The sequence below is a fragment of the Schistocerca piceifrons genome, chromosome 6 (genome assembly GCF_021461385.2).
Source record: "Schistocerca piceifrons isolate TAMUIC-IGC-003096 chromosome 6, iqSchPice1.1, whole genome shotgun sequence".
Classification (NCBI taxonomy): domain Eukaryota; kingdom Metazoa; phylum Arthropoda; class Insecta; order Orthoptera; family Acrididae; genus Schistocerca; species Schistocerca piceifrons.
In genome coordinates this window covers 585,887,791-586,176,148 of record NC_060143.1, presented here as the reverse complement: position 1 = coordinate 586,176,148, position 288,358 = coordinate 585,887,791, and the positions used below count along the sequence as shown (strand labels likewise).

The 288,358-nt window shown below is 45.0% G+C and overlaps 1 protein-coding gene and 1 pseudogene across 1 annotated transcript; both read right to left on the bottom strand.

Annotated features, from left to right (window-relative positions):
* Positions 1-104,458: 104,458 nt before the first annotated feature.
* Positions 104,459-253,370, bottom strand: LOC124803474 (15-hydroxyprostaglandin dehydrogenase [NAD(+)]-like). The gene is made up of 7 exons (XM_047264666.1): positions 253,278-253,370; positions 201,843-201,887; positions 189,058-189,162; positions 175,325-175,516; positions 157,181-157,335; positions 136,343-136,469; positions 104,459-104,698 (listed from the first exon to the last, which is right to left on the bottom strand). The coding sequence occupies exons 1-7, from the start codon at positions 253,368-253,370 to the stop codon at positions 104,459-104,461; spliced, it is 957 nt and encodes a 318-aa protein (XP_047120622.1).
* On the bottom strand, positions 143,750-143,867 carry LOC124803894 (annotated as a pseudogene).
* Positions 253,371-288,358: the final 34,988 nt, after the last annotated feature.

Sequence of the window (288,358 nt, the reverse complement as noted above, 5' to 3'; positions counted from 1 at the left end):
AACTGACGTAGGTGACGAAGTCTGCACATGGTCATACATATATCAAACGAAAACTAATACGTCGTTACACTACACGATTTGCTTTAAAGATTTCTTTTTAAGGCAATAACTTCGGCTAATGTGTACTGACAATTTTAGTGATTGTAGCAACAGAACAGTCCACCTCCCCAGCTCAGTTTAGGTCATTTCAGCTTACGTAGACGATGTAGGATACACCGGGTGTTGCAATTCGCATGAAAATGTTGCGAGACGAGGAGGCCTCTTGGGTTATTTTTGATAACTTTTCTTATGTCTTGACCACACTTCTATTTTTCAACAACATTACGCATTTTGGCTTTACGTCATTTCCATAGACTGTGTTATTTCAGTTATATAAAATTGTTCATTAGATACATTACATCACGTCAACATTCGACGTGATACAATGTATCTAATGAACAATTTTATATGACTGAAATAGCACTGCCTTGGCAATGACGTAAAGTCAAAATGCGTAATGTTGTTGAAAAATAAAAGTGTGATGAAGACATAAGAAAAGTTATCAAAAATACACCGCGTGTGCAAGACGACGAGCGTCAATCAACAGGTCACTTACCTCTCATGTGTAACGGGCCGCATGGCACTGTTCTTAAGCCGGCAGAACGCGTTGACTACTATTCAACGCAGAGACCTACAAGAAAAAGGTGCACAACATTTATGGGAAGAGGGGCTCGAAAACTGTAGTTTTGAGGAGCTGCAGCTGGTGGATAGGATGCAACTGACAAAACGGTTTGGCCTTGCGTGCACAAACGAGAAGCTGCCTCGCCGGTTATTTATGACGGACAACACGTCTGGAACAATGTTTTTGGTCGACACGGGTTCTGATTGCAGCGTGTTACCGGCTGGAAGTTTCACAAGTCATGCTTCCAAGGTTACGATAACTCTTCCTCTTTTTTGAGTCATCAGTCTTCTGACTAGCTGATGCGGCCCGCCACGAATTCTTCTCCTGTGTCCTGCTGCGCCAACCTCTTCATCTCAGACTAGCACTTACAACCCACGTTCTGAATCATTTGTTTGATGTATTTCAATCTCTGTCTCCCTCTTCAGTTTTTGCCGTCTACAGCGCCCTCTAACACTGTGGAAGTTATTCCCTGATGTCTTAACAGATGTCCTGACAACCTGTCCCTTTCTGTCAGTGTTTTCCACATATTCCTTTCCTCTCCGATTCTGCATAGAATCTCCTCAATCCTTACCGTATCAGCCCACCTAACTTTCAACGTTAGTCTGTAATACCACATCTCAAATGATTCCATTTTCTTCTGTTCCCGTTTTCCCACAGGCCATGTTTCACTACCGTACTGTGCTGTGCTCCGAACGTACATTCTGAAAATTTCTGGCTCAAATTGAGGCCTATTTTTGATACTTCTCTTGTCCAGGAATACGTTTGTTGGCGGTGCTAGTCTCCTTTTGATGTCCTTCTTGTTCCGTCCCTCATTGGTTATTTTGCGGCCTAGGTAGCAGAATTCCTTAACTACAACTACTTCGTGACCTTAAATCCTAATGTTCAGTTTATCGCTCTTCTTATTTCCGCTACTTCTCATTACTTTCGTTTTTCTTCGATTTACTCTCAGTCCATATTCTCTATTCATTAGACTGTTCATTCCATTCAGGGCATCATGGAATTCTTCACTTTCTCTCAGGATAGGAATGTGTCAGCGAATCGTATCATTGATGTCCTTTAACCTTGGGTTTTAATCCCAGTCCTGAACCTTCCTTTATTTCCATCATTGCTTCTTCGACATATAGATTGAACAGTAGTGAAGATTACATCCGCGCCTTACACCCTTTTTAATCAGAGCACTTCATTCTTGTTCGTTCACTCTTTTTGTTCCCTCTTGGCTCTTGTCAATATTGTATATTAGCTGTCTCTCCCTATAGTTTGCACCTACTTTTCTCAGAATTTCGAACATCTTACACTATTTTACATTGTCGAACGCTTTTTCCAGGTCGACAAATACTATGAACGTATATTGATTTTTCTTTACTCTTGCTTCCATTGTGAACACCGTCAGAGTTGCCTCTCAGGTGCCAAACTGGTCGTCATCCAACTCATCTTCAGTTTTCTTTTCCATTCTTCTGTATATTATTCTTGTCTGCATCTTGGATTCATGTGCCGATAAGCTGACAGCGCAATAATTGTCGCACTTGTCAGCTCTTGCAGTCTTGAGAACTGTGTGGATGATATTTCTGCGGAAGTCAGATGATACGTCGCCAGTCTCATACATTCTACACACCAACGTGACTAGTCGTTTTCTTGTTACTCCCCCCAACGATTTTAGACATTCTGATTGAATGTTATCTATCCCTCCTGACTTATTTTATCTTAAGTCCTCCAAAACTCTCTTAAATTCTGATTCTAATACTGGATTCCCTAACCCTCCTAAATCGACTCCTGCTCCTTCCTCTATCACATCAGACAAATTTTTCCTCTCATAGAGGCCTCCAGCTTACTCTTTCCACCCATCTGCTGTCTCCTCTGCATTGAACAGTGGGATTCCCGTTACAGTCTTAATGTTACCACCCTTACTTTTAATGTCACCGAAGGTTGTTTTGACTTTCCTGTATATTGAGTCAGTTCTTCCGACTATCGTTTCTTTTTTAGATTTTTACACATTTTTTATGCAGTCATTTCGTCTTAGCTTCCCTGCACTTGCTATTTATTTCATTCCTCATCGAAATTCACTTCCCTATTCCCGAATTTCTCTGAACATGTTTCTACTCTCTCGTTTCATCGATCAACTGAGTTATTTCTTCTCTTACCCATCGTTTCTTCGGAGTTACCTTCTTTGTATCTATGTTTTTCTTTCCAATTTCTGTGATTGTCATTTGTAAAGACATCCATATCTCTTCAACGGTACTGCCTACTAAGCTATTCCTTATTGCTGTATGTATAGCCTTAGAGAACTTCAAACGTATCTCTTTATTCCTTAGGACCTCCGTATCCCACTTGTTTGCGTATGGGTTCATACTGACTAATCTCTTAAATTTCAACCTGCTCTTCATCACTGCTACTCTGTGATCTGAGTTTATATCTGCTCCTGCCTTACAATCCATTATCTGGTCTTCCAATCTCTGTCTGACTATGATGTAATCTAACTGAAAACTTCCCATATCACGCGGCCTTTTCCAATTATACCTCGTCCTCTTGTGATTCTTCAACAGAGTATTCGTTATTACTAGCTGAAATTTATAACAGAACTCAATTAGTCTCACTCCTCGCTGACTCCTTGTCCCAAACCCCTGTTCTGCCATAGCTGTTTCTTCTGCTCCTTCCCCTACATCTGGATTCTAGTCCCCATGACTATTAGATTTTCATCTCTGTTTACGTACTGTATTACTCTTTTAGTCTCCTCGTATTCTTTATCTATCTCTTCATCTTCAGCTTGCGACATCTGCATGTGTACCTGAACCATCGTTGTCAGTGTTGGTTTACTGTAGATTCTGATAAGAACAACCCTATCACTGATATGTTCACAATAACTCACTCTCTGGCCTACGTTCCTATTCGTAACAAACCCTACTCCTGTTATACTATTTCCTGCGGCTTTTGATGCTACCCTACACTCATCTGACCAGAAATCTTTGTTTCCATTTCACTTGGCTAGCCCCTATCATATCTAGGTTGAGCCTTTGCATTTCCATTTTCCGATTTTCTAGCTTCTCTACAATGTTCAAGCTTCTGATATTCCACGCCCCGAATCGTAGAACGTTGTCCTTTTGTTGGTTATTGAATTTTTTCTCCTGCTCACATACCACTTGGCAGTCCCCTCCCGGAGATCCGAATGGGGCATTATTCCAGAATCATTTGCCAATGGAGAGATCATGATGACACTTTCAGTTTCAGGCCACATGCCCTGTGCATACACGTTATGTGTCATTACTGCAGCAGTTTCCATTGCCTTCTGCATCCAAATGCCGTTGATTATTGCTTCAGTGGTAGTTTTCTACCCCAGGGGCAAGAAAATGGCTCTGAGCACAATGGGACTTAACATCTGAGGTCATCAGTCCCCTAGAACTTACAACTACTTAAACCTAACTAACCTAAGGACTTCACACACATCCATGCCCGAGGCAGGATTCGAACCTGCGGCCGTAGCGGTCGCGCGGTTCCAGACTGAAGCGCCTAGAACCGCTCGGCCACACCGGCCGGCTGCAAGAAAATGCGCTGAACCTCTGTCCGCTCCTCCGCCCTCTTCGACAAGGCCATTGACAGAATGAGGGTGACTTCTTATGCCTGAAGTATTTGGCCGCCAATGCTGATTATTAATCAGAAGTTAAGCAGTGGCGTATTTCTAACTTTATCGGCGGCAAATAATTCTAGGACTGAGATCACAGGAAGAAAAGTTTTGAAATACAGTCTTGGGCTACATCACACCATCAGCTGGCTGGCTAATCTGTGCAGCCCTTGAAAGCACTCGTAAATTTAAACTGCGGACTGCAACAAAGCTAACGAACACAATAACTGCGCTCGAGCTCCTTGCAGCACTTAAAACCGCACAAACATTTGAACACAAGTCCAGCGCCACTCAGTCCCACCGTCAAAGAACTCCCTTCAGTGAACAGAGACGCCAGCACGATGAGCTCGAGGTGGGCGCAGCGCCGCCCGCTGAGGCACCCTCGTGGACCACCTCCCACCCCCGCGCCGCCGCCGGAGCCCCCTCCACACGCCCCCTGCCCAACAGGGGGGGGCGCTGCTTGCTTACCCGGCACGCAGCAGATCGAACGAGAGGCTCTTTCAAACCAAACCTCCAGCATGCCGGAGCCGAAAGGCGTGAGATACGCTCGCAGTAAGTGCCATTCAGCACACACGTGACATATGTAAACCGGGTAGAGGTTGGAACGTAATAAAATAACGTGACTGTACATCGTGCCTGCTTACTCACTGTAAAAATGTAAATAACAAGATATTCACGTTTCGTAATTAGTTGTGCTGAAGCGAAAACAAAATTGTTTCTTGAACTACTTATTATGAAAGATGTATGTTCTCATGATTTTTTTCTTAGTAAAACGTAAGCATAAACAGAAATTTAAAAGGCAAGCCTTACCTTAAAACAGTAGTTAGGCTGAAGTAAACAAGTTAAACTCAAATCGGCTGTTCACTGTATTTTAAATGCCAAAAGGCTTACGTGAAACAGTACTTTAAACTACACTGAAGGCCTTAGGGGTAAAACAACTCTAATTTAAAACACAAAACCAGCTAGAAGCGATACAACAACAAGAGCACATTAAAAAAGGGGCAGTACACACAAGGGCGCCCGGATGTTCGAGGGTTGGCCTGTAATTCGAACACTAACGCGAGCTTAGGTGAGACAGACAGTCGGGCCAACCATTCACGATCCGACGACAACCCAACCGACCGACAGTCAGCAGACCCACCGACAAGATAACTTCCACTTCACCCGACCAGGGCACAACAGGGAGTTCAACGGAACAACGTAGAAGATATTGGCGCCCACAACCAATCATACAGAGCTGTCAAACTACACACCGTACTGGACAGCAACAACACGATGAGGAAACCACACTGCCTGAAAATTACGTTAACACCCAGAGCAGGTAATCGGAACGTTAACGGCCACAAGGCAGAAGATTTCGCTGGTGCACTTCAATTCAAATAAACAAATACTGTGAAACTCCACCGGAGGGTCGCTAGAACTTTTGTAACCTGAAAATCACGTTGTTGCACGGGAATATCCCAACAGCCGACAACGAACTCCAAGCGACACAATGTGAACAGCCTTGACTAGCTGGTAGGATAAATAAAAAAATCAACTTTCGTGTTCAGTGTCGGTGAGCGATGGACCTCGTAGCAATGCGAACAGCGACACACACTGCGACACCGCATAGAGACCGCCAGCGCGCCCCGGCCAAACTACGACCCGCCGTGAATTCCTCACTCCTCCACGCCAACTGACAGACTCCTCAGAGCCAGTACGCCGACAACATTTAAAATAACTTGTCAGTCAACATCACACAAACTACACACGGTTTCACGAAGAACCAGACAATGGTAACGGCAGTCACTGTACAGTCACAGGGACGAATCACGAGTCGGCACACACAGCCAATCCATAAGCGATTGATGGTCAAATACACGTCGTCCGACAAGACGACCGACCGACGTCCAACCAAAGTCGTCGTCACTCTAATCATGTGTGTCGGCAACCGTCGGGCGAGTCACGGCGGTCCGGACCTCACTGCTGCCGCGCCCCGACTCAACTTGGGCCGCGTGCCACACTCAAACACTGCCTGGTCCGAACTAACTGCTAGCGCCTCCCAACTCACTGGCGGATTCGAATTAACTCCGAACACACGACAAACAGGATGTCAAATGAGATATGGCACGAACACGAGCCACGCATGGCTCAAACAGCTGTAGGTGCAAACACAATTTTGTAAACACTAAATGTGTCATTCCACTTCTGTGTTGCAACAAAGTTATTTACAATCCGGGGGACATTGAAACTCTGTTTCAGTGAGAACAACGGAATTTGACTTAGGGTTAGAATGAAATGCTAAATGGACTGACACGTAGTTACTACTCAAATATGTAGGAGACGATTGAGTGTGCTGATGTGTGGAGGTGTGCAAAGTGCAAACACTGAGGTCTCTCCTGTCTCCAGAACATTCTCCAGGAGGCGGTGGTGTACTCATTGCACACGCATCGACGACGGCCACAAAAGTAAATCACTGTTTCGTCGGCGAACGGCAACACTGTGAATGCACACACAATCGCCGTCGCGTCTTAAATTCTGAGTTTGGTTGGTTGGTTGTGGGGTTGAAGGGACCAGACTGCGACGGTCATCAGTCCCTTTTTCCAAAACTTCAATGAGCCACACAGAATAAAAACCAACAACGGAAAAGACAACAGATGACACAGGACAAGAAAGACTTAGACAGAGACCAGACAAAAGGAATTAAAATCACACAGAGTGTGACAGTGGTTGGCCGACCATAGAGACAAAAAAGGAAAACCCAAACACCGAGAAACACACTAAAAACTCAGTCTAAAATCGTAGGCCAAAGGCCAGACCCAACACAAAAAAAGACAAACACTTAGATTAAGTGATAAAGGCCCACTGCCCAAATAAAATGCAAAACTAAGCCTGCCATGGCAGTGTCATCTGTTAAAAGGGCAGGGAACGTATGAGGTAGCGCAAATGTCTGCCTGAGCACAGCCAGAAGGGGACAGGCCAACAAAATGTGGACCACCGCCAAACCCGCCCCGCGGCGACATAGAGGCGGGTCCTCACAATGCAGTAAATATCTGTGCGTCAGCTGCGTGCGGCCAATGCGAGGCCGACAAAGGACAACTGAGTCCCTGCGAGTGGCTCGCATGGATAACCACCACACAGTCGTCATCTCCTTGATAGCATGGAGTTTATTGGGTGTGGCCATATCGCGCTGTCCTGCGTCCCAAAGCGCGAAAACTTTGCGGCGTAAGACTGCTCGCAAATCAGTCTCTGGGAGGGCAATGTCCAGAGTTGGTTTACTGGTGGCCTGTTTGGCCAGGCGGTCAACGTGTTCATTGCCTAGGACGCCGACATAACCTGGGGTCCACACAAACACCACAGAGCGGCCGCAACGGGCAAGGGGATGGAGGGTCTCCTGGACAGCCATCACAAGTCGAGAGCGAGGGAAACACTGGTCGATATCTCGTAAAAAGCTCAGGGAGTCGCTACAGATAACAAAGGACTCACCTGAGCAGGAGCGGATAGACTCTAGGGCACGAAAGATGGCGACCAGCACAGCAGTGAAAACGCTGCAGCCAGCTATCAAGGAGCATTGTTCATAATGGTCCCCTAGAGTGAGAGCATAACCGACACGACCAGCAACCATCGAATCGTCAGTGTAAACAACGTCAGAGCCCTGATACGTGGCAAGGATGGAGAGAAAGCGGCGGCGGAAGGCCTCAAGAAGGACAGAGTCCTTCAGGCCCCGTGCCAATTCGAGTCGAAGGCATGGGCGGGGCACACACGACGGGGGTGTACGCAGAGGGTCCCGGAAAGGAGGTGGAAGAGGGAAAACCCCAAGCCCAGAGAGAAGCCCTCTGACATGGACCGCGATCATACAACCTGACTGGGGCTGACGTTCTGGGAGATGGACGACCGACTGAGGGAACAGGAGACGATAATTAGGATGTCCGGGCAACCCACAAACGTGTGTAGCATAAGTGGCCAGTAAACATTGGCGCCATAACTGCAGTGGAGGGTCACCTGCCTCCTCAAGTATACTGTTCACAGCGGTGGCAAATCGTATCCCGCTGTGAAGGATGGGGTCCAGCACCCGCAATGCAGAAGGGGATGCTGAACAATAAGCCAGGCTCCCAAAATCCAGACGGGACTGAATTAACGTCTGGTATAGCTGTAAGACGGTAGATTGGTCAGCTCCCTAGCTTGTGTGGCTCAAGCATCGCAGAGCATTAAGATACCGGCAACACATCTGTTTAAGCTGCCGAATATGGGGGAGCCAAGTCAACTGGGCATCAAAAACCACACCCAAAAACCGATGTGTCTCCACCACAGCAAGAGGTTCGCCGTCAAGATTTATGCCGAGGCTCAGGGTGAACAGTGCGTCGCCAGCAGAAATACATAACACACGTCTTGGCAGCCAAAAACTGGAAGCCATACGCTACAGCCCAAGACTGCGCCTTGCGGATAACGCCCTGCAGCTGACGTTCAGCAGCTGCAATGCCAATGGAACGAGAGGCAGAAATCGTCAGCATACAAGGAAGCTGAGACAGAATTGCCCACCGCTGCAGCGAGCCCGTTTATTGCAATTAAAAACAGGCAGACACTTAGGACAGATCCCTGCGGTACCCCGTTCTCCTGAACTCGGGTGGAACTATGGGAGGTCGCCACTTACACGTGGAAGGTACGATGCAACAAAAAATTTCGTATTAAAATCGGCAGCGGACCCCGAAGACTCCAACCATGAAGTGTAGAGAGGATGTGATGTCGCCATGTCGTATTGTATGCCTTCCGCATGCCAAAAAAGACAGCAACGAGGTGCTGACGGCGGGCAAAGACTGTATGGATGGTAGACTCCAGGCTCACCAGATTATTAGCTGCAGAGCGGCCCTTACGCAACCCTCCCTGAGCTGGAGCCAGAAGGCCCTGAGACTCGAGTACCCATCTCAACTGCTCGCTCACCATGCATTCGAGCAACTTGCAAAGAACGTTGGTGAGGCTAATGAGGCGGTAGCTGTCTACCTCCAGTAGGTTTTTGCAGGTTTCATAACGGGGATTATGATGCTTTCCCGTCATTCGGCGGAAACTCACCCTCGACCCAGATACGGTTGTAAAGGTCGAGGAGGCGACGCTGGCAGTCCACTGAGAGGTGTTTCAGCATCTGGCAGTGGATGCGATCGGGCCCGGGAGCTGTATCAGGGCAAGCGGTTAGGGCACTTTGGAATTCCCACTCACTGAATGGAACATTGTAGGATTCAAAAGGCATGTGTGAAATGAAAGGCTCCGACGTTCCAACCACTCCTTAATGGAGCCGAAGGCCAGTGGGTAATTCACAGAAGCGGAACTCAGAGGAAAATGCTCTGCCAAGCGTTTTGCAATTACGTCAGAGTCAGTGCAAACTGCTCCATTCAGGGAGAGCGCAGGGATGCTGACAGGGGTCCGACAGCCATAGAGGAGCCTAATCTTGGCCCAGACCTGCGATGGAGAGATATGGAAGCCAATGGTGGAGACATACCGTTCCCAGCACTCCTGCTTGTATTGGCGAATGATGCGGCAGGCGACCACCAAGGCACAGTTGTCTGCTGAGGGAACCCAGAAGAACAGGGAATGGCAGATTCTGCGGCAGTAACAATGCCGGTGGTTACTGAGTGAACCTCCGCATCAATGACTTCATTGGAAAGAGGCTCAATAGCAGCAATGGAGGAGAACGTCAGCCTTATTCATAGCCCATCTGCAAGGGCGCCCAGAAGAGTGATGCTGTGGCAGTGACAGAAAGATTGGAAAGTTGTCACTACCACACAGGTCGTCATGCACACTCTATTGGACAGACAGTAAGAGGCTATGGCTGCAGATCGAAAGGTCGACAGCTGAGTACGTGCCATGTGCCACACTGAAATGTGTAAAGGCACCATCATTTGAAATGGAAAGGTCGAGCTGTGCCAATACATGCTCAACGGTGCTGCCTCTGCCCCTTGCCACTGATCCATCCCACAGAGGGTTATGGGCGTTGAAGTCACCCAGTAACACGAAAGGTGGTGGCAATTGGGCTATCAGCGCAGCCAGGACATGCTGCAGGACATCACCATCCGGTGGAAGATACAGACTGCAGACAGTAACAGACTGTGGCGTCCATTCCCGAACAGTGACAGCCTCTAAAGGTGTTTTTAGAGAGACAGACTCGCTGTGAAGAGAGTGAAGGACATAGATGCAGACGCCACCAGATACCCTTTCATAAGCTGCCTGGTTCTTATAATAACCCCGATAGCCATGGAGGGCGGGGATTCACATAGCTGGAAACCAAGTTTCTTGAAGAGCAATGCAGAAGAAAGGGTGACAGCTGAGATGTTGTCGGAGCTCAGCAAGACGGTGGAAGAAACTGCTGCAGTTCCACTGGAGGATGACATTGTCCGTGGCTGATAAAGGCATGAAGGGACAGGGGAGGCAGATTACGCTACTGAGTCATTTGCTGCCACCGATTAAGTACCCGCATGAGTGACATCCATTGCGTCCGAGGGTCCGGCGAGATCCAGGTCGTCAGCAGACGCCAGAATCTCGATCTCAGACGCTGAGCTTGAAGGAAGCAGTGGGATGAGTGCCACCAATATGGCTGGATTCTTGGGAGCCCTTTTCCTTTTTAGCGTTTCATGCTGTGCCTTCGGTGGTTTCGGCTGGGAGGGCTTCACCGTGTCAGTCTCAGGGACGGACGAGGTCCGTGAAGCTCTACAACCAGCGACCTGTGGTTGCTTCAGCCACTGGCGGGTGTCTGCTTTTCCACTGGTCTGAACTTGCGAAGGGAGGTCCCCAAGGGACCCCTTCCTGTCGAGAGGAGCCGAAGAAGTCTTACGATTCTCCGGCTGGGAAGTGGGAACTGATGTCCCCAATGGTTGGGGGGGGGGGGGGGGGTGTTGCTCCTGAAGTAGATGGAGCACGAGCAACTGGGAGTGAAGTGCCCCCCAGAATCAATGAGGCAGGTGGATTCTGATGGATCATTGAGCAAACCATATGTGACAACACAGGAGATGGGAGAACTGCTGTTGCAGCAGTGGCCTAGGTTGACGGCATTGGCACAGGATGTAGCCTCTCATATTTCCACTTAGCCTCAGTGTAGGTCAGGCGGTCCAGGATCTTATATTCCATGATCTTCCATTCTTTCTGGAATACCCTAGAGTCCGGCGAGCAGGGCGAATGGTGTTCTCTGCAGTTAACACAGATGGGAGGCGGGGCACATGGAGTATTGGGATGCGGAGGATGTCCACAATCTCGACACGTGATGCCAGAAGTACATTGGGATGACATATGCCCAAAGTTCCAGCATTTAAAACACCGCACCAGAGGAGGGATATATGGCTTCACATGACAGCGGTAAACCATCACCTTGACCTTTTCGGGTAAGACATCACCCTCGCAGGCCAAGATGAAGGCACCGGTGGCTACCTGATTATCCCTCAGACCCCGATGGACGCGCCGGACGAAGTGAACACCTCGTTGTTCTAGACTGGCGCATAGTTCATCGGCTGACTGCAGAAGAAAATCCCTGTGGAATAGAATACCCTGGACCATGTTTAAACTCTTATGGGGCGTGATGGTAACTGAAATATCCCCTAACTTGTCACATGCGAGCAGCCTCCGTGACTGGGCAGAGGATGCTGTTTTGATTAGAACTGACCCAGAGCGCATTTTGGACAAGCCCTCCACCTCCCCGAACTTGTCCTCTAAATACTCCACAAAAAACTGAGGCTTCGTCAACATAAATTATTCACTATCAACTCGCGCACAGACGAGGTACCGTGGTGAATAACCTGCACTGCCGTCTTTGGACATATGTTCCTCCCATGGAGTGGCCAGGGAGGGAAATGATCTCGGATCATATTTCTTGCCAATGAGGTTAGACCTCGACCGCTTAGAGACTGCTAGTGGAGGCCCACCAGCGAGAGATAATGTACCACGCTTCATTGCGGGTCATCCGCCCTGATGCCACCCACTCCGACCAGGGTCTATCCCAACGGGCGAGACCCAGACGCAGCAAAGACCACCTGGCAGGATGGCCTTTGCCAGGAGTCCTGATGCCCCAGAGGGATAGGCATCTACTGCTCGGCATACGTGGGGAGGCAGCAGCTCAGGCATCAGCAGTGTAGTCAGGGGACCAGCACCAGTAGGGTACGTGACGACCCCACCACAACGCACTGGCTACCGTGCTGGATGTCGGATGGCGAATATCCATGTATATCATGAGGGCGAAGATGGAAGTGCATAATGGAGTGAATGTATGCTACCTGGAACACACTGCAGCTGATGTGGCTGGAAGCTCGGTGTAAGTCCAACTCCATGACAATATCGGGTGTGCCAGATCTTAGGGCAAGATGGATTTAAGATACACCACGTAAGGCGTCCTTCCCCAAATGGTACGCACTAACGGAAAATTTTGAAATGTAGTGGTCAAACCCCTTAGGGGACCATCACATTAAGGCCGAAACGTTGTAAACTGCTTTTAGTCGCCTCTTACGACAGGCAGGAATGCTGAGGGCCTATTCTTACCCCCGGACCCGCAGGGGGGAATTTTGAGTTTCTGTGAGACGTTGTGTCCAGTTCAAAATTAATCATTCGACGAGACTCAGTGACACTTCTCCACTGCCTGTGGTGGACGTTTATGTACAAACTAAACGTTGTTACAGTGAACACTAAATGTGAATTACGATAACGGCGTCGGTGAAGCCACCACCCCCTCCCATACTAGAGTACACACGGTACGGACATGTGAAAGCGACCAGTGAGCTGTGACGTCACTGTGAACCCACCCGCCACACCGTACTTCACTGGAGTTAATAGGAAGCCGACGCACGCATGCTTAACTCATATGCAGGTATGAATCTAATCTAGGTCTTCCATGTTTTAGTGTATTATTACATTAAGTTTTTTTTTCATGTTTACTATATGAGCATATTGTAAATCTATGCCAGTGTTTTGAAGTTAAGCTAACTTGATGAGTGGTTCTTTTGTAAGGAAACCCCCAGATTTTAGTCAATAACCACCATGAAGGAAATGATTCTATAAAAATTATATGGCGTGAGGCACATCACAAAAATTCATACTTTCCTGTTTTGATTTGAGGAATATTCGAATCCTGAACCATCAAATGTAACCCTTATATATCCTATAGTTTTTTCTGTTTGATGTCCGCAATTCACACACAAATGCTCTAAATTTAAGATTTTCTATTACTTGAATAGTTTCAGCCGAGAAGGTCTTAGAAACGGCTACGTCTGATTCGTAATAAATGGGCTGTATCCATTTTCCTACCATACTTCTCATCACCATAACTTGAGAATTGTTGTGTGGCCGTCTTATGATCTCCTCTACCTGCTCAAAACATCAATCTTTACTTTCATTTGACTAAAGCTAAGTTATACGCCCCTTTCGATTTTTCTTTAAACTTTGATTGAGTTTTTAAAACTAAGGCTTAAATTAATAAAACTTGGTGAGACCCTATATTGGTCTCTACTTCACTAGGGAAAGGATTTTTCAATATGTCGCTCACGAAACATAACGGTTTATAAGATAGACCACGTAAATTCGCAGCATTTGCAATATCTTCAGATTACCAGTTAGTACACCACCGTTTCATAACCACTTGTTGTTGACAGTCAGAAAGAGAGTCCTGAATCGCGGATTGAATATATTTTCGTTTCAGCAACCCAACGCTACACCGAAACAGAGGATGCTGTAAACCTGCATTTTTTGCATCAAGCCTTTTTTTCGTGCTTCCGTATTTTCCAATTTTGGCGTAAGCACGCACTGTCGCTCTCACAGCAGTGTTTAATTTCACGGTTAACTTTTTTTCTGGCAGTAATTTCTTCATTTGTTGGTGAGAAACATACCTGTGAAATAGGGCTGTCTTGTACTTCTTTGCGGTAGCTTCACTTTTGTGCCTGAATATTTCTCTCATTATTAAGCCCATTACTACGCCCTAAAGCAGCCCCAGAGGACGGTAGATATGGAGCTGGAACAGCATCAGTCTTGCGTTTTGGAGGAATATTGAGATGTTCACTTTTAAAATCTGTTTTATAATCCGAATTATTAAAGTGTATTTATTCATTTTCGTTTCATCTCATTATTTGTAAGAGATGTATGAAACTTACTTGCCAGCTGTGGTTAGTACAACCGGCTATCGGGCAGCAAACCATTCTCCTTCACTTGAAAAATTTAAAAAATCCCTCAAACCACTGATAACTGCGGTGTAGCTCCGTGCTCATTTGCCAGTCACCAGTAGAGACGTGTGCCGAGCGTTTGTTGGGTCGTCTCTGACCTTATCTCGACGGTTTGCTACCGTGTATACACCTCGTGGTCCGTAGCCTGTACTTGTCTAGCACACGTGGTTCCAGGTAAGGCAGAACACCAAGGCCCAGCACGCGAAGTTAGGAATTTGTTGTTCCGGCGTAACTACAAGGCCGGCACTACGATCAAGAATGGAAGAGCAGAGAGGTCTGTGAGGTGACGTCAGCCACAAGGACGCTTGCTAGGGCGACACCAGTGCAGGAGCGGCCTCCACACGAAGAGCATATGAGCGCCGCGGCGGACACGCACTCCACTGCTCGCCTCGCTGCGGCCCTCGCCTACGCCACTAGCCGCTAGATACGGCTGGACGCAAGGCAAGCGAGCTGCCAGCCGCACTGTAGCTACTCATCGGCGTGACGGGGAGCGAGCGCGGCCGCAGGCGACAGCCGAAGCACACAGGTGCAGTGCTACAGGTGCCAGCAAACGGGGCGCATTGCGAGTGTTTGCAAGGACGCCGTCCCGTGCGCGGCTGCGCACGACAGTCGCAATTGCCCCAAGCACCGAGGGGTGGCTTGTGGATGCGCCAACTGCGGCGGCTCACACGCTGCGATCTCTTGTAGCTGCTGCTGCTACCTCAAAGAGTTCCGCTGCCAGCCCGCCGCGACACGCCCCCCCCTCTCCCCCCCCCCTAGCGCGGGGTGAGAGCCGCGCCGCCACGAAGCCGCCACTGATGGCGCCATGGCCGGCTTCCGAGCCGCCTTTTAAGCCGAAAGGGCTGCTCTCACGGACGAACTAGCAGCTGTCCACTGCCAGTCCCAGCAGCTGCGGGTTCTCAAGAACGCGCCTGTCCCCGCTCCCGCCTACCCTGTGAGGCGCCCGGTAGGGGTGGACGCCGCCATTCGGACAGCCATCGCCTCGCCCCCTGCAGGAATGCAAGAGGCGGTGCACCTGGACATGGACGTCGAGGCGCCTGCTCTGCCTCCCACTGTGGAGATAGAAGAGCCGGGGAAGAGACGCCGTCTGCTTCCTCCCAACATGAGGAAGAGGAGGAAGAGCTGCCCTGTCACTGCCGCTCCCAGATGAACGCAGTGTGCAGACCTTCCTCAAGGAGACTGCGGCGTCCATAAGGGATGGTTCGCACCCACACTGGGACCACCCTTATCCCTTCACGCCACCGGACATCCCCCTTCCCCGCCACTCGTGCGACCTCCACCACACCCGTGGCCTGTTGCACGAGGTGGTGTCTCGGAAGGAGCTGCGACTCATTAACGTCCACACCATCTTCACCCCACCCCCCCCCCCCCCCCCCGCGATTGGGAGCATATTTACCTAGTCGCAGAGAAATGGGTGAAGGAGGAGTGGGGTTCCAGCAGAAGACAGCCTGCCCCTGAGGACCTCGCAGCACTAGCCTACTTCCAAAATCTGCGGAAGTAACACTATGACAATTCCAACGAGAGGCAACTCTACCACCAGAGGGGCCAACAGGGGAACAACAGCTACGCTGCTCAGCCTCCTTCGACACTGGTATCGATGACCAGTCCGTGAGCCGTGGCGAATTGGAAGACTAGTCTTGTCTTAGTATAACATTACGGCCTATTTTTACGACCAAAGAGCCGACAGAGTAAAACTCTGAGGGTCGCTTACAAACCAGAAAATAATGATGGCAGGTAGACAATGACACAAATCACCACGAGGATTGCCGGCCGGAGTGGCCGAGCGGTTCTAGGCGCTACAGTCTGGAACCGCGTGGCCGCTACGGTCGCAGGTTCGAATCCTGCCTTGGGCATGGATGTGTGTGATGTCCTTAGGTTAGTTAGGTTTAAGTAGTTCTAAGTTCTAGGGGACTGATGACCACAGCAGTTAAGTCCCATAGTGCTCAGAGCCATTTGACCCATTTTGAACCACAAGGATTACAGTATGTTACTCCCCTTTATCAGCAAGCAGATCCATGGGTCCACAGTGCGTCGCAGCGGGTACTGTGTGGTGGCGATGAAAGCCGGGTAGAAGAGGGCAGACAGGCCACGAACGACAAGAACGTGCCAACCAACTGACGAGATGTCGGCCTCCTGCTTGTAGTCGACGCTGGCCCCGGTGAAGTTTCCTCGCTCTGCGCAAGCCGTCCTTGCGCAGCTCGTGCCTTCGGCCGCTCGGACCTCGGGACCACCTCTTGTCGCGACGCTACCGCCAATCCCCAAACTTCGTGCCTCCGTCACGTGCCAGTGAACCCCATATATACAGGGTGCTGTATTATTCGTGACCGGCCAAATATCTCACGAAATAAGCATCAAACGAAAAAACTACAAAGGACGAAACTTGCCTAGCTTGAAGGGCGAAACAAGATGGCGCTATGGTTGGCCCGCTGGATGGCGCTGCCATAGGTCAAACGTATATCAACTGCGTTTTTCAAAATAGGAAACCCCGGTTTCTATTACATACTCGTGTAGTACGTAAAGAAATATGAATGTTTTAGTTGGACCACTTTTTTCGCTTTGTGATAGATGGAGCTGTAATAGTCACAAACATATGGCTCACAACTTTACACGAACAGTTGGTAACACGTAGGCTTTATAAATTAAAATACAGAACGTAGGTACGTTTGAACATTTTATTTCGGTTGTTCCAATGTGTTGTATGTACCTTTGTGAACTTATCATTTCTGAGAACGCATGCTGTTACAGCGTGATTACCCGTAAATACCACATTAATGAAATAAATGCTCAAAATGATGTCCGTCAACCTCAATGCATTTGGCAATACGTGTAACGACATTCCTCTCAACAGCGAGTAGTTCGCCTTCTGTAATGTTCGCACATGCATTGACAATGCGCTGACGCATGTTGTCAGGCGTTGTCGGTGCATCACGATAGCAAATATCCTTCAACTTTCACCACAGAAAGAAATCCGGGGACGTCAGATCCGGTGAACGTGCGGGCCATGGTATGGTGCTTCGACGACCAATCCACCTCTCATGAAATATCCTATTCACTACCACTTCAACCGTACGCGAGCTATATGCCGGACATCCATCATGTTGGAAGCACATCGCCATTCCGTCATGCAGTGAAACATCTTGTAGTAACATCGGTAGAACATTACGTAGGAAATCAGCATACATTGCACCATTTAGATCGTCATCTACAAAATGGGGGCCAATTATCCTTCCTCCCATAATGCGGCATCATACATTAAGCCACCAAGGTTGCTGATGTTCCACTTGCTGTAGCCATCGTGCATAGTGCATAGTGCATATTATGCCGATTTACGTTACCGCTCTTGGTGAATGACGCTTCGTCGCTAAATAGAACGCGTGCAAAATATCTGTCATAGTCCCGTAATTTCTCTTGTGCCCAGTGGCAGAACTGTACAAGACGTTAAAGTCGCCATTTAATTCCTGGTGCATAGAAATATGGTACGGGTGCAATCGATGTCGATGTAGCATTCTCAACACCGACGTTTTTGAGATTCCCGATTCTCGCGCAATTTGTCTGCTACTGATGTGCGGATTAGCCGCGGCAGCAGCTAAAACACCTACCTGGGCATCATCATTTGTTGCAGGTCGTGGTTGACGTTTCACATGTGGCTGAACACTTGCTGTTTCCTTAAATAACGTAACCATCCGGCGAACGGTCCGGACACTTGGATGATGTCGTCCAGGATACCGAGCAGCATACATAGCACACACCCATTGGGCATTTTGAGCACAATAGCCATACATCATCACAATATCGACCTTTTCCGCAATTGGTAAACGGTACATTTTAACACGGGTAATGTATCACGAAGCAAATACCGTCCGCACTGGCGCAATGTTACGTCATACCACGTACTTATACGTTTGTGACTGTTACAGCGCCATCTATCACAAAGCGAAAAAAGTAGTCCAACTAAACCATTCATATTTCTTTACGTGCTACAAGAATATATAATAAATTGGAGGTTCCTATTTAAAAAAAGACGCAGTTGATATCCGTTTGACCTATGGCAGCGCCATCAAGCGGGCCAACCATAGCGCCATCTGGTTTCCCCCTTCAAGGTAGACGAGTTTTGTTCTTTGTAGTTTTTTCGTTTGATGCTTATTTCGTGAGATATTTGGCCCGGTTACTATCAATGGACGACCCTGTATATTGGCATACAAAGATCTTCTGAGGGCACAACCCCCAGATACTAACTTTTCCTCATAGATATTGGCAGTGGGGCCACGAGAGGGATAGTCACTACTACACCTGAGCCAGTGGCGCCAGACAGAACAGTCTGCTGACTGAATGGTGCCTCCTCCTCTCAAACCTCAACAAGCCTCACCCAGGCCTAAGAACCCATCTCTCCGCTGGAATGTTTAATCTGACTGACATGAACCATTGTGAGCTTCCTCTTTCCTGTGTCCCTGACCAAAAGATTGACCCAGCTTAAAATTTTGACAATGGAATGTGGACCTAGGAAGCGGGGGGCAAGCTTCCCTAAGCGTTTATCGCGGGAAGTCCGCCCAGGAACGTTCCTGATGTAGACAAGATCCCCTGTCTTCCTTTGAAAGGGGCGCGCGTGTACTACCGAGCGAGATGGACCGTAAGAAGTAAGAAGTTTGGTCGTTCAAGCCTGCCGCCTAATCGTCACGTGACCAGAGCGGCAACAGCGCCGAACTGATCCGGGACAGCACGGTAACGAGGTTTGTCTACAGGCAGGAGCCATCTTACAGCACCCAACTCCAATCAGGCCCACGTCAAGAAATTGCGCCCCGGCGAAAGCCGATTAAAGTTCCTCGATGTGGATTCCTTGGTCTCTTAAGAACAAATAACAATCAAAATGGTTCAAATGGCTCTGAGCGCTATGGGACTTAACTTCTGAAGTTATCAGTCCCCTAGAACTTAGAACTACTTAAACCTAATTAACCTCAGGACATCACACACATCCATGCAAGAGACAGGATTCGAACCTGCGACCGTAGCGGTCGCGCGGTTCCGGACTGCAGCGCCTAGAACCGCTCGGCCACCCCGACCAGCCAACAATCAAAATGTTTTATAGGAACTTTCAGGCGTTATTCAAAAGCCATGCGGCTAAATAACTCAATCACGAACGTACGTATAGTGCCTTCGCCAAGCCTTTCGGGCGTTGTTAAAAGACAATATTACATAATCGATTAGTTACAAACTTACATCTGAGAATGCAAACAGGCATTAAATGAAAATCTGTTCCCCTCGCTGCAATTTATTTTTATGGGCTCGTTTTTCCCGTCAGCCATGCACGAATGGGGAGGGGAAGAATGTTAAAATGCCGCTCTGAATGAGCAGTGTAATCAAACATCATAATCAGATTCCCATTCGGCAAGCAAAACGTTTGATACATATGTTGCCTGAGCTCTAAAATGGTCATAACCGTAATCATTCATGCAGAAACTTGAGGCAGATCAGTTATAACTGAATTTATTTACTTTGCAATCTAATAAACGTTTGACAAAACTTAATGTATGTTTGGTGAGCTAAAAGAAACATTATGCTCATCCACTCTGCAGTTCAATGCTTGTAGACTGTACTACTACTGTAATAACTCAAGCATTCAGGGAAGCGATTAAACATCACCATTACAATAAATTGAAATTTGTACCCATGCATAACTTCAGTGATGCCTTTTTTAAAGATTTTCCCTCGTTGATGAAAAGAGAAGTAGGTATCATTTATACCGACTGATATTGATGTATCATATACTTGTTAGCTTTGTAAATGCTCATCGCGGAAAAAAGATGAAGTTCCGCTCTTCTACTGTGTAAGTTTCATCTCTCTTGTTTCTTAATTTGTATAAACAACATGTACGTTAAAAATTATGTATTCTATTTAGGCAAGTAATTGTTATCATCAACTAACTTAGCAACAGTCCTTTTCATGTACTGACATGCTCGAAAGTATCCGAACGAACCTGAATTGTGTTTCACCTGATTTTCACGCAGCCCACGTAACGTGTTTTGCAGATCCTTTAATCTCGTTTCGGTAGTCACTTGACTGTTGTTGTTGTGGTCTTCAGTCCTGAGACTGGTTTGATGCAGCTCTCCATGCTACCCTATCCTGTGCAAGCTTCTTCATGTCCCAGTACCTACTGCAACCTACATCCTTCTGAATCTGCTTAGTGTATTCATCTCTTGGTCTCCCTCTACGATTTTTACCCTCCACGCTACCCTCCAATACGAAATTTGTGATCCCTTGATGCATCAGACCATGTCCTACCAACCGATCCCTTCTTCTAGTCAAGTTGTGCCACAAACTCCTCTTCTCCCCAATTCTATTCAATACCTCCTCATTAGTTATGTGATCTACCCATCTAATCTTCAGCATTCTTCTGTAGCACCACATTTCGAAAATTTCTATTCTCTTCTTGTCCAAACTAGTTATCGTCCATGTTTCACTTCCATACATGGCTACATTCCATACACATACTTTCAGAAACGACTTCCTGACACTTAAATCTATACCCGATGTTAACAAATTTCTCTTCCTCAGAAACGCTTTCCTTGCCATTGCCAGTCTACATTTTATATCCTCTCTACTTCGACCATCATCAGTTATTTTGCTCCTCAAATAGCAAAATTCCTTTACTGCTTTAAGTGTCTCATTTCCTAATCTAATTCCCTCAGCATCACCCGACTTAATTCGACTACATTCCATTATCCTCGTTTTGCTTTTGTTGATGTTCATCTTATATCCTCCTTTTAAGACACTGTCCATTCCGTTCAACTGCTCTTCCAAGTCCTTTGCTGTCTCTGACAGAATTACAATGTCATCGGCGCACCTTAAAGTTTTTATTTCTTCTGCATGGATTTTAATATCTACTCCGAATTTTTCTTTTGTTTCCTTTACTGCTTGCTCAATGTACAGATTGAATAACATTGGGGAGAGGCTACAACCCTGTCTCACTCCCTTCCCAACCACTGCGTCCCTTTCATGCCCCTCGACTCGTATAACTGCCATCTGGTTTCTGTACAAATTGTAAATAGCCTTTCGCTCCCTGTATTTTACCCCCGCCACCTTTAGAATTTGAAAGAGAGTGTTCCAGTCAACATTGTCAAAAGCTTTCTCTAAGTCTACAAATGCTAGAAACGTAGGTTTGCCTTTGCTTAATCTAGCTTCTAAGATAAGTCGTAGGGTCAGTATTGCCTCACGTGTCCCCATATTTCTGCGGAATCCAAACTGATCTTCCCCAAGGTCGGCTTTGTAGTGTTGGCAGAAGAGCCTACACTGTTTTTCTAGAGGAGGTCGAAATGCACGCGTTTAATTACACGCTGACTGGCGTGAGGTCTGGAACAGGACAATATCTTGAGAATTGCAAATAAAGTACGTAGATGATGTAATACTTAACTTTAATCCATAATTGTAGAACATCGCTCTTGATGATACATGCTTCACATAATAAATATCAATTGAATACGGCCCCTTGCTAGGTCGTAGCAAATGTAGCTGAAGGCTATGCTAACTATCGTCTCGGCAAATGAGAGCGTATTTGTCAGTGAACCATTGCTATGAACGTCGGCTGTACAACTGGGGCGAGTGCCAGGACGTCTCTCTAGACCTGCCGTGTGGTGGCGCTCGGTCTGCAATTACTGACAGTGGCGACACGCGGGTCCGGCGTATACTAATAGACCGCGGCCGATTTAAAGGCTACCACCTAGCAAGTGTGGTGTCTGGCGGTGACACCACAGGCTTCTACCAGTTTTTCCATTCGTCTGTAAAGAATTCGTGTTAGTATTTTGCAGCCTTGACTTATTAAACTGATAGTTCGGTAATTTTCACATCTGTCAACGCCTGCTTTCTTTGGGATTGGAATTATTATATTCTTCTTGAAGTCTGAGGGTATTTTGCCTGTCATACATTTTGCTCACCAGATGGTAGAGTTTTATCAAGACTGGCTCTCCCAAGGCTGTCAGAAGTTCTAATGGAATGTTGTCTGCTCCCGGGGCCTTGTTCCGACTCAGGGCTTTGAGTGCTCTGTCAAACTCTTCACGCAGTATCATATCTCCCATTTCATCTTCATCTACATCCTCCTCCATTTCCATAATATTGTCCTCAAGTACATCGCCCTTGTATAGACCCTCTATATACACTTTCCACCTTTCTGCTTTCCCTTCTTTGCTTAGAACTGGGTTTCCATCTGAGCTCTTGATATTCACACAAGTCGTTCTCTTTTTTCCAAAGGTCTCTTTAATTTTCCTGTAGGCAGTATCTATCTTACCTGTAGTGAGACAAGCCTCTATATCCTTACATTTGTCCTCTAGCCATGCCTGCTTAGCCATTTTGCACTTCCTGTCGATCTCATTTTTGAGACGTTTGTATTTCTTTTTGCCTGCTTCATTTACTGCATTTTTATATTTTCTCCTTTGATCAATTAAATTCAATATTTCTTCTGTCACCCAAGGATTTCTATTAGCCCTCGTCTTTTTACCTACTTGATCCTCTGCTGCCTTCACTACTTCATCCCTCAAAGCTACCTATTCTTCTTCTACTGTATTTCTTTCCCCCAGTCTTGTCAATTGTTCCCTTACGCTCTCCCTGAAGCTCTGTACAACCTCTGGTTTACTCAGTTTATCCAGGTCCCATCTCCTTAAATTCCCACCTTTTTGCAGTTTCTTCAGTTTTAATCTACAGTTCACAACCAATAGATTGTGGTCAGAGTCCACATCTGCCCCTGGAAATGTCTTACAATTTAAAACCTGGTTCCTAAATCTCTGTCTTACCATTATATAATATATCTGATACCTTTTAGTATCTCCAGGGTTCTTCCATGTATACAACCTTCTTTGATGATTCTTGAACCGAGTGTTAGCTATGATTAAGTTATGCTCTGCGCAAAATTCTACTAGGCGGCTTCCTCTTTCATTTCTTACCCCCAATCCATATTCACCTACTATGTTTCCTTCTCTTCCTTTTCCTACTATCGAATTCCAGTCACCCATGACTATTAAATTTTCATCTCCCTTCACTATCAGAATAATTTCTTTTATCTCATCATACATTTATTCCATTTCTTCATCATCTGCAGAGCTAGTTGGGATATAGACTTGTACTACTGTCGCAGGCGTGGGCTTCGTGTCTATCTTGGCCACAACAATGCGTTCGCTGTGCTGTTTGTAGTAGCTTACCCGCATTCCTATTGTTTTATTCATTATTAAACCTATTCTTGCAAAACCCCTATTTGATTTTGTATTTATGACCCTGTATTCACCTGACCAAAAGTCTTGTTCCTCCTGCCACCGAACTTCACTAATTTCCACCATATCCAACTTTAACCTATCCATTTCCCTTTTTAAATTTTCTAACATACCTGTCCGATTAAGGGATCTGACATTCCACGCTCCGATCCGTAGAACGCCAGTTTTCTTTCTGCTGATAACGACGTCCTCCTGAGTAGTCCCCGCCCGGAGATCCGAATGGGGGACTATTTTACCTCCGGAATATTTTACCCAAGAGGACGCCATCATCATTTATCCATACAGTAAAGCTGCATGCCCTCGGGAAAAATTACGGTCGTAGTTTCCCATTGCTTTCAGCCGTTCGCAGTACCAGCACAGCAAGGCAGTTTTGGTTGGTGTTACAAGGCCAGATCAGTCAATCATCCAGACTGTTGCCCCTGCAACTACTGAAAAGGGTGCTGCCTCTCTTCAGGAACCACACGTTTGTCTGGCCTCTCAACAGATACCCCTCCGTTGTGGTTGCACCTACGGTACGGCTATCTGTATCGCTGAGGCACGCAAGCCTCCCCACCAACGGCAAGGTCTATGGTTCATGGGGGAGGGGGGGGGGATCACTTAACTATGGTAACGATTATTACGGGTGAGCACTAGAAAACACTGCTCTATGTGGCAGTTAACGCCTGGTGTAAATTCATACCACGATACTACAAATATCATGGAACACCAGAGACAATCCTAAACGGTTGTAAACTCAAATTTATTATGGTAAGAGACAATTCTAAACTGTTACCACTCTCATTATTACCCAACACCAGTAATGCTGGCAACTCTTCACATATCAGTCATTCCGTAATTCTTACTCAAAATTACGTTTTATTGGGAACAAAAGATTTTCAAGAATGAATGGACTCCAAAATCTCTATGCTTATTTGGGTATTCGGACTCCCTAAAAGGTTTTCCAACCACCTAGTCATCGTCTTTCGCTACGCGAATGCTTTTGTATAAGCTGAATAATGAACTAACTAGTCACAAAAACCATGATTAACAGCGTCAAGCCCTCTACAGAAACTTTACCACCATCAACGTACCGCTAATAATTTCACTGTCAGCATGATAGCATGTTCATCTATGCATACTTCAAAAAGTTACACATGGCACATGGTACATGAGACAAAATGACATTAAAAATGAGAATTATTACTGAGCAGGCAGCTGTGCAAATGTTTGAACTTTAAATGACCGGATGAACTGTTTTGTTCTGGATCTGGATTGAGACCCAATACTAGCAAAGCAATTTATTCGTGTCTGGCCGAGATTCGACCACCGCACTGATCGTCTATACTGACTAGCTATAGAGAGACGTAATGTAATACGTTTTCAGCCAGTGTTAGTTAGCAAATCTGAGCTTTAAATTCAACGACGAAAATTTTTGTGCTGTATCGGGACAGTCTTTCAGAAACTGTTCCCTTTATTAACTAACCATAGAAGATGTTAAATATGGTTTCATTTCGAAGTACCAAACTTGAAATGACGTAATGTATGTGTTGGATGACGATTACAAACCTGAACCTAATCCGATTGTTTTGTAAGCACAGACAAGGGCCGGATATCGAATTTTCTCAGCAGCAGAGAGGTGATTGGAGCTGCAGTGACTAGAAAATCAGTAAGTTCTGATTTGCCGGAATTCGAACCTGGCAACTAATAACATTGTTTTCTAGCCACTAACGAACATTAAATATAGATTTATTTCACCAGAAGTGAGATGCGCACGTGTTTAAGCTAGACGTGAAGTGACTACTGCAATGATGACGGGGAATCGAATCCCGCACATACTGTTGTTGACTACACGTGAAGACACATTAACTATTGAATTCTCTTTCACCAGCATCTATCAGAGACATTTTTGAACTTGAAGTGATGCGAAGAAAAGATCTGTGACTCTCTGGGAGTCGAAACCGTCACATATAGTTACTGACAATGAAGGAAGAGATGTTAAAAATCAAAATGAACTTCCATAAGCAGGTGTTCTCTTACTAGAGCCTGGTAGGAATTACGAAAATTTTTGTGTAGAGGCAGGATCCGAACTATGGCACGCGCCTTACGTGGAGAACTTGAGGAGTCTTGAACATTGAGCGAATAACGAACTGATGGCAGTCACAAAGGATACTAGTGACACAGTTTCGACGTACTGTCACTTACACCTCTGTCATTGGACAACCAAGCTTGTAGCTGGTACCGAAGTAACATCTCGTTTAATGTGGATCTGGAACTACGGAAAAATCGTATGTTCTTCATTTGGCGTAATCAGGGTTAAATAGGATATATCAGTGCCTCTGAAAAACTTTCTCAAGGCTGGAAATTGAACCTCGACCCTACAGACAGTAACTTAGCAGCAAGCTTCCAGGCTACATAACTCCACCAATAGCTAGGTCACGATTTTGTCGTAGCACTGGTGCGTCACACCGGATGACAATTCTGGTTTCCTGACTCGCTGGAGTGGACCACAGTCTGTTCAATAGAGTCGTTTCTTGCTCGATCGAAACGCCATTAACCAGCTGCCTCAGATACCCGGTGCGTACATTAAACTTGATTCTGTAATCACTAAAGTAAAATCATATAATGGCCAGCTATACTAACTGTCAACACTATACGATGCGGGAGTTTCCACAGAAAGTGTTAGTTGCACTTAAGCTACTCTCCATGGTGAAGGTCCCATAGTGTAAAAGAAAAGCCGATTTATTGAACTTGATTCTTCCGTAATTTAGTAAGCTACAACTCGTCGGTCTGTTAATGGTGGCAATCTTTTGGAAGGTCAAAAAAAATTACTTCATTTTATTACCCGCCAGTAGCAGCAAAACCTCGTCCACACGTCCCCCCCCCCCCCCCCCCCCTTATATCCGCCTGAGGCTATCCGGAGTCAGGCCAAGTAATCGCGACGTTTGAGCGCTCATATTGGCAACCATAATTTTGCTTAATATTATAGTTTACGTCTTCAGCGTGAAATATTTTCTACAGACAGTGTATATACCATGCAGTAACAAAAACGTTGTAACCGGTGTTCCCGAAGTGTACGACGTGACAGATAAATATGTAGTGTACCACTGCCGGTGAAATTTGGCAGGCGAAAGGAGCTTGGAGCACAGGTTCGTGGTGACTGGATTTAATAGAAAGGCTGAGGCAGGAGGCTCGACTATGTGTGCCCTGTGCGGGGTGAGTGTTATCGAAGAAATGAAGTCGAAGAGTAGCTTTCTCGTGTCACGTAAGATGATTATAATGTGAATTATTTACCACATTCAGCAAGCCAAGCCGCTGTAGGTCTATCGAAAAGAAGTTAAAATTTTAGTCTCATGTAAAATTATAACCTAGAACGAATGCTCCTTCCGTTTTGGTAGGCGACATCTTTTCGACTGAACTAGCTAATACTGCAGCTAAGATAGGTAACTGGCCATGAAGACTAATTTAATTATTGTTTCTACGTGGAATGACCTTCCTGGACTAAAAATGTACGTTTGATCTTTAGAAGACACACCATAAGAGAAAATCGTTCAGAATATTTAATTGAAATACGGATAAAATATCAAAGGAATTTAGCAGGACAATTCAGTGTCATTACAGGAAGAACCTGGACAGAAGTCGGCATGGTGCCTGTTGTATTCAATCAGGATGCAATTTCTGTGTTTCATAGTGAATATGAACGTCAAAAGGTTGCAGTATTTTTGCAGTCGTGTATCGGAAGCTGGTACTGACTCCCAGGGCAGATGTGAAGCTCGGGCGTCTTGAAGCATTTCTCACCTGGACAGAAGTCGGCATGGTGCCTGTTGTATTCAATCCCGATATAATTTTTGTGTTTCATGGTCAATATGATGCTCCAATGGTTACAGTAAACCTGCAGTGGTGCTTCGGGGACTGCTACTGGACTCCCATTGGAGATGCGAAGCTCAGGCCTCTTGAAGCGTTATTGCCTTTGACAGAAGTCGGCATGGTGCCTGTTGTATTTAATCCCGATGCAATTTCTGTGTTTTATAGTCAATGTGAAGGTCAAATGGTTGCAGTAAACCTGCAGTCGTGTATCGGAAGCTGCTACTGACTCCCAGGGCAGCTCAGGCCGCTTGAAGCATTTCTCCCCTGGACAGAAGACGGCATGGTGCCTGTTGTATTCAATCCCGATGCAATTTTTGTGTTTCATGGTCAATATGATGCTCCAAAGCTTACAGTAAACCTGCAGTGGTGCATCGCAAACCGCTACTGGACTCCCATTGCAGATGCGAATCTCTGGCGTCTTGAACCGTCATTGCCTTTGACAGATGTCGGCATGGTGCCTGTTGCATTCAATCCCGAAGCAATATCTGTGTTTCATAGTAAATGTGAAGGTCAAAAGGTTGCAGTAAATTTGCAGTCGTGGTTCGGAAGCTGCTACTGACTCCCAGGGCAGCTCAGGCCGCTTGAAGCATTTCTCCCCTGGACAGAAGTCGGCATGGTGCCTGTTGTATTCAATCATGATATAATTTCTGTGTTTCATGGTCAATATGATGCTCCAATGGTTACAGTAAACCTGCAGTGGTGCATCGGAAACTGCTACTGGACTCCCATTGGAGATGCGAAGCTCAGGCCTCTTCAACCGTTATTGCCTTTGACTGAAGTCGGCATGGTGCCTGTTGTATTTAATCCCGATGCAATTTCTGTGTTTCATAGTCAATGTGAAGGTCAAATGGTTGCAGTAAACCTGCAGTCGTGTATCGGAAACTGCTACTGACTCCCAGAGCAGATGTGAAGCTCGGGCGTCATGAAGCATTTCTCACCTGGACAGAAGTCGGCATGGTGCCTGTTGTATTCAATCCCGAAATAATTTCTGTGTTTCATGGTCAATATGATGCTCCAATGGTTACAGTAAACCTGCAGCGGTGCATTGGAAACTGCTACTGGACTCCCATTGGAGATGCGAAGCTCAGGCCTCTTGAAGCGTTATTGCCTTTGACAGAAGTCGGCATGGTGCCTGTTGTATTTAATCCTGATGCAATTTCTGTGTTTCATAGTCAATGTGAAGGTCAAACGGTTGCAGTAAACCTGCAGTCGTGTATCGGAAACTGCTACTGACTCCCAGGGCAGATGTGAAGCTCGGGCGTCTTGAAGCATTTCTCACCTGGACAGAAGTCGGCATGGTGCCTGTTGTATTTAATCCCGATGCAATTTCTGTGTTTCATAGTCAATGTGAAGGTCAAATGGTTGCAGTAAACCTGCAGTCGTGTATCGGAAACTGCTACTGACTCCCAGAGCAGATGTGAAGCTCGGGCGTCATGAAGCATTTCTCACCTGGACAGAAGTCGGCATGGTGCCTGTTGTATTCAATCCCGATATAATTTTTGTGTTTCATGGTCAATATGATGCTCCAATGGTTACAGTAAACCTGCAGTGGTGCATCGGAAACTGCTACTGGACTCCCATTGGAGATGCGAAGCTCAGGCCTCTTGAAGCGTTATTGCCTTTGACAGAAGTCGGCATGGTGCCTGTTGTATTTAATCCCGATGCAATTTCTGTGTTTTATAGTCAATGTGAAGGTCAAATGGTTGCAGTAAACCTGCAGTCGTGTATCGGAAGCTGCTACTGACTCCCAGGGCAGCTCAGGCCGCTTGAAGCATTTCTCCCCTGGACAGAAGACGGCATGGTGCCTGTTGTATTCAATCCCGATGCAATTTTTGTGTTTCATGGTCAATATGATGCTCCAAAGCTTACAGTAAACCTGCAGTGGTGCATCGCAAACCGCTACTGGACTCCCATTGCAGATGCGAATCTCTGGCGTCTTGAACCGTCATTGCCTTTGACAGATGTCGGCATGGTGCCTGTTGCATTCAATCCCGAAGCAATATCTGTGTTTCATAGTAAATGTGAAGGTCAAAAGGTTGCAGTAAATTTGCAGTCGTGGTTCGGAAGCTGCTACTGACTCCCAGGGCAGCTCAGGCCGCTTGAAGCATTTCTCCCCTGGACAGAAGTCGGCATGGTGCCTGTTGTATTCAATCATGATATAATTTCTGTGTTTCATGGTCAATATGATGCTCCAATGGTTACAGTAAACCTGCAGTGGTGCATCGGAAACTGCTACTGGACTCCCATTGGAGATGCGAAGCTCGGGCGTCATGAAGCATTTCTCACCTGGACAGAAGTCGGCATGGTGCCTGTTGTATTCAATCCCGAAATAATTTCTGTGTTTCATGGTCAATATGATGCTCCAATGGTTACAGTAAACCTGCAGTGGTGCATCGGAAACTGCTACTGACTCCCAGAGCAGATGTGAAGCTCGGGCGTCATGAAGCATTTCTCACCTGGACAGAAGTCGGCATGGTGCCTGTTGTATTCAATCCCGAAATAATTTCTGTGTTTCATGGTCAATATGATGCTCCAATGGTTACAGTAAACCTGCAGTGGTGCATCGGAAACTGCTACTGGACTCCCATTGGAGATGCGAAGCTCAGGCCTCTTCAAGCGTTATTGCCTTTGACAGAAGTCGGCATGGTGCCTGTTGTATTCAATCATGATATAATTTCTGTGTTTCATGGTCAATATGATGCTCCAATGGTTACAGTAAACCTGCAGTGGTGCATCGGAAACTGCTACTGACTCCCAGAGCAGATGTGAAGCTCGGGCGTCATGAAGCATTTCTCACCTGGACAGAAGTCGGCATGGTGCCTGTTGTATTCAATCCCGAAATAATTTCTGTGTTTCATGGTCAATATGATGCTCCAATGGTTACAGTAAACCTGCAGTGGTGCATCGGAAACTGCTACTGACTCCCAGAGCAGATGTGAAGCTCGGGCGTCATGAAGCATTTCTCACCTGGACAGAAGTCGGCATGGTGCCTGTTGTATTCAATCCCGAAATAATTTCTGTGTTTCATGGTCAATATGATGCTCCAATGGTTACAGTAAACCTGCAGTGGTGCATCGGAAACTGCTACTGGACTCCCATTGGAGATGCGAAGCTCAGGCCTCTTGAAGCGTTATTGCCTTTGACAGAAGTCGGCATGGTGCCTGTTGTATTTAATCCCGATGCAATATCTGTGTTTTATAGTCAATGTGAAGGTCAAATGGTTGCAGTAAATTTGCAGTCGTGGTTCGGAAGCTGCTACTGACTCCCAGGGCAGCTCAGGCCGCTTGAAGCATTTCTCCCCTGGACAGAAGTCGGCATGGTGCCTGTTGTATTCAATCATGATATAATTTCTGTGTTTCATGGTCAATATGATGCTCCAATGGTTACAGTAAACCTGCAGTGGTGCATCGGAAACTGCTACTGGACTCCCATTGGAGATGCGAAGCTCGGGCGTCATGAAGCATTTCTCACCTGGACAGAAGTCGGCATGGTGCCTGTTGTATTCAATCCCGAAATAATTTCTGTGTTTCATGGTCAATATGATGCTCCAATGGTTACAGTAAACCTGCAGTGGTGCATCGGAAACTGCTACTGACTCCCAGAGCAGATGTGAAGCTCGGGCGTCATGAAGCATTTCTCACCTGGACAGAAGTCGGCATGGTGCCTGTTGTATTCAATCCCGAAATAATTTCTGTGTTTCATGGTCAATATGATGCTCCAATGGTTACAGTAAACCTGCAGTGGTGCATCGGAAACTGCTACTGGACTCCCATTGGAGATGCGAAGCTCAGGCCTCTTCAAGCGTTATTGCCTTTGACAGAAGTCGGCATGGTGCCTGTTGTATTCAATCATGATATAATTTCTGTGTTTCATGGTCAATATGATGCTCCAATGGTTACAGTAAACCTGCAGTGGTGCATCGGAAACTGCTACTGACTCCCAGAGCAGATGCGAAGCTCGGGCGTCATGAAGCATTTCTCACCTGGACAGAAGTCGGCATGGTGCCTGTTGTATTCAATCCCGAAATAATTTCTGTGTTTCATGGTCAATATGATGCTCCAATGGTTACAGTAAACCTGCAGTGGTGCATCGGAAACTGCTACTGACTCCCAGAGCAGATGTGAAGCTCGGGCGTCATGAAGCATTTCTCACCTGGACGGAAGTCGGCATGGTGCCTGTTGTATTCAATCCCGAAATAATTTCTGTGTTTCATGGTCAATATGATGCTCCAATGGTTACAGTAAACCTGCAGTGGTGCATCGGAAACTGCTACTGGACTCCCATTGGAGATGCGAAGCTCAGGCCTCTTGAAGCGTTATTGCCTTTGACAGAAGTCGGCATGGTGCCTGTTGTATTTAATCCCGATGCAATATCTGTGTTTTATAGTCAATGTGAAGGTCAAATGGTTGCAGTAAACCTGCAGTCGTGTATCGGAAGCTGCTACTGACTCCCTGGGCAGCTCAGGCCGCTTGAAGCATTTCTCCCCTGGACAGAAGACGGCATGGTGCCTGTTGTATTCAATCCCGATGCAATTTTTGTGTTTCATGGTCAATATGATGCTCCAAAGCTTACAGTAAACCTGCAGTGGTGCATCGCAAACCGCTACTGGACTCCCATTGCAGATGCGAATCTCTGGCGTCTTGAACCGTCATTGCCTTTGACAGATGTCGGCATGGTGCCTGTTGCATTCAATCCCGAAGCAATATCTGTGTTTCATAGTAAATGTGAAGGTCAAAAGGTTGCAGTAAATTTGCAGTCGTGGTTCGGAAGCTGCTACTGACTCCCAGGGCAGCTCAGGCCGCTTGAAGCATTTCTCCCCTGGACAGAAGTCGGCATGGTGCCTGTTGTATTCAATCATGATATAATTTCTGTGTTTCATGGTCAATATGATGCTCCAATGGTTACAGTAAACCTGCAGTGGTGCATCGGAAACTGCTACTGACTCCCAGAGCAGATGTGAAGCTCGGGCGTCATGAAGCATTTCTCACCTGGACAGAAGTCGGCATGGTGCCTGTTGTATTCAATCCCGAAATAATTTCTGTGTTTCATGGTCAATATGATGCTCCAATGGTTACAGTAAACCTGCAGTGGTGCATCGGAAACTGCTACTGGACTCCCATTGGAGATGCGAAGCTCAGGCCTCTTCAACCGTTATTGCCTTTGACTGAAGTCGGCATGGTGCCTGTTGTATTTAATCCCGATGCAATTTCTGTGTTTCATAGTCAATGTGAAGGTCAAATGGTTGCAGTAAACCTGCAGTCGTGTATCGGAAACTGCTACTGACTCCCAGGGCAGATGTGAAGCTCGGGCGTCTTGAAGCATTTCTCACCTGGACAGAAGTCGGCATGGTGCCTGTTGTATTCAATCCCGAAATAATTTCTGTGTTTCATGGTCAATATGATGCTCCAATGGTTACAGTAAACCTGCAGTGGTGCATCGGAAACTGCTACTGGACTCCCATTGGAGATGCGAAGCTCAGGCCTCTTGAAGCGTTATTGCCTTTGACAGAAGTCGGCATGGTGCCTGTTGTATTTAATCCTGATGCAATTTCTGTGTTTCATAGTCAATGTGAAGGTCAAACGGTTGCAGTAAACCTGCAGTCGTGTATCGGAAACTGCTACTGACTCCCAGGGCAGATGTGAAGCTCGGGCGTCTTGAAGCATTTCTCACCTGGACAGAAGTCGGCATGGTGCCTGTTGTATTCAATCCCGAAATAATTTCTGTGTTTCATGGTCAATATGATGCTCCAATGGTTACAGTAAACCTGCAGTGGTGCTTCGGGGACTGCTACTGGACTCCCATTGGAGATGCGAAGCTCAGGCCTCTTGAAGCGTTATTGCCTTTGACAGAAGTCGGCATGGTGCCTGTTGTATTTAATCCTGATGCAATTTCTGTGTTTCATAGTCAATGTGAAGGTCAAACGGTTGCAGTAAACCTGCAGTCGTGTATCGGAAACTGCTACTGACTCCCAGGGCAGATGTGAAGCTCGGGCGTCTTGAAGCATTTCTCACCTGGACAGAAGTCGGCATGGTGCCTGTTGTATTCAATCCCGAAATAATTTCTGTGTTTCATGGTCAATATGATGCTCCAATGGTTACAGTAAACCTGCAGTGGTGCATCGGAAACTGCTACTGGACTCCCATTGGAGATGCGAAGGTCAGGCCTCTTGAAGCGTTATTGCCTTTGACAGAAGTCGGCATGGTGCCTGTTGTATTTAATCCCGATGCAATTTCTGTGTTTCATAGTCAATGTGAAGGTCAAATGGTTGCAGTAAACCTGCAGTCGTGTATCGGAAACTGCTACTGACTCCCAGGGCAGATGTGAAGCTCGGGCGTCTTGAAGCATTTCTCACCTGGACAGAAGTCGGCATGGTGCCTGTTGTATTCAATCCCGAAATAATTTCTGTGTTTCATGGTCAATATGATGCTCCAATGGTTACAGTAAACCTGCAGTGGTGCATCGGAAACTGCTACTGGACTCCCATTGGAGATGCGAAGCTCAGGCCTCTTCAAGCGTTATTGCCTTTGACAGAAGTCGGCATGGTGCCTGTTGTATTTAATCCCGATGCAATTTCTGTGTTTCATAGTCAATGTGAAGGTCAAATGGTTGCAGTAAACCTGCAGTCGTGTATCGGAAACTGCTACTGACTCCCAGGGCAGATGTGAAGCTCGGGCGTCTTGAAGCATTTCTCACCTGGACAGAAGTCGGCATGGTGCCTGTTGTATTCAATCCCGAAATAATTTCTGTGTTTCATGGTCAATATGATGCTCCAATGGTTACAGTAAACCTGCAGTGGTGCATCGGAAACTGCTACTGGACTCCCATTGGAGATGCGAAGCTCAGGCCTCTTCAAGCGTTATTGCCTTTGACAGAAGTCGGCATGGTGCCTGTTGTATTTAATCCCGATGCAATTTCTGTGTTTCATAGTCAATGTGAAGGTCAAATGGTTGCAGTAAACCTGCAGTCGTGTATCGGAAACTGCTACTGACTCCCAGGGCAGATGTGAAGCTCGGGCGTCTTGAAGCATTTCTCACCTGGACAGAAGTCGGCATGGTGCCTGTTGTATTCAATCCCGAAATAATTTCTGTGTTTCATGGTCAATATGATGCTCCAATGGTTACAGTAAACCTGCAGTGGTGCATCGGAAACTGCTACTGGACTCCCATTGGAGATGCGAAGCTCAGGCCTCTTCAAGCGTTATTGCCTTTGACAGAAGTCGGCATGGTGCCTGTTGTATTTAATCCCGATGCAATTTCTGTGTTTCATAGTCAATGTGAAGGTCAAATGGTTGCAGTAAACCTGCAGTCGTGTATCGGAAACTGCTACTGACTCCCAGGGCAGATGTGAAGCTCGGGCGTCTTGAAGCATTTCTCACCTGGACAGAAGTCGGCATGGTGCCTGTTGTATTCAATCCCGAAATAATTTCTGTGTTTCATGGTCAATATGATGCTCCAATGGTTACAGTAAACCTGCAGCGGTGCATTGGAAACTGCTACTGGACTCCCATTGGAGATGCGAAGCTCAGGCCTCTTCAAGCGTTATTGCCTTTGACAGAAGTCGGCATGGTGCCTGTTGTATTTAATCCTGATGCAATTTCTGTGTTTCATAGTCAATGTGAAGGTCAAATGGTTGCAGTAAACCTGCAGTCGTGTATCGGAAACTGCTACTGACTCGCAGGGCAGATGTGAAGCTCGGGCGTCTTGAAGCATTTCTCACCTGGACAGAAGTCGGCATGGTGCCTGTTGTATTCAATCCCGAAATAATTTCTGTGTTTCATGGTCAATATGATGCTCCAACGGTTATAGTTAACCTGCAGTGGTGCATCGGAAACTGCTATTGGACTCGCATTGCAGATGCCAATCTCACCCGTCTTGTAGCGTTATTGCCTTTGACAGAAGTCAGCATGGTGCCTGTTGTATACAATCCCAATGCAATTTTTGTGTTTCATGGTCAATTTGAGGGTCCAAAGGTTACAGTAAACCTGCAGTGGTGCATCGCAAACTGCTACTGGACTCCCATTGCAGAAGCGAATCTCTGGCGTCTTGAACCGTCATTGCCTTTGACAGATGTCGGCATGGTGCCTGTTGTATTCAATCCCGAAGCAATTTCTGTGTTTCATAGTAAATGTGAAGGTAAAAAGGTTGCAGTAAATTTGCAGTCGTGGTTCGGAAGCTGCTACTGACTCCCAGGGCAGCTCAGGCCGCTTGAAGCATTTCTCCCCTGGACAGAAGACGGCATGGTGCCTGTTGTATTCAATCCCGATGCAATTTTTGTGTTTCATGGTCAATATGATGCTCCAAAGCTTACAGTAAACCTGCAGTGGTGCATCGCAAACCGCTACTGGACTCCCATTGCAGATGCGAATCTCTGGCGTCTTGAACCGTCATTGCCTTTGACAGATGTCGGCATGGTGCCTGTTGCATTCAATCCCGAAGCAATATCTGTGTTTCATAGTAAATGTGAAGGTCAAAAGGTTGCAGTAAATTTGCAGTCGTGGTTCGGAAGCTGCTACTGACTCCCAGGGCAGCTCAGGCCGCTTGAAGCATTTCTCCCCTAGACAGAAGTCGGCATGGTGCCTGTTGTATTCAATCATGATATAATTTCTGTGTTTCATGGTCAATATGATGCTCCAATGGTTACAGTAAACCTGCAGTGGTGCATCGGAAACTGCTACTGGACTCCCATTGGAGATGCGAAGCTCAGGCCTCTTCAACCGTTATTGCCTTTGACTGAAGTCGGCATGGTGCCTGTTGTATTTAATCCCGATGCAATTTCTGTGCTTCATAGTCAATGTGAAGGTCAAATGGTTGCAGTAAACCTGCAGTCGTGTATCGGAAACTGCTACTGACTCCCAGAGCAGATGTGAAGCTCGGGCGTCATGAAGCATTTCTCACCTGGACAGAAGTCGGCATGGTGCCTGTTGTATTCAATCCCGAAATAATTTCTGTGTTTCATGGTCAATATGATGCTCCAATGGTTACAGTAAACCTGCAGCGGTGCATTGGAAACTGCTACTGGACTCCCATTGGAGATGCGAAGCTCAGGCCTCTTGAAGCGTTATTGCCTTTGACAGAAGTCGGCATGGTGCCTGTTGTATTTAATCCTGATGCAATTTCTGTGTTTCATAGTCAATGTGAAGGTCAAACGGTTGCAGTAAACCTGCAGTCGTGTATCGGAAACTGCTACTGACTCCCAGGGCAGATGTGAAGCTCGGGCGTCTTGAAGCATTTCTCACCTGGACAGAAGTCGGCATGGTGCCTGTTGTATTCAATCCCGAAATAATTTCTGTGTTTCATGGTCAATATGATGCTCCAATGGTTACAGTAAACCTGCAGTGGTGCATCGGAAACTGCTACTGGACTCCCATTGGAGATGCGAAGGTCAGGCCTCTTGAAGCGTTATTGCCTTTGACAGAAGTCGGCATGGTGCCTGTTGTATTTAATCCCGATGCAATTTCTGTGTTTCATAGTCAATGTGAAGGTCAAATGGTTGCAGTAAACCTGCAGTCGTGTATCGGAAACTGCTACTGACTCCCAGGGCAGATGTGAAGCTCGGGCGTCTTGAAGCATTTCTCACCTGGACAGAAGTCGGCATGGTGCCTGTTGTATTCAATCCCGAAATAATTTCTGTGTTTCATGGTCAATATGATGCTCCAATGGTTACAGTAAACCTGCAGTGGTGCATCGGAAACTGCTACTGGACTCCCATTGGAGACGCGAAGGTCAGGCCTCTTCAAGCGTTATTGCCTTTGACAGAAGTCGGCATGGTGCCTGTTGTATTTAATCCTGATGCAATTTCTGTGTTTCATAGTCAATGTGAAGGTCAAATGGTTGCAGTAAACCTGCAGTCGTGTATCGGAAACTGCTACTGACTCCCAGGGCAGATGTGAAGCTCGGGCGTCTTGAAGCATTTCTCACCTGGACAGAAGTCGGCATGGTGCCTGTTGTATTCAATCCCGAAATAATTTCTGTGTTTCATGGTCAATATGATGCTCCAATGGTTACAGTAAACCTGCAGTGGTGCATCGGAAACTGCTACTGGACTCCCATTGGAGATGCGAAGCTCAGGCCTCTTCAAGCGTTATTGCCTTTGACAGAAGTCGGCATGGTGCCTGTTGTATTTAATCCCGATGCAATTTCTGTGTTTCATAGTCAATGTGAAGGTCAAATGGTTGCAGTAAACCTGCAGTCGTGTATCGGAAACTGCTACTGACTCCCAGGGCAGATGTGAAGCTCGGGCGTCTTGAAGCATTTCTCACCTGGACAGAAGTCGGCATGGTGCCTGTTGTATTCAATCCCGAAATAATTTCTGTGTTTCATGGTCAATATGATGCTCCAATGGTTACAGTAAACCTGCAGTGGTGCATCGGAAACTGCTACTGGACTCCCATTGGAGATGCGAAGCTCAGGCCTCTTCAAGCGTTATTGCCTTTGACAGAAGTCGGCATGGTGCCTGTTGTATTTAATCCCGATGCAATTTCTGTGTTTCATAGTCAATGTGAAGGTCAAATGGTTGCAGTAAACCTGCAGTCGTGTATCGGAAACTGCTACTGACTCCCAGGGCAGATGTGAAGCTCGGGCGTCTTGAAGCATTTCTCACCTGGACAGAAGTCGGCATGGTGCCTGTTGTATTCAATCCCGAAATAATTTCTGTGTTTCATGGTCAATATGATGCTCCAATGGTTACAGTAAACCTGCAGTGGTGCATCGGAAACTGCTACTGGACTCCCATTGGAGATGCGAAGCTCAGGCCTCTTCAAGCGTTATTGCCTTTGACAGAAGTCGGCATGGTTCCTGTTGTATTTAATCCTGATGCAATTTCTGTGTTTCATAGTCAATGTGAAGGTCAAATGGTTGCAGTAAACCTGCAGTCGTGTATCGGAAACTGCTACTGACTCGCAGGGCAGATGTGAAGCTCGGGCGTCTTGAAGCATTTCTCACCTGGACAGAAGTCGGCATGGTGCCTGTTGTATTCAATCCCGAAATAATTTCTGTGTTTCATGGTCAATATGATGCTCCAACGGTTATAGTTAACCTGCAGTGGTGCATCGGAAACTGCTATTGGACTCGCATTGCAGATGCCAATCTCACCCGTCTTGTAGCGTTATTGCCTTTGACAGAAGTCAGCATGGTGCCTGTTGTATACAATCCCAATGCAATTTTTGTGTTTCATGGTCAATTTGAGGGTCCAAAGGTTACAGTAAACCTGCAGTGGTGCATCGCAAACTGCTACTGGACTCCCATTGCAGAAGCGAATCTCTGGCGTCTTGAACCGTCATTGCCTTTGACAGATGTCGGCATGGTGCCTGTTGTATTCAATCCCGAAGCAATTTCTGTGTTTCATAGTAAATGTGAAGGTAAAAAGGTTGCAGTAAATTTGCAGTCGTGGTTCGGAAGCTGCTACTGACTCCCAGGGCAGCTCAGGCCGCTTGAAGCATTTCTCCCCTGGACAGAAGTCGGCATGGTGCCTGTTGTATTCAATCCCGATGTAATTTTTGTGTTTCATGGTCAATATGATGCTCCAAAGCTTACAGTAAACCTGCAGTGGTGCATCGCAAACCGCTACTGGACTCCCATTGCAGATGCGAATCGCTGGCGTCTTGAACCGTCATTGCCTTTGACAGATGTCGGCATGGTGCCTGTTGCATTCAATCCCGAAGCAATTTCTGTGTTTCATAGTAAATGTGAAAGTCAAAAGGTTGCAGTAAATTTGCAGTCGTGGTTCGGAAGCTGCTACTGACTCCCAGGGCAGCTCAGGCCGCTTGAAGCATTTCTCACCTGGACAGAAGTCGGCATGGTGCCTATTGTATTCAATCCCGATGCAATTTTTGTGTTTCATGGTCAATATGATGCTCCAAAGGTTACAGTAAACCTGCAGTGGTGCATCGCAAACTGCTACTGGACTCCCATTGCAGATGCGAATCTCTGGCGTCTTGAACCGTCATTGCCTTTGACAGATGTCGGCATGGTGCCTGTTGTATTCAATCCCGAAGCAATTTCCGTGTTTCATAGTAAATGTGAAGGTCAAAGGGTTGCAGTAAATTTGCAGTCGTGGTTCGGAAGATGCTACTGACTCCAAGGGCAGCTCAGGCCGCTTGAAGCATTTCTCTCCTGGACAGAAGTCGGCATGGTGCCTGTTGTATTCAATCCCGGTATAATTTCTGTGTTTCATAGTCAATGTGAATGTCAAATGGTTGCAGTAAACCTGCAGGGTGCATCGAAAACTGCTACTGGACTCCCAATGGAAATGCGAATCTCAGGCGTCTTGAAGCGTTATTGCCTTTGACAGAAGTCGGCATGGTGCCTATTACATACAATCCCGATGCAATTTTTGTGTTTCATGGTCAATATGATGCTCCAAAGGTTACAGTAAACATGCAGTGGTGCATCGGAAACTGCTATTGGACTGCTATTGCAGATGCGAATCTCAAGCGTCTTGAAGCGTTATTATCTTTGACAGAAGTCGGCATGGTGCCTGTTGTATACAATCCCGATGCAATTTTTGTGTTTCATGGTCAATTTGAGGGTCCAAAGGTTACAGTAAACCTGCAGTGGTGCATCGCAAACTGCTACTGGACTCCCATTGCAGATGCGAATCTCTGGCGTCTTGAACCGTCATTGCCTTTGACAGATGTCGGCATGGTGCCTGTTGTATTCAATCCCGAAGCAATTTACGTGTTTCATAGTAAATGTGAAGGTCAAAAGGTTGCAGTAAACCTGCAGGGTGCATCAAAAACTGCTACTGGACTCCCAATGGAAATGCGAATCTCAGGCGTCTTGAAGCGTTATTGCCTTGACAGAAGTCTGCATGGTGCCTGTTGTATACAATCCCGATGCAATTTTTGTGTTTCATGGTCAATATGATGCTCCAAAGGTTACAGTAAACCTGCAGTGGTGCATCGCTAACTGCTACAGGACTCCCATTGCAGATGCGAATCTCTGGCGTCTTGATCCGTCATTGCCTTTTACAGATGTCGGCATGGTGCCTGTTGTATTCAGTCCCGAAGCAATTTCTGTGTTTCATAGTAAATGTGAAGGTCAAAAGGTTGCAGTAAATTTGCAGTGGTGCTTCGGAAACTACTACTGGACTCCCATTGCAGATGCGAATCTCAGGCCTCTTGAAGCGTTATTGCCTTTGACAGAAGTCGGCATGGTGCCTGTTGTATACAATCCCGATGCAATTTTTGTGTTTCATGGTCAATATGATGCTCCAAAGGTTACAGTAAACCTGCAGTGGTGCATCGGAAACTGCTACTGGACTGCTATTGCAGATGCGAATCTCAGGCGTCTTGAAGCGTTATTGCCTTTGACAGAAGTCGGCATGGTGCCTATTGTATACAATCCCGATGCAATTTTTGCGTTTCATGGTCAATTTGATGGTCCAAAGGTTACAGTAAACCTGCAGTGGTGCATCGGAAACTGCTACTGGACTCCCATTGGAGATGCGAATGTCAGGCGTCTTGAAGCGTTATTGCCTTTGTCAGAAGTCGGCATGGTGCCTGTTTTATTCAATCCCGATGCAATTTCTCTGTTTCATAGTCAATGTGAATGTCGAATGGTTGCAGTAAACCTGCAGGGTGCATCAAAAACTGCTACTGGACTCCCAATGGAAATGCGAATCTCAGGCGTCTTGAAGCGTTACTGCCTTTGACAGAAGTCGGCATGGTGCCTGTTGTATACAATCACGATGCAATTTTTGTGTTTCATGGTCAATTTGAGGGTGCAAAGGTTACAGTAAACCTGCAGTGGTGCATCGCAAACTGCTAGTGGACTCCCATTGGAGATGCGAATCTCTGGCGTCTTGAACCGTCATTGCCTTTGACAGATGTCGGCATGGTGCCTGTTGTATTCAATCCCGAAGCAATTTCTGTGTTTCATAGTAAATGTGAAGGTCAAAAGGTTGCAGTAAATTTGCAGTCGTGGTTCGGAAGCTGCTACTGACTACCAGGGCAGCTCAGGCCGCTTGAAGCATTTCTCCCCTGGACAAAAGTCGGTATGGTGCCTGTTGTATTCAATCCCGGTATAATTTCTGTGTTTCATAGTCAGTGTGAAGGTCAAAAGGTTGCAGTTAATTTGCAGTGGTGCTTCGGAAACTGCTACTGGACTCCCATTGCAGATGCGAATCTCTGGCGTCTTGAAGGGTTATTGCCTTTGACTGAAGTCGGCTTGGTGCTTGTTGTATTCAATCCCGACATAATTTCTGTGTTTCATGGTCAATATGATGCTCCAAAGGTTATAGTTAACCTGCAGCGATGCATCGGCAACTGCTACTGGACTCCCATTGCAGATGCGAATCTCAGGCGGCTTGAAGCGTTATTGCCTCTGACAGCAATCGGCATGGTGCCTGTTGTATTCAATCCCGATGAAATTTCTGTGTTTCAAGGTTAATGTTAGGGTCCTAAGGTTGCAGTAAAGCTGCAGTGGTGCATCGGAAACTGCTACTGGACTCCCAGGAAGGACGCGGAACTCAGACGACTTGAAATTTTACTCCCCTGGACATAAGTCGGCATGATGCCTGTTGTATTCAACTCCGATGCAATTTCTCTGTTTCATGTTCAATGTGAAAGTCAAAAGGTTGCAGTAAACTTATAGTGGTGCATCGTAAACTGATACTGGTCTTCCAGGAAGGAAGCGAATCTCAGAAGGCATGAAGTGTTACTCCCCTGGACAGAAGTCGGCATGGTGCATTTTTGTATTCAATCCCGATGCAAGTTCTGTGTTTCATGGTCAATGTGAAGTTCTAAAGGTTACAGTAAACCTGAATGGGTGCATCGGAAACTGCTACTGGACTCTTTAACTAATAAAAAATAAAATAAAATAATATAATAATAATGTTATATAATAATAATAAAAATAATAATTATTGTTTGTTTGTTTGGATGAGTAATTGAGAGATTAAAATTTACGCCGCGAATTTATCTAGCTTCGCACGTCAGAAGATGTACGGAACGTAGCCAGGGCTCATTATATATAGTTTTTGTAGACAAAGTCTGATATCTGACCAATAAGAGGACTAAAACTACTAAAACAGAGAAAAGCATACGATTAAATAAAACATATATTAATTACAACATACACATTACTATATGAATGACACGTACGTAAAGTTATAGGTAAATAATTGCAGATAATTGACAAACGAGAGAGACTTTTTAATTCTGCGCCTCTTTTCTGCAAATAAATATCAATATGGCTAACTGTGGAGCCGCACAAAATATTACTCTCTTCTAGGACAAGGAATGACATATGAGTGAAGATGGCAAGATGCCTACTGGCTGTGACTAGAGAGCGGTGTTAATTCCTTTATTTTGCTTTCTCTTGTCTTAAAAAATCGATATATATTGTCTAAGTTAAGTAAATTAAATCTCGTCTGTGCTCGAGTGCAAATGGTTCCTTAAACTGCCCCCCAAATTGCGAAGGCAAAGGTGTACCACCTGCAGCTGAGCAATTTGCTGTCGTATTGTCATGTCATGAATCATAAGTTATTACGTATCGTAGTTCACAGGTACAACATACATAAAATATCATAAATCTATACAAATACATAAATAATATTTCCGTACAAGTTAAATGAAGGTGAAAAGAAAAAAAGAAAAATATTTGATTTTATGCAGAATCGAGCCCGAGAGCTGCAGTCTCAGATTCCAGTGAACTAGCACGCAGCTATTTCTGCAGTAGCGATATGAATAACACGTATATATGTTGAGTTATAGTACCATTCATATCACAGTTCGTATTCACTTGTGTTTAGTCACTTTGTAAAAAATTGTTGGGTATAAAGTCCATTGTTCTCTTTCGCTTCAAAATATTATTACACATGTTCATTCAATAAATAAAATTAATTAATGTTTTTTGTGCATATTCAGAGATATATGAATGTATTCTCTTTAGGAAGTCACCTGTTACAAAAGGTTTATACTGTGCTAAAGTCTTTGCACTTCAAAATAAATATCGTCATATGTTTTGTTTACATTGAGACGAAAGTTCTTGATGAAATAAGTTGGAGATCGACAATCCTGCAATGAAGCGTGCTTTGGAAGACTTAGTTAAAATGTGGTTTCGTCTTGGTAGGAACACATGGTGTCAGTGGTTTTATACTGACCAGCCCGTGTTACATCTACTCAATAACCTCCATATTTCGTCTTCCGAAAGGCGTATGTCGTTTCCTGGACATTGTGTCGTCGTTTCGTCGAAAAGTGCGCCGTGGTTTTGCGACTCACGCCACCTATAGTGTCCCATCATGAGCGCAGGGAACCGTTTTTTAAAAATTTACACACAACTTGTTCATACACTGTTCGTTGCAAAACAAAATGTTGGTTCACAATAGAGAGCACAAAACATAACAAATATCACTTCACATTGTGTACAGTGTTCTATTACACATTTACGTAGATATAAAAATTTTCTGTGAAACATGCACCTATAGATTGACATTACATTATTTGGTAATACATACACATATTTTGCATTTTCAATTGCATTAAACTAGATATTTACAAATACATGTGGGTCAGGCACAGAAAAAATTATTTTATAGGTTCAGTGTTTTTCTTTTAATAAAGTTTTCTGGGTCGACAGAAGCGTCCGATCCCAAACGTCGGCTTTGACCCGTGACGTAAGGGTGAAGTCGTGTGTGACGTCATGACGGCGCGGTTTGTGCGTGTGGTGTGTTTGTAGATGTCGTCGTGTTGTGGTTTGTTGTGCTCCCTGGTGGTATGTTCAGGGTTTTCGTTTGTGTGTTGTAATGGGCTCAGCTTGCTTTTGCCCATTATCAAGAATTGTTTGAGTGTCGGCTGTGTTTGTAGTGGAATTCGTTTGAGTGAGTTAACGATTTTGTGTGAAGGTTAATTTAGTGTTGTTCGCCGTACGTCATGCGGCAATTGTAGTAAAATTAATCGGCTGTTGTTTTTGTTCAGGAATGGATATGACGGATAAAATTAACACTGCGCAGTTCAAGGGAAGTGTTCGATCCCAAGGTGTGGCTGTGTATGTTGGTATTGGTATCTGGGGATGTTTTTGAGCTATATAAGACAAGGGAAGTGTTTGATTCTAATTTATGGGATCGGAAGCTGCTGTTGAGCTATATAGATCAAGGGAAGTGTCCGATTCCAGATGATATCGTGTTTAGTGCTATTCGGGGAGTTTTGTGATGTCGGTGTTTTTCGTTATTTTGTGTAGTTTTGTGTGTGGGAGGGTGTCTAAATTTGTTTATATTTAGGGAAATACGGAAGCGTCCGATCCCACCCGTCTGCTTCGACCCATGACGTCACAAATATGGCGGAAACAAAAACAAACACACACACTTTCCACAAGAAGCCTAATGACACTAACGGGACAAGCGCGGGAAATGGGGTGTTTTGGGTGGGGGGCAAACTAAATATAAACAAATTTAGACGCCTTGCGTAGCTACAACGTGTAAGTGAAGACAGCCATGCATGAATACCCACCCACCTCCTCAGGGGTCGTAACCCCTGCAACCCATAGAAGATAAAGATGCTTCAGTAATTGATTAGTATTTTTTGTCTTTTTTTAAAAAAAAATCTCACGGGATAGAACGAACAGATCAGAAAGATAAATATAATAAACTAAAACAGAAATTCGAGGAAACAGATAATTAAAATAAGTAATAAGTGTTTTTAAATTTTAAAAAAAGTCTCACGAGATAGAACGAACAGATCAGAAAAGTAAATAAAGTAAGATAAAACAGAACTGGAGACAGCCACACTCAAACCAAACTCCGCGCCGTCATGACGTCACACACGACAACACCCTTACGTCACGGGTCAAAGCCGACGCGTTGGATCGGACGCTTCTGTGGACCCGAATAATGAATTTAACGCTGAGAAAAATATTTTGAATGAAAAATGTGCTTGGAATCAATTGTGGATGCGCGAGTGATGCGTCTTACCGTACATATCGTTTTGATGCGAAGATTGCGTTTCCAGTCCAAATTGTCTCCAGATTTTATTCGTTTACTTCAATATTCTCGTCACGTAGGTTGTTGCCGGTCAGAATGTACATGAAAGAGAACAATTAGTTGTAGTACAAATACAATAATGGGTCCTGGCACATGGTCGCCAGTTTAACAAATAAAAATAAAATGATATATAATAAAAACTAATTTGTAATAATAATAATTATTGTTTGTTTTGGTTAGATGAGTAACTCAGAGATTAAAATTTTACGCCGTGAATTTATCGAGCTTCGCACGTCCGATGATGTACGGAACGTAGCCAGGGCTCATTATACATATTTTTTGTAGACAAAGTCTGATATCTGACCAATAAGAAGACTAAAACTACTAAAACAGAGAAAAGCATACGATTAAATAAAACATATATTCTTTACAACATATACATTACTATATGAATGACACGTACGTAAAGTTATAGGTAAATAATTGCAGATATTTCACAAATGAGAGAGACTTATTAATTCTGCGCCTCTTTTCTGCAAATATATATAAATATGGCTAACTGTGGAGCCGCACAAAATATTACGCCCTACTAGGACAACGAATGACATAAGAGTCAAGATGGCAAGATGCCTACTGGCTGTGACAAGAGAGCGGTGTTAATTCCTTTATTTTGCTTTCTCTTGTCTTAAAAATCGATATATATTATCCAAGATAAGTAAATTAAATATCGTCTGTGCTCGAGTGCAAATGGTTCCTAAAAACTCCTAGGATAGACGCGAAATTCAGACGGCTTGAAGTGTTACTCCCCACGAAAGAATTCGGCATGGTGCCTGTTGTATTCAATCCCGATGCAATTTCTGTGTTTCATGGTCAATTTGAAGATCCAAAGAATGCAGTAAACCTGCAGTGGTGCATCGGAAACTGCTACTGGACTCCCAGGCAGATGCGAATTTCGGACGGCTGGAAGCGTTACTCCCCTGGACGTAAGTCGGCATGGCGAATGTTGTATTCAATCCCGTTGCAATTTCTGTGTTTCATGGTCAATGTGAAGGTATAAAGGTTGCAGTAAACCTGCAGTGGTACATCGGAAACTGCTACTGGACTCCCACGGTAGACGTGAAATTCAGACGGCCCGTGGCGTTATTCCCCTATACATAAGTCGCATGGTGCCTGTTGTATTCAATCCCGATGCAATTTCTGTGTTTCATGGTCAATGTGAAGGTTCAAAGGTTACAGTAAACCTGCTGTGGTGCATCGGAAACTGCTACTGGACTCCCAGGATAGACGCGAACCTCTAGCGGCTTGAAGCGTAACTCCCCTGGACAGATGTCGGCATTGTGCCTGTTGTATTCAATCCCGATGCAATTTCTGTGTTTCATGGTCAATGGGAATGTCCAACGGTTGCACTAAACCTGCAGTGATGCATCGGAAACAGCTACAGGACTCCCAGGAAAGACGTAAAGTCAGGCAGCTTGAAGCGTAACTGACCTGGACAGAGGTCGGCATGGAGGCTGTTGTATTCAATCCCGATGCAATTTGTGTGTTTCATGGTCAATGGGAATGCCCAACGGTTGCACTAAACCTGCAGTGGTGCATCAGAAACAGCTACAGGACTCCCAGGAAAGACGTAAAGGTCAGGCAGCTAGAAGTGTAACTGACCTGGACAGAAGTCGGCACCCCCCTGCGGGTTCGGGGGTAAGAATAGGCCCGCGGTATTCCTGCCTGTCGTAAGAGGCGACTAAAAGGAGTCCCAAACGTTTCGGCCTTATGTGATGGTCCCCTGTCGGGCTGAGCTCCATATCTCAAAATTTTTCCGAAGAGCGAGCCGACTGGGGAAGGGCGCCTTACTTGGTGCATTGTGTCCATCTTGCGTTGAGAACTTTCGCCATCTTATTCGTCGCTGCATTGCAGTCCTGCCCGCTCTCCATCGCTTGGGCATGGATACGCTCCTGCGTGCACTTTCTGCCAAGCAATGTGCAGGGCCATTTTCTACACTGACGGCGACCATGGACCACATGTCACCTAACATCCAGCACGGTAGCCAGTCCGTTGTGGTGGGGCCGCCATGTACCCTGTTGGTTGTAGCCCCCTGACAACACAGGGATCGCTCTACTGATGCCTGCGCCGTTAACTACCCACGTATGCCAAGGAGTAGATGCCTATCCTCCTGGGGTATCGGGACTCCCGGCAACGGCCGTCCTGCCAGGTGGCGTTTGCTGTGGCTGGGTGGCGCCCGTGGGGAGGGCCCTTGGTCGGAGTAGGTGGCATCAGGGCAGATGACCTGCAATGAAGCGTGGCACATCTTCTCTTGCTGGTGGCCAGCCACCAGCAGTCTATAAGCGTTTTAAAGGTAATGTTTGTGACCCCAAATCGTTCCCCTCCCTCGCCACACCATGGGAGGAACGTAAGGCAATGAATGAAAGTGAGACGTATTCGCCCAGGTATCTTGTCTGTACCAGAGCTGATGGGGAATCCTTTATATCCGTGAAGCCTCAGTTCTTTGTAGAGCATTTAGAGGACAAGTTTGGGGAGGTGGAGGGCTTGTCCAAGATGCGGTCCGGATCGGTGTTGATAAAAAAGGCATCCTCCGCCCAGCCGCGGGCCTTGCTCGCTTGTGCTATGCTGGGGGATGTCTCCGTAACTATCACGCCCCATAAAAGTCTGAATATGGTCCAGGGCATTATCTTTCACAGGGATCTCCTTTTACAGTCCGATGACGAGCTGCGCACCAACTTGGAGCGACGAGGTGTCCATTTCGTCCGGCGCGTCCACCGGGATCCCAGGGATCGTCAAGTTGCCACCGGTGCCTTCATCTTGGCCTTCGAGGGTGACACGTTATCTGAGAAGGTCAAGGTGATGGTGTACCATTGTGAAGTCAAGCCATATATCCCTCCCCCGATGTGATGCTTAAAGTGTTGGAAGTTCGGCCATATGTCTTCATGCTGTGCTTCCGACCTCGTATGTCGCGATTGCGGTCGACCATCCCATCCTGATCATCCCAGTGCCCCGCCTCCAACCTGTGTGAACTGTGGTGAGCACCATCCGCCTTGCTCGCTGGACTGTCCGATTCTGCAGAAGGAGCGGAAAATCGTGGAAATCAAGACCCTCGACCGTCTGACGTACACTGAGGCGAAGCAGAAATATGATCGGCTTCATCCAGTGCGTATGACATCTTCTTATGCCGCAACTGTCACTCCTGCTACAGTTCCATCAGCCCCAGTCAGCTCTCATGGTCAAAGGCCCACACCTGCCCCCTTGATGGTGGGGGGCATTAAACTCCCTGTTGCTCCTGCTCCATCTCCTTCAGGAGCAACACCCTCCAACCATCGGGGACATCAGTTCCCCCTTCCCAGCCAGAGAAGTGTAAGTCTTCTTCGGCTCCTCTCGCCAGGAAGGGGTCCCTTGGGTACCTCCCTTCGCAAGTTCCGACCAGTACAAAAGCAGACAGCCGCAAGTGGCTCAAACAACCACCGCTCCCTGGTCGAAGGGCCTCACAGTCGTCGTCTGTCCCTGAGACTGACCCAGTGAAGCCCTCCCAGCCTGAACCACCGAAGGCACAGCGAGAGAAACAGAAGAAGAAAGTCCCCAAGGCTAACGACATTGTGGTGGCACCCATCCCACTGCTTCCTACAAGCTCTGCATCTAAGGACGAGGTGGAGATTCTGGCGTCCGCTGAGGACCTCGATCTCGCCGGTCCCTCAGACGCCATGGATAGCACTAGCACCGGTGCTCAATTGGAGGCAGCAGGTGACCCAGCGGCGCAATCTGCCTTCCAAGTCCCGTCACGCCTTTCTCAGACATGGACAATACCATCCTCCAGTGGAACTGCAGCGGTTTTTTCCACCATCTAGCTGAGCTCCGACAACTTATCAGCCTTCACCCTTTCTTCTGCATTGCTCTTCAGGAAACTTGGTTTCCAGCAATGCGAACCCCCGCCCTCCGTGGCTATCGGGGTTATTATAAGAACTGGGCAGCTTATGAAAGGGTGTCTGGTGGTGTCTGCCTCTATGTCCTTCACACTCTGCACAGCGAGTCTGTCCCTCTCCAAACACCTTTAGAGGCTGTCGCTGTTCGGGTGTGGACGCCACAGGCTGTTACCGTCTGCAGTCTTTACCTTCCACCGGATGGTGATGTCTCGCAGCATGTCCTGGCTGCGCTGATAGCCCAATTGCCGCCACCTTTCTTGCTACTGGGCGACTTCAGCGGCCATCACCCTCTGTGGGGTGGGTCCGTGGCAACAGGTCGAGGCGCCACCGTTGAGCATTTATTGTCGCAGTTCGATCTCTCGATTTTAATCGATGGTGCCTTCACACACTTCAGTGTGGCGCATGGCACATACTCCGCCATTGACCTTTCGACCTGTAGCCCTAGCCTCTTACCATTTGTCCTATAGCCATAGAGGCGTCGGATCTTGGCCCAGACCTGCGATGCAGAGTCATGGAGGCCAATGGTGGACACACACCGCTCCCAGCACTCGTGCATGACGACCTGTGTGGTTGTGACCACTTTCCAATCTTTCTGTCACTACCACAGCGTCACTCTTCTGGGCGCCCTAGCAGGTGGGCTATGAATAAGGCTGACTGGGACTTGTTCTCCTCCACTGCCGCTATTGAGCCTCTCTCTAATGATGACATTGATGCGGTGGTTCAATCGGTCACCAGCGGCATCGTTATTGCCGCCGAATCTGCCATTCCCCGTTCTTCTGGGTCCCCTCGGCGGCGTACTGTGCCTTGGTGGTCGCCTGAGATCGCTGCAGCAATTAAAGATCGCCGGCGGGCGCTACAGCGTCACAAGCGACATCCCTGCATTGAACAGTTCATCAACTTCAAACAGCTGCGTGCGCGGGCCCGCTGCCTTATCTGCCAAAGTAAGCACGAGTGCTGGGAGCGGTGTGTGTCCACCATTGGCCTCCATGACTCTGCATCGCAGGTCTGGGCCAAGATCCGACGCCTCTATGGCTATAGGACACCTGTCAGCGCCCCTGAGCTTTCACTGAATGGCGCAGTTCGTACAGCCTCCGACGAAATTGCCAACAGCTTGGCAGAGCATTTTGCTCTTAGTTCCGCTTCTTCCAATTACCCACTGGCCTTCCGCTCCATTAAAGAGTGGATGGAATGTCGGAGCCTTTCGTTTCGCACCCACCACCCAGAATCTTACAATGCTCCATTTAGCGAGTGGGAATTTCGCAGTGCCTTAGCTGCTTGCCCTGATACCGCTCCTGGGCCAGATGGCATCCACTGTCAGATGCTGAAACACCTTTCAGTGGAATGCCAGCGACGCCTCCTCGACCTTTACAACCGTCTTTGGGTCGAGGGGGAGTTTCCGTCGCAATGGCGGGAAAGTACTGTTATCCCCATTCTGAAACCGGGCAAGAACCCTTTGGAGGTGGACAGCTACCGTCCCATTAGCCTCACCAACGTTCTTTGCAAGTTGCTTGAACGGACGGTGAGCCGGCGCTTGAATTGGGTACTGGAGTCTTGGGGCCTTCTGGCTCCATCTCAGGGTGCTTTCCGTAAAGGCCGCTCCGCCACCGACAGTCTGGTGAGCCTGGAGTCGGCCATCTGTACTGCCTTTGCCCGCCGTCAGCACCTGGTCGCTGTTTTTTTCGACATGCGGAAGGCGTACGATTCGACATGGCGTCATCACATCCTTTCTACGCTTCATGGATGGGGTCTTCGGGGTGCTCTGCCGATCTTTATCCGCAATTTTCTGTCGTATCGTAATCGTACCTTCCGCGTGCAAGTCACGGCCTCCCATAGTTCCTCCCACGTCCAGGAGAACGGTGTGCCACAGGGGTCTGTTTTAAGCGTCTGCTTGTTTTAATCACAATAAACGGGCTCGCTGCAGCGGTGGGAAATTCTGTCTCCGCTTCCCTGTATGCTGACGACTTCTGCCATTACTACAGCTCTGCTGGCATTGCAGCTGTTGAACGTCAGCTACATGGCGCTATCTGCAGGGCGCAGTCTTGGGCTGTAGCACATGGTTTCCAGTTTTCGGCTGCCAAGACCCGCGTTATGCATTTCTGCCGGCGCCGAACAGGCCATCATGACCCGCGGCTTTATCTTGCCGATGAACTCCTTGCTGTGGTTGAGACCAACGGGTTCTTGGGTGTAGTTTTTGATGCCCGGCTGACTTGGCTGCCTCATATTCGGCAGCTTAAGCAGGCGTGTTGGCGGCATCTAAATGTTCTGAGATGCTTGAGCCACACCAGCTGGGGCACCGACCGATCTACCCTGTTACGGCTCTACCAGGCGTTAATCCAGTCCCGTCTGGATTATGGGAGCCTGGCTTATGGCTCCGCTTCCCAATCTGCATTGCGAGTGCTGGACCCACTACTACACAGTGGGATACGACTTGCCACTGCTGCCTTCCGCACCAGCCCTGTGGACAGCATACTAGTGGAGGCAGGTGTCACTCCCCTGCGGTTACGGCGCGAACGTCTGCTGGCCGCTTATGCTGCCCATGTTTTTAGCTTGCCCGGGCATCCAAACTATCGTCTCCTGTTCCCGCAATCGGTCGTCCATCTGCCAGAACGTCGGCCCCGGTCAGGTTGTACGATCGCGGTCCGCGTCGAAGAGCTTCTCTCCGGGCCTAGGGTTTTCACTGTTCCACCTCATTTCCGGGCCACTTTGCGTACACCCCCATGGTGTGTTCCTCGCCCTTGCCTTCGGCTCGACTTGGCACAGGGCCCGAAGGACTCAGTCCCTCCAGAGGCCTTCCGCCGCCGCTTTTATTCCATCCTGGCCACGTATCAGGGCTCTGGCATTGTTTACACTGACGGGTCGATGGTTGCTGGTCGTGTTGGGTATGCGCTAACTCTCGGGGACCATTCCGAACAACGTTCCTTTGCCAAATGGCTGCAGCATTTACACTGCTGAGCTGGTCGCCATCTTTCGTGCCCTAGAGTATATCCGCTCCTGCTCAGGTGAGTCCTTCGTGATCTATAGCGATTCCCTGAGCGGTTTACGAGCTCTCGACCAGTGTTTCCCTCGTTCTCGTCTGGTGATGGCTACCCAGGAGTCCCTGCATACTCTTGCCCGTTGCGGCCGCTCTGGGGTCTTTGTGTGGACCCTCGGTCATGTCGGTATCCCGGGCAAAGAACGTGTTGACCGCCTGGCCAAACAGGCCACCAGTGAACCCACTCTAGACATTGGCCTTCTGGAGACTGATTTATGGGCGGTCTTACACCCCAAAGTTATCTCGCTCTGGGACGCTGAAAGGCGCGGTCTGACCACCCGTAACAAACTCCGTGTCGTCAAGGAGACGACGTCTGTGTGGCACTCCTCCTTGCGCATCTCTCGCAAGGAGTCAGTCGTCCTCTGCCGACTGTGCATTGGGCACACACGGATGACCCACGGCCACTTATTGCGCCATGAGGACCCACCTCTATGTCGCTGCGGCTCCATTTTATCTGTGGTCCATATTTTCTTGGAGTGTCCGCTTTTAGCTGTGCTCAGGCAGACTTTCGCACTGCCTGACACGCTCCCTGCCCTTTTAACTGATGACCCTGGCTGGTTTAGTTTTACGTTTTATTTGGGCAGGGGCTTTTTACCATTTAATCTGAGTGCTTCTGTATTTTAGTGTTGATTCTGGCTTTTGGGCTCCGATTTTAAACTGAGTTTTTAATGTGTTCTCGGTGGTTGGCTTTTCCTTTTTTTTCTCTATTGTCGGCCAACCACCGTCACACTCTGTGTGATTTTAATTTGTTTTGTCTGATCTCTGTTGGCGTACTTCTTGTCCCGTGTCGTCTGACGTCTTTCCTGCTATTCGTTTTTATTCTCTTTGGGTGGTTTTAATTTTTTGGACAAAGGGAGTGATGACCGTTGCAGTCTGGTCCCTTTAATCCCACAAACCAACCAACCAACCATGGTGGACTTAGTTTTGCTTTTTATTTGGGCAGGGGGTTTTTATCGTTTAATCTGAGTGTTTATGTTTTTTAGTGTTGATTCTGGCTGTTAGCCTCTGATTTTAACCTGAGTTCTTAATGTGTTCTTGGTGGGTGGCTTTTCCTTTTTTTTGTTTCTATGGTCGGCCAACCACCGTCATGCTCTGTGTGTTTTTAGTTCGTCTTGTCTGGTCTTTGTCTCAGTTTCTCTTGTTCTGTGTCGTCTGTGCTCTATTCTGTTAATCGCTTTTACTCTGTGTGGGTGTTTTTAGTATTTGGAAAAAGGGACCGATGACCGTAGCAGTCTGGTCCCTTTAATCCCAACCAACCGACCAACCAGAAGTCGGCATGGAGGCTGTTGTATTCAATCCCGTTGCAATTTCTGTGTTACATGGTCAATGTAAAGGTCCAAATGTTGCAGTACACCTGCAGTGGTGCATCGGGAACTGTTACTGGTGTCCCAGGGCAAATGCGAATCTCAGGCGTCTAGAAGCGTTACTTTCCTGGACAGTAATCGTCATGGAACCTGTTGTATTCAATCCCGATGCGATTTCTGTGTTTCAGGGTCAATGTGAAGGTCCACAGGTTGAGTAAACCTGCAATGATGCATCGGTATCTGCTACTGGACTCCCAGGAGTGACGCAAAGCTCAGGCGGCTTGAAGCGTAACTCACCTGGACAGAAGTTGGCATGGTGCCTGTTGTAGTCAATCACGATGCAATTTCTGTATTTCATGGTCAATGCGAACGGGCAAAGGTTGCAGTAAACCTGCAGTGGTGCATCTGAAACTGCTACTGGTCTCCCAGGGCAGATGCGAAACTTAGGCGGCTTGAAGCGTTACTCCCCTGGACAGAAGTCGGCATGGTGCCTGTTGTATTTAATACCCGTATAAATTCTGTGTTTCATGGTCAATGTGATGCTCCAACGGTTACAGTACAAGTGCAGTGGTGTATCGGAAACTGCTACTGGACTCCCATGGCAGATGAGAAGCTCAGGCGGCTTGAAGTGTTACTCCCCTGGATAGAAATCGACATGGTGCCTGTTGTATTCAATCGCGATGCAATTTCTGTGTTTATGGTCTATGTGAAGGTCCAACGGTTGCAGTGAACCTGCAGTGGCAAATCGGAAACTGCTACTGGACTCCCAGAGCAGATGCGACACTCTGGCGGCTTGAAGCGTTACTCTCTTGGACAGAAGACGCCATGGTGCCTGTTATATTCAATCCCGATGCAATTTCTGTGTTTCATGGTCAATGTGAATGTCTAAAGGTTGCTGTAAACCTGCAGTGGTGCATAGGAAGCTACTACTCGTCTCCCAGGGCAGATGCGAATCTCAGGCGCTTGAAGTGATACTACCCTGGACAAAAGTTGGCATGGTGCCGTGGGGCGGCGGGTTGAATAATTGTTATATATGTGTTACTATGATTTATTTATTGCTGTTGTTTGCCGTTCTCAACACTGGCTCTCTAACTACACTATTGGCAACCAGAAAGTGATTAGCAAGACGTGAAGCCTGTAATTAGAATTCCTAGTGCCCACTTCACCTGATAAATACATTTATAGCTACAGCTTATAGCTCTGAGGAATTAGGGGATTGTCTGGGATTCATAATAAAATAACCATTTTCTCTAAAATGTTTACTATATTCACAGACCAAAATAGAATCCACGCAATCCAACTACCAGAGCAGTTCAGAGTCTAATGCGCTGAAGCAACTATAACTGTTCAAATAAAATGTTTAAGTGAATGCTCGCCATAATTTGATGGTAATGTTCATCAAAAACCACGCTAAATAATGTAGAATGTTTGTCCCGTGGCGGCACATGAAAATACGACATACAGAAACTGAAGATAGATCATTAAAGTCATCCCTGAATTAACACTTTACTCGAAAACTATTTCATGGTTACGCGTATCCCGAGTGTCTTATTATGCATCCGAGGCTGTTAATAGCAATGATACCGACGCGATGCGACTCCCGGCACAGGTGGTGCGCTAATCAGCGTTTGGAGAGAACTGGGGCCTTTCTTTCTTGCGCAGCGTTCTTATATATAAAGCCGCGGTGCGGACGGCTAAGGGAACACCTGATAAAATCCGCTCTCCCGACTAGCTGCTGGGCTAGTAATGCACCACTTCAAGTTATCGAATAAATCATTGCTTCCTTTGCTTATGGCCGATGAAGCTCTCAATTTAAATGTGCAATCAGCACACAGGTAAGTAATCATAATAAAAGTCTGACGTGGCTAAGTCAAATATTTTGGTCGAGAGAATTAATTTAATTACACTACACGCAGTAGACGAGCTCTGAACTTACCCCTTGGAGATACGCTATCGCTATAGTTTTATAGTTATTCAGTTGAAGCTTCTCACATCTTAATGATTATAGCGGATCTCCCTTCTACTTAAATTTAAACATCCTAGCTTTATTTATTCGCCTGCTTAATCTATCTTGCTTCCTTAATTTTTAAGACAAAAACCAGAAAATCATGAATTTCAACTAAAATTTTAATTTGTGAGATCCAGAATACTGTTTCTACTAAATTATTATGAAAAAGGAATCTAAATATAAATTTTTAAGTTTCTAGCTCTTTTCTGTTGCGCCAATGATTTTTACAGAAAAAAGTCCAAATTTCGAAAATGGTTTAAATTATTGAACTGATATTTAACACATATTGTTTCAGTATTACTCCTGACATGCGAGACACGTTTCAGGTTATTTACTTGATTTTTAAAGTATTGCGCAACATTTATGACGTCAGAGCTAGTTACAGCGGACTGGGCTGGCACACAATGGAAAGACTGATGTGAAGTTTATACGGCGTGAGTGGGCTGCTTCCCTACATCACCCTCTACTTATTTTTTTTTTTTTTTTGTAAATGGAAAATTAATTAATTAATAAATGGGAAGCAAGAGTACAGCTTAACTCCCTATGAAAATTTAAAATCAAAATGTAAACGTATAGAAATATTAAAAGAAAACTTATTACCTACTTTAATCATTTAAATTGCTGGCATGTTCACTGCCTCTTAAGCAATATTATTACTCAAAATTATAAGCAAAATCAATGAAACACTTTGGCATACATATTGCCTTAGACAGACAAACACATAAAACATGTAAAATTATGAAAATCTTAATTACATTAAATACATTTTACATACACAAATTCAAAGAAAATAACACAGTTATTCATGATACATAAACAGATAATTATGTCTTAGCAGTCTTTTCTAAACCTGAAAGAAAATTTCGTAAATCATGACAATTACATATTTACACACGTGGTTGTAGCCGCTTTGGCTGGCGTTCTACATTTCCATTCACAAGGGTAGAGGAGGGGAAGTTGCTATGGTGTGCGTCGTTCACGTATACTCTAAATTACATGGGGAAAGGGGAGGGGTCACTGTGAGTTGTGTCCAAGTCACTCCACGCTTTCACGCAGCTACCAGGCTGCCATTATCTGGTTTTTCCTGTAGAACAAACAAAAAGAGTGCCTCAGACTCTGTTCACTTAATATCTAAGGGTGAGTCACAATGAAATGGGGATATATACATTTTCTCTTCCAATATGTTACTGGAACAAAGTTAACAGAGCTTTTTCAATTTTACTCTCGCGGTTACTTAACTGTCATAAAATCGATAAACAAATGGCTCAAAACGCCGTAAGTCACGTACTAGAGAAAATTTATGCTCAAGGCATACAATCATAAATCCTATTTAATTTCAATTTATTATTTCTGGGCCGGAACACTGAACCAATGCTCGGTACATTCGTGATACATTTGTATTTTATTTACTTAGCTGACTCATCTTCGATTACCTAATTCTTAGAGATAGTATGAGTATAATTGATTAGTAGTTGTCTTCTCAGCTTCTTTGTACATGTGAGTAACTTGTGGTAATAGTACAGTTCTGAGTGTTCAAAACACACTACGTTTAGTTGACTACTAAATCCACTTATAGGTCCTCTGCTGCTGTGTCAGTTCTACATCTGCAATTATGTACTTACTTCATCGAAGTGTATTTATGCTGAGCTATAAATAATGTTTCACGTCTGCCATTATGTTCCTCAATTATGTTGCTAGTGTATGTACTTATTTAACACTCACTCTTATTAACATTTAACGCATAGGATAGCACATTTATTTCATATCTATAGTGTATTGCAGCTGATCAGTTTGCTCACGTGGCAATCCATTTCCACTCGATCGGACGCTGAAACCACAGGTAGTCTCTCTCGACCTACTACTAAAGCGCATTAAGTAATTATGGACGAGCATAATGCTAAATTCCTTAAACCTATAGGACACCATGAGCTGCTCTGTCTCATCTAACATAAGGGTACCTATGGTCGCATTCACGCCTCCAACTCATAACCTCAACACGTGTAGGTGTGTCCTGTCACACACTACACCAAATAACGGCCAGCTCCAACCATATAAATATTTCAGGGACGTGGCCTTCACGTCTCAACCACAAACACTACTCAATTCCATTACACAGCCATTCCTTGCTACACAAGGTGAGTTCATTCTTACAACTTCTCTGCATATTTTTCATAACACTAAGCAATCTCTTTTACTATTAATTAGTTAGCTCTACAGCATACAATAGGTTTCACTGCCACTTCAGATCCTGCTTGTACACGAATTTCTATATCTTTTTTAAATTACTGTTGGTGGACTATTTCCAATAAAACAACAATTTTGTATTTATAATATTTCCAGGGTTCTATACATACTTGTTACTCAAATACCTTTGTATCTTAATTACATCATACTTCTTTGTTGTTTATGTCACTGTTAGATTTGTCACATTAAGTATTTTCTTCACTAATCGGTGGATAGAATGGTTACAGAACTCATGGCTTCATAGCCATGACGGAAAATTTTTGTATTGCAAGGGAGGAGTTGAAACTTTGGTGGATAGGAAAGATGAAGAATGAGTGAGACCTGAAAAGGAAAGAAGATCTCACACAGCTGGGACTGCACAGCTGCCACACTGTGTAGAGGTTACAGAACAACCTCCTCCCCACAGAATTCATTAGTTTAATGTTGGCTTGATAGTCATACCGGAAGATTTTAGTATTTGAGAGTAACAGCCGAAATTTTTGTGGATAGGAAAGATGAAGAATGAGTGAGACCTGAAAAGGAAAGAAGATCTAGCACAGCTGGGACTGCACAGCTGCCACACTGTGTAGAGGTTACAGAACAACCTCCTCCCTACAGAATTCATTCACTACCTATGAACTTCTTTAGGTCGACCACGTTCCTGAGACCTAATAGCTTTTTACTCTTGGGGTACTCTAGCCTATATGCATTGGCATGCGGTTTTCCTATGATCCTGAAAGGTCCTTGGTATACGAACATGAATTTCTTTGTTTCTGCATTTATTTTCTTTGACTTTCCCTTGGTTTTGACAAGGACTAAGTGACCTATTTCAAAAGTGGTGGGTACAGCTTTTGCGTCATGACGCTTCTTCCTTTCCAATGCTCTTTTTCTTATATTTGCCGTAGCCTTTAACTTCTTCTCGTCTGCGGGTATTTGCGATAGAATAGGGAATTCTACCATATCTGCAATCACATTGTGCGGTTCTTGGCCAAATATCAATTTGCAAGGCGCAAAACCAGTTGCATCATGCCTTAAGTTGTTAGTTACGTTCTCAAAATGCTTCATGTGCTCTGCCCAACTTGAGTGTTTCCGAGCACAATAAGTCCTGCAAAGCCTATTCAATTCTCTCACAATTCGTTCACTCATATTTCCTTGGGGGAAATACGCAGATATTTTCAGATGTTTCACTCCGGCCTTATCCAGACATTCTTTAAACCTATCAGAAGTAAATTGAGGCCCATTGTCTGACAGCAGACTCTTCGGAACGCCAACGTTCATGAAGAAATCTTTTTCCAACTTTTCTACCAACGTTTTTGCATTTGCTCTTTTAATTGGGTATAGCTTAACATATTTACTAAATCCATCCACAACAACAAAAACATGGGTGCACCCACCTCTCGAAGCAGGAAGAGGGCCAAACAAATCACAAGCCAGTAATTCTAGCGTTTCAGTTGGCTCTACTGAATGCACACCCCCTTGTATTCTGGTGTTAGCAGCACGGACTTTCTGGCACACTACACAAGATGCTAGACGCTTGGCAACAAGGCGGTACATGTTGTCAAACACAACTTTCTCTTTTAATTCTGCAATGCACTTCTTTGCACCGTAGTGCCCATACCTCAGGTGTACATAATCGATTAGTAAGTCTACATGTTGTGAGGGAAAGCACGGCTTCCAATCAGAAACACCTACCTTTTTCCTCCTAAACAGAATACCTTTATGCAGACAATAGTATTGCGAAACCTTAGGAAAGTTCGCATCTCCCAAATAGCTCTTTACTAATTTCAGCTGGTCATCTGCATTCTGCTCACGTCTCAAGTTCTTAATCACCCTCTTTAATGCACTTTCTTCCTTTACTTCGTGCAACGCAAACATTCGTACTTCACTTAGGTCTGTTGCGTCATTACAGAGCTCCGCACTTCTAGATAACCCATCAGCTACCAAATTATCTTTCCCTTGAATATATCTAACGTCAAGGTCAAACTGCTGGAGATACAATGACCATCTTACCAAACGAGCATTCCTCAACTTACAGGTCTTTAAAAAGGTCAACGCCTTATGGTCACTATAAGCAAGTATCTTGTGACCTAATAGATACTGCTCAAATTTCTGTACCCCAAGTACGATTGCCAATGCTTCCAGTTCTGAGATGCCATAATTTCTCTCTGCTGCCTGTAAAGATCGACTTGCGAAAGCTGTAGTCTTGTGCACTTCTTGTTCGTTCTCTATTTCTACTTGGAATATCTCCACAGCTATACCATAGCCACTAGCATCAACAGACATACAGAAAGGTTTTTCAAAATCAGGATGATGTAAAATAGGACTATTAATTAAAGATTGTTTAAGCACCTCAAACGCCTGTTGACATTCTGCTGTCCAAACCCAAGGGGTATTCTTTTTCAGCAAGAGGTGAAGACAGGGCGCATTAAAAGCCTGATCACTAACATAACGCCTATAGAAGCCGAACAGACCGAACATCGATCTCAACTGCTTCTTGTTTCTGGGAGCCTCACATTTTTCAATGACTGCTAGCTTGCCTGGGTCAGGTAGAATACCTTTTCCACTTATCATATATCCCAAGAAACTTATTTCCTCTTTAACGCACTCTGTCTTTTCAATCTTTAGTTTCATGCCACCTCTCTCAGTAGCCTCTAACACTTCCTCTAATAAGACTATGTGTTCTTCCCAGGTAGGAGTTGCTATTAACAGATCATCTACGTAGACTGTTATTTTATTACTTAAGGCTGGTCCTAAAACATGGCACATCACACGTACGAAGGCACAAACAAAGATATTAAGTCCGAAAGGTACCACACGGTGTTGATAACAAACTCCTTCGTACAAGAAAGCTGTGAAATTCCTTGAACTTTCCGCCAGTGGCAAATTCCAATATCCACACGTGATGTCCATAGAAGTTAAGAATTTTACTCCCCGGAACTTTTGCGCGTCCAAGACCAATCTGACACTCCCGTCTCTTTTTGGTACAACAACAAGAGGATTATTGTACTCACTGACCGCTTTTTCAATCACACCCCACTCTAGCATTCTCTGTATCTCCTTTCGAACCGCCTCCTTCCTAGCTAAATGTATTTGGTATGGTTTCCTGAAAAACACTTTGCCAGGTTTCACCTTTAATTGACATTCATAACTTTTGACCACGCCAGGTCGATTTGAAAATACCTTATAATGCCTTTTTAAAACCTGTCTCAGTTCTTCCTTCTGATTAGCTGAAATTTTATCGATTTCCTGCAATTTAGCTTCTATTTTGTCCAAAATAATTGCTTCTTCTTCTTCAGTGTTTAGCTTACTTTTACTTAGATTAACACCTTCGTCCCAATATCTCCTATTTTTCAGAACTCGTATAGGCAGCTCCCAAGTTTCATCATTAGTTACTACATGTTTATCAATAAAAGGTACCGTAATTACTCCGGTTATCGGCAAGACCATTTTTAACTGGCTTCTTTCAAAGTCAACAACACTCTGATATTTTGACAAGAAATCTATGCCAATTAAAACCTCAATACTGAGATTGTTTACAATTATACATGGATGATCAATTAAATTACCATTAATGTTAAAGGGCAGCAAAGCTTCTTGCTTTACCGCTTTTGACACCTTGCCAGTAGCGCCAATTATTCTTAGTCCTGATACCCTCATTACGGTAAGCTTGTCTTTACCAGGTAATGCATCAAAGAAGGACTGAGATATCGCACTCACCTCACTTCCACTGTCTAAGAGACAACGTACATTGATACCCAACATATTCACTATTATTATAGGGTGGCTTATTCTAGTTTGTACAGGTGGTTCCTCAAACTCATCCAATAGTTCCTTTTGGATTTGTCTCCAACTAAAGTGATTGACATCTGTCTTCATTACATTTAGGTCAAAGTGTGTAGGGGTTTCCTGAATTACATTTTCAGCTGCCTTTCCAGTCGGTCTATTAATTTTAAATTGAAACACAGCACGACTTCATTACATTTAGTTTGCTGAACATGACCCAAATTACTGTAGTCTGAGCGATTCTGCGCCTCCAGACCGGGCATAACACTAGTTACAGCTGGTCCACTTTCACTATTATCGTCGGGTTCCTTCTCAAGTGACAACTGGTCACAGCTACTGGGTTCATCGACCCCCAACAGGTATATCCTCTAAATTCTCGCTTACCTCCTGTCCTAAATCAATTAGTACAGTATCAACATCCTGCACAGGCACTTGAAATAAGAGCACGTCATCCCCATCGTAAATATAAGCATGACTTTCTTCTGCTTCTTCGCCTGACAATTCAGTATTTTGTAGCTCTTCCCTACCGTTACACTGCTGCGCCTTCTCTTCCTCTTCCCACTTAGAAAGCGTCTCTAACACGGTATCTATCAAATACCGTGAGTGATCTAATATTTCTGCTGTAGCCTTAGATGCTACCGACCCCTCATCCACATGTTCAGTCTGAGTATTCTGATCTGTCTTACCAATTACTGTAATTACTGGCTTAGGAAAAGTAACCGCCTGGTGAGCGCCAGTGTCCCCATAGACGGGAACTAGTTTTCTTGCCTCGGCCTACTACTGTTTCATTTATTTCCATTATAGTTAACTGGCACAGCATTGCTTTCCGCACTGTTGTTTACCTGCATAATTTTGTTCGGAACAAAATTACTATCATTTGGATGCCATTGTTGGTTCTGATAATTATTTCTCCAATTCCTACCTCTCTTAGGATGGCGAACACCTACTGTTCTGATGTTTACATTGCCATTCTGCTCGTTCTTAAAATTACTACTAGTGTTATTACCATTTCTGTTATTACGTGCTTGCTCCTCATTGGCAGCAACACGCTCTACACGTTCCAAATAGTCAATGAAACGATCAAGATTGTCTCTAGGGGCAGATATAATTCTAGTTTGCCAATACCATGACACTTTGGCTTCAAGACCTAGTATTATCATTTCAGGTTTTAGCTTTTCGGCCAAATGTGACAAACGTGAGATCCATGACCTGGCAAAATCTTTAATAGATTCCTTGCCTACATTGAAGCGTTTTCCACTCCAAAATTCTCTCAACAATTCATTTTGCTTATTACTAGACCAGTACTCATTAATGAAAGCTGTTTTAAATTCCGCTAATGTTTTACACTTCAACATAACATCAGCTGACCAACGCATGGCGTCACCCGCTAAATGGCTTCTAAAAAATGAGATTTTCTCTCGTTCAGACCAAGTTGGTGGAATCACATCTTCAAAACCGTTCCAGAAATCTAGCGGGTGGATATCTTTATCTAGATCGAACCGCAAGAACTGCCGACACCCGATAAAAGCGGCGTTTGCAGCTACAACTTGTTGTATACTACCATTACCAGAAGTTACTGAAAGTACTTTACTCTCAATGTTAGCAATGTTAGTAAAAATATTTTCTACTCTCATTTCAACATTATCTACTCTTTGCACAATATGAGTAGTATCAGTTTTGATTGCGTCTACTTCTGCTTGACATATGATTACTTTTATATTAACATATTTAATCCTATCTGAGCACAGTTCAGATTCCGCCTCGATCTTTTCTGTTAACTTGTGCTCCAGCTTCGCATCTTCCATTTGGAAGTCTCTGCGAACCTCAGCAACTTCGGATTTTACTGTTTTATACATTTCAGAAAATTGTTGAGCAACCTTTTTCTTAATATCCTCATGATTGTAATCAATTTTATAATTCAAACTATCCAGATCCTCTTTCAACTTATTGCAACCAGCCTTGAAGGTATTGTCCATTACCTCCAATCGTTTATTAAAATTAGTTTGGCTGGCCACAATCTCATACTTTAATTCAGCATTACTGCTTTTGACCTCAGTTATTTCAGACTTTAATTCAGCTTTATTGGATTCTAATTTATTATCCATTGCCTCAAACCGTTTATTAAAATTAGTTTGGCTGGCCACAATCTCATACTTTAATTCAGAATTACTGGCTGACAATTTTGCATTACTGGCAGCTATTGCTTGTAATATAACATTTAAATCAATAGCCCCAGTATCTTTGGGTTGCTCACTAGCTGGTTTTTTATCACACTCAGGCGACGAAAAACTAGCTCCAACACCAGAATCATCAAAACTAAATGAAACTTCTGATCGATCAGTCATATCTAACTTATTCTTTTTAAACTCTACCACCTCTGATGACTGTTTCGTTTTTAACTCATCAGATCAACTATCATCCAATAAATTAACAATTTCAATTTTCTGCTTTACTACAGGGGTCTCTATTATTGAATCATTGCCCCTTTTCACACTACTGTCAGGAGACAATACTTCATATTTCACTTTAACATTACTATTATCATGCATATTTACACTTGAACCGTTGTCTGGATTTACAGTTCCCTCAACAGACATACGTTCTGATTTAAGTTTAACCTCAGTTTCCTCTGGCAGTTCCATCGCCGACAGTCTTTTAGTGCAGGTTAGTAAAATTTTTAACAGCTTTTCACTTAACTTAGTTCCTTCTGCACGACATATGGCGTTGCCGGCGCGGCGTACCAGGATTACTCATGCGATGCCGGGCGTTGAACTGCAGACGGCACTTTGATGGCTGCTGTGTGGCCCACAACTGCAGGCGCGGCTCTGGTTTCTCCGGCGGACGACTGCAGTGAGGCAAAACTGGCTTCTCGTGATGCCGGCAGCGCCGCTAGACTCAGTGCCAGCTCCATCAATCCAGATGCGTTGTTAATCCAATTGCGTCGTCCACATGCACACGTAACACGATCACTGTTCTATTACTCAGTTACGTGTCGCATTTCACTCCCGAATCCGAATATTTAAAAATGACTTTCACTTTTACTCAGTTTCTTTCCTGGCCGATGCACCATATGTGAGGCGGCGGGTGGAATTATTGTTATAAAAATGTAGAATGTAATGTAGAAAAGATGCATATGCAAGCCGATGCACCATATGTGGGGTGGCGGGTGGAATTATAATTGTTATATAAATATTCCTGAATTTATTTATTGCTGTTGTTTGCCGTTCTCAACACTGGCTCTCTAACTACAATATTGGCAACCAGAAACTGATTAGCAAAACGTGAAGCCTGTAATTAGAATTCCTAGAGCCCACTTCTCCTGAGAAATACATTTATAGCTACAGCTTATAGCTCTGAGGAATTAGGAGATTGTGTGGGATTCATAATAAAAAAACCATTTTCTCTAAAATGTTCACTATATTCTGATAGTCACAGACCAAAAAAGAATCCACACAATCCTACTACCAGAGCAGTTCAGAGCCTAATGCACTGATGCAACTATAACTGTTAAAATTAAATGTTTAAGTGAATGCTCGCCATAATTTGATGATAATGTTCATCAAACGCCACGCTAAATAATGATAGAATGTCTGTCCTGCGGCGGCACGTGAAAATACGACATACGCAAACTTAAGATAGATGATTAAAGTCATACCAGAATTAACACTTTACTCGAAAACTATTTCATGGTTACGCGTATCCTGAGTGTCTTATTACTGCATCCGAGGCTGTTAATAGCAATGATACCGACGCGACGCGACTCCCGGCACAGGTGGTGCGCTAATCAGTGTTTGGAGAGAACTGGGGCCTTTCTTTCTTGTGCAGCGTTCTTATATATAAAGCCGCGGTGCGGACGGCTAAGGAGACGCCTGATAAAATCCGCCCTCCCGACTAGCCGCTGGGCTAGTAATGCACCACTTCAAGTTATTGAATAAATCATTGCTTCCATTGCTGATGGCCGATGAAGCTCTCAATTTAAATGTGCAATCAGCATACAGGTAAGTAATCATAATAAAAGTCTGACGTGGCTAAGTCAAATATTTTGGTCGAGAGAATTAATTTAATTACACTACACGCAGTAGACAAGCTCTGAACTTAGCCTTTGGAGATACGCTATCGCTATAGTTTTATAGCTATTCAGTTGAAGCTTTTCACATCTTAATGATTATAGCGGATCTCCCTTCTACTTAAATTTAAACATCCTAGCTTTATTTATTCGCCTACTTAATCTATCTTGCTTCCTTAATTTTTAAGACAAAAACCAGAAAATCATGAATTTCAACTAAAATTTTAATTTGCGAGATCCAGAATACTGTTTCTACTAAATTATTATAAAAAAGGAATATGAATATAAATTTTTAAGTTTCTAGCTCTTTTCTGTTGCGCCAATGATTTTTACAGAGAAAACGTCCAAATTTCGTAAATGGTTAAAATTATTGAACTGATATTCAACACATATTGACTTAGTATTACTCCTGACATGCTAGACACGTTTCAGGTTATATACTTGATTTTTAAAGCATTGCGCAACTTTTATGACGTCAGCGCTAGTTACAGCGAACTAGGCTGGTACACAATGGAAAGACTGATGTGAATTTTATACGGCGTGAGTAGGCTGCTTCCCTACAGTGCCTGTTGTATTCAATCCCGATGCAATTTCTGTGTTTCATGGTCAATGTGAAGGTCCAAAGGCTAAGGTAAACCTCACGTGGTGCTTCGGAAACTGCTACGGGATTCAAAGGAATGACGCAAAGCTCAGGCGGCTTGAAGCATAACTTCCCTGGACAGAATTCGGCATGGTGCCTGTTGAATTCAATCCCGATGCAATTTCTGTGTTTCATGGTCAATGTGAACCGCCAAAGTTGGCAGTAATCCATCAGAGGTGCATAGGAAGCTGCTACTGGACTACCAGGGCAGATGCGAAACTCATGCAGCTTGAATCGTTACTCCCCTGGACAGAGGTAATCATGGTGCCTGTTGTATTCAATGCCGATGCAATATCTGTTTTCATGCTCAATGTCTATGTCCAACTGTTGCAGTAAACCTGCAGTGGTGCAATGGAAGCTGCTACTGGTCACCCATGGCAGATGCGTAGCTCAGGCGGCTTGAAGCGTTACTCCCCTGGACAGAGGTAATCATGATGCCTGTTGTATTCAATGCGGATGCAATTTCTGTGTTTCATAGTCAATGTGAAGTCCAAAGGTTCCAGTATACCTGCAGTGGTGTATCGGAAATTGCTACTGGAATGCCAGGAATGACGAGAATCTCAGGCGGCCTGTAGCGTAATTCCCCTGGACAGAAGTCGGCGTGTGGCCTCTTGGATTCAAACCCGACACAATTTCTGTGTTAATGGTCTTTGTGAAGGGTCAAAGGTTACAGTAAACCTGCAGTGATGCATCGGAAACTGCTACTGGACACCCAGGAAAGACACGAAACTCAGACGGCATGAAGTGTTACTTCCCTGGACAGAAGTCGGCATATTGTTGTATTCATTCCCGATGCGATTTCTGTGTTTCATGGTCAATGTGAAGGTCCAAATGTTGCAGTAAACCTGCAGTGGTGCATCGGAAGCTGCTACTGGACTGCCAGGGCAGATGCGAATCTCAAGAGTCTTGAAGCGTTACTGCCTTTGACAGAAGTCGGCATGGTGCCTCTTATATTCAATCCCGACGCAATTTCTGTGTTTAATGGTCATTGTGAAGGTCCAAAGGTTGCAGCAAACCTGCAGGTTGCATCGGAAACTGCTACTGGACTCCTTGGGCAGATGCGAAGCTCAGGCGGCTTGAAGCGTTACACCCTTGGACCGAAGTTGGCATGGTGTCTGTTGTATTCAACCCCGATGCTATTTCTGTGTGTCATGGTGAATGTGAAGGTCAAAGGTGACAGTGAACCTGCTGTGGTGCATCGGAAACTGCTACTTCACTCCCAGGAAAGTCGCAAACCTCAGGCGGCTTGAAGCGTTACTCCCCTGGACAGTAGTCGGCTTGGTGCCAGTTGTATTCAATCCGGATGCAATTTCTAAGTTTCATGGTCAATGTGAAAGTCCAAAGGTTACAGTAAACCTGCAGTGGTACATCGGAATGTACCAGTTGTTTCCCAGGGCATATGCGAATCTCAGGCGGTTTGGAGCGTTACTCCCCTGGACAGAAGTCGGCATGGTGCCTGTTGTATTCAATCCCGATGTAATTTCTGTGTTTCATGGTCGCTGTGAAGGTCCACAGGTTGCAGTAATCCTGCAGTGGTGCATCGGAAACTGCTACTGGACTCCCAGGATAGACGCGAATCTTAGACGGATTGCAGTGTTACTCCCCTGGACAGAAGTCGGCATGGTGCCTGTTGTATTCAATCCCGATGCCATTTCTGTGTTTCATGATCGATGTGAATGTCCAAAGGTTACGGTAAACCTGAAGTGGTGCATCGGAAACTGCTACTGGACTCCCAGGATGACGTAAATCTCAGGGGGCTTGAAGCGTAACTCCCCTGGACAGAAGTCTGCATGGTGCCTGTTGTATACAATCCCGTTGCAGTGTCTGGGTTTCATGGCCAATGTGGAGGTCCAACGGTTGCACTAGACCTGCAGTGGTGCATCGGAAACCGCTACTGGACTCCCAGGATAGACGCGAGGCTCAGACGGCTTGCAGTGTTACTCCCTGGACAGAAGTCGTCATGGTGCCTGTTATATTCAATCCCGATGCAATTTCTGTGTTTCATGGTCAATGTGAAGCTCCAAATGTTACAGTGAATCTGTGGTATTGCATCGCAAAGTGTTACTGGACTCCCAGGAAAGACGCGATGTCAGGGGGCTACTCCCCTGGACAGTAGTCTTCATGGTGGCTATCGATTTCAATCCCGATGCAATTTCTGTGTTTTATGGTCAATGCGAAGCTCCAAAGGTGACAGTAAACTAAAAGTTGTGCATCAGAAACTTCTACTGGACTCCCAGGTCAGATGCGAAGCTCAGACGGCTTGCAGTGTTATTCCCTGGACAGATGACGGCATAGTGCCTGTTATATTCAATCCCGATGCTACTTCTCTGTTTCATGGTCAATACGAAGCTTCAAAGGTGACAGTAAACCGGAAGTGGTGGATCGGAAACTGCTACTGGACTCCCAGGGGAGATGCGAAACTCAGGCGGCTTGAAGCGTTACTCCCGTGGACAGAAGTCGTTCTGGTGCCTGTTGTATTCAATCCCGATTCAATTTCTGTGTTTCATGGTCAATGCTAAGGTTCAAAGGCCGCAGTAAACTGGTAGTGGTGCATCGGAAACTGCTACTGGACTCGCAGGATAGACGCGAATCACGGATGGCTTGATATGTCACTCCCTTGGACAGAAGTCGTCATGGTGTCTGTTGTATTCAATCCGGAAGCAATTTCTGTGTTTCATGGTCATTTTGAAGGTCCAAAGGTTGCAGTGAATCCGCAGTGGTGTATCGGAAACTGCTATTGCACTCCCAGGGCAGATGTGAAGCTCAGGTGGCTTGAAGCGTTACTCCCCTGGACAGATGACGGCATGGTGCCTGTTGTATTCAATCCCGATGCAATTTCTGTGTTTCATGGTCAATGTGAAGGTCCAAAGGTTGCAGTAAACCTGCAGTGGTGCATCAGAAACTGCTACTGGGCTCCCAGTGCAGATGCGAAGCTCAGTCGGCTTGAAGCATTACTCCCCTGGACAGACACCCCCTGTGGGTCCTGGGGTAAGAATAGGCCCGTGGTATTCCTGCATGTCGTAAGAGGCGACTAAATGAGTCTCAACTGTTTCCGCCTTTAATGTGATGGTCTCCATTGGGGTTTGACCTCCATTTTTCCAAATTCAACAAAAGTACGAGCCTTTTGGCGAAGGACACTTTACGTGGTGCACCATCAGTCCTCTGTGCCCTAAGAGCTTGGCACTCTTTTTCGTTTTGGCGTCGTAACTGCACCCTCCGTCCCTCATTTTGGGCTTACACACCTGATGGATTACGTAAGTTACGCCCATAGTGCGTCACCATATGCACCAACGATCACTATGGACTACCCATGGCACCCAAAATACAGCACGGTAGCCACCCCGTTGCCGTGCGGTCGTCATGTACCCTCTAGGTTGTAGTCCCCTGACTACACAGGGATCGCACTGCTGATGCCTGAGCTGCTACCTCCCAACGTAAGCCGAGGAGTAGATGCCTATCCCTCTGGGGCATCGGGACTCCCGGCAAAGGCTATCCTGCCAGGTGGCCTTTGCTGTGGATGGGTGGCGCCCTTGGGGAGAGCCCTTGTCGGAGTGGGTGGCATCAGGGCGGATGACCCGCAATTAAGCGTGGTACATCATCTCTCGCTGGTGGGCCTCCACCAGCAGTCTCTAAGCGATCGAGGTTTAACCTCAACGGCAAGCAATACGAACCATGATCATTTCCCTCACTGGCCACTCCACGGGAGGAACGTATGGCAAAAGAAGGCAGTGGAGAATATTCACCTCGGTTCCTTGTGTGTACACAAGTTGATGGGGAATCGTTTATGTCAACCAAGCCCCAGTTTTTTGTGGAGCATTTAGAGGACAAGTTCGGGGAGGTGGAGGGCTTGTCCAAAATGCGCTCTGGATCAATACTCATCAAAATGGCATCCTCTGCCCAGTCACGGAGGTTGCTCGATTGTGACAAGTTGGGGGATGTTTCCGTTAGCATCACGCCGCATAAGAGTCTCAACATGGTCCAGGGTATTATCTTCCACAGGGATCTTCTTCTGCAGTCTGACGATGAACTACGTGCCAACCTAGAACGACGAGGTGTTCACTTCGTCCGGTGCGTCAATCGGGGTCCGAGGGATAATCAGGTAGCCACCGGTGTCTTCATCATGGCCTTTGAAGGTGATGTTTTACCCGAAAAGGTGAAGGTGATGGTTTACCATTGTGATCTGAAGCCATATATCCCTCCTCCGATGCGGTGTTTTAAATGCTGGAAGTTCGGCCACATGTCATCTCGCTGTACTTCCGGCATCACATATCGAGATTGTGGACGTCCTTTGCATCCCAATACTGCATGTGCTCCGCCTCCCATCTGTGTTAACTGCGGAGAACACCATTCCCCCTGCTCACTGGACTGTCGGACCTTCCAGAAGGAAAGGAAGAAAATGGAATATAAGACCCTGGACCGCCTGACCTACACCGAGGCAAGGCGGAAATATGAACGGCTACATCCTGTGCCCATGACGTCTACCTATGCCACTGCTGCAACACAGGTTCGAACCTCTACAGTGTCGTCACCTACAGTTCGATCTCAGCTCTGTCGGAATTCACCGGCCCCCTTGGTTGTGGGGGGCACTTCACTCCCTGTTGCTCCTGCTCCATCTACTTCAGGAGCAACACCACCCCAACCACCGGGGACATCTTTTCCCCCTTCCCAGCCGGAGAAACGTGAGCCTTCTTCGGCTCCTCTCGCATGGAAGGGGTCCCTTGGGGCCCTCCCATCCCAGGCTTTGCCCAGTGCCAAAGTGCACACCTGCAAGTATCTCAAACAACCACCGGTCGCTGGTCGTGGGGCATCACAATCGTCTTCAGTCCCTGAGACTGACCCAGTGAGGCCCTCCCAGCCAGAACCACCTAAGGCACAGCGCGCAAAGCAGTCCAAGAAAAAGGCTCCCAAGCATCCTGACATTGTGGTGGCACCTGTCCCACCGCAACCTTCTCACTCTGCATCCGAAGATGAGGTGTAGATTGTGGCGTCCGCTGAGGACCTGGATCTCGCCAGTCCCTCGGACACAATGGATGGCTGTTGTACAGGTGGTGACTCAGTAGCAGCAGGGGCCCAGGAGGCGTAATCTGCCTCCCCAGTCTCTTCATGCCTTTCCCATCCATGGACAATACCGTCCTCCAGTGGAACTGCAGCGGTTTCTTCCACCATCTAGCTGAGCTCCGACAACTTATCAGCCTTCACCCTTTCTTCTGCATTGCACTTCAGGAAACTTGGTTTCCAACAATGCGAACCCCCGCTCTCCGTGGCTATCAGGGTTATTATAAGAACCGGGCAGCTTATGAAAGGGTGTCTGGTGGTGTCTGCATATATGTCCTTAACTCTCTTCACAGCAAGTTTGTACCTCTACACACAGCTTTAGAGGCTGTCGCTGTTCGGATGTGGACGCCACAGGCTGTTACCGTCTGCAGTCTTCACCTTCCACCGGATGGTGCTGTCGCGCAGCATGTCCTGGCTGCTCTGATAGCCCAATTGCCGCCACCTTTCTTGCTACTGGGCGACTTCAACGCCCATTACCCTTTGTGGGGTGGTTCAGTGGCGACAGGTCGAGGTGCCACCATTGAGCATTTATTAGCACAGCTCGATCTTTGGCTTTTAAATGATGGTACCTCCACACACTTTAGCGTGGCGTATGGCACGTACTCCGCCATTGACCTTTCCATCTGCAGCCCTAGCCTCTTACCGCCTGTCCAATGGCGAGTGCATGACGACCTGTGTGGTAGTGACCACTTTCCGATCTTTCTGTCACTGCCACAGCGTCAGTCTTCTCTGCGTCCTTGCAGGTGGGCTATGAATAAGGCTGACTGGGACTTGTCTCCCTCCACTGCCGCTATTGAGCTTCTCTCCAGTGATGACATTGATGCGGTGGTTCGATCGGTCACCACCGGCATCGTTACTGCCGCCGAATCTGCCATTCCCCGTTCTTCTGGGTCCCGTCGGCGGCGTACTGTGCCTTGGTGGTCGCCTGACATCGCTGCAGCGATTAAAGATCGCCGGCGGGTGCTCCAGCGTCACAAGCGACATCCCTGCCTTGAACACCTCAACACCTTCAAACGGCTGCGTGCGCGCGCCGCCGCCTTATCCGCCAAAGCAAGCAGGAGTGCTGGGAGCAGTATGTGTCCACCATTGGCCTCCATGACTCTCCATCGCAGGTCTGGGCCAAGATCCGACGCTTCTACGGCTATCGGACCCCTGTAAGCGTCCCTGTACTCTCACTGAATGGAACAGTTTGTACTGACTCCGGCGTCATTGCAAATTGCTTGGCAGAGCATTTTGCTATGAGTTCCACCTCTGCGAATTACCCCCTGGCCTTCCGCTCCATTAAAGAGCGGATGGAACGTTGGAGCCTTTCTTTTCGCACCCACCATCCAGAATCTTACAATGTTCCATTCAGTGAGTGGGAATTTCGCAGTGCCCTAACCGATGTCCTGATACCGCTCCTGGGCCAGATGCTGAAACACCTTTCAGTGGACGGCCAGCGACGGCTCCTCGACCTTTACAACCGTATTTGGGTCGAGGGTGAGTTTCCGTCGCAATGGCGGGAAAGTACTGTTATCCCCATTCTGAAACCGGGCAAGAACCCTTTGGAGGTGGACAGCTACCGTCCCATTAGCCTCACCAACTTTCTTTGCAAGTTGCTTGAACGGATGGTGAGCCGGCGCTCGAATTGGGTACTGGAGTCTCGGGGCCTTCTGGCTCCGTCTCGGGGTGGGTTCCGTAAAGGCCACTCCGCCACCGACAATCTGGTGAGTCTGGTGTGGGCCATCCGCACTGCCTTTGCCCGCCGTCAGCACCTGGTCACTGTCTCTTTCGACATGCGGAAGGCGTACGATACGACATGGCGTCATCATATCCTTTCTACGCTTCATGGATGGGGTCTTCGGGGCCCTCTGCCGATCTTTATCCGCAATTTTCTGTCGTATCGTACCTTCCGCGTGCAAGTCACGGCCTCCCATAGTTCCTCCCGAGTTCAGGAGAACGGTGTGCCACAGGGATCTCTTTTAAGTGTCTGCCTGTTTTTAATAGCCATTAACGGGCTCGCTGCTGCGGTGGGAACGTCTGTCTTTACTACAGTTCTATTGGCATTGCAGCTGCTGAACGTCAGCTACAGGACGCTATTCGTAAGGCGCAGTCTTGGGCTGTAGCTCATTGGCGGCCAAGACCTGCGTTATGCATTTCTGCCAGCGACGCACTGTTCACCCGGAGCCGCAGCTTAATCTTGATGGCGAACTTCTTCCTCTGGTGGAAACCCACAGGTTTTTGGGTGTAGTTTTTGATGCCCGGTTGACTTGGCTGCCTCGCATTCGGCAGCTTAAACAGATGTGTTGGCGGCATCTAAATGCTCTGCGATGATTGAGCCACACCCGCTGGGGTGCCGACCGATCTACCCTGTTACGGCTCTACCAGGCGTTAATCCAGTCCTGTCTCGATTATGGGAGCCTTGCTTATGGCTCAGCATCCCCATATGCGTTGCGGGTGTTGGACCCAATCCTCCACAGCAGGATACACCTTGCCTCTGGTGCTTTCCGTACCAGCCCTGTGGGCAGCATACTAGTGGAGGCAGGTGTCCCTCCACTGCGGTTACGACGACAACAATTACTGGCTGCTTATGCTGCCCATGTTTTTAGCATGCCTGGGTATCCTAACTATCGGCTACTATTCCCACAGTCACACGTCTATCTTCCAGAACGTTGGCCCAGGGCTGGATGTACGATCACGGTCCACGTCCAAGAGTTTCTCTCCGGGATTGGTTCCTTACCTCTTCCGCATCCTTTCCGGGCATCTCTGCATACACCCCCGTGGTGTATGCCTCGCCCTCGCCTTCAGCTGGAATTGGCACAGGGCCCAAAGGACTCAGTCCCTCCAGAGGCCTTACGCCGCCGCTTTCTTTCCATTCTCGCAACGTATCAGGGTTCTGGCATTGTTTACACTGACGGTTCGATGGTTGCTGGTCGTGTCGGGTATGCACTAACTCTAAGGGACCATTCCGAACAACGTTCCTTGCAGGATGGTTGCAGCGTTTACACTGTTGGGCTGGTTGCCATCTTTCATGCCCTAGTGTATATCCGTTCCTGCTCAAGTGAGTCCTTCGTTATGTGTAGCGATTCCCTGAGCGGTTTACGAGCTCTAGACCAGTGTTTCCCTCGTTCTCGTCTGGTGAAGGCTATCCATGAGTCCCTGCATACTCTTGCCTGTTGCGGCCGCTCTATGGTCTTTGTGTGCACCCCCGGTCATGTCGGTATCCCGGGCAATGAACATGTTGACCGCCTGGCGAAAGAGGCCACGAGTAAAACATCTCTGGATGTTGGCCTCTCAGGGACTGATTTGTGGGCAGTCCTCTGCCGAAAAGTTTTTGCGCTTTGGGACGCTGAATGGCGCGATCGGATCACGCCCAATAAACTCTGTGCCATTATGGAGACGACGCCTGTGTGGCGGTCATCCATGCGAGCCAACCGCAGGGACTCAGTCGTCCTTTGTCGGCTCCGCATGGGCCACTGCCGGCTGACACACAGTTATTTACTGCGCCGGGAGGAATCTCCTCTATGTCGCTGCGGGGCGGCCTGCCCCCTTTTAGCTGTGGTCAGGCAGAAATTGGCGCTGCCTGATACGCTCCCTGCGCTTTTAACTGATGACCCTGCTATGGCTGACTTAGTTTTACGTTTTATTCTGGCAGGGGGTTTTTATTATTTAATCTGAGTGTTTCTGTTTTATTTTATTGTTTTGTGTTGATTCTGGCCTTTTAATCTGAGTTTTTAATGTTTTCTCGGAGGTTGACTTTTCCTTTTTTATCTCTATGGTCGGCCACCCACCGTCACACTCTCTGTGATTTTAATTGGCATTGTCTGATTTCTGTCTGAGTCTTTCTTGTCCTGTGTCGTCTTCTCTGTTGTTCGTTTCTTATCCTCTTTGGGTGATTTTCGTTTTTTTTTTTGGAAAAAGTGACCGATGACCATCGCAGTCTGGTCCCTTTAACCCCCCACAAACCAACCAACAGTCAAAAGTTTGCAGTGAACCTGCAGTGGCGCATCAGAAACTGCTACTGGACTCCCAGGTCAGGTACGAAGCTCAGGAGACTTGAAGTGTTAATCCCCTGGACATAAGTCGGCATGGTGCCTGTTGTATTGAATCCCGATGCAATTTCTGTGTTCGATGGCCAATGTAAAGGTCCAAAGGTTGCAGTAAATCCGCAGTGGTGCATCGGAATCTGCTACTGGACTCAAAGGGAAGATGCGGAGCTCAGGCAGCTTGAGGTGTTACTCCCCTAGACATAAGTCGGCATGGTGCCTGTTGTATTAAATCCCGTTGATATTTCCGTGTTTCATGGTCAATGTGAATCTCCAAATGTTACAGGAAACCAGCAGTGATGCATTGGAAACTGCTACTGGACTCCCAGGATAGACGCGAAACTCAGGCGGCTTGAAGAGTTACTCCCCTGGACAGAAGTCGGCATGGTGCCTGTTGTATTCAATCCCGATGCAATTAATGTATTTCATGGTCAATGTGAAGGTCCAAAGGTTGCAATAAACCTGCAGTGGTGCATCGGAAACTGCTACTGCATTCCCAGGGCAGATGCGAAGCTCAGGTGGCTTGTAGCGTTACTAACCTAGACAGAAGTCGGCGTGGTGCCTGTTGTATTCAATCCTGATGCAATTTCTGTGTTTCATGGCCAAAGTGAAGGTCGAAAGGTTACAGTAAACCTCCAGTGGTGCACCGGAAATTGCTACTGGACTCCGAGGAAAGACGCGAAACTCAGGCGACTTGAAGCGTTACTCCTCTGGTAAGAAGTTGGCATGGTGCCTGTTGTATTAAATCCCGATGCAATTCCCCCCTGCGGGTTCAGGGGTAAGAATAGGCCCGCGGTATTCCTGCCTGTCGTAAGAGGCGACTAAAAGGAGTCTCAACTGTTTCCGCCTTTAATGTGATGGTCTCCATTGGGGTTTGACTTCCATTTTTCCAAATTCAACAGAAGTACGAGCCTTTTGGGAAGGACACCTTATGTGGTGCACCATCAGTTCTCTGTGCCCTAAAACCTTGGCACTCTTTATCTTCTTGGCGTCGTAACTGCACCCTGCATCCCTCATTTTGGGCATACACACCTGATGGATTGTATAAGTTACACCCTTAGTGCATCACCATCTGCACCCATGATCACTATGAACTACCCATGGCACCCAAAATCCAGCACGGTAGCCAGCCCATTGTGGTGGGGTCGTCATGTACCCTCTAGGTTGTAGCCCCCTGACAACACAGGGATCGTACTGCCGATGCCTGAGCTGACACCTCCCCATGTAAGCCAAAGAGTAGACGCCCATCTCTCTGGGGCATCGGGACTCCCGGCAACGGCCATCCTACCAGGTCGCCTTTGCTGTAGCTGAGTGGCGCCCGTGGGGAGAGCCCCTGGTCGGAGTGGGTGGCATTGGGGCGGACGCCCCTCAGTGAAGCGGGTGACATCTCAATGTGGTGGTCGCCTGACTGCCAATGTCTCTAAGCGTGGTAAGGTGAAATTTAACGCTGTGACATGTAACCCCAAATCGTTCCCTTCCCTAGCCACACCATGGGAGGGACGTAGGGCTGCAGACAGACAGGAGCCATATTCGCCGCAGATACCTTGTATGCAGCAGAACTGATGGGGATTCGTTTTTGGGGACTAAGCCTCTTTTCTTTGAGCGCAATCTCGAAGTTTGGGGAAGTGGCGTCTCTTTCCAAAATGAGGAGCGGGGCCATTCTGATACAAGCAGCTTCATCTGCACAGTCCCGGGCATTACTCGCCTGTGAGATGCTTGGTGACATCCCCGTTACCGTCACTCCCCATAAGTTCTTAAATTTGGTCCAGGTTATTGTTTTTCCTAAAGATCTTCTGCTACAGTCTAATGACGAGCTACGGGAGAACCTGGCACAACGAGGTGTACACTTTGTCCGTCATGTCTTTAGGGAGCCCAAGGATAATAGGGTCGCTACCGGTGCCTTCATCCTGGTCTTTGAGGGTGACTGCTTGCCTGAGAAGTTCAAGGTCATGATCTACCAGTGCGATGTCAAGCCCTATGTCCCGCCCCCTATGCGATGCTTCCAGTGCTGGAAGCTCGGACATATGTCCTCCAGATGCACTGCCAGCCCCATGTGTCGTGATTGTGGACGACCTTCACATCCTAATGCTCCATGTGCTCTGCCTCCCACCTGCGTTAACTGTGGGGAGCAACATTCTCCCTGCTCACCAGACTGTGCAGTCTACCAAAGAGAGCGGAAGATACAAGAAATTAATACCTTGGACCGTTTAACTTACCAAGAGGCAAAGAAGAAGCTAGAACGACTCCACCCCACACCTATGTTGATGAGTTATGCTACCGTCACACTGCCGCCACCAGTACCCGCAAAGACTCCTTTCACAGTTCGCCCACAGAACAGTCACGTTACGCGTGCCCCACCACTACTCTCAAAACATCCAGTTTGGGAGCAGTGTGCCCCGAACAACTGGGGACGTCAGTCCCCACCTCTCAGCCAGAGAGGCGGCAGCCCTCTCTGGCTCCTCAGCCGGAGAAGCGACAGCCCTCTCCAGCTGCTCAGCCGGAGAAGCAACAGCCTCTTCCGGCCTCACTTGTTCGGAAGGGATCCCTTGGGGGAGTCCCTTCCAAGGACTTCCCCAGTGTCTCACAAGACACTAGCCAGTGGCTGAAGAAGCCACCAGCTGCTGGTCAAAGGGCTTCACGCTCTTCCTCTGTTCCTGATAATGCGTCAGGAACGCCCTCCCAGCATGCCAATCCTCCTCCCAAAGACAAGAGAGAGAAGAGGAAGCTCTCCAAGAAGGATAAGGACCCAGTGGTTCCCGCACCACCGCTTCCTGTCAGCTCAGCCTCTGAGGATGAGGTCGAGCTCTTTGCATCCCCTAATGATCTGGATCTCGCGATCTCCTCAGAAACGATGGCCGTAGCGACGTCCGTCACTCAGTGGCAGCATGTGACCCTGCGAAGTAATTTGCCTTTTCAGTGCCTGAATGCCCCTACAGGACACGCTTTGTACATTCCTCCAGTGGAATTGTGGCGGTTATTTTAGCCATCTACCTGAGCTACGTCAGCTCCTAAGCATGACACCTGTTTTATGCATTGCCCTCCAGGAAACCTAGTTCCCAGCAATGCGGACCCCTGTCCGTCGTGGATACAGGGGTTATTACTGCAACCGTAGCACTTACAATAGTGTGTCATGTGGAGCCTGCGTGTATGTCCTTACCTCTGTATATAGTGCTCCTGTGCCCCTTCAAACATCATTGGAAGCTGTAGCTGTACGTGTAAGGACTACCCAGGACATAACCGTCTGCAGTGTCTATCTCCCTCCGGGTGGTACAGTCCCCCTGACCGAATTGGCTGCACCTGTCATCCAACTCCCCACGCCTTTTCTTCTCCTTGGGGATTTTAACGCCCACAATCCCCTGTGGGGAGGAACGAAGATAACTGGCCGAGGCAGAGATGTCGAGAATCTCATCTCCCAACTCGACTTCTGCCTCTTAAATACTGGCGCCACCACACATTTCAGTGTGGCGCATGGCACATTCTCGGCCATAGGTCTGTCGTTGTGCAGCCCAGGGCTTGTACCATTGGTCCACTGGAGAGTCCATGACGACCTGTGTGGTAGGACCATTTTCCCATCTTCCTTTCACTACCCCAGCGTCCCTCCCCTGAACCCTTGCCCAGATGGGTATTTAGCAAGGCAAACTGGGAAGTGTTCTCCTCTGCTGCCACTGTTGAACCTCTCCCCCATGGTACCATCGATGTAGCGGTTGAGACACTGACTGCAGCGATTGTTTCTGCTGCAGAACGTACCATTCCTCGTTCGTAAGGGTGCCCCCAGTGAAAGTCAGTGCCTTGGTGGTCGCCGGAGGTCGCTGAAGCCATTAAAGAGCGTCGGCGGGCTATCCAGCGACATAAGCGGTACCCGTCTTTGGAGAACCTCATTTTATTCAAACGTCTCCGTGCTCAGGTCCGGCGGCTCATCAAACGGCGGAAACAGGAGTGCTGGGAGAGGTACGTTTCCACCATTGGTTCCCGTACTTCACCCTCCCAGGTGTGGATGAAGATTCGGCGCATCTTTGGATTGCAGCACTCTACAGGTGTCCAAGGGCTTTCCATCAACAGGGCGCTATGCACCGATGCCGATGTAATTGCAGAGCATTTCGCTCAGCACTATGTTCGGGCGTCTGCATCAGGGAATAACCCGCCTGCGTTTCGCACGCTAAAACGCCGGAACGAAGGTAAATGGCTTTCTTTTGCTTCTCGCCACCCTGAGGCGTATAACGCCCCATTTAGTTCGTGGGAACTCCAAAGGGCCCTGCCACAGTGCCCCGATACAGCCTCTGGGCCAGATGGCATCCACAATCAGATGCTCAAACACCTGTCCCCGGACTGTCAGTGATATGTTCTTGCCATCTTCAACCGCATATGGGGCGATGGTGTCTTTCCGTCGCAGTGGCAAGAAAGTACCATCATCCCGGTGCTGAAGCCTGGTAAGGACCCGCTTAACAACACTCTGTGCAAGCTTTTGGAACGTATGGTGAGTCGACAGCTGTGTTGGCTGCTCGAGTCTCGGGGTCTTCTGGCTCCGTGCCAGAGCGGCTTCCGTCAGGGCTGTTCCACCGCCGATACTTTGGTCTTCCTTGAGTCTGCAATCCGCACTGCTTTTTCCAGGCGCCAACACCTCGTCTCCGTGTTTTTCGACTTCTCCAGAGCATATGACACGACTTGGCGGCACCATATTCTCGCCACGTTGCACGGGTGGGGACTCCGGGACTCTCTCCCCATTTTTACTAAGAATTTTTTATCTGTTCGGACATTCCGCGTTTTACTTGGCACATCCCATAGTTCACTTCATGTCCAGGAATATGACGTACCACAGGGCTCTTTATTGAGCGTGCCACTTTTCCTTGTAGCCATTAACAGTTTTGCAGCAGCAGTGGGGTCATCTGTCTCACCCACGTTATATGCTGCCGATTTCTGCATCTTTTTCAGCTCCTCCACCATTAGTGTTGCTGAACGTAGGTTGCAGGGAGCCATACACAAGGCGCAGGCGTGTGCCCTAGCCTATGAGTTTCAATTTTCTCTTGCGAAGACTTGTGTTATACACTTTTGTCGGCGTCGAACTGCCCATCCCCACCCTGAGCTCTATCTTCAGGATGCCATGCTCAGGGTTGTTGACACTTACCGTTTTCTGGGATTGCTGTTCGATGTCCGGCTTACTTGGCTTCCACATATTCGTCAGCTCAAGCGTCAGTGCTGGCAGCATCTGAATGCCCTCCGCTGCCTCAGCAACACAACTTGGGGTGCAGATCGTAACACGCTGCTGCAGCTCTACAAAGCCCTCGTGCTGTCCCGACTGGATTGTGGGAGTGTGGCATATGGCTCAGCGTCGCCCTCAGTGTTGCAACTGCTGGACCCTGTTCACCACTGTGGGGTTCGACAGGCGACAGGAGCATACCGCACCAGCCCTGTTAATAGCCTCCTTGCTGAGGCTGGGGTTCCTCCACTTCGCATCAGGCGTTAACAACTGTTAGCTAACTATGCTGCACACGTCCATTGTTTGCCCCATCACCTTAACTACCATCTCCTTTTCGCTAATGCGGCAGTCCATATCCCCCACCGGCGGCCGCGATCAGGTCATACAATTGGGATCCGTGTTTGGTCGCTCCTTAGTGACCTTTAGTCTTTGCCTCTTCCATCTGCTTTTCAGGTCCACCCACATACATCACCTTGGTGTATTCGTCGGCCGCAGCTTCGGCTGAACCTCTCACAATGGCAAAAGGATTCAGTTCCTCCTGCAGTCTTGCGCCGCCAATTTCTTGCTCTCCTCGACGCATCCCGCGATTCGGAGGCTATCTATACAGATGGCTCGATGGTTGATGGCCGTGTGGGGTGCGCTTATGCTCATGCAGACTATGTAGACCAGCGCTCCTTGCCGGACGGCTGCAGTGTTTACACCGCAGAGCTAACAGCCATTTTTCGTGCCCTTGAGCGTATTCGTACCAGCACTGGAGAGTCTTTTGCCATTTGCAGTGACTCTCTCAGTAGTCTACAGGCTCTTGACCAGTGCTACCCACGCCATCCCATTGTTGTTGCCATCCAGGAGTCCGTTCATGCTCTTGAACAGCGTGGACGTTCAGTGGTGTTCATATGGACCCCGGGACACGTTGGGATAGCGGGAAACGAACATGCCGACAAGTTAGCTAAAGAAGCCACCCGCAAACTGCCATTGGAGATCGGCCTCCCGGCAACTGATCTCCGATCGGTGTTACGCCGTCGGGTCTTGGGAATGTGGGCAGACGAATGGCGCACTCTGTCTGTACCCAACAAGCTGCAGCGTGTAAAGGAGACCACGACCGTGTGGGGTTCCTCCATGTGGGCCTCTCGCAGGGATTCTGTTATTCTCTGTAGGCTCTGCATTGGCCACTCTTGGCTGACGCATGATCATCTGTTGCGTCGAAAGGACCCCCCCTCATTGTCGCTGTGGTGAAACCATAATGGTGGCCCATATATTGTTGGAATGTCCTCTTTTAACCGCTCTCAGGCGTGCTGTTAATCTCCAGGGTGATTTATCCTCTCTTTTAGGTGACAATGTCTCTATGGCAGATCGGGTTTTAAGTTTTATTCGCGCAAGCGGCTTTTATAGGTCCATTTAATTTTATTTAACATCACCCTCTTTTGAGCTGTATCTTTTAATTAGTTTTGTGTTGTAATTCGACTCCATCCTAATCTTTTAGGCTGGAGGTTTTACCGTGTTGCAGAGTGGCTGGCTCATCCTCTTATTTTCGTGATCAGCCAGCCACGATCCTCTGCTGAACAGTTTTAATTCTTTCTGCCTTTCTTCTCTTTGTTGTTTTTATTGCTGTGCTCTGCTTTCCATGTTTCTTTATTATTGACCTTGGGGATTTTCTTCCCCTGGACTTTCTATCTTGTGTTTCGAATGACTAATGGATGGTTTCACTGTGCTCTGTGTGTTTATGAAACAAGGGACTGATGACCTATGCAGTTTGGTCCGTTTAATCCTCAAACCAACCAACCAACCAACCAACCAACCAACGTGTTGCAGAGTGGCTAACTCATCCTATTATTTTCGTGATCAGCCAGCCACAGTCCTCTGCTGTGCAGTTTTAATTCCTTCTACCTTTGTTCTCTCTGTTGGTTTTGTTGCTGTGCTCCGGTTTCCGTGTTGTTTTACCATTGACCATGGGGACTTTCTTTCCCCGGAATTTTTATTTTAGTGCTTCGCCTGACTGGTGGAAAGTTTCACTGTGCTCTGTGTTTCTACGAAACAAGGGACCGATGACCTTTGCAGTTTGGTCCCTTTAATCATTAAACCAACCAACCAACCATCTACTAGCATTGCAGCTGTTGATCGTCAGCTACAGGGCGCTATCTGCAGGGCGCAGTCTTGGGCTGTAGCACATGTTTTTCAGTTTTCGGCTGCCAAGACCCGCGTTATGCATTTCTGCCGGCGCCGAACAGTCCATCCTGAACCGCAGCTTTATCTTGCCGATGATCTCCTTGCTGTGGTTGAGACCAACAGTTTCTTGGGTGTAGTTTTTGATGCCCGGTTGACTTGGCTGCCTCATATTCGGCAGCTTAAGCAGGCGTGTTGGCGGCATCTAAATGTTCTGAGATGCTTGAGCCACACCGGCTGAGGCACCGACCAATCTACCCTGTTACGGCTCTACCAGGCGTTAATCCAGTCCCGTCTGGATTATGGGAGCCTGGCTTATGGCTCCGTTTCCCCATCTGCATTGCGAGTGCTGGACCCACTACTACACAGTGGGATACGACTTGCCACTGCTGCCTTCCGCACCAGCCCTGTGGACAGCATACTAGTGGAGGCAGGTGTCACTACCCTGCAGTTACGGCGCCAACGTTTGCTGGCCGCTTATGCTGCCCATGTTTTTAGCTTGCCCGGGCATCCAAACTATCGTCTCCTGTTCCCGCAATCGGTCGTCCATCTGCCAGAACGTCGGCCCCGGTCAGGTTGTACGATCGCGGTCCGTGTCAAAGAGCTTCTCTCCGGGCCTAGGGTTTTCACTGTTCCACCTCCTTTCCGGGCCACTTTGCGTACACCCCCATGGTGTGTTCGTCGCCCTTGCCGTCGGCTCGACTTGGCACAGGGCCCGAAGGACTCAGTCCCTCCAGAGGCCTTCCGCCGCCGCTTTTATTCCATCTTGGCCACGTATCAGGGCTCTGGCATTGTTTACACTGACGGTTCGATGGTTGCTGGTCGTGTCGGGTATGCGCTAACTCTAGGGGGCCATTCCGAAAAACGTTCCTTGCGGGATGGCTGCAGCGTTTACACTGCTGAGCTGGTCGCCATCTTTCGTGCCCTAGAGTATATCCGCTCCTGCTCAGGTGAGTCCTTCGTGATCTGTAGCGATTCCCTGAGCGGTTTACGAGCTCTCGACCAGTGTTTCCCTCATTCTCGTCTGGTGATGGCTATCCGTGAGTCCCTGCATACTCTTGCCCGTTGCGGCCGCTCTGTAGTCTTTGTGTTGACCACCGGTCATGTCGGTATCCCGGGCAATGAACGAGTTGACCGCCTGGCCAAACAGGCCACCAGTGAACCCACTCTAGACATTGGCCTTCCGGAGACTTACGCCGCAAAGTTATCTCGCTTTGGGACGCTGAATGGGGTGGTCTGACCGGACCTAATAAACTCCGTGCCGTCAAGCAGACGACGACTGTGTGGCACTCCTCCTTGCGAGTCTCTCGCAAGGAGTTGTCGTCCTCTGCCGACTGCGTATTGGGCACACACGGATGACCCACGGCCACTTATTGCGTCGTGAGGACCCCCCTCTCTGTCGCTGTGGCTCCGTATTGACAGTGGTCCACATTTTGTTGGACTGTCCACTTTTATCTGTGCTCAGGCAGACGTTTGCGCTGCCTGACATGCTCTCTGCCCTTTTAATAGATGACTCTGCCATGGTGGACATAGTTTTGCATTTTATTCGGGCAGGGGGTTTTTATCGTTTAATCTGAGTGTTTATGTTTCTTAATGTTGATTCTGGTTTTTAGCCTCTGATTTTAACCTGAGTTTTTAATGTGTTCATGGTGGTTGGCTTTTCCTTTTTTTTGTTTCTATGGTCGGCCAACCACCGTCATGCTCTGTGTTTTTAGTTCGTCTTGTCTGGTCTTTGTCTCAGTTTCTCTTGTTCTGTGTCGTCTGTGCTCTATTCTGTTAATCACTTTTATTATCTGTGGGTGTTTTTAGTATTTGGAAAAAGGGACCGATGCCCATGGCAGTCTGGTCCCTTTAATCCCAACCAGCCAACCAATAATCCCCCAAACCAACCAACCACCCTGGAGTCGGCCATCCGTACTGCCTTTGCCCGCCGTCAACACCTGGTCGCTGTCTTTTTCGACATGCAGAAGGCATACGATACGACATGACGTCATCACATCCTTTCTACGCTTCATGGATGGGGTCTTCGGGGCCCTCTGCCGATCTTTATCCCCAATATTCTGTCGTATCGTACCTTCCCCGTGCAAGTCGCGGCCTCCCATAGTTCCTCCCGAGTCCAGAAGAACAGTGTGCCCCAGGGTTCTGTTTTAAGTGTCTGCCTGTTTTTAATAGCCATTAACGGGCTCGCTGTGGCGGTGGGAACGTCTGTCTGAGCGTCCTTGTATGCTGACTACTTCTGCCTTTACTACAGCTCTATTGGCATTGCAGCTACAGGGCGCTATCCGTAAGGCGCTGTCTTGGGCTGTAGCTCATGTGTTCCAGTTTTAAGCAGCCAAGACCTGCGTTATGCATTTCTACCAGTGACGCACTGTCCACCCAGAGCCACGGCTTTATCTTGACGGCGAACTTCTTGCAGTGGTGGAGTCACATAGGTTTTTGGGGGTGGTTTTTGATGCTCGGTTGACTTGGCTGCCTCATGTTCGGCAGCTTAAACAGATCTGTTGGCGGCATCTAAACGCTCTGCGATGCTTCAGCCACACCCGCTGGGGCGCCAACCGATCTACCCTGTTGTGGCTCTACCAGGCGTTAATCCACTCCTGTCTGGATTATGGGAGCCTGGCTTATGGCTCAGCATCCCCATTTGCGTTGCGGGTGCTGGACCCAATCCTCCACATCGGGATACGCCTTGCCACTGGTGCCTTCTGGACCAGCCCAGTGGGCAGCATACTTCTGGAGGCGGGTATCCCTCCACTGCAGTTACGCCACGAACGTTTGCTGGCATCTTACGCTGCCCATGTTTTCAGCTTGCCCAGGCATCCTAACTATCGGCTACTATTCCCACAGTCGCACGTCCATCTTCCAGAACGCTGGCCCAGGGCTGGATGTACGATCACGGTCTGCGTCCGAGAGCTTCTCTCCGGGCTTGGGGCTTTGCCTCTTCCGCCTCCTTTCCAGGCACCTCTGCGTACACCCCTATTGTGTGTGTCTCGCCCTCGCCTTCAGCTGGAATTGGCACAGGGCCCAAAGGACTCAGTCCCTCTGGAGGCTTTCCGCCGCCGCTTTCTTTCCATCCTTGCAACGTATCAGGGCTCTGGCATTGTTTACACTGATGGCTCGATGGTTGCTGGTCGTGTCCATTATGCGCTAACTCTAGGGAACCATTCTAAGCAACGTTCCTTGCTGGCTGGCTGCAGCGTTTACACTGCTGAGCTGGTCGCCATGTTTCGAGCCCTAGCGTATATCCGCTCCCGCTCAGGTGAGTCCTTCATTATCTGTAACGGTTCCTTGAGCGGTTTACGAGCTCTCGACCAGTGTTTCCCTAGTTCTCGTCTGGTGATGGCTATCCAGGAGTCCCTGCATACTCTTGCCCATAGCGGCCGCTCTGAGGTCTTTGTGTGGACCCCCGGCCATGTTGGGATACCCGGCAATGAACATGTTGACCGCCTGGCGAAAGAGGCCACCAGTACACCATCTCTGGACATCGGCCTTCCGGAGACTGATTTGAGGGCAGTCCTCTGCCGACACATTTCCTCGCTTTGGGACGCTGAATGGCGCGGTCTTGCCACCCATAACAAACTTCGTGCCGTCAAGGAGACGACGACTGTGTGGCACCCTTCCTTGCGCGTCTCTCGCAAGGAGTCTGTCGTCCTCTGCCGACTGCGCATTGGGCACACTCGGCTTACGCACAGCCACTTATTGAGCCGTGAGGACCCACCTCTGTGTCGCTGCGGCTCCATTTTATCTGTGGTGCTCATCTTCTTGGAGTGTCCGCTTTTAGCTGTGCTCAGGCAGACTTTTGCGCTGCCTGGTACGCTCCCTGCACTTTTATCTGATGACCCTGTTATGGCTGGTTTAGTTTTACGTTTTATTCGGGCAGGGGGTTTTTATCGTTTACTCTGTGTGTTTGTTATTTTCTTTTGTGTTAATTCTGGCCATTGGCCTACGATTTTAATCTGAGTTTTTAATGCGTTTCTCGGTGGTTGGCTTTTCCTTCTTTGTTTCTATGGTCGGCCAACCACCGTCACACTCTGTGTGATTTTAGTTCGTCTTGTCTGGTCTTTGTCTAAGTCTCTCTTGTTCTGTGTTGTCAGTGATCTATTCTGTTACTCGTTTTTATTCTCTGTGGGTGTTTTAGTATTTGGAAAAAGGGACCGATGACCGTCGCAGTCTGGTCCCTTTAATCCCACAAACCAACCAACCACCGTCACACTCGGTGACATTATACTTTGTTTTGTCTGCTCTCTGTCGGAGTATTTCTTGTCCTGTGTCGTCTGCCGTCTTTCCTGTTGTTCGTTTTTATTCTCTTTGGGTGGTTTTAGTTTTTTCGAAATAGGGACCGATGACCGTGGCAGTCTGGTCCCTTTAATCCCCCAAACAAACCAACCAATCAGGGTGCCTTTTCTATTCAATCTCGATTCAATTTCTGTGTTTCACGGTCAATGTGAAGCTGCAAAGGTTACAGTAAACCGGCAGTGGTGCATTGGAAACTGCTACTGGACTCCTAGGGCAGACGCGAATCTCAGGTGGCTTGAAGCGTTACTACCGTGGACATACGTCGGCGTGGTGCCTGTTGTATTCAATCCCGATGCAATTTCTCTGTTTCATGGTCAATGCTAAGGTTCAAAGGTGGTAGTAAACCCACTGTGGTGCATCGGAACTGCTACTGGACTCCCAGGCAGATGCGAAGCTCAGGCGGCTTGAAGCGTTACTCCGCTGGACAGAAGTAGGTATGTTGCCTGTTGTATTCAATCCCGATGGAGTTTCTGTGTTTCATGGTCAATGTGAAGGTCCAAAGGTCGCAGTAAACCTGCAGTGGTGCATCGGAAACTGCTACTGGACTCCCAGGATAGATGCCAATCACGGACGGCTTCATGTGTTACTCCCCAGGACGGAAGTCGTCATGGTGCCTGTTGTATTCAATCCCGATGAAATTTCTGTTTTTCATGGTCAATGTGAACGTACAAAGGTTACAACCCCCTTGCGGGATTGGGGGTAAGAATAGGCCCGTGGTATTCCTGCCTGTCGTAAGAGGCGACTAAAAGGAGTCTCCAACGTTTCGGCCTTAATGTGATGGTCCCCTCTTAGGTTTGACCACCCTTTTTCCAAATTTCCGTTGTTAGTGCGTGTCATTTGGGGAAGGACGCCTTATGTGGTGTTTTTCACTTGGTCCATCATGCACCATCATCTTGCATGCCACCTATTGTCGTGTGGCGGGATTTACACCCAACGTCTTCTGGGTTGCCTCCTTCTAGTCTAGTGCGCAATCCGCTTCTTAGCGCCCCCAACAACTGTGGACCCTTTCAACACCTAAAATCCAGCACGATAGCCAGTCCGTTGTGGTGGGGTCGTCATGTACCCTCTTGGTGGTAGCCCCCTGACCACGCAGGGATCGAACTACAGATGCCAGAGCTGTTTCCTCCCCACGCATGCCAAGGAGTATGTGCCTATCTTGTCTGGGGCGCGGGGACTCCGGGCAATGGGATATCGGCCAGGTACCCGTTGCTTTGGCTGGGTGGCGCCCTTGGGGAGAGGCCTCATTGGGAGTAGGTGGCATCTGGGCGGATGTGGCGCAATGCAGCGCAATAAATCACACCAAGCTGATGGTCGCACGGCCACCAGCGTCTCTAAGCGAGGCAGAGTTGACTTTGATGCTGCGCAATATCACCCTCAGTCGTTCCCTTCGTTGGCTGCGCCGTGGGAGGGACGCCGATCTAGTGCCAAGTGGGAGCCTTATGTCCCACAATACCTTGTCTGCAGCAGGACTGATGGTGACTCCTTTCTTACGACGAAGCCTCTGTTTTTTTGTGGAACACCTGGAGGATACGTTTGGGGAAGTGGCGGGGTTGTCTATAATGAGGAATGGGTCTATCCTCCTCAAGACGTCCTCCCCAGCCCAGTCACGAGCATTGCTCTTGTGTGATAAGCTGGGTGACGTCCCTGTTACCGTCACTCCCCACAGTAGCTTAAATATGGTCCAGGGGATTATTTACCATCGTGACCTATAGTTACAATCCGACGACGAGCTGAGAGCCGACTTGGAACGACGTGATGTACATTTTGTCCGTCGTGTACACAGAGGACCCAAGACTAACAGGGTGGCCACTGGTGCCTTTATCTTGTCCTTCGAGGGTGATGTCTTGCCCGAGAAGGTCAAGGTAATGGTTTACCATTGTGACGTCAAGCCATACGTCCCTCCCCCGATGCGGTGCTTCCAGTGCTGCAAGTTTGGGCATATGTCCTCCTGTTGCCCATCCAGCGCCACATGTCGAGACTGCAGACGCCCCTCTCATCCCGATTCTCCATGTGTGCCTCTGCCTGTCTGTGTCAACTGTGGGGAGCACCACTCTCCTTGCTCGCCAGATTGTCCCGTTCTTCATAAGGAACGGAAGATAATGGAATTTAATACCCTGGACCGGCTTACTTATCGAGAGGCCAAACTGAAATTTGAAAAGTTGTATCCTGCTTCCCTTCGAACATCTTATGCTGCAGCCACGTTATCGTCGCCCTCGAGAGCGGCGGTTGTCGCCTCATCTGTGCCGCCTTCGGTGGGCCCTCGGGGCCGTGCATCTCTGTCTGCCCCCCTAGTGTCTGGGGGCAAGCCTTCCTCTGTTGCCCCCTTAGCAGTTGGGGGCAAACCCTCTGAAACGTCCCCTTTGAACAATTTATACAGGACTGTGCTTAACCTGACACACAATATTTTGTTAGCGCAACGCAATCTGACTTTCAAAATTCCCTGCAAAAGAATGGCCCTGACTAACATTAAACTATACCTTTCACAAATCACTTACCTCACAAAAATCTTCGCTGCTCAAGCTACTGCAATACAGCGAGCGCCACTACTGCCAGCTAAATAAAAGATTCAGACTACTAAAGGCACTAACTACTGATAGGGATAGTTAGCAAATGAAAGATATTAATAGAGAACAAACAATGTATTTACCTTAATATCATCACATATAAATATAGCAGTTCATGAAAAATTTGAAAACTCCGCCATCTCTCTCCTCACATCCACCACTGCTGGCAGCTCACCTCCAACTGCGCAACGCTACGCGCTGTTCACAGCCAGCTGCCTAACACTACAATGGCGAGTATTACAACAATGCAAAGCAGCCACAGACTGCACACAGCACAGCCAGTGATTTTCATATTGAGCGCTACGTAACGTTGCCAATAAGAAAACATAAACAGCCTACTTACATAGAGAAAACATAAACAGCCTACTTACATAGAGAAAACATAAACAACCTACTTACATAGCCCCCATGCTCCCCACAAAAAATTTTACAAATTTTTTTTGGGCAGTGGCCAATAATGATTTGATAAAATTTTTCATAATTACAATAACAAAGAAATCAAATGCACACACTTATTGATACAATGTTGGTCAAAAGCTAAAATTTTCTCACAGTCCATAAAGACAGTCCTGATCATTCATCACGGTAAAATAGTAGTGTTTTTCTCAAAGTCTGAGCAGTAGAAGAAAATGCACACAGAAGTAGTGGATTTCCATGCAGTCTTGAAGAAGTAGTGTTGTCCTTCCAACGGAAAGACAGTGCTGACTCTTGACATGTTGACAGATAATGGGCCACAACAGAGCAAACCCACAGCAGAGTTCATTCGACGTTTTGAAGAATATTGTAGGTAAGTCATCACAGAGCAGACCCACTGTAGTCCTGGTAGAGATTACAGGTTTGGTGGGCCATCAGAGGTGCAGACCCACTGCAGTCCTTGTAGAAATAAGGATATTGATGGATCATCAAAGATGTAGACCCACTGTAGTCCTTGTAGAGATAGCCAGCAGCCATCTGTTGTGACTGTGCAGGTGCACAATCACCATTGAAGAGTCTTGCGAATAATGTAGCAAGTCCATAACCACCACTTGTGCGCTCACAAAGTTTTTGGAATTGTCCTTAGAACCAGCAATGCTGTTATCCAGTCCCTTGCTGAATTATTAACACACGTGCAAACACTATCAGTTCCTGCTTCTCACATATTGTCCATGTACTATGACCAACAGAAACGTGTGCAGTGAAATGTAACTTACAAGTTAATAATGTCATGAACTGGTGACAATTACAATTTTATAACATAAGAATACAATTACAAAGGTACAAAATACATCATTAAAAACATAATAATACAGATAACATTTGTAGTACAGGCTTTACAAAAGAATAGAAATAAACATATACATGAGTGTTACAAAAATAGTGACATAAGTACATACATAAAATAATGAGAATAGTTTTCGAAACATTAATTTCACACATGAACATTGAAACAGAACAGAATTGTAAACAACTTTACAAAGAAAATAACATATTATTAATGCAACTTATATTTGAGGATAACAGTATTCCTCCTCATAGTGAATATAGCTTAGTATTAGAAGAGAAAAAAAATTCTATGAAACAGTGCACAGAGACAGGAAGAAGACAAATACTCAAGGGTACACAAACACATAGTGGGATAACACCAATAGGAAAGGACAGGGTTCGTTTTCAGTGTAACATTTGGTACTGCAGTCCAACCCAAAACTTCATATATCTTTCCTCTTATTTCATCCTCTGTTTCCACCAAAAAAAATTCTATCTAAGCATGCTTTCTGTATTTATATGTTCACACATTTCTTACCTCAACATTTATTTCCAAGAAAATCCTACCTAAACCTGTTTTCTCAATGCATTTCTTCCAATTCATTGCAACTCATTCTCTTAGAGGCTACCCCCTCTTAAGCTAACTTAAATCTACTGAGCTCAGATGCTAAACTAAGGGACGAGGCAATGCAGCATCACATAACAAATCAACACAAACAGCAATGCAAAAAATGCAAATTGGCAAAGCTAGCAGCATAAATGAGCAAAAGTCAAATTCAATAACACTATGCCTGGCAAACAGCAGCAACTTATACCTAAACATGACATAGCGCAAGCAGAAAAAATATTACACTAAAATGGCCATGTCTAATACCTATGTCACATCTTAACATTAGAGTGATGCATCACAAAAACTTATGCTAGTAGATAAGTTACCAAATCGTAAAAAAATTATTTATGGAATTCCTGTGAAGGGAAATTTCTTTTTGTGCTCCCTCATTTGTTTTGGATGGATCATAAAATTATTTACTGGATCTGTAGGCAGAAAATATTTATATTAGTACATATATTAAATTTTATTTTAACCATTGCTGCAGTGCAGCTAGAAACTTGATATTAAACAAAATGTGTAAATAAATACATAAAGCAAGCCATATGGCATTTTTCTTAACTAGCAAGACAATAGCTGTGAAATGTTTCTCATCGTTTCATTAGGCATTTCAGTAAATATCATAAATTACGAGCTCCACAGTATGCTTTCAACAAGGAGATGTCAGTAGCGCGTACAATGGCCTTCCCTTTCTTTTTTTTTTTCTACCTGTGCCGCTGAAAAGGGCTCGCAATAATGGCTTTTTCTCCAGGCGTCTGACACAGCTGGGTGCCCGCGACGCATTACGTGCAGGTGGTCACTTAACTTTTGTACGGAAATATTTACGACAGGAGATTCTGCTACCGTGGTAGTCTCATATAAAAATATTTCACAGGTCAAGAATTAGCGTTGCAAATCTGTAGAAACAAAATCCTATAAATATAAGTGTCCAAAAAATGTTCAGTGGCATTGTGATACATTCACACATAATTCACACATGTCATAACTCTTAAAGTACGATTCTTGGTTTCCAACATCCTTTTTCACAAGTCAAGAGTCCCTACCCACTATTCATTACTCCTTACCTCATTACACATATACGTATCCATCGACACTCGTCAATATTTCGTCATTATAAATATGAAGCATAATCAAATAACTCATATAGCCTCAGCCTATTAATCGTAAACATACCTCAGCAGCATAATACACATCGTCGTCGTAAAAATAACATCATAACACCTCGGTCAAATCTCAAAATCGTCGTAGCTTCCTCCAATAATTAAAAAAATTCTCTGCTCATGTCAAAAGTGTCATCTGCCTCAACGTACTTTAAAAATCATGAATCCATACCAAATACATCATTCAAAGCACTCATAGTATCACAATGGTTCCAAAAACATATGAACAGTTTACAAAGTACAGACAAAATACAATTTCATAAGTGTGAAGTTATCCAACTGTGTAATTGCGTAAACATCTGTCACTGATGTAATAAAAAGAATGTTTGTTTCTCTGTCAAATAATCAGATAGCTGTGTAATTCTGTGTTAGAGAAATATGGTACCGATGTGTAAAGTTGTATAAGCAAATACCATATTAGCTAGGGTTCCTTGTGGTTGCCACACACATGGTACACAAAGTAGGCGTGTACCCCCCTGAGGATTAATGTAATTATACCCTCAGGTGTTACAGATTACAGCAATGGAATGAAATGTATCATGGAAAAACTTCGTATCATTGTACTTCAAATATCTTAAAAAATAAATTTTTAAAGTACAAAATTAATCACTCAAATGCGTGTCCTGTAGCCCTAAATGTGCATCTTGTTGTAAGATAATCTCTGTGAAAGTGTCGTAGTTATTTTCCTCCGAAAGCTAAGTGCTGCAGAAGTCAATGTACTTACCTCATAATACACAAAAGTGAAATGCTTTGCGTATAAATGTCTTAGTTATTACGCTTATTGCCGTGATGAAGAAAGTACTGTACAGTAACGTAATGTTGTGCCACGAAAAAGGCTGTCTCATTGTTGCTATACCACAAAAGTTACTACTAAAACATGTTTTACTTTCCAGAAGAATTCAGAAAAACTGTGCAGATATAAAACAGATACACCGCAAAAGCAACATTGTAAATTGTCACTCATTAGTAGCGTCGTGATAAAAATCGTGTAGCTGTCACATAAACTAACCTCTGTGTCATCTGGTATCTCTCAGAAAGTACTTTAAATCCGGAATGTATTTTCAAGTAAACCAAAATGTTGCATTAAAATCTCATTAGCAGTACTGGTAAATGTTCTAAGTATGTGAGCCTTATAGTCGTTACGTAATCGTGCAACAAACAAGCAAGAATGTACACACACAATAACACTGTGACGTCTGTTCACTATAACAATGCATTCGTCATTTCTGTTTAAATAAGTTCTCTTGGTTCTTGATTGGATATTTAACTTCAAACATTGTTGCATGGTAACAGTTTCTAAAGCATACTAGTAACGTGAAGTGAAACGTTTTATGGCAAAGACAAAGTTAAAAGGCAGATTATCTGTCAATAAATGGTTTTACATGTGAAGTGTGGTGCAATCCTTTACTCTTCATAGTGCTCAGAGTTTGAACTTGAATGCAATTGTCAGGCGGTATACGTCGGTAAAGAATACTGGAATTTTTCTCAAGGTTAGCGTCTATGTTATTTTTCTCTGAGCTAGCGGGCGCACGCGGCTGCCTGCTGCATGCGGTGTGAGTCATTGTCTGTCCCTTTGTTGGCGCGCGTCGTTATTGGGGTTTGGAGACCTAACTTCTACAAATTCACCATGACGAGATGGCCCTGCTCTGTTTGAATCCCGCCAGTTCTGATGGAATTCAGGTCTGTCGTTACGATCATATCGTCTGTCGTCATGTCGGTAGATTCCATAGTTTCTTTCTTGTCGGTCACATAGTGGAGAATTTCTCCCTGAATCGTAACTGTGCGCCAAACTGTTGCGTCTGAAGTTATTCTGCCTCCATTGATAATAATTATTTTGGTTCCCATATTGTCTGTTTCTCTGATTGTCTCTGTGACAGTCATTACTACGGAAATGCGATCTTTCTCTGTAACTATTATTACTGTGCCAGCGGTTGTCATATGGGTGGTGTCTGTTTTGGTCATGATTTGCGTTGTAAGAATAGCCTTTTCGTGTCCAGTTATTGTTTCTGTCATCGCGGAATTGTGACGTATGTGACCTGTAGTGATTGTTTTCCTGTTTTCGCATCCCGCGACGGTCTGTGTCAATTTCCAGTTCTTGTAACAGTCCCTGAAATGCTTCAATGTCGTCTTTGCAACGTCCTGCTAAAATAATGTGTCGTAAATGTTCAGGCAATTTGAGTAAGCAAATGCGGATGAGTTCTGAGGGGCTGTATGGGTTTGAAAGATATTGATTCTTATGCAACATGTCTTCAAAATATTTGACAAGACTGGAAAATTCAGATTGTTCGAAATGTTTCATCATTATGATGTTATGTTTTACGCGGTCTTGTGTGGCTTGAGACCAATATGCTGAGAGGAAGGCATGGTAAAATTCTCCTTCACTGTGGCAATCGTGAATGACCGATCGCATTCTTACAGCTGGTTCATTCTCTAAGTAGCCACACATAAATTCTAATCTGTGTTCCAACGACCAGTTGGGAGGAAAACAATGAGAGAATTGATGGAGCCATGCTTGTGGATGAATGTCGTTGCCAGAATTCTTAAATGTTTTGAATTTACGTGTTGTAATGAACAGCTTATAGTCAAAATCATCGTGTCGGCGAGTAGCATATCGGTCATTGTTACGTCGTGTCGGCGGTTCCATCTCAAAATTCGGTGTACCTTGCCAATTTCTTTCATAATTACCGAAATGCCCTGTGTTATTATTTTGTGGCTTTTGCGTATTTCTAAGTTCCTCTTCCCGTGTTGGAGCGCGAGTGTCCTCTGAAATACGTAATTCTTGTATTACCTGTGTCAGCTGATCTTGTACTTCCCGGATTTCTCTTTGGTGTTGTGTATTAATTTGATTCTGATTTTGTTTGAATTTTCTGATTTGTTCATACTCTTCTGTGTCAGTGAAGGCTACGGGTCTTGTGTCATTCAGATCATCATCTACCTTTGTAGATAAGTTAGTGACCTGATCCGAAAGTTCGGCTACTTTCTCCGATAGTGTACTTATTTCTTCAGTGTGTTTTTCTGAACCAAGTTTCAGAATATCTACTGTGTCCTTAAAGTTTTCCTGAGTTTTTGCAAGTTGCGTAACCGAATCGGTAGATGCAACTGAGTCAATTTTAGCCCACAAGGTCTCATGATTTTCATGAACAATGGTTTGCAGTTCTTTTATGGCTGCTTCGTGATTCTGTAATGCATTTTCATGCCGCGAAAAAATAGGCTGAAAATGCTCGCAAATTTGTGTTTTTACGTCATTACACACTTTTTGACATTTCGATTCAATGTTATGTAACTCAGTAGTTAAATCTTCACGTGTTTGTTCAAGTGTGGTGTCTAACTTCCGAAGATTTTTTTCCATTGTGTCTAACTTTTTAAGATTTTGTTCCACTGTGTCTAACTTTTTAAGATTTTGTTCCACTGTGTCTAACTTTTGAAGCTTTTGCTGTGTTTGTCTCTGATTTTGTTCCATTGTGTCTAACTTTTGAAGCTTTTGCTGTGTTTGTCCCATTTGTTGTATTAATTGTAATAACAATGCATTGGTGTCTGAAACATGTTCCTCAGTGCTTTTCGGCAGTGAATTTGCACCGGAAACATTCACATTTTGACAAGCAGAAAATGTGTCTTGACTTATTTGAGAAAACGGTGAGGATCCAAAACCTGAATCTACAGTATTTGCGAAATCGTGTCGTGTCATTTCGGCTTCCTGAGGCGAGCTATTGCCGACCGATCGATCGATAATGCTTCCCTGTTCACTACCTGTTTCACTGTCTACACCATTATTTGACGCCCGCTCCATTTCCCTGTGCACAGTTACCAAATTACTACTTTGAACATTAGTTAATTCATTACTCGGCGGCGCCGATAAGCTACGCTCGTCGTCACTATTATTTCTCAATTTAGTTTGGAGCCTAGTGTTACGTTTTTCACACGCCATTATTGTCACAATATTTCACACGATAACACAGAAAATCACAATTTGAATAGCAAAAATAAGAGAACACATTAATATAACACTGAAAATAATATCTAGTTAATTACAGCTGCGAAATACTTGGTGCAAATCTATATGCATGCCACAACTGTTTTACTGTACAATAATGAAAGACTGCAACTACAAAGGAGATTTTCTCTACAATTACGCGCTAGCAATAAACAAAAGCTACACTAAATACACAAACTACAAGAAAAAAATCAGAAGATTCCAGTGAGGTATCCTCGGCTAAGGGTCGACATATGAAACGTCCCCTTTGAACAATTTATACAGGACTGTGCTTAACCTGACACACAATATTTTGTTAGCGCAACGCAATCTGACTTTCAAAATTCCCTGCAAAAGAATGGCCCTGACTAACATTAAACTATACCTTTCACAAATCACTTACCTCACAAAAATCTTCGCTGCTCAAGCTACTGCAATACAGCGAGCGCCACTACTGCCAGCTAAATAAAAGATTCAGACTACTAAAGGCACTAACTACTGATAGGGATAGTTAGCAAATGAAAGATATTAATAGAGAACAAACAATGTATTTACCTTAATATCATCACATATAAATATAGCAGTTCATGAAAAATTTGAAAACTCCGCCATCTCTCTCCTCACATCCACCACTGCTGGCAGCTCACCTCCAACTGCGCAACGCTACGCGCTGTTCACAGCCAGCTGCCTAACACTACAATGGCGAGTATTACAACAATGCAAAGCAGCCACAGACTGCACACAGCACAGCCAGTGATTTTCATATTGAGCGCTACGTAACGTTGCCAATAAGAAAACATAAACAGCCTACTTACATAGAGAAAACATAAACAGCCTACTTACATAGAGAAAACATAAACAACCTACTTACACCTCTTCTGTCGCTCCCCCCATGCTTACTTCGGGAGTGACATCTGCTCCAAAACCGGGGGGCTCGATCCCTCCCTCTTCTTCTCCGCCGGCGTTGACTCTGCCGGTTCCTCTCTCGCGGAAGGGGTCCCTCCGGGCTCTCCCTTCCTCTGTTTCTTCTCCTACTCAGCCGGATGTCAGCCAGTGGCTGAAGGTTCCGCCACCTGCTGGTCGTAGGGCTTCTGCGTCGTTGTCAGCTTCCGACGCTCCTTCTGAGAAGCTCTCCCAGCCCTCTAACCCTAAGGACAGATGCGAGAAGAAGGAACGGAATGTGTCCAAGAAGAAGGACGTTCCGGCGGTTTCAGTACCGCCTGCTATAAATAGTTCTGGCTCCGGGGATGAGGTGGAGATCCTCTCCTCTGCCGCGGATCTCGCCCTCACGGAACCCTTGGGGGCCTCTCCTATGGACACAGCTATCTCTCCCCCGGTGGCGGCAGTTGTCTCTGAGGCGCCGTCTACCGCTTAGTCGCCTTCATGCCCTCCCAGTCCCTTCCTGCTTCTATTCTCCAGTGGAACTGCAGCGGTTATTTCCGCCACCTGCCTGAGCTCCGGATGCTTCTGAGTGTTTCCCCTGTTCCCTGCATTGCTCTTCAGGAAACTTGGTTTCCAGCAATGCGAACCCCCACCTTCCGTGGCTATAGGGGTTATTATAAGAACCTGGCAGCTTATGAAAGGGTGTCTGGTGGCGTCTGCATATATGTACTTAACTCTCTTCACAGCGAGTCTGTCCCACTACAAACACATTTAGAGGCTGTCGCTGTTCGGGTGTGGACGCGACAGGCTGTTACCATCTGCATTCTTTACTTTCCACCGGATGATGATGTTGTGCAGCATGTCCTGGCTACGCTGATAGCCCAATTGCCGCCCCCTTTCCTGTTAATGGGCGACTTCAACGCCCATAACCCTCTGTGGGGTGGTTCGGTGGCGACAGGTCGAGGCGCCACCATTGAGCATTTATTGGCACAGCTCGATCTTTCGCTTTTAAATGATGGTTCCTTCACACACTTCAGCGTGGCGCATCGCGCGTACTCCGCCATCGACCTTTCGATTTGTAGCCCTAGCCTCTTACCATCTGTTGATTGTGTGGTAGTGACCACTTTCCGATCTTTCTGTCACTGCCACAGCGTCAGTCTTCTGGGCGGCCTTCAAGGTGGGCCATGAATAAGGCTGACTGGGACTTGTTTTCCTCCACTGCTGCTATTCAGCCTCTCTCTAGTGATGCCATTGATGCGGTGGTTCAATTGGTCACCACTGGCATCGTTACTGCCGCCGAATCTGCCACTCCCCGTTCTTCTGGGTCCCCTCGGCGGCGGACTGTGCCTTGGTGGTCGCCTGAGATCGCTGAAGCGATTAACGATCGCCGGCGGGCGCTCCAGCGTCACAAGCGACATCCATCCATCGAAAACCTTATCGCCTTCAAACATCTGCGTGCGCGAGCCCGCCGCCTAATCCGCCATAGCAAGCAGGAGTGCTGGGAGCGGTGTGTGTCCACCATTGGCCTCCATGTCTCTCCATCGCAGGTCTGGGCCAAGATCCGACGCCTCTATGGCTATCGGACCCCTGTCAGTGTCCCTGCGCTCTCACTGAATGGAGCAGTTTGTACAGACTCCGACAAATTTGCCAACAGCTTGGCAGAGGATTTTGCTCTGAGTTCCTCTTCTTCCAATTACCCACTGGCCTTCCGCCTCATTAAAGACCGGATGGAACGTCAGAGCCTTTCTTTTCGCACCCACCATTCTGAATCCTACAATGCTCCATTCAGTGAGTGGGAATTTCACAGTGCACTTGCCGCATGCCCTAATACCGCTCATGGGCCAGACCACATCCACTGTCAGATGCTGAAACGGCTTTCAGTGGACTGCCAGCGACGGCTCCTCGACCTTTACAACCGTATTTGGGTCGATGGTGAGTGTCCGTCGCAATGGCGGGAAAGTACTGTTATCCCCATTCTGAAACCGGGCAAGAACCCTTTGGAGGTGGACAGCTACCGTCCCATTAGCCTCACCAACGTTCTTTGCAAGCTGCTTGAACGGATGGTGAGCCGGCGGTTGAACTGGGTCACGGGGCCTTCTGGCTCCGTCTCAGGGTGGGTTCCGTAAAGGCCACTCCGCCGCCGACAATCTGGTGAGCCGGGAGTCGGCCATCCATACTGTCTTTGCCCGCCGTCAGCACCTGGTCGCTGTCTTTTTCGACATGCGGAAGGCGTACAATACGACATGGCGCCATCACATCCTTTCTACGCTTCATGGATGGGGTCTTCGGGGCGCTCTGCCGATCTTTATCCCCAATTTTCTGTCGTATCGTACCTTCCGCGTGCAAGTCACGGCCTCCCATAGTTCCTCCCGAGTCCAGGAGAACAGTGTGCCCCAGGGTTGTGTTTTAAGTGTCTGCCTGTTTTTAACAGCCATTAACGGACTCGCTGCGGCGGTGGGAGCGTCTGTCTCAGCGTCCTTGTATGCTGACGACTTGTGCCTTTACCACAGCTCTATTGGCATTGCAGCTGCTGAACGTCAGCTACAGGGCGCTATCCGTAAGGCGCAGTCTTGGGCTGTAGCACATGGCTTTCAGTTTTCAGCTGCCAAGACCTGCGTAATGCATTTCTGCCGGCGACGCACTGTTCACCCGGAGCCGCGGCTTTATCTTGATGGCGACCTTCTTGCAGTGGTTGAGACGCACAGGTTTTTGGGTGTAGTTTTTGATGCCCAGTTGACTTGACTGCAACATATTCGGCAGCTTAAACAGATGTGTTGGCGGCATCTAAATGCTCTGCGATGCCTGAGCCACACCAGGTGGGGCGCCGACCGATCTACTCTCCTACGGCTCTACCAGGCGTTAATCCAGTCTCGTCTGGATTATGGGAGCCTGGCTTATGACTCAGCATCCCCATCTGCGCTGCGTGTGCTGGACCCTATCCTCCACAGTGGGATACGCCTTGCCACTGGTGCCTTCCGTACCAACCCTGTGGACAGCATACTAGTGGAGGCAGGTGTCCCTCCCCTGCGGTTACGGCGCCAACGTTTGCTGGCCGCTTATGCTGCCCATGTTTTCAGCTTGCCCGGGCATCCTAACTACCGTCTACTATTCCCACAGTCACACGTCCATCTGCCAGAACGTCGGCCCAGGGCTGGATGTACGATCGCGGTCCGCGTCTGAGAGCTTCTCTCCGGGCTTGGGGCTTTACCTCTTCCGCCTCCTTTCCGGGCACCTCTGTGTACACCCTTGTGGTGTATGCCTCGTCCTCGCCTTCAGCTGGAATTGGCACAGGGCCTGAAGGACTCAGTCCCTCCGGAGGCCGTGCGCCGCCGCTTTTATTCCATCCTGGCCACGTATCAGGGCTCAGGCATTGTTTACACTGACGTCTCGATGGTTGCTGGTCATGTCAGTTATGCACTCGCTCTAGGGGACCATTCCTAACAACGTTCCTTGCCGGCTGGCTGCAGCGTTTACATTTCTGAGCTGGTCGCCATCGTTCGTGCCGTAGAGTATATCCGCTCCCACTCAGGTGAGTCCTTTGTGATCTGTAGCGATTCCCTGAGCGGTTTACGAGCTCTCGAAAAGTGTTTCCCTCGTTCTCGTCTGGTGATGGCTATCCAGGAGTCCCTGCATACTCTTGCCCATTGCGGCCGCTCTGTGGTCTTAGTGTGGACCCCCGGTCATGTCGGTATCCCAGGCAATGAACATGTTGACCGCATGGCGAAAGAGGCCACCAGTAAACCACCTCTGGAGATTGGCCTCCCGGTGACTGATTTGCCGGCAATCTTACGCTGAAAACTTTTCGATTTATGGGACACTGAATGGCGGAACCTGCCCATACCCAACAAACTTCGCCCTATCAAGCCGACGACGACTGTGTGGCGGTCGTCCCTTCGAGTCTCCCGTCAAGAGTCTGTTGTCCTCTGCCGACTGCGCATTGGGCACACTCGGCTGGCGCACGGCCACTTATTGCGCCGTGAGGACGCACCTCAGTGTTGCTGCGGCTCCGTTTTATCTGTGGTCCACATTTTATTGGAGTGTCCGCTTTTAGCTGTGCTCAGGCAGACGTTCGCACTGCCTGACACGCTCCCTGCCCTTTTAACAGATGACCCTGCTATGGCTGGCTTAGTTTTGCGTTTTATTTGGGCAGGGGTTTTTTATCATTTAATCTGAGTGTTTGTGTTTTCTTTTATTGTCTTGTGTTGATTCTGGCCTTTGGCCTACGATTTTAAACTGAGTTTTTAATATGTTCTCGGTGGTTGGCTTTTCCTTTTTTATCTCTATGGTCGGCCAACCACCGTCACATTCTGTGTGGTTTTAATTTGTTTTGTCAGTTCTTTGAGTTTTTCTTGTCCTGTGTCGTCTGTTGTCTCCATTATCCGTTTTTTTACTCTGTGTTGGTGTTTTTAAGTTTTGGAACAAGGGACCAATGACCGTTGCTGTCTGGTCCCTTCAACCCACAAACCAACCAACCAACCAATTAATCAAGTTCTGTTTAAAGTTGGTCACCGTCAATCTGCTACTCTAAGCGTTAAGTGGCATTTCTATCGTCTGACCTAACGGTAGAAGATAAACACGCCACGGTAAGACCACGAGACATATTGCTGACACTCGCCTACTTCGCTAGAGCGACAAGTCGAATAATCTGATGGTGTGTGTACCGAAGGTCCTACAGTACGCACACCGCGCAGACTCTCACATATTCAGCGAGATGCTGACGATGAGTGCCACGGATACTCCCACCGGACCTCAAGATTCAAAGAAAGTTCATTTCATCTGAATTGTTGGAGTGTTTTGAGACCGACGGAGAGGCCGTTTTGTCACGGGTGGTAACAGGGACGAAAGCCGGGTGCACCACTTTGCGCCGCACCAAAAAAGGCAGTCCATGGAGTGGCATCATCCTCATCTACCACAAAACACAACATACTCTGCAGGAAAAGTCGTGTGACAGTCCTCTGGCATTGTGATGGCGTCATTCTCATGGAATGATGCCAAGAGGGTCAACCATCAAGACTCTGAATAAACTCGAGAACCGTTTCCGACTTGTTCAATCGCACAACAATCCAGTAGAAATCTTGCTCTAACACGATAATGCACGCCCACACACAAGTCTTGAGAACCCGGGAACACATCACCAAATTGGGCTGGACATCATTGAGTCATCCACGCAACAGTCAAGACCTGAAACTCTCGGACCTGCATCTCTTTGGGTCCCTTAAAGATTCTCTACGGGGAATAAACTTTGAAGATGATGAGAGTGTCAGTCATACAGTGAAAACATGGCTACGCGTACAGGACAAGAGCTTTTACCAGCAGGAAATATATGTTTTTTCACAACTTTGGCGTACGGCCGTAGAACGTGATGGTGACTACGTAGGAGAATACACTACTGCCCATTAAAATTGCTACACCAAGAAGAAATGCAGACGATAAACGGGTATTGATTGGACGAATATATTATACCAGAACTGACATGTGATTTCATTTTCACGCAATTTGGGTGCATAGATCCTGAGAAATCAGTACCCAGGACAACCACCTCTGGCCCTAATAACGGCCTTGATACCCCTGGGCATTTAGTCAAACAGAGCTTGGATGGCGTGTACAGGTACAGCTGCCCATGCAGCTTCAACACGACATCACAGTTCATCAAGAGTAGTGACTGGCGTAGTATTGTGACGAGCCAGTTTCTCGGCCACCGTTGACCAGACGTCTTCAGTTGCTGAGGTACCTGGAGAATGTACTGGCGAGGGCAGCAGTCGAACATTTTCTGTATCCAGAAAGGCCCGTACACGACCTGCAACATGTGGTCGTGCATTATCCTGCTGAAATGTAGGGTTTCGCAGGGATCGAATGAAGGGTAGAGCCACGGGTGGTAACACATCTCAAATGTGACGTCCACTGTTCAAAGTGCCATCAATGCGAACAAGAGGTGACCGAGACGTGTAACCAATGGCACCCCATACCATCACGCCGGGTGATACGCCAGTATGGCGATGACGAATACACGCTTCCAATGTGCGCTCACCGCGATGTCGCCAAACACGGATGCGACCATCATGATGCTGTAAACAGAACCTGGATTCATCCGAGAAAATGACGTTTTGCCATTCGTGCACCCAGTTCCGTCGTTGAGTACAGCATCGCAGGCGCTCCTGTCTGTGATGCATCGTCAAGGGTAAACGCAGCTACGGTCTCCGAGTAGTTAGTCCATGCTGTCGCAAACGTCGTCGAACTGTTCGTGCAGATGGTTGTTGTCTTGCAAACGTCCCCATCTGTTGACTCAGGGACCGAGACGCGGCTGTACGATCCGTTACAGCCATGAGGATAAGATGCCTGTCATCTCGATTGCTAATGATACGAGGCCGTCGGTATCGAGCACGGCGTTCTGTATCAGCCTCCTAAACCCACCGATTGCATATTCTGCTAACAGTCACTGGATCTCGACCAACGCGAGGAGCAATCTCGTGATACGATAAACTGCAATCGCGATAGGCTATAATCCGACCTACATCAAAGTCGGAACCTTGATGGTACGCATTTCTCCTCCTTACACGAGGGGTCACACCAACGTTTCACCAGGCAACGCCGGGCAACTGCTGTTTGTGTATGAGAAATCGGTTGGAAACTTTCCTCATGTCAGCGCGTTGTAGGTGTCGCCACCGGCGCCAACCTTGTGTGAATGCTCTGAAAAGGTAATCATTTGCATATCACAGCATCTTCTTCCTGTCGGTTAAATTTCGCGTCTGTAGCACGTTATCTTCGTGGCGTAGCAATTTTAATGCCCAGTAGAGTAGCACATGGACAAGACATATCGATGTATGTTGTCACCAATTTCTAACAATAAATATATTGTGAGGAAAAAAAAAGGTGGGTTATTATTTATTGAACGACCATCTTAGCTGGCGATGTGGTACAGTGTCGAGCAGCTGTCGGAAGTGTAGAGAGACAGGACGTGCGGGTCGATGGCAGCTGGCTGTGCTTCCCCGGCGCGCTCGCTGGCCGGAGGAGTCGTCCAGCGTCCAGCGTCCAGGGCCGCCGCGGTCGAGGCCAGTGGACAGGAATGCCGGAGGCGGCGGGGGCAGGGGCTCCCGCTGGGGACCGGCCAGCGCCAGCGCCTGCGTCAAAGTGACCTCCGGGAGTCCCTCAGGGGAACGGCGGTCAGGTCGGAGAGCCCGTCAGGGAAACAGCGAACAGCGGGGACGAGTGCAGCACTCGGTACGTCCGCCGGTGACGAGGGTGGGGGGGGGGGGGGGGGGGGGAGGGGGGGTTGTCTCGTAAAAATGACGCCCGCCGCCTTGACGCCTTCCTCGGCTGTTCCTAAAGGTGGTCTTCTGTGGTGGCGAAGCACGGCTCGAAGTTCTCGCGTCCGTCGGCCGTCGTAATGTACTATATTATTTATTGGTAACGGTGATTGTTGCCGACTTACGTGGTGGGCCTTAATCAAAATGATATTTCATGTTATGTTGATTTACAATTAAATGCTTTTCTGAAGTTCTTCTTTTTTTAACAATATTGATCTTCAGTGGAATTAGACTCGCTGAATCTTAAAACATGAGTATATTAGTTGAACAATGGAATAAACTTTTCATATAAATTTCCTCGGTTAGTCAGCTCACTTTAAAGCGAAACATCTTTAGCTATTAATTACAATTGCGGCCCACACACGCGCGAGAGTATTTTTTCTTACCTCCGTTAACCTTTGCATTGTAGTCGGAGTGCTGGCTCTGGCTCTCGGCTGTTGTACTGAAAATAAGAGTCTTAGAGCTACGTATTTTCCGCAACGTCTGGTGGCTGTGGAGAAAAATGTATATTATGTTAATAGCGGACGAGTTTTTCGCTTCCGCTAATTTTTATAAGCTAATATCGCCACGTAATGGCGTCGTTGGCTGCATCCGCCGCTGCGATTGTTGCACTGTAAATTACTCGAATTCGAGGAAGGCGAACGTGAAATCGGGATCACCTCTTACAAATTAAAAGTGCACAATAATATTAAATCAATATATTATCTGCTTAATTAGTACAAATATGCTTACATTTGCCAGCACTCGCAAGATGTCCGTCTACACGCAACCAAGACAAGAGAAGTAGTGAAGACGACTAAAAAAATTAACAAAATAGCGCATCTTGTAGTCCCTTTAGATCATTTTGTTATATTTCTTTGCCCTCGAAACTTACACAGAGAAATTATTATAATACGGGTACATGATAAAAATGTATATTATTCTATTTTTAAATGTCTTTCTTATAAATACTGTTTTTAAGTCTTTTCTTATATTTCACTAGGGACGCTGTACCGTCTCCAGCACAGAGCGGATTAATGAAACTTTGGGGTTGGGAGCGGTTGCCTAGAACAGAAAGAAGATCCACGTGTTGAATAGGGATGTGAAAATGGAAATGAATTAATAATTGCTCGAATACACTAGACTCTTGCTAAACCGGCCATTCCTCGAACATGTGGCTGCCGGATTAGCGGAAGTGGCGGATTGTTGGGAGTGTCTAAAATTTAGTACAAACACATAGGAATTGTACTTCAGCAAATCAAAAGATGCACTCATTTTTACAGAAAACTTACTCCTTGACTATGTACATGCATATTAGTATCACACGACATTGACTATGGAACATGTTCCAAAGTTTTAATTGTCACCATGATAATATGCGACGGTAGTATGCTTTATAACACAACGGCTTTACAAGCGTTTCACAGGTCGTGCCATGTTTCTGATTGTTCCATAATGTACTCCAGGAAGACGTCTCCAGCATCAGCACCAGCAGTTTCTCTCCTCCTATGTCCACTTCTTCATCAACTTCGTCGTAACTTTCTTGTGAGCTTACGAATACCTCTTTTCTGCTCAAGTTTGGTCGTAAATAGTTGCTCGTCCAACACTGTTGCCAGCAAGAATGGTGTTCTGCGAAAAACCTCAGTTCAGTTTATATCTAATTTCGAGTTTCTGCTTAACGTCTAGCATAACGTGTTTCCTTTTAGAAGCCACAAGAAAAACCACAGTTTCAATGTGTACAGGAATGTTGAACATTGTAATTAACTAACAACATTGTTGCAAACGAAATTTCGTTATTGTAGGCGTCATTTCAGATAGGAACGACTGGAAGCTGGAAGTGTGCCGGATTACTGAGACGTCGGACTACCGAGGGCCGCATTAGCGAGAGTTTAGTGTAATTGTAAAAATTGATTGGAAAAAATAGTTGAGAAAATTGTGAAGGTAATTTATGAATCTTTGCGCAATCGTGGGTGACCTTTAACTGATACCAATGTCAAGAGGCACTGAATATCATTACATTCGAGGCCAATAAACATAATTTGCACGACGTACTGCTGCTTCCAGTACTGTACGGTACCAAATAATCACAGCAACCATTGAAACTGTCGATCTCTCTATAAGTTCTTACACACACGAAGCGAAATACTTTTAGTATAAGTAAACCAAGTTCAAAAGGTGCCTATCAAGTCTGAGTCATTACCTTAACATTAATCCCATTGTGTTTAATCTTGAGTGTGACAACGCCGATGCAGGAAGTCTCCTCCAGATACGGCGTTAGTTATTCTTATCTGCACCGGACCTCATGATGCAGGAGCTCAGCGGCGAGTGAAATGATGAACAGACAGGATTGGGACTTATAACCGTGAGAATAAATATTCCTTTTCTAATAACTTTTCATAATACTTTTAAAGAACGGTCAAAGTACACACTTCTAACAATGCTGGTACGAAGGATGCAAACACACGTCTGTACGCCACAACTTCCCGAAACAAAAAGGTGAAGATACATGAATTAATAAAATGAAGTGTGCATTTCTTACTTTGCTTCGTACAGATATTTAACGATGTATCAAAACACTATCCTTGCCACAAAACAACTCGGTGATTTGGTTGATAGTTCCTACATTTTACATATAGCTTATATATAAGAAGGAAAAACTAAAAATAATATGATTCAATTCAGAGTCCTGCCCTTGAAAGTTGAGGGAAAAAACCTTCAATAACTATTGTTTTAAACTGTTGTGATAGTTAAAAATACCAAACAATTGCAAAAATGTGTGATATTCTAGACAAAAAAGTTTTTAATTTCTCCAAATGTGTAGCATTCATAATGTTTTCTGAGTAAGTTCTTCTATATGATTGTTAACACACACCAAATTGTTTGGATATGCTCCCGAATTGTAAGGGAAACGCAGAGTGCGTGCTCCTGCGGCAGGTCGGAAGCGCTGATATCTGGCGTCCACAGTTCGAACAGGAGGGGCAGCACGAGTCACTCGCATAGGCGGTACATTCTCTCGGCCACACAAAGTGAGGTGGCATGGGGAACACTGAATTAAATGACTAAATCCAATGGCAAAGACTCTAAATTCGCGTGCTTCACTTTGGCGTAGATTACAAAATTTACCATTTGATGTTAATTTACACTCCTGGAAATGGAAAAAAGAACACATTGACACCGGTGTGTCAGACCCACCATACTTGCTCCGGACACTGCGAGAGGGCTGTACAAGCAATGATCACACGCACGGCACAGCGGACACACCAGGAACAGCGGTGTTGGCCGTCGAATGGCGCTAGCTGCGCAGCATTTGTGCACCGCCGCCGTCAGTGTCAGCCAGTTTGCCGTGGCATACGGAGCTCCATCGCAGTCTTTAACACTGGTAGCATGCCGCGACAGCATGGACGTGAACCGTATGTGCAGTTGACGGACTTTGAGCGAGGGCGTATAGTGGGCATGCGGGAGGCCGGGTGGACGTACCGCCGAATTGCTCAACACGTGGGGCGTGAGGTCTCCACAGTACATCGATGTTGTCGCCAGTGGTCGGCGGAAGGTGCACGTGCCCGTCGACCTGGGACCGGACCGCAGCGACGCACGGATGCACGCCAAGACCGTAGGATCCTACGCAGTGCCGTAGGGGACCGCACCGCCACTTCCCAGCAAATTAGGGACACTGTTGCTCCTGGGGTATCGGCGAGGACCACTCGCAACCGTCTCCATGAAGCTGGGCTACGGTCCCGCACACCGTTAGGCCGTCTTCCGCTCACGCCCCAACATCGTGCAGCCCGCCTCCAGTGGTGTCGCGACAGGCGTGAATGGAGGGACGAATGGAGACGTGTCGTCTTCAGCGATGAGAGTCGCTTCTGCCTTGGTGCCAATGATGGTCGTATGCGTGTTTGGCGCCGTGCAGGTGAGCGCCACAATCAGGACTGCATACGACCGAGGCACACAGGGCCAACACCCGGCATCATGGTGTGGGGAGCCATCTCCTACACTGGCCGTACACCACTGGTGATCGTCGAGGGGACACTGAATAGTGCACGGTACATCCAAACCGTCATCGAACCCATCGTTCTACCATTCCTAGACCGGCAAGGGAACTTGCTGTTCCAACAGGACAATGCACGTCCGCATGTATCCCGTGCCACCCAACGTGCTCTAGAAGGTGTAAGTCAACTACCCTGGCCAGCAAGATCTCCGGATCTGTCCCCCATTGAGCATGTTTGGGACTGGATGAAGCGTCGTCTCACGCGGTCTGCACGTCCAGCACGAACGCTGGTCCAACTGAGGCGCCAGGTGGAAATGGCATGGCAAGCCGTTCCACAGGACAACATCCAGCATCTCTACGATCGTCTCCATGGGAGAATAGCAGCCTGCATTGCTGCGAAAGGTGGATATACACTGTACTAGTGCCGACATTGTGCATGCTCTGTTGCCTGTGTCTATGTGCCTGTGGTTCTGTCAGTCTGATCATGTGATGTATCTGACCCCAGGAATGTGTCAATAAAGTTTCCCCTTCCTGGGACAATGAATTCACGGTGTTCTTATTTCAATTTCCAGAAGTGTAGTTTCCACTCTCGGCTTGCCGCGGCATCGAACCCTAGATTGATCACCTTCCTCCGGTTTCGAGCAGAGTGGAAGACTTGGAACCAAAGATTCTACCCGTTCTGTGGCGATCTCGGACACGAATTTCTCGACTTTCGCTATCAGGTGGAGAACTGTAGCGCGCTTTTAGTATGTCATTTGCGCACTACACAAAGGAACCGGATACCTGGGTAATAGCGTGGCGTGCACATGGTACTTCTTCGTGACAATAATGAGTTTCCAAGTGATATCGAAGATATATCAGCAACATTACTTTCTGAGTGTGGTGTGCGTACTGTAAGACCTTCGGTACACACACCATCAGATTATTTGACTTGTCGCTCTAGCGAAGTAGGCGAGTGTCAGCAGTATGTCTCGTGGTCTTATCGTGGCGTGTTTATCTTCTGCCGTTAGATCAGACGATAGAAATGCCACTTGCACGCTTAGAGTAGCAGATTGACGGTGACCAACTTTAAACAGAACTTGATTAATTTTCACACACATTTATTAAAATAATAAAAAGCATAGAAATTACTTAACTTGATTCTGGATGCTGTTTACAATAGACAATCTGAAGTTCCTTTGGTCTTGGTACGTTAATCTTATTCTCACGTATCTCTGATACTTGATAATGTGTCTATACATTTCTCTTCATGGCTATGTACAGGAATATGATAATCTTATTAGTCGCAGACTGAAACTTGACTACAGACTAATGCAGACTGACTAATCGGAGGTCTGTACACTCGTTATAATACCTCGCGCATTCAGGTATCACTGCGCGAGTGCGATCCGTGAGGAGAAAAGGTTCTACGTTAGCAGCAATCTCATTGGATGCGTTACATATTAATACGCGAATCGGCGGAAGCAGAATTTGGTCCATCTCTAAGACAGTGCCATCTCGTAGTGCGGAGACGGACGAGCGCTGCGCCTGCGCTGTTGTGCTTAGCGGGGCGCGCTCTAGTGGGAAAGTTGTTTTCGCGCTGACTAGCGGAACTATGTACACAACACTGAGGATTCTTGCAGACTGGAAAGAGAAAATTTTAATGTGATATTAGTAAACTGAAGGAGTATATGATAACGTTCTGGAGTTAGTAATGTTTGTTAGAGGTAATAATTTCCACGCAACACGGGCGTCCTCAGAAATTCATCCAACAGTTGGCAATAGTCTGAAAACTGTCCTTTTTTTTTACGTAATTGATTCGATGAGATGTAAGACCTGTTACAGCTCAAGACCTAGATGACACAGGACATACGTACAGTAATACGCCAAAATGTCATGATGACTGCCCACCGCGACGCTGGATGCCAGCTGGTGGCGATGCGGGTATGTGACGTGGTAGCTGGAGTGTGTAAGCGGAGCAGACACGGACGGGGGAAGATGTGGACTGCAAATTGGGAAATCCACTGATATAAGCCACTCTGACAAAGAATAGTTTATTATCACACAAAGCCTGCGAACGAGTATCTGGAAAAAGGCGAAGCTGGTCGAATGCTCACGTGCTACTGTCGTGAGCATCTGCGGAAAGAGGCAGCAGGACAATGGTTGGGCGTCCACGACGCTTCACATGCTTGTCTGCTCTGTAAAGCAGGACATGTTCCGGCGTATCGACAGGTGGCGGGACGAAGAAGAAGACTGCAAGAGCAAAGAAGGCGGTGAGACGACATCAGCCAGTAGCCCGCTGACAAGGACCGCACCGTGACAGGAGCGCCCCCTAACTGAAGAGAATATAAGCGCCGCTTCTGCCATCTGTGGCCGGACAGTATTGGGACAGTATTAGCACAGGCCTAGCGAAGAGCACTACGATAACAGCGGCGAGTGACCCATATCAGTTGGAACACCGTTGTAAATTCAAAGTTAAGGACTTTCAATCTACTTGATTGAAATAAAAACTACTGATGGCCTTGGGAGAGCCAGTCCTGACAAAACTCTACCATCTGGTGAGCAAGATGTATGAGACAGGCGAAATACCCTCAGACTTCAAGAAGAATGTAATAATTCCAATCCCAAAGAAATCAGATGTTGACAGATTTGAAAATTACCGAACTATCAGTTTATTAAGTCACAGCTGCAAGATACTAACGCGAATACTTTACAGACGAATGGAAAAACTGATAGAAGCCGATCTCGGGGAAGATCAGTTTGGATTCCGTAGAAATGTTGGAACACGTGAGGCAATAGTCACCCTACGACTTATCTTAGAGAAAAGATTAAGGAAAGGCAAACCTATGTTTCTGGCATTTATAGACTTAGAGAAAGCTTTTGACAATGTTGACTGGAATACTCTCTTTCAAATTCTGTAGGTGGCAGGGGTAAAATACAGGGAGCGAAAGGCTATTTACAATTTGCACAGAAACCAGATGGCAGTTATAAGAGTCGAGGGGCATGAGAGGGAAGCAGTGGTTGGGAAGGGAGTGAGACAGTTATTCAATCTGTATATTGAGCAAGCAGTAAAGGAAACAAAAGAAAAATTCGGAGTATGTATTAAAATCGATGGAGAAGAAATAAAAACTTTGAGGTTCACCGATGACATTGTAATTCTGTCAGAGACAGCAAAGGACTTGGAAGAGCAGTTGAACGGAATGTACAGTGTCTTGAAAGGAGGGTATAAGATGAACATCAACAAAAGCAAAACGAGGATAATGGAATGTAGTCAAATTAAGTCGGGTGATGCTGAGGGAATTAGATTAGGAAATTAGACACTTAAAGTAGTAAAGGAGTTTTGCTATTTGGGGAGCAAAATAACTGACGATGGACGAAGTAGAGACGATATAAAATGTAGACTGGCAATGGGAAGGAAAGCGTTTCTGAAGAAGAGAAATTTGTTATCATCGAGTATAGATTTAAGTGTCATGAAGTTGTTTCTGAAAGTATTTGTATGGAGTGTGGCTATGTATGGAAGTGAAACGTGGACGATAAATAGCTTGAACAAGAACAGAATAGAAGATTTCGAAATGTGGTGCTACAGAAGAATGCGGAAAATTAGATGGGTAGATCACATAGCTAATGATGAGGTATTGAATAGAATTGGAGAGAAGAGGAGTTTGTGGCACAACTTGACAAGAAAAAGGAAGGGACCGGTTGGTAGGACATGTTCTGAGGCATCAAGGAATCACAAATTTAGGGTTGGAGGGAAGCATTAAGGGTAAGAATCGTAGAGGGAGACCAAGAGATGAATACACTAAGCAGATTCAGAAGGATTTAGGTTGCAGTAGGTACTGGGAGATGAAGAAGCTTGCACAGGATAGAGTAGCATGGAGAGCTGCATCGAACCAGTCTCAGGACTGAAGACCACAATAACGTTATTTTCTTGAATTGTTGTCTTTACTTTGCAGGGACGCTCATTTGCTTTAATAATTTCTTGTCATTTTTGATAATCAGTGTTTTCAAGTGGGCGTTGCAAAAAATTTCTTAGCTTGCGTGCCTTATCTGTTTTTTGCAGTTGTCCCTTCCAAAATGCCAACCCCTCCTCTTCCGCCCCCTGCCGGGGCGCCACAGCTGCAAGTATTAGATGCCACACAGCTAATGCAGATGTTTCAGTTCCAGACGCAGCGGATCTCTGCGTTACTCGACACGGTGGAGCAGCTACTGGCCAATGCTGCGCGCCTCACGGAACAAGCACCGCCTACTGCTGTACCGCCTTTTCGACAGTTTCGTGAACAAGAAGAGGAATGGCTAGAGTGGCTGTCCCAGTTCGAAGCCCATACCCTCGCTCACAGTGTACCACGTACTGTGGAACTTCCCTACCTAATATCAACAGTAGAAGTGCAGTGTTTAGGCTCCTACAAAAACTTTTTCCTAACGCCATTCCCACTGAACTTAGCAATAAACAGGTGGTACAGTCGTTAACTGAGCAGGTAGAACCAAGCAATGCCGAGCGATGATTTCTAAGTAATCGCAAGCCAGTGACTTTGTGTTTCGTGCGATCGTTTGGAGCTGTTTCTTGCGTTGGATATGGAGATATTTATGCGATATGTTCCGCTTAGAACATAGCGAGACTCGCCTAGAACGCTCCAGAAATGAAGGTAGCTCACGTTGTATGTAAAAAGTACTGACGGTTTTGAAAGACTTGACTCCACGGCATAAAAAAGTAATATTTCTCACATAAACATAAGCCCATCTCAAAACGACAATGGCTGTTATTACAGGTACAGACACTGTTTCAGCTGATGAGAACAATCTATGTTCATTAGAAAGCTCTTCAGTGCTGTCAAGAAATTCAAAGGGCTCCGTTTCAATGTCTTCACCCTCACTCTCCCCACCACATATACCGGTATCCATAAGAAACAAAGAAAAGTACAAGTACGGAGTTTCTGAAAACAGAAACTTATCCAGAAACCAGTCTCAAAACCAGAGACGCAAGATGTCAGTTACCACTTTCTAGGGAGTATGCTGGCCATCATGCAGAAACCATCGCCCGAAAGTTAGTTTAGAAAAGAATTAAAATGCAGCAGTTTGTACGGAAGGAGCTGCTACAGTCTTCAGCTATCATGCACATTACATCCAGTACTATCACAGACGCGAAATTCCCCCAGCTGATTGTCTGATTTTAAATCCTCTAGCTTACACACACTTCCAATATTTCGGTCGGCTGTCATAAATCTTATTACAACTACAACTCTCTGTCAGCTATGTGCTAAATTGTAAACTATGGGCCGGCCGGTGTGGCCGTGCGGTTCTAGGCGCTTCAGTTTGGAACCGCGTGACCGCTTCGGTGGCAGGTTCGAATCCTGCCTCGGGCATGGATGTGTGTGATGTCCTTAGGTTAGTTAGGTTTAAGTAGTTCTAAGTTCTGGGGGACTGATGACCACAGATGTTGAGTCGCATAGGGCCCAGAGCCATTTGAACCATTTGTAAACTATGGCGAATATATTCACAAATTGTAAACTGATAATGGTTAAAAATGTTTTGTAAACTTAATAATGTGTGCTTAGCTGGCGGTGATCATAAGCTCCTCTTTAGCGATAAAAACTTTGCTGAAATTTGAGTTTGGCTCTCTAATCTACTTTAAACAGACGGCAATGTAAAGTCCAATGTCTCTACACTCATTCTGAAATAATCCTAAAATTTACCTTCACCTTTCTTAAGTCGCCGTACAGATGATTAAATTCTGATACATTCTTCCTCTCCTCGTTCATTTTATGCATCAATTCACGACTGTCTTGAATTCTGAGAGCACCGTTTTCCAGACTGTTACAGCCCCTCCCCCAGCCACAAGGGCAGTGTAAATTCTGACTCGTTGGTGACTATGGAAAAATTGAGCAATAACTTCATTCACTGCCGATATTGCATTAGCGTTGTACCGAAACGCTCATGCTCAAATGTGGTGCTTATTTCAATAAAGATTATGTAATGAATTGAATAAAGACTGTTGCACAGAAATTACTCAATGATCGCCACACCCTGCTAGATCACATATGTAGACATTAGTTGCAATGACGAATACAGTCTTTTTCTACAGACAAGTAGCGATCAGTGGCCATACAGTACCCACGAACACCCCTTGAGCAAACGAAAAGGAACGTAACACAATACACTAATTTAGATTGGCGCCTGACAATTGTTCACTATTATTTGAAATTTGAAACAGTAAAATTTCGTCGGTGTGTTTTGCTGTACAACTTGATTTGGTTGCCAGTTGAGGTTTATGAAGACGTGACATTTTTGTACTCTAGAAGCTAATATTTCCGAGACGGAAATTTCAGCATGGATACGTTTCATTATGGGGCCACATACACATAAAGTAGTCTCGTCACCCAGTCGATAGGCAAGTTCGCTCTATTTTATTGTAGTTTATTGTTAATGCCCAGAATTTGTTAATATGTAATCGTTCTTTCCTTTTGAGATATGCATTGTTCACAGCTACCAAAATCTCGAATATTCCGGCTATAAAAATGTATCTTTAATTTTTTATTTTTCGTGATATAGGTAACGTATCGTAATTTGTTTTTCAAGGAAGATATCATTTTTAAGGTTCTATTGATTTTTGTACATGCTTGTGTTTAACGTGTATTTATGACACTGCAAGTGATTCTTTTAAGTGTAAAAGACTAACAACGCACGTTCCTTCAGGAAAAGCTCTTAAATGTTGCCCAAGAATGTATTGGTAAACGTTAACAATAAATTGCTGATTCATTTGCTTGTTGCCTCACTTGCTGTTAGCTTCTAACAAGTGTGCATATAGAAACAAAAATAATGACACTTCGTGGGCAATAGCTGTAAAACCGGTGTGCAGCAATTTAAGACATCTTCAACGAACGAGATTTCTTAAAGGAAAACACACCATTTCTTAAATTTATTACCTTTCTCTTTTAATTTTAGTTCCATCCTCCTATATAATTTTCTTTGCGTAGTTCAGTGTAAATCGTACACGTCTTTTCTATACTCGTAAACTGAATGAATTCTCACTAGTGGTAACTCCCCCCCCCCCCCCCCCCCCCCCCCCACACACACACCGCTCCTGTGGGCGCCACTGGTTCAGATGGTAGTCACGTGGAGAGGAAGGAACTTGCGCATGTTTGACGAGCATGGAGAGTTGCTTCAGACCAGTCTTTGAACGGAAGATAACACCAGATGAAAAATATCCCACAAAAGTAATTAAATGTATCACTGTTGTACAGAATTACACATTGTGTAAACTTTCTACAAAAAGTGAAAGGAAAACAAAATCTACGCCTTATTTTTTATGTCAGAAATTTCACATTGATTTTAGGATCATGTATAACAAGTAACAGATTTTATTTGCTTGCCATAAATTGTTAACAGTGCATAAATTATTAAATAGAAATAAGAAGAAAAGGGCTATAAATAAGTGTTGAGAACATTCCACAAATTAAGTTTTCATTATAATTTTAGTTTCCATTTCCCTGCTTTGAGACAAGTAAACTAATTGGTTACGTCGTCCAAGTCAAATTTAGTAGTGATTCGTATTCTGTCGATAAGCTAGCTGCATTTTACAGTCTGCTTCACCTACACTCGACCTTGAATAGTCTTTTAACATTTTTAATTTGCTGAAACTGCATTGACAAGATTCTGGAGTCATTGGAATTATCATATACATACTAAAAAGCTATTTCGAACTTTGGATAAGCACATCGTAATACATACTTTGCAATAAACTTAAAAAAATCCATATGGGAAGCTTTGTCATTGTTGTCCAACATTTATTTCTGTTGCAATATGAAAGCCGCTATTTAGTTAAACAGTTCACCTGCACTGATATTTCTGCTATATTGGGCAAATATAGAACTCTCACTACAGGCGTTCCTGACAGGAAATTCAAATGAGCTCAAATGGTATGTTGTATATGAGATGAGTTTCCCATTTCAAATATTACGCTCTCAAATATTTTGAAGAATTCTATCTTAATCAAGTCGTCGACAGATATCGGCAAAAATAGGAAGCCCTCGCCTAAACCGCATGTTGTTTGGTTCAAGACACGGTGACCAGCCTTTGAGATCCTACAATACTATAGCGGAAGCAGCAGCAAAAACTCCATTGTTGAATACACGCAAACTGTTCGGCAGTAGTCATTTCTTAGTGACGCTACTTGGGCCTAACGACGCTGTGACAACAGAGTCCGGTTACAGTCTCAAGCCGAGGAGGGCGTTCCTTCTCGCAGGCAGAAGACAAGACAGGAGAGCGTGCGCTAGAATAACTCGCACACCCCTCCCCCGATTAATTCTCAAAACTTCTTTCGTTTATGCCAGCTTCTGCTTCTCTGAGCCCGCGTCTCGCCGCAAAGACACAGGCTGGTAAACAAAGGCCATTAACCGAGAGTTAACTCCCAAAGTATTTTTGATAAATTACTGCCCTCCGCCAAAGCCACGTCTTTGGAATCATTCCAGATAAAATAGTAAAATCGGTCACCGCAAAATCCATTTTCCAATAAGAAATGACTTTCTTCACATATGCAGTGTCAACGCGACATTTCAAAAGACGTAAATATATGGCATATCTTCAGTTATACACTGAAGCGCCAAACAAACTTGTATAGGCATGCGTATTCAAATATAGAGATATGTAAACAGGCAGAATGCGGCGCTGCGGTAGGCAGCGCCTATATAAGACAAGTGTCTGGTACAGCTATTACATCGGTTACTGCTGCTACAATGGCAGATTATCAAGATTTAAGTAAGATTGAACGTGGTGTTATAGTTGGCGCTCGAGCGATGTGACTCGGCATCTCCCAGGTAGCGATGAAGCGGGGATTTCCCCTACGACCATTTCATGAGTGTACCGCGAATGCCAGGAATCCGATAAAACATCAAATTTCCGACATCGCTACGACCGAAAAAAGATCCTACAACAGCAGGACCAACGACGACTAAAGAAAGCCGTTCAGTGTGACTGAAGTGCAACCCTTCCGCAAATTGCTACAGATTCCAGTGCTGGGCCATCAACAAGTGTCAGCGTCCGAGCCATTCAACGAAACATCATCGATATGGGCTTTCGGAGCCGAAGGCCCACTCTTGTACCCTTGGTGACTGCACAACACAAGGCTTTACGCCTCGCCTTTGCCCGTCAACACCGACGCTGGACTGTTGATGACCGGAAACATGGTGCACGGTCGGACGAGTCAAGTTCCAAATTGTATCGAGCGGATGGACGTATACGGGTATGGAGACAACCTCATGAATCCATGGACCCTGCATGTCAGCAGTAGACTGTTCAAGCTGGCGCAGACTCCGTAGTAGTGTGGGGTGTGAGGAGTTGGAGTGATATGGGACCCCTGATACGTCTACATACGATTCTGGCAGGTGCCACGTACGTACGCATCCTGTCTGATCACCTGAATTCATGTCCATTGTGCGTACCGACGGACTTGGGATATTCCAGCTGGGCATTGAGACACCCCACACGTCCAGAATTTCTACAAGGTGGCTCCAGGAACACTCTTCTGAGTTTAATCACTTCCAATGGCGACCAAACTCCCCAAACATGAACGTTATTGAGCATATCTGGGACGCCTTGCAACGTGCTGTTTACAAGAGATCTTCACCACCTCGTACTCTTGTGGATTTATGGACAGCCCTGCAGGGTCCATGGTGTCGATTCCCTGCTGCACTATTTCAGACGTTAGTCGAGTCCACGCCACGCCACGTCGTGTTGCGGCAATTCTGTCTGCTCGCCTGGGCCCTACACGTTACTAGGCAGGTGTGCCAGCTTATTGGGCTCTTCAGTGTTTATTCCCCGTTATACGTGTTGGAAGGCTTACTAACCAAAATATAATGGATGACAAACACCAAATTTTCAAATAGCACACTTGCTTGTTGACGTTAGAGTGTCAAACTTCAGCAGGCTCTATGTCTATTCAGCGAAGTAGATGCTGTCAGGCAGTGCTTTAAATGCCTCCGATACGGGCACATGAGCAATGTCGGTCTCAAAGGAGACTCAACAAATGTAGTGGTCCTCTTTGTGTAGAATCCTATGCCTCACCTGTTGATATTTTGCGCACTGTGGCGCTCCACACCCACCTGTGGATCGATCCCGTCCTGAATGTCATAGATGACGAAGAGCCCAGGAAGTAGCTACGGTTAATAACATAGGCTTGAGGGATGCGCTGAACATTACTTGCAAGCTAACCTTCCCTTGCGTCATAGGGAGACAAAAACTTTTTCTATCCTCGACCGATAGTTTCTGCTCAAACAAGTACAGCGCTTCAGATCACCAAAATAAAGAACTTTTCCCGCCGGTGCCCACTTCAAGCTTAGATGGTTATCAACGCGTGAATGGTATTGGTGGCAAACGTGTGGATGAGCCTCCTCAGACAAACATTGCTCACCGACCTTACCGCCGACCCTAACACGCATGAGTGGTCTAGTACCGAAACCTGCTGTTCCCCACGCAGCCTGCAATCATTCCTATGTGCCTGCTGCACTCAGGGCAACAACTTGGCTAGTACCTAATCAACGACAGCCTATAGTTCACAACGAACTAATCGATAAGGTGAATACTATATACATTGTCACTCGAAAAAGGCGACTATGAACGACAACGATATCAGGCCTCTCGTAACAGGTATCTTCGATTCTTTCCCATCCTAAATCATGAAGCCTATGAAAGTATTGCAGTGGAACGCAACGTCATCTAATTCCAACAGAGAAAGCTTACAAAGAGAACTATGCATCAGTCAGCCTGATATATCCTGTTACGTGAAAAATGGTTCAAGTCTCAGCAGACTGTTCGCTTCAAAAATTATTTCATGATATGGAAAGGTAGGGTCGCTGTAGTAGTAAAAAAATGCGCTGCTGCATAAAAGATTCCCGTTAACTGCAAAAAACAATGAAATCAAAGTAGTTGCTGTGTAGATACAAGCTGCTCACAAAACCTTTACAGTGGTAGTCTCTGAGTATAAAGCTCCCCAATTACAATCGCGGAACATGACTTGAGACTCCTAATAAACGAGCTTCCGTCTCCATTTGTAATAGGTGGTGACCCGAATTCCCATCATGTTGCTTGGGGAGAAGACATTACTGACAGGAATGGCAGGTCTTTGACGGATGTGATCTAAGTGTGTGTGTGTGCGTGCGTGTGTGTGTGTGTGTGTGTGTGTGTGTGTGCGTGCGTGTGTGTGTGTGTGTATGTGTGTGGTTGCATCCGAAGGAGCCAGCAGTTGTGGCCGAGCGGTTCTAGGCGCTTCAGTCCGGAACCGCGCTGGTGCTACAGTCGCAGGTTCGAATCCTGCCTCGGACATGGATGTGTGTGATGTCCTTAGGTTGGTTAGGTTTAAGTAGTTCTAAGTTCTAGGGGACTGATGACCTCAGAAGTTAAGTCCCATAGTGCTCCGAGCCATTTGATTTTTGTCTAGGGGACTGATGACCTCAGATGTTAAGTCCCATAGTGGTTAGAGCCATTTGAACAATTTTTGAAGCCTCTGGAGGGCGGTCATCAGAGCCTGTACGCTGGCTGCGTGAGGCGAATGAGGCTATAGCACACAGATAAGGAGAACCTAAAATACTACGTAAGACCACTTCTTTACATGAGCACACGTGACTCCTCTGAACGAGACAATGGGTCAAGGGAAGCAAGGCAGACCATTAGTGACGTCTGATCTGGAGAGCCACTAAGAGGCAAGTCCAGAAAAGAAGATCGACGGATCATAAAAATAACTACGGTATGAGCCAGTCGTCCTCTAACACACTAAAAGTGGCGACCTATGAGCTTAGGTAGAAGTGAAGACAAAACACGAAATTGTAAAACACGTGCCACATTCAGCTCATTATCACCTACGCTAGACGACAGACCTGTCAGTAGACCAGCTTGAGCCCTTCCGTCATTATATAAAGACAGTTGGATAAAATGTGGCGAACCGTAACCAGCACACCACATGCACCACGAACAGGTGGTTCTTCACGTCTGAGAAGGAAGGCGTGGGTCTGGAGGCTGCGTCCTATCCGAAGTCGCGCTGAACAGACTTCATCAATTCGAACTGGGCGGAAGGAGGTGCTCCACGGCCTCACTGTCTCTTTTATTGATCGCAACTTATTTTCCGTCACGCCCAGCCACTCTTCCTCCCAAAGACGCGTGACAGACCTTCGCAGCACGACAGTGCAGCGCGCAGAGTGATACGGCAGTCATTTACGCTGGGAAGGCTACACACCTCCTTGGACGTGGTATCGGCCAACTCATTCCCACGCACGTGTCCTGTTATCCAGCAGAATGGACCTCCTTTCCTTGCCAATGCAAGTGCAGGATGGCGTGAATGTTCTGGACACTTCTGTCTGCTGTGTACGTAGACTGGATTGTCTGCAGCGCAATAAGCGAGTCAGAGCAGATGAGGAATTCGGATCCACGCTCAGGTTTCATCTGGTCTACAGCTTTCAAAAGCGCTTAAAGTTCGGCGTCACAGATAGTACACGCACAAGGCGGACGGAACCTAAAGACAGAGGCAGGTAAAATGACAGAACAATCGACAGCATTCCTCCCTTTGCACCCATTTGTGTATACCACGTTACAGTCCTGGTGTTCATTTAAAGTGATAAGAAATTAATGCTTAAAAACGTAGTCTGGACTGAACAATTTGTTGCTCTCTGTCAAATCTAAAATTATCCTCGGTTTCAATAACAACCAGGGCTGAGCTTTGCCCCAATACCCATGCTGAATGTTTGGTGGAGACACTTCCAGATCCAATAACAGCTGCTTTGCCCGTACACCGAACGGTTCCGTCCCTCATGGACGACTTCGATAGAGTCGTTATAAGGATGCACAGACATTAATACCCTCGTGCTCATAAATTAAGGATATTACTGATGCATGGTGAAACAACGCTCTGGTGGGCGGATTGCGGGTTTAGATCACCTCGGGGTGTGACCATGCGGTGCATCTGACCTGTGGTCGTCGCACGGTGGCGCTGCCAGCAGTCCACATACGCAGAGGTGTGTTGGTGCATGGCAGAGTACGGTGAAGCGAGTAAGTGTTCAGACGTTTTCAGACGTGATAATGGTGACTGTGTGTTGAAAATGGTTCAAAGAACACATACTGATGGCGTTATGAGGGGTAGAATTCTAGGGCGACTGGAGGCTGCTGAAACGCAGCAGGTCGTAGCAGGGGCCCTCCATCTGCCACAAAGTGTGATCTCAAGATTATGACAACGATTCCAGAAGACAGGAAACGTGTCCAGGCGTTACAGTATGGAACGTCCGCAGTGTACAACACCACAAGAAGACAGATATGTCAGCATCAGTGCCCGCAGACGGCCACGAAGTACTGCAGGTAGCCTTGCTCGGGACCTTACCGCAGCCACTGGAACAGTTGTCTCCAGATACACAGTCTACAGACGAATGAACATACATGGTTTATTCGCTCGGAGACCTACAAGGTGCATCCCACTGACCCCTGGTCACAGGAGAGCCCGTAAAGCCTGAGGTCAAGAACACAGTACACGGTCATTGGAACAGTGGTCCCAGGTTATGCTGACAGACGATCCGAAGTATAGTCTGAATAGTGATTCTCGTCGGGGTTTCATCTGACGTGAACCAGGAACCACATACCAACCCCTTAATGTCCTTGAAAGGGACCTGTATGGAGGTAGCGATTTGATGGTGTGGGGTGGGACTATTGATTGGTGCAGGTACACCCCTGCATATCTTTGACAGAGGAACTGTAACAGGTCAGGTGTATCGGAAACGTCATTTTGCCCCAGTATGTCCGCCTTTTCAGGGATGATAACGCACGGCCCCACCTAGCTGCCATCGTGGGGGAGTACCTTGAAACAGAAGATATCAGGCGAATGGAGAGGCCTGCCTGTTCTCCAGACCTAAACCCCATCGAGTACGTCTGGGATGCCCTCGATCGACGTATCGCTGCACTCTTCAAACCCCTATGACACTTCAGGAGCTCCGACAGGCACTGGTGCAAGATTAGGAGCCTATACCCCATCAGTTGCTCGACCACCTGATCCAGAGTATGCCAACCTGTTGTGCGGCCGTGTACGTGTGCACGGTGATCATATCCCATATTGATGTCGTGGTACATGCGCAGGTAACAGCGGCGTATTGTAGCACATGTGTTTCCGGACGGTTTTCTCAACTTATCACCAATACCGTGGACTTACAGATCTGTGTCGTGTGTGTTTCCTATGTGCCTATGCTATTAGCGCCAGTTTCGTGTAGTGCCACGTTGTGTAGCACCACCTTCTGCAATTATCCTTAATTTATGAGCGTGAGTGTAGCTGCAGGGAAAGCCAGCGAAGTCGGAAACGACAGGAAGTAGAGCGCCTTTTTAGCCACAAGGAAATCCCAACGAGCAGCTAATGGCGGCTGCCCTGCCGCTACACACAAGGTCCATACAGGGCTCGTCCTGTAGGCTCCTGTGGCCAGTCTGATGCCTCGTGGTGTACGGAGTCCAGCATTTTTCTATATGTTGGTCGTGCTGAGCCATAGACCGTACATCCACGTCAATAAGCGATCGAACGAAACGCTTAAAGAACTGCATGAAGCAGTATCTATCTGCTCCCCGTTCTTCCCATTCAAGCACTTCATGATATCCAGCGCTTTAAGGGCTCGCGTTGATGTTATCGAAGACAATACCCTAGTGATAGTCACCGATGGTGCTCCAACTGTGGTTTCTACTCCCTTACATAGTTTTGCAATAGATATAACGCTTTGCACCCCTTGTTTTAATGAACTTTCTAACTGGCATGCTAAAACCGACTCAATGGAGTCAGGTCATCTCACAATAGAATTTTTCATTAAAATAAACTTTGATACTAAGCTGTCGACTGTTTATGTAGATAGTAAATGAAAAATTGCAGAAGCCATCTGTGACAAGTATAGGGACATGGTTCGAAGAAACCTCGAGACTATACAGAGCAACTTACAGGAAAAAGAAGCATACTAAATTTTAATAAATGCTATAGATGCCGCGGCGGATATCGCCATTCCTAAGAATAAAGCATTTACTGTTATGAAGCAACATTCCGATTATTGTCTCTCGGGGTGTGCCCCAGGGTGCAGTTTTAAGCCCCCTCTCGTATATTCCGTGTGTTATACTTATGGTTTAGAAAGAATAACCAATGTCCCGACAAAAAATTTACAATACACCGACGATGTTCGTGCTTAATCGACTGCAGGCTCATATATTCAGGCTGAAACGGAATTACACACACTGGTACAGAACACATCGATGAATAACAGTCTATCAATCGGTTGGAGATTTCTGCTGAGAAATCGTGATCGTATCTTTTCAAAAATCAAACTCTGCTTGCATTTTGATCACCCCAAATGCGGAAAGTACACTTTCCAGATAAAATCTCATGATCGATTCCTCGTCATGATATTTGACTCTGAGCTCAGGTGGGCGCTTCACATAAATGTATTGCTGGTAAACGCAAGAAAGGATTGAATGTAAGTCGCCCTCTCAGCCGTGTACAGTGAGGAACGTATCAAAGTATTCGACTCATGGTGTATCGGGGCAATATTCGATCTCGACTGGGCTACGATTGTATGCTGCATCACAATGTGCCTAAGACTTACCACTTAAAATTAGATAGTCTTCAGTTCACAGCCATTCGCACCTGCTTTGCTGACATGCGTTCGACACGCACAAATGCTCTTCTCGCGGAGGTAGAAGAGATGCCGTTAAGCATTAGACATCAGATGGTGTGAGGTCAATTTTTCATTCAAGGAAAGGCCTCCAAGGAAAGTCCTGTGTATAAGAGTAGAGACTACATTTACCAATTACGGAAAGCCTCCAACAAAAGTATGTAAGAGTGATTCCGAATCAGAAGCTGAAGTAAACCATATTTTGTTCTAGTGCTCCAAATTTGACAACGAACGATCGCAATTTCTGAGCACTTTGATGTCTATTGGTTACCTTCCCCCTCAATCAGTATCTTTTTTTTTATTTCTAAAGACAATCGTATAACGTGATTGTCAGTTTTCTTAAGACTATAGGAAAAAATCTGCAGAATTCATTTTTTTCTGCAGAATTCATTTTTTTCATTTATTTGTACGTGTTGTTATTCAATTTAAGAGGTAGTGTCAAGTGATTGGATGAGTATGTCCAGCTAACTTATCAAACTATTTGTTAAACATTTCTTGTGGCAAAAGCTTGAGATTTCAATTCTGTATATAAGCATTTTTGCGTTTCCTTTGTACAATCATGTATTCTGTGTAAACAAGTGTTCTCGATCGCTAAATACGGTAGACACTCTGGAGGCCAAATAAAACAAAAAAAATAAGAAAAAGAAATAATTCACTCTCTTGTTTACTTGCCGATATTAATCGGAGATAACTTCTGTGCGTAGCAACCAAGCTACAACAATGTCGTTGCATAATGTGAATACTAACATATTAATTCGTTTTAAAATTAGCCACAAACAAAGTCTCTTTCTTTCATGAATTAATCATCTTCCACTTTCAATAAGTTCCTGGAGATAATTTCTCTCCTTTTTAACCTTAAAAATATGAATTAAAGTCTCTCTTAGGAGCCTGACAAATCTGAGCTTATATTCCTATTTCTTTTGGAATTAATATCTTTGCTTTTTATAACATGTCAGACTTTGCCTTATTTTATTTCTGACTTCATTTCACCACTTTACAATATTTGCAAATTGTTCGTTTGCTATAAAACTGACGTCTACTTTTTAAAGATCTTCGAATATTGAATATTGGCAAATGAGATTCGGAACACTATTTTTATTTTCAAAACAGAAACTATTCTGTCTTTATTGTCTGTTTCCTTTCATGAGTTGGAACAAATCAGGTTTGATTTTACTAGGGCTCCCCAGTCAAACAAGACCCTCAAAGCGAAAAAAAAAAAAAAAAAAAAAAAAAAAACCTGAGTGTCACTTGACTTTCTGCGGACCCATTACCATTGAAATTATTTAAAACGCTCGATAGGAGACACAATTAGGGTGTCTTCAATAATAATTGTTCTTGCATTGCGTTTAGGGTTTTATAGGAAAAGACACTAAATTCGAGAACTCGCTTGGAAAATTCCTGTCAACTTAGATTGGTTTTCGCTGTATCACATACAACAGTAGGCCGTCCGTTCCATTGATTACAAAGATAACACAGTCCGTGTACCTATAGAGAGGTTTCCAAACATTAAATAAAATACATCGACGCTCACGCTGAAGTCGCAAAATAAACCCTTGCAGAATATTTCAAAGTCACTATTTTCTAAGAGCTTGTTTTCATCTTCAAATCCACTAAGACAACAACGCAGAGGCACTATTTCCTTAGCGCGTGCATTCCCCATCTTCAAATACTAATAAAGATTTCGCGTGATAGCGTCACTTATCTCCCACAAGAAAATGGAAAATCTCCAATCTGAGATACGGATCGCCTACAAACGAGTGGCTTTCAAGTTACGCTTCGTTCAGTAACTGTTTTGGCATAAAATCACCAACTACGAGAAACCAATCCTAAATATATCGTAGCCACTACTGCTGCCTCAGACAAAATATTAATTTCCCAAATAAATCAATCACTTCACGCTTTTCGTCCCAGAAAAACAAAAAAAAATTATCACAGATCGGCGTAAATATATTTCAAGCAAGCCGATAATAATCTCACGGAATTCACCTAAACGACTGTAGCGTTTGATTCGAATTGTCCCGAGTCTCATCCGATTCGGACTAATGTTAGTCCGGCTACCAAGAAACAACACTTAAATTGAGTTTCTCATAGGAGAAACCAAGAACCACTTACGATGAACAAACATAGCACGCTAATTCTCCCTTTTAACCGTAGCTAGTCTTTCATTGCGGCTGTCATTGGAGTCTTGCGGTGGCCAGCTGCCTCGTAGATGTTATCTTTGCCGCAAGCCGCAATTGTCTTGTCGTCCATGCGTAGTTGAGTTGCTGACTTTGGCCGCATTCTGCTGCTCAGATGTTTTCAGGCGACAACCTCTACAACAGCTTACAAAATTCATATATACTGAAGCGTCAAAGAAACTGGTATAGGCATGCGTATTCAAATACAGAGATATGTAGACACGCAGAATACGGCGCTGCGGTCGGAAACGCTTATGTAAGACAACAAGTGACTGGCGGAGTTGCTATGTCGGTTACTGCTGCAACAATGGCGTAAGTGAGTTTGAACGTGGTGTTATAGCCGGCGCACGAGCGGTGATACACAGCATCTCCGAGGTAGCGATGAAGTCGGGATTTTCTCGAAAGAACATTTCGCGAGTGTACCGTGAATATCAGGAATCCGGCTGGAGAAAGATCCTGCAAGAACGGGACCTGCATGACAACAGGGGACTGTTCAAACTGGTGAGGCTCTATAACGATTTGGGTTGTGTGCAATTGGAGTGATATGGGACCCCTGATACGTCTAGATACGACTCTGGTAGGTGTCACGTACGTAAACATCCTATCAGATCAGCTACATCTATTCATGTCCATTGCGCATTCCGACGGTCTTGGGCAATTCCAGCAGGACAATGCGACACCCGAAACGTCCAGAATTGCTACACAGTGGCTCCATGAACGATCTTCTGAGTTCAAACACTTCCGCTGGCCATCAAATTCCCCAGACGTGAACATTTTTGGATGCCTTACAACGTGCTGTTCAGAAGATATCTCCACTTCCCCGTACTCTTACGGATTTATGGACAGCCGTGCAGGATTCACGGTCCCAGTTCCCTCCTGCACTACTTCAGACATTAGTCGAGTCCTGCTACGTCGTATTGTGGAACTTCTGCGTGCCCGCGGGGGCCCTACACGATATTAGGCAGGTGTACCAGTTTCTTTGGCTCTTCAGTGTAGCAACAGCTAGCGAACAACTAATTAAATGCACGTTTATTTTCATAACAGTAAATTTTCATAATAAGATCAGGCGACAACCACTAGTGATGCCGATGTAGCGAAACAAAAATTTGGCGCATTACACATGACATCATAGTTCGGGAACTTTTAAGTTTATGAATGGCTGCAAGTGGTCTCCAAGTAGCCGAACGTCCAGAGGACCCAGTCCATTCCACGTAACAACGGCCCACACGACTATAGAGCCACTACCAGCTTCCACAATGGCTTGTTGACAACTTAGGCCAACGGCTTCATGTCTTGTGCGCCTCCCTCGAACCCTGTGATCAAATTTTACTAACTGAAATCGGGCCGCAGCTGATCAGGTCGTGATTTTCCAGTCGTCTGGTGTCCAACCGATGTGCTCACGCGTATGAGAGAGGCGCTGAAGGCGATGTGGTGCTGTTGGCAAAGGCGCTCTCCTCAGTCGTATGTTTCTATAATCCATTAACGGCAGAATTCGCCGTACTGTCCTAACTGATATGCTCGTCCTAGGTCCCATATTGATTCTGCGGTTTTTTCACGCAATGATGCTTGTCTGTTAGCACTGGCAACTCTTATCAAAACCCACTGTTCGTCAGAGTTTCGAGTCCTCCCTCAACATGGATGTGTGTGTTGTCCATAGCGTTTAAGTTAGTTTAAGTTAGATTAAGTTGGGTGTAAGCTTAGGGATGACCTAAGCAGTTTGGCCCCATAAAATCTTACCAAAAATTTAAATTTTTTGTACAAACAGATTTTGTAGTGTTTTGAATTTTCTGGTTAGTGCTGCGGCTGGATTTCCGTATTTTTTTTATCGGTAGTTAGCTTAGCTATAGTTCAAGAAGACAAGCCTATACTCTTTCTTACCATATCTCTTCATACTGAATAGTCAAAAGAACATTTTTCAAGGGAAATCAGTAATTTTGAAACAGTTGGAAGATGTAGTAGATCAGATGTACCGTAAAGAAACAGATGAAGTCACACATGGTACACACTAGGTGTAATTTCAGTAAAAAGTTTATAACAATTGATCATATCAACAACAACAGAATTGATGGTGCTAAATTCTACTGGGTTCCTGGACGCGGAAAAACATACTTACTGGATGTAGTTAATGCACTAATAGTATTCAGAAGCGAGCCACGAAGAGTGCCTATGTTTCTTGAGTGAATTAACATTCGCTGTGGCCGAGCGATTCAAGGCGCTTCAGTCCGAAACTGCGCTGCTGCTACGGTCGCAGGTTCGAATCCTGCCTCGGGCGTGGATGTGTGTGATGTCCTTAGGTTAGTCAGGTTTAAGTAGCTCTAAGTTCTAGGGGACTGATGACCTCAAATGTTAAGTCGCATGTGCTCAGAGCCATTTGAACCATTTGAATTAACAATACTCGACAAAGAAAAAAGAAAAAGACTTCATAAAGTCAAGTATTTGTTTGTTATATAATTGAATGTAACAGTCTGAGAGAATATATTTGTAATGGTACTAATATTTAGAAAATAGAAACGTAGTTAGTGATGTGTCTATGTATTATTGTACTACATGAGAGAGCATAGAATTCGGGAGAAATACTTTTATTTGAAATTTCCCACATAGTTCAAAGCTGCAAAATATCTTGTACCCTAACTGCCTATAACTGAGTAAGCATGTGTTAAGGTGTTTGCATTTTCTAATTTCTTAATAGCCGAGAAAGACGAAAATACGCCAGTGGTCTGTGAATTAATGTTGTTCATGTTGTACTTATTTTAACAAATTTTTTGTGTTTCGTATTATTTTGTTTGAGGTATTCATTAGGTGACTGACAGCGGACGGATTTAGTTATTACAAATCCTGAAGTCTTAAGTATGTGTTGTGATGACCTGCTAACGACATGAACAGTACTTTCGCGTCGCAGGTGGATGTTCCTCCATTTAAATATGAGGCAACGAAAGAAGCAGCAAAAAAGTGTAACGTGAAAGTTGATGAGTATCATTCTCAGCTTGACTTTTGCTCATGAATGTGCACTGGTGTGAATAATAAAATCGGGCTTGTGAATTCGTAGCCGGACTTTGTGTCACTTTACGGCATCAAAGAAAGCAATTAAAACCATGACCGTCTTGGCTGATCATTTTATTAAACAACATAGCAGAAGAAAAAAACATAGATTTATTTCTTTTGACTTAGACTCCGCATTCTGAAAATGAACTTTCTACAGTCAGAGAAATATGTAGAATAAGTTTATGCTGCAAGGTAAATGGCCTGCTGTTCAAAGATTCACGAAAGAATTAGTATCATAGCATGTCAGCATCTCGTCACTTCTCACTGTCAGTTTCGTGTATGTTTTGTGCACATGGGCTTTCCTGGGAAGCGCTGAATTCTGCGACAACACATAACTAGAATAAATCACACAGACGATCATGAATATCGTTCTTCACATGTTCCATTTATTCGCGAAGTAGTCCCAATATTTAGAACAACAAGGCAGTATTCCTTGCCCCAAAAGTTTTAAGAGGTGACTTCCCTACCTATTCCGGTGAAACGATATCGTAATCCGTTTGCAACTATTGCTTTTATATTTGAGAATGGTCAGTTAATTCGCTGATATCGATTCTTACCGGAGAATATACTCCCCCTCTCTGTGTCCAGAAGCTTGTTCCCTACATAGGAGATGTGGAGATGTGGACAATGAATGCTATTGAGGTCCGCTCAGTGATGCGCAGCCATCAAAATACTGACTTCAATGTGAGAAAACACCGGCTCTATCTGATTTCTTATGGTGGGCATTAACAGAGAACGGTAACAAGGAAAACAAATGAAGCAATGATACTAACACTTAGCGAGCCACTCAATACGTATGACCTACAAGCCGTCCACATACCATTTATATGCACAAAATTCTTACGTATTGCGAACAGAATACTGGAACTGTGAACAATGACTGAATGGCGGGACAAAATGGCGGGAAATGATCTATTGCGACCAGGAGACAGGCAATATGGACACCAATCTCATTTTGTTCTCAAGAACATGGCGATTTATTCAGCTTCAAAACTACCTAGATTTTGCATGAAAAGAATGTGTCAGATTAATACACTAATCTTTGGTAAGATGTAGAACAATCGCTACATGTTAACCTAACAATTTCATCATGAATCGCTACCAAACTCTTTCAAGCACAAACTAAGCAATATCATATACACTGAAGAGCCATAGAAACTGGTACACCTACCTAGCATCGCCTATGGCACCCATGAGCACGCACAAGTGCCGCAACACGACGTGCCATGGACCTGAGTAATGTCTGAAGTAGTGCTGCACGGAACTGACACCATGAATCCTGCAGGGCTGTCCGTAATTCCGTAAGATTAAGGGGGGCTACAGATCTCTTCCGAACAGCACGTTCCTAGGGATCCCAGATATGCTCAATAATGTTCATGTCTGGGGAGTTTGATGGTCAGCGGAAGAACTGAGAAGACTTTTCCTGGAGCCACGCTGTAGCAATTCTGGACGTGTGAGGTGTCGCATTGCCCTGCTGGAATTGCCCAAGACCGTCGGAATGCACAATGGACACGAATGGATGCAGGTGATCAGTCAGGATTCTTACGTTCGTGTCACCTGCCTGAGTCGTACCTAGATGTCTCAGGGGTCTCGCATCACTCCAACTGAACACGCTCCACACCATTACAGAGACTTCACCAGCTTGAATAGTCGCCTGCTAACATGCAGGGTCCATGGATTCATGAGGTTATCTCCATACCCGTACACATCCATCCGCTCGATACAATTTGAAACGAGACTCGTCCGACCAGGCAACATGTTTCTAGTCATCAACAGTCCAACATCGGTGTTGACGGCCCCAGGAGAGGCGTAAAGATTTGTGTCGTGCAGTCAATAGGGTACATGAGTGGGCCTTCGGCTCCGAAAGCTCGTATTGATGATGTTTCGTTGGAATGCTTCGCAATCTGACATATGTTGATGGCCCAGCATTGAAATCTGCAGCAGTGTGCGGAACGGTTGTACTTGTGTCACGTTGAACGATTCTCTTCAGTCGTCGTTGGTCCCATTCTTGCAGGATCTTTTTCCAGCAGCAGCGATGTCGGAGATTTCATGTTTTGCCGGTTTACAAATATTCACGGTACACTGGTGAAGTGGTCGTATGTGAAAATCCCCACTCCATCGTTACCTCGGAGATGCTGTATCCGACCGCTCGTGCGCCGACTATAATACCACGTTCGAACTCACTTAAATCTTGATAACCTACCATTGTACCAGCAGTAACCGATCTAGCAAGTGCGCCAGACGCTTACTGTCTTCTGTATGCGTCACTATCGTAGCGCCGCAGTCTGCCTGTTTACATATCTCAGTACTTGAAGCCATGCTTATACCAGTTTCTTTGGCGCTTCAAAAAAAAAAAAAAAAAATTATATATATATATATATATATATATATATATATATATATATATATATATATATATATTGGTGTTTTGCCCTTAAAGAGCGCATTTGGACTAAACTACATAGACAGTTCCTTTTGCTGCCTTCCTTGCTGCCCAAACTTCCCTCATTCGCTCGCTGTTTTTCTGTTTCCGGTCCTCTGTCCATGCTTCTTGTCGGCTTTGTGTCTTCGGCTTCATCTTGATTGCCTTTTTGGTTGCCCATATTTCTTTCATCTTCTGGCTGTGATCTCGCTTGCGTTCTTCGGTCCATTTTACGCCTGTTCGTTTGTCACATATGTATATATGACACGCGAGAGCACTGTACAAGGGAATACTTAGATAATCTGGATTGCTCACCCTCTCCTACGTCCTCACACACATTCTCCCATACTCGTACTGAATCACGCATTGAAATTCCTTCCAGTTGGAAAGTACACTACTGGCCATTAAAATTGCTACACCAAGAAGAAATGCAGATGACAAACGGGTATTCATTGGACAAATATTTAATACCTGAACTGACATGTGATTACATTTTCACGCAATGTGGGCGCATAGATCCTGAGAAATCAGTACCCAGAACAACCACCTCTGGCCGCAATAACGGCCTTCAGAGGCCTGGGCATTGAGTCAAACAGAGCTTGGATGGCGTGTACAGGTACAGCTGCCCATGCAGCTTCAATACGATACCACAGTTCATCAAGAGTAGTGACTGGCGTATTGTGACGAGCCAGCTGCTCGGCCGCCATTGACCAGACGTTTTCAATTGGTGAGAGATCTGGAGAATGTGCTGGCCAGCGCAGCACTCGAACATTTTCTGTATCCAGAAAGGCTCGTACAGGACGTGCAACATACGGTCGTGCACTATCCTGCTGAAATGTATCGTTTCGCAGGGATCGAATGAAGAGTAGAGCCACGGGCCGTAACACATCTGAAATGTAACGTCCACTGTTCAAAGTGCCGTCAATGCGAACAAGAGGTGACCCAGACATGTAACCAATGGCACAATGGCACCCCATAGCATCACGCCGGGTAATACGTCAATATGGCGATGAGGAATACACACTTCCAATGTGCGTTCACCGCGATGTCGCCAAACACGGATGCGACCATCATTATGCTGTAAACAGAACCTGGATCCATCCGAAAAAATAACGTTTTGCCATTCGTGCACCCAGGTTCGTCGTTGAGTACACCATCGAAGGCGCTCCTCTCTGTGATGCAGCATCAAGGGTAATCGCAGCCATGGTGTCCGAGCTGATAGTCCATGCTGCTGCAGACGTCGTCGAACTGTTCGTGTAGATGGTTGTTGTCTCACAAACGTCCCCATCTGCTGATTCAGGGATCGAGACGTGGCTGCACGATCCGTTACAGCCATGCGGATAAGATGCCTGACATCTCGACTGCTAGTGATACGAGACCGTTGGGATCCAACACGGCGGTCTGTATTATCCTCCTGAACCGACCGATTCCATATTCTGCTAACAGTCATTGGATGTCGACCAACACGAGCAGCAATATCGCGATACGATAAACCGCAATCGCGATAGGCTACAATCCGACCTTTACCAAAGTCGGAAACGTGATGGTACGCATTTCTCCTCCTTACACGAGGCGTCACAACAACGTTTCTCCAGGCAACACCGGTCAACTGCTGTTTGTGTATGAGAAATCGGTTGGAAACATTCCTCATGTCAGTACGTTGTAGGTGTGAATGCTCTGAAAAGCTAATCATTTTCATATCACAGCATCTTCTTCCTGTCGGTTAAATTTCGCGTCTGTAGCACGTCATCTTCGTGGTGTAGCAATTTTAGTGGCCAGTAGTGTATTAATAAAACTTACTAAGTCCCACTGCGTATATAACCAAAGAGCTTACAACCTATGAGCCCCTACAGAGGAATAATCTACTTCCAAAATCAGCTTTAGAGATTCAACAAAAATTCTTTTCCCCAATTAAACAAATGCTTTCACACGCTAAGACTGACACAGCAAAGGGTGGCGCATTCGCACATTCTGTAGTGCGTCACCAGCAGACCAATTCTGCTCTGTCTCACTCACGTTGTTGCCTCCCTAGCTGAATAATCTTCACACGATTGTTTTCTTAAGTACACCACATTCGCGCGCTGCCTACCATCATTCTTTGCTTACCTCAGGAACGGCGCTTCTCATTGCCTAGTCTACAGACTGCGAGAGCAGCGGCATTTACTCAGCACGTGTCCATTCCTGTGAGTTAGAAAGGAGTCACACGCAAACTGTAAAACTTGTAAGTACACTGGAAAAGGATATCAGTGAACGTGGTGTAAGCATTCCATTGGCCGTGCGGCTGATAGTCACGTAGTACGTTAGAGGCAATGTCTCAGTTACCACAACACCGTACTCGTCCCCACAGTCATTACTCCATATGCAATTTTTTTCAAATTAATATTATACATCCTAGCTTGAACTAATACAGGGCAAGCCAACAGCCTTCGCCTTGTCTGTCCAGACCCCGACCACCAGGTTCACTGAAGCCAAAGTAACCCATCACTCACCACGAAACGTTGCTTACCCGAGGAAAGTATTTCACTCACGGGTTAAATCTAGGACTTATTCTATCACAAGCAATAAATTATTCAAAATTATCTCTACGTACACACTTGGTTTCATCTACATTATCGAGACGGAGACCTTCTTTCCTAGCTGAAAATTCTAACATTAGCAAATCTCCCATTTAGCTTTCTGAAAGCATTTCCTGTGAAATTTATCTTACAAATCTCATATACAATACCGACATTCGTGAGATCATTCGGAGCTCATACAAAAATCAACTTCACACCTTCACAGTCAGCGCACTCGCTCCCCGTCCGATCTTTATGGAGAGGAGAGCTGGACTTCCTTAAGGTAGCTGACTACAGCATACTGCATCTGCAGATCCTATCGCTTCTTTGACTTCTACACCAAAGGGTGATACTCATAAGTTCGTAACGAATTGGAATTGCAGTGGCAGAATCCGTGACATCCTATCCAACACGTAGCTGAGGACACACACAAGGGGACAGCCACACAGATTACCACTTAACTCAAACAACACACAAAATAAAGCTAAAAGGAGTATGAGGAAACACGAAGATTGGGATAGGATGTGCAAAAGATAAATACGTACACTAAGTCGTACACAGGCTTTGAATAACTCACAGGAAAAATAGTCGATCATGGCTTGATGTCTGAATTTTGCAACAAAATGTGAAAGAGGAACAACGTTACGCTTTCAGTTTTAGTGACTTGAAGAGTATGTTTACGAGTAACAAATTTGAGGTACAGTTATGAGCAAATCGTTAATACAGAGAAGATACTTGCAGAAGAGAATACAATTCCGTCTGGGTGACAGTACGTTTTTAGCGTAGAGACTGTTCTACTTACCTAGACGAGGAGATTGATCTGTACAGGTGACACCATCTGTTCAGAAATCTGTTGTACAGGAAATAAGTGGTTAAAATGGAAGTGAAAAATTTTCAATTTTTTCTGATTATATTTATTAATAACATACCAGTAACTACATGGCTTTACAGAATCACATTCTAAAAGTTTTGTCGCCTTTGTCAGAGACAATAATTTTTTAACTGTCTACAAGTGAGAGTAATCGAATATGTAATTAATTCTGGTCTAGATATGACACTCAAAATAACTTTCGTTTGTGTGAAAGGAAAATTATTTGTGGCACAGATCTAAGTTCTAAGACGCAAATTAGACTACGTTATTTTTGTTTGAGAACTTTTGTGCAACATCAGGAACGGAGAGATCCTGCAAGGCAAGCAAAAACTCTCATCGAAATGATCAACTGAAGCTAGATTCTGCTTGTGACGTCGCCCCCTTGTAAATTAATTGACGGTAGTAGAATAGACAGCAAGGTAGAAGCGTCGGAGTAAAGATGAGGATGCGGAGTTGCCTAAGGTACTGACACCCTCCTAGCGGTACGTGTGTGTCGCGAAACTGCAAACGACTCGCACGATTGCAAGGTAGAAGTGACACGCCGTATTGTTAGAAAGCGAACACGACAGCCCACTGAAGGGACAAGATCACCTCGCCTTTGCGTAATTTGTTGTGCAATCTGCCTCTAATCCGTTAAGATGCTACTCGACGCTCTGAGCGGAAGTTATCTCTGGAGAACTGGGCGCTGTAGTGGCGGCGGCGACGGCGGGAGACGGCGGCAGACGGCGGCTACTGCGGCGGCGGCGGCGGCGTCGGCGCCGGCCCTGGGGCTGGCGGCCGCTCGGCCGCGCGCAGCTGCGTGCGGTGCGGGAAGCGCAACTGGTAGGCGGGCTCGCCGCCCTCCGCCACCCACACCGAGCCGTTGGGGGCGGCGCGCAGCACGTGCAGGGCGGCCGCGGCCACGTGCTCCGGCCTGCGCGAGCACACACACACACAGACAGAGCAGGGGTCAGCGGCGACAACCAGCAGTCCGTCACGCTAAATACACTACTGGCCAAATTGCTACACCAAGAAGAATCGCAGATGACAAACGGGTACTCATTGGACAAATATATTATACTGGAACTGACATGTGATTACATTTTCACGCAGTTTGGGTGCATAGATCCTGAGAACACAGTACCTAGAACAGCCACCTCTGGCCGTAATAACGGCCTTGATACGCCTGGGCATAGAGTCAAACAGAGCTTGGATGGCGTGTACAGGTACAGCTGCCCTTGCAGCTTCAACACGATACCGCAGTTCATCAAGAGTAGTGACTGGCGTATTGTGGCGTGCCAGTTGCTCGGCCACCATTGACCAGACGTTTTCAGTTGGTGAGAGATCTGGAGAATGTGCTGGCCAGGGCAGCAGTCGAACATTTTCTGTATCCAGAAAGGCCCGTACACGACCTGCAGCATGCGGTCGTGCATTGTCCTGCAGAAATGTAGGGTTTCGCAGGGATCGAATTAAGAGTAGAGCCACGGGTCGTAACACATCTGAAATCTAACGTCCACTGTTCAAAGTGCCGTCAGCGCGAACAAGAGGTGGCCGAGACGTGTAACCAATGGCACCCCATACCAACACGCCGGGTGATACGCCAGTATGGTGATGACGAATACACGCTTCCAGTGTGCGTTCACCGCGATGTCGCCAAACACCGATGCGACCATCACGATGCTGTAAAGAGAACCTGGATTCATCCGAAAAAATGACGTTTTGCCATTCGTGCTCCCAGGTTCGTCGTTCAGTACACCATCGCAGGCGCTCCTCTCTGTGATGCAGCGTCAAGGGTAAACACAGCCATGCTCTCCGAGCTGACAGTCCATGCTGCTGGAAACGTCGTCGAACTGTTTCGTGCATATGGTTGTTGTCTTGCAAACGTCCCCACCTGTTGACTCAGGGATCGAGACGTGGCTGCATGATCCGTTACAGCCATGCGGATAAGATGCCTGTCTTCTCGACTGCTAGTGATACGAGGCCATTGGGATCCAGCACGGCGTTCCGTATTACCTTCCTGAACCCACCGAGTCCACATTCTGCTAACAGTCATTGGATCTCGACCAACGCGAGCAGCAATGTCGCGATACGATAAACAGCAATCGCGATGGGCTACAATCCGACCTTTGTCAAGGTCGGAAACGTGATGGTACGCATTTCTCCTCGTTATACGAGGCATCACAACAACGTTCAACCAGGCAACGCCGGTCAACTGCTGTTTGTGTATGAGAAATCGGTTGAAAACTTTCCTCATGTCAGCACATTGTAGGTGTCGCCACCGGCGCCAACCTTATGTGAATCCTCTGAAAAGCTAATCATTTGCATATCATAGCATCGTCTTCCTGTTGGTTAAATTTCGCGTCTGTAGCACGCCATCTTCGTGGTGTAGCATTTTTAATGGCCACAAGTGTATAATACAAAATACTCTGATACTTGACTTTTCCTTGATGTTGTGATACGAATGATTCATATACTATGTGATCAAAGTATCTGCACACCCCTGAAAACATACGTTTTCATATTAGGTGCATTGTGCTGCCTCCTACTGCCAGGTACTCCATATCAGCGACCTCAGTAGTAATTAGACATCGTGAGAGAGCAGACTGGCGCGCTCCGCGGACCTCACGGACTTTGAACGTGGTCAGGTGATTGTGTGTCACTTTTGTCACACGTCTGTAAGCGAGATTAGCACACTCCTAAATATACCTAGGTCCCTGTCCCGATGTGATAGTGAAGTGGAAACGTGAAGGGACATGTACATCACAAAAGCGTACAGGCCGACCTCGTCTGTTGACAGACTCCGCCGGCAGTTGGAGAGGGTCGTAATGTGTCATAGGCGGCCATGTATCCAGATCGTCACGCATAAATTCCAAAATGCATCGTGATCCACGGCAAGTACTATGACAGTTAGGCGAGAGGTGAAAAAACTTCGATTTCATGGTCGAGCGGCTGCTCGTAAGCCACACATCATGCCGGTAAATGCCAAACGACGCCTTCCTTGGTGTAAGGAGCGTAAACATTGGACGATTGAAGAGTGAAAAAAGGTTGTGTGGATTGACGAATCATGGTACAGAATGTGGCGATGCGATGGCAGTGCGTGGGTATGGTGAATGCCCGGGGAGCATCTGCCAGGATGTGTAGTGCCAACAGTAAAATTCGGAGGCTGTGATGTTGTGGTGTGGTCGTTTTTTCATGGAGGGACTTGCACCCCTTGATTTTTTGCGTGGCACTATCACAGCACAGGCCTACATTGATGTTTTGAGCAGGTTCTTGCTTCCCACTATTGAGGAGCAATTCGGGGATGGCGATAGTATCTTTCAACACGATCGATAATGGACGGCCTGTGACGGAGTGGTTACACGACAATAACATCCCTGCAACGGACTGGCCTGCACAGAGTCCTGACCTATCCTATAGAACACGTTTGAGATGTTTTGGAACGCTGATTTCGTTCCATGCCTCACCGACCCACATCGACACCTCTGCTCAGTGCAGCACTCCGTGAATAATGGGCTGACATTCCCCAAGAAACCTTCCAGCACCCGATTGAACGTATGCCTGCTAGAGTGGAAGCTGTCACCAAGGCTGAGCGTGGGCCAACACCAAATTGAATTCGAGCACTACCGATGGAGGGCGCTACGACTTCTAAGTCATTTTCAGCCAGGTGTCCGGATACTTTGATCACATAGTGTATGTATCTCCGCTTATCCAAGTTTGGTCTTTATTCCAGGAGAGAAGTTAAAATAAATAAACGTTACTATTAACCTACACGATGTATGAAATTCATTCGTGTCATGTGCTAAGCGAGAGCACATTCGTTAAATTATTTTAACTGCAGAGAAATACGAGATATATTCGGAAAGTAAGGTCCGATTTGGCGCGAAATGGAAACCACAGCGAAAATTCAGTGGAGCTTCGCGCAGATGTGTTGGGCAGTGTCTAGTGCGCCTGTCGATGGCTTCACGTCGCTCTTTTCAGTTCAGAGCGCAAAGTGATCACGTAGAAATGCCTGAAACTACAGTGTCTCCCACCAACTATGTGGATCTGGTGAGACGTTTCGCCTGGAGCTATGCAGCCCACGTAACATAAATTTCATGCGTCGCTTTCTTCAAGACACTTCTCAGCCTCATTCTGCAGGGGCAATGAAGACGCTCCTGCAGCGTTTTCGATGCGAAGTGTTTGATCACCCACACTGCAGCTCTTAATTGGCTCCCTACGATGTTCATCTCTGCTCACATGAACCAGTGGTTACGGAGACAACATTGTGGCACAAACAACGAAAGGCAGACCAGTGTAGAGAATTGGCGGAAAGCACAGACGGCTGCTTTCTGTGACGAGGGTACTGGAGAGTTTGCACAACGTCTAAGTCAGAGCGGCGACAATTTAAAGAGGGAGCTGGAAGGTGTGACTAACTGTTGCGAATACAAAATTTTTGTTTTTCACTGTGGTTCCCATTTCGCGACCGATCGGACCTTACTCTCCGTTCAGCCCTTATACTTTTGCTATGTCGGGCCTGTTCATCACCACACATAGCAACCAGTCCCGCATCAGTGTCAAGCGGGTGGCCTATACAGCAAAGCCGCAGGGGCCACTCCGGAAGACGACAGCCGGAATTTCTCGAACAGCTGCTGGTCCAGCAGGCGGCAGCGAGAAGTCACTGGCCCTGTGGACCTACTTGCCTCTGTGCAATCATACGGCCACGAAAGGGTCCGGTTGCATCCTGGCTTCTACACAATATTTAAGCCGGCACCTCGACTGTGCTACGGCAGTTCATTCCTAGTGAGCTTTCTGGGCCAGATGCTGACTGCAGTAGTGATTCGTCAACCAAAGTGTGGTTAACCGTCATAGACGCCATAGTCTGTCCAGCAACGTCCTCTATGTGGACCAGCCTATGCCACCAATGGGCTTCACCGAAGCGAGGCCTCTAGACAGAGGACGTGTGTGGATTTTGCTGTTGGTCGTCATGCTGCTTTGTGTTATTAACTATTGCATTCCAAAACGAACTGCCTTTGATATTTCTTGAAGCAATCAACGCAACAGACAGTTATTGTGCCATTCGAATGTAATTCTAACCAAACCACGTGCTGTCGATGTAACAACTTGCTCCAAGGAGAAGAAATTACTTAATGTGTGTGCTCTGAATTTCTTACCTGGGATCCGTTCTTATTGCGCCTCCAGTGGCGCCGTACGTATCAATTTTAACTATCTATGTACAAGTAAAGCCGTGTCGCAGCTAATAAAACATCAAAAAAAATTCTGTCACAAAAATTTTGGATCAAAAGCCTGCCCGGTAATATTTACTGCAAGTACGCCTGGCAGTTAAGCTTACAGGTATAGAGACATAGAGAAACATAAGGAAAAGTCACTATACCACAGATACCAATTGGCCAGAAATGTTTTGTACTGTCCTCTCTTGCAGTTAAACGTCAATTAGTTCTCCATAAACCACAAACCGATGTCCTCATTACTCTCATTGCATTATATTCCACTTGCTCCAAGGTGACAAATATGTAGACTAGAAGCAGAGGTGTCTTCTGCCGTGTTTCGTATTTAGCTAGAGATCTGGAAAGTCACTGGACCTAGGGCACAACCCTGTGGCGCTCTCACTTCACAGGTACAAAATCCACCATTATTCTACTAGATCCACAATCCTTCATATGTTTAACATACAGAACTTTAAGGAAGTGGCCAATTTATCAATAAGGAACGTGTCATGTGTGTTAAAAATAACATCCGATACAACTAGCAGTTTTTAGTTAGATAGCCATTCGAATGTGAACTGCTTCTACTGGAAAAGACATTTATGATTATTATCGTGTATAAATAGTCACCCGGTAACTATCAAATACTCTTAGTGAAACATGAGTCATTTTGTGACAGTCGACCATACATAGCAAATGGTAGTTTTTGCATATTTCAAAAGTAATTTTCTTAAACACTCAGATAAAAGAAATACGTGTATAAATACTCACCCGATAACTTTCAAATACTCTTAGTGAAACATGAGTCATTACTGTGACACTTAGTCCACCATACATAGCAAATGGTTGTTGTTGTTTTTGCCTTGAGTCCTGAGACTGGTTCGATGCAGCTCTCCATGCTACTCTATCCTGTGCAAGCTTCTTCATCTACCAGTACTTACTGCAACCTACATCCTTCTGAATCTGCTTAGTGTATTCATCTCTTGGTCTCCCTCTACGATTCTTACCCTCCACGCTGCCCTCCAATGCTAAATTTGTGATCCCTTGATGCCTCAGAACATGTCCTACCAACCGGTCCCTTCTTCTTGTCAAGTTGTGCCACAAACTGCACTTCTGCCCAATCCTATTCAATACCTCCTCATTAGTTATGTGATCTACCCATCTAATCTTCAGCATTCTTCTGTAACACCACATTTCGAAAGCTTCTATTCTCTTCTTGTCCAAACTAGTTATCGTCCACGTTTCACTCCCATACGTGGCTACACTCCACACAAATACTTTCAGAAACGACTTCCTGACACTTAAATCTATACTCGATGTTAACAAACTTCTCTTCTTCAGAAACGCTTTCCTTGCCATTACCACTCTATATTTTATATCCTCTCTACTTCGACCATCATCAGTTATTTTGCTCCCCATATAGCAAAACTCATTTACTACTTTAAGTGTCTCATTTCCTAATCTAATTCCCTCAGCATCACCCGACTTAATTCGACTACATTCCATTATCCTCGTTTTGCTTTTGTTGATGTTCATCTTATATCCTCCTTTCAAGACACTGTCCATTCCATTCAGCTGCTCTTCCAAGCTACTCCGAATTTTTCTTTTGTTTCCTTTACTGCTTGCTCAATATACAGATTGAATAACATCGGGGAGAGGCTACAAACCTGTCTCACTCCCTTCCCAAGCGCTGCTTCCCTTTCATGCCCCTCGACTCTTATAACTGCCATCTGGTTTCTGTACAAATTGTAAATAGCCTTTCGCTCCCTGTATTTTACCCCTGCCACCTATAGAATTTGAAAGACAGTATTCCAGTCAAAATTGTCAAAAACTTTCTCTAAGTACAAATGCTAGAGATGTAGGTTTGCCTTTCCTTAATCTATTTTCTAAGATAAGTCGTAGGGTCAGTATTGCCTCACGTGTTCCAACATTTCTGCGGAATCCAAACTGATCTTCGCCGAGGTCGGCTTCTACTAGTTTTTCCATTCGTCTGTAAAGAATTCGCGTTAGTATTTTGCAGCTGTGACTTATTAAACTGATTGTTCGGTAATTTTCACATCTGTCAACACCTGTTTTCTTTGGGATTGGAATTATTACATTCTTCTTGAAGTCTGAGGGTATTTCGCCTGTCTCATACATCTTGCTGACCAGATGGTAGAGTTTTGTCAGGACTGGCTCTCCCAAGGCCGTCAGTAGTTCCAATGTTGTCTACTCCCGGGGCCTTGTTTCGACTCAGGTATTTGTATATTTCAAAAGTAATTTTCTTAAACACTCAGATAAAAGAAAGTATTTTGAAAGTCACTCAACACTCAAGACCTAACAGAATCACATAGTAAAGCAGTACACTAAACACGGTATTTGTGGCTGAACAGTCAATGATACACGTGTTTACACAGCAGGGTTTGTAAAACAAAATGATCATGTAGCACCATCAGTCAGGGCTAGATCGGCTGCCTGGTGCAGCTTGCCCGTCTTTGAAATGAAATGGTTACGACAACACAAACGCCCAGTCTCCAAGCGAAGATAACTTCCAACCCGATCGGGAAACAAACACAGGACCAAACCATCTAGAGGCAGCGGCGCTGCGCACAGAGAGAATTGTCTCTTTGAACATGATGCTCGACTAGCCATACGTAAAAAGAAGTTGGAATAATCAATGGACAGACAACAGAAAATTTCAAGACACTCTTAGATGAAGCTGACGGGACGGACGTGTATATTGTGGCAGGCATCAACTCCAATTTCATTGTACTTATATATCAATTTCTATCAGCTGCTTTCCTAATAAAATAATACAGTCTGACACTAATATGCATTCCGTCTTCAGGCCACAAGTGGCCCAAAGGGACCATCCGACCGCCGTGTCATCTTCGGCTGAGGATGCCGGTAGGAGGGGCGTGTGGTCAGCACACCGCTCTCCCGGTCGTGATGATGGTTTTCTGTGACCGGAGCCGCTACTATTCGGTCGAGTAGCTCCTCAATTGGCGTCAGGAGGCTGAGTGCACCCCGAAAATGGCAACAGGACATGGCGGTCCGAATGGTCACCCATCCAAGTGCCGGCCACGCCCGACAGCGCTTAACTTCGGTGATCTGACGGGAACCGGTGTAGCCACTGCGGCGAGGCCGTTGCCTCTGACACTCATAAGACATGGAAAAAGAAATTGATTACAAAAGGAATCGATATGCACTGCACAAAGAAAAGTAAATTATGTGAAATGGTTAGAAGTAACAGAGAAGTAAGAATGATTTCTTTTTACAGAAACTACTATTGTGTTTCAAGGAAAGTAATTAAAAAATCGATAACTCCTGTATAATATCTCATATTAATAATGCAGCTAATAAAATTAAATCCTGATGGCAATAGTCAAATACATGGCCGAATTCATGTTCTCTCTCTCTCTCTCTCTCTCTCTCTCTCTCTCTCTCTCTCAATATATATATATAGTGTGTGTGTGTGTGTGTGTGTGTGTGTGTGTGTGTGTGTGTGTGTGTGTGTGTGTGTGTGGAACATGTTCGGTTACATTTTTAATGCTTAGAAATTACAGCCTAATAAGTTGGATTATCTGATTTCCAGATTCCCTTACACGATATCTATTAAAATAAGTGTTACTAATTACCAACAAATCTTCCAGCTTACCTGTTTTTCGACGGCAGTGGGACAGAGAATATGTACACAGGAACAATAACACTCCTACCCTAAAATAACGGTCGCTATCTCAGTTTGTATCTAAAAGAGCCTCACCACAGAATATGCCGCTTTTAAATTCACGAATCAGGTTATACAAAAATTTAAATGACAAAATACTGACGACTGGTAGTCTCTGTGACTGGTGTAAAGCATTTAAAAACGCACGTCACAAAATTTTAAATTCAGCAACTGGAAATATAAATAAAAATTCTTGAAAATTAATATCTAGTTCTGCGCAAACTGACTGTTACTAAACATAGATTTAAAAAAGCCATGCATGTACAAGGCCTGTCCACGCGATTAGAAATAATTCATGAACGTAAGGCAGCAACGAAACAGAATATTCTAAATCCTTAAGGTTTTATTAGTATGAACCTTAACTGGTATTCACGTGTTTCAGATCTTAAATTTTTGAGCTCTGCAACTTGTGTGGTATGGATAATATCAGAGTTTGGAGATGAAAATGTCTAAACGTTGACATGTCTCACACCATCATTTTCTCGTGTCACTCGTCATTGAGGAAGAAAGTGCTTGTACCACAGACTCATGCAATAAGGATACTATGTGGAGCCTGGAACAACTGTTACGCGGCTATTTAAACAAATAGACGTACTGACAACAGCCTACGTTTCTTTGACGGTCGTTAAACAAACGTCGGGCGAAGATCGGGAGACGAAACCCAACAGACAGTACGTTATCAAAATGGCTCTGGGCACTATGCGACTTAACTCCTGAGGTCATCAGTCGCCTAGAACTTAGAACTAATTGAACCTAACTAACCTAAGGACATCACACACATCCATGCTGAGGAAGGATTCGAACCTGCGACCGTAGCGATCGGTCGGCTCCAGACTGTAGCGCCTAGAACCGTACGGCCACTCCGGCCGATAGTACGTCATCAAGTGGCTACGAAAGACTCAGCAGTTTTGTATATTGATAGCAGCCTCATAGTGAACTTAACTCTTTATGTAGCTTTCTTGCCAAAAATGAATCGCAATTACAGTAGCTTTCATAAAATAGTACTGGAAGAAAAAAAATGACTTACAGTATCCTACAATCAGCCTTTGTGGGGCATAGAAAGGAGTGCAGTACATAGAAACATGATGTAAATGTAGCTTCAAACATATACTAGGATCTCATATCCTTCATAACTTATTTAACTCCATAGCAAAATTTCCGAATGTGTATTATTTTGTGTGTACGAAGATTATGCGTGCGTGCGTGTGTGTGTGTGTGTGTGTGTGTGTGTGTGTGTGAGGGAGGGAGAGAGAGAGAGAGAGATTTAAAAACAGGCACGTGAACGGTCTGCATATTGTCCAATTTCATCGAGAAAATCTGTTATATTTGGCAAACTGACTGTTTCTGTATCATCGCAGATACGATCGTGCTGCAATTAACTAAATTATCAGCGACAGATACATGCACAATGATGAGCCAAAACATTAGAACCACGTGCTTAATAAATAAACTTGTTGTAGCTGGGATTCTCAGTCATAAAATTTTTTTGAAGGACGTCATCTTTCCGCCAGTGACGATTATAAGTTTTTATTACACTATTACAATTTCAGCCTGAAGCAATTATCAGGTGCTGATATTAAGACTTTAAGCCATGTCAACGTAATGTAAGCTGACACATTTGCATGTCGTTGTCAGTACTGTTAAATACACTCGTGTGGCGTTGTTACACAGTGCGAGCACATGTATTCAAACATCGTAAAACAACATAATCTGTAAGTTCACGTGTTCGTTAAACAATCACTAGTCACAAATGCATTAGACCGCAGCCGCAGACTACTGTTTGCAAGCTACCTGCTTAATAGCTTGTTTTTCCGTCTTTGCAAGGAAATACATCACTGATTCTATTTATCAAGGATTCGACAGTTTGTTGGTAGGTTTTTAGAGGTGCGTGGCGCCCGATAACAACCTCCGTGGGTTCCACAGGATTTACATCGGGCGAATTTGGTCGTTGAGACATCAACGTGAGTTCACTACAACGCTCCCCAAACCACTGTAGCACAGTTATGGCTCCGAGACACGGACGCTTATACTGCTGAAAGATGATATCGCCGTCAGGGAGACTTTAAGCACGAAGGGATGCAGGTGGTTCGCAGTGTCAGCATGTCTTCGATTACGACCACAGGTCCCACGCAAGCGCAGGAGGATGTCTCCCGTAGCACAGTAATGCTCCCACCAGGCTGCGCTGCACGTCTCGAGCCGCTGTTCACCTCGATGACGGCGTTTGCGGAGAGGATCATCGACCTGGTGTAGCAAAAATGTGATTCACCCGAAGAGGTCACACAGTTTCACTGATTGACGGTCGATTTACGATGCTGCTGTCGTAATTGACCATATCGTTGGGTCAACATGTGAACACATAGGAGTGCTCTGCTGCGGAGCTACATGTTCAACAATGTACGATGAACTGTGTGCTCTCAGACACTTGTGCGTGCACCAGCGTTGTGCTCTTTCGGAAGATATGCCACAAATCGCCATTTATCATACTTTACATAGCAGACACGCCTCCGAACGCCTCGTTCTGTGAAGAACCGTGGACGTCCAACCATTTAGCGCCTAGTGGTAGTTTCACAGTCCTTCTATCTCTTTACGTAGGTGTTCACGACAGTAGCACTTGAACATTCTACCAGATTCGCCGTTTTCGAGATACTCGTTCACAGGTAATAATAATCTGTCGTAAGATTCCATGTTTCACTACAGGTTTTCACTACAGAAATGATCATCCAATAGCAGCAAGTACTAGGCTCTTGCCGGCTGGAGGACCGAGCGGTTCTAGGCGCTACAGTCTGGAACAGCGCGACCGCTACGGTCGCAGGTTCGAATCCTACTACAGGCATGGATGTTTGTGATGTCCTTAGGTTAGTTAGGTTTAAGTAGTTCTAAGTTCTAGGGGACTGATGACCTCAGAAGTTTAGTCCCATAGTGCTCAGAGCGATTTGATTTTGAACTAGGCTCTTCATCTATGCCGATGACACAGCAGCAGCTGTTCAGGTTCCAACCTTTAAAGAAGTAGAGGGAAAACTGTCTCTAGCAGTGGATGAATTCTCCAAGCAGTATGATGCCAACCACCTGAAGCCCAATCCCAGTAAAACTGAAGCGAGCGCCTTCCACTTACGAAACAGGGAAGCGCAGCAATAGCTGGACATCACATGGCGAGGAGAGCAACTGGACCATTGCCCAACACCAGTCTACCCAAGTGTCTCACTGGACAGGGCTCTGACGTACAGGCAGCAATGTCTAAACGTGAAACAGAAAGCCGTTGCTCGCAATGGGATACTTAAGAAGCTGATTGGCAGCAGCTGGGGAGCCAACCTGCACCTCCTGAAGACTTCTGCACTTGTCCTTTTTGTATTAGCCCCTGAGTACGCTGCTCCAGTGTGGAACGCTTCACCTCATGCTAAGCAAGTCGATATTGAGGTCAGCGATGCTGCAAGGATCATCTCAGTATGCTTGAAGCCAACACCAGTGCACAAATTGTATCCGATTGTTGGAGTAGCCCCACCCAGTATTCGGAGGGCCACTGCGGCAGACAATGAGAGAACAAAGCAGGAGAATGGCAGCCGACATCCTCTGTATGGTCATCAGGCAGCAAGATCCCGCCTTAAATCCCGCAAGAGTTTCCTCGCTAGGACTGCGGCACTGGAGGGAGCAACAGAGGCAATTCGTCTTGCAACACGGATAGCTCACTGTACGTAGACGTATCACCGAAAGAAGAACTAGCTCCTGGCGAAAACCTACAATACTCTGTGTGGAGGTCCCTCAACCGCCTAAGAGAGGGCGTCACCCGATGCAAGACCGATCTGAAGAAATGGGGAATCCTTCCAGCATGTGTAGACACCTCTTGTGACTGCGGGGCTGAAGAAGATCCGAGCCAATTTTAGTAGACACTGACGAAAACGCAAGGAGAGCCAGTAACAAATTAGATTAACACGCAGAGATTCAAAAACTAAACTACCAAATCACACAGATGAAACTATATAACTCGCTCCTGGTTAAAAACTCTTAAAATGTCACACAATCGGGTACTTTCCTGCTGCTGCTCTGTCTTGGTCGACGTGTCCTCACTGACTGACTGGCTAATGCCATTGAGCATCGCTAGCTTTCAAAACAAACTAAGAAACGACTATCGACAGGTTCCGTAAAACTGTACTGTAGACACTGACGGAAAAAGAAGAAGTGTGTGTAATCAATTAGATTAACATGCAGAGATTCTAAAACTAAACTACCAAAGCATGCAACAATGACAAGATAAATCGAATAGAAATAAAATTAAATGAATCTCGTACTATGTATCAAAAACTTGAACCAAGTGGTTTTTGTTACTATATCGAGTACATCAACAGGAACTATAAAGATCTAGTCATATATCGCGGAACAAATTGCCATAAAAAATTCGTTGAATATCCGAGGGTTGGAACTTGAATAATGGCAACTATTTATTTACAGCTCGTACAAAATAGATGCGTGTTTCAATGTTTTACTGACCTTCAGAGTAGTCACCAGCATCCAGAGTAGTCACCAGCATTGTGTATAACCCGATGCCAGCTATTTGGAAATCGTAGGATACTCTTAGCAGTGCCAGTTGTGTTGACAGTTCGAGCGGCGCCGTCTATTGCCCGACGAATTCGTAACAGTTCTGAAGCGAATGCCATGCCGTGAAGTGTTTCCTTCAGTCCAGAAATAGAGTTTAACTCACGAGGGCTTAAGTCAGGGGAGCGCAGTAAGTGGTACAGCACTTAGCAGCCCCATCAGTCAAAAAAATCAGTAACAGCTTGCACTGTACGTGCTTGAGCATTGTCCTGCAAAATGATGGTCAGGTCCTGCAGAAAGCGTCATCACTTCCGTCTCTATGCTGTTCATTTTGGGACCACAACCTACGACCATATTCGCTTCAGAACTGCTACAAATTCGTCTGGTAATGGACCGCGCCGCTCGAACTGTCAACACAACTGGCACTGCTAAGAGTATCCTACGACTTCCAAGTCGCTGGCAACGGGTTATACATAATGCTGGTGACTATTTTGAAGGTCAGTAAAACTTTGAAACTCGTATCTATTATGTACGACCTGTAAATAAATAGTTGCCACTGTTAAGGTTCCAAACCTCGTATGAAAAAAGAGGTTAGAGAAATGTTTCTTAAACTGCATAAATGAGACCATCGATGAACAATCAAGACATGTAAGATCTAAAATATGATCATCATGTAGACATCATTATGGAAAAAATAATGAAAAGCTTCATCAACATGGTCATTTAAAAGTGAAAATGTATAAATACATTTGTAATTGATGTAACTGACAACTGAAACATCCTAATTTTATGCCAGTTTACTGCATAATCTCTCAGGATGTGATTCTCATTTGATCATAAAATAACTCAGTTGTGCCACAAAAACAAATAAATTTGAGACCCAACAATGAAGAAAGATATATTAGTTTTGGCAAGAATAGAGAAAATTTAAAGATGGGGTTTATTGGTACATTCAGATTCATGACTTCAAGCCTTGACAAACTTTCATCAGATTTGAAAAAGAACCAAATGTCGAACATTAATTTTCTCCAGAAAATCGAGTCAGTCAAGTTATTTTCCAGAAAATCTAGTCAGTCAAGTAATCAAGATACAATTATATGGCTAGTGGAAGAAATTTTAAGAAACAGTTTCCATTGAGACAAGAATTTAACAATAAACTGAATGATTGTGAAGGAAATGATGAAGATTGTTACCATAAAAAATTAGTTTGAAAACAATTTAATATAAAAACTGTGATCTGATCTGTATCTTGGCCCATGTCTTTGAAAATTTTAGAAAAAATTGTATAAAAACATGCGATTTGGGTCCATTCTGGTACTTTACTGTACCTCCTTTAACTTGGGATGGACTGTTAAAAACGACTGGACAACCACTTGAATGATTACATTATTACAATATGATTATTAGGGTATAAAAACGAAAAAGAGGTAGTAATCCCAATGCTGTAAAATATAAGTAAAGGCAAATAACAAACGCATGAAAGATTATGACGTAAAAAAGATATCAAACTATTTAGCATATTTAGATGTAGACAATCTGTGTGGATGTGCTGTGAGTCAATACTCACCATAATATGCTGGATTTGAACAATCTAGAATCTTTTAATTCTACAAAAGTAAGTGAGATGTCAGACACTTCTAATATTGGATATATATTTGAAGTGGATCTAGAATATCCTAGAAACTGCTTGATTTACATAAACATATAAGCTCCCAAAACTAAAATTGTGCCTCAAACTAAATAAAATAAGTTGATAACTACTTTGAATGATAAAAATAGCAGTTTCCTACAGAAATATTAAACACTATCTATCTCTAGGAATCAAGACAACAAAAATACACAGAGATATCTAAAAATTGAGGAATAATGCAGTATTTGGAAAAATGTTAGAAACAGAGTGGATATAAAATTAGTTTCAGACGGAGGTAAGTGTGATAGACTTGGAACAAAGCATAACTTCAAAGAGCGAGTAATATTTAATGAAAATTTTGCTGCAATCACCTGAATAAAACTGAAATTATGTTTAATAAAGCAATTTACATTGATATGAGTATGCTCGGTTTATGTAAAAAACTTATGTATGATTTTCGTTATAGACTTATGAAAGCAAAAGTTTTAGAAGAAATTAATGTAACGGAAAAATAATGGAAGAATGTTGTGGTTTATGAGCAAAATTGTGGCATTATGAAGTTGGCGACAGGGACAAAAAATCAAAATGAGTCAAGAAACTTGTTAAAAATAAGATAAGCTTAGAAGATTAAAAAGATTGTTTGTTTAATAATATTGAAGAATACAGGACTCTAAATTGAATATGAAGCATTGAACATAAAATCTGTTCAGCTAAGGTAAATAAAAAAGCATGAAGGACTCATGATGATAAATGATATGCTCTGGAAAATAAAATAGGTACATGGCCATATGCACATTATGCACTGATGCTGTCATCTTCTTCATCTTCATGACAATCAAAATCTGGAGTCTCTTCTTCTTCATCATCTTTAAAAAGTGAATAATATAATTCAGGTTTATTACATATCATTTTTGATATCTCTTCAACAGTTACAGGCTTTCTGTTGCTGTTTTCTAAGCTGTCCCATTTATGCAGAAAAAATTTAATAATGAAAATAAAAAAACTGAAATTAAATTTTATTAATAAAAATTTATTCCATATAAATATAGCCCCTAGTCAGAAACCTGAACAATGAAAGCAATTCTAATGTGTTTAAAATAATTTGCGAGCTAGCAGTAAATGTTTTGTATAACATTACTGTGTGTGAATATTTTAAACTAGATATGGAGGAAAATTTGTACTAAGTTTAATAACAAGTTTAAGATTCTTTTACCAGACAGGTATTTAAAATTAATAACTCACAGGGATTTTCAGTTTTTTGAAGATGGACAGATTAATGTAATGGTTTAAGGACAATGAAAAATAATAACAATGCATTTTTAGTTTAACTAAAATTCTTTTAATGTTATTTCTGTTACCTGCTGTTATACTGGTGTCATATTTTTCTCTCCCAATGAACCCACTTACTACTGATATATATATGTATATATATATATGTATATATATATATATATATATATATATATATATATATATATATGGTGGTCCATTGATAGTGAACGGGCCGAATACCTCACGAAATAAGCATCAAACGAAAAAACTACAATGAACAAAACTCGTCTAGCTTGAAGGGGGAAACCAGCTTGCATGATGTTGTCCAGGATACCGAGCAGCATACATAGCACACGCCCCTGATCATCTTGATCACATCAACACGACATCGACCTTTTCCACAATTAGTAAACGGTCCATTTTAACACGGATAATGTATCACGAAGCAAATACCTTCCGCACTGGCGGAATGTTACGTGATACCACGTACTTATACGTTTGTGACTATTACAGCGCCATCTATCACAAAGCGAAAAAAGTGGTCCAACTAAAACATTCATATTTCTTTACGTGCTACACGAATATGTAATAAAAAATGGGGGTTCCTGTTTTTAAAAAAACGCAGTTGATATCCGTTTGACCTATGGCAGAGCCATGTAGCGGGCCAACCATAGCGCCATCTGGTTTCCCCCTTCAAGCTAGACAAGTTTTGTTCTTTGTAGTTTTTTCGTTTGACGCTTATTTCGTGTGATATTTGGCCCGGCCACGATCAATGGACCAGAGAGAGAGAGAGAGAGAGAGATAGAGAGAGAGAGAGGGACATTTCCGTGCTCACAAAAATTAGGCTCATGGAAAGAGCTCCTGACCGCAGACAGTCAGTCAGTGTATCCATTTATCCAGTCACTATTCAGCAAACATATATATATATAATTCTAAGAATAATTAAAAAAATAAATGAGTAGGAAAACGGCATATATATATATATATATAACTCTCTTTCAAATTCTGAAGGTGGCAGGGGTAAAATACAGGGAGCGAAAGGCTATTTACAATTTGTACAGAAACGAGATGGCAGTTATAAGAGTCGAGGGGCATGAAAGGGAAGCAGTGGTTGGAAAGGGAGTGAGACAAGGTTGTAGCCTCTCCCCAATGTTATTCAATCTGTATATTGAGCAAGCAGTGAAGGAAACAAATGAAAAATTCGGAGTACAGGGTGGTCCAAAAGTCCGGAAACACCCTCATAAAAGCCAAATGGAGTAGCAAACAAGGAAACAGAGTCCCTACACACGAGGAACGGGAAGGGGGAAACTTTATAGGCTAATCCACCAACATGGCGGCCATCTTGAAAGCCACCATCTTGGATTCAACTCCAAAATTTCAAATGGAAATGTGGTCATGTGACATTTCAAACAGATAGAGAATTTCACTAGAAAAACAATGCCGTTGTTATTTTAAACATAGCTTTATTCATTCTCGGGTTATAGCCAATTACGTGTGGCAGCGGTGGGGCCCTCGGCAGCATGTGTGTTATGTGCCGAAGAGACGTTACACTGATGTTACACAGTCCCGAGAGACCACCAACGTGGTGGCCACTCCACAGCACCCCTACGACCAATCCACTTTTGAGGGAACTGCACGTCTAGGTACGCTCGCAAATTGTGCCCATAATGTGGTGGGGCTCCTTCATGGTGGAAGCATTCCTAAAATGCCCCGTCCTCCGTTAACAATGACGGAAACACTTCTTCATACAATAACCTCAGACAACCGTTGGCTGTTAACGTACCATCAATAAAAAATGGTCCAACGACTCTGGTACACCACACACCACACCAGATCATCACTTTTTGTGAGTCGACCGTTTTGGAAGAATCAATCCAGTGCCAATTTGTGTCGGACCAGTATCTGTGATTCTGATTGTTCACTTCACCATTGATAAACCAAATGGCTTTATCACTGAACAGCACCTGATAGGGGAAACGTGTGGGTGTATCTGCAGCTGCTGTGTCGCCCATTCTGTCAACTGTACCCGACGGCCTGGTTCATTCTCGTTCAGGTGTTGGAGCAGCTGACTTTTGTACGGGTGTCATTTGTGCTGCGATAAAATTCGCAGTATGGAGGTACGGCTAACCCCACATTCTTGTGACAGGCGATGAGTACTCCGTTGCGGACTCTTCCTAAATGATGCCAACACGCTCACTGCTGTTGCTTCATTGGTGGCGGATTTTGGTCTTCCACCCTGAGGTTTATCTGCGACAGAACCTGTTGCTCGGAATTTGGCCCAACGCTTGGCAACTGCGCAGTGAGTGATGGGCTGTCTGGTTGGGTGACGACTGTTGAAATCCTCAGCAATGACCCGTGTGCATCTTTCTCCTGATATAAAGATGATTTCAATGCATTCTTCACAAGTTAAGGACATTTTGTAACCTGTAAATAAGGAAACAATTACTAAAACGTTAGCATGTGTAAAAGATACCTAACAGTTAAACACATGTAACATATCAGGCATGGGATAGTCACTTTGCACCGTTTCAGACTCCATTTTATGCCTTCTCAGTGTGTAATGCTCACGCTGCCGAGCGTCCCACTGCTGCCGCAAGTAATTGGCTATAACCCGAGAATGAATAAAGCTATGTTTAAAATAACAACGGCATTGTTTTTCTGGTGAAATTCTCTATCTGTTTGAAATGTCACATGACCACATTCCCATTTGAAATTTTGGAGTTGAATCCAAGATGGCGGCTTTCAAGATGGCCGCCATGTTGGTGGCATAGCCTATAAAGTTTCCCCCTTCCAGTTCCTCGTCTGTAGGGACTATGTTTCCTTGTTTGCTACTCCATTTGGATTTTATGAGGGTGTGTCCGGACTTTTGGACCACCCTGTAGGTATTAAAATCCAAGGAGAAGAAATAAAAACTTTAAGGTTCGACGATGACATTGTAATTCTGTCAGAGACAACAGAGGACTTGGAAGAGCATTTGAACGGAATGGACAGTGTCTTGAAAGGAGGATATAAGATGAACATCAAAAAAAGCAAAACGGGGATAATGGAATGTAGTCGAATTAAGTCGGGTGAAGCCGAGGGAATTAGATTAGGAAATGAGACACTTAAAGTAGTAAAGGAGTTTTGCTATTTGGGAGGAAAATAACTGATGATGGTCGAAGTAGAGAGGATATAAAATGTGGACTGGCAATGGCAAGGAAAGCGTTTCTGAAGAAGAGAATGTTAACATGGAGTATAGATTTAAGTGTCAGGAAGTCGTTTCCGAAAGTATTTGTATAGAGTGTAGCCATGTATGGAAGTGAAACATGGACGATAAATAGTTTGGGCAAGAAGAGAATAGAAGCTTTCGAAATGTGGTGCTACAAAAGAATGCTGATGATTAAATGGGTAGATCATATAACTAATGAGGAGATATTGAATAGGATTGGGGAGAAGTTTGTGGCACAACTTGACAAGAAGAGGGGATCTGTTGGTAGGACGTGTTCTGAGGCATCAAGGGATCACCAATTTAGTATTGGAGGGCAGCGTGGAGGGTAAAAATCGTAGAGGGAGCCCAAGAGATGAATACACTAAAGAGGTTGAGAAGGATGTAGGTTGCAGTAGGTACTGCGAGATGCTTGCACAGGATAGAGTAGCATGGAGATCTGCATCAAAGACCACAACAACAACAACAATATGTATATACACGTGAGTAGGAAATTATATATATATATATATATATATATATATATATATATATATATATACACTCCTGGAAATGGAAAAAAGAACACATTGACACCGGTGTGTCAGACCCACCATACTTGCTCCGGACACTGCGAGAGGGCTGTACAAGCAATGATCACACGCACGGCACTGCGGACACACCAGGAACCGCGGTGTTGGCCGTCGAATGGCGCTAGCTGCGCAGCATTTGTGCACCGCCGCCGTCAGTGTCAGCCAGTTTGCCGTGGCATACGGAGCTCCATCGCAGTCTTTAACACTGGTAGCATGCCGCGACAGCGTGGACGTGAACCGTATGTGCAGTTGACGGACTTTGAGCGAGGGCGTATAGTGGGCATGCGGGAGGCCGGGTGGACGTGCCGCCGAATTGCTCAACACGTGGGGCGTGAGGTCTCCACAGTACATCGATGTTGTCGCCAGTGGTCGGCGGAAGGTGCACGTGCCCGTCGACCTGGGACCGGACTGCAGCGACGCACGGATGCACGCCAAGACCGTAGGATCCTACGCAGTGCCGTAGGGGACCGCACCGCCACTTCCCAGCAAATTAGGGACACTGTAGCTCCTGGGGTATCGGCGAGGACCATTCGCAACCGTCTCCATGAAGCTGGGCTACGGTCCCGCACACCGTTAGGCCGTCTTCCGCTCACGCCCCAACATCGTGCAGCCCGCCTCCAGTGGTGTCGCGACAGGCGTGAATGGAGGGACGAATGGAGACGTGTCGTCTTCAGCGATGAGAGTCGCTTCTGCCTTGGTGCCAATGATGGTGGTATGCGTGTTTGGCGCCGTGCAGGTGAGCGCCACAATCAGGACTGCATACGACCGAGGCACACAGGGCCAACACCCGGCATCATGGTGTGGGGAGCGATCTCCTACACTGGCCGTACACCACTGGTGATCGTCGAGGGGACACTGAATAGCGCACGGTGCATCCAAACCGTCATCGAACCCATCGTTCTACCATTCCTAGACCGGCAAGGGAACTTGCTGTTCCAACAGGACAATGCACGTCCGCATGTATCCCGTGCCACCCAACGTGCTCTAGAAGGTGTAAGTCAACTACCCTGGCCAGCAAGATCTCCGGATCTGTCCCCCATTGAGCATGTTTGGGACTGGATGCAGCGTCGTCTCACGCGGTCTGCACGTCCAGCACGAACGCTGGTCCAACTGAGGCGCCAGGTGGAAATGGCATGGCAAGCCGTTCCACAGGACTACATCCAGCATCTCTACGATCGTCTCCATGGGAGAATAGCAGCCTGCATTGCTGCGAAAGGTGGATATAGACTGTACTAGTGCCGACATTGTGCATGCTCTGTTGCCTGTGTCTATGTGCCTGTGGTTCTGTCAGTGTGATCATGTGATGTATCTGACCCCAGGAATGTGTCAATAAAGTTTCCCCTTCCTGGGACAATGAATTCACGGTGTTCTTATTTCAATTTCCAGGAGTGTATATACAATTAGTAGGGTCAGGATTATTTTTTCTGTAGCGATAATGACAGATATAACAAAATTCTGAAGGCCTTTTCCTTGGAGTAAGCTACAGCTTGCTTGTACCAGTGGTGGGCACCACGCGACACGCGCGCACTCACCGCTGCTGCGGCAGCGCGGCCAGCTCCCGCACGGCCAGCGCGCCCTGGTCGGGGTCCGGCTGGCGGCCGCCCGCCTGCGCGATCAGCTGCGTGTGCGTGACGCCGGGGCACAGCGCCACCACCCGCACGCCCGTCCGCTGCCAGTGGAACTGCGTCTGCAACGTCGGCAGCAGCCAGTGGCACAGCAGATCACAAAACACAACACACTCGAGCAAAGAGTCACATTAAACTGACGCTTTTCTCCTAGGTACACTATTCTGAAATATTTTTTGTGGTCCCACCCGCACAATCAATATTCTGGGGGCTCTGCGACCTCCAGATTTGTAAACTGCTACACCTTCTCTCTCTGCTCTCTCTCAGCGTAGTAAATATCCGCCCCTGGAAAACCGGACAACTTTCTTCCCAGCCCCTCTTTAGGCAACAGTGGCTTCCGAGGAACAAATTGCTCATATTGCCCTTTCAGTGAGAACTCAGATGAGATGAACTCCCAGACATGCAATGCTACAGCAATTGTTGGTAAGTGGTGCTAGATATCATCGGCCAATCCGATTGTGCATTATAAACAATACAGAAATATAGCCTGAATAGCATAGACTCCCGCAAGACACTGAGAAAGACAGTCACAGAGGTGGCGGGGCGAGAGAATGCCGGAAGATACTGACAGGGCTGTGGAGACGTGCAGATTCCAGTTCCGTGTGTAGCTGCATTAGGTTCTACATCTACATCGACATACATACTCCGCAATCCACCATACGGTGCGTGGCGGAGGGTACCTCGTACCACAACTAGCATCTTCTTTCCCTGATCCACTCGCAAACAAAACGAGGGAAAAATGACTGCCTATATGCCTCTGTACGAGCCCTAATCTCTCTTATCTTATCTTTGTGGTCTTTCCGCGAAATGTAAGTTGGCGGCAGTGAAATTGTACTGCAGTCAACCTCAAATGCTGGTTCACTAAATTTCCTCAGTAGCGATTCACGAAAAGAACGCCTCCTTTCCTCTAAAGACTCCCACCCGAGTTCCTGAAGCATTTCCGTAACACTCGCGTGATGGCCAAACCTACCAGTAACAAATCTAGCAGGGTCTAGACGAGAGAAATATTGTGGAGGTGATAAATGAGAATTTGTAGTTCGGGTAGAGGAGCAACTGATGATAACTGTATAGGGAGCTAATTAAGTAATGGATTGGAGGAAGTTCAGGAAGCAAAAGATGATGTGTCAACGTGTTTTGATTTGTCATTAGTGGCAGCTTGACTGCTACTGAGAGGATAAATATTGAAAGTAATCCTATAGGTATCTGTGGTATCCCTAGGCATGGGGAGGTTTTGAGAGAAGGGAACTTGTATATGATTTGCTAGATGAATCTGAAGTCAGTAGCAGTGGTGAGAACACAGAACAACATGTAGTTAAATTAGTGGTAGACGGAGAAGTGCGTATTTATTTTGTAATTATTGTTACGTTTGCGATAACGCCATCTATGTGTACATACTCCCATGCGGTGAAATTTCGTAGTGTGTGAATGTTGCTTCTGATTATGTTTATAAATATACTTAAGAAAAGTAGATCATACAGTCTTCGCTGCTGCATGATCACAGGCAGTCAGCACTCGAACGTAATGGCAGGGTTTTTTCAACGCCTCCACCACCCCAAGGAAATGTCATCATTTGGGAAAACAAACAGTGAAAAGCTGACGTAAAATGTTACTTAATCTGTGGACTAGCTGTATGAAGATCGATCTTTCAGTACGAAACCGGTAACGGTACTATTTAAATAAGTACACTATTGGCCATTAAAATTGCTACACCACGAAGATGACGTGCTACAGACGCGAAATTTAACCGACAGGAAGAAGATGATGTGATATGCAAAAGACTAGCTTTTCATAGCATTCACACAAGGTTGCCGCCGGTGGCGACACCTATAACACTCTGACATCAGGAATGTTTCCAACCGATTTCTCATACACAAACAGCAGTTGACCGGCGTTGCCTGGTGAAACGTTGTTGTAATGCCTCGTGTAAGGAGGAGAAATGCGTACCGTCTCCTACTTTGATAAAGGTCGGATTGTAGCCTGTCGAGATTGCGGCTTATCGTATCGCGACATTGCTGCTCGTGTTGGTCGAGATCGAGTGACTGTTAGCAGAATATGGAATCGGTGGGTTCAGGAGGGTAATACGGAAAGCCGTGCTGGATCCCAACGGCCTCATATCACTAGCAGTCGAGATGACAGGCATCTTATCCGCATGGCTGTAACGGATCGTGCAGCCACGTCTCGATCCCTGAATCAATAGATGGGGACGTTTGCAAGACAACAACCATCTGCACGAACAGTTCGACGACGTTTGCACCAGCACAGACTATCAGCTCGGAGACCACGGCTGCGGTTACCCTTGACGCTGCATCACAGTCAGGAGCGCCTGCGATGGTATACTCAACGACGAACCTGGGTGCACGAATGGCAAAACGTCATTTTTTCGGATGAATCCACGTTCTGTTTACAGAATCATGATGGTCGCATCCGTGTTTGGCTACATCGCGGTGAACACACATTGGAAGCGTGTATTCGTCATCGCCATACTGGCGTATCACACGGCGTAATGGTATGGGGTGCAATTGGTTACACGTCTCGGTCACCTCTTGTTCGCATTGACGCCACTTTGAACAGTGGACGTTACATTTCAGATGTGTTACGACCCGTGGCTCTACCCTTCATTCGACCCCTGCGAAACCCTACATTTCAGCAGGATAATGCACGACCGCATGTTGCAGGTCCAGTATGGGCCTTTCTGGGTACAGAAAATGTTTGACTGCTGCCCTGGCCAGCACATTCTCCAGATCTCTCACCAACTGAAATCGTCTGGTCAATGGTGGCCGAGCAACTGGCTCGTCACAATACGCCAGTCACTACTCTTGATGAACTGTGGTATCGTGTTGAAGCTGCATGGGCAGCTGTACCTGTGCACGCCATCCAAGCTCTGTTTGACTTAATGTCCAGGCGTATCAAGGCCGTTATTACGGCCGGAGGTGGTTGTTTTGGGTACTGATTTCTCGGGATCTGTGCACCCACATTGCATGAAAATGTAATCACATGTCAGCTCTAGTATAATATATTTGTCCAATGAATACCCGTTTATCATCTGCATTTCTTCTTGATGTAGCAATTCTAATGGCCAGTAGTCTAAATAAATAAATAACTGAATTATGCAGGCCGACATTAATACAAGGTGTGATTGGAAAGTTTTAAGAATGGACTTGTAATTGTACAATGGTGGAACTTATATGCTACTGTGATGCATCTCCTTCAAAATAGTCCCCCTCTGACTGAATATACCGACTCCAACGGTGTTTCCACTTTTGGAAACATTCCTGGAAATTTTTTTCCTGAAGTGTGTTAAGGACACTCTCCATAGTTGCCTGGATGTCTTCAGTCGAATCAAATCGCTTGCCTTTCAGTAAAAATTTCAGGTTAGGAAACGTAGAAGTCCACGGGGGCCCAATCAAGGGAATATTTCGATTGTGGAAGCACAGGAATTTTGAATTTGGTCAAAAATTCAACGATGGAGAAGGCACGATGAGCCAGAGCATTATCATGGTGTGACACCCAACTCCTGTCTTTCCACAATGCAGGCCTTTTCTTCCACATCTGACGCGCACAAGCTAAAGGACACATTTGTAGTAGTATTCTGTCCGCCAGGGCTAAATTCTTGATGCACAATACCGGTAGAATCGAAAAAATCATCAACATCCTCTTCACCTTCGACCGACTTCGCCGTGCTTTTTTTTCGGTCGTGGTGAACATGGAGTCTTCCACTGCGAAGACTGCACTTTGGTTCCAGGATCATTTCCATATATCCACGATTCGTCACCTGTAATTACCCTATTTAACAATTCTGGGTCATTATTAGTCCGCTTAATCAGCTCTTGGCACACGTCAAATCGGTATTGTCTCTGGTCACTTGACAACATTTTTGAATGACTTTTGCGGACACTCGACGCATCTTCAGATCTTCAGTTAAAATTGACTGAACTGCATAGAAACTTAAGTTCATCAGCCACCTACCTAATTGTAAGACTACGATCAGAGAGCCGGCCGGTGTGGCCGAGCCGTTCTAGGCGCTTCAGTCTGGAACTGCGCGATCGCTACGGTCGCAGGTTCGAATCCTGCCTCGGGCATGGATGTGGGCGATGTCCTTAGGTTAGTTAGGTTTAAGTAGTTCTAAGTTCTAGGGGACTGATGACCCCAGATGTTAAGTCCCATAGTGCTCAGAGCCATTTGAACCATTTTTTTGAACGATCAGAGCGCAGTAAGTCGCGAACTTTCACAACATTTTCATTCGGTTTTGAGGTGGGAGGACGGCCGGACAGTGGTTCACCTTCAAATGATTCGCGTCCATTTTTAAATCTGTAGGACCAGACAAAACCATTTGACTGGCTCGTACAACTATCTCAGGATGTTGTTTTTAATAGTTAGCAAGTCTCAGAAGCTGATTTCCCAGATTTAAAACAAAATTTCACACAACTCGTTGCTCCGTTTTTACATCAATTTTCACGCAGACGCAATCCGGCAACAAGTCCTAATAGACCCGCACTCAACCAGCTGCCACAACGAGCTGAATAAAGGAAACGGTTTCCTGTCAGAGGACAAGGACAAGGCAATGACTCACTCCCCACCCTCTGCGTATCTTCCCTCTAAAGCAGTAAGCAGTAGCGGATCCATTCCTAAAACTTTCCAGTCACACTTCGTAATTTGGCGCTGCAAGGAAACATTTTGTTACCGAATACATTCGCGGCCCCAACCGCCAATTAAACAAAGACACGTGAGATACGAATACGTTAGACAAATTGTACAGAGCAAACACTCTTTCCAAGAAGTTGTTAAAGAAACAGAGCATCTATATCTACATCTACATCCATACTCTGCAAGCCACCTGACGGTGTGTGGCGGAGGGTACCCTGAGTACCTCTATCGGTTCTCCCTTCTATTCCAGTCTCGTGTTGTTCGTGGAAAGAAGGATTGTCGATATGCCTCTGTGTTGGCTCTAATCTCTCTGATTTTATCCTGATCGTCTCTTCGCGAGATAGACGTAGGACGGAGCAATATACTGCTTGACTCCGCGGTGAAGGTATGTTGTCGAAACTTCAACAAAAGCCCGTACCGAGCTACTGAGCGTCTCTCCTGCAGAGTCTTCCACTGGAGTTTATCTGTCATCTCCGTAACGCTTTCGCGATTACTAAATGATCCTGCAACGAAGCGCGCTGCTCTCCGTTGGATCTTCTCTATCTCTTCTATCAACCCTATCTGGTATGGATCCCACACTGCTGAGCAGTATTCAAGCAGTGGGCGAACAAGCGTACTGTAACCTACTTCCTTTGTTTTCGGATTGCATTTCCTTAGGATTCTTCCAATGAATCTCAGTCTGGCATCTGCTTTACCGACGATCAACTTTATATGATCATTCCATTTTAAATCACTCCTAATGCTCACTCCCAGAAAATTTATGGAATTAACTGCTTCCAGTTGCTGACCTGCTATATTGTAGGTAAATGGTAAGGGATCTATCTTTCTATGTATTCGCAGCACATTACACTTGTCTACATTGAGATTCAATTGCCATTCCCTGCACCATTCGTCAATTCGCTGCAGATCCTCCTGCATTTCAGTACAATTTTCCATTGTTACAACCTCTCGATACATCACAGCATCATCCGCAAAAAGCCTCCGTGAACTTCCAATGTCATCCACAAGGTCATTTATGTATATTGTGAATAGCAACGGTCCTATGACACTCCCCTGCGGCACACCTGAAATCACTCTTACTTCGGAAGACTTCTCTCCATTGAGAATGACATGCTGCGTTCTGTTATCTAGGAACTCTTCAATCCAATCATACAATTGGTCTGATAGTCCATATCCTCTTACTTTGTTCATTAAACGACTGTGGGGAACTGTATCGAACGCCTTACGGAAGTCAAGAAACACGGCATCTACCTGGGAACCCGTGTCTATGGCCCACTGAGTCTCGTGGACGTATAGCGCGAGCTGGGTTTCATACGACAGTCTTTTTCGAAACCCATGCTGATTCCTACAGAGTAGATTTCTAGTCTCCAGAAAAGCCATTACACTCGAACATAATACGTGTTCCAAAATGTTACAACTGATCGACGTTAGAGATATAGGTCTATAGTTCTGCACATCTGTTCGACGTCCCTTCTTGAAAACGGGGATGACCTGTGCCCTTTTCCAATCCTTTGGAACGCTACGCTCTTCTAGAGGCCTACGGTACACCGCTGCAAGAAGGGGGGCAAGTTCCTTCGCGTACTCTGTGTAAAATCGAACTGGTATCCCATCAGGTCCAGCGGCCTTTCCTCTTTTGAGCGATTTTAATTGTTTCTCTATCCCTCTGTCGTCTATTTCGATATCTACCATTTTGTCATCTGTGCGACAATCTAGAGAAGGAACTACAGTGCAGTCTTCCTCTGTGAAACAGCTTTGGAAAAAGACATTTAGTATTTCGGCCTTTAGTCTGTCATCCTCTGTTTCAGTACCATTTTGGTCACAGAGTGTCTGGACATTTTGTTTTGATCCACCTACCGCTTTGACATAAGACCAAAATTTCTTAGGATTTTCTGCGAAGTCAGTACATAGAACTTTACTTTCGAATTCATTGAACGCCTCTCGCATAGCCCTCCTCACACTACATTTCGCTTCGCGTAATTTTTGTTTGTCTGCAAGGCTTTGGCTATGTTTATGTTTGCTGTGAAGTTCCCTTTGCTTCCGCAGCAGTTTTCTAACTCGGTTGTTGTACCACGGTGACTCTTTTCCATCTGTTACGATCTTGCTTGGCACATACTCATCTAACGCATATTGTACGATGGTTTTGAACTTTGTCCACTGATCCTCAACACTATCTGTACTTGAGACAAAACTTTTGTGTTGAGCCGTCAGGTACTCTGTAATCTGCTTTTTGTCACTTTTGCTAAACAGAAAAATCTTCCTACTTTTTTTAATATTTCTATTTACCGCTGAAATCATCGATGCAGTAACCGCTTTATGATCGCTTATTCCCTGTTCTGCGTTAACTGTTTCAAATAGTTCGGGTCTGTTTGTCACCAGAAGATATAATACGTTATCGCCACGAGTCGGTTCTCTGTTTAACTGCTCAAGGTAGTTTTCAGATAAAGCACTTAAAAAATTTCACTGGATTCTTTGTCCCTGCCACCCGTTATGAACCTTTGAGTCTCCCAGTCTATATCCGCATGAAATGTCTTCATATAGGGAGAGGCAGAGTGAGCCGACACAGAGATCAGATCAATAAGTACAGTCAGGTAGTTCACACTGCGTAACGACTAACTAGAACGGCTGGCGATAGCGGAAGAGTCTTGAGAAGGTCGCACAGTCTTTCGTAGTAGTCTGCAGAAGAAAGTAATAACCACGCTCACCGTAGCAGCAGACTGCTGATGTAGCAAAATCGGAATGGATATCCTCTAACGAAGCCCCCCCTGTGCGTCACTCACAGGAGGCCGACATTCCACAACTCCTTACGGATTGCAAGTAAGACGTTGCACTGTGCCGAGAGCCCGTACTGAAACCTCCGCAAGCAACTGCGTACTCGCTCCTCTTCAGCATGACCGGGCGTGTTTACTTCCTCATAGAGGCCACTACTTCCCGCTAATAGTCCAACCGACACAATATCACGTGTCTAGCCAATACAGAACTCATTGCATGACAGTTCGTATCGACATCCAAGGCTGGACTCACTCACTGCAGAGCCCTCCGAAGACTCTCTCCCTTGCGCTCACTAACCTCTCTGACAAAGATCACTAGCCGTAAATAGGAAAGGTAAACTAGCCGATCGCTGATGAGGATCAGCGACCCGGCTCATACACCTCCCACTCTCTCGGGGATGCGGTCACGACAGCCGAGTTGCGGCCGGCAGCGTTTAATGACCACACTGCTTACATCTGTACCACCACGCTTAGACGCCAACGGGTGTGACGCAACCGCAGCCCGTGGAAATTTGACACCGCTCACCTGGCCTCACCAGAATGTCAAGCGGTGGTAGGAGACACGTGAAGACTGTGTCTACGACGACGAGGAGAGTATACGTCTGCTTTACAGTGGTGGCTGGACTGTGTCAGGCCGAGCCTCTGACGCACTTCGAAGACGTTTGGTGGGGAAGCTGCGACATGGAGGCTCAGCACTACATTCTACTATGCCGTCCTCAGGGAGTGTTACGTTATACCCCCATCACCGGACCGCGAGATGACTGCCAACCGCCAAAAGCGAAGATTGTGACGATGAAGCGCCAACACTTGTAATGAACCATCATTTGTATACGTCAAACAGGCGGAATAACCAACGAACGGCCCTCCATGTACCATATAGCCATGGAAAGAAAGCACAGACACAGGACATTGATCCATGAGGTGACAACAGAAGGTGTCGTCCTTCGCTTCACGCAAACAGACATAAGCAAAGCATACTCTACCCTTATTCTAGCATGTACGATCCGATGCAGAGATCATTGCTGCTGATGCTGGTTTCACGCTCACCGTGGTTACTCCGGAATTCCAACAGGAACTTGTCAGACCAGTGGCTCAAGAAGAAGTATTGGGTGCCATAGGAAAAGAGGCCCCCAGTAAGCACTGGGACGGGATGGTTTACCGCCGGAATTTAATAGGACGTTCCGGAGGCTACTGGTACCCTACTGGACGACTGTATTTCAACAGCTCATGAAGCCAGAAGTGCAACTTTCAGCTGTGTTTGTGGAAAATGTTATCACCCCGATCCATAAATCTCGCGATGGATCACATATCATGGACCACCGGCCACTAACTTCGTTGAAGTATCATATGAAAATTTTCAGACGCCTATTGGCGGCTCGAATTCTCGTACGACGTCTCGTGTCCTACCAATAGATCAGGCATTGATGCGTGGGAAACATCCGCACTGCCCTGTGTCCCTATAGGGACCTGATTGCCATCGCTAATTTGTGTCGCGTATCGAGAGCGCTGACGGTTATTGACTTTAGTCTGATCGCGTCAGTCATATGTACTTAACTGCTGCCGCTCAGAATGTGTACCACCCGGCGCTATAGTCGAGGTGGTGCTCTGTGAGACGCAATATAAAAAGTGCTTGTCAACGGTAGACTGTCGAACCTAGCAGATTCGCCGCTCTACCAGACAAGGATGCCCCATATCGACGATACCGTACGCCTTAGCACTAGAACAGCTGTCGTGCGGTTTGCGGCCCGCTTCACGGGATTGTCTCTCGGTGGCACTGTTTTTAGATACACCGGGTACGCAGATCAACATGACGTCTGCAGAATCATGGTCTAGTTAGCCACTTATGGTAAAGCTTGGTTGAGCCTTGTAAATGTACATAAATCGGTGGGCTTGAATACTGGCACTGTGACAACACCAAGCGCCGCCTCACTCAGCCCACTGTCTCGGTATTGACTTCACGGAGTGTCCTGGAACTCATCCGTGCCGGACTTGTGGACCGTCGACTTCGGGCTTCGGAACTTCATCAAAGGACCGAATTTATTAATTTCTATCACGAATTCCGCATGTCGCGCAGACGCTGCCAATGCCTAAACTCATGGCCCAGAGCCTCATGGCGGTATTCGGTTCATTTGTCAGCGCTGGGATAGTATTTAAGTTACGATACGATACGACGCCTTCACTCTTCCTAAAGAACGAGGCAGACTTGGCCTTGACAGTGTTCTTGATCGAGCGGAGTCTCTCTGCGTTGGTATGCACCTCAAGCTTTGGCAGCGATACCCGACCAGCCTCACCTGCTTACTGATGGAGTGTCTGGCACCGTCTTCCCTTGACCGTCCAGTGGCGATAACCGAGACAGCGGAGCCATTTTTCTCCTTCGGGAGGATTTATCTGGAGTATAGCTATGTACGGGACTTTCTCCGTGTCTCTCGCTTGCCAGTGGCTAGTGACATCTCGTGCTCCCCGCTTCGCCGCCGATCGCCCAACGCCGTCGAACTGACATACCTTGACGTGCATCGGGGGATATGGTTCAAATGGCTCTGAGCACTATGGGACTTAACATCTATGGTCATCAGTCCCCTAGAACTTAGAACTACTTAAATCTAACTAACCTAAGGACATCACACAACACCCAGCCATCACGAGGCAGAGAAAATCCCTGACCCCGCCGGGAATCGAACCCGGGAACCCGGGCGTGGGAAGCGAGAACGCTACCGCACGACCACGAGATGCGGGCATCGGAGGATAGAATGGCGCTCAGTCAATGCGGTGACGCTATATTCAGACGTACGTTCGACCTGGTACGTGACGGTGAACAAAAACCAAGTTACTCGAGAGAGATTCCGTGGGATCCGTCTTACCGATTTACTTTTACGCGTGAACTGCAACCCCCAGGATACAGACGAACACCAGCTACATTGCGGGACGGCGGAATAGATCTGTATGTTGTGCGTCAAATTTTGCCTTTCTTCTTATGAGTGTCGCCCGCTTCTGTCGATTGACGCACTCTCCTCTATCCTGACGCTGTTTTATTACCCGAGGACGAAAAACAACGCCGTCACTTGGATCAGAGGCCACGCGATTCATATTTCCTTGGGGGCAATTGCGGAACAATTTAAACGATCGCCATTGTGCTGTTGTAAAGGATCCTAAGTACAGCTAATACTTTTCGAACAACTTGCGGGGCATCTTCCACGATCCGCCTCGCAGCTGGATCATTCATGGCAGGAGATGAATTTGATACACCCACACGTAGATGATCGAACAACATGCCATAGAGATGGGGCGGTAAAGTTCGTGGAATATCGACGCCTCGTGTGTGCGTTTCCAGATGTGCTACTTTGTGCTTGCTTTTTTCTTTTTTTTCACGCACTTAGTACGTTCCCCTTCTTCTTTTAAAATCTAAGGTGTGGACTTTATGTATGACATATGCCAGAAAAACAAGTGACGGGAGAACCAAACTGTTACTGATACGCAAATGCATGATGATATAGGGGGCGTCAACTTCTGACTTCATTATGGGACTGTGTTCATTGTTTGGTGTAATACTTATATATAATTATTTATCATTAGGAAGCGAATTTATGCAGAGTTTTATAAGGTAATGAAACAAAAAAGAAACAGAGAAAATGTATTTTCAAAATTAAAAATGCATTATGACAGTTGTCATTTTCACGACGCAAACTAACATCATACCTATATTGTTGAACTGTTTCATATTCAAGTTTTCTTCTCTTTTAAACTCATCTTAGCTTTTAAATTAGATCCCATTTCAGTACCCCGCAAAACTGGTTACTCTGTTATGTTTACTTCATAAATCAAGTTATTTATGAAATTTATTCCCAACTGCCAATTGCGGAATCTTTTGAATCCGTCTGTTTCTTCAAACTTTATTAGAAATAAGAAAACAAGATATTTACGTTGTCTGTCACTGTTTGTCCTCTTAATTCCTCTTTCGCGTCTAGTAACTTGCCTCCAAACTCATCTTTGGTTTGTGCTACTTAATTGGACTGTCTCAGACAAGCTGTCCTCACTTTCATCCAACCCAGAATATTTCCTCGATTTCCCTCTACACCTGTTCTATTTTCACTTCCATCATCGTTAGGCTGAACAAAAAAATTCAAAATCTATACAAACGTCACATTCAAAATTCCAAATGCGTCAGCCCATAGCAAAACACGCAAAATAATAACAAGAAATAATATTTATACGTCTGAGAAGCAAGCAGCAGGTACACACTACGTATCTCCCAACACTGAGTCGAAATAGTTCACATCCTGTTGCAATTCTCTCTAGCAGTTTAGTGGCCCAAGTTCTCCCACTTTTACATCCATATAAAGTAAGTATTTTCTTACTGTACAAGATATTTCACCTGTGAGCCCCCAGGACCAATTAATTCCATAGTACTTACAACTCAGGTACGCTGACCAGAAGTCCAAAGCAGCCACTGAATTCCCAAACATGAGGTGCCCCAGGACTTAGCTAAGGAACCCCTACTATTCAGTTTATACACTAATAATCTGAGTCTACATGTGAATGTTCATAAAACTATCTTATTTGTTACAATAGCACTCCTTCATGGCAGTAAAGGCGAGGAATTACAATAGCCTTTGAACTGTACGACAAAGCCAGTTTGCAAATGGCCACATGATAAAAATGCAGTCGTAAACAATAAAAGACTGTCATAGTAAATCTTCATAATCATCAAAAGAAGAATCTGCATAAACTGTTGTTTAAGTTGAGACAGAAATCAGAAACAAAATTCCAAAGAATATGGCTGAAGGTTGGCCAAAACTGCATTAACTGTATTGAGTCTGTTAACAGCAAATTAATTAGAAAATGTTTTAAGAACTCAAAATTTGTACCAATATGAAAACAATTATAAAAGTCTGCTATGCTTATATTTATCTCGCATAAGCTAGACTGTAACGTTCTGTGGACTCACCACAGTATCACTTAGTAGTTTTAAAAGTCAAAAAAGGGCCATTAGAAAAATGAGCGAAAGAAAAATAAGGAAATCATTCACATCTGCTTTCATATAATTTGATATGGTTTCCCTTATACGTATTAGTAGTAGAGCATCGCTGCTACTCGTTGAAACAAATTTAACTGAGAAAGCCGACAGACTGCAGAGCCGTTCTCAAACAAACTTAGTGCCAAACTGAATAAGAAGCTTCACGTAGCTCGTTCTAGTACCACATGGTGGCCGAAGCGAACCAAGGCAATAACTTTAAAAAAAAATCTCTACAGCCATATTTACAGGGTCAGTGCCTTTAATCTGCCAATGAATACGTGGGCTTGTTAGGTACCTTCTCATGTTGAAATTCATATTGTTCTGTGATTCACGGAAACGTACAAGCTGATGTCCACCATAGATAAAAAGTTATATCAGATGCTTCATTTGTGCAGCAGTTAAAGGAATTTCTAAATCATATCGTTGGCTACAATTTCAGTACATCATCTGTAGCATGTAGTGTTTTTAGAGATTCATATAGAAATAAATCGGACTTTCTCATCCGTTGGCTACTATATCAAGATAACGTGATTTGACTCTACATTGTAAGTTACTACAGTGCATCATTATGGATGATCTGTAATTCATTGTACTTTATACATTATTCAAGAAAGTAGGTACCATGATAATGAATGTGAACTGTGGCTGAAAGTGCTATTGTTTGTACGGTCATTTTCCGCACTAACTGTTATAACCAATTATTACTCATCTTTTGTCTTCAGCTTACTGCAATTAATGGGCATATTTGGCCATATTCTTTAACTACAGAAAGATTAAGACGGAAAAACAAATAATAATTGATCAGAATGAAAGGTATACTTCCTTCGTTTTTTTAATTTTTTTATTGGGAGTAGCCTTCAAATTTCAGTATGTCCTTCTTCCCTCAGTCAGACACGAAGTTTACTTAAAATCCTATTTCATAAAAAGCCTGGGCCTTTCTTAACAATACGAACCATGGAAATAATCTGACAACGCTGTTTTAGTCCTCAAAATTTATTAGTGCATCAGTTTCACTTCCACATTCAGTTTCGTAACAAGCGTCAAAAAATTTCACAGAAATTTGCTTCCTGAAATATAAAATACGTAATTTTCAATAGATTACCTATCGTGTTTTTAAGAAACGACACGGAGAGTTATAAAATACAGGGTGATTCAAAAAGAATACCACAACTTTAGGAATTTAAAACTCTGCAACGACAAAAGGCAGAGCTAAGCACTATCTGTCGGCGAATTAAGGGAGCTATAAAGTTTCATTTAGTTGTACATTTGTTTGCTTGAGGCGCTGTTGACTAGGCGTCAGCGTCAGTTGATGCTAAGATGGCGACCGCTCAACAGAAAGCTTTTTGTGTTATTGAGTGCGGCAGAAGTGAATCGACGACAGTTGTTCAGCGTGCATTTCGAACGAAGTATGGTGTTAAACCTCCTGATAGGTGGTGTATTAAACGTTGGTATAAACAGTTGGGTGTTTGTGCAAAGGGAAAAGTTCTGGACGGCCTAGAACGAGTGATGAAAATGTAGCACGCATCCAGCAAGCATTTGTTCGCAGCCCAGGAAAATCGACTCGCAGAGCTAGCAGATAGCTGCAAATTCCACAATCAACTGTATGGAGAGTCCTACGAAAAAGGTTAGTTATGAAACCTTATCGTCTGAAATTGGGTCAAGCACTGTCTGCAGCTGATAAGATTAAAAGAATCGATTTCTGTGGTTTTATCCTTGCTCAAATGGAAACCGATGAATCTTTCGTTTCAAAGATTGTGTTTAGTGATGAAGCAACTTTCCACACTAACGGGAAAGTCAACCGTCACAATGTCTGTATATGGGGCACTGAGAATCCGTGGGAACAACTCAGTATGAACGTGACTCGCCTAAGGTGAACGTTTTCTGTGCCATTTCAGCCAATAAAGTTTTTGGTCCCTTTTTCTTCGAAGGTGCTACTGTAACTGGACTACAGTATCTGGAGATGTTAGAGAATTGGCTGTTCCCTCAGCTCGAACAAGAAGCACAACAATTCATATTTCAGCATGATGGAGCGCCACCACATTGGCACTTATCTGTCCGTAACTACCTGAACGTCAACTACCCGAGGCGATGGATCGGCCGCCAGGCAGCCCGTGACAGAGCACTTCATCACTGGCCTCCAAGAAGCCCTGATCTTACCCCCTGCGATTTTTTCTTATGGGGGTATGTTAAGGATATGGTGTTTCGGCCACCTCTCCCAGCCACCATTGATGATTTGAAACGAGAAATAACAGCAGCTATCCAAATTGTTACGCCTGATATGCTACAGAGAGTGTGGAACGAGTTGGAGTATCGGGTTGATATTGCTCGTGTGTCTGGAGGGGGCCATATTGAACATCTCTGAACTTGTTTTTGAGTGAAAAAACACCTTTTTAAATACTCTTTGTAATGATGTATAACAGAAGGTTATATTATGTTTCTTTCATTAAATACACATTTTTAAAGTTGTGGTATTCTTTTTGAATCACCCTGTATACTTGAAGCTAATTTTGAGCCGTGGCGCCATATTTTACTTCGCTTTGGTATTGTCCGGTGTCACTAGCTCGTGTTTGTCATCGATTTACTATTTGTTCAGTAAGTATCTTTGATCGAAGTCGGCCTAGGAGACAGTGCTGGCTGTGTGGTATCTGGGATGGAAGACAGTTGGTCTGAGACAGGGGAGTTGCACTGATAGAGCAGAGTTGTTTGTGAAATCGGTGTGAGAACTAAGTTGCGCTGTTTGCACCAAGTTGGTCTGCGAAAGCTGCATACTTCCGACACAGGAAATAGGCTGTTGGGCGAGTGGTGTGCAGGGCGCTAGCCCGCGCTAGCTCATCGCAACTGTAAATACTGCGTGTAATTTTGCGTTTTTGACTTACGCCTCTAGTCAGCCCTGTAATTCGAGTTTGAAGGGATAGCATTCACTTGGTGTGTGCAGCAGGCTTTTTCTGAAATTACAAAACTTGCATTAGAAAATAAGGTTCATCTCAATGTGGAAAACTCTTCAAGGGTTCGATATGGTCAATTACCCCGGAACTAATGTTCTATTCAAATTCGAAAGTTACAATCGAGAAAACGTTGTCTACGGTATATTTAATAGTCTATTTGTTACATTGTTACTCTATTGTACATTATACTCACTAAGTGAAATGAAACTAATTATAATCAAAGACAACTTACAAGTTGAAAACATTTTGAAGTAGAAGATATGGATCACGAACAGAAATTCCCATTTTCAAGACAGAGAAACTTGTTAAGATATTAAAGAAACTCAGTACGTCTGCAAATATCACGAGTTCCCTGGTAGAAGCATCTTCCGTTTCAGCTTACAAAGTGGTGGATGACTGACGAAGTAGTCCACACGTTATGTAACTAGTTTTAAAAATATACAGAACTTTATTCATCATAAAACTCTCTAACTGAAGAACCAACACTAATACCTAAATGTGTAGAACTCGTGACATTTACAAACTCTGTAGCAAACACATCCACATGTTTAAAAACAACAAAAACAGTATAAAATGGCAGAAGCTGTTTATGGCGGTTTCCAGTGAGCGTTCGTTCGTGTGATTCTAAAATCGGTCACTAGAGTACAACGCCGAGAAGGAAGCAAAACGTGTTCACATGTACGCTGCCGCCGGCCGCATGGATGTGTGTGATGTCCTTAGGTTAGTTAGGTTTAAGTAGTTCTAAGTTCTAGGGGACTGATGACCTCAGAAGTTAAGTCCTATAGTGCTCAGAGCCATTTTGTACGCTGCCCTCCAAGTAGAAAACTCTCCCCTACACAACGTAAGCATGTTTATACACTGAGCTGAAGAAAGTCATAGGACAGCGATACGTACATACACAGACGGCCGTAGTATCGTGTATACGAAGTTGAAAAGGGCGGTGCATTAGCGAAGCTGTCATTTGTACTAGGGTGATTCGTGTGAAAAGGCTTCCGACGCGATTACGGCAGAACTGCGGGAGTTGAGAGACTTTGATCGCGGTATTGTAGCTGGAGCTAGGCGCATGGGACATTCTGACTCGTAAATTGTTAGGGAATATAATATTCCGAGATCGACAGTGTCAAGACAATGCCGAGGATACCGCAATTGAGGCATTACTTGGCGCCACGGACATTGCAGTAGTCCCCAGCCCTCGCTTACCGACAGAGTGCAGCGGCCTTTGCGCAGAGTTGTCAGCGCTAAGAGACAAGGAACACTGCTCGAAATATCCGCAGAGATCAAAGCGGGGCGTACGACGAACGTCTGCGCGGCGAAATGTTGAGTTAATGGGCTATGGCAGCAGACGATCTACTTGATTGCCTTTACTGGCAGCACGACATCGCTTGCAGCACCTCTCCTGGGTTCGTGACCACATCGGGTGGAGCCTAGACGAGTGGAAAACTGTGGTGTGGTCCGATTAGTCCCGATTCCAGTTAGCTAGAGCTGATGGCAGAGTTCGAGTGTGGCGCACACCCCACGAAGACACGGACCCAAGTTGCCAACAAGCCACTGTGCAAGCTGCTGGTCGCTCCATAATGGTGTGGGGTGTGTTTACATGGAATGAACTGCCCCCTCTGTCCAGCTACACCTATCATTGACTAGAAATGGCTATGTTCGACTACTTTGCAAGGGGTGTCAAGGGTGTGCCGACAATACCAAACTTCGCGCCAACACAGTGGCCGACGACCGCCACTTGACGATCGAGAGCAGCGGCGTTTGCGTAGAGGTGTCAGTGCAAGCAGACAAGCAACACCGCGTGAAATCACGGCAGAAATCAATGTGCGACAGACGAAGAACGTATCCGTTAGAACAGATCGGAAAAATTTGGCGTTAATGAGTTATAGCAACAGACAACCGGCGGGAGTGCCTTTGCTAACAGCACGACTTGCTTGCAGCCCCACACCTAGTCTCGTGACCATATCGGTTGAAACCTAGACGACTGGAAAACCGCGATCTACTCAGATGAGTCCTGGTTTCAGTTGGTAAGAGCTGGTGGTAGGGTTGGAGTGCGTTGTAGAGAGCACGAAGTCACGCATCCAGGTTGTCAACAAGGCACTGGGCAAGCTAGTGGTGGCTCCATAAGGGTGTGGGCTGTGTTTACGTAGAATGGACTGGGTCCTACGGATGTTCGCTTCTTGGAGACCATTTGCAACCATTCATGGTTACGAGATATTCTCAAACAACGATGTAATTTTTATAACTGACAATGCGCCATGTCACCGGGCGACAATTGTTCGCGGTTTGAAGAACATTCTGTATACTTCGAGCCACCCAGGTCGGCTGACATGAATACTATCGAATATTTATGGGACATAATCGAGAGGTAAGTTCGTGAACGATGCAGCGGCAGCACTTTCGTAGTTATAGACAGCTAGAGAGGCAGCACGGCTCACTAGTTCTGCATGGGACTTCCAACGACTCGTTGAGATCACGCCACGTTGACTTGCCACACGTCCGACATGATATTACGAGATACCTCGTAACTTCTGTCACCTCAGAGTAAGGTCTCATAACGATGACATATTCGATTATCTTTATTTCGTGAAATGTAGAGTGCCCGGTGGCGACTCAGATGCCCCCCCCCCCCTCCTCCCCCGTACCTCTTATGATCGGTGGCTGTGATGCACTGCAGGCGCGTACTCACCCCGTAGGAGCGGGACAGGCCGACGACGGCGTGCTTGGTGGCCACGTAGACGGGGCAGCCGGCGAGCGGCGCCAGCCCCAGCACCGACGCCACGTTCAGCACGACGCCGCCCCCGCCGCCGCCGCCACCGCCGCCGCCGCCCCCGCGCGACATCAGCTCCATCGCGAGCTGCGTGCATCGCACCACCGCCGTCTGCGGGGAAAGCGCGCGCCAGTTACAGTCGCGCACGTGAGCTGCGGGGCGCAGACTTAACTAAAATATTGTTATCTCCTGTTATCTCCTGTGTGTATCTCATGAGGAGACACTGAAAGTAAAGTTAGAGACATTCGAGCTCACACAGAGGCTTGCCAACAGTCATTCGTCCCACACACCACTCGCGGTTGCAACAGGAGAGAGAGGAAGTGACACACACGAAGCAATAATCACCACTCTCCATGTTGTGGCTTACGGAGTGTATAGATATAAATTTAGGTTGAGAAGGAAGGAAGATTAGTTAATCCCCTGCGAACGTGGAGGACATTTGAGGCGGAACACTGAAAGGGTACAGTACCGCCCGACATTGAAAATAGGTACAACATTCTTTGTTATTCTTGTCAGTACAACATATTTTTTCTAATAATAATTTCTAACATTCTGCGTGGTGTCTGTCTGTTCTATATCGTGTCTCCCTACCACTTTCGCGCAACGACGCTCTGAGCGTGTTTTTTAGGGAATTGACTAGTTTGAACCTGGGACCTGTTGCTGGTAAGGAGACGCCAGACCACACATGACATGTAGAGTTCAGAAGAGTTCAGTGAGACTAGCGATGATATAACCAAATACTTAATGATTTCAGCGTCAGCTCCACTGCACTCCCTGTAAAAGAATCTTAATACTAACTAAATTTAGTGGAAGGGGTTCAAGGCTTTCTTATTTTTAGTTACCTGGTAAAATAACGTCGAAAAAGCAGTTAAGTTTACCATTGGAAATTTTATTCTACTCACAAAACATTGTTTATAAATTGCACTATTGATAAAAGGAAATGTTTTAGTACAGGAGTTCCAGCGGGCTTTCCTGTTTCACGTGCACATGTAACGCGGGAAGAAAATATCCGACTGGTTTACCACACGAAGTGTTAGCCATCTCCTGAAGAGAGCAGACTGCGCGCTCTGGAGCGCTGGCGACTCTGTCCGGTCACGTGACCACCTACCGCTGCGCAAGCCGTGAGAATAAACTGCAGGGTGTGCGCCAGTCACTTGCATCGACATAGCACAGTTAGCGTCTCATTGTGGAGTTCCCTGTTCGCGGTTTTCATCTCCAGTCTTGACGCAATGCTCGGCTTGTTTCTTAAGAAAACGTGAGGTTTGTTTTGTGTGGGCATTTCAATATGAACTTACTTACTGATTCTCCAGAGGAAAGAATGTTAGCAGATTTACTTGAATCTTACAACCTTTTGAAGGCAGCATATTTTCCAACTAGAGTTCAGGGCAGCACGATCGTAGATTTTTCTCTGTTTGATGGACACGGTTGGGTTGGGTTGTTTGGGGGAGGAGACCAAACAGCGAGGTCATCGGTCTCATCGGATTATGGAGGAAGGGGAAAGGAGTTGGTCGTGCCCTTTCAAAGGAGCCATCCCGGCATTTTCCTGCAGCGATGTAGGGAAATCACGGAAAACATAAATCAGGATGGCCGGACGCGGGATTGAACCGTCTTCCTGCCGAATGCGAGTCCAGCGTGCTAACCACTGCGCCACCTCGCTCGGTATGGACACGGTGTGAGAAAAATTACTAACGGCGCTTCATATCACGAACCACAAGCTGCACTACTGAAAGCTGTCAAAGCAGAGTCATACCCCAAAATAGAGAACAAAAGATATATAGATATGAGTCCACCTGCAGTGCGGACATTTAAAGCCAATATCCAAAGGGAAACATGGCAAGAAACCTATAATACGGACAATTTTAACGATAAATGTAATAAGTTTCCTCAAACATTTATCACGTTCGTTCATAAATCTTTCCCCTCAAAAATTGCAGGCAGGCATGCAGTATTAATAATCGACCGGTTCATACAAGTAACGACACTGGAATAACGTGTAGGAGGAAGAGGGAGCTGCATGTTAACACCAAAAAGAATCAAACCCTGGTAACACGGTTTATCTACAGGGAACATTTCAAAGGTTGAGGAATGTCATCAGACACGCTAAAACAGCGCATTACAACTACCGAATAAATAGATCTCAGAACAAAATTAAAACTGTGTGATGAATTATGGAAGCGATATTATGGCAGTGATCAACACTGTGCACCTCTCTTTTATGAGAATGGGACTCATAATTACTCACCAGACGTATGCAAAATCCCATATCACTGCCCGAAACAAATTTAGTACAACCTTTTACAGGTTTGCCAATTCACTCGAAATTTATTGTTGCAACAGTGTAAATGGCCTACATGAAATGATTACATTTACAGATCAACAACACAAGCGGTTCTGATGTACCAGGTATCGACCCGTCCTCAAACACCCATGTTGCCCCATGGGCGGCAATGCAGGTGCTCACTCTTGCGTCCAGCCTATCGTAGAGATGGCGAACACTGTCCTGGGATACTTAATGCCACACCTGTTCGACACGTCCACGTAGTTCTGTAAAAGTTGTTGCTTGACGAGTCGCACGAGTCACTCTGTTTCACTCTGTGTATTTAAAACGTGTATATTTTTTAATGGAAGCCATGAAACTCATATTCAGAACAGTGGAAATTAAAACGATCTGTGGTGGCTCACTTGCTCCCAGTCGGCCGGCTTCACAGCCTACCCTCCTACAAAAACTCACAATTAATACTGGGTGTGATTATTTGTCACGGAAAGAATAATAACTTGAAAGTTATCTAAGTAAATAAAAATATGACTGAAGGTTCTCTTTTAAATAATTAAAAACATTACAGAAACTTCTCTTTAAATAATAAAAAATATGACTGACGTGCTGTTTCTAAATGTAAGGCTCTCTGACCACTATTTGAGTTAACATCTGAGGTCATCAGTCCACTAGACTCAGAACTACTTAAACCTAACTAACCTAAAGACATCAGACACAATCATGCCCGAGGCAGGATTCAAACCTGCGACCGTAGCAGCAGCGCGGTTCCGGACGGAAGCGCCTAGAACCGCTCGGCCACATCGGCAGGCTTTCTGATTGTAAAATGTGAGCTGTAATAATAAATGAACTGTCGTATTGTAAAGACAAAGCTGCATTGTAATAATAATTAACTGCCCTAATGAAAAGTATTTCATACTGTGAAAGTTATCAATCTGACTGCAAGAATTTTGAACAGTATAAACTGCCTCAATAACGAACTTTGACATGAAACCTAACAGCAATTGGTTTTGCAAAATTGATCATAAAAACTGTCTCTGAATGACTTAAATTGGCCTTGCTTGAATTAAAAAAATTAAAATATCTCTATTCTGCGCAAATGTGGATAACGCGTTGCAGTACTGCTCTGTCTTGCGCGCCGCTATGCTGAAGCTGAAAATTACTATATCTACACAGCGAGACTCGGGAGGTGCAATGAGTTAGCTGCAAAACGAAGTATTTTCCGAACACACTTGGTTCCATTATCAATTAAAAAACAGTAAGAGAAAGGTTGGTAAAAAATGAAATATGCGCATAAATGACAACGCTATGTTTTTTTTTGTATCCTGTGAAAAAGTGCTCCTGGTTGATTTTGAATTTAATGAACTTCTTAACATCTAAAGAATACACTTTCCTATCTCTGAAATCTAGCAACTCTCAGTACAATAACCAAGTTAGTCCGATGGCGCAGCAATAGTAGAAAAAAAAGTAATTATAATATTTATCTTTGACAGTCCATTAGACTTCGTCCTTACATAAATCAGTTTCCGTTATAATCTTGAAATAATCATGTACATTAAACACATTGATAAATTGAGACTTTACATTTGAAACATAGCATTGCCATTGCTTCGTCCCTCTAACACAGCTTAACATTGCCTGACCCAGTTCAGAGTTACTAACCTAACTTCTGCCATACCGCTTTACAACATCGCTGCTCGCTCACAATCTATTCAGACACCAAAATTATACATGACACCTTTCAAAGTCTTCAGAAAATTTGCACTCTTTATTGTCTATTAGCTAATAACTCTCTATTTTGTGTAACATAAAATTAAATATAGGAAGGATAAAACCAGTAAAGACAAGAGACAAGCAACACAGTACACATTTCTTCAGTCCCTAGGTCCTAGCATTTTTTTTTTCTCTAATCTTGCTACAGCTTTACAAGGCGCACTTTCCTTTCTGCGGAAAGTCTGTCGTACTGTGTGTGCCGATTGGTTTCCTCCTCCGGCAACTTGCCCTTCGTGCCGTTGTGATTCTGGCACAGTTGCTCCGTGCTGGTTGCGCCTAGGTGCGGTGGCGCTAGCGGCGTCAGAGGTGACAGCGTGGGGAAGTGCTAGCTAGACCGGGCGCTCCGCCCTCCACTGTCGGCGTTACGTAGGGCCACTGCAGCGGCGAGGCAGACTTGCGTTGGCCAGGATCGTGGCTGCCGATAGCAAGTGTGGCCGTTGACGTCAAGCTCTGCGAAAGTGTCGAAATACGTCTGTGGTCGTTTAGTTGTACGTTGCTGTTCGTCTTTTGGTTATTAGTTGGATCCAATCGGCATTTTGGAGAGAGTGGTTCGTAGCCAAGATTTGTGGTTAGGCTCGGCTGATCGCTCCCGTCGTCGACGTTGCCAGCCGGTTTCGGTCAACTGGTGAGTGGCGTAGCTGTGAGCTTTATTTCTACATTGCCGATAGACCAGGCCTACGATAAGAAGCTGTGTGGTGCTGCGACTGTGGGTTAACTACGAGAACTGGCTCATCCAAGTGCCGGTAATGACTGCGGATTGTTACTGCTATTCTTCAATTGCGTACGACGTGTTGATTTCCTTGTCTTGTTTGGTTTTGCATCCGTTGTGAGTTACTGCAAGGACTGGCTGCGACAACAGCAGTGTTCGATAGCATTCTTGTTGCTGAGGAGAACTGTAAAAGCATGTCCACTGCAGTAATGGGTGGAAACGATCGTCAGAGAGTAGCTGCTACCATTCTAGAGGTGCTGCGTTTGATTCTCCTTGTGTTGTTGTGATGTGGTGTGGTGACACTGTTGTGAAATTTTGTAAGGATTGCCTTCTGCGGCAATATTGGTGGCGAAAGCTTCACTAGTGGCGACGCAGTATTAGCACATGGACCCGTCCTAGTAGTCTGACGGAAAGGATCGTTATTCAGAAGCGATACCATTCTTGGCTGTGGTGATCTTGATCGTCCGTATCTGGTTGTTGCTACTGATGTAACCCAAAAGGGGAAGGTAATGTTAGTCTGCCGCGTTGTCTTTTTTTTTAAAAAAAACTGGCTTGGACTGTGGAAAGTTGAGATGCCCGTGTGCTGCGCTGAGTTGTGTAGTCACAATGCCCTGACAGTGCAAGGCATTGTCTGATCAGGGCTTTCATTGTATTGTTCCTCTGACCTGGCTCTAAAGTTTTTATTCTAAAGTGTTTATGTTGCCCTTTGGGGCGATTGTATTGCTGAGTGTGTTCTTTGAAGTATCGCACTTCCATTATGTGCAATAGTAAAGTGGTGTATTGACGCAGTTAGTAAATTTGAAGTAAGAATGCTTGACCGCACCTGATTAGCTGGGTACGGTCGCAATGGCTTATTTAACGCTGTTTTGCGCAGCACCTTAGTGCCCGCACGGTCCCAGCCCGCCCACGGTTCCGCCTCGCGCGCGTGGCTGCGGCCCGCTGAGGTGAAGCTAGCGCATTACGGTTGTGGTCCTGTGAGCGCATGGCGCTTTTAGCTGACAGTATCTTATTGTTTGAATGTAGTGGCCACTATTAAGTTTAGTGCAGTAAAGTTTAAAAGCCTTCTTGCTAAGCCTTGTTAGCCTATTCTGTTTGAATGCAGTAATAATTCGCTTGGCTAGTATAAAGGCTTTTTAGTAGAGTAAGTTTTAACAGCATTGTTGCTAAAGCTGGCCCCTGATAGCCTAATTTGCACTAATGGACATTAAAATTGCTACACCACGAAGATGACGTGCTACAGACGTGAAATATAACCGACAGGAAGAAGATGCTGTGATATGCAAATGATTAGCTTTCCAGAGCATTCACACAAGGTTGGCGCCGGTGGCGACACCTACAACGTGCTGACATGAGGAAAGTTTCCAACCGACTTCTCATACACAAACAGCAGTTGACCGGCGTTGTCTGGTGAAACGTTATTGTGATGCCTCGTGTAAGGAGGAGAAATGCGTACCATCACGTTTCCGACTTTCATAAAGGTCGGATTGTAGTCTATCGCGATTGCGGTTTATCGTATCGCGACACTCCTGCTCGCGTTGGTCGAGATCCAATGACTGTTAGCAGAATATGGAATAGGTGGGTTCAGGAGGGCAATACGGAACGCCACGCTGGATCCCAAAGGCATCGTATCACTAGCAGTCGAGATGACAGGCATCTTATCCGCATGGCTGAAACGGTCGTGCAGCCACGTCTCGATTCCTGAGTCGACACATGGGGACGTTTGCAAGACAACAACCGTCTGCACGAACAGTTCGACGACGTTTGCAGCAATACGGACTATCAGCTCGGAGACCATGGCTGCGGTTACCCTTGACGCTGCATCACAGACAGGAGCGCCTGCGATGGTGTACTCAACGACGAACCTGGGTGCACGAATGGCAAAACGTCATTTTTTCGGATGAATCCAGTTTCTGTTTACAGCATCATGATGGTCGCATCCGTGTTTGGTGACATCGCAGTGAACGCACATTGGAAGCGTGTATTCGTCATCGCCATACTGGCGTATTACCCGGCGTGATGGTATAGGGTGCCATTGGTTACACGTCTCGGTCACCTCTTGTTCGCATTTACGGCACTTTGAACAGTGGGCGTTACATTTTAGATGTGTTACGACCCGTGGCTCTACCCTTCAATCGATCCCTGCGAAACACTACATTTCGGCAGGATAACGCACGACCGCATGTTGCAGTTCCTGTACGGGTCTTTCTGGATACAGAAAATGTTCGACTGCTGCCCTGGCCAGCACATTCTCCAGGTGTCTCACCAATTGAAAACGTCTGGTCAATGGCGGCCGAGCAACTGGCTCGTCACAATACGTCAGTCACTACTCTTGATGAACTGTGGTATCGTGTTGAAGCTGCATGGGCAGCTGTACCTGTACACACCATCCAAGCTCTGTTTGACTCAATGCCCAGGCGTATCAAGGCCGTTATTACGGCCAGAGGTGGTTGTTCTGGGTACTGATTTCTCAGGATCTATGCACCCACACTGCGTGAATATGTAATCACATGTCCGTTCTAGTATAATATATTTGTCCAATGACTACCTGTTTATCATCTGCATTTCTTCTTGGTGTAGCAATTTTAATGGCTAGTAGTATATTAATCTCGCACGTGGCCACTATTAAGTTGTAAGAACCTTGTTGCTAAATCTTGACTGTGTTTCGCCTGCATGTATGTGTTTGGTGGTTAATACCTTATCCTAGTATTGAAGTGGCCTACCGTCCTTTCTTGTTCTGTGATATTTGTTCTTACGGTGGGGCTAAGCAGCTGAGGTTCAGACACGGACCACGTCCATTAGATCTAAAAAGGGTCGTTAAAAAGATTTTAATTGTAGTTTGGAAGTTTAAGCTCTTAAGCCAGCTGCTAAATTTGCGTCAAGCTACTTCCGGACGTAGGCAGTGGTTGTGATCTTAGTTTCAGGGATCCTGTCGCAGTGTATTCCGTGTTTGGCCTAGGTTCAAGTCTCAACACGCGATCTTGCGGGAGGTCTTCTTGAAAGGTGGTGTGAGGGAGGTAGGTGGGGGGGGGGGGTATGGGGGAGGGGTCGGCCAAGATCAGAGCTTCATCATGACCGAGACGACGTCCGCTCCCTGTCATCATACAGAGGGCCTAAGGGCGATGAACATCCGGGAGAGCTTAGTTTGAATTGTTGAAACCCATTTAAAGAAATTAAAATGACTGATTCCATTTCAGTCTTGGAACTTAATTCAGTTGCTCGGCTCCAGGCTTACGATATCGGGAACATGTGCAACGTGTGCATAAACTTCCACAGATAATCTCAGTTCAGCTTTGTCAAAGTAACGTAAATAATTTCTATTTCATGAAACTTCAGTTTAAGTGTAGATCGAATTTATGATAAATGAACAGTTTCAACACACGTTGGGGCAATGTGATATCTCAGTGTCACTTTTACGCTCCAGCGTAGCAAGTTAATTTCATTCCGATATAATTTAAAGATGTTGTCCTCCGCGTTGCTATCAATACAACAATACATTCTCTATTCGATAGGTGTTCTAATGTCTTCTACTCTACAGAGACGTCGATCTCTTGTAGAATTTTAGAACATGTTTTTTGCTCGCGTATCATGTCATTTCTGGAAACCCAGAATCTACTATGTAGGAATCAACATGGATTCCGGAAACAGCGATCGTGTGAGACCCAACTCACTTTATTTGTTCATGAGACCCAGAAAATATTAGATACAGGCTCCCAGGTAGATGCTATTTTTCTTGACTTCCGGAAGGCGTTCGATACGGTTCCGCACTGTCGCCTGATAAACAAAGTAAGAGCCTACGGAATATCAGACCAGCTGTGTGGCTAGACTGAAGAGTTTTTAGCAAACAGAACACAGCATGTTGTTATCAATGGAGAGACGTCTACAGACGTTAAAGTAACCTCTGGCGTGCCACAGGGGAGTGTTATGGGACCATTGCTTTTCACAATATATATAAATGACCTAGTAGATAGTGTCGGAAGTTCCATGCGGCTTTTTGCGGATGATGCTGTAGTACACAGAGAAGTTGCAGCATTAGAAAATTGTAGCGAAATGCAGGAAGATCTGCAGCGGATAGGCACTTGGTGCAGGGAGTGGCAACTGACCCTTAACATAGACAAATGTAATGTATTACGAATACATAGAAAGAAGGATCCTTTATTGTATGATTATATGATAGCGGAACAAACATTGGTAGCAGTTACTTCTGTAAAATATCTGGAAGTATGCGTGCGGAACGATTTGAAGTGGAATGATCATATAAAATTAATTGTTGGTAAGGCGGGTACCAGGTTGAGATTCATTGGGAGAGTGCTTAGAAAATGTAGTCCATCAACAAAGGAGGTGGCTTACAAAACACTCGTTCGACCTATACTTGAGTATTGCTCATCAGTGTGGGATCCATACCAGATCGGTTTGACGGAGGAGATAGAGAAGATCCAAAGAAGAGCGGCGCGTTTCGTCACAGGGTTATTTGGTAACCGTGATAGCGTTACGGAGATGTTTAATAAACTCAAGTGGCAGACTCTGCAAGAGAGGCGCTCTGCATCGCGGTGCAGCTTGCTCGCCAGGTTTCGAGAGGGTGCGTTTCTGGATGAGGTATCGAATATGTTGCTTCCCCCTACTTATACCTCCTGAGGAGATCACGAATGTAAAATTAGAGAGATTAGAGCGCGCACGGAGGCTTTCAGACAGTCGTTCTTCCCGCGAACCATACGCGACTGGAACAGGAAAGGGAGGTAATGACAGTGGCACGTAAAGTGCCCTCCGCCACACACCGTTGGGTGGCTTGCGGAGTATCAATGTAGATATAGATGTAGATGTAGTGCCAGAGAAATCTCTTCGTATTTGTTCGTTACAAATTTTTTTCTGTTGAGCACTGCTACATGTAATTAGCCGCCATTATAAGAGGCATAATTAGCTGATTAATACCATGGGAAAGATTCCAAAGTCAAACTTATTTATTATTGTATATAAGTTCATGTTTGGGACTCTGATAATTTATGTGCTCAAAATAAAGCAAAAGGTACAGGAAATTCTTCTTTCGTTATTTCTCTGTGTGACTAATCAATCAAGAGTTTTATGTTCCCATATTAATTTGCTATGTACCAATGGAAGCAAATAGTTACCGCCTTCATATTTCAAACTTTCAGATTGCTCTTCATGCAAAAATGGTACACAGTAGGTAACAAGTATAACTAGTGTGTGTGTGTGTGTGTGTGTGTGTGCGTATGTGTGTGTGTGTGTGTGTGTGTGTGTGTGTGTGTGTTACTTAAAGTAACATCTGGAAGAGGAATGTGGCGGTACATAACTAAGAAGTGAGTAGTGTTGTAACGTAACGTCTAAAAGAGCATCACGGCTGTGTACACAAGTAATTTAGTGCTATAACGTAAAATCAAATAGAGCATACGTATAACTGAGCAGTGTAACGTAACATCTAAACGAGCAACGCTGCTTTGTACACAAGTATGTCAGCACTACAACATATCGTTTAAAAGACCAACGTGGCTGTGTAGACAAGTAAGGGAGCACTGTAACGTCACGTCTGAAAGAGCAATGTGGGTGTGTGTGCAAGTGAGTGCTGTAATGTGCTTAAGAGGAAAGCGGCTATATACAAAAATAAGTGAGCACTGTGACATTACACCTAGAAAAATGTGGGAAGGACAGTGGATGTCAAACGGCTGGTGAATATGGGGTCATTCTCTGTTGTCATCCTTATATTAGCACAGAGAGGTCAGCCAATGACATTTTGACGTTTTAGTAGCATATGGTAGCTTCAGAACACCAGTATTTTAATTTTTATATCTTTGCTTGCTAAACTTTTTTAAAATTTTTACTGGAGGAAGGCATTGTGACGTCATTCAAAACATCTTACTTAGATGACCTCAGCACACTGAGACGAATGTTACAGATTGTGATTCGGTCTCACATACTACGGGACCAAAGGAGTTCCTTAGCCAGCTTCTGACAGTACTCTTTCGCCATCAGCTGTCCTTGAAAGTATTTTACTCGTCTCCGTATGCCACAGAATCTTCGGAGCACTATGTGGGACGAGATGAAACTGAGATATTACGTATAAACAATCAGACGAGGAAAAGGCTAAGATACAATGCTAGAGACACATGTCACTGGTACCAACGCCGGACAGACGACCTCCAGCCTGGGAACAGCACTCGAATGGCCGTATCCCATTCCACCTGCTGAGCCGTCCGTAGGTGGTTTCAGGACACTATACCACTTATCACATAGAGGCGTGCCTGCTTAACATTGATTAAACCTGCAAATTTCCACAAAATCGAACAGGAACAACACAAGAATACATTGAAAAGCATTTAAAAATACAGTACTCACCAAAAGAAGGCCATGACTAACAATGACACTAACAACAGATAAAAACAATGCACAATAGCTGCTGATAAAGCAGCGGGAAAGTGCAGCTGGCTTTAGATAGAGGGTGAGTCAGGAGGAAAAGTACACGCTTTGAAGGGTGATAGTGTTAGTGATTCTGAACAAAAACCATCATATGGACGTGTGTCCTATTCCGAATGGTTTCAGAGATAGAAAACATTTAATATCACCTTTATACGCTTTTCTTTAATAACTCGAAAACCGCACCCTCCAGCGGAGACGTGTTGCATTACAAAATTAAACTATATTAAAGTTCCTGCGAAAAAGGTCTTATGTATTTTTTTCTCTAGAACTAATGGTTTGCGCGAAGAGAGTGCCAGAATGTTGAAAAACTAGCTTGATGCGCATGCACTGTAGCTCACGTAGATTTTGTAGGCCAGTTTGAGGTAGCAAGTTGAGATGAACAGTTTGATACGGGACACTTGTGGTCTATAAGTCGGAAAACTACCTCAAATTGACCTACAAAAACTACGTAAGCTACAGTTTTTCAGCATCCTGGCGCTCTATTCGCACAAACCATTAGTTCTAGAGAAAAAATTAACAGGACCTTTTTTGTAGGAAATTTAATGTACTTGAATTTTGTGCTGCAACACGTTTCGCTGGAGGATGCGGTTTTTGAGTTATTCAAGGAAAACGTACAAAAGTGATATTAAATGTCTTCTATCTCGGAAACCATTCGGAATAGGGCATACGTGCATATGATGGTTTTTGTTCAGAATCACTAATACTATCACCCCACAAAGCATGTACCTTTCCTCCTAACTCACCCTTTATAATAAAAACTGGTGACTCAGCTGCTCCGTAACACGGTAAATTCTTCCTCCCAGCATTTAGCGTGAGAAGCCGGACGATATGCAAAACCTTTGAACAGGTGCTGCGCTTGCCTTAGTGTCACTTAAAATAGTGGACAGGTGCCATTGAAGGCATAGACCAGGCCTTAGATTGGGAAATAGAATACTGTCAGTTGAAATATAGTGCGTCTGCACGTCCGTTCCACGCATTCCACAAATTGGTGAATCCTCCCGCTGTAGGGTAAAACCTTGTTTCAGTGGACACTGACATATTCTTAACAGTGTAAAGTATATTTCTTCTGTTCGTCGTGGCTGGAAGTAAGCAAGCAGCGGTCGCACTATATACACTATGTGATCAAAAGTATCCGGACACCCTCAAAAACATACTTTTGTCGTATTAGGTGTATTGTGCTGTCACCTACTGCCAGGTACTCCATATCAGCGACCTCAGTAGTCATTAGACATTGTGAGAGAGCAAAATGGGGCTCTCTGCGGGACTTAGACTTTGAATGTGATCAGCTGATTGGGTGTCACTTGTGTCATACAACCGCATGCGACATTTTCACACTCCTCCTAAACATCCCAAGGTCCACTGTTTCCGATGTGGTGGTGAAGTGGAAAGGTGAAGAGACACGTACAGCACAAAAGCGTACAGGCCGACCTCGCCTGTTGACTGACAGAGACTGCTGACAGTTGAAGAGGGTCGTGGTGTGTAATAGGCAGACATCTATCCAGACCATCACACAGGAATTCCACACTGCATCTGGATCCACTGCAAGTACTATGACAGTTGGGCGGGAGGTGAGAAAATTTGGCCGGCCGGTGTGGCCGAGCGGTTCTAGGCGCTACAGTCTGGAACCGCGCGACCGCTACGGTCGCAGGTTCGAATCCTGCCTCGGGCATAGACGTGTGTGATGTCCTTAGGTTAGATTTAAGTAGTTATAAGGCCTAGGGAACTGATGACCGCAGGTGTTAAGTCCCATAGTGCTCAGAGCCATTTGAATCTTTTTAACCATTTTGAGAAAATTTGGATTTCATGGCCGAGCGGCTGCTCATACGGCACACATCAAGCCGGTAAATGCTTCCCACTGTTGAAGAGCAATTCGGGGATGGCGATTGCATCTTTCAGTACGATCGAGCAGCCGTTCATAATGTACGGCCTGTGGCGGAGTGGTTACACGACAATAACATCCCTGTAATGGACAGGCCTGCGCAGATCCTGAGCTGAATCCCATAGAACACCTTTGGGATGTTTTGGAACGCCGACTTTGTACCAGCCCTCAACGACTGGCATCGATACCTCTCCTCAGTCCAGCACTCCGTGAAGATTGGGCTGCCATTCCCCAATGGCTGAAAGTATGGCTGCGAGAGTGGAAGCTGTCATCAAGGCAAAGGGTGGGCCAACGCCATATTGAATCCAGCATTATCGATGCAGGTCACCACGAACTTGTAACTCATTTTCAGGCAGGTGTTCGGATACTTTTGATCACATAATGTATTTCAGCCTCCGAAGCTTCTTGCAGCCATTCCTTTTTCGGCTGCATCAGCAGGTTCGTTGCCCTACATTATCTCGTGGCCTGGTAGTCAGTAGGAAGGGAGCACCGTGGATCTCTCCGTCTGCTGGGCAATTCCGTCCGACGGCTGTAAGGACAGGGAGTAAGAAAATAATTTCTTGAGCAAGTGAGGTAAGTGTAGTGGGACTCACCACGTTTATGTCAATCTGCAGCTCCCACTGGGCGTCGTTCAGTATGCCAGCGTTGTTGATGACGATGTCCAGACGGCCGAACTCATCGTACGCCCTCGCGAACGCCTCTGGAAAACACCAGCCCGCCAGGTGATGATGGTTCGCACAGCAAACGCGAGAACTAGGCACAAAGAAAAGTTGAATCACAACCCTAGACACGTCGCTTGTCGGTGAATGTGCAACTTGCCCCTGACAATTCACTGGATAATACTACGAGGGTTGCCCAGAAAGTAAAGCACCGCATTTATTTCTTCAACAATTCTTTGTTCAACTAATGAGATATACACACACGAAAGAATGGTGTTTTATTTACGCACCCAATTTTCCACGTAATCTCGATACCGTTCTGTGGCCTTTCTCCAGCGCGAACCGGGCCGTGTTTGCCCTGTCGGTATCAATCCCTGTCCTGGTGGCGCAGCCAGTGCTTCACTGTGTAAGCTACCTCCTCATAGTTCTCAAAATGTCTTCCACGAATGGCATTCTTTAATGTCCCAAACAAGCGGAAGTCCGAGGGGCTAGGTAAGGGCAGTAGGGTGGACGGGGTAACACTGTGCAACCCTGTTTTGGGATGTGTACAGCAGTCCTCAGACTTGTGTGGAGCCGAGCGTTACCCCGTTGCAGCAAAACGTCTCCTGGTTTGCTGCGGCGCCGAAGTTGCCGTAAGCGCGTCTTGAGTTTTGTTAATGTGTTGACATATGGTTCTGAAGTAATCGTACCGCCTCTTAGCATCACATCAGTGAGAATCACACCTTCACAGTGCCAGAACACGGTGATCATGCATGACCTTACTGGCGGAAGCAGTTCCTTTGAATTTTCTCTTCTGAGGGGAGTGGGAATGGCACTGTCTTTTTGTTTCCGGCTCAAAATGATGAACCCAGCTTTCATAACTGTCACAATCCTGGACAAGAAGGCCTCCCCCTCAGCTTGAAAACGTTGCAACAAATCAAGACATGTTTTTTCTATGAGATTTGTGATCCACTGTTAGACACCGCAGGACCCATCTTGCAAACGCGTTTGAATATCCAAGAGTGCGGGTAATTGCATCCACACTTCCTTTGCTGACTGACAGATGCAGCGCCGACTGCCGAGTCGTAGTGCGTGTCTCCTCGTGAATGACAAGGTCAGCTGGCTGCAACATGTCTGGTGTGACAGCTGTGGATGGTCTCCCCGACCGCTGCAAATCGTGGAGCTCCGCCGAACCGCCTTCTGATGACGTCACCCTCCGTGCCCAGCTAACACCTGTAGTTCTGTCGACAGCAGACGCTCCATATACTTTGCACAAGCGTTTGTGAATATGCCCCATACTTTGTTTCTCTGTGGTGAGAAATTCAATGACGGCACATTGATTCTAAAGCACGCCATTTTGAAACTGTACTGCAGCTACGCTCTCTGTCGGGAGTGACAGAAACTTGGCGCGCCCGCTCACCAGGCTTCAAATAATACATACGTAGCGTTCCGCATTCGTAGCATTGTTTTGGGCTGAGAAAAATAGTGCGGTGCATTACCTTCTGGGTAACCCTCGTATCACCCGCTGAGTCACTGCGCGTCATTCAAGAGGACCGTGACGTAAATAAGTAGACTACAGCCTCCAAAGGCACCTCAGAACTGAATGTTCACTCGCTGTAGCTGTTGTGTGTGTGTGTGCGCTAGTGCATGCACTAGTTTTAACTTTGCAACCTTTATTCGCACTCAACTCACTACATCATAGTACAGGCACTAAGGAACTTGCTGCTGAGCGCCCTCACCACCACCACATCATTAGGAACCAAAACAGCAGGAATAGAGCTCAGAGACGTCGAACACTGTATGAAGGTGGTAACTGTTGTTTCGGACATGTCCGACAGAACAGATGCCATCTTCATATAGCTAAGGCTAACCGGCCATTGACTGCTATCTTCATGTACTTAAGGCTAGCCGACCATTGACCTTCTTCCTCTGTGCTGGATGCACACGCATTGCCTGAACTCTTACGGGACTCGCTAAGATTGTCTGTCGCGAGTAATGAGTGTAGTGGGCAGGGACGCTACGAATGTAGTGTGTGAACATTTAAGTTCGGAGTATGGGTGTCACGGGGAGCGTGCAAGGGATAAATCCCTGAAGTCTCACTATCCTCTGCGACCTCGGTGGCTCAGATGGATAGAGCGTCTGCCATGTAAGCAGGAGATCCCGTGTTCGACTCCCGGTCGGGGCACACATTTCCAACTGTCCTCACTGATGTATACCAACGGCTGTCGACAGCTTAGGGACTTGATTTATGCATCACTTCAGTCAAACATTGTGTCCGCGATGTCGAGTCGCTGAAAGAATATACTTGTCTCTTATGATCACAAATGCAAGTGAAAAAACTTCGTTTCTAAAACTGAAGATAAAAAACCATTTCCGAGTCTTCGATCTTCATATTATTAGAAGGCTCAAAGCATTACAACCACTGAATACTGACAGTGAACTTGTAAGACAACTAAGTTATGTAGATGCTATAAGTAGAGCCGTTAACATGAACCTAAGATTCAGGAGCGATGTTAACAAACTGTGTTGATTATCTTAACTATATACATAAATAAAAGTTTTGCACCACCCCTTTATTTCGAAATTTATGCAAAGAAAACAAAATCTGGCTCTGATGCGTGCGTATACTCGTGTATTGATTTGCAGTGTGTTCAGATTACAAAATCGCAAAGAGAAACGTCTGTTGCCCAGTGGGCATTTTTACAGCATCCCTCAGCAACGTCATTACGTGGTGGAACGGCCCTCCGCTCGAACGCAGGCTTGATTACGTAACATAACATCGGTGACATCATCATTCAGGCTGTGGCCCACATTGTCGCACTCTGCAATGGCAGTTCTGTGTAGGTCGTGCAGAGTACACGATCGTTGTCGCCGTCAAAAATAGCTCATTTCCATCGACCCCACACATGTTAGACTGCATTCGTGTGTGGGGTACAGGGAGCTCACCCATTACAGTAATTCTGTCGTACTGATCACTACCACGTGGTTAAAATTCGAGCAAGATGAAATTGTCACGAAATGTTGGCGATACGGTCCAACTGTTGCTGCAGAGCCTCGCCCAGTATCGTAGAGCAGTGACATTGCCTTCATCAACCACGACAGCCAGTTCTAGGGGGTGGGGGGGGGGTCCATTCTGCATGATTTCTTTCCCATTTGTAACAGAGTCCGTGGTGTCATGGTTAACGGCGTGCTGCTCGCAGTAGCCGTCAGGAGTGGGGATTCGCATCACGCGGTTGTCTCTCAACGGTCTGACGTGACACGTGACGCCCAGCGGGTTCTTCGAATGCCGAATCCAACTCCGGAGCACTCATCCCAGGCTTTCTTTGGCTCAAAAGTTTCATAGATATCGATTACCCGTGCACCTCTCCAATGTGGACGGCCTGTGTAAGCTCTCAACACTGCCTGTCAATTCGAAGTTGTTCCAAGTCCGCACAGCATCACTTTGACCTCTGTGCACACGCCGAACAACTTCTCTTTTTGACAAGCCTTCTGACATGATGATGAGTAGCCGATCATCGGTCGCAACTGTCCTTCGTGGCATGAGGGGTGTTCACTCTACTGTTCGACACACGCCTCTGACGTGTCCCTGCTGTTGCAGCCCATACCTGTGTGACGTTCACGGTAACTCAGTGTTTGTTACAACCAACATCAGGGGTGACCTTCCGATCGGTACAGCATCAGTTACAATATGCACGACATACCGACTCATTAAATCATAAATTGTTTAGTAAAACTTTGTACAGTTAAATACTAGACTTTAAGAAACTGGCTTTATAGGCTTTAAACTGGAAAACTGCTCTAAAACAATATTTAAACCGACACATGACCGTAGTACAGTAAGTGAAAACAAAGTTTCAACGACAAAATTCAACATAACTTTATGTGGAGACACAAAGTAACAGAGAAGTGTCACAAATGAAACAGGTAGCATCCTCATAAATATCCTTCAGAGTTCTGGCATGTTCCTGTTGCTCAATACTGAGACACGAGTTACTATGTTGACTGAATTAGTAATCGACTATGTGCCCACGAAGATCGACAGGGAGGATTGTGATGTAGCTTTAAAAGGTCTTGGAGCCTCAGACCATTTGTACCGAATAATAACAGTAAAATAGGATATGGAAAAATTCGTCAACTCCAGGCTGCAAAAGATATACATCAGAAATCAACACATACGATTTCTCAAGACAACTATCAAACCAAACTTGGAATTAAGTGTATAAAGAAACCAATTGAAATGTGAAATTCCTTAAATTCTCAACATATTTAAACTGAACTTTGAAATAACATTTTCAAAAGTGTCCACATCAGTATCAATGTCCCACAAAAGCAGTTGAATAATAGCAGGTGTTAGAGACGCTTCCCAAACACTTCAGTACCTCAGTTCTTTGAAAAAGGTTCACAGTGAATCAAAGTTCTTAAATTTCTATCATAACTATAAAAAAATTCATAGCAAGATGCCGATTGCTTCAAAAATCCTTTAATGGCAAAGTCATAGTACAATGCTGTGGGAAAAGTAAAGCAGTCTGGGATGTCATTAAAAAGGAACCAGGGAGAGACGAAGTAAGTCATAATAGCATACCGATAAGGGATAATTATGCACAACGTTCAATAATGTTACTACCAACCGCAGAACATGAAATCAATAAAACTGAACAAAACCTAAAAAATAAAAAGTCAGTAAGCTTAGGCGAAGAACCAATGTTTATGGTGAAAGAATGCACATAGAATACACAAGCTCCTTTAACAAAAATAATAAATGAATCATTCACATCAGGGAATTTCCAGAGAATTTAAAACAGTCAAGAAACGTATTTCTGCTAAAGAAATCTAATGCCGAGGACATAGAAAACTAACAGCCCATTTCCCGATTGTCAATATTCTGAAAAATGTGGCATAATGTAGGAACCCTCACCAGAGATAATAATCTCTGATACAGGTATAGTACGGTAGGCCAAAATTTCACGGGTTTCAAAGGATTCCAAACCAGCCCTCCCTGCACTGTTACAGGCAACGAAAGCAACAGTTATCCATCCATTACCCAAACTCGAAGAAGATGAAGTTTTCATTAGAGAGAAATTAAACCTCGCACCACAAAACAATGTAGGTCCATTTAAAAGAACAAATTGAGCAGTTTTACCTACTCCGCGTACTTCGTTCTTTTTTCCCTTCGAGGAAGATGCGGAAGCACCAAGAGTACCGTCCACATTTACAAGTGTCTTGTAGACAAGCAATCGTCGGCGACGACGATAACAACGTCTACGAACCATTCTAAGAAGCCACTGAGGCACTGCTTCTTAGAATGGTTCGTAGACGTTGTTATCGTCGTCGCCGACGATTGCTTGTCTACAAGACACTTGTAAATGTGGACGGTACTCTTGGTGCTTCCGCATCTTCCTCGAAGGGAAAAAAGAACGAAGTACGCGGAGTAGGTAAAACTGCTCAATTTGTTCTTTTAAATGGACCTACATTGTTTTGTGGTGCGAGGTTTAATTTCTCTCTAATGAAAACTTCATCTTCTTCGAGTTTGGGTAATGGATGGATAACTGTTGCTTTCGTTGCCTGTAACAGTGCAGGGAGGGCTGGTTTGGAATCCTTTGAAACCCGTGAAATTTTGGCCTACCGTATGAAAGACAGATTAATGAGTTACTTGAATAAATGCAACCTTTCCAGTGAATCGCAGTTTTCTGAAGTGGTAGAAGTACAGAACAGTCATAGCAGAACTTATCCCAAAGATGGGTGTGTCACATGCATATTTTTAGATCTTTGTAAGGCTTTTGTTACTGCTGACCATAAGATACTATCAAACCAGCTAGAAGCAACTGGAATAAGAGGTGCAGCTAATGACAGGTAGACTAGTAGAGGTAATGCATACCTCAAATGAGTTAAACTTTTAGTAAAACAATTACCAGAAACAGAGTACATAAACATAGAAGTTCCTCGGGGTAATATATTAGGACTAATATCGTTCCTGATGTACTTCAATAATGTCCTTTTTTGATGACAGCAGTATTATAGTCACTGAGAAGACAAGAGAAATCCTTGCAGAGTAAGCAAATGAAACCCTCTAGAAAGTTTACAATTGGTCATTATGTAATAAAATTACATTGAACGTAAAGAAAATAAACGTAATTAATTTCAGTTCTGAAGAGGGAAAATGAGACTGTTAAATTAAATACCGATGGCATTTCTGTAGACTGTGTAATAAACCCAAAATTGCTACGAATGAATATTCATTCTCTGTTGATATGGAGTGAACACTGGAAGATACTTGCAAACACAATGTCGTCAGCATGTTATGCCCTTAGAGTTCTATTGTCGGTGTGTAACAGCGGCTGTCTTTTAGTTCCATACTGTCCATATGTGGACTCAGTTGTTAGTTATGAACTTCTTCTCTGGGGAACAAGTGTACAAAATATAAACACAGTTTCTAATATTACAGAAAAGAGCTATTGTAAAAATTTGTTCAAAACACTGAGGATTTAAAGTACACTATGTGAGTACAATACCAATTAGTTGTACATATTATATGTAAAAATGACAATTACTACACAGACAGGTTCTGTCCATAACCATGGAGCAGGATCTAGACTGAGCCAAGAAAGAATAAACCAAGAAAGAACGAACCAAGAAAGAATAAACATAAAACTCAAAATAGCATTCTTATTAAGAAGTAAAACTGTACAATAAATTGCCTTAATGGGATTAAAAAGGTCACTAAACCAAACTTATTCAAAAATTCTGTTAAAAAGACTGTTAAGCGACAGTGAAGGAATACTTAGATAACACGAAGTAAGAGCTTGGTAAAAAAATGTAAGACAAAAAAGTAATAATAACGGCAAGAAAATACATAACATTTCCCATAACTTTCACACTATGTTTCTTCCTCCTCTTTTTTATTTTGTAGAAAAACTTACTCCCAAAGCTACGCAATTTATAATACCAGCACCTTATATTGTTTCTGAGCTCAACATCTCACTCGTTGCAGAGGGATGTCGAACCAGTTTTTCAGGCTAGCAAATCGGAAGTTACGGTACACAGCATGAAACGCAGCCTTCGTCAGCATGGTCCTGACATCAGCTGATTTTTGCGTGTAGTGTTGAGTTATGAAATAACCTGTGTGTAATGTGAGCAGGGGTTGGAAGTGAGAAATGAATGAACAATGTGGCGCTACTCTTTTACATAATCAAAGAACTTCTTTGGAAAATAGTATTGCGCACTAGGGATAAATAGTGCTGTTTTAAACAGACTTGCCTTGGATTCGGGAGAGTGGAAGCTTCACTCTTCACCCAACCATCCTGATTTACGTCTTCCGTGGTTTCCCTAAATTACTTCAGGCAAATGCAGGGATGGTTCCTAGTATAAAGTCACGGCCGACTATTCGTCCCATCCTTGCCAAACTTGATCCATAAGTATTTAAATGCCAGTACGTACGAATTACATTGTATCTATTGTTCTTAAATTGTATTATCAAGGCCTGTCCAGTATCCTTGTAAAAATGATCTGTAGATGAATAAAACTGCTACTAGTCTTACTACTATATCGACGCCATTATGTCCATAGGCGACCTGGTGACAGGTCACTGGAAGCAGCAATTCTTGAAGCTAAATACCTCTCCAACTTCTGGAATCATGGCGTGAAGAAGAATTGGATGTGACAACAGGACTGATGTAACTGTTGAAGGGATGCAGAATGGTAGCCAGTATTTAGAAAGTATGCTAACCCCTCTTGTCGTAGCCTTCATGATCAGGGTACCCAATGCTATACTGTAGCAAGATAATGCAAGGCATTGCTGTTCACATCACGAATTCCTTAGGGATGTGCAGATCCTTGATTGCCATCCCGGTCACTCAATACCGTCAACTCCAGATTTCGTCTTGAATGCAACTAGAAGACGCAGGGGAGAGTTGTGTTGTTTCATCGATACGACGTGGAACGAATTAGTTTACAGGATATATGTACACGGTTAGTGTTACAATTAAGAAACACGCTTTTTTTTAATCCTGCTCAGGCAAGTACACTTAAAAGAAAGTCTTTTTTTCTTGTTTTTAAAGGCTATCAGTTTTTAAACAGGATTTTCCTCCATGGAATAGAAGGAGCTGTCCCGGAGAAACGACTTTAGTTTAGATCTAAAATTTGCTTTTCTGTCTGTCAGACATTTTATGTTACTGAGCAAAGGATCAAAGACTTCTGTGGATGCATATTGAACTCCTTTCTGAGCCACTCACAGCTTTAATAATGTATAATAACGGTCATTTTTCTCTCAAATTCTGATAGATTCTTTATGACGAATTTCAATAGCGGATATACTTATCGTGACGGAGCAGTTTAAGTGTCAAGGTCCTTGAAGACGTCTGTAGTTGAACACCACACATTATTCCTACCTTTCGCTTTTGTGCAATGGATACTTTCTAAGTGGTGAGTTACCCCAGAAAATTATTCCATAAGACGTTATTGAGTGGAATGTCACAAGGTTAATGCGTTCGTTTCCAAGAATAGCAGTTACACAAAGAGCAGTAATAGCTACATTTAATTGTTTGAGAGTCTTAGTAGTACACGCTCAGTAATGTGCAGAACAAGTAATCGTACACATTCAGTATTTGAAGCTCACGGTAAACATGGCGACGTCCGATTACTGCAACCCTCTTCTGTTTCCAATAGTTAATAAAGAGGAGCAAGAAGACAGTCGCCATTTGAGCTGTAGAATTCAAACAAAACAGACCTATTTCTAGTTAGTTCTTACTTGGTTACTTTTGATTAAGAATGTTATTAAAACCTGTAATTCGTTGTATCATTCCACGGATATGCTTTCTTAGCATAACAGTTTAACAAAGTTAGCGTTAGTATGAAATGCGCTGAAGAGAACACGTGCGTATCACCGTGAAACAAGAAGCTGGAAGAAGTTGATGTGCAGTACAAAATGAGGAATGAAAAAACAACAGACTTGGTTGAACAACAAGAGTGATGAAGCTGTGTGTGTGTGTTTGTGTGTGTGTGTGTGTGTGTGTGTGTGTGTTTGTGTGTGCTTTACTGAACAGTTCGAAAAGAGAAAAAAGAAAACCCAAAGTAAGTGGGAAGCACCAGTCATCAGAGGTATCGGTTGTTCCTAGCATTTAATATGTTATTGATGATTGCGATAACCAGTTTACAGGCGCACTGAATACACTGCCTACTTGTGGTAAAAAACCTAGGGAGTGATGTTGAGTCTGTGGAGAAGAGGGCAAAGAAAAAGAATTGAGGAACAGGTGTGTTGGGTGCTGTGCATGGGATCGTGCTGCGTATCCTGCAAAGGAGACGCAAAGATTCTGTTCAGGGTGACTGCACAGCCAAGAAATGAAGTAATGAACATTCTAAAAATTATCGAAATGTGAAAATTAAAGAGATTATACGAGGGTCATTCATTATTTAAAGAGACAAATTGGTTTGGAGAAAAAAGCGTTTACAATAGTTTTTACAACACTTTTTCTACTTTTAAACATAATCCCCTTGAACATTTATACACTAGTTCCAACGGGCTACAAGCTTTCTTACTGCGGCTGCAAAGAACTCTTTATCTTTATGTTTGAACCAATTTTCCACAAACTTTTTCAGGTCCTCGTTGTCCAGGGACTTCTTCCCACCCAATGCCTGCTTCAGTGCACCAAAGAAATGGAAATCACTAGGTGCTAAATCAGGGATGAGACAGTACTTCCCAATCCTTTTTGTCGATGGTGTCACGGGTTAGTTGAGCAATATGAGGACGTGCGTTGTCTTGCTGGAGACTCACACCTCTTCTCTGTGATCCACGACGTCTCTCTCTCCTCGCTGGCTTCATCTTCTTTAAAAGCAAATCCGAGTAGTATTTGCTGATCACTGTACGCCGCTCTTCGAGATAACCACAAAAAAACTGCACCTTCAGCATCCCAAAACACCGATAACATGACTTTTCCTGCTGATGCTTGGGTTTTGAGTTCTTTCTTGACTGGTGAGTTCGTGTGCTTCCACTCCATGCTTCGTCTTTTTGATTCTGGCTCGTAATAGTGAACCCAAGTTTCATCACAAATTAAAATTTTGTTGAGGAAGTGCTCACCTTCTCTTTCACAATCTTCCTTTAGCTCTGTGCACACTCTCAACCTTGTTTCCTTGTGTAGCCGCGACAACTCCTTTCGGACTCATCTTGCACATGCTTTGCGTTACTTTAGCTTGTTACAGATAGTGTTATGAACGGTACCAGTACTAACTTGAACCCTATCAACTATCATTTCCACAGTCACACGGCGGTCGGCACGAATAACATCATAAATTCGACTTTAGAGTGAGGGAACTGAAACTGCAACTGGCCGGCCAGAACGATGTTTGTCAGTCACTGAGTCGCGACCATTTTTGAACTGATCTACCCACTTGTAAAAATTTGCACTATTCATACAACCTTCACCTTAAACTTTGGACACTCTACAGTATATGTTCACTGGTTTCTCGTCTTCAGCAAGTAAAAAACGAATAACAGAACGTTGTTCAACTAATGTGGACGTTTCAAGCGGACTTGCCATCTTGAAATGTATTCTTGAGGCTATAAACAAAACAACTTTCATACATCAGCTGATCATGGCTCATCCCAGTGATGCGAACTTAAACCCATCGCAATACCAAACTTGTCCTACTAACAGTTTTTTCCCCAGACCAGTTTGTCTCTTTAATTATTGAATGACCCTCGTATATTTCTTTTTACTGTTTACGTACACTGGTGAGCAAAACGTAAGGGCGACACTATTTCTCGCGCCAAGTGTCACTACAAAGTAAGATAGTTCTATCAAACATGGACCATACATAGAAAGAACCGCTACAGTAAAGTACAAAAAAATGTTCAAATGTGTGTGAAATCTTATGGGACTTAACTGCTAAGGTCATCAGTCCCTAAGCTTACACACTACTCAGCCTAAATTATCCTGAGGACAAACACACACACCCATGCCCGAGGGAGGACTCCAACCTCCGACGGGACCAGCCGCACACTCCATGAATGGAGCGCCGTAGACCGCTCGGGTAATCTCGCGAGGCAGTAAAGTACAGAAGGTAACTGAAACAAATATGCAATGTGTATTTCTTCCCAAAATAAAATTCTATTGTCAGTTGAGAATTAGGAAATTTGTTTCACTATAGTTTCAACAAATTAATCTGTCATCTTGGGAAGTTTAATGTTGGTATAGCAGATGTCAGCATCTTCTGCTCAAACCGGTATAGCGAAGTAAATTTGCTAATTGTGCAATTGAAGACTGTATTTTGTTCTGAAATATGTACCACATTTGTTTGGAAAAACCAGCTACGAACGAAATCACGTATTTCATTCAGAGACGTTCTACACTATACTGTAGAAGTTCTTTCTATCTTTTGTCCCGTTTCATCGAGCTACAACTACTTGACAGTAGTACATCATGCGGAAGCTGCTTTCGTCCTTAAGCTTTGCACACCAGTGTACATTTAAATGACTTGTTTCCTAACCGAAACAAGTAGATATTTTAAGTGGCGATTATTTTCACTTGTGCACGGTTAACATAAGCTTCCTTTCTCAAGTGCACAATTCTGCAACCACTGTGGATAATTACCCCATACCGTAGGAAAATGTGTGACATTGCAGTTAAATGTAATTCTGCTGTTTATTTTTTAATACCTAACAACCGATTTAGTGTACCAAAAGTAGAGAAACTGCAGCAATCAACAGTGCTGCTGGATTTCGTTTACTGATCATCATTGTGCTGCAGTAATAATTTTTGCTTACTTATGCACTGTTCTTCGCCTCACACTTTCATAGCAGCGTGCAGCCAGCAATGTCCGTAAAGTGACACAGCGTGTGTTTCAGGCACGGCAAGAAATTCCTCAGGATATCTGGAGACTAGTTCAAATGGCTCTGAGCACTATGGGACTTAACTTCTGATGTCATCAGTCCCCCAGAACTTAGAACTACTTAAACCTAACTAACCGATGGACATCACACACATTCATGCCCGAGGCAGGAATCGAACCTGCGACCGTAGCGGTCGCTCGGTTTCAGACCATTTGGAGACTGTTGCCTCAACGAACACAGCAGCGTGTTGGTGGCTGTGTGGGTCACACCTCATACCGGTGACGGTGGCGATGAGCGTCATTCCGAATGCAGTACGAGTTTTACCATTTAACACCCGTTATGTAACGGACGGGCAACGGTCCTGCCGCAGTGGATACACCGGTTTCCGTGAGATCACCGAAGTTAAGCGATGTCGGGCGTGGCCGGCACTTGGATGGGTGACCATCCAGCCGCCATGTGCTGTTGCCATTTTTCGGGGTGCACTCAGCCTCATATGCCAACTGAGGAGCTACTCGACCGAATAGTAGCGGCTTCGGTCAAGAATACCATCATAACGACCGGGAGAGCAGTGTGCCGACCACACGCCCCTCCTATCCGCATCCTCAACTGAGGATGACACGGCGGTCGGATGGTCCCGGTGGGCCACTCGTGGCCTGAAGACGGAGTGCATGTAACGGACGCCTCCACGAAGTATAATAAATACCTCACTGGTGGGTGCTTCAAGATGGAAAAAGTTACGTTCCTGTCAGAATGTGTTGTCCACAAGTTTTCGGGTGGAAGTGAGCTGGAGTGGAGCTGAGCGGAGGGCAGCGTCGCTACCTCGCAGGTGCTGCGGCTTCGTCACGTCGGTGCGCTGGAAGACGGCGCGGCCGCGCTCGCTGCCCGCTGCCGCCGCCACCACCGCCGCCAGGTCCGCCACTGCCGCCGCCCCCGCCTCCTCCGACAGGTCAGCCAGGACCACGCCCTGCAACGTCACATCCGCACCCTCAGTCGTTTGCCTCACCGCCAGACGCTCGCTAGCGAGGCGGTGTTCACCTATTTATAGCTGCAGTTTTAAATCAATCGGCGACGTGAGCGTGAAACGCAACAGTCTAATTGAAACCTATTTCAACACGTAAATTTTAACCATAAACAGTAATTTCTGACGTAGAGGTGTAGGCAAATATGTACTTGTGGAAAGTGTACGAAAAAACTAACTACAAAATAATAATTTCGCTAACTTGTACAAGTCCGTTAATTGGTAGGAACATTTTTTTATAACCTGTATCATTTGCAATATATAAATACAAGAAAACCATTGTCAACGAAATAATTTTATGCATTTGTATACATATGAAATATAATATGCTTGTGGAATGTATTATGTATTTATTCTATGGGAGCTAAGGTAATTATTGAAATGTGTCATTGGTTTTAGGATGAATATTTTAATTGTGATTTAGTGAGAAAATCATTTTAAACAATGCCGAGGATTGTTCGGGATTGTTTAGGTTATATATATATATATATATATATATATATAGCCATATTGGCATAGCCAGTCAGCACTTTGTGACTATTTGGACAGAAAGCAGGTAACTAAGATTCATTTCATTATTGTAAGTATGGTGCTACGTATTTAAGTTTTGTAAAGATGTCTTGATTTTCTTTGAAATCGTAGTAAACACTCTGTTAAGACATTACACTGGATTAAATATTCATTTAACTTTATAGTTAAATCTTACAGTAGATGTGTACGAAACCAGGACTACGGCTGCAACAGATCGTCTGCAACAATGAGTACGCGATATTATATTAAACTTATTCATACTAACGTTGTAAGTGTGACAGACAAAGAGACCCTCACACGTTTAGGTTTTACTGCGCTATACTGAGTACTGCGCAATAATATTGACCGTGTGGGTGTCGTACTGCAGGAGAATGGTTCAAATGGCTCTGAGCACTATGGGACTCAACATCTGAGGTCATCAGTCCCCTAGACCTTAGAACTACTTAAACCTAACTAACCGAAGGACATCACACACATCCATGCCCGAGGCAGGATTCGAACCTGCGGCCGTAGCGGTCTCGCGGTTCCAAACTGAAGTGCCTAGAACCTCTCGGCCACACCGGCCGGCACTGCAGGAGACTGCAGTGCCACAGAAATACGGGATATATAAAATAAAATCATCCAATTTTAAAAAATCATAACTATTATGTTATTTGAGCATGTGCGTGAACAACGTACTGTTGGAAAGAGCAAATTCTCGAGTTTACCATGGTTCTCTCTAGGTAGCAACAGTATGCGTCCACTTCAGTTCTAGTAAAATTGGTGTCAGGACAACAGAAAGTGTTTTGTGTTCTACGTTTTAGCGCAGTGCAGGTCGGTAAGAACTGTTCACCGTGACTTCCGTACCAGGTACGGTGTGGATTATCCTACAGCACAGAGCTTTAGACGATGGCATTAACAATTCCGAGAAACAGGTCGTTTGTGCAAAGGCAAACCGCCGGGCCGTCTCCGAGTGTCTGACACAGACGTCGAAGGCATCCGCCACACTTTCACACCAAGTCCGCAGAAATCCGTTGGCCATGCATCTCGACAGCTCAACATGGCCCCCGATGTGCGTGTGGTGGGTGTTGCGTCGACGTTTACGCATTAAATCACACAAAATTCAGCTACTGCAAGCTCTTCGTGAAAGTGACAAACAACAACGTGTGGAGTTTTGTATTTTCGTTGTTTGCGAGACGGGGGATGGCTCTTTCCTTCCATGCTTAGTGTTTAGTGACGAGGCAACATTCCATTTAAATTGGAGGGTGAACCGTCATAATGTGAGAGACTCTCCAAAATTTAATGTGTTTTGTGCAGTTTCAAATGTTCAAATGTGTGAATTCCTAAGCCATCGAACTGCGTAGGTCATCGGTCCCTAGACTTGTGCACTACTTGAACTAATTTAAACTAACCTATGCTAAGAACAAAACACACATCCATGCCCGAGGGAAGACTCGAACCTCCGGCGGGAGGGGCCGCGCAGTCCGTGACAAGACGCCTGAAACCGCGTGGCCTCTCCGCTTGGCGTTGTATTGTCCATTTTTCACTTTTCTTGGCCGAGAATACTGTTACAGGAAGCACATATCTCGATATAGTTGGGAACTTTCTTTTCTCACAGTTGGAGACTGATCCGAACGATTTCATTTACCAACAGGATGTGGCACCGCCACAATGGCAGTGGGAAGTGTGAGAACTTTTAAATCAAAGGATTACTGAATGATGGGTCGGCCACACTGGACGAAATGATTCAGCCTTATATTACTGGCCTCCAAGGTCACCGGACCTGACTGTACGTGTTTATTCCTTGTGGAGGTTTATAGAACACTCTGTTTATGTGCTTCCATTACCAATAACAATGAATGAACTGAGATATCGCATAACAATAGCTGCGGAAGCTGTAACACGAGAAATGCTCCCTGCAGTGTGGGAACAATTCGAATACCGCACGACATATGCCGTTCACCTCAAGGTGGTATAATGTACACCTATGAAAATGTAAGAAAAAAATTTTTTTGAGTTTCCTGGTCATCGAAAGACAAAATCATTGTATATGTTTATTAGTTTCAGAAATATAGACATGCCAAATCGGATGGTTCTTTATGCTACATACTGTGTTGATACCAGCTCAGTATATCGTGCATCACACTGTATCATGTAAGGGTGATGTATAATATACGGCACGTTCCTGCCGAGACTACGTGATTTGTGGACGTATAAACATCTGATTTAGCGACGCCGTATGAATACGAAAACATTGCGAAAGACGGGCAAGGCAATCATCTGTTGAAGTGCATTCAGAGGAGCAGCTCGATTACACATTTAATTCTTACTCGGTAATTAGCTGTGGAAACATTCGACAAAAGCGTTTTAAGTGCGGGGAAATGATACTGCAACTGCTTATTTGTTCGTTTCAGAAACTCGAATTATTTATTGTAGAAATACGAGTATCTAACAGAACTACCTACCGATTCTCTACAGTAATTTATCTACTCTTTTCAGGTTTATAGATCATTTCCAGCGTTTTGGAAAGCGAAATCCGACAAGTATATGAATCTTTTCTGAATTTATAAGGTGTAACGAGGTTTGGCAGTTAATTCAACTATTCCTAGTTCAAAATGGTTCGAATGGCTCTGAGCACTACGGGACTTAACATCTGAGGTCATCCTGACTAAAGCGCCTACAACCGCTCGGCCACCGCGGCCGCCTTATTCGTAGTTCGTATTTAAAAATCTCCGATAGTCGTCTGGTTCCGTTGCAGGTTTGCTTAGCATCTTAGTACGGTTGCAAGTAGAACGCCTTCCGAGCCAGTTTTGCCGCCTCCTCTCGCTGTTGTTTTTGCAGGTCGCGGTGAGTGCAGTCAAAGTACACGCGAGTCCCACATTGTCGAACGCCGACGTGTTCGCTATGAAAGCTGGAGTCTAACTCATGTGCCCCAGTCATAAATATTGCACAACAACACTGTGCCGTTCTTGTCCTCGACCTTCCGCGCAATGTATTGACACAACATTACTGCGCAATAAATACTGAGCGCGAGAAGAAGAACGGCGTGTCGCACACATGGCGACACACGGCACCTGCTCGCGTACCGAGTGCCACTCTCTACAACAGCCCCATTCAGGGGTGTGTGTGTGCGTGTGTGTGTGTCAGGCCACTAAAAATGCGACCGATAGTGAACATGTCCATCACAGGCTTTCTCCAGAAATCTATCTGACCAACAAATCTAAAGGGGCCCTCATGCGCTCGAAATTTATTGAGCAACACTCAGTACTGCGCAGTAACATTCACCGTCTGAGAGCGTTACTGTCGGTTGTCGCAATGTGTTGAAGAAGTCTGCAGAGCTTTAAAAATGTTGACGCTCGCTTAATGTATTGAGCAACGAATAGTATCGAGCAGGGGTAGTATTGCGCAATAAACGGTGGTTCCTGGCGAGACCGAGGCAAATTCATTTCGCTCCAACCAAATTTCCGCAAAAGCCTGGAGAAAGTAAACGATAAAATATCAGGAAGTGTCCTGGAGGATGAATGATAGAAAAAAGTAGCATACGAAGTATTCCTGACTGTTTAGGAAACGCCAGATACCCCGTTTTCTGCAGTGGCAGGGGAAACTGCAAGCAGAAATGTTTATTTTACTTATAGCAGTTTTCAGACTTGGCAAATAAGATCAGTGAGCGTACATGTCTTTCTTGTCTTGTAGCAGTTGTCACACCACAGACATCAAGATCATGTGTGCCTTCATTCAGTAATCATGGATATAACTGTTTTATATCGTTTTCAACAGTTGACGCAATAGAGAAATACACAGAAAACAAACGTACAGGATATATTACACAGATTATTTGTTTAAGTTGTAACTAAGACTGCTGAGAATGAGGCTCTGGTCCATTGAAATGTTTACCGGGAGCCTTACAAACGTATTTCATCCGTTCTGCCTAAGCTCTACTCGTGTTTTCCAGGACGAGCAATTCAATCGCAATACATACTCGAAAGAGTTCGACATTGTCTCGGTACTGACATGTTCGCAACGAAGGTAGAATTCTAACTACGGTTTCTCGCAGTCATAAGAAGGTGGCAGCACTTTCCGAAAAGCACAGTGTTTGGGCGCGAATAAAGATGCCACGTGAAAGAAAATGAAAGAAACAGAAATAATTACTTACGAGGAATAATCATGATAAATATAAGCAAGTAAGTTTAAATACCCAACTTACGTCTCGCTCTAGCTTTGTGGAAGTGTGTACAAGTCTCACGACATGTGTAAATGTACTGTATGAAATTTAACGCTACCGGACTGTATGACTACATTTTGCACTTTATCGGCTCAGTTATGTTTACACATGTGTGAATGATTTAAAATAAATGCAGTTTGTCTGGTATATCTTATTTGCTGTAAATGAGAAAATGAATAGTTTCGAAGACTATAGATCGAGTATTAAAGAATTTAATAGTGTTTGTATTGTAAGTTTACGTGGTTCTTAAGTCTGACGGATTCAGAAATTCTGGACGTGTTATTGGAGCCCGTCGATCCAAATATTTCAGACGGAAGGGAAAGATATGAAGCAGTAACCTTCAGATATACGTAATCATGTAAATGATTACATAAGAATATGTAATGAACGCTGTTTTGCAAAATTTAGTCTCTGAAATGATTGTATCTTTGGCATTTTTACATATTGTATTTTTTAGTTTCATAAATAGCCTTGGTAGAATAAATAAATAAATAGTGTATATGAAATGATTGTATCTTTGACATTTTTACATATTGTATATTTTAGTTTCATAAATAGCCTTGGTAAAATAAATAAATAGTGTATACGAGCTCTGAATTCTGTTAATTAACATTCCCAAATACAAAAGTCCTTAAAAAGCCTACAAAAGAAATAAATAAGCATTTTATACATTTTACTGTTTTAGCTTCATAGAGATCAGATTTATCACATTTGATACATTGGCTACGCTTATTTTTGCTCGACAGAGACCTGCTGTATCATGACATGACATGTAGATCATGTATTGGATGATAATTTTTTTTACTAATTATTGGCTTTTAGTGATACCGAGAAGTGAAATATTACCAATTTTCCAGTTCTTCCTCTGAAAGTTTGGTTTCATGTCTCTAGAGGTTGAGGCCGTACTAAAGTTACTCGTCCGTTAAATATGTTGCATACCCAGTACCTCATGACGATGGCTTTCTTTGCGTATACGATCAGTCTCTTACCAGATTCCTATAAAAACAGGAAGCTGTCAACCGTGTAGAAACTAAGTGAGAATATATAAAGGGCCGGGTAACCTACTAAACATTTTTGTCCTGCGTAGCTACCCTTCTGTCTATTACTTAAAAGTGAACAATATTTGGGCAAAATTGAAATTGTTGGTGTTTAGATTAGGTTTTATTTGAAAATTGTTGATTTTCAACATGAAACAGAGGAACGTTGATGTAAAAATAAAAATAAGCAGTACAAACTTATCATATAGAGCTAGGAAGCGCAATTTACTCAACAAAACGGTAAAATAAAAGAAATGCAAAACAAAGATATATCAAACATCGCTTCAGTACTTCCTCGAACTTGTATAAAACACGTTTCTGTTATTTATATAAACATCTTTCACATTTATCGATTAAACAGGGAGCTCTTTCCTCTGATCATGATGAACAACGTTCTACTGAGTACTATATATACATAATGTTTCTGCATGTAAATTGTATTTTCATCGAAAGTAATTGGTTTGGTTACACAAAGGCGCAGAAGTTACGCGATCAACTAATTTTTATCACTTATAAAATGTAATTAATTTTCTATGATGATATAAAATACACAATGGGACTCAATGACGTGCGATTCTGATTATGTGCAAAACAAACAAAAAACAAAGAGAAGTCGTCGTTCCCAATTTCTTTGTTATACATTAATTTATGTTTTCTTCCCTACCAATGCTAACAATACTACCAACAATACTACCATCTACTACGTCATTTATGTGGTATACCACAACCATCGAACCGTAGTTCTGTCAGAGCGCAACTATAATTCTAACTAATGCGTCCCGGGTATAAATATTGCGCAAAAATATTAGGTCGTTCTTGGTTCCGCACTTCCGCGCAATATAGTGACAAAGTATTATCACGCAGTACACAATGGGCATGTCAGGGCCCCCCTAAGAGACACAAGCTTTTCTGTGGTTCGTGCGTTAACAGCAGGTAAGGAGGCTGTCTACAGAGATATACTGCTTTGGGCAACAAGGGAGCCATCCGCCGGAAAAAGGCCGACGATTTTCGTCTCCAGAAGCGCGAATGCTATAAATATTTCGTCGAGTTCAGAAATTCAGAACAAGGGAGCCGTCTGCCCTCCTGGAGGACTAGTGACGTTTCAGATGCGTTGATTTCCAAATCTGTTTCTGAACTCATTAATCACTAATCCCAAGTCAATGACCAAGTTAGCTTTTCTCCGGTTTTATAAGCGAGCGTTGCACTTTACCGAATGTGCGCATGAAAATTTGGGCATTTATTCCGGTAGTTCACAGTAACGACCTTCTGAGGGTACGGCTTTTAAAGCCAGGTGCGGGCACTGCTTGTTTGTCACTCGCTCCGCCCCACAGCTCCCCCTTCACGTCGGAGTACCAACTACAGTACGGCAGTGACAGCCAATGCGCCTCTATTGAAGAACAACGCAACTCCTGCAGATGTATTTGGTTTAAATTGCTCTGAGCACTATGGAACTTAACATCTGAGGTCATCAGTCCCCTAGACTCAGAACTACTTAAATCTAACCAGCCTAAAGACATCACACACATCCATGCCCGAGGCAGGATTCGAACCTGCGATTGTAGCAGCAGCGCGGTTCCGGATTGAAGCGCTTAGAATCGCTCGGCCACAACGGCCGGCGCAGATTTATTTCACTTTAACAGAGTCAGGTTTACAATCCAGAGAAAATAAAGCATGCCACCCATGTTAATAACTAAACAGTGCTATGCAACTTGTTTAATGACACACTCACTCGTTTTATTCATTTACACTGCATTTGTGAATCGCAACATAGAAGTGTTCAAAACAAAGAGTTCTCTGCCACCAGCTACATCTCAGAAACTACCCACTTTGACGCAATAAACAAATCACGTTACAAACGTCAAGACAGTATTTATCTGGATCTTCAAAGCAGCCGCTTCGATACCACGCCTGTTGGAGGACTGGCCGCAATACTGCTGCATGTAGCTGCCTGTGGAGAAAAGGTTGCATGTGAAGGATGTCGTTATGCCGGTCGAAGTTCACAGCGACGCCCAGAAGTGGCGCTGAGCTGGTAAACCTGCTGACAAGACCGGTAAATATGCCAAATCCAGATACACGGCGGGTTGACGGTATTTTGTTCCACTTAGTAGTATCGTCAGTACAGAAAGTGCAGTATCTTCTTCTCCGTTCTCTTCATGCACTGGCAAGCTTTTGTGGCTTGGAAATGTGGCTTGTTCTGCTGTCATGTACGATTTTAGAAAATATTTCCTGTCACCACATGGGTAAAGTTTCCTACTTGACTTTTCCAGAATGAGGCGATCACTAGAAGATTGTCCGCATGAAATGAACTCCGATTGACTCGCGGCCCAAACGTCCCGGTCGACTCTTTTAAAACTACAAACAGAGGTGACATCACGTGTCCTTCTGCAGACAGCGTTGGCATCACGACTATTCTGCACGGGTCTGTCGTGTTCCTGATGGACTGCACCACTGTGTCGACCGACGCCTTTCGTCCCTTTTTTGGCAGGAGATCGCCCGGACGTGGTTTCTCGATTAAAACCGCTCTGATCCATATTGCGCACTTTCTGTCTCCCGACCATTCCTATAATAGCTCTGTTGATAGTCAGAAACTCTTCATATGTAGTAAATATATGTGCCTCATTACCGAGATTTTTAGCTATAACAACATGGATTATACTTTGCGAAATATTTTGTTTCTTCTTGAAAGCGACAACCACCCAGCAGATGCTTTAAACGTTTCTAGTCCCTCTTCCACTGTGGCCTGAAAGTTCCGCTGCTATATGTTAACATCGTGGATCGACATCTTTTTCCTAAATGCATTGCGAAATTTATCTAGTAATAGTCTTGACCTGAAAAACATTTTGTTGATGCGATTCCTGGTTTTCAAGGTACCTTCTCCAGACGTACAGATCTCTTTTTTTGTTACAATAATGCAAAGATCCTCTTGCCAGTCCTGCTCGCGCTATTCGTCCACGAGACTCAGAGGGCCATAGACAAGGGTTCCCAGGTAGATGACGCGTTTCTTGACTTCCCAAGGCGTTCGATACAGTTCCCCACAGTCGTTTAATGAACAAAGTAAGAGCATATGGACTATCAGACCAATTGTGTGATTGGATTGAAGAGTTCCTAGATAACAGAACGCAGCATGTCATTCTCAATGGAGAGAAGTCGTCCGAAGTAAGAGTGATTTCAGGTGTGCCGCAGGGGAGTGTCATAGGACCGTTGCTATTCACAATATACATAAATGACCTTGTGGATGACATTGGAAGTTCACGGAGGCTTTTTGCGGATGATGCTGTGATGTATCGAGAGGTTGTAACAATGGAAAATTGTACTGAAATGCAAGAGGATCTGCAGCGAATTGACGCATGGTGCAGGGAATGGCAACTGAATCTCAATGTAGACAAGTGTAATGTACTGCGAATACGTAGAAAGAAAGATCCCTTATAATTTAGCTACAATATAGCAGGTCAGCAACTGGAAGCAGTTAATTCCATAAATTATCTGGGAGTACGCATTAGGAGTGATTTAAAATGGAATGATCATATAAAGTTGATCGTCGGTAAAGCAGATGTCAGACTGAGATTCATTGGAAGAATCCTAAGGAAATGCAATCCGAAAACAAAGGAAGTAGGTTACAGTACGCTTCTTCGCCCACTGCTTGAATACTGCTGACCGGTGTGGGATCCGTACCAGATAGGGTTGATAGAAGAGATAGAGAAGATCCAATGGAGAGCAGCGCGCTTCGTTACAGGATCATTTAGTAATCGCGAAAGCGTTACGGAGATGATAGATAAACTCCAGTGGAAGACTCTGCAGGAGAGACGCTCAGTAGCTCGGTACAGGCTTTCGTTGAAGTTTCGAGAACATACCTTCACCGAGGAGTCAAGCAGTGTATTGCTCCCTCCTACGTATATCTCGCTAAGAGACCATGAGGATAAAATCAGAGAGATTAGAGTCCACACAGAGGCATACCGACAATCCTTCTTTCCAAGAACAATACGAGACTGGAATAGAAGGGAGAAGCGATAGAGGTATTCAAGGTACCCTCCGCCACACACCGTCAGGTGGCTTGCGGAGTATGGATGTAGATGTAGATGTAGAAAGGAGTCAGATTCGCCTTCTTTCCTGTTTCCTGAAAAGCGACAGCTCGTTTCATACACTGTTCTGTTACCCTCAGGGGCAAAGCCATATGAGACGATATTAGATCTTATAATCATGGTTCATCATCATTTACTTCTTCTTTTTCTCAACTCTGTCCCGCTGTGCCAACGGCGCTGTTCCACGAATGTGACTGTGGCAAAACGGCAGCTTCATCAACGTTATCGTCCTCCTCTAGCAAATAAGCAGCGGACGTCAGCCCGCTACTTTGTTCTGTATGTAGCACATCTTCCTTCCTCAAATTGTGTATTATTTCTAGAATGAAACTGAAAGGTATAAATAATAACACAAAAGAAGTCTCATAATTTTTCGTTTACCTTTTATAAAGGATAGTCGAGTAGCCACACGTAATTACGCTTACCGGTCAAGTCTTTCACAAGCTGTCGCTCTCCGATGTTTAAACGTTGCAACTTGGCCGTCATTCCGCGCTGTTCCTGGAGGTTCCGCGGTATCGCTAGTGGGCTCGCCTCTTAACCACTCCACTTCACGCTCGAGCATTACGCGGGCGCAGTGGGGTGGAACGAGCGATACGGGCGCATGTCTAAAAGCTTCACCTTCGAGAGGTCGTAACTGCGTGCGACCAGTACAGTGGCAGAAACATTCGGCCGGGATTCGTTGCCGTGGTTGTACCTGGCACCAGAGCTTTTTTCTCTTTGAAGTACGAGGTGGGGCTGGTGATGTTTCCTTATTAGTGCCGTTCCGTCCCTGTGGAGGCGTACCGCCGCATTGCCTACACACAGGGGAGGGCTGCAGCGACTAGGGCGGCAGCGGACAGAGGGGTCTTGTAGTGGGACGCGAAACTGAAGCGTCACCCATCCACCAGTGTCAGCCCAGTTTGCAGGTGAATATAAGTTTAATTTACCGTTTTGTTTATGTATTTTGGAATATCTGTAATGGTTGTGAATTAGCTAAAGTTTTGTATTTATTTTTATGTTTCATGTACGGAGAGGGCGGCGCAACGAACGGATACAGCATCTTCACTGCCGGGACCAGAGAGAAAATTGCTGGCCACTATACGGCGCGGGTCGACAGCCAAAGAGCAACAGAAGTTCCTGAAACCGAGTTGTTGCGTCGTGCTTCTAAAAACTGAAAAAATAAGAATTTGTAATGTTTCTACAACAATGACGTCATAGAAAGTTAAATCATGTTGTAAATCTTCAGTCCTATCTTGTCAAGGCTCATGTTCACGTCTATATGTAGTATATATGAAGATAATAAACTAGTGTATACTACAAAAGATTAACAACGTGTCCCGAGAATTTATTTATGAAGAATTATATTAAGGAAGAAGTATTACTGATTTATTTGACAAGATTATTAATTTTTGATAACGTTCATCGCGAGTTTGAGTCTTAAAAGTTTATTCAATGTGGTTTTAATATTTATTAAAGCAGATAACTTCCATTAATATAATTTCAGAGAAGAAACAAACGACATCCAAATTGAAAAAAGTTTACGCAAGCCAATTGTACTGAGTGACGTAATTCTGCGCGTACGACTCAAATGATGATGATGTTTTAATTATAGTTTCGTTCAAGAACCATTCAGAGACAACTTTAAAAAGAATTTAAATAATTTTGAAGTGTTTTGTAAATGATGTAGGTGACGAAGTTTGCACATGGTCATATGTCAAAAGAAAATGATTTATACAAGACTTACGTCGTTACACTACAATCTTCCGTCAACGTTCACAAAACCCATGCACCTCCGTCAGCACAAAACACACACACACATTTTTCTCTGTCTTAGTCACATTCCTATGTTTTAATGCCATAAAAAAAATCAAAGATCCAACCAATATCTAGTTGCACCTCTGTACTGTACCGTAAGTCTGACCGCTGGCACGCAGACAAAGGTTGGGTCTTTGTGTCAAAAGAAACAAACGCTTTAAAGAAAGCAAAAACTGTCTGTATTGTTTACCACAGTACCTGAAGATTTGTCCTACATCAGTACAGAATACTCGTCGCTCAGTTTGTTGACACTACAAGTGTAAATTACTGGTTACGGTACATTCGGCGCTAAAACACACCTGAGGTTCAATCATTGTACCTATTTGGTGCAAGTTACAGGAGGCCCTCAAATTAAATGCAAAAATGTTGTTTCTACATCTCAGACACAAATACACAGCCACTTATCACGTCCATAACATCCTAGACAAAGACGCTTAATGCGCCGTATGACCTAAACTGCATATTATCGTAATACACAACTAAAACTACAAATAGCACAAAGTACGACATTTTAGATTCGTAAAGAGATCAACATGGTGACTTCTCTGTTTGCTTCTGTTAATCAGTAACAGAAGAGGATCTGCAATGTCACAAATCATCAGTGTATCATCACACAAACTCACAAACACTGTGGACTCCTACAGATATTCCACTGGAATTTGCATACATGACTTTAAGTTTACAATTTTTGTGAACTAATTCCTGTTAAATGTAGTTATTTTGAAGGTTTTAAACTCTGCAAATGGCTTTTCTGTTCTCAGACACACAATGCCAAAATTACGACATGAGTAGTGGGATAAGGGCAGCACCAACCCAAATTAAAACAGTTGATCAAATTACCCCTCTCCATCACCCAAGTGTACCCCCAACACATGGAGACTATCCAGATGGAGGAGAAGAAGGTTAGTTTAGTGAACTTCATTGCTTTTGGTTGGGAAACTGAAGTTAAGATCAATCCTAATTACATAATTAATCATGAAGATTGGTCCTATTTCACAACTATATGCATTTCATTACGCAAGAAGCACCTGAAATCGCAATACAGCTCAAAAATTCATGATGCCATACAACTGGTGTTATCCTGTTGGGAAAAACTTTCATAATACCAGTCGAAAGTAGTGGCAGACACACTCAAACTCTATCCTCCACCTACAAGCTGGCGGGGAAAAAGGCTGGGGAGAAAGATACTATATATTTTGGTGGATATTGTGTTGAACTGATGAGAGGTTGATGTTGGACAAAGAGGAGTTTAACAAGTGTATTACCTGTAAGCATACAGCTGAGGACTGTTTCTATCGCTGTTTGACGTCAAAGTTCGCCACAGACGCCGTCCCTTGAATTCTTTGACAATCACACTGCAGCTCAGGTAATCGAAATTCAGGAAATCCAATATGTGCTGCCAGAACTTATGGAAAATGCTTCACTGTTCTAATTATACATTAAACTTGTGAAAAAAAAACAGCACTTGTAATCAACGGGTCATAACGCAACACATGTACTGAGGACTGGGGAAAATCGTCGTCCCAAAAGATTGCACCAGGAGACAGTGGCAGCAGTTGAACGTGTGTTCTCCTCAATATGCGGTCACGAATTAGTCAGCTTAGAGCCTCTCTTAACCCCCTCACCGCTCCCTCTCCCTCCCTCTCCTCACTGTAGACAGAATACAGGCCTTCTCAAAATGCCAGCTCCTACTGCTTCTGCACACTGCACTGCCTATCCTCGCCACAGCTTCCCGCTGCATCTGGGGGCAAATTTTTCAGTCCAGTGCGTCCCCAGTGAGCACATGGCTGCGAGGTCCGGGTGGCCACTCTGCACTGACGGTGGCGGCGTACACATTAGGCTGCAACGCCGGTGGGCTACAACACAACAAAGCGAGATAAATGACAGTCACTCCAAGGGCAACTTGTTTGTCTAACATGTAGCCACGCCAAACCGCCCCTTGTGTCATCCCCAATGTGACGAAGTACACACACCTCCCATAAGCAAGCATCTATTAAAAATGTCTTGTGAAATGCAACGCTCTTAATATTCTAACGCCGGATATATTTGTCCAACATCAGACATACAACCACCCTGCAAGTTTCCTACCCTAATCACTACAGCAATAAACTTTAAAATGATAAAACTACTTCCTCCTACACTATTCTGGTGTCCTAGGAAGTGACCAAGCTATTCCTCACTACGATTGCATCATCGCTGTATATTCGCCGATCTAGCTGCTTCTAAACCAACTAGAATGAAGTTGGGGGACTGCTCTTTTGTTTCTTAGGAAACTGATTCATTTTATATTTGTTAATCATCTTGTGGTGCAGTTCTTCTTCTTGTATCCTTGCTTGCTAAGAAACAACAACATGTAATGGCAGCGGAAATTCCGCCTATGTTTTAAGTAAACAAAAAAAGAGCAGTGCCAAGCGACCATAGATTAAGAAGTAAGCCTATTTACTTCGCAAACGACACAGGAGAACGCACCATATCTTCAAAAGTATGACAAGTTGTATATTGTGTAGCAGAATAGCTACCAAAATAAATGGACAATAACATCAGGTAAGTTAAAAATAAAAAATTGAACCCACTGACGATAGCACAATAGTGCTGAAACATGTATGGGTGAAACAAAACAAAAAAAGGTGTCTTGCATAGGGCGGAATTTCTCATCCCATTTATATTTGTTGCTTATCACGTCTGTGCCCACCTTTCGTTGTGGGAATGTCACACATGTTTTTGCCCATCTATGACAATCCGTCCATACGAATCATTCTGTCATAAACGAAATGCTTGTGTTTCCGCTAGAGTGAGCTAAATTGTGAATTCCATTGAAAAATGCTTTGTATAGTCCTTCGTGTACAAAAGGTCTGGGTTTGTCTTTTGACATATCACACCAGGTATTAGCCCCCACTGTTTGTATATGCTTAAAATGCAAACCCATGAATTCGCTTTGTAAATATTTGTTTAGCTGAGCATCGGGAGAATGTGCCACAGCCAGGTGTGCATAATCCAGTGTGTACGAGGTGGCTCCGGCTCGTGAAAAAAAAATTTAAAAAAAAATCATCCACTACATTTCCGGCCCCTTTGATGTGTCTAATATTTGTAGTAAACTGTGCAATAAACTCGAGATGTAGGTATTCCCTTGGGGACCAGTCGTCCTTGTGTTTGCTGAAGGCGAAATTTATAGCTTCTTGTCCATAGACAATATGAACATTCTGGCGTCTTCGTATGGGCAAAAGTGCCGCACTTCTTCATACACAGCTAGTATTTGACTTGGGATGCTGCGAGCTTACAACAAAAAGGAACTTAAAAGTTGCCAACAAGCTTCCACATACTGACGGAGAGCAGCTGATTTTGCCTGCTACCTTGTGCCTAAGAGTACTGCTAAGTGTACATCATGCACAGATTGGACTAAAAGAATAGCTTTCTTCAAGTTGGCTTTTTCCTGGTTGAAAACTCTTTGTCCACTGTAGGGGCCATTGGCCTGTGCCGTCTTTACCTTTTAGCGCCTCCGTCAATGGCACTTGTACCTCAGCAGCTCCTAGTAGACGCGGACGGTAGAAGTTTACAAATCCCAGGAATCTTTTTCATTGAATAAAGTCTGTCGGGCGGGGTATGTTCCTTATGACTCCGACATTGTCTTTCAAAGGCGAAGCCAGCCGTTGTGGCCGAGCTGTTCTATGCGCTTGAGTCTGGAACCGCGCGACCGCTACGGTCGCAGGTTTGAATCCTGCCTCGTATTGTAACGAGGGTAGCAATGACGGAAGGCTCGGCGGAACCCGCGGAGAGGCACGCAAACAACAACACAACGGGAGAGGACGGACACGACCACCGCAGGACGGAACGAACAACAACAAGACCGAACAACAGAGTCACAAGGAAGCAAACTCGTACACGAACCAGGAAGTAAGCAGTCTAGCGCAAAGCGAGGTGTAACCCGACGTAAGCGAGATTAGACTGACTGGCTGAGCTTTTTTTTTTTTTCCTTTATAGATTTTCAATTCCCTCCGAAGGCGGCGAGCTGGCAGCAGCTTAGCACGCTGCTCTACAGCCTGCAGACTTTCATTTTAAAAAACGGAAGAAGAAAAGGAACAAGAAAAACAGGCGATAAAATGGTGAAGTCAAGTGTAAAATGGCGGAAAAATGCGGAAAGTTAAAACAGAAAGCAAAAGGGGTTGGCAACGTTAATAAAAGACACAGGAATCAGACACGTAACATAGTACACACACAATTAAAAAAACACGGCGACGGTCTGCTTTCTGTTCGCAAGAGATAAAAGGCACACCCAGCGACAGTATGATGGCCGTTCACAACACTTCCCAAAAAACACAACACGGAACACTCACTGTAGAACACTGCACGAAAGTGGCGGCACAAGGATGACACTCCCGAGCCAAAGGCAGATGGGGGGGGGGGGGGGGGGACCTGGAGGAGGGACGAAGAACAAGGAGGGAGGAAGGAAAAAAACGAAAAAGGGGGGGGGACCAAGGAGGGAGAGGACCAATAAAGGGGGAGAAGGGCAGACACGAGAGGGAATGAGAGGAGGCAGAGGAGGGAAATGTAAAAGGATTCGGGGGAGAGAAGGGGGTAAAGAGAGGGGAGGTGGGGAGGAAAGAGGATGGAAGGGGGGGAGAGGGAGCCCGGGAAAAGGACAGAGGAAAGGAGGGGGAGTGAGGATCAGAGTTGATAGGAGGGATAAATGGAGGGAGAGAGGGCATCATCCGGGAGGGGGAGTTGATGGAAGCCACCTTGGGAAAGGAGATGTAGGGTGTAGAGATGGAGGGTAGGGGGGACACAACAGTGAAGACGTGGCAGGGGGATTGGCTGAGCGAGTGGCCAGCGCTTAAGTACTCCATCGGGGACGGCGCTATTGGCCGCTGAGACCACGTGTTCCACTGTGGCCGCCCCACACTAAAAGCGGGCCAGGAGGCGCGCGCCGCCACAGCTTACGGCGCGATGGTGCAGACACGTCTAGGGGTCTTCGACGTCCAGGACGTCTGTCGGGGGATGCAAATTCCGCGGCGCGCGGTACCAGACCTCGGGCATGGATGTGTGTGATGTCCTTAGGTTAGTTAGGTGTAAGTAGTTCTAAGTTCTAGGGGACTGATGACCTCAGATGTTAAGTCCCATAGTGCTCAGAGCCATTTGAGCCATCAAGGGCGATGGCCGGCCGCCGAAACTGCATAACCGCGGAAATTCACTTGTTTCTGCTACACGAACATCACTTTGTTGACCACTATGCCGTACTTATACATCTGGTGAAATACTGCCTGAAGGTTATCCTCGCGAGCTGAGTCAGTCCTGCGAAATAACAGGATGGCATCCAGAAATGCCGCCCTCTGATAGCTGCCATATTTCCTCAGCGTTCTTCAACTCAAATGGCATTCCTAAAAACATGAACAAGCTGAATGAAGTCATTGCATCAGTCTTTGGTTTGACTTCTTTTGCCACTGGTATTTGACTGCATACTTTTTTTGCAGTCGATTTTCTGAATATTGTGGATCCTGCTAGCGCATTGTTGAAGTTTTTGATATTTAGCACTGGGCATCGATCTGGAATTGTGTGTTTGTTCTATACGCAACAATCCGTGTAGGGCCTTCTTTCCGACTAGATGCAATTTCAGGCATTTCCTCAAATTCTGCCGTTGCTGCGGCAAAATGGTCGGTCGCTGTTCTTCTCGGCCGTCATGAGACCAGTTAACCCAGCGCCGTCTTGAAATAATGTACTGTGTTAGGCAAAACGCTTTTATCCGCTTCCCAATGCCCAGCCTGCTCACAGCACTTCAGGCTAAAGATCCAGTTAGGACTACTCCGTCCATTTTTACCTGTGCTGAGATTTATCTCGCTCCTCTCCTGGCAAATAACACCCGCATCCAAAAGAAATGGGCTCTACTTCAACTGCTAGTACGAAATTTCATATCGCTTCCTACTAAATTCCAAACCCGTCTCTACTTCGGGATTTGTTTGCCACCGTGAGGTGAGTAGGTTTGGCTGCTCTCGCGCTTCTCTTTTCCCAACCAGTAACTTTCTAGCACCAGATTCTGAGTGGACGAGATAGTAAAGATCCGCCATAACTTCTCTCACATATAATCTTTGGGACGATTTTAGCGGGCTTCCTTGGTTACCCATTCTCTTGAGGTCCGCTTCGTCTTAGACTTCCTGATCGTGGTGCGACCGCTGGCGTCATTTGGGTGTGTACGCAAAGAGGTACACCTTGTAGCCTGCTCGCCGAGAAGTTGATGATGCGAATTCATTGAATCTTGCTGATTTTTCATTTATTCTATTATGATTTATTCTATTATTATGTTATATTTTTCTACCCTTACTTCTGTCGAAACAAGGCCCCAGGACTACACAACATTCCATTAGAACTACTGATAGCCTTGGGAGAGCCAGGCCTAACAAAACTCTACCATCTAGTGAGCAAGATGTATGAGACAGGCGAAATACCGTCAGACTTCAAGAAGAATATAATAATTCCAATCCCAAAGGAAGCAGGTGTTGACAGATGTATAAATTACCGAACTATTAGTTTAATAAGCCACGGCTGCAAAATACTAACACGAATTCTTTACAGACGAGTGGAGAAACTGGTAGAAGCCGACCCCGGGGAAGATCAGTTTGGATTCCGTAGAAATGCTGGAACTCGTGAGGCAATACTGACCTTACGTCTTATCTTAGAAAATAGATTAAGGAAAGGCAAAACTACTTTTCTAGCATTTGTAGACTTAGAGAAAGCTTTTGGCAATGTTGACTAGAATACTCTCTTTCAAATTTTGAAGGCGGCAGGGGTAAAATACAGCGAGCGAAAGGCTATTTACAATTTGTACAGAAACCAAATGGCAGTTATAAGAGTCAAGGGACATGAAACGGAAGCAGTGGTTGGGAATGGAGTGAGACAGGGTTGTAGCCTCTCACCGATGTTATTCAATCTGTATATTGAGCAAGCAGTAAAGGAAACAAAAGAATAATTTGGAGTAGGAATTAAAATCCATGGAGAAGAAATAAAAACTTTGAGGTTCACCAATGACATTGTAATTCTGTCAGAGACAACAAAGGACCTGGAAGAGCGACTGAACGGAATGGACAGTGACTTGAAAGGAGAATGTAAGATGAACATCAACAAAAGCTAAATGAGGATAATGGAATGTAGTCGAATTAAATCGGGTGATACTGCGGGAATTAGATTAGGAAATGAGATGCTTAAAGTAGTAAAAGGGTTTTGCTATTTGGGAATCAAAATAACTGATGATGGTCGAAGTAGAGAGGATATAAAATGTAGACTGGCAATGGCAAGGAAAGCGTTTCTGAAGAAGAGAAACTTGTTAACATAGAGTGTCAGGAAGTCGTTTCTGAAAGTATTTGTATGGAGTGTAGCCATGTATGGGAGTGAAACATGGACGACAGATAGTTTGGACAAGAAGAGAATAGAAGCTTTCGAAATGTGGTGCTACAGAAGAATGCTGAGGATTAGATGGGTAGATCATATAACTAATGAGGAGGTATTGAACAGAATTGGGGAGAAGAGAAATTTGTGGCACAACTTGTCTAGAAGAAGGGATCGGTTGGTAGGGCATATTTTGAGGCATCAAGGGAACACCAATTTAGTATTGGAAGGCAGCGTTGAGGGTAAAAATCGTAGAGGGAGACCAAGAGATGAGTACACTAAACAGATTCAGAAGGATTTAGGTTACAGTAGGTACTGGGAGACGAAGAAGCTTGCACAGGATAGATTAGCATGGAGAGCTGCATCAAATCAGTCTCTGGACTGAAGAACACAACAACAACCGTTACTTACAGTATCTCACCTTGGTGTATTCTTCCTGCCTTCTGCCCGGCTGGCTACTTGCTTCTGCAACGCTTCCATCTGCTCATTCAAATAGTTCAACTGCATCCTAACATCCGAATGTTGCATCTTCTTATAGCTTCAGCATCTTGTGTGTTGATTTCCTCAGCTATTTTTATCGCATTCGACATATTCGTATTGTCCAATGTTGCACCCTGTCTGCAACCGTGATTACCGAGCAGATTTTGCTTGGATTTACTTTAATCTCATACTATCTGAGAAACCGAGCGTTGTCCAGCTATTTGTTTATTCCACTGTTCTATTAGCCCATCTCCTCCTCTCTCCACTCTCTGTCCATTTTTCCTTCCCCTCTCCTTTCCTCTATCCACCCCCCGTCTCTCTTTATCCTCCTCCCTGCTCTCTCTATCCATTCGCCCTGTCCCTGCACATAACCTCCACTCCTCCCTCTCTCTTTTGCCTCCACCACCCCTTGTGTCTCTCCACCCAGGTATCTACTTATTCCAATCTTCTATTAGTCCATCGCCTCCACCCCTCACCTTCCACTCTCAGTCCACCTACTCCTCTCTCTGTCCATCTCCGCCTCTCCCCCTATCCATCTGCCCCTTCCCCTCTGCCCAACTCATTATCTCACCTTCTGCGCCCATCTCCCCCTCATCTCTCTCTCTGTTCATTTCGTCCACTTACTCTGTCTATTTCCTCCTCCCCCATCTCTCTGACTGTCTTCATCCCCTGTCCTTGTCCACATCCTCCTCTTTCCTTTCTCTATCCATCTTCTCCTCTCCCCTCTCTCCATGCATTCCTCTCTCCTATCTCTGTCCTTTTCCTCCTCCTTGTGCCTGCGCCTGTCTCCTCCTTTCCATTTGCTGGGTGGTGTATGTGAATACTGTCTGTAAAATGTGTTATGAACACAGTTAGCAGTAAAGAAGTAATAAATAAATCTGTCATGTTTCAGGTGGCAGTTATACTCCACGAACAGAGAATTGTAGTAAACGGCAAACATTTTTCTTTTCGTCATTTTGTGGTGGTCTTCAGCGAGAAAAGTTTCCTAAAGGTTTGAAATTATACGTAACGTTTGTTGCAAATCTCTAAGTGCTCTCATTCACAAATATTGAATAACGAAAACATGGGTATTCTCACGTCCTGGGCTACGCTACAGTTTCGCCCCCACTCTCACCCCTTTGATAGATGAGTGGTTCTTATCCCCACGATGATCGTTCCAGACAGTAAGTGATACGTGTACTAAGTTCGATTGAAATCGATCCAGTGGTTTAGTAGAAGATGTGGAACACACATACATACATACATCACCCTGTGGGTTCGGGGGTAAGAATAGGCCTGCGGTATTCCTGCCTGTCGTAAGAGGCGACTAAAAGGAGTCTCAAACGTTTCGGCCTTCATGTGCTGGTCCCCTAAGGGGTTTGACCACTACCTTTCAAAATTTTCTGTTAGTGCGTACCATTTGGGGAAGGACGCCTTACGTTGTGTGTTATATATCCATCTTGCCCTAAGATCTGGCACACCCAATATTGTCATGGAGTTGGCCTTACACCGTGCTTCCAGCCACATCAGCTGCTGTGTGTTCCGGGCAGCATACATGCCCTCCATTATGAACTTCCATCTTTGCCCTCCTGACACATATGGATATTCGACACCCGACATCCAGCACGGTAGCCAGTCCGTTGTGGTGGGGTCGTCATGTACCCTCTTGGTGGTAGCCCCCTGACTACACAGGGATCGCACTGCTGATGCCTGAGCTGCTACTTCCCCACATATGCCGAGGAGTAGATGCCTATCCCTCTGGGGCATCGGGACTCCCAGCAAAGGCCATCCTGCCAGGTGGTCTTTGCTGCGGCTGGGTGGCGCCCGTGGGGAGAGCCCCTGGTCGGAGTGGGTGGCATCAGGGCAGATGACCCGCAATGAAGCGTGGTACATCATCTCTCGCTGGTGGGCCTCCACCAGCAGTCTCTAAGCGATCGAGTTCTAACCTCAATGACAAGCAATTCAATCCAAGACCATTTCCCTCCCTGGCCACTCCATGGGATGAACGCATGGCTAAAGACAGCAGTGGAGATTATTCACCCTGGTACCTTGTCTGTGTGTGGGTCGATGGTGAATCTTGTATGCAAACTAAGCCTCAGCTTTTTGTGTAGCATTTAGAAGACTAGTTCGGGGAGGTGGAGGGCTTGTCCAAAATGCGCTCTGGGTCGGTTCTCATCAAAACAGCATCCTCTGCCCAGTCACGGAGGTTGCTCACTTGTGACAAGTTGGGTGATGTTTCCGTCACCATCACTCCCCATAAAAGTTTAAACGTGGTCCAGGGTATTATATTCCACAGGGATCTTCTTCTGCAGTCCGACGAGGAACTACGCGCCAACCTAGAATGACGAGGTGTTCACTTCGTCCGGCGCGTCCATCGGGGTCCGAGGGGTAATCAGGTAGCCACCGGTGCCTTCATCTTGGCCTTTGAGGGTGATGTCTTACCCGAAAAGGTTAAAGTGATGGTTTACCGTTGTGATGTGGAGCCATATATCCCTCCTCCAATGCGATGTTTTAAATGCTGGAAGTTAAGGCACATGTCATCTCGCTGTATTTCCAGCATCATGTGTCGGGATTGTGGACGTCCTTCGCATCCCAATACTCCATGTGCCCCGCCTCCTATCTGTGTTAACTGCGGAGAACACCATTCCCCCTGCTTGCCGGACTGTAGGATATTCCAGAAAGAAAGGAAGATAATGGAATATAATAAGACCCTGGACCGCCTGACCTACCCCGAGGCTAGGCAGAAATATGAGCGGCTCCATCCTGTGGCAATGACGTCAACCTACGCCGCTGCTGCAACGACAGTTCTCCCATCATCACGAATCGGCTCTAAGATCGGTCAGCCTCCACCAGCCCCCTTGCTTGTGGGGGGCACTTCACAACCTGTTGCTCCTGCTTCATCTACTTCAGGAGCAACACTGCCCCAACCACCGGGGACATCTGTTCCCCCATCCCAGCCGGTGAAGCGTGAGCCTTCTTCGGCTCCTCTCGCCTGGGAGGGGTCCCTTGGGGCCCTCCCATCCCAGGCTTTGCCCAGTGCCAAAGCGGACACCCGCAAGTATCTCAAACAACAACCGGTCACTGGTCGTAGGGCATCACAGTCGTCTTCAGTCCCTGAGACTGACCCAGTGAGGCCCTCCCAGCCAGAACCACCTAAGGCACAGCACGCAAAGCAGTCCAAGAAAAAGGCTCCCAAGCATCCTGACATTGCGGTGGCATCTGTCCCACCGCAACATTCTCACTCTGCGTCCGAAGACGAGGTGGAGATTCTGGCGTCCACTGAGGACCTGGATCTCGCCAGTCCCTCGGACGCCATGGATGGCTGTTGTACAGGTGGTGACTCAGTAGCAGCAGGGGCCCAGGAGGCGTAGTCTGCCTTCCCAGTCCCCTCACGCCTTTCCCATCCATGGCCAATACCATCCTCCAGTGGAACTGCAGCGGTTTCTTCCACCATCTGGCCTTCATCCTTTCCTTTGCATTGCTCAGCAGGAAACTTGGTTTCCAACAATGCGGACCCCCACCCTCCGTGGCTATCGGGTTATTATAAGAACCGAGGGGCTTATGAAAGGGTGTCTGGTGGCGTCTGCATCTACGTCCTTAACTCTCTTCACAGCGAGTCTGTCCCTCTACAAACAGCTTTAGAGGCTGTCGCTGTTAGGGTGTGGACGCCGCAAGCTATTGCCGTCTGCAGTCTTTACCTTCTACCGGATGGTGATGTCGCGCTGCCTGTCCTGGCTGCACTGATTGCCCAATTGCCACCACCTTTCTTGCTGCTGGGCGATTTCAATGCCCACCACCCTCTATGGGTCTCCGATGACCGCGGTCGTGCCGTGGAGCATTTTTTGGCTCAGCTCGACCTTAACCTCTTGAACACCGGTGCTCCCACGCATTTCAGTGTGGCCCATGGCTCGTTCTCGGCCATCGATCTCTCTCTTTGCCGCCTCGGACTTGTCCCATCCCTCCACTGGAGAGTGCATCCTGACCTTTGTGGTAGTGACCATTTTCCCATCTATTTGTCACTGCCCCAGTGTCATTCTTCTGGGCGCCTGCCCTGCTGGGCTCTCCACTGGGCTGACTGGCTGGCTTTTACTTCCGCTGCAATCATCGCGTCTGCCCCACAAGGTGACATTGACGAGGTGGTCCGCGTCCTAACCACGTCAATCATTTCGGCGGCCGAGGCTGCCATCCCCCTCTCTTCTGGACTCCCTCGGAGGAAGGCTGTACCCTGGTGGTCGCCGGAGATTGCTGAGGCTATTCGCGACCATAGGCGGGCCCTCCAGCATCATAGGCGGCACCCATCTCTAGAGACCCTCATCGCCTTTAAGAGGCTCCGTGCCTTGGCCCGTCATCTTATTGCATGGCGTAAGCAGGAGTGCTGGGAGAGGTATGTCTCATCCCTGGGCTCCCGTGTCTCCCCCTCGCTCGTGTGGTCCCGGATACGGCGGATTTATTGATACCAGACCCCTATGGGTGTCCCTGGGATCTCCTTGGACGGCGCTGTCTGCACGGACGCTGCTGCCATTACTGAACACCTTGCTGCGCACTTTGCTAAGAGCTCTGCGACTGTAACTTATCCCCCCACCTTTCGCTCTCTCAAGGAGCGAGCCGAGCAGACGCCGTTATCATTCCACACGCGTCGTTCTGAAAAATACAATGCTCCTTTCAGCAAGAGGGAATTCCTCGCTGCCCTCGCCGATTGCCCTGATACAGCACCAAGACCACACTGCATCCACGCGCAGATGCTGAAGCATCTCTCCAGCGACTGCCAGAGACACATCCTCACCATCTTTAACTGCATTTGGAGCGAGGGCGTGTTCCCGTCGCAATGGCCAGAGGGTCTTATTGTCCACATCTTGAAGCCCGGTGCGGACCCACTGGCGGTGGACAGCTATCGTCCCATTACCCTCACCAACGTTTTGTGCAAATTGCTCGAACATACGGTGGGGCGGCGTTTGTGTTGGGTCCTTGAGTCGCGCGGTCTCCTCGCTCCATCCCAGGGTGGCTTCCGTCAGGGCCGGTCTGCTGCGGACAATTTGGTGTGGCTGGAATCTGCCGGAAGGCGTATGACACCACATGGAGGCATCACATCCTTGTTACGTTGCATGAGTGGGGTCTTCGTGGTCGGCTCCCGGCTTTTCTTCAAACCTTTCTATTGCGCCGCTCTTTCCGGGTGCAAGTCGGTGCCGCCTCTAATTCATCTTATACACAGGAAAATGGGGTCCCGCAGGGCTCGGTGTTGAGCGTCTCCTTATTTCTAGTGGCCATTAACGGTCTGGCTGCAGCCGTAGGGTCGTCGGTGTCTCCTTCTTTGTATGCCGACGACTTCTGCATCTCCTTTAGCTCCACGACTACGGGAGTCGCCGAACGCAGGCTGCAAGTAGCCGTTCTCAAGGCAGCATCATGGGCTCTGACTCATGGTTTTCAGTTCTCTGCACCCAAGACTCGAGTTATGGACTTCTGCAGGCGTCAGACGGTCCACCCTCATCCTGAACTTTACCTCGACGGCCACCTGCTTGAAGTGGTGGACACTTGCCGCTTCTTACGACTCCTCTTTGATGCCTGGCTCACATGGGTTCCTCATATTACTCAGCTGAAGCAAAAGTGCTGGCGGCACCTCAACGCCCTCCGCTGCCTGAGCCACACATCTTGGGGTGAGGATCGCAGCACGCTGTTGCGATTATACAGGGCCCTTGTGCAGTCCAGGCTTGATTATGGGAGCCTGGCCTATGGGTCTGCATCACCCTCAGTGTTGACGTTGTTAGACCCCATACACCACTGTGGGGTTTGGCTTGCAACTTGTGCTTTTCGTACGAGCCCCGTGGATAGTCTACCGGTGGAGGCCGGGGTTCCCCCGCTGCGGATTCGCCGCCATCGACTGCTCGCTGACTATGCTGTCCATGTGTATTGTTCGCTGGGCCATCCCAATCGTCGCCTGCTTTTCCCTGCCATGGTCCTCCATCTGCCCAAAAGGCGACCTAGGTCTGGGCTTTCCATAGCTGTCCGCGTCCAGTCCCTGCTGTCGGAACTGGGGTCATTCCCTCTTCTGCCTCCCTTCCGGGTCCGTTCACCTACGCCTCCCTGGTGTTTGCCCCGTCCGTCCATCCGTCTGGACTTGGCACAGGGACCCAAGGACTTGGTTCCGCCTGTGGCCCTCCGTCGCCGTTTTCTTGCGCTCCTCGCCTCATTTTCGGGCTGTGAGACTGTCTACACTGATGGTTCCCTGGTTGATGGTCGCACTGCCTACGCTTTTGCTCACGCTGCCCATGTTGAGCAGCCCTCCTTGCCGGCTGGCTGCAGTATTTTTACTGCAGAGCTGGTGGCCATATTGCGCGCTCTTGAGCATATGCGTTTCTGCTCAGGTACGTCCATCGTCATCTGCAGTGACTCCCTGAGCAGCCTCCAGGCCATCGACCACTGCTATACCTCTTCTCCTCTGGTGTCCTCTATTCAGGAGTCTGTTTCCGCCATTACCCGTTCTGGTCGTTCGGTGGTCTTTGTTTGGACGCCAGGTCACGTTGGCATCCCGGGGAACGAACGTGTTGACTGGCTGGCCAAAGGGGCGATCGACGCCCCAGCTTTGGAGATCGGCCTCACGGCTCGCTATCAGCAGCTGGTGTTGCGCCGTAAGGTGCTTGGGATGTGGACTGCTGAGTGGCATGGCATGACATCCCTGAATAAACTGCGGGCTGTCAAGGAGACGACCGATGTGTGGCACTCCTCCTTGCAGGCTTCTCGCAGGGACTCTGTCATCCTGTGTCGGCTCCGCATCGGCCATACCTACCTGACGCACGGTCATCTTTTGCGTCAGGAGGATCCCCCCCTGTGTCGGTGTGGGTCCCGGCTGACGGTCGCCCACGTCCTGTTGGAGTGTCCCCGACTACGCACCCTCCGGCAGTCTTTTAATCTCCCGGGCACTTTGCCTATGGTTTTATGTGACGATGCCTCCATGGCTGATGACGTTTTAAATTTTATCCGTGGTGGTCCTTTTTATGGTTCCATTTAGGGAGGTCCTGTACCTTTCCCTTTCTGTGTGTTTTGTCCTCGCGTCTCTCAATATTTGTTGCTGTTTTGGTGTGTCATCGGATGGTTGACTCTTTCCCTTTTTTTGTTCTCGTGGTCAGTCAACCAGTCTCCGGCCATCTTCTTTTCTTCTGTTTCTTTCTGTCTGGTGTTCATCTGTACTCTTCTTGTCTGTAGTGTTTGTTGCTGCATTTGTGTTCTTTTAGTGCCTGGGGGGAGTCTCCTCCCCCCTTTGGTTTTTACCTGCTCCGCAAATTTTCGGCTCGCCTGTTTTTGGAATGGGGGACTGATGACCTTCGCTGTTTAGTCCCCCTTAAAATCCCAACAATCACCACCACCATACATCCATTTTTATGACTTGTTTGGATTTCCCAGCTTTCCTGTTTATTGAATTTCTGTTGTCTCCCAGCAATATTGGATACGTCTCTCTGTTATTCTGCATTCCTATTGCAGCCTAAAAAATCTTCAATCTGTTTCTTCAAGTCTTCTCGTAGCTTTAACAGCTACAATTCAGCCTGAGCTTGACTAACTTCTAGATAACGACAGTACCACATGACTCCGTGTAGTCTTTGCTGTTTGCATTTATTCTGCATTTTCAGGGTCACCAATATATAACTGTTCTGCTCGTTCACCCTTCTACTAAGCCATCTGAAAGACACTTTTGAATGCTACAATGAGTATCATTACCAAGTAACAGTCAAACGACAAAAATACTGTGGGTAATCTCTAATTCCAAAGAGTAAGCGTGATGTCAAACAGAGATTGTCCAAAGGCACACAAAAACACATTGTATAGCTTACTCAGCCACTGGCGATTCCAACAACGTTATTTGTGGGAACAAATCCTAATTCTACAGTGCGCGCATTCGACGATATTTTGGAGAACAATATCTTGGACTGAGAAACATATATATTCCCAGCTTTAATGCAACACTTATGTATAAGTGTTGTGCTGCCCTTCTTTTAGTCTCTATTAACTATTTCGCCATAATTTGCAAGAAAGTACTTGAAACTATAGCCAGACACAATGTATTTCATAATCTTTTCCCTATCTTGATTGTCAAGGAAGGAGGATTACCCATACACCAGTCAACTTCTGTGTATTCTTGTTGCTCAAGTGGATGAACTACAGAACACTGTTAAAAATAACTCATCATCTGCCCTGTAAGATATCTAATACCTTACAGTCACACGACACAGAACTGATTGACACAGGCTACAGTGAGGTACATGGTAAATAATATTTGTTTACGTTTAACACACTTGGACAGTCTTCTTCAATGTCAGACACACCATCTATCCTGTACCTATGACCTATAGCTCCCAGTCTGGTAATACGATGTTCGTTAGCCACAGAAGACACAAAAGATTTTCGTAGCTGTGTGTTAGAGACACTTCATAAAGTCAAGACGGTTAGCAATATCTTACTTCACTCCTCGGCATGTGTGATTTGACGTTGTTGTTGTTGTTGTTGTGGTCTTCAGTCCAGAGACTGGTTTGATGCAGCTCTCCATGCTACTCTATCCTAAGCAATCTTCTTCATCTCCGTACCTAATGCAAGCTAAATCCTTCTGAACCTGCTTAGTGTATTCATCTTTGGTCTCCCTCCACCATTTTTACCCTCCACGCTGCCCTCCAATACTAAATTGGTGATCCCTTGATGCCTCAGAACATGTCCTACCATCCGACCCCTTCTTCTAGTCAATTTGCACCACAAATTTCTCTTCTCTCCAATTCTATTCAATACCTCATCATTAGTTACGTCATCTACCCATCTAATCTTTAGCATTCTTCTGTAGCACCACATTTCGAAAGCTTCTATTCTCTTCTTGTCCAAACTATTTGTCTTCCATGTTTCGCTCCCATACATGGCTACACTCCATACAAATACTTTCAGAAACGACTTCCTGACACTTAAATCTATACTCGATTTTAACAAGTTTCTCTTCTTCAGAAACGCTTTCCTTGCCATTGCCAGTCTACTTCTTATATCATCTCTACTTCGACCATCATTAGTTATTTTGCTTCCCAAATAGCAAAACTCATTTACTATTTTAAGCATCCCATTTCCTAATCTAATTCCCTCAGCATCACCAGATTTAATTCGACTACATTCCATTATCCTCGTTTTGCTTTTGTTGATGTTCATCTTACATCCTCCTTTCAAGACACTATCCATTCTATTCAACTGCTCTTCCAGCTCCTTTGTTGTCTCTGACAGAATTACAATGTCATCGGTGAACCTCAAAGTTTTTATTTCTTCTCCATGGATTTTAATTCCTACTCCAAATTTTTCATTTGTTTCCTTTACTGCTTGCTCAATGTTCAGACTGAATAACATCAGGGAGAGGCTACAGCACTGTCTCACTCCCTTCCCAACCACTGCTTCCCTTTCATGTCCCTCGACTCTTATAACTACCATCTGGTTTCTGTACAAATTGTAAATAGCCTTTCGCTCCCTGTATTTTATCCTTGCCACCTTCACAATTTGAAAGAGAGTATTCCAGTCAACATTGTCAAAAGCTTTCTCTAAGTCTACAAATGCTAGAAACGTCAGTTTGCCTTTCGTTAATCTATCTTCCAAGATGAGTCGTAGGGTCAGTATTGCCTCACGTGTTCCAACACGTCTACGGAATCCAAACTGTTCTTCCCTGAGGTCGGCTTCTACCAGTTTTTCCATTAGTCTGTAAAGAATTCGTGTTGGTATTTTGTAGCCGTGACTTATTAAACTTATAGTTCGGTAATTTTCACATCTGTCAACACCTGCTTTCTTTGGGATTGGAATTACCATATTCTTCTTGAAGTCTGACGGTATTTCGCCTTACATCTTGCTCGCCAGATGGTAGAGTTTTCTCAGGGCTTGCTCCCCCAAGGCTATCAATAGTTCTAATGGATTGTTGTCTACTCCTGGGGCATTGTTTCGATTTGGGTCTTTCAATGCTCTGTCAAACTCTTCACGCAGTATCATATCTCCCATTTCATCTACCTCTACATTCTCTTCCACTTCCATAATATTGTCCTCAAGTACATCACCCTTGTACATACCCTCTATGTACTCCTTCCACCTTTCTGCTCTTGATATTCATACATGAGGTTCTCTTTTCTCCAAAGGTCTCTCTAATTTTGCTGTAGGCAGTATCTATCTTACCCCTAGTGATATATGCCTCTACATCCTTACAGTTGTCCTCCAGCAGTCCCTGCTCAGCTATTTTGCACTTCCTGTCGATCTCATTTATGAGACGATTGTATTCCTTTCTGTCTGCTTCAGTTAGTGCGTTTTTATATTTTCTCATTTCATCAATTAAATTCAAAATATCTTCTGTTACCCAAGGATTGCTACTAGCCCTCGTCTTTTTACCTACTTGATCCTCTGCTGCCTTCGCTATTTCATCTCTTAAAGCTACCCATTCTTCTTCTACTGTATTTCTTTCCCCCAGTCTTGTCAATCGTTCCCTAATGCTATCTCTAAAACTCTCTACATCTTCGGGTTCTGTCAGTTTATCCAGGTCCAATCTCCTTAAATTGCCACCTTTTTGACCTTTTTGGAGTTTCTTTAGTTTTAATCTGCAGATTGTGGTCAGAGTCCACACCTGCCCCAGGAAATGTCTTACAATTTAAAACCTGTTTCCTAAATCTCTGTCTTCCCATTACATAATCTGTCTGAATCCTTCTAGTATCTCCAGGCCTCTTCCATGTAAACAACCTTCTTTCATGATTCTTGAACCAAGCGTTAGCTATGATTAAGTTTTGCTCTGTGCAAAATTCTACCAGTCGGCATCCTCTTTCATTCCTTACCCCTATTCCATATTCGCCTACTACGTTTCCTTCTCTTCCTTTTCCTACTACCGTATTCCAGTCACCCATTACTATTAAATTTTGCTCTGCCTTCACTATCTGAATAATTTCATCAGTCTCTTCATCATCTGCGGAGCTAGTTTGCATATAAACTTGTACTACTGTGGTAGGCGTGGGCTTCGTATCTATCTTGGCTACAATAATGCTTTCACTATGTTGTTTGTACTAGCTTACCCATATTCCTATTTTTTATTCATTATTAAGCCTACTCCTGCATTACCCCTGTTAAATTTTGTATTTATAACCCTGTAATCACCTGAACAGAAGTCTTGTTCCTTCTGCCACCGAACTTCACTAATTCCCACTATATCCAACTTTCCCTTTATAAATTTTCTAACCTACCTGCCCGATTAAGGGATCTGACATGTCACGCGCCGATCCGTAAAACGTCAGTTTTCTTTCTCCTGATAACAACGTCCTCCTGAGTAGTCTCCGCCCGGAGATCCGAATGGGGGACTATTTTACCTCCGGAATACTTTACCCAAGAGGACGCCATCATCATTTAACCATACAGTAAAGCTGCATGCCCTCGGGAAAAATTACGGTTGTAGTTTCCCCTTGCTTTTAGCCGTTCGCAGTTCTAGCATAGCAAGGCCGTTTTGGTTAGTGTTACAAGGCCAGATCAGTCAGTCATCCAGACTGTTGCCCCTGCAACTACTGAAGAAGGCTGCTGCCCCTCTTCAGGAACCACACGCTTGTCTGGCCTCTCAACAGATACCTCTCCATTGTGGTTGCACCTACGGTACGGCTAGCTGTATCGCTGAGGCACGCAAGCCTCCCCACCAACGACAAGGTCCAGGTAAATGGGGGGGGGGGGGGGGGGGGAGGGGTTGATTAGACATACAACTTTGTAACTTTGTTATACACAGAAGCGCCAAAGAAACTGGTATAGGCGTCCCTATTCAAATACAGAGATAAGTAACACACAGAATACGGCGCTGCCGTCGACAACGCCTATACAAGACAACAAGTGTCTGACGCAGTTGTTAGATCGGTTACTGCTGCTACAATGGCAGCTTATCAAGATTCAAGTGAGTTTAAACGTGGTGTTATAGTCGGCGCTCGAGCGATGGGACACAGCATCTCCGAGGTGCAATGAAGTGGGAATTTTCCGTTACGATCATTTGACTATGCCGTGAATATCAGGAATCCGGTAAAACATCGAATCCCCGACATCGCTGCGTCCGGAAAATGATCCTGCAAGAACGGGACCAATGACGACGGAACAAAATCGTTCAAAGTGACAGAAGTGCAGCCCTTCCGCATATTGATCCAGATTTCAATGCTGGAGCATCAACGAGCGTCAGCGTGTGGACCATTCAATGAAACATCATCGATATCGGCCATCGGAGCAGAAGGCCCACTCGTGTACCTTGACGACTACACGACACAAAGCTTTACCCCTCGCCTGTGCCCATCAACACCGACATTGGACAGTTAAAGACTAGATACGTGCTGCCTGGTGAGACGAGTCTCGTTCCAAATCGTATCGAGCGGATGGGTGTGTACGGGTATGGAGAGAACCTCACGATTCAATGGACCCTGCATGTCAGCAGGCGACTGTTCTAGCTGGTGAAAAACTCCAAATACGTCTAGATACGACTCTGACAGGTGACATGTACTTAAACTTTCTGTCTGATCACCTGCATTGCCACGCGGGATTAGCCGAGCGTTCTGGGGCGCTGCAGTCATGGACTGTGTGGCTGGTCCCGGTGGAGGTTCGAGTCCTCCTTCGGACATGGGCGTGTGTGTTTGTCCGTAGGATAATTTAGGTTAAGTAGTGTGTAAGCTTAGGGTCTGATGACCATAGCAGGTATGTCCCATATGATTTCACACACATTTGAACTTTTTTTTTCACCTGCATTCGTTCAAGACCGTTGTGAATTCCGACGGACTTGGGCAATTCCAGCAAGACAATCCGACACCCCACACGTCCATAATTGCTACATTGTGGCCCCAGAGACACTTTTCTGAATTTAAACACTTCCGCTGTCCACAAAACACACCAGATACGAACATTATTGATCATATCTGGGATGCCTTGCAACATGCTGTTCAGAAGAGGTCTCGAGCCCCTCGTTCTCTTGCGGATCCACTTTCAAACCCTATCTCGGACGTGGATCCGTTTCCCAACACTCGAACGCTAAGTCGGGTCTACTGCGAGTCCTGGGAGCCATCCGCGACACATGCACATACGCAGACATACAAAAACAGAACAAACGAACTGCCTATGTGGAATATGTGGGTGGAGATGACTGGATGCAGTCGAGTACAGTGCTGTACTACGCCTTCCAGTCTGTTATATCCTAGCCAGTAATGCCAACCGAGCCCGCTGCCAAAAGGTTGGCAGCATCAAAGTCCGGACGCCGTCCGCATAAGCAGCGCCAGCGATACAGGAAATCGCCGCAAGTCTGCGCGCGCCACCGCTGGCTTCTGGCTTCTTAAGCGCTGGAGTCGCGAGCGCTAGGACAGTTCTGTATTCGCCGCTCAATTGCATACTCGCCACCGAATTGTGTACTTGCTAGTCAGTTGTGTGTTCATCGCAGCAGAGTTGTTGTTTGTCGTCAGCCGACGCTGACCTAGCCGCTCCGACTCGAACTAGACAGATTTCTGGAGACACGGAGTTCACTACTGTGTTTCGGTATCTTCGTTAATAAAGATAAGTACCGACTTTTATTTAATCAGAGTGTTTGGGTTTTCATCTTTCTGTTCACTGTTCCAGCGGACCGGTCGGCCCGCTATTAAAAGTGTAGAGGTGACTTCGTAAGCCATTTCTACAGCCAAGTGTTTGTCGCTACGAACGCCGCCACAAAACAGTCAGTGCATTTGCGCTACGTACTACATTTACAAGCAATTTTAGAACACAGAACGAGAGTTTATGTCATGATCGCATGGGTAGAACTGACACGAAATCGATAGAATTGCCAAAAATCACGAAAAATACGTATAAATTGATAGAAAATACATTGAAATGTGAGGAAATTGAGGAAGCACTTGCGTGTCTTCTGGTTGGCGCAGAAGAATTCTTGTACTTGGGAACGAGTATGCGACAGCAAGAGGAATACGAGAAAGCGTTGACATGGAAGCATCAGGAACCACGGAAACAGTCACTTTTTTCCGTCGAGGCAGCATTCTACTGTATGTCTATTCAGGTAATAGTGATACACATGAATTGACTACTGTCTTTGATGCTTTCCTGGAAAAACAGAGAACCTTCCGCCTCTAAATTTACTTGCATAAGCGTTAAAGGATGACATAGAGTGGATGGGGTGGTCAGTTGGAGTCGTGACGAGGTACGATTTAATGGTAGATTGATGATTTATTCTAGAGAGAGAGAGAGAGAGGGAGAAGTTGCTGCAGGTCAATTTTCCCGCTGTTCTGTCAGGATGCAACGGTCGCATGACATTGCCTGCGTTCGACTCGCATACAACCGCGTGTTCTGTGTGGGTCTTAGCACTGTCTACTTGCGATCGTTAACAGTAAACGTCTCAGTCATCAGAGAACTTCCATCTCATGTGTATTGAAACATGACACATTCCTCTAAACGAACGAAGATTAATGCAACGTACTCCATTCCCCTATCGCATCTTGGGTGTAAAATCAAGACTTCAGTATCATAACTAAGATGATTCTAAGTTAGCTATAGGTGTTTGTGAGGCACTGCAATCCCCGTGTATACATTCGCCTGACTGATGTCGTGTTTACAGAGTTGATGGCGGCATGGTGTGTAATTTCACATGCCAAACACTGCTGCTATGCCTTTATCTGTTTCCTTCTAAGAGGTATTCTCCGTTACTAACGACCATTTAATATAGGACTGATGCAGTCGTAGTATAATTTTTGAACCGGGATCGGATGTTAACAGTGGGCGCTATATACACTCCTGGAAATTGAAATAAGAACACCGTGAATTCATTGTCCCAGGAAGGGGAAACTTTATTAACACATTCCTGGGGTCAGATACATCACATGATCACACTGACAGAACCACAGGCACATAGACACAGGCAACAGAGCATGCACAATGTCGGCACTAGTACAGTGTATATCCACCTTTCGCAGCAATGCAGGCTGCTATTCTCCCATGGAGACGATCGTAGAGATGCTGGATGTAGTCCTGTGGAACGGCTTGCCATGCTATTTCCACCTGGCGCCTCAGTTGGACCAGCGTTCGTGCTGGACGTGCAGACCGCGTGAGACGACGCTTCATCCAGTCCCAAACATGCTCAATGGGGGACAGATCCGGAGATCTTGCTGGCCAGGGTAGTTGACTTACACCTTCTAGAGCACGTTGGGTGGCACGGGATACATGCGGACGTGCATTGTCCTGTTGGATGAGCAAGTTCCCTTGCCGGTCTAGGAATGGTAGAACGATGGGTTCGATGACGGTTTGGATGTACCGTGCACTATTCAGTGTCCCCTCGACGATCACCAGTGGTGTACGGCCAGTGTAGGAGATCGCTCCCCACACCATGATGCCGGGTGTTGGCCCTGTGTGCCTCGGTCGTATGCAGTCCTGATTGTGGCGCTCACCTGCACGGCGCCAAACACGCATACGACCATCATTGGCACCAAGGCAGAAGCGACTCTCATCGCTGAAGACGACACGTCTCCATTCGTCCCTCCATTCACGCCTGTCGCGACACCACTGGAGCCGGGCTGCACGATGTTGGGGCGTGAGCGGAAGACGGCCTAACGGTGTGCGGGACCGTAGCCCAGCTTCATGTAGACGGTTGCGAATGGTCCTCGCCGATACCCCAGGAGCAACAGTGTCCCTAATTTGCCGGGAAGTGGCGGTGCGGTCCCCTACGCACTGCGTAGGATCCTATGGTCTTGGCGTGCATCCGTGCGTCGCTGTGGTCCGGTCCCAGGTCGACGGGCACGTGCACCTTCCGCCGACCACTGGCGACAACATCGATGTACTGTGGAGACCTCACGCCCCACGTGTTGAGCAATTCGGCGGTACGTCCACCCGGCCTCCCGCATGCCCACTATACGCCCTCGCTCAAAGTCCGTCAACTGCACATACGGTTCACGTCCACGCTGTCGCGGCATGCTACCAGTGTTAAAGACTGCGATGGAGCTCCGTATGCCACGGCAAACTGGCTGACACTGACGGCGGCGGTGCACAAATGCTGCGCAGCTAGCGCCATTCGACGGCCAACACCGCGGTTCCTGGTGTGTCCGCTGTGCCGTGCGTGTGATCATTGCTTGTACAGCCCTCTCGCAGTGTCCGGAGCAAGTATGGTGGGTCTGACACACCGGTGTCAATGTGTTCTTTTTTCCATTTCCAGGAGTGTATCTCTGGAGAGCTACATTGTACACATATCACGCCGAGCCACTGTTTTAAGGAAGTAGTTTTTTCGTTTTACAGTTTGTTACCATAATTTATCGTAGAGAAACCGGCAAGAAGAATGTATGTCATGCGCTCATAATATATTTCTTACATTGGAATATTGACAGCGCTACATTCCATACCACTAATAGGTCAGAATCCGGAGCGATCTAGCATCATAGCATGTTTTAAGTGCGGAACCTTGTAGCGTTAGGAGTGCGTTTGTTTATGTTCTCTCTTACCAATACCTTCCAGGTATTGGTCCCAGACTATTGAACAATATTTTAAAGTTGATTAGCGTAAAAAATGATTCGAACTCCATCCGCCTGGCGCTCCAACAAGCACAAAAACCAGCCACTTCTTGTTCTTCTTAACCATCTGATGTTACATCACAACACTTTCAAATCTGTTACTATACACTGATAAGGGGTGCTAACCTCCACGACGTGGGCGCATCTGGAGAAATCTTGTGTACTTGGATGGGCGAGGACTCGGCTAGCTCCATTCATTCACGAGACATGGAATGTAGCGGTCTACTTCTGATCAGCTGCAGATTAAATCGGTAACAGTGCTGCAGGGTGGGCTAGTCAAAGACAGAGTGAAGTGGTCTTTCAGTCTCTAATTTTATCCTAAGGCTGCGAGAAAGCTCTGTGACTCCCATCCACATAGATCATGAATTATGCACTACACTCGAGGCGCTAGAAATATGTAGAGCACTGTCTGGTATACTTTGATAATGTATTTGTTCGAGAATTAACAGTAAATGGACGTACTACACACTCTTCTATCTATATCCACTATGATATTCGCAAAGTAGAGAAGAGGCGGTTTAGCTATGACACTGAAATTGGGAAACGTGCTGTCGCATCATTGTTTGGTGTTGAAATTACTGTAAAATTGTTAAAATTATTACAGTACATCGACGGTGCCTTTTCCATCCCATCCATACACTGGTACGCTGTCAGTTACCACGTAATGATTGACTGATATCGCTTGTTCGGAGAAAGAGTTTTGGTGGATGGGCAACACCTTCTGGGGATGGCTAGCACTGAAACAGTTATCACGTACATGACTGCAATATGATGAATCAGACTAAACAGACTGCAGCTATTCTGTCACCGTGACAGGTGAGTTTAAATTCCGTCTGTGCGTGCTTGGCGCGGCGGCGGGTGGTGGACTGTGGAGGGAATGATTCACGTTTCCCGCTAACGGCAGGAGCCGTCCGAATGGAGAGGCCTGTTGGGATGCAGGACTGTAGTTGACTTAACCATGTCGTCCTCCAGACGGCCGAATAGCGGACTAATACTTAGCATGTGTGGACAGCTTTCGTGATCGCGTGGAAATTTCAGAAGATTCAATATGGACGTGTTTTTGCGTCGGACCATTGTTCCCTCGCATGTAAATTGTCCGATTGACTGCTTCTTCACATTTTCCGTCTTTATTTGGTTGAGAGAAGATCGATTTTGTTGTGTGTTGAGTGCATCTAGCGGGTGAAATACGGGTGGAGGACACGTTTGCTGGTTCTGTAGACGTGAAAAACACCTTCGTTGACTTTGTTAATTATAAGGATGATTTGGAATCTGTTATGTCATCGACATCGGTATTCGCGAGTGGAAATATCAGTTTCCTCTATTTTTTTCGTGTTTTCACATAGAGTTCTTCGCAGATGGGATAAGTTTAAAATTACTCAGTGGCTCACAATGATTTCTTAGTCAAATGATAATTGTGTTATCTGGGTGGTGGAAGCTATACAAGTCGCCACTGTATGTTGGCTGGATTTACAAGTATTGAAAATACCAAAACGTTTCGTAGAAGTGGTGAATTCGATAAACCGAAAAGCCTCTAGAGCTTTTTTAAATTGTAATTACATCCTTTATTCATCGACAAATGTGTAATTGCGGGAGGCTTTTTTGCAGTGCGGAAACGACACCCAGCTGGTCCAAGGTGAACATATCAAAAGTTTTTTTAATACAACTATAATTGATAGTCAGAAATGTTATGCTGCTGCTTGAACGTAAAGGTATCGTGACTTATGTTCCGAAATACGTTTGTGGGAAGTAATCAAACTACTATTCACGTAAAAACAAAAACAAAAATACGTATGTCTAGTCGTAATGGAAGGACTTATTGGAAATGGTGAATTGTGATTTCAACGCACTGAGAAGTATATCCGAATGTAAGTGGTGATAGAGGGTCTCAGGGAACCACAGACGGGACGTCACGCTAAAAGGAGGCAGGTAAAACACAGTAAGGTAGTTGTACAAACGATCGGTATTGTAGTTTAAATTATCGTAGCTCTGTTGGAAAAGAACCAGAGCTCCAAGCCCTAATAGAAAGAACTGAAGCTCAAACAGTTGTGGGTACAGAGAGCTGGCTAAAGCCGGAAATAAGTTCAGCCGTAATTTTTTCAAACGATCGAACAGTGTTCAGAAAGGATAGATTAAATACAGTTGGTGGTGGAGTATTTATTGTTGTCAGAGGTAGTTTGCCCTGCAGCGAAATTGAAGTAGATAGTTCGTGTGAAGTAGTATGGGTAGAGGTTATACCTAACAATCTGACTAAACTATTAATTGGATCGTTTTACCGACCACCCGACTCAGAAGATATAGTTGCTGAACAGTTCAAAGAAAACTTGAGTCTCGTTTCAAATAAGTACCCCGCTCATACAATTATAGTCGGTGGTGACTTTAATCTACCCTCGAAATGCTGGAAAAATTATACGTTTAAAGCCGGCGGCAGGCATAAAACGTCACCCGAAACTCTACTGAATGCTTTCTCAGAAAATTAATTTGAACAATTAGTTCATGAGCTCACTCGAAGCGTAAATGATTGCGAAAGCATACTTGACCTTTAGCAACAAATAATCCTGGCCAAATAGTGAGTATTGTGACGAATACAGGGATTAGCGGCCACAAGGCAGTTGCTGCTAGGCTGAATACTGTAACACCTACAACCATTAAAAAGAAACGCAAAGTATATCTATTTTTTAAAAAAGCTGATAAAAATGCTCTTACCGCCATTTTAAGAGACAGTCTCCACTCCTTCCGATCTGATCATGCAGGCGTAGAAAAGTTGTGGAATGTTTTCAAAGAAATAGTATCGCCAGCAACTGAGAGATATATACCACATAAATTAATAAGTGATGGTACTGATCCCCCATGGTACACAAAACGGGTCAGATCGATGTTGCAGAAGCAACGAAAAAAGCATGCCAAATTTAAAAGAACGGAAAATCCCCAAGATTGGCAAAGTTTTACAGAAGTTCGAAATATGGCGCCTACTTCAATGCGAGACGCTTTTAATAATTTCCACAACGAAATTTTATCTCGAAATCTGGCAGAAAACCCAAAGAGATTCTGGTCATACATAAAGCAGACCAGTGGCAAGACGCAATCAATGCCTTCACTGCGCGATAACAACGGTGAAGTCACTGATGACAGTTCCACTAAAGCAGAGCTATTAAACACGGTATTCCGAAACTCCTTCACCAAAGAAGACGAAGTAAATATTCCTGAATTCCAACCAAGAACAACTGCCAAGATGAGAAACATAGAAGTAGATATCCTCGGAGTAACGAAGCAGCTTAAATCAATAAAGGCAAGGCCTCCGGTCTAGATTGTATACCAGTCAGGTTTCTCTCAGAATATGCTGATAAAATAGCTCCATATTTAGCAGTTATATACAACCACTCGCTCACAGAAAGATCCGTACCTAAAGACAGGAAAATTGCTCAAGTCACACCAATACCCAAAAAGGGAAGTAGGAGTAATCCGCTGAATTACAGGCCTATATCACTAACGGCGATTTGCAGTAGGGTTTTGGAACATATACTGTATTCGAACATTATGAATTACCTCGAAGAAAACGATTTATTGACACATACTCAGAGCGGTTTCAGAAAATGTCGTTCTTGTGACACACAACTAGCTCTTTATACTCATGAAGTAATAAGTGCTTTCGACAGGGGATGTCAAATTGATTCCATATTTTTAAATTTCCAGAAGGCTTTCGACACCGTTCTTCACAAGCGTCTTCTAACCAAACTGCGTGCCTACGGAGTATCGCCTCACTTGTGTGACTGGATTCGTGATTTGCTGTCAGAAAGGTCACAGTTCGTAGTAATAGACGGTAAGTCATCGAGTAAAACATAAGTAATATCCGGCGTTCCCCAAGGAAGTGTTATAGGCCCTCTATTGTTCCTGATCTATATTAACGACACAGGAGACAATCTGAGAAGCCTTCTTAGATTGTTTGCAGATGATGCTGTCATTTACCGTCTTGTTAAGTCATCAGATGACCAGAACGACTTGCAAAATGATTTAGATAAGACATCTGTATGGGTCGAAAAGTGGCAATTGACCCTGAATAAGGAAAAGTGTGAAGTTATTCACATGATTACTAAAAGAAATAAGCTAAATTTCGATTACGCGATATGTCACACAAATCTGAAGGGCTGTAAATTCAGCTAAATACTTAGGGATTACAATTACAAATATCCTAAATTGGAACTGTCACATAGATAATATTGTGGGTAGAGCGAACCAAAGACTGTGATTCATTGGCAGAACACTTAGAAGGTGAACAGGTCTACTAAAGAGACTGCTTACACCACGCTTGTCCGCCCTATTCTGTAGTATTGCTGTGCGGTGTGGGATCCGCATCAGGTGGGACTGACGGATGACATCGAAAAAGTTCAAAGAAGGGCAGGTCGTTTTGTATTATCGCGAAATAGGGGAGATAGTGTCAGAGACATGATACGTGAATTGGAGTGGCAATCATTAAAACAAAGGCGTTTTTCGTTGTGACGGGATCTTCTCATGAAATTTCAATCACCAGTTTTCTCCTTCGACTGCGAAAACATTCTGTTGGCACCCACCTACATAGGGATAAATGATCATGACGATAAAATAAGAGAAATCAGGGCTAGCACAGAAAAATTCAAGTGCCCGCTTTTCCCGATCGAGAGTGGAACGGTAGAGAGACAGCTTGAAGGTGGTCCATTGAACCCTCTGCCAGGCACTTTATTGTGAATAGCAGAGTAATCACGTAGATGTAGAGATTCATTTCATAAACAGCTGCACAATATAAGAATGCAAGTGTTCAACTGGACCTGCTGTAGTGTACAAACAAGACGGGCAATACGGCTGTAACAATAAAACCCTTCGTTGGCACCCCCAAGCGTACCCTCGCATTTTCCTTGTTGTCTTGTGACAGCCAGAGCGAGAGCACCAGCAGCAGCGAGTACTGTTTGTATAAAGCGTTTTTGTACTTATTTGCTGCGCTTAGCTTTTAAATAGTTTTTCTGGGAAAACCTAGCGTAGTTTTCGCGTCTCGTATTTCAGTGAGTGTTTCTTGATTATCAGAGTAGCTCATCAGAAGATTATCTTGGGAATTTGTCACCGTATAGAGTAGGGTAAACATAGTCATGTGTAGGGACTGTGGTTGTTGTGAGCGGACGCAAGGAGAATTGGCCACTCTTCGGGGGCAGGTGGAGGCTTTGTTTGTTAGGCTCATCGAGCTCGAGGCGCAGGCGTCGGCTCTTAGTGGCGTTGGGGCAACTGTGGTGAGACCTATGCCTACTTCGGTGGCCTTGGAATCACATGGAACCCCTGATGTCGCTGCGTCTTCCGGCAGTGAGCATCTTACCGGTCAGCCATTACTCCAGGGTGAATGGCGGACAGTGGTGGGTTCGCGCGTGCCTGGCCGAAAGGCGAAGGTGGGATCTGGCCGCGTGGCAGCTGCCTTACCCCTTTCCAACAGGTACGGGGTGCTTCCTAGTGGTGATGACATCGTTTCCGAGCCACCACAGGATGCCTCGCCTGTTGGGCCAGTGGCCGATTCTCCGGCAAGGTCCCGACAGTCACAGAGGGCGGGCCTATTAGTTATAGGGAGCTCCAACGTTAGGCGGGTTATGGAGCCCCTCAGGAAAATAGCGGGTAGGTCGGGGAAGAATGCCAGTGTGCACTCGGTGTGCTTGCCGGGGGGTCTCGTCCGTAATGTGGAGGAGGCCCTTCCGGCAGCTATTGAACGCACTGGGTGTGACCGGCTGCAGATTGTAGCACATGTCGGAACGAATGACGCCTGCCGCTTGGGTTCTGAGGCCATCCTTGGTTCCTTCCGGCGGCTGGCTGATTTGGTGAAGACAACCAGCATCGCACGCGGAGTGCAAGCTGAGCTTAATATCTGCAGCATAGTGCCCAGAGTCGATCGCGGTCCTCTGGTTTGGAGCCGTGTGGAGGGTCTAAACCAGAGGCTCAGACGACTCTGCGACTATAATGGTTGCAAATTCATCGACCTCCGTTATTGGGTGGAGAACTGTAGGGCCCCCCTAGACAGGTCAGGCGTGCACTACACACCGGAAGCAGCTACTAGGGTAGCAGAGTACGTGTGGCGTGCACACGGGGGTTTTTTAGGTTAGAGGGACCCCCCCTTGGGCGAAACGATAAAATACCTGACGGCTTACCAGAGAGGACATTATCATCGTTGATAAAGAACGTCCGTCCTCAGAGACCAAAAACAGGAAAAGTTAACGTAATATTGGTAAACTGCAGGAGTATCCAGGGCAAGGTTCCTGAATTAGTATCTCTTATTGAAGGAAATAGTGCGCATATAGTATTAGGAACGGAAAGTTGGTTAAAACCGGAAGTGAACAGTAACGAAATCCTAGACACAGAATGGAATATATACCGCAAGGATAGGATAAACGCCAATGGTGGAGGAGTATTTATAGCAGTAAAGAATTCAATAATATCCAGTGAAGTTATTAGCGAATGCGAATGTGAAATAATCTGGGTTAAGTTAAGTATCAAAGGTGGGTCAGATATGATAGTCGGATGCTTCTATAGACCACCTGCATCAGCAACCGTAGTAGTTGAGCGCCTCAGAGAGAACCTGCAGAACGTCGTGAAGAAGTTTCGTGATCACACTATTGTAATAGGGGGAGACTTCAATCTACTAGGTATAGAATGGGATAGTCACACAATCAGAACTGGAGCCAGGGACAGAGACTCTTGTGACATTATCCTGACTGCCTTGTCCGAGAATTACTTCGAGCAGATAGTTAGAGAACCAACTCGTGAAGCTAACGTTTTAGACCTCATAGCAACAAATAGACCGGAACTTTTCGACTCCGTGAATGTAGAAGAGGGTATCAGTGATCATAAGTCAGTGGTTGCATCAATGACTACAAGTGTAATAAGAAATGCCAAGAAAGGAAGGAAAATATATTTGCTTAACAAGAGTGATAGGGCACAAATCGCAGAATATCTGAGTCACCACCATCAAACGTTCATTTCTGAGGAAGAGGATGTGGAACAAAAATGGAAAAAATTCAGAAACATCGTCCAGTACGCCTTAGATAAGTTCGTACCGACTAAGGTCCAAAGCGAGGGGAAAGATCCACCGTGGTATAACAATCATGTACGAAAGGTACTACGGAAACAAAGAAAGCTTCATCATAGGTTTAAGAGTAGTCGAATCATAGCTGATAAGGAAAAGCTGAACGAAGCGAAAAAGAGCGTAAAGAGAGCAATGAGAGAAGCATTCAACGAATTCGAACATAAAACATTGGCAAACAATCTAAACAAGAACCCTAAAAAGTTTTGGTCATATGTAAAATCGGTAAGCGGATCTAAATCCCCTATTCAGTCACTCGTTGACCACGATGGCACCGAAACAGAGGACGACCGAAGAAAGGCAGAAATACTGAATTCAGTGTTCCGAAACTGTTTCACTGCGGAAAATCGTAACACGGTCCCTGACTTCAGCCGTCGCACGGACGCCAAAATGGAAAATATTGAAATAAACGATATCGGAATTGAAAAACAACTGCTATCACTTAGTAGCGGAAAAGCATCCGGACCAGACGAGATACCCTTAAGATTCTACAGTGATTATGCTAAAGAACTTGCCCCCTTTCTATCAGCAATTTATCGTAGATCGCTGGAAGAACGTAAAGTACCTAGCGACTGGAAGAAAGCGCAGGTCGTTCCCATTTTCAAGAAGGGTCATAAATCAGATGCGAATAATTATAGGCCTATTTCGCTTACGTCAATCTGTTGTAGAATAATGGAACATGTTTTGTGTTCTCGTATTATGACGTTCTTAGATAATACAAATCTCCTTCATCATAACCAACATGGATTCCGCAAACAGAGATCATGTGAAACTCAGCTCGCCCTATTTGCCCAAGAAATTCACAGTGCCGTAGACACTGGCGAGCAGATTGATGCCGTATTCCTGGACTTCAGGAAGGCATTTGATACGGTTCCGCACTTACGTTTAGTGAAAAAAATACGAGCTTACGGAATATCGGACCAGGTTTGTGATTGGATTCAGGATTTCCTAGAAGAAAGAACACAACATGTCATTCTTAACGGTTCAAAATCTGCAGATGTAGAGGTAATTTCGGGAGTACCGCAAGGAAGCGTGATAGGACCTTTATTGTTTACAATATACATAAATGACTTAGTTGACAACATCGGTAGCTCCGTGAGGCTATTTGCAGATGACACGGTTGTCTACAAGAAAGTAGCAACATCAGAAGACTCGTACGTACTCCAGGAGGACCTGCAGAGGATTAATGCATGGTGCGACAGCTGGCAGCTTTCCCTAAACGTAGATAAATGTAATATAATGCGCATACATAGGGGCAGAAATCCATTCCAGTACGATTATGCCATAGGTGGTAAATCATTGGAAGCGGTAACGACCGTAAAATACTTAGAAGTTACTATCCGGAGCGATCTGAAGTGGAATGATCACATAAAACAAATAGTGGGAAAAGCAGGCGCCAGGTTGAGATTCATAGGAAGAATTCTAAGAAAATGTGACTCATCGACGAAAGAAGTAGCTTACAAAACGCTTGTTCGTCCGAATCTTGAGTATTGCTCATCAGTATGGGACCCTTACCAGGTTGGATTAATAGAAGAGATAGACATGATCCAGCGAAAAGCAGCGCGATTCGTCATGGGGACATTTAGTCAGCGCGAGAGCGTTACGGAGATGCTGAACAAGCTCCAGTGGCGGACACTTCAAGAAAGGCGTTACGCAATACGGAGAGGTTTATTATCGAAATTACGAGAGAGCACATTCCGGGAAGAGATGGGCAACATATTACTACCGCCCACATATATCTCGCGTAATGATCACAACGAAAAGATCCGAGAAATTAGAGCAAATACGGAGACTTACAAGCAGTCGTTCTTCCCACGCACAATTCGTGAATGGAACAGGGAAGGGGGGATCAGATAGTGGTACAATAAGTACCCTCCGCCACACACCGTAAGGTGGCTCGCGGAGTATAGATGTAGATGTAGATGTTGTTCTATCGATAGTGTTGTTGGTTACAATACACTAACCCGCTTCAGTGATATCTTTCCACGCGTTACGTCCGCGGGTTCGGTATTCATTATCACATAGTGTCAGACGCCTGTCCTTCATAACATTCGTTTGAGAGAATCCCGGCAGGATGCAGCACCTTCCAGAAGCGCTCATTCGAAAGCTTTGTCAGACAATTTCCTAGGACTGAGGAGAATCGAGACACATAGTCGGTGTGAGTGTGGGCATACCATAATTTTTTCGGGCGCTGTATGGATATAAGAGATAACTGCACTGTTTGTGCGTATATTGCAGTGTAATGTTACTGTGGCTTAGAAGTGGCATGACCAGAGAAAATGAGTGTGTGTTCTACCGTGAGGGGCATATAGGTTCAGTGCATCGATAACCGTGAGGGTATGAGAGAGATTTTTACGTGGAAAATTATGTGTACTATAGATACTGAGATTCATTCCAGAACCCATCCGTCAAGAGGAGACATTACCTGTACATCAATCGGCGTCAGACTATAGCAGCAATAGTAATTCTAATTGTGGTTACAGTGGTAAATATGTTCCTGGTTCCCAATATTCTTGTGAGTCTTGTATGTATTTGATGATCTGTAGACAACTTTTGCGAGGTTTAATTGTTAGTGCATTATGGCGATCTGTACAAAATAATTTTTGCCACTGAAAGTCTCGTCTTCAGAAAAAAAAGGCGGACAGTGTTCCCACACTGGCAGCAGCAGCAGTTAAATGGTTAAATTCAGTGACGGACAGGCTGTACCATTAGGATCATCAGGAAGAATACATTCGGTGTTATTCGGGCTATTTTCGTAAACAGCGCCTGTTAGGAAAAGAATTTATATGCAGGCAAGCTGAGACGTCACAAAAGCTCGTACAGAAGCGACGGTTGACTATTTCTGCTGCCCTTTGCGAATTCCGGGAAGGGACTGACAAGTAATGGACGGGCTGCCCCGTTACATCTCTCTCAGCACTGGAGACGCAGCTTTGCGTCATCGCGCCAGCAACGATGCCTAGGTGAACACGTATTCTAACAGGTATTTCTCAGGTGTCATGTATGAAAGGGACGCCGCCGCCTCATGCCTGTGGGACCCGAACTGACACCTGCTCGTGGTTCAGCGGCTGGCGGCCGCGTCGTCACTTTACTGGGCCGCCAGTGCATCCCGCCCGACTCCTGGCAGCGAGTGCGTTCCTGTGGACAGGGGACAGCGGCCTGTGTATGCTTCCAGATCGACTTTTAACAGGGTAATTATGTGTGACCTGTGTTGCATGACGGTATTCCTTGCGCGATCGGAATAAAAAGGAGGTCGATCGATTTAATTACTTCTACAAGCCTGCATTTTCCAAACAGCATTGAATGATGAGCAAACCGATTTTTTTATATAAATAAACATATAACCTTGAATTTCCCTTCATGAGATCCTTCCTGTCCACCTCAGAGCCGCCAGTTTCCAGGTAAAATGGTTCAAATGGCTCTGAGCACTATGGGACTTAACATCTGCGGTCATCAGTCCCCTAGAACTTAGAACTACTTAAACCTAACTAACCTAAGGACATCACACACACCCATGCCCGAGGCAGGATTCGAACCTGCGACCGTAGCAGTCGCGCGGTTCCGCACTGAGCGCCTAGAACCGCTAGACCACCGCAGCCGGCAATTTCCAGGTAAAGGAGGGCTCGAGCGGGATAGGGATGGGGTGGCGGGGGTGATGATTGATTTCCTGAAACATTCATTAGATAAATAAATAAACTATACTCCATACACTGCCCTGAATCCTCTAAACTGCTTAAATAAACAATATTCCACACATTGTCTAAATTGCTTAAACAATATTCCTTACACAGCAATCGATTTCCAGACAAATTCTTTAACTAAATAAATAAAGTATATTCCATACATTGCCATAAATAACTGAACAATATTCTATATATTGTATAAATTCTTGAAACAATATTCCATACACTACAATCGAATTCCCTCCAAACGACCGATCAACTGAGTCTTTGTCCCGCCAATTTCCGAGAGAGATTGTGGGAGGGCAGGGGGTTTATCAGGGAGAGGAGAGGCTAATTAATTGATCAATTTAATTAAGTAGTCAATCAAATTGATAAGAGTGAGAGGGGCTATTCCAATAACTCAGACCTGAAAGTGTACCTGAAGCAGAGAGGGGGGGAGGGAGGAGGTTTCCTGAGGGGTGAGGGGGGAATCGGAGAGGATGAGGGAACAATAGGTTAAGGACCTGTCAATGAAAAGGAATGATCCTTTAGTACAACAACAGGTTAATGATCTGTCAGTCACAAGGAATGATCCTCTTAGCAGAACAATAGGTTAATGACCTGTCAATCAAAGGAGAACAATAGGTTAAATACCTGTCAATCAAGGGAGAACAACAGGTTTGCCTCTGAGTGCATACCTGCCCCTGATGTAAGGAACCCACACTAACAAAATGCGCTGGTGGTGGCTTTGGTGCAGTACTCACATTAAAAGGCAGGACTGTGTTTTCTAAAGTGAATATGTATATATTTGGTCCAATGGGAACGAAAACTGGAACTTTCCTTATATCAAATTTTTCCCTCATTAATAGTATAGAATTGATTAAAAATTTAACTGTGATCGTTTTTTATGGCACATCGTCATGTTGCAACAAATGTACAAATGTGAGTTACTAGTCAATCAGTTCGATACCTAAATTCTGGTGGAGTATGATAGTAAATACTGTTGGGGAGGAGACATAGACTAAATCCACAGTCCACAGAAGGACGACATGCGACGAAATACTGTAGAATAGTTGTTAATAGTCTTTTCTGAACGTGACTTATTACCAAAAGATGAACGAAAGGCTTCGAGACATTTTTGTTGAGTTAGTGCTACGACATCTATAAAAAACATCACTGGAAATTTCAGTATTTCCACAACACTGCTTCTTTAAGCAGTCACTGCAAAGAAACTCCTCGCCAGTTTCTGATTTTCCATTTTTCGAACGATAATGGACGACGCTGTTGTCGCATCTCAACAACGCCAGCACTTGTAAATGGTTAAAGTGGTGCTACTTGTAAATATTGTCTGGTAGCGGAGGCAGAGTCACAGACAGCACCACCACCGATGCTGTATGTGAGTCTATGTGATAGGTCAGTTGTGGGTAGGGATGGTGTTACATTTCAGTGCGACAGATGCGGTGTTGTTACGCCTTTGTCAGTGTGCAACACACAGGGCTAAGTGGACCTATACGTCATGTACAGGGGCCAAGCTGTTTCAGGGGTGGATTCCTTTCAGCCATAATAAGGTGGCTCTGGCTTGTGCTCAGCATGTAATATTGCAATATAAGTTAAGAAAATTTCGGCTTACAGCAACAGACAAATGGCATCATCTTATAAGAAATCGTGGCTTCTTCTTCGCTCTTGCATGGATGGGTAACAAATAATAGAGGCCTAGATGCGGCCAAGGTTGTTTCGACTACAATGCAGAAGTTTTAGTAGGATGCCCTTAAACATCGTACATACAGTCCTGATCTCTCCCCATGCGATTTCCATATTTTTTGCAGCCCTGAAGAGAGACATTTGCAGCCGTCGACTTGATTCGGATGAAGAGGTGCATGCCTGGATACAATCGTGGTTCCATAAGAAACCGCAAACGTTTTTCCATGACGCCGTTCCTCTTGTTTTACAATAGAGTAAATGTATTAGCAATTATTGCGATTGCTATTGAAATAACAAGCAGTTTTGTGGTGTCAACGCCAGACACCACACTTGCTAGGTGGTAGCTTAAATCGGCCGCGGTCCATGTAGTACATGTCGGACCCGCGTGTCGCCACTGTGTAATCGCAGACCTAGCGCCACCACCAAGGCAGGTCTCGTGATAAGAGAGAGCACTCGCCCCAGTTGTACGAGAACCTAGCTACCGCCCAGTTGTACGAGAACCTAGTTACCGCCCAGTTGTACGAAGCCTTTCTCTCTCATTAGCCGAGAGACAGAATAGCCATCAGCTAAGTTAATGGCTACGAACTAGCAAGGCGCCATTAGCCATACAGTGATTGTACTTAAAGTCTTCTGTGTATCGTCAAGATCGATGTACCACAAGGAATGAGTAAAGTTACGTATTAAACATGCTCCGTACTTTTCTTCCTAACATTAATTACGTATCCTGTTCCAGTACATCACGCCCGTCTGCGTTAGTCTAGAGTGCCTTTTCAGCCATCTCAACTTCACGGTGTCGGCCCAGCTACCGACACAACAAGTTTACTCACTTTTTTCGTCTGTTTCATTTTCATTTCACTGCCCCTTATACGGTTGAAGTTTCAGAAGGTGACTGCACAAAACGTACAGGACACACAGGAAACAGACCTGTATCAGAGGATAGATCGTCTTTCAGACTTTTTATGTCACAGTGTAGGTACTCAATACGAATACCTTTCTTAATGCAGCAAATGTCAATATGTGCGAGAAATTCATTTAAGTCACTGTTGCTGCTGCCAGGGAAGGAATGATGACAACAGCGTGCTTTGCAAATCTGTCCATTGTGTTGCGTGTCTACCGACGCAAACTACTTGGATTCAAAACTCAAAACTTGTAAAGACGCTCTGTGCATTGAAATGTATCGTTCTTCTGTATGTCTTGTAGTTTTTGAGCAGTCGTCTTTTGAAACTAAGCTGTTGCATCTCGATAACTACACTGAAGCGCCAAAGAAACTAGTATAGGCATACGTATTCAAGTGCAGAGATATATAAACAGGCAGAATAAGACACTGCGGTTTATATAATACAACAATTGTCTGAGGCAGTTGTTAGACCGATTATTGCTGTTAAAATGGCAAATTATCAAGGTTTAAGTGAGTCTGAACGTGGTTTTATAGTAGGCACACGAGCGATGGGACACAGCATCTGTAAGGTACCGATGAAGTGGGGATTTTCCGGTACGACCATTCCACGAGTGCGCCGTGAATGTCAGGAATCCGGTAAAACATCAAATCTGCGACATCACTGCGGCCGGAAAAAGATCCTGCAAGAACGGGACCAGCGACGACCGAAGAGAATTGTTCAGCGTGACAGAAGTGCAACCCTTCCACAAATTGCGACGACCGAAGAGAATCGTTCAACGTGGCAGAAGTGCAACCCTTCCTCAAATTGCTGCAGATTTCAATGCTGGGCCATCAACAAGTTCAAATGGCTCTGAGCACTATGGGACTTAACTTCTGAGGTCATCAGTCCCCTACAACTTAGAACTACTTAAACCTAACTAACCTAAGGACACAACACACATCCATATCCGAGGCAGGATTCGAACCTGCGACCGCAACGGTCTGGCGGTTGCAGCTGTAGCGCCTAGAACCGCACGGCCACGCCGGCCGGCCATCAACAAGTGTCGACGTGCGAACCATTCAACGAAAGATTATCGATATGGGCTCTCGAAGCCGAAGACCCATTCGTGCATCCTTGATGAGTGTACGACACAAAGCTTTGCGCCTCACCTGAGCCTATCAACACCGACATTGGACTGTTGATGACTGGAAACAGGTTGCCTGGTCGGACGGGTCTCCCTTCAAATTGTATCGAGCGGAAGGACGTGTACGGACAACTTCATGAATCGATGGACCCTGCATGTCAGCAGGGGACTGTTCAAGCTGGTGAAGTCTCTGTAATGGTGTGGGGCGTGTAATATGAGACGCTTGATACGTGTAGATACGACTCTGACAGGTGGCACATACGTAAGCCTCTTGTCTGATTACCTGCACTCATTCATGTCCATTGTGCATTCCGACGAACTTGGGCATTTCCAATAGGACAATGCGACACCCTACTGCCCCAGAATTGCTACAGAGTGGCTCCGGGAACATTCTTCTGAGTTTAAACACTTTCGCCGGCCACCAACCCCCCACCCCCGACATAGCATTACTGAGCATATCTGGGATGCCTTGAACGTTCTGTTCAGAAGAGATCTCCACCCCATCGTACTCTTACGGATTTATGGACAGACCTGTAGGATTCATGTTGCGGAAGTTTTGCGTGTTCGTGGAGACCCTACAGAATATTAGGCAGGGGTGCCAGTTTCTTTAGCTCTTCAGCGTATGTTCCGTGTAATTCTCTTTGAACTTGTCAGTTACTAGTGTGAAACAAAGCGTGAGCATCGCTGTAAAGAGCGTTATCCGTTTGCTCGGTAGTACGGTCTGTCATCTGTTGTGACACTCATTAAACGCGTCTCGGCGTCCTAAATCGCAGTTACGAAGTCACTGTCGACTGCCATTCCACGTCCCAGTAGCGATCAGAGTGGCTCCTGAAAGCGCTGTGCGTAATGTGCGACGGAGGCACAGCCCCCGGCCCGCCTACCTTGAGGCCGGCGAGCAGCAGGTGGCGAGCGTACTGCAGGCCGATGCCCGAGGCGCCGCCAGTCACCAGCGCCACTCTCCCTCGCAGCTCCATCGCGGTTCAGCTCGCCACAGCGCAGCGCAGCACTGGCTGGCTGGGCGCCACGGGGCGGCCCTATAAGAGCGGCTCGCGGCGCCGATAACGCCTCCGCCGGCAGATAACGCGAAATGAAATCGCACAAAAGTACACCTGGTCACCACTCTCACTAATCCCGCAACCGGGAAACCTCAACTCTTGGCACCAGTTGCAGCGTAGGGACAACAAAAATTCGATTTTAAATATTTCGCGTAAAAATTTCGAATTTAAAAATTTAAAATGCTGCCACAATCCACGCATTCAAGCATCTTATGTTAAAAGTGTACAGAAACCAGATGGCAGTTATAAGAGTCGAGGGACATAAAAGGGAAGCAGTGGTTGGGAAGGGAGTGAGACAGGGTTGTAGCCTCTCCCCGATGCTATTCAATCTGTATATTGAGCAAGCAGTGAAGGAAACAAAAGAAAAATTCGGAGTAGGAATTAAAATCCATGGAGAAGAAATTAAAACTTTGAGGTTCGCCAGTGACATTGTAATTCTGTCAGAGACAGCAAAGCACTTGGAAGAGCAGTTGAACGGAATGGACACTGTCTTGAAAGGATGGTATAAGATGAACACATACAGTGTTAGCAGTTCTGAATGTGAAAACACTGCCCTGTAACAGTTGAATTTAAAGTCAATGCATCTCTTATAATCGAGCATCTATTAAAAATGAAAACACAATCACGGCGCTAATAAATGTCCTATTTCCACGAAGACAGGTGCAGTCCATTTTTCCTTTAGTTTTGTGAACAAAATCGATAAAGTTTTCATGTCTGACTGCAGGATACAATTAGCATCACATTACTTCGCGACGTCCGACGAAGTGAAAAGAAAATTACAGCGCCTCCAGACAGTAGAGGTCTAGACATGTCCACTCTGCGTAATATCAGGAGAAACAATTCCACTGTTTTTCTGCAAAAACTACAGATCACTTTAGAATCTCGTCATTATTTCGAAACCATCATATCATCGAAGTAAAGAAAAATCGACAATTTAAACTCTGAAGAAAAAACATCTATGTTAATCAATTTCTTTCAGGTTGACTGAAATATTACACAACCTGAGAGCATCTCTTCCATTCAAATCAGTCTTTATAAATAAACTGTCATCCACATGTGTATTAAAAATACCTTAGACACATAAATTAACATTAGAGAGAATACATTGCTATTTGAACACATGTCAGAAAAAAAACAATAATTTTACATTCAACAACAAGCTACATTTCAAGAGCACATAGCTGTTTTGTACACTGTGGCTAGGCACATTTTACCAGTGCAAAGCTACATCACACTGGCGTTTACAAAAAAAAAAATCGTGCAAACCTGTCTTGTAATAGAATCTCCTATAAAATTTCACCACATCCATCTCTCCTCCGTTACATCGATACCATAATATAGGACTAGTGGTAACAGCTATTTTTAAACAGGGGATCGTGTTGGTAATGATAAAAAGTCATGATCCCATGTGACTATACAGGCGATTTCTATTAGTTTTATGAGCAAAATCGATGAGTTTTGACAGAACTATCTGCGACCAAGCATTAACCAGCTATACCAGCCCTTGTAAAAGATCCTGCTATAAGATTTTACCACAGCTCTCTTCCAATATATCTAAAAACAAACACTGCCCTCCTGTTGACATCGAGCACATTACGTACACACATGTCACTCCACTGGAGCAAGTGACCAGTGGTCTGCTTGCACAGACCTGCATTAAGTTTTATTGACTGTACTGGAGGACTATCATTCACAAGAAAGGGTTTCTGTATTGTTCCTTCATAAGCAATTTAATACAGTGTTTTTTTCAGCTGTAACACACCCAAGCAGTGAATGACTACAGCTTTGTACACGGCCATATACTTCGTTTTTGTACCATGACTTCAAGCCCTGAGTTAGGTGTTAAACTGGCATTAACACGTTTCAACCCATTGGAACTCACATTAAGCTGATCATCACATGGTGTAAACTGCACAGCTCCCACAAAACACAAGTTGGCAGAAATAAAACACAGAGGCGATGTTTCTCAGTGACAAACATGTGGAAGACATCACAACATATGGAACCTGGAATATTTTACACCATTGCAGAACATTTCCAATAACTATCCAAAGGTGATGACCTATATAGTTAATCTCATCTTCCACAGTGACAGGGTAACGGATGTCTCAGTGTTCCATTTTGAAGAGCATTGTTTCCTCGCAGTCATGGACGTGGTTACTGTTCTGGTGTCGACCATCAGTGGAAGGTGCTGTTCACAACATGCATGAGGTAGTAGAAATAAAAAGAGGTAGTGTTATCTTATTGGTGAAAAGAAAAAGTATGTGGAAGGCATCACAGGATATGGAAACAGGACACAAGAGTGCAGCATTGAAAACAATAGTCTAAAGATGAGAACCTCTACCTTTAATCCTATGCTCCACAGCGACGAGTATCAGATATCCAGTGTTCTGCAAAGGCTCTCTCAATCTCAACCAAGTTGTGTTAGCCAATCATTATTATGTGGTAATCAACAGTGTATCAGTGGATGGACAGAATGGGAAAGACACCTTTGATATGGAACGATGTACTGTAATATGCACTGCAGTAGGTGTATGATAAATTTTAGCAATTTTGCCAATTCTGCATTAATTTCAGTGCCAGCCAATGACACAGCAGATTGCTTCCTGTATCATCACCAAATCACCCCTCAACTACTTTGCAGCTATAATATACTAGATTGTGAATGCAGATAGATGACTGTGCAGTACATCCATTTGGCAATATATGCGAAAGTATACCAGACTGCGTCCTACACCGATGAAAAAAGTTATCCATATATTTACAGTGCATCTATCATAGTGCAGAATTTCGATTACAGCTGGCCATCTTTCCCTCTGTGGATGGGTGTCACAGAGAATTCACACATTCATGGGATAAAGCTGGAGATTAACAAATCCCTCCCACATTGTGATTGACCAATCCTCACTGCAACACGAATCCTCCCCTCTTATTGGTGTATAGTAGACGTGAGAGTGTTGTGGTGATATAACAGATGGTTAAAAAGAAATGTGTTATTTGTACATGATGGAGCTCCAGACAGGTGGAGTTTGAAACATTCAACAGTGCTATTAATTCTGAAGCATTATTCCACTGTCTGAAGCCAGTACCAGGAAGGTACCAGCATGAAAGAAGTGACTGTAGAGCATAAACACACACTCCTATGGTTAAACGGCTCTGTACCTAAAAATGCTATATTGTTAAAACCATATGGTATCTGAAGTATTAGTAGTGTGGAATGCCTCGCTCTTAATATTCTAATGTAGAATATATTTGTCCAACGTCAGCCGTACAAGCACCCTGCCAAATGATAAAACTACTTCCTTCTACACTATTTTGTTGGGCTAGGATCGCATTGTCAATGTACATCCATTGCTCGAGTCAACTAGAACGGAGTCAGGGGATTGCTGTTCAGTTTCTTAGGAAATTAATGGATTTTATATGTCATTTTAAGACAGAAATTTACATACCCTCAATCATATTTCCTACGTCAGTTGTGCTTATCATTAGCAGTAGTAGTAGTATGGTTTTGGCAGAAGCGATTACGTCTCACTAGGAAACAGAGTGAGGAAAATCGGCATGATAGCTGATATATTTGGATACCACCTAGGATCTGCTGAACGAAAATGAACAGGAAAAAGCAGTAACATCTTACAAGGCAGTAAACACCAAGGCCAGTACCGAAAGGAGATGTAAAAGACTTTTTGCTTTTTACATGAGCACCAGCACAGCTCAGGTAGCATTCCTCTTGCACAAACAAGTCTGGGTATGATATTAGGTAGTTTAGCTCTTTTGTGTGCTAGATGTCCATTGAATGGAGTATTATTCTAATAAATAGTACAGAACAGCACATTAGTCGGACGGTACACTACTATGGTCGACTGCACCCAGTCACGCACAACCATATATTCCACAGATGCAATGTACTTGCTCTATTTTCTGTATGTGTGTGTCTACGCAAGTGTCGTAGATGGCTACCATAAACGTCACCCTGTCCTCTCAGTAATGGATCTACCTTTGAACGCTGTTTCGGACGTACTGTATTGTGGATCATCACCTTGACACCATTCTGGATATAATGCGTGGTGGTTCCACCTGCAGGAGGTCATGGTTGGCATTAATGGAGTACAGTGCTGTACCATCTGACTAATACGCTGTTCTGTATCGTACATAAGAGTAATACTCACAAAGGACTGCTTCCATCCTTCCAACGGACATCTAGCACACAAGATAGTGGAATTGGGATGATTATGTGTCATCATCGTGGATATTTAAGAGTATAAAAAGATGTGTGACAGGCGCAGCATGATGCCTTGGTTTGTTGTTATTACTGGAGAATCTAGACAATATTGTTACGAAATGTTGATAATACAACTTGCATCGAGGATGTTATGCTCTTTAGCAGGACTCATTTAAATGTACTTAAATCTCCTTCAGAACTGTTTTGCGAACATTTTTTCGCTATTTGAAGACATACAAGCGGTTCAAATAGAGGCTTCGCAGTTGGTAATATACTTGCGTAGTCTCTGTGTGCATTGGTGTGTAGAGCTGTCAGCAGGGCGATGATTGCTAACTGTCCATCAACAAATTATGTTGTTGGGTGTGCGCACTCTGTAGGCACGTGGAGGTGACACTCCCATCTTCCCTGATGCTAAGTGCAGTCATCACACTGTTAATTAACGACAAACTTATTACTAGAATAAAAGTACCCAAAATCTACAGTTTGTAGTTGTCCTGACATGGTTGTGGGGGCGTATCAGAGTTGGAAGCTGTAAAAAAAAAAAAAAAAAAAAAAAAAAGCAGTGAAGCTCACGTGGTGAGCAATAAGGGCATATAATTATGGCCAAAAAATATCAGAGCAGCACGATAAATCTAATCTGTACACATGTCAACTCCCTGTTGCAGATCACTACATGGTAGAGTGGAGGTTAGATGACCATGTAGAGCTGTGCCAGACTTTGAGTTTCCATCAAGTGCATCGATACACGAGTCTGCAGACAACCTGTCTGATGTGTCACAGCAATACATGGATTAGTTTCCAGACTACGACTTACCGATCTGCACCACTTGATGAGTCTCATCTAGGTACGAGGCGAGCGTTACAATACTTTGATGATCTTCCTGTACAAAATTCATGCATGCAGATCATCTGGAAAAGGGAAATTCTTAGCACTTTTTCATAGCTACTGTGTATGACACACAAGTAATCTCGTCTAAAATCAAACAAAGCATGGGTATGCCAACAATATGACGATATACATATGGAAAAACAACTGTTGTTGTGGTTTTCAGTCCTGAGACTGGTTTGATGCAGCTATCCATGCTAATCTATCCTGTGCAAGCTCCTTCATCTCCCAGTACCTACTGCAACCTACATCCTTCTGAATCTGCTTAGTGCATTCATCTCTTGGTCTCCCTCTACGATTTTTACCCTCCACGCTGCCCTCCAATGCTAGATTTGTGATCCCTTGATGCCGCAGGACATGTCCTACCAACCGATCCCTTCTTCTAGTCAAGTTGTGCCACAAACTTCTCCCCAATCCTATTCAATACCTCCTCATTAGTTATGTGATCTACCCACCTAATCTCCAGCATTCTTCTGTAGCACCACATTTCGAAAGCTTCTATTCTCCTCTTGTCCAAACTATTTATTGTCCATGTTTCACTTCCATACATGGCTACACTCCATACAAATACTTTCAGAAACGACTTCCTGACACTTAAATCTATACTCGATGTTAACGGATTTCTTTTCTTCAGAAACGCTTTCCTTGCTATTGCCAGCCTACATTTTATATCCACTCTACTTCGACCATCATCAGTTATTTTGCTCCCGAAATAGCAAAACTCCTTTACTACTTTAAGTGTCTCATTTTCTAATCTAACTCCCTCAGGATCACCCGACTTAATTCGACTACATTCCATTATCCTCGTTTTACTTTTGTTGATGTTCATCTTATATCCTCCTTTCAAGACACTGTCGATTCCGTTCAACTGCTCTTCCAAGTCCTTTGCTGTCTCTGACAGAATTACAATGTCATCGGCGAACCTCAAAGTTTTTATTTCTTCTCCCTAGATTTTAATACCTACTCCAAATTTTTCTTTTGTTTCCTTTACTGCCTGCTCAATATACAGATTGAATAACATCGGGGAGAGGCTACAACCCTGTCTCACTCCCTTCCCAACCATTGCTTCCGTTTCATGCCCCTAGACTCTTATAACTGCCATCTGGTTTCTGTACAAATTGTAAATAGCCTTTCGCTCCCTGTATTTTACCCCTGCCACCTTTAGAATTTGAAAGAGAGTATTCCAGTCAACAATGTCAAAAGCTTTCTCTAAGTCTACAAATGCTAGAAACGTAGGTTTGCCTTTCCTTAATCTTTCTTCTAAGATAAGTCGTAGGGTCAGCATTGCCTCACGTGTTCCAACATTTCTACTGAATCCAAACTGATCTTCGCCGAGGTCTACCAGTTTTTCCATTCGTCTGTAAATAATTCGCGTTAGTGTTTTGCAGCTGTGGCTTATTAAACTGATAGTTCGGTAATTTTCGCATCTGTCAACACCTGCTTTCTTTGTGATTGGAATTATTATATTCTTCTTGAAGTCTGAGGGTATTTCGCCTGTGTCGTACATCTTGCTCAGCAGATGGTAGAGTTTTGTCAGGACTGGTTCTCCCAAGGCCGTCAGTAGTTCTAATGGAATGTTGTCTACTCCCGGGGCCTTGTTTCGACTCAGGTCTTTCAGTGCTCTGTCAGACTCTTCAAGCAGTATCATATCTCCCATTTCATCTTCATCTACATCCTCTTCCATTTCCATAATATTGCCCTCAAGTACATCGCCTTTGTATAGACCCTCTATATACTCCTTCCACCTTTCTGCTTTCCTCCTCTTTGCTTAGAACTGGGTTTCCATCTGAGCCCTTGATATTCCTACTAACAACTAAAAACGCGAAAATGACAAAATGGAATAAAATCGAGGGAAACCAGGTATGATTAGCAAAAATTGATGGAAATACCAAAAATTCAGGGAAATACGACTAAATATGTAAAATCACGAAAAAAACTTGAAAAATTACGTAAATTGACTGTGAATACATGAAGTTATAGAAAAAGTACCATCAAATTGGGGCATCTGAAGTCGGCTTGGTGCTCCCAGAGACTCAGGACCGAGAAAAGCTAAAAAATTCTGCACTGGCTGCATTCACTTTTAACCCTCTCCCTCCATCTACGTGGGTTTTCATAAGGCACACATCAACAAAGGCGACACTATATTGAAGCAGGCAAAACATATTTATCCCAATCCATAACTGTGTTCTTACACATGCAGTAGAATATACATATCACCGATTTATGGTTGGTTCTCACAAGCAATGTTATTACTTAAGTATTTACGAGAAGAATCCGAGTGTCTATCGGACTTACGCCATTCTCTAGTGTGTTCTGCGGGAGAGTTGACCTATTTTACATGTATCTACTTTAAAAGGTGGCAACGGCCTTGCGGCAGTGGGTCCACCGGTTCCAGTGAGATCACCGAAGTTAAGCGCTGTCGGGCGTGGTCGGCACTTGGATGGGTGACCATCCAGGCCGCCATGCGCTGTTGCCATTTTTCGGGGTGCACTCAGCCTCCTGACGCCAATTGAGGAGCTCCTCGACCGAATAGTAGCGGCTTCGTTCAAGAATACCATCATAACGACTGGGAGAGCGGTGTGCTGACCCCACGCCCCTCCTATCCGCATCCTCCACTGAGGATGACACGGCGGTCGGATGGTCCCAGTAGACCACTCGTGGCCTGAAGACGGAGTGCTAACTTTAATAGTGTGAGGGCAGTGAACTCGTGAGATGTGATGTTAGGATGAAACTGCTATACTATCCTACACATGAACAAAACTATCTTCTGCAATCTGGTCATCTGTGATCAGCAGATGTGCAGTAGCTTTTTTTTCGCCTCATTGGATGTCGCAAAATACTGAGATGTGAATTTTATCCTGCGGTCAGACGTAAAAACTTTACTGATTTTGCTCATGAAACTAAAAGAAAATGGACTGCACCTGTTTTCATGGATAGAGGACATTTAATATTGTCGCGAGTGTGTTTCATTTTTTAACAAATGTTCGATTATAAGAGATGCGTTGACGTTAAATACATCTTAAGTTTTACAGTGCAGTGCAGTGTTTTTACGTCCATAATGTGGGCGCAATGTGGGAATGGTCGTGTGCATGTGCGTATGTGTGTGTGTGTGTGTGTGTGTGTGTGTGTCTGTGGTCACAGTAGGCAGTGGCGTCTCGACCAGTGGGTGGCGTGTGGGCGGCGACACAAAATTTTCCATTTTCCTTTTGGGTTAGCGAAAGGCCGATGCTTGGACCGTCGCCTCAAGGCGCTCAGCCTCCACAAGCTTGTCTGTTGGGGGATGGCTGAGGGCTGCAAAGCAGGGTGTGGCGCGTGACCGTAGCAGGCGTGTGTCCCCACTGTAGGTGTAGGGAGGGAGGGGGAGGTAAGAGTGTCTATAACTCAACTAGTTCTCGGCTGTACATCAAGGAGAACGCACGTTCAGTTGCCACCTAACTGCAATTTTTTGAGACAACGACGCTGCCCAGTATACGTGTTGCGTTATGACATGTTGATTATGAGTGCTGGATTGTTCACGACAATTTCGGTGTGTAAATTAGAGCAGTGAAGCATTGTCCATCAGTTGCGGTGGCGTGTATTGGCTTCGATAAGCTCGGCTGCTGTGTGATTGTCGAGCAGCTGCCTGTAGTCGACTCTGAGGTCAAAAAGCGGTAGTTACTGTCCTCAGCCGTGTGGTTAGAAGTAATACACCTGTTAATAAACTCCTCTCTGTCCAACACCAGCATCTCGTCACTTGAACATATTTCCCACCAAAAAGAATAAACATAATATCTTACAGCCCGACCTTCTTCCAACCAGCTTGTAAGTGAAGAGTAAAGTTTGAATACGTCTGTCACTAGTTTCGAGCGGTACTATGAACTTTTTTCCAACAAGATAACACCAGTTGTATAGCATAGTGAAGTTTTCAGCTGTATTGCGATTTTAGGCAGTCCTTCTGTACTTCTTCGCATATAGTTGTGTAATTAGGAACGATCTTTTATGATTAATTACGTAATAACGACCGATCTTTACTTCAGCTTCCCAACAAAAATAAATAAAGTACAGTAACCTAACCTTCCTCTCTGGGCAGTTTTCATCTGTTGGGGAAGGCAGGAGGTGCAGAGGTGCACTGGGGCTTTCCGCTCAGGAAGACCAGAGTTTGAGTCCCAGAAAGGGTACCACCATTTTTAATTTCCTGCCAGTTCCAAGCGCCTCTGGTAGTATAATTGTGTCAGGGCGGTACACTTGAATTTGCCATCCAGGACGACCGGGTTTTGAGTTCTGGAAAGGGCACTGCCATTTTTGATTTCCCGCCAATTCTCTGGTGAGTGGTGGAGTGGGATGTTAGTACAGCCCTTGGACAAGAAATTCCCATCATTTTTTTAAATTCCTGCCAAAATTCGTAATTACCGCCATAATTCGCAATAGCCGCCAAAATTCGAAATTTGTGCCAATAGAGTAGGTGAGGGAGGCGTGGGGAGGGGGAGGGGATGGGGATCAGTACGCACATGCAGGCTGAAAAAAACACATGACCTCATCTGGGGGTAGGGTGGATGGGAGTGGCGTAATTAATTGACACTTTTAATGCATACCAGTTTGATAGCAAAAGCGTCTCAGTACCCCCATCTGCTATTTCGCTGAACTGATAATCTTCCCTGTCGGTGGCCGAGGCTGTACTTCACCACCAGACCATTAATTGAGACAACACAGTAACAATTCGAGAAGATCACGACACATCCTCCATACACTTCTGCATCCAACTATGTTGCCCAATTCCATATATAGCCTGGCTTATATTTCTGATGGGTGGCAGGTTTTATTGGGCAGCTTAAGTGAACTACCCGAGCTTAAGTCTCTGCAGTGTCAGGCCAGATTTTATGTCTAAGACTCTACCTTAAGTTCGCTAATTCTATCCTCAAAATCACACTTAACTGCTCACGGAAATACTGTGCACTCTTCTGTTCCCTATATATTTGTTCCAATCCCTGTCTGCGTTGATCAACAGTCTCTCGCTTGCAGAGTACCTCTGTGCACAGTACAAAGAACTTCACTTTTCATGTTAAACGTAGAAGTTCCTATGTGAAATAATTGCTTAACTGAACAACCCCCTACGTCAGCCAGTGATGAGAGATTTTCTACAAGTGCCAACACATCCTCAGATGATGTTAACAGAAAAGGGAAAAACGAGATTAGCAATAGCTAGACCCACTGCTGGAGTCTGTAACTTCAACAACTTAGTCTCTTCTTTCTTCTCCACTAGTTTATTGTTGAAAACCAATATACTCGCCGTCAACTGAGCTACAGTACTTACTGATTACTGTATAGGCTCTTCTCTGGTGACACCTTGTGTCTTTTCTATGCAATTGACACACCGTCATTCATTTTCGCAATTTAGATTTAATAATCAGAAAACGACACACAAATAATACTCCGACAATAACAGGGATAGGACACTACGTGGCTACCTGTATCACCGACCTTCTTCTTTTGCTTATGAGTAGCTATATGGATTCTCTATACAGCCCATCCATGTGGCCAGAACGATTAAACGCTACAGACTCGGCTGACTGCAGCGACGAGGGTCTCTTACAAGGGAACATCCCCATCGCACCCCCCTCAGATTTAGTTATAAGTTGGCACAGTGGATAGGCCTTGAAAAACTGAACACAGATCAATCGAGAAAACAGGAAGAAGTTGTGTGGAACTATGAAAAAATAAGCAAAAATATACAAACTGGGTCGTCCATGCCTAAGATAGGCAATATTAAGGGCAATGTGAGCCGCGGAGCGCCGTGGTCCCGTGGTTAGCGTGAACAGCTGCGGAACGAGGGGTATTTAGTTCGAATCTGCCCTCGGCTGAAAATTTTGCTTTCTTTATTTTCGCAATGTTATGATCTGTCCGTTCGTTCATTGACGTCTCTGTTCACTGTAATAAGTTTAGTGTCTGTGTTTTGCGACAGCACCGCAAAACCGTGCGATTAGTTGACGAAAGGACGTGTCTCCTCAATGGGAACCGAAAACATTTGATCGTAAGGTCATAGGTCAACCGATTCCTCCACAGGAAAACACGTCTGATATATTCTATGCGACACTGGTGACAGCATGTGCGTCACATGACAGGAATATGTTGTCGACCCACCTAACTAGTACACTTGGCGAATGGATAAAAAGATTCTTCTACCTTGCCCGATTTAGGTTTTCTTGTGGATGTAATAATCACTCCAAAAAAGTGATGAAAACATAAGGGTTTGTCAAATAAACTGAGAATAAAAAGTTAAAATTTTCGGTCGAGGGAAGATTTGAACCGAAGACCTCTGGTTCCGCAGCTGTTCACGCTAACCACGGGACCACGGCGCTCCGCGGCTCACATTGCCCTTAATATTGCCTATCTTAGGCATGGACGACCCAGTTTCTATATTTTGCTTATTTTTTCATAGTTCCACACAACTTCTTCTTGTTTTCTCGACTGATCTGTGTTCAGTTTTTCAAGGCCTATCCACTGTGCCAACTTATAACTAAATCTGAGGGGGGTGCGATGGGGAGGTTCCGTTGTTAGCATCACTCTGAGAAGTGCAGTTGCACTCGGTGGGGGTGAGTGCTTTATTCAACTTCCGTACATGCTTCGTCACGGCTCAGCAACGCAGCACACACCTCTGTCGATCCCGGCCGGCACTGACGTGGGATCAGCAGCTCCCGTGCTGGCGAAACAAGTCACGTAGCTGCACTACGCTGCTGACACCAGGTAGCCCAGTGGACGGCGGGACGGCGTACTGCTGTGACGTCAGTGGTGCACGCATTCACCACAGCAGCGGCTGGAGACAGCTGTACGCGGGATTCGACCCGCTGCCCTCTGGCAGGAGTCCGTGATGGCCGGTGCTGAGGCACCGAGTCCCACAAGGAATTCAGTACAACAGCAGGCACAGTCGGCAGGTTGACGGTGTTGTGGCGTTAAGTCCCACGAGGAACTCAAGTGGTCGTGATCTCGAAGGCACGGCTGCTGCTGGCAGTGCCCAGTCGTCTCGTTATCCTCCCTGCTGCTGATGGGACCGCAGCGCGGCGCAGTTCTCTGCAGAGTGAGAGGAGCGTCATCTCGCAGCTCCCTTAAGCCTGCATTTTTCTGACCTGTACGTCGTCACACTGTGTCCGCTAGCCTGCGACTGCTATCGCAGTACTTCACTGTGACTACGGTATATTGATAATTTTCACTTATGGACCGTCTGACAGCAACTGAATAAAACACAATTTTAGTGCCATACGCGTTTCGCCTTTATTTTCTGCAAGGCATCATCAGTGGCCTGGAATATGTACATATGTTAGCTATTTTATTTACATTTTTGTCACTGTGCCTATAGGTTATAAACAGTTCTGGTGGTTGGTATTTCCTATTAAGTAGTAATGTTTTGAACTGTACTTACAGGTTGCGTAGACAGTTTCTTACATATTACGCTCCTGTTGCATTTTTGGTGTTATTCTTCTTCCTATGAGCGCCAATTTGCTGTTTTTTCCGCATTCCACAGCACTATGCACTGAACGCTTGTTTTAATGCAATGTTTTGGTTTCTGTTGCCGACTGTCAAATGTTTTTGCCAAAGATCGAATATTACTGCCAAACTTATGAGTGTAACTATTGAAGTATCTGTGGTCTGTTCGTGTATGCATTTGTGTGTGTGTGTGTGTGTTTTGGTGTCGTATTAATTTAATTTTATTGTATTTATTTATTTATTTATTTATTTTTGTCCTGTGTATGTGTGTGTGTGTGTGTGTGTGTGTGTGTGTGTGTGTGTGTGTGTGTCTGTATTTTGGTGTTATGTATTTTTTTTTTTGGGAGGTGGGCTGTGTATGTGTGTGTGTGTGTGTGTGTGTGTGTGTGTGTGTGTGTGTGTGTGTGTGTGTCTGTCTGTCTGTCTGTATTTTATATATATATGTTATCATTTCCTTTATTAAGTGTAGTAGGGAGCCTGTGCTGATGTGTGTTCGTTCATTTATCACATGTTTGTTTTCTGCTATGCCTTTCTGGATGTGGAAGTTTTCTTGCATTTGTATAAGATGTTTGTCATGGTTGCTTATTCTCATTATTTTCATTTCTTGTTCCATGTTTGTAGATGATGGTTGTAGTGTTTTAAATGCTCTGCAAATGTGGAATGGTTTGTTTCATACTTCCAACATCTGATATGTTCTTTGTATCTTGTTTCAAAATTCCTGCATGTCATGCCTATGTATGCTGCATCACAACTTTGACATTCAAGTTTATATATTTCTGATTGTTCGAATTTGTCCCTCTTGGTAGCTGGCTGGCTTAGGTGTGATTGAAGGGTTTGCCCACGTTTATATGCTATTTTGAAGCCCTGTCTCTTTAGGATGTTTGCAACTCTGTGTGTTAGTTTATGTGTGTAGGTCATGGTGTACCATCTGGTTCTTTTCTGTGTGGTGTTGTCACTGTGTGTGTTTGTTGAGTGTGTTTGTAAGTTTTCAGCTTGTGAGTTCTTTTGCATTGTGGAAATGTTGTGTTTGTTTTTTATTTGTGTTTTTATTTTTTGATTGAGCCTGTGTACCACATGTGTGTCATACCCGTTGTTCCTAGCTATTTGTATGATCGTGTTCATTTCTTGTTCATAGTTTCTCTTGCTGAGTGGGATTCTGTTTAATCTATGTAACATGTGTCTTAGTGCTGCAAGTTTCTGGCTTTGGGGGTGGTTTGATGTGGAATGTATTATTGTGTCCGTGGCTGTTGGTTTTCTAAAGATGTTAAATGTATGTTTTCCATTTTCTTTTTTAATTGTAATGTCAAGAAAATTTATTTGATTTTCTTTTTCTTTATCAAGTGTGAATTTTATGTTCTTATGAGCTTTGTTTATTTCTGAATGGAGTTCATCTATTTTTTCACTTGGCTCGTCTACCAGACAAATAATGTCATCCACGTATCTGTACCAATATATGATTTTGAAACTTTCATTTGTGGTTATCTTATAAAATATCTGATTTTCAAGGTGACTGATGAAAATGTTTGCTACTGTTCCTGATATTGGGGATCCCATGGGCAGTCCATCAGTTTGTAGATAATATTCTTCCTCAAACTGAAAGTAGTTTTGTTCTGTTGTCAGTCTGAGCATATCTGTTATTTCTTTTATTGCGTCTGTGGTGAGGTTGCTGTGGGATGAGACATTTTGTTCTACGATTGCTATTGTTTCTGTGATAGGGATGGAGGTATACATATTTTCTATATTGAATGAAATCAGTGATGCTGTGTGTGGTACCTGTATGTTCTGTATGTTTTCTATTAGGTTTCCTGTGTTTATCACTGTTCTGTTGTTTTCTACTTTATAGTGTTTTGTAACTAACTTTTGGAGGTGTTTGGCTATGCGGTGTGTTGGGGCTTTCTTGAAGTTGATAACAGGTCTCATTCCGTCTTTATGTACTTTCGGTTGACTGTGGAGTGTTGGTGCTTCTGGGTTTTTCTGTGTTAAGTAGTATTTCTGTTTGTCTGTGAGCGTGTGTTCAATGTTTTTCAGTGTTCGTTTCACATTTGCCTGGAATCGTGTAGTTGGATCTGACTTCAGTTTTTGTATTGCGTTGGTGTTTATGTATTCCTTGGTTTTTGTGATGTATTGCTCTTTATCCATGAGTACTGTTACATTTCCCTTGTCTGCTCTTGTTATTAATACATTGTTGTTTGTTAACTTTTGTTTTAACCTTTTCATAGTAGCTGCTTCTGTTTGGTTGTTCTTATTGTGTGTCTGCTGTGTTTGTTTTATTATGCCTTTTATTTCTTCTTTTACTAGTTCTCTTGTCAGTCCTATGTTTATTTCACAATTGTTTTGTTGTTCTTCACGTGTAAGGATGTGTTCAGTTTCTACTATGAGATTTTCTATGTATTGATTGTTCACTTTGCTATTGGTGCAGTGTTTCAAACCTTTTTCCAAGAGCATTTTTTCGTTTTCATGTAGTTCTGTCTCTGTTAGGTTAACTAAGCGTGGATGGAATGTGTGTTGGTGTTCATGTGGTTTCACATTTAAAATGTAAATGTATTTTTGCGTCTTTTTTACTGTTAGTTTCATTATCTTGTGTTTATGTTTGTTTTGTAAATGTTTCATTGCTATGTATGTGTTGTGCTCAGTTTTTTCTACTAGTGCCAAGAAAACTGCGGCGTTTCCTACGTTTTTTGCCAATTCTAGATGAGTCTGATAGAGCATCATGTTTAGGTGCTGTTTTTTCGAATAGAGCATCTTAATTTCATGTAGTAACCAATATCGTTCTGCAAATGATTTCGACTTTTGTGCCACTGTAGAACTGTTTTTAACCTTTACATTAATGTAACTTGGAATTAAATCGTTCTTTTTGCATGTTCTGTTGAATTTTGTATGCTGTATCGTCTTATGGAGTCTCAGATGTATTTTCTTGAACCTGTTGTACACGTTGACAGGGAATGCTTGACATAGCTGTATTGACATCTTCAACTTTTGTGGTCCTGTCCTCCTCAGTTGCGCGTAATACTACGGTATATTGATAATTTTCACTTATGGACCGTCTGACAGCAACTGAATAACTGTGACTTTCCCATCATTTCTTAGTGCCTTTGCTAAAAACTTATTACTTTTCCTAAGAGACTGGGTAACGAAATTAAAGCATCAATAAATGTGACAAACTTGGCCTCTTCTTCCTAATTACAATGCGTCCTTCGTAGGTGCAACGTAAGTTCAATTGCAGTGTCTCGCCTGCTGTAACCATTTTGCTAAACACACCTCTCAAATGCTGCTATTCTGCTAGTAGATGGTCATTGTCCTGTGTACTAGTGTGTTCGAGACTGCTTTCTTCCGTACAACATGGGCAAAACTATTTCTATTCAAGAACCAGTCTGGGTATGTATGTATGTGTTAAACCAGAGACCTCGAAACGACAGAGAGGCTTCGTCCCGCCGTAGCCCTCAGTGGTCCACAACCCCACAACAGGCCACAACAGTCCACCCACCCCACCGCCGCCCCACACCTAACCCAGGGTTAGTGTGTGGTTCTGCTCCCAGTGGACCCCCCACCCCTCTCCCCCCACCTCAGGAATGTCTCGTAGCCCCAAGTGTTTGCGTGGTAGAATAATTATGGTGTACGAGTACATGGAAATGGTCTCTGCGTAGCGATCTTCGACACAGTGTAACTGAACTGGAATAAGGGTAACTAGCCCTCATTCGCCGAGATAGATGGAAAACCGCCTTTAAAAGCTTCCACAGGCTGGCTGGCACACCGGTCCTCGACATTAATCCACCGGCTGGGGACCGGCATGCCTTCCCACTCGGGAAGCAGCGCATTAGACCACGCGGCTATCCGGGCAGGCACCAATCTGGGTACTTTGGTTTCCTGTACATTTAATGACAATCTGGCCTCGTGCCTTCTCGTCAACTAAAACATCCAAAAGCAGTGACTTATCATCGCTTTACATCTCAACAGTAAATTTAATATGGGGATGGACAATATACATGTGGTCGACTAACTGCTGCAGCGCGTTTTCACCGTTAAGGCATATCAAGAAAGTATCCTCAGCGTACCATAGGAAGTGAGATGAATGCAGCATCGCGGAGTTCAGAGCTCGCTCTTCAAAGAGCTTCGCGAAGAAGTTCGCAACAGCTAGAGATACTGGGGATACTATCGTTGTGCCATTTGTCATTTCATAATATTCATAGCACCACAAGATGTACATTAATTCTTGGCGGAAAAACTTGATGATCCTATGTGGAAAATGTTGGGTCAAAAGATCCAACATGTCTTGAGTTGGTCCCCTGCTAAAAAGTGACATTACATCTAGACTAATCGTTATGATGTTTTGGACTGATTTCATTTGCCTGAATTTCTCAATAAATGATTGCGAGTTGACGACATGGTGTTCACAGTGACCCAGTTTGGATGCTAATAAGGCTGCCAGTTCTTTTGCCAACCAGTAGATGGGTGAACTGATTGTAGAAACAATTGGCCTAAAGGCCGCCTTCCTCGAGTATTTTTGACAATCCATAAAGCATGGGAGCTCAGGTGCCATGTGGCATTAATTTCATCATCACTCCCTGTATTTCTGATGATGGCCTACGTCGGACTGCAAATACTCATACATTACGTATCATCCTCTGATAAACGTAAAACTTTCAGGTGGCAGACTTCAGTATTCAGAATCTAAATGGCATTTCCTTTATCGCTTGGCAATAAAAATAAATCTTGATTCTCACAGAATAGGCTAAAATAAGATTTTGGTGGGCAAGCTTTCGCTAGGAAAGTTATTAAAGGACTGGTGCGCCAGAGGAAGTGGTGATGAAATTGATGGTACATGCCACCAGACTTGCCAAGCTTTATAGATTGCCAGAGGTACACAAAGAATGTGTCATTTTAGGCCTATTATTTCTACAATCGGCTCACCCAGCTGCAGATTGGAAAATCAACTGGAAGCCTTATTGGCAGCCAGATGGGACACTGCGCACGCCATGTCGTCAATTCGCAGTCATTTGCTGAAAAACTCAGGTACATGAAGATAAGCCAAAAGGCATAATGGTTAGTGTAGATGTAATGTCACTTTTAACTAGGGTGCTAGTACAAGACATTTTGGATGTTCTGACCAAACAGTTTCCGCATGGTTCGTCATTTTGTTCTGTCATGCCTAAACGACAACGTGCTTCCTATATCACGACGAATATTATGAGAAACGGTGCATCAGTGCGACCCTAGTTGTTCCTGCAGTCGTGAACTTCTTCATGGAGCACTTTGATGAGCAAGCTCTTAACTCTGTGATGCTGGACTAATCTTCCCTCCTGATGTACACTGACGACACCTTGCTGCTTCCTGATGGTGAAAATGCACTGAGGCGGTTTCTCGACCACATGATCACTGTCCACACCGACATAAAATTTATTGTTGAGATGGAGAGGGATGTTTTAATTGAGCAGAAGGCTGGCGGCTACCTTGGTCATTCATTGTATGGGAAACCAAGGCACACTGATTGATACTTGAAAGCAGGTAGTTCTCCACACTGTATACAAGAAAGCAGTCTTGAACACGTTAGTACACACTGCAAAGATTATTTACAGTGAAGTAGACATTGGAATCACCTTTATGTGCCACCGACAAAGGACGTCTTGTGAATAGGCTACATTCCTTCCTTATTGTGGACTAACGACCAGCAAGCTAGGAAGCACGGTACAGAGACATGGACTTAGACCAATGCTCCGACCCACCTCCAAGATACACTGAAGCGCCAAAGAAAGTGCTATAGGCATGCGTATGCAATTACAGAGATATGAAAACAGGCAGAATACGGAGCTGCAGTCGGCTAAGCCTATATAAAACAAGTGTCTGGTGCAGTTGTTACATCGGATACTGCTACTACAATGGCAGGTTATGAAGATTTAAGTGAGTCTGAACGTGGTGTTATAGTCGGTGCACGAGCGATGACATCTCCGAGGTAACGATGAAGTGGGTATTTTGCCGTACCACCATTTCAGGAGTGTACCGCGAATATCAGGAATCCAGTAAAACATCGTATCTCCAACATCGCTACGGCCGGAAATAGATCCTGCAAGAACTGGACCAACGACAACTGAAAGGAATCGTTCAACGTGACAGAAGTGCAGCACTTCCTCAAATTGCTGGAGATTTCAATGCTGGGCCATCAACAAGTGTCAGCGCGTAAACCACTCAACGAAACATCATCGATATGGGCTTTCGGAACCGAAGGCCCAATTGTGTACCCTTGATGACTGCATGACACAAAGCTTTACGCCTCGCTTGGGCCCATCAACACCGACATTGGACTGTTGATAACTAGAAACATGTTCCCTAGTCGGACCAATCTCGTTTCAAATTGTATCGAGCGAATGCTCGTATACAGAAGTGGAGACAACCTCATGAATCCATGGACCCTGTATGTCAGCAGTGGAGTGTTGAAGCTAGTGGAAGTTCTGTAATGGTGTGGGGCATGCAGTTGGAGTGATATGGAACCCACGATACGTCTAGATACGACTCTGGCAGATGATACGTCCTGTCTAGGCACCTGCATCCATTTATGTCCATTGTGTATTCCGAAGGACTTGGGCAATTCCAGCAGGATAATGAGACACCCCTCACGCCCAGAATTGCTACAGAGTGGCTCCAGGAACACTTTTCTGCGTTTAAACACTTCCGCTAGCCACCAAACTCCCCAGACATGAACATTATTGGGCATATCTGGTCACCTAGCAATGTGCAGTTCAGAAGAAATCGCCACCGCCTAGTACCTTACGGATTTATGGACAGCCCTGCAGGATTCACGGTGTCAGTTCCCTGCAGCACTACTTCAGACACTATTCGAGTCCATACCACATCGTGTTGCAGCACTTCTGCGTGCTCGCCGGAACCTTGCACAATATTAGGCAGGTGTGCCAGTTTCTTTAGCTCTTCAGCGTATGAGATATGTTACACTCCACCAAAGGCAACGATGGGCTTCGAGTTGCCGGCAGGTATGGTGTCGCCTGCGAATGCAGTAGCAGTATACACAGGACAAACAATTCATACTGTTGTTGCTGAGCGTTGGACTGAGCAGATGCGACCCACTAAGCAAAGAGAGCTTGAGAAGTGGCTGACCACTGCCTGGAAAACTTACACGAAAAACAGTTTTAAAAGACGAGAGTGCTTGGCCCAGGGACGTTATATTGGAATTCTGTTATAGAGGAGGCAGCTGAGATTAGACTCGATCGCTACAATTTTAACATAGAAGAATTGTACACGGTAAGGCGTGGGGACGGACTGTGGATATCGAGCGAAAGCAAAGACGATTGCTTGGACACTTGTTGGGAACTAGGAGTGACAAATCCAGACAAGGTGGCAGCGGCCGGCTCAGGCGCAGTCGAATGTCATTGGCCGAGGTTGCTATGCGCTACCCAACTCGCGTTACCGCGCATGCGTTACTCTGACCATCTCTGGAAGCTTCTAGACGCTATTCTGGCAACTAAACAAACGGTACACTGCGACCGCCACGGCAGTCATTGTTGACGACGACGGAGACAACCATCGAAAGCTCGAGTGTTTCTATCGAAGTGACGCATGTTGCAAACCGAGGAGATTTTATTCAAGTTTCTCTCTATCAGAAACATTTTTCTTACCACTCTGCTTTTTATATCGTGTCTATTTGGGCCATGATAACGTATTTTTTTGCCCATGAAGCAAAACTCATACACTACTTTTAATGTGTTTTTTTCAAACGTAATCCTCTCAGGCTCAACTGATATATTCGACTAGGTTTAGTTATCATTATTTTGCATTTGTTGATGTTCGTCTTACAATCTTCTGTCAATGTGCTACCCATTCATTTCGATGGAAAATAGGAGTATCATAGAGTACTCTGAACAAAACACAACAACTTGGAAATGTCTCCGAGGTGATTCACTAAAAATCTCAGAAGAGAAACACTTCAGATGGTCCACACTAATTAGAAAAAAAAGGAAAAGAAAGAAAAGAATACTTGGCAAGTGCGAGAAGGACTCTCGCTCTCTGAGTGTTACGAAGGCGTGCTGAAAAATAATGCCTTCGAACTTTTTATGTGAAAAATCTTAAAGCTTTTTAAATAAAACAAATATTATTAACGTGCTACATTTTTATTCTTCGTGTCTACATATTTATTATTCAGTATAGTAACCATGGCAATGAACACACTTCTCTTAACGACAGACCAGTTTTTTGATACCGTCGCTGTAGAATGTTTGACTTTCTTGATGGAATCACATCGTCACATCTGCTTGCAACGCTTCATCCCTATCGAAGTGAAGTCTTCGTAAGAGTTCTTTAAGTTTTGCAAACAGACGAAAAACGGAAGGGGCCAAGTCGGGACTGTACGGGGATTGATCGGTGGTAGTTAACCCGAGGCGTCGGACTGTAGCAGACGTCGCGGCGCTCGTGCGTGGTCTGGTGTTATCACGCTGAAGCAGAGGGTGTTCCATGAGAGGGCGAGCTCTTCCAGTTCGAGACTTGATTATGGCATCCTGTTGGTCACGCACCAACACAGTTGTGACACACACCGCCATCTTACACGCTACCATTCGGTGCCCTCTAGCGCCGGAAATCTGCGGATATGAAGAATAAAGAAGTGGAATGTTGGTAACCTTTGTTTTATTTAAGAAGCTGTAAGAGATTTATATAAAAATTCGAAGGCATTAGTTTTGAGTACGTCTTGGTAAGTATATAAATAGTTGATCTACAGTTTATGATGGGTGAGTCTGCATGTATCAAAATATGTGTTTTTACACCGCGAAGGAAACGTAAACCTTAGTATTTGACATCAATTTCAACTTGATAAGTCTACCCTTTCCTGGGAAGAAGGGGTCTTAACAGACGGACAGCTACATGCTCCTACAGGGGTTCCGTTTCATCGATGTAGAGGTGGAACTCTAAAAAGGGACTCTCGTGTTGGATACGCATCACATTACACCGGTTAAAAGTGCGATTTCTTTGTGTGGGGAGCCCTCAAGTCTAAGGTGAATCGCAACAACCCTCTCAGTCTTCAAGAACTGCTGCAGAACTTTTCGGGTGAGACTGCAGCAATGCTAGTAGTCCAGCTTCGATCCGCCATAAGCAACTTGCTGATCATGGCCTGAAAGTGCCTGGTGGTCATTTTCAGCATCTGCTATAGTCATTTTAGTACTGTATTTCCTTTCCTCTGTTGTGTTTCATTGTACTGTGGGACTCTGTTCTCCAGGACTCTTTTACTTGCCCCACCCTGTACAATTCCAGTCGCTGTTTCCCTGCCTCACTCTGTCCTCCTGTCCTTTACCAGCTGAACCCTGCATTTCTTCAGTTCTTCAACCAATGGTCGGATCGTCTGCCTCATGACTTCATCTTTCTCTAGGACTTACCTGTAGTATTGTCTCTGACTAGCTTCCGATGCTTTCTCGTGTGATATGTCCTACCCATTTACATTTTAGAGCTTTTTTTCTTTTCCGCAACATCCTGAACTCCCACTGTTGCTCTTGTACCTTCACTCCTTTCTGATCTTAGAGAGCGAGAGAGAGTGGGACAGATTCATTCGATGAAAGGCACCAGGAGAACTTGTTGTTTCAAGAGGAATCATTTTTGTCAGAGCGTCATGAAATAAACAGAAGAGCAAATATGGCTTTCAAGAGAAGGACGAAGTCGTCCCCCCCTACGACGGGATCATTACGGATGGAGTACGAGCTCGGACTGCGAAGGCTGGGAATGAAAAGCGACCATGCCAGTTTTAAAAGACAGGAGCAATCTCGGCATTTGCCTCGTGTGATTTAGGGAAACCAAGGAAAACGTTTAGTCTTGACAGATCAGCTCGCTCCGTCAGGTGGCATGGAGAGGTGCAGTGCCGAGTTTCAATGCCGAGCCGACGGTTGTGGAAAGGGAGGTTTTTAGTCGGTGCATGCCACCACCTGTGACCTGCGACGGCGAGATTCGGACTTTATGTGTGAAAATCGTTCCGAAACAATGAAGGTATGCGAGGTGAAATTGTCAGGAGGGGCAGGAAAACAAAAGGAACTGAGAAGACGTAGCAATGGAAGGTGTACAGAAGTACTTCGCTCGGGTGCAAACGATCAGAGAAAATAGAGAAAGCGACATAATAAAGGCGGTGAGGGCGTCATGAAACATGTAGGAGCGTCACGGATGCATGAAGAAGTGTAGAGGAAGCTTTCTTTCATCATAGATGGATACAAAATGTCTGATAGTGATGGTAAAATACAGATGATAATAGACGATAGTCAGAGAGTCATCTGCCATTAGTGATTTCGTCGTATTGATTTTACTGCCGCTGATGATTTCCTGTAAAAATGTATGGTTCTGTTTTAAATTCTTGAGCTTATTTGTAAATTTTCGCGAACAAGCACTACAATTAAAGCTACGACAATCACCATTATTATTATAAAATGGAAAAGTAACGGGTGATGAATTGTAAACAATGACCACCTCACTGACCGCCCACGTTAGCTGAGTGGTCAGCGCAGCGGAATGCCTCACCAAGGGGCCCGGGTTCGATTCCCGGCTGGGGCAGGAGATTTTCTCCGCTCAGGGATTGGGTGTTGTGTTATCATCATTTTATCCCCATCTCCGACGCGCAAGTCGCCCAACGCGGCGTCGAATGCAGCAAGTAGTTGCCCACGGCGGCCGAAGTTCCCCGAGTGGGGGACCTCGGCCCACAATGCCGTGCGCTCATTTCCATTTGCCATCTCACTAAACAAACTAAAACTGATTATTTGTAGTTGTACTATAGAGGAAAGCCCTATCAGTTACTATTTGTAGTTGTACTATAGAGGAAAGCCCTATCAGTTACGTAGGCTTAGAATGCATACGACGACGTTCACAAAAATGTGGTGTTTCCTGCTACTTTTTAATTTATCTAATAAGTTTGTAACCAAAGCTTAATGCGGCTCTTACGACTTCCAGAATACAGTCTTTAAATTGTGTTTCACAAGTGGCCGGTGATTCTAGCAGAAACGGATATGTTAATTTTAATTATATGAGACCAGGCTGTGGTGGTTGTTCCCGAGAGGGGCATCCCAGTAGCCACGTGGCGCACCTCCGCTGCGTAATTAAAACGCCCCCCATCTGTCTGCTATGGCTGGCCCGCTGACAGCTGCACGTATTTACCTCGCGAGCGCAAACACGGCAGCCGAACGCAATAAGAGATAACACGCTCCTCCTCTATGCATGTTTCATTCCTTTCTCATACGCGGGACACTGCAACACAATGCTGCGTCGCCAATGATTCAATTAATCCATGTCCATCAATATCGTTCTGTTACTTCGAAGCAAATATTTCATCGATAAGGACTTGCAATAGAGTCATGCTTCTATTTGTCTCGGCGAATCAGACCTCCTTGCAGCCAAAGATAATTATATGCTCTACGATTTACGATAACGGCAAGTAAGTATCACGTACGGGGATTGCCATAACTCTGGCGACACATTCCTGATTATTAAAGAGAGAAATAACTGAATCGTGTTCATTTTCGATACAAATTTTACGTTATTCTTCAATGGATTTTTCGTGCTGTAGACTTCTGGAAATGGGGTTGAGGTGACGGTGGCGGGGAGGGGGGGGGGGAATAAGTTCAAATCGGGGCACTTGGCGCCTCCTGGAATCTCTGGGAGTCTTTTTACTAATTAAAAAATTGTCACCTATTTCTAGAAATGGTTGACCCTGGTTCTATCCAACAGCAGATTTGACGCTCCCGAATGCAAGAGAAAACACTGTGGCCGTAATAAACAATGCCCTGAATAAATTCGCAGGCTTCCACGACCAGCGTCATTTTCCTTAAAATAATTTTGTGTAGTACGCGGATAGCCACACTGAAGAGGATCGCAGCAAGCCAGTCGAAACGTCGGCAGTTTAGTTGCTTCAACGTTTTACGATCACATGGCCTACTATCCAAAATTATTTTATTCAAAAAATACTGCATTGTTTGGTTTGCATGTTGTTCACGAGAAATTATACTGTTCTCTTGTCGCCATGGCGATTTTGAAGTAGTTTTGAAATCTCTGGGAATGTGACCAGGTCCGGATCTAGTGGGTGGGGGAGAGGGGGGGGGGGGGGGCAAACCGGGGTATCTGTCCTGGGCAGCAATTTCAGTGGTAGCCAAATTCATATTCCCGAAGAAAAAACACTTGTTTCACAAAGCACCCAGGATCCATCGTAATTTGGTTTATCGATTACCCATATGATTTTGAAACGCATTCCTATTAGTTTTTGAACACATTCTAAGTCGATTTCTGAACGAATCGTAAGTTGATTTTCGAATGTGTCCATGTGTGAATGTCTTTGCCAGTGGAATCTCCGTCGCATCGAGAAAAAAAAAAAACTTTCCCGCAGACAAAAGGGAACGGGGCTATACGAGGTGAGCCGAATAAACCCGAACAGGCGAATGACAATCGCTGTTCGTTTATGTGGTTGATTCGGTGTGCGAATAATAAGCGTTGCTATAATTGTTAGCAAAATCCATAGATTCAGAGTACCAGGGTGGAATAACATGTAAGAAAGACAACAGGTTATCATCTCGTTGTGCCCAAAAAAATGAAATCTTGACAAAACTTTTTGCCAGGTCGCTATACTACCAAGGGCCAGGTGTACGGTCCCCGGTTAGCAGCCGCTTAAGTTCTATTTTCGGAATATCGCGGAAAACGCGTGGTACGAACACATAATAACGCCTAGCCGAAGAATAAACGCGGAATAACGAAGCTGGTGATTCTGGCAGGGTTAGTGAAGTTAACCGAAGAATAAATTTTGACAATGGCAGGAATATTGCAGAATTAGTGACGACAAGATTGTCTGTTAGAACGAGGAAGGAGAAGAAACGGACAAATATGGGAGAATATGACGATTCCACATTTATATAAAAATTTCGTACAACTACTACTTTTCGATCTCGTACTTGAGCAACTGGAACATATGAATGAAATGTGAAACTATTTCCTAACACAAAACTGTTTGCTTGTAGTAGACCTAATAGGCGTTTAATAATGGTACTTCGTAAATTACATTCTGTCGTGTTATTTGTGTAAACGAAGTAGAAAAAAATGACCATTTATGCCAAACCAGTCTCGCTTATTTGACGTGTGTTACAATTGCTGCAATATTAAAAAGGCCTATTTCGTTTCGTCTTGCAGGCAGTGACAAAATAGACGTAATCAAATCGAGAAACCACACCAGTCTTGGCTTCTAACAGCTTCTTCTGAATTAGACAACGATATTTTGATTTTTCATGTGGTAAAACATTTGACGAACTTTGATGAGGTAATAGGTTTTTTCTCAGAAAGGAAAGATGTAGCAAGATTAGAAAGAAAAAACTGGTGGGGCCTAACGATTGAAGAAATGTGTACTGTTCTGATTGTCCCTTGTCTTCAATGGTTTTATGTTTCCTATATTTAATTTTGTGTCACACGAAAGAGAAAGTCATTAGCTAACAGGCAGTAAAGAGTGCTAATTTTCTGAAGAGTTCTTATCCTGGCCCTCACAAATAATCCCATCCAATACTAATTGTGAGTTTTTTTTTAAAAGAGGGGTAGGATGTGTCAGACCGGCTGACTGGGAGCAGGAGAGGCATTATTGGACATTTTAATTTCCACTGTCCTGAGTATAGGTTTGATGGCTTCCGTTACAAAATATACACGTTTGAATTCCACATAGCGAAATACAGTGACGCGCGATGGAAAAATGCTGTGTGAAGAGGTGTGGCACTGCACTTTGGTACACTTAAGACCAAATAACATGTCTCACATTTCCTCGAACATATATCTTCAACAAGATGCGCGCTACAAATTGAAAATATTTTTGAAAAATCGATTTTTTTTAAATTTTTGATGTCCTGTCTCAACCGGGAGCTCCGGTTCTGAAATATCGTAGATCTTGGGCTGAATGTGACCCTTTACAAAACATTGGTGAAATAGGATACCCAATCTTTTCCCTGTCGTTTCCTTGTATAGCTCTGGTACTTCATCTGTTGACCCAAATGCTGAAAAAAATGCAGAAGAGGGGAAATATGGTGAAACATAAGATGTAAAGGATGTTTTGAGTCTTGTTAAAATATATGGCTCTTAAACAATGCCACCCATTGTTACATCCATGCTTAAGATGGTTCTAATGGCTCTGAGCACTATGGGACTTATCTTCTGAGGTCATCAGTCCCCTAGAACTTAGAACTACTTAAACCTAACTAACCTAAGGACATCACACACATCCATGCCCGAGGCAGGATTCGAACCTGTGACCGTTGCAGCAGCGTGGTTCCAGACTGTAGCGCCTAGAACCGCTCGGCCACTCCGGCCGGCTCATGCTTAAGAGTTATGAGTTCTACAGTCCAGGCTATTGGAAAACATGGCCAGCTATGGAGGCGAGGACCATTTTGGTTCAGTGCAAAGTGCAAGTTCTGCTGGTCAGTTTGATGGTCATTTTCCAAGATACCTACATACACACTCAAATTATGATATACGAAATATGCTTACTATTAATGTTTAACAGTGATCCAAAAATGTTGGCTGAATAACTATGGGACATTTAAGATACAGTAAACTTTGTGTACTTTCTGAAGGTACTGCGCCACGTCTGCGCAGGACCAGTTGGCGGCAAGACGAGCTGGAGATGCAGCCCCTCCCATCTAAACTGCTGCGCTTGCTGCAGCATCTTTTCCTCTGAGATGCGTCATCCTTGCATTGCTGTGAGCCGGTTCGTGGAGTGGATTAGCTCTGGTTTGCAATGTGATATTGAGGAAAGTTAAATTCTGCGCTGAATGTAAGCCTAGAGGTTTGTCTGTCAAGTGCAACAGCAGCTGCATTATGTTTAAGATGGCAATATCCGAAACCATAGCTGGTAGAGGGAATGTTGGTCCTTTTAAGTTACTCGTTGTTCCATCAATTAACATCCCTCTACCGCTAAGCTCCAGTCTCTTTAACCCTGCGAGTCTGCCCTGCTCGTAGCAGTTCAGTGACACCACAATGGTGTCACAAGTGGAGTAGATCCAGTGTCGCCCTGCTTGTTAGAAGCATCGTTTTGGTTCCGTGATGTCCCACAGACACCACTGGCAATCCATTTTGCCTTCTTAGATGTCCTTACATCTGAACTTAACATGTATCGGCACTGGTCTGAATCAACCGGTCGTGTACACCATACTTCTTTTCCTCTGACAGTGACACAATCTGGTGTCATTACAGCAAGCCTATCCTCCACCTCTGAAATTAGCAAAACTCTGACTGTTCTCACTTGCACAAGTTTCCCTAGTGTCCTACCACCTAGTAGGAAAGGGTGAATGGTGAAACACTTAAATCACACGGGACTATCTGCTACTGGGAACCAATACAGCGTGCCTGCTCTGTCTCAACCTCTATCGATACTGTGTGCCAGTATAGCGGCAAATGTCGCTGACTACACTCCACGATGAGTCCAAACTCAGGTGGAAGCTCCTCCTCTTCTTTCTCAACCACATGGAATACTGTTCCAGTTATAGTAATGCTGAACTCAGCTGTCCATGCATTGCATGGTAATGGCGTCCTGTAAGCCCATTAGTTATTAATTGTGCATCTCAGATGTTGTCTGCAAGTGATTTCAGCAGCCTTGTGACTGTTATCCTTGCAACCAACACATTCATATGTTTCCCAGATCCTGATTCACAATGTCAGCCAATGTCTTGACATAATGCATTACTTCAACTGTCAGTATATGTGAAATGTGAGCATTATTTAAAACTTCGGTTCCACACTTGACAGCTGTATGGTATGCTACTCTACCACTGCTTTGCTGCCTTTTGCCATTTTCTTCAATCCTTCTGTGTTCCCGTTGAGAAATCTAACGTTGCAATCATCTGCAGTCCCAAACGCAGTTTTCAAGATTCTAGCCCAGTCCTCCACCATCCAACTAGTCCATCTTCCTCAACCATAGTGTACACAGCGCTACATCTGCTCCCAAACCCATCTGTAAGACACACAGTTTATCGTATTATCCTAAAACTTCTCCAAGTACACCTCTGCCCTTTGAATTACATTTTTTTTAATTTTATTTCATTTTTATTTTCTTTTTTATTTATTTGCTTTATTTTATTTTTTATATTTTTAATCATTCCAGGGGGAGAAATTCCACCTGTGGAATTCCAAATAAAAAAGCATAAAATATAATTAATAATCAATATTTTTTCTATTCAAATAAAGTAAGGTAAAAATTTTAATGGAGTCAGAACCAGCTGCATTCACAGTAAAAATTATAGGTCATGAAATTCATTATTGTCATTTTTAAATATCATGATTCCCTTGTATCTCAGTTTAATCTTTCGATCTTCAAAAAAATTGAAGATTCCAACCAGCAATTAATTTATAATATCTCTTTGGGAAAGCAATTTTAAAATCTTCATTGAGATCCACACAATTTTTTTCATTATATCTAGTATTCAAATATACACATCCATAATAGTATGTAAAACATTTATCTCTAGCCCACTAATTTTTTAAACAAATGAGGATTGTAGCATTGTTGAGTTTCTTGTGTAGAGTCTCCATTTATATAGAGAAATCTTTTATTAAGATTTAAAAAATTGTATGGTAGTGAAAACAATGTTATTCTAGCTATCAAGTTTTTTAAAGTTATATGTCTTTAAATAAAGAATAAAAATTATTTTAGTGAAAAGATAAAATATTTGCAATTATACATTGATTAAAAAAGAATTATGCTCCAAAACTCTGGTGAAAAACTGGAAATAGAGAAATTTTCTTATTCTCATAAAGAATGGAAAAACTTATTAGAACAATTAATAAAAAAACTTAAGAATAGGCAATCAAAGCCTATATACCAAATATGAATATTTACATAATAATTATAACTTTCTTCAAAAAATATTAGACCAAGAAGAAAGGGAGCATTACTTATATTTAACAAAGCCTGATATATTTAATAATGTGTTTCAGATTTCTTACTTTCTGATTCTGATAATTTTCACAATTGATCTACATCCACATCTACATCTAGATGTTTACTTTGCAAATAACACTCAAGTGCTTGGCAGAGGGCTCATCGATCCAGCTTCACAACAATTCTCTGTTATTCCACTGTCAAACAGTGAGGAAAAAAATGAACACTTTTATCTTTCTGTGTGAGCTTCGATTTCGCTTATTTTATTATGATGATCGTTTCTCCCTATGTACGCAAGCTTCAACAAAATATTTTCACATTCAGAAGAGAGAGTTGGTGATTGAAATTTCGCTATAAGATCCCACCACAACGAGAAACGCCTTTATTTTAATTATGTCCACCCCAAATCCTGCATCATGTCTGTGACACCCTCCCCATTATTTCTCGATAATACAAAACGTGGTGCCCTTCTTTGAAGTTTCTCAGTGCATTCTGTTAATTCTATCTGATAAGGATCCCACACCACATCTCAGTACTCCAAAAGGGGACAGGCAAGTTTAGTGCAGGCAGTCTCTTTCGTAGATGTGTTGCATTTTCTAGGTGTTCTGCCAATAAAGTGCAGTGTTTGTTCGGCCTCCCCACAAAATTTTCTATATTTTCTGTTTATTCATTCCATATCTAGTTTAATTTACAGCCTTTGCACCTGATTGGTTTTGAGTCTCAAAATTATGAATTAAAAAAGAATACTAGTGTGGAAACAGGAAACAGAGAATACTGCCAAAAACATTTATTGCACTCATATAATTGTTTTAAGGATATTTCAGATACAAATTTTATTTTTGCAGTAGAAGGTATAGAAAACTTATTTTAATTTTAATGCCCACGATTTTCTAGAATTATTCTTTTATCATACTGAAATGAGAATTCTTTCTTAACTTTCTTGTTGGTTAAATTTTTTGTGTTAACATCTCTGGGTATCTGTTTGTACTAAAATTGTATCTTTCCTTTCACTTCATTCTCAATTAACCTTATCATAGATTCGCCATTCAACTTGTCAATATTGTTATAGTTTAAAGTAAAGCCCTTTATCTTGTTACAGCATTTTTATCCATTTTCTCAAAATGGTAACTTTAAGGTCCAGTTGATGCCCAATTTTTAATCCATTTGGAGGTGTGAGAGTGATATAATACTTATCCATGAAATGTAAAATTGTTGGGAGAGTGTTTTAAAAGTTGGAATAAATCCTTAAAACATGTATCAGTTTTTCTGGGTATCCAACACAATTAGTCATGTCTGAATATACATGTCTGCATAGATATTTTGTGAAAAAGTTATGCATTATTAATTAAAAGACTATCGCTGGGCAACAAAACACTGGGCTTTGGCTTGTCACATACTGAGAGAAGAGAAGATTTACAAAATTGTACACATTAATATATGACATAACTTAGAATGATAGTGAATACAATATTTCAAATATAACCAATATCTATCACCTCAGTATCATTTTCTTCGTTTTCTTCCTTTGTTTCACTCAGAGTCTTGAACTATTCCTTCAAAACATTTGGTATGTATGGCATTAATGACATACCATCTCAGCCACATGGGGCAGCCTGAGGCACCCTGCCACAGTTACCGTGCCCCCCCCCCCGTCAGAGGTTTGCGTCCTCCATCAAGCAGGAGTGTGTGTGGTGTTCTTAGCATAAGTTAGTTTAAGGTAGATTAAGTAGTGGTTAAGCCTAGGGACTGATGACCCCAGCAGTTTGGTCCCATAGAAACTTACCACAAATTCCCAAAAACATAACATCTATCACTTTTTTCTCGCATATTGGAATGTGCTTGAAGTATGTCCTTGATTAGCTTTTGATGTGCTCGTTCTTTTCTAGTGATATTTGCAGTTCTGAATTCTTCCAGATCTGTGTACTTGATACTTCGTTTTTAAATGCGATCGCATTCATCATCAAAAAGAAAATTACTGATTCCATCATCATGTCTGTTCTTCTTTACAGTGTTTATCTGCAAAGATGTCAGATCTGTACAGACTGCTGGCTTCATTTTAACAACTGAAAAGGCTTGTTTTTACACAGATCTTTAATGACTGTAACCCAGTCAAAAAGGATGCAGATTGTGGAGTTTCTGTTCTTAATATGTTCCTCAGTTCGACCAGAAATCTCAGAGATAGGGCAATCAAGTGTGCCCAACTTGCGGAAATGAATGTTCAGTGAGAAATGTTTCAATGTTCAACAGCCTTTAGTTCAATCCACAGTTGCTCAGTTTTTACCTTAGCGTCTGCAAATATCACTAAAAAATGATGTGAAGAAGTGTTGCTTGAGACTGTTCTATTTCTAGGAATCTCATCAAGTCCATGCTTTGTGTCATCAACACTCCACACGAACTAATATCCCTTTTTCAGGCCCACAATCATGAATATCTAAATTATATATCCATAAATTGCTCCTATAGAATGCAGGCCCAGACGTCAGTCGTGGTGTTGGGAAGGTTTGTTGTAGATCAAAGGCTGTTTACTGTTAGAGATGCCTCAGGATGTTCTCTGACTAACTTGGAAAGCTGTCTAATGATATTTTGTCCTGCTGATGCTTTGGCATGCTGTAGGTCCCTTTCAGTTTGTAATCTTCTAATCATATCTTCAGATTTGGTCAACTGTGCATTTTCAATTTGAATTTGAAGTTCATCACACTAAGGACATGTGTCTGAATGAGGCAATTTAAGGATACAGGGTACTTATAAATGGTGGAAAAGTCAAATTTTTTATGACTTTATTAAATTCTATAGTCTTTTCTGATTACATTGATATATACATTATAGGGTTTCAGTATATATATCAAATTTTAAAGTTATGCTCATGTATGCCACCACACCCCCTTTATCTCTGTTACAGGAACTAGCTTTATTTCGAAAAGAACTGTGAACTTCCTGTTTCCAGCGATGATACATTGTAGGTGTTGTTAACATTGCAGGTTTCTAGTGCTCTGTAAATGATTATCTTTGCTAGTATTTACTATTGTTCGCTGAAGCAGTTTTTTCACGTGTTACTGTATGTTTGTTGCCCAAGTGCTACATATATTCGTGGAAGTACATATCATTTAGTGTGCACTAAATACGAACTACGCCACACATCAATAAATTCAATAAAAGGAAACTCCATGGTAACCAGTTCACAAACAAAGCAAGCCACACCGTTGAAAGTAACCTATGTATAAGTTCTTCAGTGAACAATCCCCGCCGGCCGAAGTGGCCGTGCGGTTAAAGGCGCTGCAGTCTGGAACCGCAAGACCGCTACGGTCGCAGGTTCGAATCCTGCCTCAGGAATGGATGTTTGTGATGTCCTTAGGTTAGTTAGGTTTAACTAGTTCTAAGTTCTAGGGGACTAATGACCTCAGCAGTTGAGTCCCATAGTGCTCAGAGCCATTTGAACCATTTTTGAACAATCCCCCATATGGCGTGCCTGCTGGTGATTCTAATTTTTGTGTTAACAATGACGCTGTTTGTAGTGGATTTGTTGTTGTTGATGTGGGCATCTTGTCTTCTTTGATAAAGGAAGTGGTGAAATGTGCACAATGTGATGGTGTACGCTGTCTGGAAATAACTGAATAACAGGGTACCAGGGAGGGTTTAGTGTCAAAATTAGTTGTTCTGTGTAGATCCTGCAATAAATTTATCTCGAAAATGACTTCGAACTTTGTGCATAATTCACGTGATGTGCATTTGAAGTTAGCGTATGCAATGCTTACAACAGGAAAAGGAAAAAAACGTTTTGTGGTTTGATGGACTTTCCTCCTCCTACCAGCAGGTTCAGCAAGTATGTATATATACTTTTAGGTGCCCTAACGGTTGTGTCTAAAGCATCTGTGAAACGTGCAGTAGAAGAAACTGTAAATATTAGTGGAAACAGGGACATTGCTGTTGCACTTGATGAGACATAGCAACGTCGAGTACATCGTTCCTTGAATGGTGTTGTAAGTGCTACTTCACTGGAGAATCGAAAAGTTGTTGATGTTGAGTGCTTATCTAAGTAGCCTACTGCCACACCTGCCATGGTAACACCGAAGGAGGTATTGAACATCGGTGTTCTAAGAATTACTATGGTTACAGTGGAGGTATGATGTGTGATAGAGCTCTACAAATATTTCAGAGGTCGGTGCCCGTTTATAGCGTTAGATATATGAAGTACCTAGGCCAGTTTGCGATTTGTGCGTTTACCAGGGGGGGGGGGGATGTTTTAGGGGGTTAGTATAATTATATATTTTACTAGCTTGGACCGTGGCGTTACCCATGGTTAAACAGTTATTTATAAATAGATGTTAATGCCGAAACTCACTATTCACGCGTATGCACTATCAGGAAAGCCATCCCTTGTCATATCTTTAAAAGTACGTTATAGGTAAAGCTTATTTACAAAATCATCTACATACAGGTATACGAGGGAAATTCAAAAAGTAAGGGCACATTTGTGAAAAGCTATACTTATTCTGATGATAGAAAACTGAAACATGCGTTATTTTTCTACGTAACCTCCCTGGACTTCAATGCAGTTTTCCCGACGTTTTATGAGGTTTTTTTTTATTCCATCAGAAAATATGTTTATCGGTGGCATCTCTAACCAATTTTGCACCGCAGCAATGACGTCTTCATCACTTTCAAATCTTCTTCCCTGTAGTGCTTCCGTTAAGGGTCCAAACATGTGAAAATCGCTTGGAGCCAGGTCTGGACTGTATGGTGAATGTTCCAGCACCTCGAATCTCAACTCCTTTATTGCATCGGCTGTCCGTTTGGCAGAATGTGGGCGAGCGTTATCTTGCTGCAGGATGACACCTCTTCACAGTTTTCCACGACGTTTGGATCTGACTGCAGGTTTTAGTTTCGTACGCAACACATCACATCCACCATACAATAAAGACCTGGCTCTAAAGCCTCATTTACGCTGGGGCGATGTCTTGCAACATTGTGGCATGCTACGGAAATGTGGCGTGCGTCGTCTTGTCATTTAGTTCTAAATGTTTTGAAATGCTTAACTACTACATAACACTTTTTCAAAATTAATAAGCAAACACATTAATAGTAGTAATAGTAAACTTTCAGTGTTCGGCTCCACAAATTTAAATTATATGTAAAGTTTTACTCCAGTGCGTGGGAAATAACCATCCCAGGTTGGGATGCATAAAGTAAAACCATTGGAAGGGATGGTCTGATGCAGAGGGGTGGAAATCCCCCCATCCCCCCCTGCAAATCGCACACTGACGTAGGAGTTGGGGACTTTAAAGCTTTCAATAAAATTAATGAGTTCAATGTTTATACTGATTCCTTGGTAACAAAACTGGAGTGTTTTGGACATATGCAAAAGTCGGCAGATTGACAGATAGACCTTCCTCAGAGTTATGGACTGGCCATTAAACGAATTGCATCTCTGAATGATGTTACAGCAATGAGAAAAGCTGTATGGGCTACCTACTTTCATAAGTTGT

What these genes read in the sequence shown, in the direction of transcription:
- LOC124803474 (XM_047264666.1), bottom strand. Translation starts at nt 253,370, where the DNA reads ATGGAGCTGCGAGGGAGAGTGGCGCTGGTGACTGGCGGCGCCTCGGGC. An exon ending in TGCTGCTCGCCGGCCTCAAG is followed by an intron (nt 201,888 to 253,277) that starts GTAGGCGGGCCG and finishes GTGACGTTGCAG; the next exon opens with GGCGTGGTCCTGGCTGACCT. An exon ending in AGGAGGCGGGGGCGGCGGCA is followed by an intron (nt 189,163 to 201,842) that starts GTGGCGGACCTG and finishes TGTTTTCCAGAG; the next exon opens with GCGTTCGCGAGGGCGTACGA.